A 288358-nucleotide genomic window follows, 5' to 3' on the forward strand; every position below is an offset into this window, starting at 1 on the left:
CCATGACTTCACGTGGAAGCAAGGGACCACACCCAGCCCCAGAGAAAGCAGAAAGATTTCTTAGCACAGATTATTTAACACGTTTTGGGTTCAGTACTTTTAAATGGCACAGTCGTGAAGGTGCCACAATCAGTAAAATGTTTGCTTTGCAAACAGGAGGACCTGAGTATGATCCCCAAAACCCATGAAAAAAGTAAAATCAAGATGTGGTGGTCTGCACTTAAAATCCTAGCACTGAGTGAGCAAGCTGAGGCAGATCCTGGAGAGTCACTGGCTAGTCAGCCTTCAGGTCTGCACATTAGTGACAGTGCTGGCTAGCCCCAGGAGAACCGAACTGAATTTACTCTTCTAGTTCACTGATTCTCAACCAGTGGGTCACAACCCCATTTGGGGGTTGCATATCAGATGTCCTGCATATTTACAATATGATTATTAACAGTATCAACATTACAATTATGAAGTAGCAATGAAATGATTTTATGGTTGGGCGTCAGCACAATATGAGGAATGGCATTAAAGGGCCCAGCAGTATTAGGCAGGTTAAGAACCACTGCTAACAGCACAGAACACTCAAGCCATCTCTTCCCTTTCTTCCTTACCTGCTGTTTTACATTTAAATCCTCCCTTTTTTTCTTGTAAGTCCTTGAAAATGTACGTTACACATTTATCTTTATATATGACATGCATAGATATCATTTACTCCTTCATGTTTGGTTTTTATTTGTTTATTGTTTTGGTTTGGTTTTTCATGATAGGGTTTCTCTGTGTAGCCCTGGCTGTCCTGGAATTCACTCTGTAGACCAGGCTGGCCTCGAACTTACAGAGATCTGCCTGCCTCTGCCTCCTTAGGGCTGGGATTAAAGATGTGCGCCACCACTGTTTTTTTAGATGTGTATACAGTTTGTCATCTGTCTCAAGTGAGGTTTTTGTTTTACTCAGTCTTATGCTTTGAGTGCTATCAATGGTGCTGTATGTAGCACTAGCTGATTTGTTTTAAGGTTGCATAGTACTCCCACAGTCACACAGGTAGTCCACAGTGCTTTAACTTTGTAGACATTCTTGCTGGTAACATCCTTTCCTGTGTGGGTTTTCCTTTGGGACACACAGGAAGAAGCAGGCCTTGCAGAAAGATTGTAAGCACCAGGTGTGATAGATGACTCCAAGGAAACAGAGTCTTCCAGACACTGAACTGATTTACATATGAACTCACAGACTGACAGCATACCCAAGACCTGCTCAGGTTCAGACCAGACAAACCCCAGCACTGAGAAGAGGAAGCAGACACAAAGTCCCACCTTAACCAGGAAGCTATTGGCAATTGATATCTGCTGGGAAGGGAGGAATCTCTTTTCTGCAATAAAGTGTCACTGGGTATATCAGTCTCACTCCAGGGCAGGCTCCATGACCAGAAATAGTTGGTCAATACAAATGGAGAGTGTGTGTGTGTGTTACTGAATCTATTTTGTATTTTTTTCTTTAGTCTGTTTTGATTTTTGTTTGTTCATTTTTCTTGCAGAGACTGGGGGAAGAAAATGGAAGGGAAGGGGGGAGGTGGGAATGATATAGGAGGAGTTGACATAATATGATGAAATATATATTGTATTAAAAAGTTTGCCATTTGGGGGCTGCAGAGACGACTTCTCGGCAGTTAAGAATTTGTTGTTCTTGTAAAAGATTTTAGTTTGGTTCCCAGCACCCATGTTGAGCAACTCACTAGCTCCATGGGATCCCACACCCTCTTCTGGCTTCCACAGGCACCTGGAGGCAAGAGGTATACATTCATGTAGACACATACACATAAACAAGAATGTAAGAGAGACTGTGATGTTGTTCTGTGGTGGTTTTCCACTTATTCCCACTGATTGTCAGAAGTTCCTCTATCAGTCTCTAGAATGGACCTCCCAAAGCAATAGATATTGCAATACCATTGACCAGCTTGAGCTCAGTCCTGTTTTCATGTGGTCAGATCTATTCACTTCTCACTTTGTGGCTTGTGGCTGTGGAGTCTTAAGAGAGAAGTGATATAATAACCCCTGATTATTTTCTCATTAATCCAACAATAGACCCCGGAGCCCTGATGATGAGAGATCTAAGAGACACCTAAGGCTGGAGATCATGACATGCCAGTGGACCCCCTTTCTTCCTAGTTAGACATGCCCAGAGTCCAAGGCAGGCTGACCTGATGGCAAGACTTCCCTGGTGAAGAATCCAGAGGATAGGTGCCCGGGGTGCTACTGTGACAGACATGGCCCTGGCAAAGATCTATCCTGTAGATTCCAGAAGCTCCAGCTTACTAAGGTAGAAAATGCACAGGTCCCCATGACATGCCTGACCTTCACTCTTCCACCTGGCCATGGGAGTCGGTAGTCCCTCTCCCCATCTCACCAACCAGACTAGTCATCTTTCTTCTACAGGGTGAAGACTAGACAGAGATGCCAGCAGGCTTCTGCAAGTGCTTTCAGCTCCTGTAGAAGATCAGGGTCCAACTGTACTCACATGGGAATATGAGAGTAGGAAAAATGTAATGGTTGTTTCCATTAGCTTACCTAGGTAGCTTCATATCATAATTGATAAGAACAACGTTCAGAGAGTTTGAGATACTTTCCCATGGTCCTGGAGCAAGCAGTTCAACCAAATTTCAAAACTAGCCTCTATAGTTCTGCTTAACACAAGTTCCTTGCTCACAACCCCCACCCCTAAACCCTAAAAACCAACCTCTGCTCTCTCTCCTTCAAGCCAAAGACTCCCAACATGCTGGGTCTTCAGTGGCTACTGTATGCACCCTACTGAGCTAATGGCTGTGGTCCTAGAGACCCAGAGAACAGAGGACTTCGAAGCTGCCAGCAGACAAAAGATGAGGAAATCTGTGATTTCCCAGCATGCCCCAGTTTTCTGCTTCTGGATGGAACACTTTCAGCTCTGAGCTGGTGTTCAGGAGGGCAGAGAGTCCTCCCTAAGGGCTCAAGCCAAAAAAGAGAACACACCACCGCATAAAACCACCAAGTTCAAAGCCGGGGCCCATTCCAGAGCCTTCAGAGTTTCTTCACCTCTTGGGTCTGCTTTGCCTCTGTTGCTGACAGTCTTGTCAACTACCAAGAACTCTGAGCTGGCATCTTGGGGCCATTCACCCTCACGGGAAGATAGGAGAGGTGCCTGGGTTCCGGAAGGAACCTGCTCGTAGTGAGCAGTGATCTCAGCTGGGGTTGCTTGGAATTAGATGCCAGCTACCTGTGGGGATGGAACACTTAACCCTGTGGCTGGGGTGGGGAAACACCACTTTTTCCTGAAAGTGAAACAGAAGTGTGGTCACCAACACAGATGGGAATGATCTGGAAGACAAAGAGCCAAGATGTCTGACACAGCTGACAATGCTGGTGTACCTCCTACCTGCACCTAGGCGAGGTGTTCTGTGTGCATCCTCTTCTTTTACCCCCAAGCCCCTTCTGGGAGTAGGGATTATCACTATTCCCATTTCAATGGTGAGCACATCAAGGCTCAAAAATGTTATTTAACTCAATTATCTATTCAGGCTCATGTAGCTAGTCATGGGCAAACCCCACAATTACACTCAGAAATGTCTCTTATTACTTCACATACTTTTTTGTTTTAGCTTTGGAGTTTTTTGTTTGTTTGTTTGTTTGTTTTTTGAGACAAGGTTTCCCTGTGTAGCTTTGGAGCCCGTCCTGGCACTTGAGCTGTAGACCAGGCTGGCTTCGAACTCACAGAGATCCACCTACCTCTGCCTCCCAAGTGCTAGGATTAAAGGCATGCACCACCACTGCCCAGCATTTCAGATACTTTTAACCACAGCACACTATTACAGATAGGACACTAGTGTAGGACAGGAATTTTATTCCACAGATAGTTCAGTGTGAGTCCCGCTGCCTCTTCTGACATCCCAGGACCAATGTTAATCGTTGCCTCTGGCTTATTCTTGAAACACTTATTTCCACTCTCAGCACTGATGCCCTCTCCCTTGGATGAAGCTGACCACCCACATGGGGAAGTGGCAGACACGATAAAAGGGTATCTATCTGGGGGTGTCCACAGACAAAGATGCATGTTATTTGTTTTTCAGCTGAAGACGGATATTCTCCCCCGAAGCTGCTTGGTTTCAAACTAGCTCCAACCACTTTTGTTCAGACTTTCCAAGCAATTTCATCCCTGGGGTGGAAGCAGAGCATGGAATGATTTGGAGCAAAAGGACAATCTTTGGACAATTATAAGTGAGTGAAAACAGGAGGTTATAATGGAAGTTGTCTCTCAACCCTTAACTTTTAGCATTTTGTAACCAAGAATTCTGTCTCTCAGGTTTTGGTGGTGGGAACACAACGCTAAGCAGCTGTCTGGAACGGCTTCTAGAAATTCAGTAATTAGAAACAGCTACGCTGACTCAGGAGCCCATCAGTTGCATTGTAGAACATTGCTGTACATAAAGGAAAAAGGGAAGAAATGGCTGGAAATGTGCAAAAGTAAAAATCCAACAAAATATGTCAGATAATGTGTCTTTAAAGTGCTATTTCTCTTTCCACAATTGCAGTGTCTAATGTCTAATATTAATAATTCTTGTGTGAGAAAGAGCTGAAAGAAAAGTCAAACTCGTTATGATAACTATGAGCAGGCCTGATCTTTTATTTGGCAGCATGTGGGCAATAGAAGGAGACAGTGTGGTGTGGTTTAGGAGTAAGTCAGGTGACACAACTAGGAACTTAATTTTGTCTGGGGAAAAAAAATGTGTTTTGAAAATTGGTGCAAAAGGAGACTTGTCATATTCCAATTTCCTCAAACAGATTTAAAAGCTGGAAAATACCCAGCTATTGTCCAGGACTGCGACACGGGCTTCCTGGAGACAGATAACAAGCTTTTTGGGTGTCCCTGTCTACTCAGTGGTTTCTCGGGGCTTTTGTCTTTGGTCTTCCAATGGGTGAGATAACATGGAGCACATGGAGAGGCTGTGTTTGCACATATGGAGAGCATGGGATTTTGTAGGCAGAGAGGCTGCAGGTATATGGCAGAAGCAAGAATAGAGGGCAAAGATGGAAATAGTATTTCCCACTGTAACATGATAAATAAAAGACCTAGAGACAGATACGGGGCTTCAAACTTCAAGCTGAAGAACAGAAAAGCAAAGCAGCGGGCCTCTAGCTCTTTCCACTGCCTCAGGCTGAAAGGACCAATCCTGCTGCCTCTCCTCAGCGTGGCTGGAGAATCCTGAGACTTCAGTGTCTTCCTAACCTCAATGTGGCTGGAGAATGAATGCCTGATCCTGACTACTGAAGACCCTGCTCCTGTCTCTTATACCCATCTATGCTGGGATTAAAGGCATGTGATCCCTGGTGCTGAGATCATCTTTGTGTGAGCTGTTTCTCTTTAAGGTCGGATCAATCTTGTGTAGATCTGGGTGGCCTTGGACTCACAGAGATCCATGTACCTCTTAATCCCGAGTCCTAGGATTATAGGTGTGTACCATGACCTCTTAGCTTCTGGCTGGTGGGATTAATGGTGTGTGCCTGGCTTCTATGGCTTGTGGCTGAATTTGCTTTTTGGATCCTCAGGCAAGCTTTAATAAATCATAAATAATATATCCCACAGCATGGAAGGTGGCTGGATTTGGGGAAGAGGAAATGTCTCCACTTATCCAAGTGCATCCACCACAGCAGCCTGCCACCTCTACTCTCGCAGTGTGTCCAGGGCAGGTAAAGCCAGGAGTGGGTGGGAGCCAGACTCCCAGTTTCTACTCCACCCTTGAAAGTAATCTGGTGATGGGCCTGGCTGGGAAATGGCTTTCTGTCTGGCTTGTAATGTTCCTTGAAGGACTAAAACTACCTTTCAGATGAAGGGTAAGGAATGGAGCCTGGGACTGTTTCAGATCTTGAGCTAATCTTGTATATATGCTCTGGGAACTAAGGAGCTTTGTGCTTCTCCAGGAAGAATGGGGTGATAGAATGAAAGAGCTGGGGGTGAAGACTATCACCTATACATTGGACACCTTGGTGCCCTGGGGAAGGCGACACTCACATTGTTGTGAAATATTAATATAAGATGTGTTATATTCATTTATTCTGTGGAGTATTAGTTTAATGATGCAAAGATGTGTTGCATTCTTTTATGTTGCATTTGTTTAACTCTGTGAAGCTGTGTTACTTCGTCTGCCTAAAACACCTGATTGGTCTAATAAAGAGCTGAATGACCAACAAATAGCAAGACAGTAGAGAGAGAGAGAGAGTGGGGCTGGCAGGCAGAGAGAATAAATCAGGAGGAGAAATCTAGGGAAGAGAGCAAGGAGTGAGAAAAGGAGAAGGAGAGAAGGCTGCCAGGGACCAACCACACAGCCAGCCACAGAGTGAGAAAGAAAGAAAGATAGAATAAAGAGCGGCAAAGAGCCCACAGGTGAAACACAGTTAAAGAGAAATGGGATTAAGTTAGAAAAGCTGGCCAGAAACAAACCAAGGCCTTTTTTTTTTAAGGCTGGGCATTCATAAGTAAGAATAAAGCTCCGTGTATTTATTTGGGAGCTGGGTCACAGGCCCCTAAAGAGAAAAAAACAAAAAACAAACAGAGCTAGCAAATGTGGTTTTGTTTTGTTTTTTAAATACCTCTCCTGTGTACCTGAAGTTTATCAAAACACTCCAGCATTAACAGAAGGAGGCAGAGAGCATGGCTGCCCCCATCCTGGGATCAGCATGAGCTGGGTTTTGTGCGAAGCCCAGAAACTCAACAGTTGCCAAATATTTACTGCATATCCAAAACAGATATCTGTAGGGATGTACAGATATCACTCTGAGATTCTATGCTGAGTCACAGGTCAATGAACACATGGATAATGTCTCTGTAAAAAAATCTATAAACACATAGGAAAAATATATGAAGGATAAACATTATTAGTGATGGTTATCTTTGTGAGGACAGTGGAACTCAGCCTGGTGTTTGAGTGTACTTTCACTTATTTATCTGCTTAAAATTTTAAACATGGGTTTTTTTTGTTTGTTTGTTTTACTAATTTTATGTGTATGAGTGTCCTGTCTGCACGTTTGTGCACTATGTGTGTGCCTAGTGTCTTTGGAGGTCAGATGTGAGCATTGGATTCCTTGAAACGGGAGTTAGGAGTGGTCATGAAAAGCCATGTGTGTGCTGGGAACTGAACCCAGGTCCTCTGCAAGAACAGATGTTCTTAACTGATGAACCCATTCTCCAGTCTCCTCTTTTTGTCTTGTTAAAGTGACTCTGGTCCTAATTTGATCTCCGTTGTTGTGATAAAGCACTGATCAGAAGCAATTTGGGGAGAAAAGGGTTTATAGCCTTAACACGTCCCAGGTCATAGCCCACCACTGAGGGAATCCTGGAAAGAACTCAAGCAGAAGCTTGAAGCAGCACCGTGGAGGGCTACGGCTTGCTAGCTCACTCTGGTTCACACACAGACTCATACATGGTTAGCATTCTTATACAGTTCAGGACCACCTGACGAAGGCAAGTGTCATCCATAGAAGAGCCCTGTTACACACACGTCAGTCAAGACAACTTACAGTCATGTAGACAGACTAATACAATAAAGACAATTACTCAAATAAGACTCTTTGCCACCCCCAAGCCGCTTTATGTCAAGTGGACAAAGATCAACAGGACAGTATGTATTCATATATTATTTCTGAAACTCTTAAAACACCTATCACTCCTGATCATCACACACATGCACATACTGAGAAATGCACTCTTGGGCAACTGTGTTGTTCTGCTAAAAGATGTGTGTGTGTGTGTGTGTGTGTGTGTGTGTGTGTGTGTGTGTGTATCAGCTACACAGACCTGGTGGTACAGCCCCCTTCACATACTGACTATATGGTGTGCATCCTATTGCTGTTAGAACCATGGTTTAGCCTACTGCTCCTAGGACTACGATGGAGCAATTTAACAGTAGGTTAAATCAAGCACAAGAGAAAATGATGGCATCTAGACACACTGTAAACACACAACACCCAAGGCTGTCAGTGTAACATGTATACTGCTAGGGAGGAAACTTTTTTTTTTTTTTTTGTGAGTACAAGGAGTTCACTCAAAAGATTAGTAAATAACTGTAGAATTGTGAATACACCAGCAGTGGCATGAGCACGGAGGTGCATAAAACCCGCATGTAGTGGGCTTATTCATACCAGCATCTTCATAAACATGTGAGAAATGCATAGTGCTTCAATATTATCTGGCTATGATGTGGGCAGGGGGAATTTTCTACTCCATTGTGGTCTTATGGGAAACCCCATTGTTGGTCAAAGGGTCCTTTTTATTTCTTGCCCATGAGGATGGGGACTGTTTTGAGATACCTCAGCATTCTCAGGTCATCACCCTTGGTTTACCATTTTATGCTTTGTGTCTGGCACAGAGTAAGTGTCCAATAGACATATGTTGATTACTTGAGAGAATTAGTTCTCAAATAAAAGCTTGAAGAATATATATATATATATACAGTCCAATCTGAGTGCTTGAGTATCTGGAGCTGAGATACATACCTATTGTATGAATGCAATATGTTAAAAAGTAAGGCTTGGGGTGTGATTTTAAGTATGTTAATGAGTAAAGTCTGCCCCAATTTAATCCAAACATTCACATTTTTAAGATATTACAAAACAAACTATGAGAAGACATAAAGAGACATAGTGAAGAGTAAAAGGATGGAGTTCAAGGCTACAGTGCCCATGAGAGATGATTACAGAAGGCTATGTGGATACGGGGCCCGGAAAGACTGAACATCCTTGGTGTCTTAGTTACTTTTCAGTTGCTGTGATAAAATACCTTGATAAAAGCAACTTAAGGGAGGAAGGGATACAGTCCATCAGGACAACAGAGATAGGGTTCACATTGCACCCACACTCAGGAAGCAGAGCGTGAACAGGAAATGGGGCTCAGCAACAACATGCCCATACCTCCACCCCCACCACAAGAGGCTCATTTTCCCCAGGTGCTACCAACTCCTTTAGCCTCTGTGGCCTTCCCAAATGGTACCACCAGCCCCTCATGGGACCAAGGGTTCAAACACTGGAGGCTGGGAAGATTGATCATGCTGTGAGAAGGTGGTGGCAGTTAGAGAATGCACCAAGTAGCCTCAGGCCTTCAAGAGAAAGGTCACCTGCTTACCATGTCCCTGGATGTTTGTGTGTAGCTCAGAATCTTGTGGTAACTAGGTGAGGCTTTTTCATTCCCTGGTCAAGCCACCCAGTACTTATAACAAGGTGGGCTTTCTGATGGCCTTAATTGGGTAGCTAATTTGCTACATGTTTCATTAGACTCCTAGGAACTCAGATGTACACACCAAGTGAAACAGCCACACACCCTGTGTTGTGGAGTCTGGCAGGAGGGCTGGGTAAGGACCCAGCTGCCTGCCCACAGTATACCAGCTGAGAGGCTACCCCGAATTCTGCCAGGAGGCTTCTGGGAAAGATGGAGGTCTTCCTCCTGGTTTCTTGGGGTGGCTACAGTTTCTCTTCTCATCAAGCCTGTGGATAATGCCCTTGATGGGATGGATCCAAAGGACTGGGAGGTTATAGAGTAAAGGTCTACACACACACACACACACACACACACACACACACACACACACACACACACACAAAGAGAGGGGGGGCTGGACAGGTGTGTAAGAGCCAGGAGAATGCTGTCTAGTGTGTATCATGGAGAATAAGAGCAGTGTATGAGGACTCCCTGGTGATGGTGATGAGCACCCCCAGCCTGGAAGTGCCATCTGCCATGATGTCTAGGAAGGCCTTCTGCACCATGGCTGCCCAGTCTCTCCAGCTCCTCACTCTTAGGGAAGGAGATCTGGCTCCCACAGCAGAGATGGAAAGGAGGAAGGAGATGCTCGCCAGAACCTATTGTTTCAATGCCACACAGTACTGGCAGAGGCTTCAGGCACAACTCTCCGGAGGAGCAACCTGGACTCCAGGAAGGATCAGACCACCTGACAGTGTGCACCAAACATGAAAGCAAGAAGGGTATTCTGTGATGTTCTAGCATGTGGCACATGGATCTGCCCCAATCTCAGTTCTTTGCAAAGGCTGAGTGCCTACCCTTGGCTCACTGAATCAGAGCCTCTGGGGCTGGGCAGGTTCTGGTCTCTTTAAAGCTCCCAAGGTGAAGCTAAGGAGAAGGCAGAGTTCTACACCCCAGATGCTGCCTCCATATCCGGGAGGTTAGCCTGCAAAAGTGACTGACTCATCAAGGTTGGTCCAGCCAGACTGAAACCCACATTTTGTAAGGTCCAGCCCAATCTCACATTACCTTGACATCACTAGGCTTGGTAGGGCAAGGCTGTGCTGCCCACCCCAAGCTCCTTAGGCCCTCCTGACCTCTTTGTCATATATGTTCAATTTTCCCAGTTTCACAGCTTTACAGCCGGCTTGTTCTTTAGCCTTTGGAGTTTTTTTTTTTTTTGCATCTTTCATGAAACCATCATGCCTAAGATGCTGTAGACCACACAGATCAAACTCCAAGCCACTGTTTCAGAATGATGGCTGGCTGTGGGCTTTGCAGAGGTAAGAAACAGAGCAGTTGAATTTCTTCCAGAGTGAAAGATAACACAGTGGAGTGGGAAAGAGAATCTGATTTGGAGCCAGCCATGTGAGCTTTGGAATCTGCTTTTGCCTCTGAGCTGTGGATCCAGGCTATGCTCCTTCATCTGTAAGATTAAACTCCCGAGGCCACAGTGGTGATCACAAGAGTGTGTAAATGAGTGGGAAAAGTGCCTGGGTGATACAGTATAGGCTAGGTTTGCTGCTGTGACATACAAGCCCCACAATCTCAGTGCATAATGGAAGCCCACATTCCAACATCAAGAACGGATTAGAAAGGAGGATAGTGGTCTGCTGATAGGACATTCTGAGGCTCAAGCTGCTGTCTCTACTGCCATCTCAATACCAGGCTCCAGGTTTCCAGTGACAGGAGAGAAGAGACAATCACATAGCAGCTCTAAAATGTGCCCCTCACCGAGACACCCATTATCCCATTTCACTAGACAGTAACTCCAAGAGACATATGCTTAGGAGAGGAAATAACAATGTATGTGAAGGCTGATCAAACAAGAGGCAGCAAGGGACATCAGCACAGAAAAATCAGAGGCCAGGTTTCATTTCCCGAGTTACACAACTACCAAGAGACACTTTTCTATTGTATGGGAGTCATTTGTCTAAACAAACACTGAAAAGGGGATGATTTCAATGGGTTAACTGTGTGTGAGCAGACACAGTGAAATTCCATATCAAAGCCCTCTAGTATGAGAACTGCTCCTTGCTCAGGACTCATGACGCCTGTCATATTTCTAAGTGGCTTATGCTTGTCAGCAACAGTACTTCCTCTGTAAACAGTGGAATCTGAGGTATGACTTACAGGAGATATATTGCTCTTCAATACATGCTTGTGACTTGGGAGTGTACGTTTACTTCCCAGGTCTCTGTGGTATCATTGGCAGAGAGTTTTTCTGTCAACCATCCTCCATCAGAAGCATCTTCATTAGTTTCACGGAGGGGAGCCCTGGCTTTTGGGGGTATCCTGACTCTGCAGAAGTAATTAGACAGCAGGTCCATGGAAACTCTAATGCACTATTAAGTCAGAGAGCCCAGTGGGAAGAGAGGAAAGGCTTTGCTGGTGGACCTCCTCAGCTAACACCAAATGCTTTCTTAGGAATCAAAATGCACCCACCCAGGGAGGGGACTCAGCTGGTGAAGGCACTTGCTTCTATAGTGGATGACCTGAGTCAATTCCTGAGGCCCACATGGTAGAAGGAGAGAAGTGAAACCCATGAGCTGCCCCTTGACCTCCATTTGCACTCTGTGGTATACTTGTGTGGGCACACACACACACACACACACACACACACACACACACACACTTTTTTGTGTAATCAGAAGAACATGCCCTGGAGCTCTTCTAGTGACTAATTACACACACATACTGCATTCACCTGCTGTGTCCAGGCTTAGGAATCAGGCAATGGAACCACTCCTGCTTTCATAGACATTCTGGAGAAGGAAGAGAAGAATCAAGGTACTCCATAGAAAACTAATTCTGCTCTAGATAGAGTGAATGGTGAGGAAAATAATGCAAGATGGGAGAAGAGAGGATATGTTGGGCTGTGGGAAGAGTGTGATTTTAGATAGATACTTCTGAAGAGGAGTCCACTAATTAAAGGCATGAATGAAATGAGGCCAGTGGTGTGTGGGCATGTAGGATACAGCAGGGCCATTCACTGTGTGTGCGCACGCACGTGTGTGGCTGTGAAGCATGCCTGCAGGTGGAGCAGGTCATAAACCCACCAGGCCTTCTAAAGGTCCGTTGGTACACATCTGGAGTGCTGAGTCCAGCGAGCCATATAAACAAGGTGACACACTTTATGCTATTTTCAGAAGCTGCCTTCTACTTTGCTTTCCTTGATGAAGCAAAAAGGAGCTAGGCATGTGCAGCAAGGAGCAGGCAAGAGGAATTAGTTCCTGGTGTGAAAGAAGAGGAGAAGGAAGAGACAAGAGCCACGGTAGGACTGACATTCTGATGCAACACATCTTAGCCATTTCATAGCCTACTGCTGTACAAAGGGGCAAGTTGTAAGAGGAGATTCTGGGGATACCTTAGTGCTCACAGGATCTGGAGGATGGGCAGGATGGAGCCTAGTCCCTCTCTGGGGCAAAGAGCATCACTGGCTGGCTGGCATGGAAAGAAGGCAGACCACATGTGCTAACCCCACTCCTCCACCCAATCTTTTAATTGGTTTTGGATTCATTGACTTGGGTAGAGTCCGGTGCTCTCCCTGAACTCTTCTAAAAGCCCGAGGAAAGGATGGCAGGAAAAGATCTCCTGCCTCTTAGGAATGGGTCATGGGACCCTGATTGATTCAGTAAGTGGAAGCACTGAATAACTTCTAGAAGCAGGGCCTGCTGGTCAACTGTGTGGAGGAGCAGGAGTTCAGAAAGCAAACCTCGCACGCCCACATCGGCATCTGCGTACTGCGCTCCATCACCCTGGTTATTGTTTTTCTTGGCATTCTGGGGTAGTAGGTCAGGTTAGATTCTTTTCTTGCAAATATTCTACTGACATCAAAGTGGAAGGGATGGAAGGTAAAGAGAAATAAATCGGGGAGGATCTGCAGGTTTCACAATCGCTTTCATGTCCAGGATGTGGAGGAATGTTGGGGTGGGCACAGACTCCCCCAGCTCACGGAAGTGTTGGGTGGGAGTGTAGGGTCCAAACACAGAAATGATCTGGACTGATAGGAGGGCAGCAGACTGCACAAAAGCAAGAGTCAAGGGCAAGATTTTTCAAGTTGAGATAGTGTGGTGGATAACACAGGGCTTAGATAGGACAATAAAGCATTCAGCTTCGGGGAGGAGACCCGATAAGACAGGAGGTACGAGGAGAGACGGGGTGCAGGAGGGGGAGACGCATGCTTGACGCAGGACCTTCTGGAAGGACAAGCCTTCTGAGGTCTGGATGCTCTTTCTGGTGAGTGGTATCTCTAAGTATACTCAGTGCTGCATTTTTTTTAGATTCCCCTGGATTCTTGAAACTTGATTTAGTCTACTTTCAGCAAATTAAAAGTGAATCAAGGGGAATGAAGGTAGCGGCACAGTGGTAAAGTGTCTGCTGTGTAAGCATGCACACCTGGATCTGGGTCCCCAACACCCGTGTAACTCCAGTGGGCACTTGTCTGTTACTCCATCGCTGGCAGAGGCAGACGGGAGGGCATAGGGGCTGGATGATCAGCTAATCTGTTCAAAGGGGACATCTTCATGTTTCAGTGAGAGACCCTGTCTCAAAAAGTAAGATGGAGAGTAATGTCAGGAATAGCTGACATCCACCCTGTCCTTTGCACATGCACGTGTGGGCGAGTGTACCACATCTAACACACACACACACACACACACACACACACACACACACACACTTCACTTTTGTTACTCAGCCTTAGTCATGGGACTTCAGAGGGGTTGAGTCTGAAAGACAATCTATAGACACCTCAAGTACTCAGAACTTCTTCAAGGAGGGAGGGGTTCCTTGGAGGAGGTGCAGGGCACCCACCTGGGGAGCCTCCACCCAGAAGGAAACTCTTAGGTGGAAAGCCCTGGAGCTGGCAGCAGGCCGTGAAAGAGTAAGTGTGGGAGGGGATGAAGGGATGGGCACCAGAATGAAGCTTGGCCTTTAAGCTTTTGACTTGATGTCTCCCTTTTCAATGGAACATACATTTTTTTTACACATTTCAAAATGGTGAATTTCTTTACCCCAAAGACATGTATACTCAGAAAATAATCAAGGCTAATATTCACTGTAGGTGGAGGACTGTGAACGAGGCATGGCAAAAACAATTTAGGCGGTTTTATTTCATTCTCCTAATAACATATCAGGTTGATATCATTTCCCCCCTGTCCACAAGGCCTAGGAAAATGTAGTGAATTTGCCTGCAGTTGTGTCTAACAAGAGGTCAGTAGAGGCAAAACTTCAAGCCAGGTGATCCCCCAGTCCATTCCTAAGTCTCATAATTGTCTTCCCCTTCAGGGACATGCATGATCTTTTAAACTGGTGATGTTTCATTCCTGTGAAATATCATGAAGGTGTGAAAAATACGTTAAAGGACACATCTGTATCATGGAAAATTGTTCACAATAATCCATAAAAATGTAAAGTGTGTACCAAAATATAGTAGTTGGATGCTAATAAAACAAAATGTTGGCATTGTAATAGAGTATCATAGGGCTTCTAGATATTTTTCTTACTAATGCATTCTGTAGTTTTGTAATTTTCTTAAGAGAAATGACATTGCTTTTTGCTAACCAGTAAAAAAAAATACTGTAAGTATTTGGTTTTTGTCACTAAAATTGATATTTGGTTAGAAATTTTGGTAACTGCTTTATAATAGGAATGAGGTAGTAACCCTGTTTTTATTACCCAGGATAACTGTTCTGGCAACGGCCCGTTCAGTCTTACATTTGAGCTATCCATTCGTTAGTTGATGCTACAAGGGTGTGTTCAGGTTTAAATATGAGCTCTGTTATTTAACTGGCAAATAGGAGCAAGGAAATTCCATTCCTATGTAACTATCTTCCTCACTAGAGCGTGAAGTCAGTGAGGGCATGATGGTTCTGCTTGCGATTGTGTTTGCGGTCCACAGCTCAATGCCTGGCACATTATAGACGCTCAATAAACACTTGTGGAATGACTAAGTGGGTGGGGCCACTGTAAAATTTCACATCACCTCGGCAGATCTTTTGTACTGGAAGAAGACCACGGATCCCACAGGCAAGATGGGGGGCCATGGGAGGAACCTTAATGCTCGTGGTTAGAAATTGAGATTTGACATATGAGGCCACTGGGACTCACTTTGGTCTTCCAAGGGGGGGAGGGTGTTGCATGATCAAAACAGTGGAACGGAAACGTGATTCTGGCAGCTGTGCCGGTAGATGCTTGGGTCAGGGGAGAAGCAGAGGGGAAGATGCTGAAGGCGGGAAGGCAGGGAGACTGCTTTCCTTACCTACAGCCAAAACGCTTTGCAAAAAGTAATCCCTGCCTGGAGAGACCGTGTTTGGCCTGGGTTGAGAATGCGCACATCAGGGAAACAGTACCTCAGCTGGCTGAGTTCTCCTTCTGGGGGACCAGTGCAGCCAAAGGGAGGGAAATCAGAGCCAATGGGGTGGAGACCGGCTGAGAGCCGTGGAAGCGCTGGTGCCAGCAGTCCAGTGTAGCTCAAGTTGAAGCACCCCCCCCCCCCCATCTCTTTTGGCTTCCTGGTTGCCTGGGTGTACGGAGGAACAAATTTGTGGTGTGGATGGATTCCAAGTCAGTCATCCATCATCCACAATGAATCCTCACCAGGCACTCATCACACACTCCGCAGTCTTACCCTTTTCCAAAAGAGAGCATTGGCGGCCGCCCAGGGGTCTGCCAAGGTGACTGGCCAGATTCTCCCCCGTACTTTGCTCTGGTTCCTGCTTTATTCTCTGATTTCTTTGTAATTCAGAAAAAGCAACAATAAACAGTTCTCAGCGCCCTCGGTGCTGGGCCCCTGTCCCTCCCTGTGGTTTGGCACAGAAAGCGCATGGGCAGTCCCGGGAATATTATCGAACGTGCTCGGCTGGGGCTGCAGCGCCAGGAGCGCCTGGGTCCAGGATAGGTCGTCCCAGGGCCCCGGGTGTGGTGGAAGACCTAGGCTCTGCCCCAGAAACTGTGCGGGGCTGAGAGGAGACTCCACCCACCACGCGCGGGTGGGCGGGGCTGGCCTGCCCAAAGACTATGGCCCCCACCTAGCCATGCCTCAGTTTCTTCATGTGTAAAAGGTGACTGATAGACCCCCATCCTACTTATTAGCTAACTGGATGTCAGTCGCCAATGCAGCAGTTACCGCATTTAATATTCATAAACTAAATGCTTGTATGTAATATAAATTATTAGTATCAAGAGTGCTTAAGACTTCAGGACCACTAGACCAGATCCTTGCAGGGCCTCATTCAGTGCTGAGAGGAAGAGGTGAGCTCCCATCATACCTGGCTTTACGGAGCACCTCAGTCACAATGCCCAGAAATCCTAGCTACTGAAGGGTGGAGCTCATCCCAAGCAATTTACATCTCATTAGGCAACACCTTTTAGGACCACAGGCTGTGCTCGGTAGTGATTGAATTACTAAATAGTTGACTTGGCCAGAGTAATGGGGAAGGGTGATATTTAGAGGTAGGTCAACATGGTTTTAGAGGAGTGGGGTAGAAGAATCTAGTACCTCAAGTGAAGTCCCTTCTTCAGTTAAGGGCTACAAAGGTGTGAGAAACTCTTGCTGTGGGTTTTGGGAGTGAGAGGAACTCCTTTTTGGAAGGTGATTAACACTGAGAACTGTGAAGTGTGTTTTCAATTTCACTCCTGTGGGGCTGATGGAAGTCACCCATAAAGGCTCTAAAGGGAGTTTGGGAAATCTATCAGATGATTATAGCCCAAGGGATCAGTCTTAAAGGACAGATCATGAAACTGTCAGTTCTCATAACTGGGAAATCCACTGGGCTTTAACTCCCAGAATCTGGGATTTCACACCTGTGAAACCAGAACTACTGTGTCTGGCCTTTGTGGCCCTCTCAGGGTAAGGGAAGTTGGAATTTATAAAAACAAAACAAAACAAAACTCAAAGGCACTTAGCAAGAACAAGCCAAGTCTGTCTGTGTATTTCCAATCTGCCTTTGACAGCAGACAGCCAGGCAAGAAGGGGAGAGATAGATAGTCTCACACCATGTTCTCTCTGGGAGACGTATCTGAGTACAGACACATAGACAAAGTGGTGCCTGGATGGGAGGTACCACTGCCTAACGTATACATGCTGCAATTTAAACTAGATAAACTTGGAACAAACTATTACAGTATTTAAAAGTTAAAACACATAAGGAATCGGTTCCCTCCAAGCCTGAAACTTATGCATTACTTTTATTAAAGAATTTCTCTCTGACAAGCAAGCCTATGTGAGAAAATGTTGTGTTCATGGAAAAATAAACGGAGGAGAAAAAGAGCTAGGCTCCCTTTGCCACAAGAAGGGACAATGTCATCTTGTTTCTAAAAGGTCATAGACATTTCCCTGGAGGACAGAAAGCTCTGGAAAACAGTATTTCCTGACTTTGGGTATATATGGGAAGCAATTGAGCTCACACATCCATGACTGGATTTAGCTCTACTCTGAACACAGTCTGCATGCCTAGAACTTTGAAGTCCCATGAAAAGTGACTTCCTCTAGCACCCTGTGAAGCAGCCAGGCCTAGATTGGTTCAGACAGGGTCTAAAGATATGCTTTTACTCCAGAAATATGGACTCCACGATAAAATATGCTTTAGGCTGTGTGCACAAGGGGAGGGCAGTGTGTGTGCTCTTGAAGTCCTGCTGAGAGTTGTGGCATGTGTGAGTGACAGGCTTAGCTTATGCGGGTGTTCTGAGGCCATGCTGTCAATTAGAGGAAAAATAGAGACCCGTTTGTGAATGGAAGTAATTATGGAGAGCTGCTTTACAAGGTATCCTATGAAACCTACACGAAAGAAGTCAGTATCAGGCAAGAATGTTCAGCATACCACAGACCAGACCCAAGCATCAGGGCTGAAGGTTTTCTGAGGGGTGGTGTTGTTTAGAACATTTTTCAGCAATTACAGTCTGTTCAAACCTTCCTGTGAATAACTTGGAAGAATCTTGGCAACCTGGAAGGGCTCTCACCTAATCCCAGGCTGAGAGCTGGCGGGTTTTATGGCTGGAAGGAAAGGCCCTTGCATGCCCTAGAATCTCCAGATTGCCAACCTAGACTTGCTCTCATTCTGCCCAGGGATTGGGAGACCCTCATTTGATATATGTTCCACTTTGAAGGACACACACACACACACACACACACACACACACGCGCGCGTGCGCGCTCGTGCACTTCAAGTAGTCTGCATTCAGAAGTAGCAATCAGACAGAAATGTTTCAAAATCCATTTCACAATGAAAACAAAAAAAGGGAGGATGCAGGCAAACAGAGACAACAAAGCTGTGAAAAATTGCTTTAACTACGGAGGGTGACAAACATCCAAGACATTTAAAAGGCATGTGCTGCATAAAATAGATGTGTCAGTGATTACTTGGAAACTTAGAGCAGCTGCTGTAACAACTGAGTTATCTACACATCCAGACCAGAAGTCCTAGGAAGGTGTTATTCTGGATGGCTGGTTAAAGAAAAGTCAAATGGAATACTTAGCTTTGTCAATCAATGCAGGTGTCAATCAATGCAAGTGTCAATGCAGGTTTATGGGGTAGGACTGACTGAGGTGTGCTCCCAGTTCCAGACCATGGCACCATCAGTGCTGCTGAGGGGTCCCTACACTCAGACTTGGCACTGAGTGTCTGTGGCTGACACATCTGCCTTCTCTTTCCTGTTGGCCATTACTATTCTCCATCATTGTTTTCTTTGGCTGACAGCGTATTTCTGCCCAAGTTGTTACTTCTGCTGGTGTGGTCATAGTTCTCTGCCCCAGCTCCTTTATTATTGTGTTCTTGGGGCCTCCATGTCCCGCTACGGGTTGTTGTGCATATGTTATAAGCAATACATAGAAAGGATAAAGGCCGATCTTGTAGTAGGGCTCGATAGGTATTACTTATTGCTGTTATTATTTGTCTGAGATCATTATCTGTGTCCCCCCACCTCCCCCAGCACTGACAGTTAGGAAGGGGAACACAGTGTTTTGTTTAACAAAATAACTAATTTAGGAAAGACCCTGATTGTGGATAATTTTTTGCTCTTTCCATTCATTGTTTTGAGTACTTCTAGGTTGGTGGCTCTTCTTGGCTGTTAAATTAAATTAGACCCAACTGTGATTTTTGAGAGACTTGATGATGAATGCAGAGAATTATCCCTGAGTTTGAAAGTAATAAAAATAAGGCTCTACTAGAATACAGTTTGTTCAAAATTGTTCAAATTGTCATAGTTATCGCCAATGCCTTGTATGCTCATTTTAAGAATCAGAAATGGAGGAATTGTAAATATTACTAAATAAGTACACTATCAGAAGAAAGTAATAGAACTATATCCCATTTAAAAAACTTAAAAGTCTGTGATTTCTAGTTACCCATTTTATCCTTATTTTCAATTAGTCTGAGTTAGTGGCATATCTTAGTTTTTGTTTTCTCATTGCTGTAATAAAAAACAAAACAAGAAATTCTAAGAAAGACAACTTTAACACAAAAGAGTTTATTTCAGTTCACAGCTCAAGGATGTAGTCCATCTTGGGGAGGAGTCATGACAACAGGAGTCTTCAGTCATGACGCAGAAATGAATGCATGCATGCTAGAGCTCAGCTTGCTTTCTCCACTCCTTTGCACCGAAGAATCCTCTGCCTAGGGAGGGGTACCACTCACAGTTGGTGTATTGTTCTACCTCAGTGAATGTTATCAAGAAACGTCCCTTTAGTCATGCTTAGAGGCCCACCTCTGAGGTGTGTCTAGATTCAGTCAAGTTGATGATTAATTCTGTCACAATGAAGGATTGGGTTTTTGCTATGGATGTTGCCCATCTTTGTTTATGCTATGGTGGTGGTTTGATTACGAAGGACTTTCCCCATAGCTCATATATTTAATGCTTAGTCACCAGGGAGTGGCACTATTTGAGAAGGACTGGAGGAAGTGTGTTATCGAGGTTTCAAATGCCCATGCCAAGCACAGTCTCTCTCTCTCTCTCTCTCTCTCTCTCTCTCTCTCTCACTCTGTTCATGCCATGGAGGGCATGGGAGGTCAAATGACAACTTGTGGAAGCAAGTTCTCTCTTTTCACCATGTGGGTCCCAGGGATTGAACTCCCATTACCAAATTTGGCAGCAAGTGCCTTTACCAGATGAGCCAACTTACTGGCCCCAACAAACAAGGAATTTGAATTCTCAAAACTGAATCTGAGTCTTGAGGTATCTGCATACCTCTTCAGAGCTTTGATCCAAAGTGCCCAGAGCCAGGGAGTATGGGCTGAGAGTAGTTGACCAGTTGGCTATTCTGCTGCAGGGATCTCATGGCCTGATGTCGGTTGGCACAGGGGGAGTCTGGGGGCACAGGGGGGTCTGGGGTGATTTGCTCAGTACAGAAGCTTTCTTGCTTTAATGTCTGAGAATTTGGAGAGACTCCTTTGTCCACCTTCCACCCATTAATACTGCCTCTTCCAGGAATTGGCTAGGTCCAGGAATTGGCTGGGTCGGATAGGATAGGTAGTAGTTTTTTTTTTTTTTTTTTTTGCTTTTTTTGCATCCAGTCTCCAGGAACTGAAGTTACCATGTGGGTGCTGGGAATTGAACCCGGGTCCTTTGGAAGAGCAGTCAGTGCTCTTAACCACTGAGCCATCTCTCCAGCCCAGGATAGGTAGTTTTAAAAAAGAGACTGATAGAGATCACAGAGCATGGATCCTTATGCTGGAAAACAAAACAAAAAACAAACAAACAAACAAAAACTCCCCAAAAACCTGGGTAGAAAATTTGGGTAAAGGAGGAAAGAGGAAGAGAAAAACAGAGGGAGAGCAAGAGTAGGAGAGGGAGGAGAAGAAAGAAAGGAGAAAGAGGGAGGAAGGGGAGGAGGTGAGAGCATAATCTGTTTAACCCTACAAGAGTATGGCCAGAAAGCACAAATGCTCTTGTAAAGCAACCTTCAAGTTAAAGCTGGGTGCAAGCAGATGAACGACCGAGGCGGGAGCATTGTCCTCTGCCTTTGCAGCCTTTGCCACCTGGGTGCACGGATTCAGCAATGCCCCACTGTGGAAGGAACCTTGGTCAGTGGAATTCTGGGAGAGGAGGGGCAAGACCTCATCATAAGGAATTCTGGTAAAGTAACTCGGGATTGTGTTGCAGGATGAGACAATGAGGGAGAAGGGTTCAGAGTATGGCCTGCTTGCGTTTGTCATCTCAATGGCTCCTTGAGGGAGGACTTTGAGAGAATGGAGCTGCTGGTTTTAGCGTCGAGCTTGGCCTGAGGCAGCAAGCATGTCCTCCCTCTGAGCCCCTCCGTGGAACTGTCTCTCAGAGCCTACTGTCCCATTCTTCCAGAATCAGAAGCTGCTAGGGGGTTAAGTTCTGTGCCTACGTCTCCTCAGATAGGATGATCTCTTTTTCCACAGTTGTGGTGTTGCCCGGAAAGAGGCAATGTCTAATAGCTAGGGCTGTTTGCCAGATTAGATACAATCTTAAAAGACCTGTGAATCGGACTCCTGCTCAACAGGCCCTTGCAGGGCACGGGTTCCTTTTCAGCCTTTGTTTGTCTAGATGCCGGATTTGGGTGGAAAGAAACAAGAACACGTGTCAAGAACACTGCCAGCTCGCCTGCATTCTCCACTACCCCACGACACTGCCCTGCAGAGAGCTGGGGTCAGATGAGCTGGGAGGTCTTCAGAAATGAGACCTGAGGTACTGGTGGTGCCTGCTTGTCAGCCCAATCCTGGTGTATTTCTACAGTTGAGATTTCTCACGGGTCGCCAGAGGGTCTATGAACTAATAATTCCAATTAACTCTCTCATTCGTTTTAGATGGGAGGAAATTTCTCTGTCAGATTCCATTTAGGAAGCATGCCCCCTCCCCCCCATTAGTCAGACAGGGAGAGTTTAATGTGAGAGTAACTACTTTGATGTAACATGTGCATTGGGGAACATCACCCCCCCCCACCCCACCACCACCCCCTGCGCGCCATAGTTCAGTTGGTAAATGCCTCTTGAAGGTTCTGTGTTAAGAACTGTCCTCTTCCAGACTATCATCTTGCCCATTCCTTATCCCCCCCCCCCCCCCCCCCCCCCGTCTCCCCCATCCTCCTCTGCTTCCCCCACCCCGTGCAACCACATAGATTGATGCTGTGGGGAATGATAGAAACTTTGAGAGGTGCAGCTTGGAGGAAGTCCCCCTAGGTTGCTGGAAGCATGCCCTTGAAAGGGGGACCCTGGATTCCAGATCTTTCGCTCCTGGGAAGGTGAAGGTCTCTGCTCCACAGCGGGTTCTCATCACAGGGTGCCACCATCAACCCTTACCTGGGGCCCAAAGCAAAAAAAGATGAATTGGCCATGGACTAAAATTTTAAAAATTCTAGGCCAAAATAAATCTTTTCTTTCTATGACATAATTTTCTTTCTGTGACATGATTTTCGTCCTGTGAGGTGACTCAGGTATTCGTTACACTCAGGGAAAGCTGACCAATACAACTAGGTAGCAAGGAGAGCAGCCCTAATGCCTGTAGGGACAGAGGCACAGTTGGAATTGTGAGACTAGACTCATGAAGGGGGTGACATGGGACTCACATTCAATTGACACTTATCTGAGCTGGGAATGGAGCTTGCTCTGAAGGTGCAATGATTCAGTGGCAGGCAGGGGAAGGGAATCGTTGAGTCTGAAGAAACATTTCGCTGGGTGGCGTGGGTTTGCTGGATATTGCAGATAGAGAAGTTTTCAAGACACTGCTCAGAGTAATGGCAGAGAGGAGGTCTAAAGTAGCACACTTCTAAGAGGGAAATCACCTTCTCCATCCATGGAGTCACCTGGCAAAGAACAGCTGAGATTCTCAGAATCCCAGGCCCAGCCTCCAAAGCAGGTGATAGAAGGATGATATATTTAGAGCTGAAAGCTTGAAGACGTACAGTATGATTGGATGGACTTGCAGGAGGGGCTTAGGCTTAGGGGTGAGCAAAGAAGTGAGGGGGATTCAACAATATTTGTATGTGTTTAGAAACACACACAGAGTGTGTGTGTGGGGGGGGGGGAGACAGATACTTACATATTTGAGGATAAACCACCACGATGCTAACCTACTGGCTGACTTATGTGGGTTTCTGTAGAGTAAGATGGCCCTGTTCTCCGCCATCTAACTAGACACGCCAGCTTATAGGCTGCACAGCACTTGGTCATGCTGGAAACTCTCCAAAGCAGGGAAGGCCACCAGAAAAGAGAGAGCAGCGCAGCGCTGCCCTCTTGTGGACACCTGTGTTTCTGCAGGAGGGTAGCTTAGTGCTGTGGTCAGGTGAAGTTGCCTTCCCTTCCCATCTTGACTCTGGGAATGACAGAGGAGGAAGGCTAGTGTGAGACTCGGATGGAGGTGAAGGAGATCTCAGCATTGGGTCCATGACCTAGAAAATCTGAGAGAAAGAAAGTTTCTCACCACTGAGACCCTCAGGACAATTGCAGGCACCTGACAACGAAGAGATACACCCATTTCAGCAGTTTGGAACTTTTTCAAAGCAGAGAGTTGTTTGAAGATCAGAGAGTAGGTCTTGTGAGATAGCTCAATGGGTGAAGCATTATTGTGCAAGCATAAAGGCTGCAGTTCAGATCCCTATGTAAAAGCCAGGCATGACAATTTGTGTACGTAATCCAAGCATGAGGGAGTGGAGACAGGGAGATCCCTGGGGGTTACCAGCCAGCCTCATTCTCACTGAGAGCTCCAGATTCAGTGAGAGACTCTGCCTCAAAAAATTCAGTGGAGAGCAATAGAGGGGGACACCTGATGTCAGTCTCTGTCTCCCATATGCACAGAATGTGTGACTGTGTCCACATGCACACACACACACACCCGGCACAAAGAAAAGGCAAAAGGACTAGAGAGTAGATATTTTAGACTAGACAGTAACTAACTAAATGATTATGCTCAGGATCCACTAGAACTCCACGGGGGATGCTGGATTTTAAATGCTAGATAATTTTCACACATTGAGAAATACTATTATCTTCAATTTTACTTTTGAAGGTCATTTTAAAATGTAAACTCCATTCTCAGTTTGGAGGGGATGAAGATAGGCAACAGGCTGGGTCTGAGCCCAGGGCTGCACCCCCTAAGACCTCTGATGAAGGATGGTGCTTTCAGAGGTTGCGCTATGGCAAGCTGCAACCTCAGACCTGTCCTTCCTCACCACATCCCAGGAAGCTGCCTGTGTGTACTAACAGGAACTCCCTCCATGGGTCTCCAAGGTGGGGTTGACTGTTGACTGTTTTCCGCTGGCTGTTTGGGGGTGTCTGTGGGAGGGACTGCTCTGAGGTTTTCCTTGCTCAGTGAACCTTGTTCTCATGTAAACCTATGCTGCTGGGCTCTAAGAGGTAAGAGTTTGTAGCTCCCTGCCTCGTCAGTAACAAGAGACACCAGTCCTGTAATGGTTAAGACACACATCACCCTGTGCATTGCACACAAGATAGGGGTAACAAAAATGTGAGGTTTTACACGATTTACCAAGAACCCAACAGCATAGTCATATCTGTAGTATAATTTCCATTAAGTGCGTGGTTTTATTTGTTCTGTGGACAATTCAACCGACAAGTGGGAGATATAAACACAGAGAGTATGCAGCTATGGAATTTGGAGGGTTTACTGGCCTTTTGTGATGTTTTCTTTTCTAGTGGTTAGGATGCTGTTACCTTTTGGGTGACAGGATAGGAGTGAAGGTTGTAATTGTGTTTTCTTGCATGTACACAGAAACTCTTGAAGGTTTCTTAGGACTTCCAGGAGCTGATGTGCCCGGCACTGGAGAAGGCAACGAGGCAGCTGGCAGGAAGCTGTGTCTGTTCCGTTTTGAACATGACAGCTTTGCCTTTCTTCTCTTCCTCTCCTCTAGGCGGGCTTCAAGGAAACAGATATCACAAGTCACAGATGTGTGTTTTCCAGTGGAAGATGGAAAATCAGTGGGTGATACTGTGACAGAGACTTGCTGAAGAGCCTGAGATGGGGCAGGTGCTGAAGAGCCGTGGTGTGAACAACCCATTTGGGGAGGAAGAGGCAGTTCTTTCTCTAGGCACAGGAAAAAGATGGGCAAAGGTTCCACCTGTACCCTAGCACTGGGTTCTGCTCAGGGAGTGACAGGGGGCCCTAACTGGTGGAGGCTGAACAATGGGTGCCCAGTGTTGAGTGGGACAGAGAAGAAGGGACATGAGGTCAGAGATCTGGGAGTGAAATTTTGGACTTGCCTTGAGATATGTAGTCTCACAGTCCCTACAACAGCTCCACCATCCTGCCCAGAAAATCCATGGAGTTCTTGCTCTGTGAAGAGGAAGGCTGGAGTAGCTGTGTGCTAGGGCCTGTGATTATAGCTTTCTGTTAATGGGATCGAATCCAGGGTAGACTCAGCAAGGCAGGCAGAGAGCATGGTGGTGAAAGGAGGTGAGAAACAGCATCTGCTGGTGGCTCAGGGGAGCAGACTCAGCCTGGTGTGAGGCCAGCGCCTATGCCTGGGAATGAGTCAGTGGGAAGATGAGATGCTAAAGTCCTCTGATGGCCACGGTCCCACCACCCTGCCCAGATGTGGGAGATTCCGGCTCCACTCTGGGCCACACCCATCTCCCATGCTGGCCAGCACAGCAGCCCAAGCATCCTCACAATCCAGCTTTTAGCTGTGTAGAGACCGGGTGGAGTGGCCTGACCTGAGGAGGCCAGGGACTTCCTGCAGCAAACAGCAGGGGGCAAGACAACTGCAGATGGGCCCTGGCTGCCCAGATGATGGCTGGAACTTGGCAGCGATGGACAGGAGCACAGCTTTCTGCTGACGTCCAGGGTGGGTCTCCCTCTGCTCACATGCGAAACCCATGAGATAATAGATGTGCAAACACTTGGGAAAGCCACCAACTCCTTTTCCACACTCCCTCCTGCTGCTCCCATTTCTGCCACTCCCCCTTTTTTTCTCACCTCACAGCTGGACAGAGGCCGAACCTCAAATTGATTTCATTTCTGAGAGCTGCTACATTCAGCTCATTTCAGTGTCAGTTTTTGCTGTCTCTGCTCTGGTCCAGGAGTTGGGTTTCTTATTTATTCTTGTGGAGTAATTTATCTCTTCTAACTCCCATTTTTGTCTGCTTTTGAAGTCAGCCCCACAGACATGAACACGGTAATCGCAGACTCTATTTCCGATTAGGTAAACCTCCCAGGCCACAGCTTCCAAAGGCTTCCTACTGTCTACAGAGAAACAAACTCCAGAGCCCGGCCACCGGGCTCCTTGCATCCCAGTAACCCTATAGCTCTCCTAGGCTCCCTGACCTAGGCATCGTTGCTCAGCCACACTGCGCTCCTGGAATGCCTTCACTTTCACCACCCTCCTGACAGTTTCTTCCCCCTTTGAAATTCAAGGTTCAAAGGTTGTGAATAAATTATTGATGGAATAAAAGAGAAGGAAATGCAATCGTATTTCAGATGCAGCAAGGAATTTTTTTTTTTTTAATTAAAGATAGGGCCCCATGTATTCCAGGTTGGTCTGGAACTTACTGTGTAGCCAAGGATGATCTCAAACTTCTCCTTACCTATGTCCACCTCATGCCTTCTGTGATTATAGGCATGCTTCACCATGTCCGGCTTTATGTGGGGCTGAGGATCAAACGGGGGCCTAGGCAGGCAATCTACTCCCCCAAGCACATCCCCATCAGAATGTTTTTTAATAATGTTATTAATATGTTCATGCATCAGATACTCACATTTTGTACAAGGTCTGCTGGGAACTGGGGTGGAATTTCAATGAGATCCACTTACTACCTTTGGGACCAAAAAAACAAAAAAACAAACAAAAAAACAAAATAAAACCAAAAACATGTAGAGCCATGAATGAAGACAGTGAACACTCTTCCTCTCCTTTCTTCCTCAAGCAAATCCAGTCACGACTTCAATACTGGCATGCATACATCTACGTTTTAGATATTTCCTCTTTTCCCCTAGTTACTAGGAAGTTCAAGGCCAACTCACATCTATGTTGCTAGGAAGTCCAGGGCCAACTCTGAAGCAAAATGAATTAAATAAACCCATAAACAGTTTACTAAAGGCATAGCCAGCTCTCTATCTTAGCTTGACATCCTGGCAGTGTGAGCACATGTGCCAGTCCCCTGCCTTCTGAAATTATCCAGAAGAAGCTTGAGTCCCCTGGGCTGGGAGGGCCTGTCTCCTGCCTCCATGCACAGCTCATTTAGACTGTTGCGTGTTTCCTGGGCATCGCCAGCCTTGGGGTGCCTGTTCATAGCTTCTGGGCCAGCTGCCTTCCCAACATTGCACATCTAGCATAATCGTGTGAAGGAGAGGGCACGTTTGACTCAGTCTTTGGGGTCCTGCTCACGATCAGTCAGTCACCCTGCTGCCCTCAGCCCCCTGAAAGGGCAGCACATTATGGTGGTGGCATGAGCAGAGCAAAACGAAAAATGCCTCATGGCTGAGAAATGAGAGAAAATAAAAGGAAGGGCGGGGAATGGGATGGGTTCTCCTAATGCTTTCCAAGGACTCACCTACCTCCAATAACCTGAAGGCCTCCCACTAAGTGCTGTGTGTGTGTGTGTGTGTGTGTGTGTGTGTATGTGTGTGTGTATGTGTGTTTGCTCATGCACATGAGCTCTGGAACACATGTTTGTATGTATGTGCATGTAAAGGCCAGGGATCAACCTCAGGTGTCATTCCTTAGGTATGACCCATCTTGTTTTTTGAAATAGTATTTCTCATTGGTCTGGCGCTCAGTAGGCTAGGTAACCTGGGATTTGCCTATCTCTGTGTTCTTGGGATTACAAGTGAACAACAAGGTGTTCTGCTTTTATACTGGGTCCTAATGTTGACCCTGCACAGTCACTCTGTGTGCTCTGTGTTCTTCTGGTTATTTCCAAGTCTATGTAATGTGAAATGTCACCACAGTGTCAAATGTAGGATATGCTGGAGCTTGGGAGCGGGGGCCTCATGGGGGAAGCCTGCATTGTACTGACTTGGTACTGCTTATATGAGATTAAGGGAGGAGGTAGTGGATTGCAAATTACCTGGAACAGGAAGCCACAATCCACATGCATCTTAGTGCCAACAGCTGGTGTCACCTCCCTTTTAGGCACACATATGCATGTGCTCAGCATCAGAGTTTCAGAGTTCAACAAAGTAGTCTTTCAAGACAACGACAACAGCAAGTGCACTGTTAGTCCTTTCCAACCTATTATTTCATTGAACACACACACACACACACACACACACACACACACACACACACAAAACCCTCATTTATCCAAGGAGGAAACAAAGGTTCCCTAAAATTAAGGAACTTTCCTCAAGCTATTGTAAATGTCAAAGACCAGCCCCTAGTCATTCCAGCTCCACAGCCTGTCTTCTTCACCATCCTGTCTGGTCCACCCTCCCAGCCACAGAGCATAATCTGATCATGATGCTGAAACGCCTCCATTACATAGTGTGGTGTTTTAAATGAGAAATGGCTCTCATACGCTCGTTTGTCTGTCTTGCTTGGGAAGCTGTGGGATCTTCAGGAGGTAGAGCTTAGCTTTGAGAGCTCACAACTGCCCCACTTCAAATTGCTGTCCCCAATTCCTTTGTGTGACTGACATGTGACCTGCCAGCTTCTCCAACTGCCTTTGTCTCTCACCATTGTGGACTTACCCTCTGAAACCACAAGTCAAGATGAACACCCCCTCCCCCCAATAAGTTGCTCTGGCCACAGAGTTCCATCACAGTACAGAAAAGTAACTAATGCACTCAGTGACAACTGCTGTCCTTAGCCACACACACTCTGAACTCTGGAAGAGTTCCTGCTCCTACGTAAGAGCCAAGATGGTTTTCCTTCAAAAGTTCCACCCCCATGCATCTGGGCAGGCCAGAGGGAGGCACACGGGGTGGGTGTTAAGCATGGAGTTGGCCAGACAGAGGGTTAAGCTATTTCACACTCACCATTCCATAAACTGCACACTGCTCTCAAGTACTGTCTTCTTCCCTTTATAGGGATGCAACCGGAACATGAGGAGGTTAAACAATGTACGATTAAACAGCTCACAATGTCGGGCCTGGTTTAGAACTCAGGCTTCTGTTCCCAAAGCTCACCCATGATCATTCTGGAACATTCCATTGTACCTTAGAAGACCAAAGCTTCAGGGCATTCTCTATGACTGTGACAAATACACAGGTGGCATGCCACAGTCCTTTCAGTGCAAGGTGCACGTGAGCCTCACGGGTGGGTCTGAGCAGGGCAGTCATCAAGAGAGCTCACCGTGCAGTGGGAAGAGGTGCTGGCATGAAGATAACTCTGCCCCCAGTCCGGTGGAGCTTCTCCTCCCTCCCTGGGGGTTGCTCTTGAGAAGGACCTCACTGATGTTCCGGAGCAAGTCACAAAGACATCCCCTGACTTCCCTCCTGTTGCAGAGGCTGGGTTGGAGTGCCTCCTCTTTCTCCAGAAAAAGCTGCTGCACTTGCTTTTCAGCTCAATTAAGAGACTTGGATGTTAGCTCCAAGCAGGGGATTCATGGGGGAGGGGGGTGCAGAGCTTAGGGAGTGTGCTGCCCAAGTGTGACCCTACCTTGCAGTCTCTGGCCACCCTGTCACTGTGCAGCTGTGTCTAGGCAGCAGGGTTTTTGCTTATTTTTACTGTGGTCTGAAATGTATTTTGGCATTCCTTAACAAATAACACAATTTTCCCTTTGTGTTTCTCTTAATAAAACACAGAAAGGAAAGTAAAAAACAAACAATCAAAAATCATGCCACTGCCATCTCCACTCTACCACAAGATGTCCATTCTGCCCTCTCCCTCTCTTTTTCCCTCCCACCAAGCACTGGTCTCTGACTCCTCCCTCCTCCCTCTTCTTTCTTAACGCTTAGCAATGTGTGACTCATGAGTCTGGTGTGTGTGTGTGTGTGTGTGTGTGTGTGTGTGTGTGTTCATAGGCACCTAGGTATCCAGGTCTCTTACTGGCCTGGGGCTCACTCATTAGGTTGGGCTGGCTTGGCATTATGTTCCAGGGATCCTCTCTGCTTCCTGGAGCTAGTATTACAAGTGTGAACATACTGCCTGGCTTTTAAAATGTAGGTTCTTAGAACTGAGCACAGCAAGCCCTTTATCAGCTGAGCTGCCTCGAAGGCTTGATGGAGGCTGATATATATATATGTATGTATGTATGTATGTATGTATGTATGTATATATATCATATCGATCCCAGTTCCCTCTCCCTCCCTCTTTCCCTCTCTCCCACCCTCACATGCACCCTGACCACCCTCCCCTCCCATCCCCCCCTCCACATGTAGGGTGATGCCCTCCAGGAGGGGTCATCTAAATCTGTCAAGTCATTTAGAGTAGGGACTAGGACTTCTCTCCTGTCTCTAGGTTAAGGGAGTACCCCTCCATGGGGGATGTGTCAGCAAGGTCTTTTTGTGCACCAGGAATACATCCTGGTTCCACTGTCTGAGGTCCCTTAGACTGCTCAGTCCTTCTGGCTGAGATCCACGTCCAGGGGGTCTGAATCAGTCCAACACATGGAGGCTGTTACTTTTGCTTCTGTTTTCTGTTGTAGAGGAAGTGACTGACTCCACCATGGGTCTGCAGGCCTCACCTAATCTGCAAACCATTGCTTGAATGAAGATAGATAGTGGGAAAGAACAGAATTGGGGAACTCTTACATGGATTGTGAGGTCCTTGCACAGCCCCATGGACAATCCCATTCGATGGCTTTTGCCTGTCTTCCTCCAATGTGCGTGGCTTCCAGGCTGATGTGGCAAGGGCCTTGTGAATTTTTGGATGTGTGGTAGTCTTCAGAGCAGTGGCTCTGACACTTTCACAGGAATCATATGACCATCGAAAAACACAGATATTTACATTATGGTTCATAACAGTAGCAAAATTACAGTTATGAAGTAGTAATGAAAATAATGTTATGGTTGGGGATCACCACAGCACCAGAATTTAAATGGTCTCACCATTAGGAAGGTTGAGAATCACTGCCTCAGTGGTTCATATGTTGAATGCTTGGTGCCCAAGACAGCAGTGTTTGTAGCTGGGGCCCCTGAGAGGTGATTGGATGATGATGCTTCAAACCACACAATAGATTAACAGTCTATTAAAGCTGCGGATCATAACTCAACTTATCAGAAAAGGAATAGTTAGAGGAAGCAGGTCATGGGGCTATGACTTTGAAGAGTCTATGTCATCTATGGCTTTTCTACTTTCTGCTTCCTGGTCACCATGGATGGACAGTGTTGCTGCTCCCTGTCCTTTAGCCATGATGTACTACCATGTCCAGACACAACAGAGCTGGAGACCACAGGCTGACCTCTGCAACTGAGATGAAGTACTTCCTTACTTAAGCTACTGTTGAAAACTAGATATTTTCTCCTAACAATGAAAACCAACAACTTCCTTCTAAGAGCAGTGTACTATGCTAAGACAGAGATATAGTCCTTCCAGCTCTTGGCATCTGCCTGAAATTGCAGGGTGCTTGATGTTTGAAACACTGCTTGTCTCTTTGCACAGATAACTGCGTATTTCCACACTTCAGTCTGAATACCAACTGTATGGTAACAGCAGCTGTAGCTGATGCCATGGTAGGAACTTGCCATGGACACATGCAGAAAAGGACTAAGGAGAGCTTGTTAATTATGTATACCCTGTCAGTAAAACCTTGACATAAAATTAATCCATGTTGGTGGATGTTTTAATGTCCCTGGAGGGATAGGAGGCCCTGGACATGTTGTTGCCATGTCTGGGTGTCCCAGTTTATGGGAGGCATGGAAAGAAGTGGAACAAATTCAGATGAGAGTGGATAATGGTTGGGATCTTCACTCACCTGAAGATTCTGGAAGTACCCTTTCACTTTCAGAATGGCTAGACCAGATCAATCAATGTCCCAAAAGATGGCATCTCCATTACAAACCAAATGGTTGGACTAGATGAGCTTGAAGATTGCTTTCAACTCAAAAAAAAAAAAAAAAAAAAAAAAAAAAAAAAAGTCACATACTGAAGTTCTATCTGAAGCCTACTTACCTTACTTCCAGAATTTCGCCAAAGAAAGTTTGTTGGAGAATATCTCAAAAGAGTGAGAGCATGGCTCATTCTCTGTGAAGGACTTCTGGGAACTGGCTCCATGGCATCATCTCTCACTTAAAATGCAAAGCAACAGCCTACAGTGCGAACACTGTCCAGGATCCCCAACTCAATGGGACAGGCCAAATGAATCAGAAAAGAGATAACACAAAGCCTCTCTCCCTCTCCCTCTCCTTCTCCTCTCCCTCTCCCTTTCCCCATCTCTCTCTCTGTGTCTCTCTCTCAGATCTTTAGCCCTGGCTGGCATGATACTTGCAAGCTTCCTGCCTCAGCTTCCCAGATGCAGTGAACATAGATAGATATTTTCACGTTTGGATGAGATGTTGTATCTTTATTGATAGACACCTCACTTAGACAAACCAGCTAAGCCTAAACCTCCACAACCACTTCACAGGACACTTTGAGTTCTACTCTACTCCCTGGGCCAAAGACAGTCCAATTTCATAACCCGAGGCTGCTAGGTAACTAATGTCAGTCTCAGTGGCAGGGCTAGGAGTAGAACTGAACCCACACCACCGATTTTCTTGCTCATTGCGATTGTTCCATGAAGTCACTGCCCTCTTAAGTGACTCCCACCCGAGGCCACCCTACCTCCATCAAGTGCTGTGTGCCACAGTTGCTCCATGGAGTTTCTCAGGTTCCTCCTTGAATCCTGTCATGCCCAGCTGCCCCCACCTTGCATGTATCCACTTCACATGATCATAACCCTTTCCTTCTCAACCCCCCCACTCTCACTTCTGTAGTTTGAGTTCACCATTAAGAAAATTGGTTTAGAAGATAGCCCCCCTTTTTTCCCTGTCTCTATGAAACACACCTCACTATCAAAGACAGACACTATCTTAGGGTGAAAGGATGGAGGAAGGTACCCCAAGCAAACACAACTAGGAAACAAGAGAGCAAAGTGATTCCAATATTACACAAAATAGATTTAAAATGAAAGCCAATTAGAAGAGACAAAGAAGATCGATTCTCAAAGGGAACAATCCAAGAAGATAGCACATATGTATCAAACACAGGTACTACTAGATGTCAAGCCACATAGTATCAATAACCCACTGTCTCCAAGAAAGAAGTCATCCAGAAAAAAATGTTAATAGAGAAACACCGAGTTGAGTGTTCAGAGGGACCCAACAGCCAGCCACTTACAGAACATTCCACCCAAACATTAAAGAATTCACATTCTTCTCAGCAGCTCACTAAACTTTCTCCAAAGTAGATCACATATTGGGAAGACACAAAGCAAGCCCCAACAGATACAGGAAATATGAGATAACACCTTATATCCTATCTGACCACAGCATAAAAAAAATCCCAGATATCAACAAGGAAGGTTTATAGTCCCAAATGCTTAAATTAAAAACAAACAAGCAAACAAACTGAGAGTGCAAATAAATATCTTACCTCTAGGCCTTGGAAAAGCAAACCAACAAACAAGTAAGTGAGGGAAAATAATTAAGAATAGGGCAGAAATAAATGAATTGAAACTGAACAAAACAATACAAAGAAACAAGGAAATGAAGAACTGGCTCTTTGAAAAGATAAACAAGATTGACAAGTCTAGGGACTGGAGAGATGATTTAGCAGTTAAGAACACTTGCTGCTCTTTCAGAGAGCCTGGGTTCAATTCCCAGCACCTACATAGTAGCTCACAGTTGTTTAAAACTCCAGGGGACTCTGGCTCCATCCCCTAGTGTCCACATGCACCAGTCATACTCATAGTGCCAAGCATTCACACATACAAAATAAAATTTTATGAAGTTAAAAGAGTGAAAGATTCTTATATAAATTAACTAAAACAAATAGAATATCAAATTAATTAGAGGCAAAAGGGAGACATTATAACAGATGCCAATAAAATCTAGAAAATAATAAGGACATACTTTAAAATCTATGTTCTTGTTTGTTTGAGATAAGGTTTCTCTGTTTAGTTTTGGAGCCTGTCCTGGAACTCACTTTGTAGACCAGGGCGGCCTCGAACTCACAGAGATCCACCTGCCTTTGCCTCCCCAGTGCTGTGATAAATGGCATTTGTAACCACCCTCTGACTAAAATCAATGTTCTTGTAAGTTAGACAATCTAAAAGAAGTGGAGGTTTTCTAGATGCATATGACCTACACAAATTTGAACAAATTAAATAAGTAATTCAAACAAATCTATAACCAGAAACTAGATTGAAACAATAATAAAAAGTTTCCCAACTTAAAAAAAAAAATCCCAAGACAAGATAAGCTCACTACAGAATTCTGCCAGACCTTCAGAGAACTGAAATCAATACTACTCATTTTTTTTTGCATGAAATAGAAAAAAGAATGCTTCAAAACTTTTTGTGACAGAGTTCTTATCCTAGTACCCAAATCAGATTAAGACACAAAAAAACAAAAATAAAACTTCAGCCCTATCTCCCTGATGAACATAGATGCAAAACCCTCAATGAAATACTGATACTGGTAAGACAAATTCAAGATCACATCAGAAAGGCCATTCATCATCACCAAGTTGGCTTCATTCCAGAGATTCAGGGATGGTTCAACATAACATAAATCAATAAATGTAATACATCATATAAATGGACTCAAAGACAGAATATCTCAATAGATGCAGAAAAGGCTTTCAACGAAATTCCACATCCTTTTGTGATTAAAGTCACAGAGAGGTTGGGGGTACAGGGTAATACCTTAAGAAAATAAGAGATATGTATGACAAACCTGTAGCCAACATCATAAGAAACGTAGGAAACCTCAAAGCATTCCTGCTGAGATCAGGAAGAAGGCAGGGATGTCCACTCTCTCCTTCTAGTCAGTAGAATGATTGAAGTCTTAGGCAGAGCAAAGGCAAAAGAATTTAAAATATTCTTATTTGCAGATGACATGATTCTATGCACAAGAGACCTTCAAGCCACCACTTTAAAAACAAAAAACAAAACAAAACAAAAAACTCTTAGAGCTGATAAACACTTTCAAAATTAATACATAAAATTGGTAGCCTTTCTATATATTGGTGACAAACATATTGAAAAGGAAATCAGGAAATCAATCCAATTCATAGTAGTCTCTCTCTCTCTCTCTTTCAAAATATAGGACTGTTGGAGATACTGGGAACTCAACTCAGAACTTCTGGAAGAGCCTCAATTGGTCATAATAACCAAACTGCCTCTCTGGTTTCTGTGATTGCTTTCTTGATTTTTTTTAGTTCTTCGTGTGGTCTAGACACCTATTATATCGTGTTCTTAGGACTACACCTAAGCAAGGATCTGCACAATGAAAACTTTAAGACACTGAGAAAGACACTGCTATCTAAATGTTAAAATCTATACACATAGATCTGTCCTAATAAAAGCAACCTATAGATTTAGTGTACTGCTGATAAAAATCCCAAGGACATTGTTCACAGATATAGAAAAAAACTTAAAATTTATATGCAATCATAATACAAGAAAAACCAAAGCAATCCTGCATAAAAAGATCACTGCAAAATGTATTAGTATATCTGAGTTCAAATTATACTACACAGCCACAGTAATAAAAACAGTGTCGTCCTGGCATAAAACCAGACATATAGTAACAGAATCAGTAGAACAGAGGACCCAGATAAAAGTTCATACAACTACAGCTACTTGATTTTTGACAAAGATACCACAAGTATATATATTGGAGAAAGGACAGCATCTTCACCAAATGGTGCTGAGAAACCTGGATATCAACATGCAGATTCCTATCTCTCTTTTTATTTTTTGATTTTTCCAGACAGGGTTTCTCTGTATCGCTTTGGAGCCTGTCCTGGAACTCACTCTGTAGACCAGGCTGGCCTTGAACTCACAGAGATCTGCCACCCTCTGTCTCCTGAGTGCTGGGATTAAAGAAAGGCATCTCTTACCTTCATATCTCAACTCAGAAAGGATTAAGGGCCTCAGCACAAGACTAGTACTCTGAAACTGCTGGCTGAAGCAGCAGGGAGTCCACTTCAATATAAAACCCTGGGTAGAGACTTTCTAAATGGGACTCCAACCACATAGTAAGTAAACAGAACAGCTGGCATGGTTTCATGAAATTAAAAAGCCTCTTACAGCAAGAGAAACTGTCAGTATAGTGGAAAGGCAATCCACCGGATAGGAGAAAAATCTTTGCTACCTATAAATCAGATAGAGGACTAGTATCTAGAGCATATAAAGAACCCTCCAAAAAAAAAAAAAAAAAAAAAAAAAACAAAGGAAACAATTCAAGTTTTGAAATGTGCTACAGAAACTAGAGAGGCAGCTTGATGGTTAACAACACTTGCTGCTCTTCTAGAAGATCTGAGTTCAGTTCCCAGTGCCCACACAAACACTGTAACCCTAGTACCAAGGGATCTGAATGACCTTTCTTCTGCGCTCCAGGGACCAGATCAAAATGCTTTTAAATAGGTTCCATCTCAGCCTGCTCAGGTGGCTATCATAAAGAACAACAATGACAACAAACACTACTGACATGACATGAGGAGACTGTTTATATATAAAATAATGGTCTGCTATAGTACTGATCTGCCAGGCCAGATGTGCCCACTGCTGCAACATGGGTATTACAGGGTAATCAACCTCTTTCTACTCCACTGGAGGGGATTCATGCTTGACTGTAAACCTTCCTGGTCAAAAGTCCATGACTGTGGATGTCATAGGCTCTTGCAGGAAACTTACTATCACTACTGCTACTGCTACTGTTACTACTACTACTAATAATAATAATAATTTTGCTAAATGTTCATGTTGCCAACCTGCCATCTGAGTGTTTGTGTTCATAGTCATAGGTTTATGCTGCTATCAATCTTGCTTAGAAAAGGTTCACAATGGGCAGCTAGAGACTCATAACTAGTTCAAGTGCTAGGAAGAAGTAATAGCATTGCTGTGTATTGCTTAGCATTGCTTAGCCCTAAATGAGAAATCTATGTCAGGAAATAGGGAGGATCATGGAAGGAGAGGTGGAAAGAATTTAAGAGCTGGCAGGTGTGGAGGCGTACTGTGAAACTCTGTCTTCTGGATATGACTTGGCCATTGCTGTCATGATTGCAGAGCAGCTATGTTACCTGCACAAGACCTACACAAGATCGGCCAGGTCAAAATTCAAGTGTGAGAAGTGATGGCACTTGATGACTACTTGGGAAGGGAGAATTATTTTTCTCTGGGAGTGTGACCACTGGTAGGTTTCCCATGCTCCTGCGGATGGTCCTACACTCATCCTCATATTGACAGTTGTATTAAAAGCTAAAAAAGAAAAGGACACAAGAAGATGTGTTGGGGAGGTCTGGGAGGAGGTGGATGAGGGAAGTGAAGAGAGAGAAGATAAAAATAGATTTTATATGGGTAAAAGAAAGAAACCACTAAGGACTGAGACTTTTTGCTTACTGGCCTTTCCCTGCAGGCTTCAGACTATAGCCAGAGGTCCACCACTCAGGAGAGGTCCACTCATCCCTCAGTCAAGCAAACAGTATTTGTTAATCACATGTGTGCCTGGCTCTGCACTAAGAGGGGTGGAGCTTACATTGGGATTGTGAGACACAGTCCCTAGTGAAGTGCCCAAATCACCAGGGGGGAAAGACATCCATACCCCTAACTTGTGTGCTCTACACTAATCAAGCTTTCTTCCTGATGCCAGAACTACTAGGAAGACTCAGAACAAATGACAATCTATTAATTTCCTGGATATTCACTAAAAAGAACATGCTTGCTCCACCAGTTAAACACAGTTCATAAACTCAAGACTTTTAGTTAAACAAAAACTCAGCTGGGCCCTTAAAGTAATATTTCTTGTGGGTGTGTTTGCTCTATTCTTTTTTTCTTAACAAATTTCTATCTTATAGATTATCCAAGGAATACATGTAATTTACCTCCCCTCCCCCATATCCTGTTCTATCTGGATGATAGACAGGACAAAGGTCAGGAGACATGGCACTAGCCTCCTGGGCAATAGTAGAGAAATCTCCTGGCTGTACTAAGCCCCGAAGATTTGTCTAGAACAATAGATAAAATTTGTTCTGCCTACCTCACAGGTTTGTTGTAGAGATCAAGCAAAAACCATATATATAGAAGTACCCTAAAAAGTTTAAAGCGGCATTCTAATACAATGTATTAAACACTTTGCCCTTTTTCTTTGTTCCTCTGAAGTCATATTATGTGTTTGGCTTGTGCTTGTGGGTTGAAAACATTGAGGATGGTGGTGGTTGTGGTGGTGGTGGTTGTGTGTGTGTGTGTGTGTGTGTGTGTGTGTGTGTGTGTGTGTGCTCCTAAGCACAGCAGAGCTTGTCTGAATTCTTTTCCTTGGAAAAGGTGCTAGAGAATCCTTGCTTACATGGCATGTCCTCTGATTGGGCTGCCCATGCTATAGAGCCAGATAATTCCCTCTCGGTTTCTCTCTCAGTGTAGAGGTGAGGGTGCCCTAGAGAATTCCATAAATTGGAACTTCAACTGTGTTCAGGAGCCCGGGCTGGAATTTCACATGTACAGGTGCCTGTTTCCTTAAGGCATCAGAACATTGAGACCCTAATTGTCTCTACCTTAAATTGTAAAGATTAGATGAGTTGACTATGGAACCAAGATTGTTACATAATTAGTGGTCGATAAATGTTAGCCAAGGCAATGATGTGTTTATTGAATCACTTGGCCCAAGGCTCTTCTTGGAATAGAGGAGCAAGACCCTATTCCTGCCTCTAGAGAGACTGAAGGTCTGTCCCTGCAATCGAATATTATGAATAATAAGGAATTAAAAAATTGCCCCCCAGGAACTTCTTTTCTAGGAAAAGTTCCTTTGGCTGGCTTTGTCTGGTGTCCAGCCTGCCGGATGGGATAGAGGGAGTCTGATTTAAGGTTTGGGCATGGGTCTTACTATTGCATTTCCCAGCGGTGAAGAGATTTCAGCCAGAAATGGTGAATTGAGTTTTAAGCCTAAACAAAGTTGTAACTCGCAGGAGCCAGTGGGAAAATGAAAGTCTGAGGAGTTTGGAGCTTCTGGTATCTGCGCTCACAAAACGGAAAACGGCTCTAGGAGCTTCCCGGGGCCTCCAGGTGAGGGCTGCCGGAGGTTAGTCATCACTTACGGTGCAGATCCGAGAGCAACCGGATCCCCATCCCGCCCGCGCGTAGTCTAGGTGGCACGGATTTCGGCGGAGGCTTGGGCACAGCTTCCCGAGGCAACAGTTCCACGTGGAGAGGAGGAAAAGTTTGGGTGCCCGGGACGTCCGGGCAGCAGACGGGAGCCCTGGGCAGCAGACCCGAGTACCGAGCTGCAGCCTCGCGGTGGGCCGAGCAGCCAAGCCGGGAAAGCGAACACCGCGGGCCCCGCCACGGGACGCGCTCCCAGGCCCCCGCCCTGCGCACCCCACCCCCTTCCCGGGCCGCGCACGCAGCCAGCGGCCGCTGTCAGAAGTCGCTGGAGCCGCCTCGGAGAAGCAGGGCCGACTTTGCACCCAGGACCCAGGGCCTCGGATTTCTCTGGCGGCCTTGTAGCAGCAGTCTGGCCTCCCCTTCCCGGCTGCAGAGCGGCTCGGGCTTGGCGGGACGTCCCGAGAAGACAGGCAGATTGTGGACACGGCCCGGCCCGGCCCGGCTCCGGCGCGCCGAGGAGCAGAACCGGGGGCCGTCGTTCGCTCCCGCTCTGTCCCGGGCGCGCCGGAGTCGGGGCGGCTGCTCTGGCTACAGCCTCGGGGACGCCGCCGCCGTCCTCCGCCCAAGCCGCCCGCTCCTCTCGGTCGCTTCGCGCCGCTCCGGACGCTGGGGGCGAGCTCGGCCATCAGGTAGGGAAGGCTGCGAGGGTTCCTTAGGCTTCGGCTCGGGCGGGCGTGTTGCAGAAAGTTGATTTGAAATGCATCCAAGAGTGAGCCGGGCCAGTCGCGGCTCCTCCCTGAGGCGACTCCTTTGCTCCTGCAGACGTTCCCGGCTCTGGCCGACCGGCGGGAGCACCTCCCCGCGCGCCCCGCACACCCACTCCCAAGCGCCCCCAAGCAGAGCGCAGCGCCAGGAGTACGGAAGCAGGCGGGACGGTCTCCGAGTCCCTTACTCTGTCTCTCTCCGACCCAAGACAGGTGAGGGTCGAAACTGAGTGGCCGGGTCACGGGGTATCGGACCTGGACGGTCCCGCACGCTTGGTCCTGGCTCTGAGACGAGACGCACGCACCCCCACCCCATCACACGCAGTAGCACAGTTCCTGGAGAGGGGTCCCCAGGGGCCACATTAGTATAGCATGGGGCGGAGTCGGTCTTGAAGTGGGAAACCTGGGGACAGGGGTGGGGGTGGGGGGTTAGGAGAACGCAGAAAGGGGGCGGATGCCTAAGTACATAACGCGTAGACTTCAAGTGAAATCAGATCCGTCAGAGCAGTTCAGGGTGGCTCTTCTCTCTCCTCCCACCCCACGTTTCCCTTGGCTGGACTCTGCCCTCCAGGCTCATTCTTGTCGCCCTGGACACCCCTTCTGTCCTTTCCCAGGAGTGTGGCAACTGAGGGAGCGGAGTCCCGGAAGGCACGGAAGCTAGACACATCCCTTTCCCGGCTCTACAGGTCCTCCAGGCTCATCTCGAACATGTTGGACGGCCTGAAGATGGAGGAGAACTTTCAAAGTGCGATTGAGACTTCGGCCTCTTTCTCCTCCTTGCTGGGTAAGTGTTCAACTCCATTCTCCCCCCTGTCGCATCCTCCTGCTGCCAGGCTGGAACTCAGCGCGTCAGCCAGCTCTCTGGTACCGGGTTAGGCGATCAGCCTAGCACCCTCTTCGTGCACGTAGCGGCATCCGCTCTCTGTCTTTCCGTGTCCATCAGTCTTTTTGAGTCGTCCTTACCAAACAACCAGTAAACCTCCTCGGGTCTCATGAGCTCAAAATCGAATTCCCCAAAGCCGTGGGGGGCGGGTGAGCATGTCCACGGGCGTTTGAGTGGCAAGTGATTAATAATACCCAGGGCTGGATTTTTTAATCATGGAGCTGATCGACGGCTCATAAATGCCACCGAATTTTCTGAGGTCTGTGTCTGAGCATGGGCAGCAGAGGTCCGAGTCCCCGGAGCGCCCAAGTTCTTCTCTTCCCCCACCAACTCCAGCCCCAATTTTAGTATTGGGCATGGCCCCGGGGCTTTTCCGGGCTGGTGGGCAGCGCTGCTCTGGGATTAGCTTGCGCGGCGGGGCCCTCGCCTGGTCTTTAATTAACTGAAGCCGGAGCCCAGTTCCGCAAGCCCGGTATCCACTACCCCCAACCCAGCCACAGAGGAGGAGAAGATCAAGGGGTCCAGAAGAGTCTCGCTCTGGGTCTTCCAGAGCTCAGAGCAGTAATTCTTGTTTGGCAGTTTCTCCCCAATTTTGCTTTTTGGGTTTTCAGATTTGGGGGAAAGGTGTTTCTTTCCTTTATCTCGTCCTTCCTTCTTTTCTTTCTTCCCTCCTCTTCTTTTTTCAGAAGAGCTTTTTCTTTTGTCATTTAAGCCCTTGCCTCTTTCCCCTAACTCTAGAACCAATAGAGTGAATTGAAAATTTTCGATTGTAGAAATCCTTTCCAGAGAGAAACCGCCAACACCACCCCAACAATTCAGAGGAAAGGAATTGCGAAGCCTGTGTTCCCTTCCCTCAACAGCCAGAAGACACAGGCCAGAGCGTGTGCGGACTTAAGGTGTATCGGGTTTAGTCCGTTGCTCCTTATGACCCAGGTTCGCTCTAATGCTGGGGCAGTGGCCTGGAATGCTGAGACTAAGAAAACAGAAATTTACAGTTGAGAACGACCGCCCAGCTTTCTCCAGTCCTTCTTGTCATCTTCCCACTCCATAAAATGACCTGTCCGGTTTACAAGCTGGCGGCTGTTCCCCAAAGCAGAAAGTGAGATTCGTGTAGTTGCAGTATGGAGGACCAGTCCTCTGGGACATCATGGACAAGACCGTCTTGTGGCAGCACAGGGTTTCTTTAAACGGTTGTGAAAAGTGTCAACAAAGGCAGCGGAGTGTTCTTCCCTCTGTCCCGTGTGTATGTGGGGAGGTCCTTGCTAGAACAAGATCAGGAGGGAAAAAGTCGAAAAGGTCAAGGGGTAGGGCAGAGTCCCTAACTGGGCTAAGAGATTTGTTGCTCCACGCTGCTCTTCTGAGCAGAGGGCATCTAGTACTCTGACCCGCACCCTTCGCAGTCTGTGCACTCAGCTCTTATTTTCCCCATCTTGACATTTCCTAATTATAAAAAGCCACCCGCGATTTGCACACCAACCAAGTCATAGGAAGGATTCTTTAGTTTGAACAGTACTGAGCTTGCTTGGGGGAGAGAGCATTTTCTTGCACTCACAGATTTTTTTTTTTTTTAAAGAAAACAGAAAATGTTAGTTTTCCTTTTAAAAATAGAACGCACTTGCAAGTAAATTATTGTTGATCATTTAAAGGTAGTCCAAAGACACAAACAGTGACTTAATGGTTGATTAATGACGACTTGAGAGTCCCAGGAGCACAAATTCATTTGTAATCTAATTTTACAGAATGCTCATATGCTCGCAATGATACCTGGGTCTGTCTGATAATTAAGGCCATTTACTGCCTTCAGCCCCCCCCTTCCTCGCTAGAATTTATACATTGCTATTTAGTCTTTGTTTATTAGCAATGTCATTGCCACTTGGTTTGAGGTTTTTTTTTTTTTTTTTTAAATATCTGATCACCGGGGACTTTCCAGGGGGGAATGCATAGCCCAGGGGCATAAATCTGTGAGCCTGATTCGATCGCGAGTGTTTCACGGGGTTGGCTTGCATGTATGGCTCATGGGCGAACGTCTCTTGCTGCTGTAGGCAGGGCGGTGAGTCCCAAGTCTGTCTGCGAAGGCTGTCAGCGAGTCATCTCGGACAGGTTTCTGCTTCGGCTCAACGACAGCTTCTGGCATGAGCAGTGCGTGCAGTGCGCTTCCTGCAAAGAGCCCCTGGAGACCACCTGCTTCTACCGGGACAAGAAGCTTTACTGCAAGTACCATTATGAGAAGTAAGTGCTTGCGTCGCGTCGCCGGAGCGCGGCCGCTGACTCGCGCCTGTTTGCGCTGGGGACTAAGTCCTCCTGCCCCCTTTTCGCCTTTCTGAGAGGTGAAAGAGACACCCAAGGCCAGATCAGTAAATCTCACGCACACCAGCGTTCAGTTTCGGGGATTCCATTTGTGTGGGCAACCTGGGCCGGGGAGAGCCGGACTGCGTGTTTCTTTTTGATCTGTATTTACTTTTTAATTACCACAAGTTTCTAGACCCTGGGCCGGGCCATTCCCAGATATCACTTTCTGTGAGCCTGAGACACCTTAAAGCTTAGTCCTGGACCACCAGTGACCAGCGACATTTTCCATTGCATCTTATTCAAGTGTTGCTCTTGGGTTTGTTCTCGGCCATTAGGCGGTAAGAATCGGACGGTTTCTGTCCCTTGGGCACATTTCTCGCCCTGGTTTGGGCATATCGGGTTTGGAAGTAGCTTTCCTACTTCGCATCGCCCGCCGCTTTGCGCTTCCAGTCATCCACTCCTCAGGGTTTCTACGAAGCTGTCAGGTGTTGTGGGCTCTGGGACTCCGAAGAAGTTGGTAGATCAGAGGGGGCCTAACCTAAAGCGCCCCGCGTTGTCTCCACCCAGTTCTAGACTAAAGAGGTTGTCTGTCAGTTAGCAGGTTCGATTCTCTCTCCATCGGTATGCACAACTGGGAGGCAGGTAATGAAGAGAGTGGCTCACATTCAATCTCAATTTCTGGAATGCCTCAGAGAAAGTGGTGTGGCAGGATGTTCCCAAAGGAAAGGCCAGGAGGAGCCCTGCGTTATAAGGAGAGGAAGCTGCTTTTCCTAGCAAGTTCGGCCCAATTTGTAGGGACTTTGGTCGTGGAGAGCCAGAAAGAAAATAAAACAAAACAAAACGAAACAAACAAACAAAAAACTGGCTTAGTGCTTATGTGTTTTTGTCCACTAGGGCAGGCTTATGTTGACTGTGTGGGCATGCGTGTGTACATGGAAGAAATGCAGCCCTTTTCTCTATCGAGGGAAAAAAGACAACCACTATACTAGAAGAGTCAGGATGGTCGGTGTGTGTGAAACAGGCTATAATTTCACTAAAAGGCACAATGCAAAGGAAGTGTTAGAGAGGGCTTGCTACAACAACAAAAAGCACGGGGGGGGGGGGGAAACAGAGGTTTGTTGCTTTCGTATTATCTGGGCTGTCGGGTTTACTGAAAAAAAAAAAAAATGGAACAACTTAGACCTAGTTAATACCACCACCACCACCATCACTACCACCAGAACACCCCTCTCCAACACTCAGAATACCTGTGCTTTACATAAGTGGTTGACTTTTATCCCCATTCTGAGAGAACACTAGGCCTTTCTCTTGTTCTAGAAGTGCTTTACATTTTCTTTCAGAACTTAAAAAAGAGATACATACTTGAGTTTATGCGATTTGGACAATACAGAAATCTGCAAAGAATCGAAAACTCGCCTTGAGCGTTATGGTAAACAGTTTCGAAGGAAGAAATGGCGAGAGGCCGCTGTCTTTGCAGGCTTGTCTGCTTGTAGCCCCCGAGTCTGAGTAAAAAGTGTGATTTTTAGGTAATTAAGCGGATTTGGTCTATACAACTTCAAGTAGACAAAGGCTGGTGACTGCTCGCCTTTTTCTTTCTTGCTTTTCACGGAAAGGTTTGGTATTGTGTGCGCCCAATCTTTATCTTTCTGCTTATAGACTAGAGAAAGGTCCACATCCTTCAGGCACAACACTAGCAAATTCAAAAGTATTGGAGCTTAGGGGAGGATTTGGGTTGTGATTTTTCTATTCTGTTTGTTAAAAAAGAAAATCATGAATCAAAGACGGCTCAAGGGTCAACACAGCTGTCTGGCCAGTCAAATCTCCTTTAAGGAAGTCAGGCTGTGTCAAGAGGAGAAGAAACAGTTGTTGTAAAGTACTTAGCACAACAATATCCCTTCCATTTCAGCCCTCCAGGTTTGGGGAGGTTTGGGCTTATTAGCTGAGAGGGTCAGAAAATTGCAGGGATCAACTGCAGCTGCTGGCCAGAATCGAGATTTTATAGAGGGTGTGAGCTACATTGTTCAAAGAGGTGTTGGTGTGACAGGGAAGTTTTTTGTTTTTGGCTTTTTTTTAAATTTTAATTTAAAAATATTTACTGACACATGGATATCCAAATGAGTTTGCTGGACAAAGTCTCAGAGCAAGTCTGTCCCGGCCATCAGTGGCTGTTTGAGATTCATTTATTCTTCTCTTAAATTCCTTCTCTCTTCTATTCCCAATCTCAACCCCATTCTACTCCTAACAAATCAGGGTTTTAATGTACTTGATACTCCTAACGGTTTTAGGACAATTTTGCTGTAAGAGAAAGTGGAACAATGATTCCCTCCTCCCCTCCTCACTTCCTCTTTACAATGGGCTCAGGTAAAAAATAAAAAATCCTTTATTCCTCTAGGAGTGTCTGTATGAAAACCCTAGTTGTGAGGAGAAGAGACAATCAGAAAAATCTTGGAGCCTGCCTGCAGGAGGCTTCTAGCCTGGCAGCTGTTTTACTCTGACTGTTGCGGGTTTCCTGAAAGCTTCCTTTACTTCCACAGGACTAGGTGTTAACCAAAAGCTATCTGGATTGGCCACTTTTTTACCCTGGTGGATACAGCTCAATTTTGGAGGGGGTAATAGTCATGCAACTCGCAGAAAGCACTTTCCCTCTCTATTGAAATAGTAAAATAGCTCCCCCTCTCTGTGTATGATTCTTCAATACTTGAGTCCCAGATAAAGCAAGTGGAGAGGGAAAATGAGAAGTGTGTTAGGAGTTAAGACACCAGTGACAGCGAGTTATAGAGCATCTGATAGAAAAGTGAATATTAGGCAGTACTTCAGTCTCCCAAATTTGTAAAGTTCAAGTGCTATTTCCACAAACTGAAAAAAAGAGTATGTTGCTGATGTTCACTTTCTGAAGACTGATCGATCATCATGAGCACAGGTTTAACAGGAGAGGTTATCACATTTATTTCAGCCACTCATATGCATATCTGATGTGGGAAAATTCTGAATTTGCATTAGGATTATTTCTTATGCCTCTCTGGTGTCAGGTCAGGCCTTCACTTAAACAGAAAGGGGCGTGTGTGTGTGTGTGTGTGTGTGTGTGTGTGTGTGTGTGTGTTGGATAATAGGAATAGGAGGGAGGCAGGGGAGGGGGTGAGAGCAACTGGAATCATTTGCTACATGTATGAAATTGTAAAAGAGCCACTTCAACACAAGTTATTTAAAAAGCCAAAATTCCATCCTGTCAACGACTTGTTTTCACTTTCACCATGTGAAACATCAACTTTTTCTCATTAAAGAAACAGATTGATGATGGCATCTTGGACAAGATTGTTCACTTGAAACCTCAGGATGCTTTACTGGGTATTGGCCTCATCTACTATAACACCCTTAGGAGTACTTTACTTTTCACTTATCCAAAACAAATAAGCATTCAAGGCGGGAATGTAGAATGGTGATTTATGAACACCCAGAAATCAAGAGCTGGGGGTCACTTGCTGCCCAGGATGTCATCAAAGAAGACAGCACTGATGAAGCTGTGCTATGAGATACCCCGCTCGAGGAGGTATAGGTGTGGATGTTTCAGGAGTGGATTCAATTTGCTTCAGCATTCCTGAAAGTTAGCAGACAACCAACTATTTCCCAGCCTGGAAGACTTCTATTTATGTAACCATTGTTTCCTATTTAAGTGAACCTTCTGTGTCCTGTTAGTTGAGCGTTTTCCCTGAATCTGTTCCAAACAAGCAATGTAGCCATGCTTCAGGCAGAGACAGAAGAGGCCGTGGGACCACAGAAACGTGGCAGTGTGATAGATAATTGCGCTTTCTGGATGGCGTCCCGCTTTTAAATCAAATTTATATTGCTTCTTTCATGTGCCTGGTGGCTCATGGGTCAGGCAGGGCCCTCTCTCCTCACATATGAAGTTTATCATTGTCACTTGGATTGTTTTGGACATCCTGGGAGCAGTGCTGGGTAGTATTGCTGTCATCAGAGCTGTTCCCACAGTACTGTAACTCCCTACATGTCAGCAGATAGGAAGCTTGGGAAAGCCTTTCCTCTGAGGGCCTACTCATGTTTTCTTCTTGGCCGTTTGGAGTAGACCAGTTGTCTGTCCAGAGAAAGGGACAAACATGGGGGAAAGTAGATGTCACCCCACTTAAAGTATTCCTTGTCTCTTTCGTTTGTCCTGAGGTTTGTCAGCCCCAGCTGAGAAAGACTTAGGCAATGCTATTAGGACTGGTAATGAACCCTTTCTGTGTTCTAGCAAGGTGGTGCAGGAGGAGTTAGCTAGTTTTGTTCTATTATTATTATTATTATTATTATTATTATTATTGCGATAGTACTTAGAGATCAAAATTGGACATACAGTTCTTCACAAAAGAAACTGCAGGTGAAATGGCAGAGGCCATTGATAGAGTGTGCCTGCACTTTACTTTTTATTGGCCTGGCTCCTGGCACAATAACATTTAAGGCATATAAAAACCAAGCCCAGCTATGTAATAAGTTTTGACTGCATTCAATTCTAGGGATTTAGCTCACATAGAGAATAGTCCACAACTGTGGCTGTGTTTATGCAACGGACTCCTTCTCTCCGTTTTAACTTTAGAGGATGCTTGATAATATTCCTTGCTTATAGAGGCGGTTTTACTTTTCATATGTATTGGTCCATGGATAAGACTTGCTTGGAATCTAAGACTTAAAAACAAAAATTGAGTAGTTGTAATGGGCATTGACAGTGTTCTGGGAGTTAGGCCATTAGGGATGAGCATGGCAATGGGGATTTTTTGCTGTGAAAGGTGATTTTTTTCCAGACTGTTTTTACATACTGTAGAGTTCTGAGACCTTTTTTATCCATGTGGCTAGGAAGTATCATTCAGTACTCTGACTTCATTGACAGGGGCTTTCCCCATAGTTAATTATTTCTCTTACGTTTCATTTATAATGTTTGCATCAACCAAGACTTATTTCAAGGAGGGATAGCCATTGTTACTTTTTTAATTTTATAAAGGTTTTTGGACATAATGGTCTGACACTTCCTTTACTAAGAACAGGTCCTTTTATTTAATTGTATCCCCCCCAATAAATTTCTCGAGCTGTATTATTTAAAGGTAAGAAAACCAAGACTTTTAAATAGCCATTGAATAAAACAAAAATCTTAATAACTTCTTAGAGTAAATGTATATTTCAAAATGTGATTATTGAATATTACCAAGGTCGAAAAATCAATATTGAATCATGTGAACTGATTAAGGGCAGTTGTGCAATCATGGAAACTAAATTATGGGAGACATAAAAAACAGTCACTTCTGTCTAGTTTTAAAAGAATTTTGGTAATATTGTTCCAAATGATGAAATTTTACTTTGTTTTACTATTTTTTTTAATTAAAAAGTAAATCTGCTTGAGTCAGTTTTTAAAGCAGGTCTTTCCATCTTCAGTGTGGTTCTTTAATAGGTCACTTCAGGATAAGATAAAGGATGCCTTGGGCCATGTGGGGTGGGGAACCCCAGAGTAGAGGTTTCCCAGTGGGGACTCCTACTCTCTTTCTAGCCTAACAGAATGTTTTTTGGGGAACATACTATATATTTTCCTGAGAGTCCCTTGGGGCCCTTAGGACAGTGTTGTTGCTGGTGGCTTTTCCAGATTCAGTCAGGGGAAGGTGATGATTTTCTGGATATCACAGAGCCACCCCTTTTGCATGGCCCGTTGTCCAGCATAGAGGGAGGGTCTCTTCTGGTGCTCTTGAGGACCCACATTTTCCCCCTTAGTCTTGTAGATGAGTATGACATGGAGCATTTAGTCCACAATTAGAATTAATCATGCTATCCCCAGCTGGTGTTGACTGCAGCTTTGTGTCTCTTTGTTGTACCTTAAGTGAAACCTACTCTGCCATCGTGCAGACACCTTCCAAATGTCAAATTGTTATTTTAGTAAACCACAGTGATCTGCCTCTATATTTTTAACCAAGATGAAATTAATAAAGATTGCTATGGCCCTGGCATTAATTAGTAGGAGGATTAGCGCTGTGTCGGCTAAAATGGAGGCGTAAACACTGTAACCTTGCTACATGTTTGTTTTCACACTACTGAAAATAAATAAAATGAGACTTAGGGTAGGGATTAAGTTTCTCTTGGCTCTAGATAGCAGAAGCAATTGGAATGCAGCAGAAACACTGAAGTATTAGGGGAGATATTATGTAAGGAATAAAACAAAACCCATATCTGTTCCCTACCCCATGGGTATACTTGGTCTTGTCACAGTAGTCCCATCTGTGTAGTCAAAAAGGGATTAAAAAAAAAAAAAAAAAAGAACCCACCTCTGTGCTCTTTTTATCAGTGGTGAACAGGACAATTTAGCCTTCTGCAGAGCCCATCACTTGGCTGCCATGAGCGGATTAGACAGAACTTAATGAAACCTGCAAGGTCTCTATCATTGCACTATAATGATCTAACAACTAAAAATACAAAGTAGACATGCTTCTGAATCCTGTAACTAGTCACATGGAAGAGTTTGGCCTCTTCCAATCTTTCTCTCAGAATTCCAGTTTGCAGACCCTATTTTTGGATAACAGCAACCATATCTGCCTTTTCTGACTCCTTGGGCCTCCAGCATCCTTCCACACTACTGTGGATTGATTGGACTGTGCTTTTTGACTGGTCCAATAAATCCTGTCCATATAAAAAGATTGTAATCTTCTGGTCTTGCTGGGAATGGATCACATGCTGTATCTAGACTCACCTCCCTCATCCCACCCTTTCTTATGCCCCATGGAGCTTTATTAACATAACTCTTGTAAGTTTTAAATATTGCTTAAACCCACCACTAACTGCATTATCCCTCTCACCCTCTGCTATCCCATAGACCCTCTATTTTCTCACTTGAGAGAACCTAGTTAGTCCTTCCTCCCTCCCTCCCTTCCTCCCTTCCTCTTCTCTATTTCTCTCCCTTTCTCCCTTCCTTTCCTTCTCTCTCTGTCCCACTCTGAATCTCTCTATGGGTATGTTACATGCATGCATTTGTGTGTGTGCACATGTCTATGCAGAGGCCAGAGATCAACAAGTGACTTGGCTGCCTTTTGCTTTTCATTTTTGAGACAGGGTCCTCACTGAACTTGGATCTTGCTGATTTGCTAGACTACACAGCTAGTGAGTTCCTTGGATGCTTTCATCTCTTGCTTTCAAACACTGGGGTTACAAATCCATCCAGCTGCCCCTTGGCTTTTTACATTTTTGGGGTTCTGAACTCAGGTCCCTAGGATTACTTGGCAAGTTCTTTACCCACTGAACTATCTCCCCAACCCCCCAATTAGCCTTTTATTATACACAATAGTTCTACCATGTAGCAACCCAGTTATTGAGTGGTAGTCAGTAGCTGGTCAGCGGGCCTTCATCTTAGGCTTACATTGTTCCTTGACCATTACTCTTTGGCTGATCCTTTGGGGAGTGACTCCCCACCCAACCCCACCCCAGTTTTCTGATTATGCTGGCATCTTAGTAGATTTTAGGCTATGTCCTGCAATTTGAGGAGTCAGAGATGTGCCTGGTTCTGTGCTGTGATACCAGTAAGACAGGAGAATTTGGCACTTGCTAGGAAGATTGGCCAGCATTGTGGTAGGACATCAGCACTCATTTCCAAAGCTGTCTGGACTCCTCTCTTCTTGTGGTGCTGGGAACTGAGCCTAGTGCGGTGGGTGCGTGCTAGGCAGGCCCTATCCCATTGGGCTTGAGGGCAGCCTAGCTTCTGCATCTTTCCCTCAAGGAGGGTCCTCTCCAGTAGCTGTTAGCACTGGTTTTGGAGCATCATGAGAAACTCTTTGGAGCAGTAGTTTTCTGCCCTCACTCCTGCCTGCCCTTCCTTTCAGTTAGAGGCAGCCACTCAGGACTCACAACCCTGGCTATCAGGCCTCAGGAGCCTTTAAAAGGATTTTTCAAAACAAAACAAAACAAAACACCCCCTCCTGAAGTCGAGATTAGCCACTTAAGCTCATTAAAGTTCCTTTAAATACTAAAATGTTGGGCTCCTGGGGGCTATCCCCTCAAACCATATTTTCATTCTTAACATTGTTGTCATTCACTGTGCAGCAGATTAAGGCCAGCTCCCCCTGGGCCCAGAAACGTGCCCCCCCACTCTCAGCAGGAGGGTCCCAATATGTCTTTGTTTGAGCACTAGGACAGCCTGAGCCTGAGGGGCCACTGGTGTTAGCATAGCTCAGACTCTCCATCGTTAGGGTAGAGGGGTTTATGTCTTTCCTCAGAGAGGGACCCAGAGAAAGGACTGACTGGTCAGCTAGGAAGACTGGGAAGCTTGTAGCTGTCACCTGGTCCTATACCAGTCACTGGACATAACTAGGAATAGAAACGCGCCCTGGTAGCCTGGAGTGAAGAGCTGTCCTTCTTAGTCCGCAGGATTGTGAAAGGTGTTTTGCCTAGGACCACACAATAGCACTGGAGCTCCAGTGCATATCCCAGGCATTCCCGACTCAGCCTGGGGTGGATGTTTATGGCCCTATTTGCCTTGCCTTCAACCCAGAGCATCCTTTTAGCAGCATCCATCTCCAATAGGTCCTCCCAGGCTTCCTGCCCCCAAGCTGGCTCTGGGGGAGCTAGTTTTCTGGTTGTGACGGTGGAACAAATCCCTTTTAACATAACCATCTAGAGTTTCCCCCCTGCTGCTCTCTGTCACTCTCCTTTCTCCTCTTGCCTGTCTTCACAGTGTGGCTGGGATTCCCTCCTTATTTGTGTTGCCGACAGAGAGAGCAGCTATCTTCACAGGAATATGGACATAGTTGTTAATGCCAGAGGTAGACTCAAAAAACAAAACAAAACAAAAACAAAAAACCCAGAAGGGAACAACACCCCAGGAAAACCTTTCTTGTCTTCTTGGCTTAGGGTTTGCTGGGTTCCTGCTTCTCCCAGGACTCTGCTCACCCTCTGTGCCTGGATTCAACCACAGTATGGTCATTTTAAGCAATATGTTGCTTGCTTTTTGCTCTAAACCCATCTTGAGACTTTCTACATTTCAAATTACCCTGTGTACAAGCTAGAGACTCCCTTACTGTCAAACCGTGAACGGCAGTATGATATCATTCACGATGGGTTGTAACTGGATTATTCTTTTGAAGATACTTTTTATTTGGAATGACCTTGAGACAAATGAGCATCCTGTGCTGGAATTTTAGGCTCTAGGATGGAGCAGTAGCAGGAGATAATTTTGCACAGATTGAACATAGCACTCCACAGGAGGCTTTCCTGCTTGTCTGAGTGCCATGCTGGCTGTGCTTAGTCACACACTCATTTTCTTCTGGGTTTTATTTAATCTGTGCCTAATTATTGGTCAGGCCATTCCATTTCAATAGTTTGGACACTTCAAGATTCCCTCCAGGGCTGGAAAGGTAATTTTAATCATTGTCTTACTGTTAAGAGATGTTCTTGATACGACTGGCTGGCCTGTCTGAAGGCATAAGGTAACAGCAGAGATCATGGAGGAACACTGATTCCTGGCTTGTTCACCTGGCTTGATAACTCTTTCCCTCCGTCTGCCCCTCCCTCCCTCTCTTCTTTTTAAAAAATATTTATTTTTATGTGCTTTGCATGTTATAGCTCTGTACCACTTGCATGTAGTACTCACAGAAGTCAGGAGAGGGCACCAGATCCTCTGGAACTGGAGTTACAGCTGGCCATGTGGGTGCAAGGAATCAAACCCATGTCCTCTAGAAGAACGGTTAGTACGGTTAGCTCTTGAGCTGTATCTCTAGCCCCTCAGCTAGCTTTCTTATACAGCCCAGGTCTACTTGCTTTGGGAAAGCACCATTCATAGTGGGCTGAGCCCTTTCACATTATTTAGCAGTCAAGAAAATGCACCACAAACCTGTCTGATTGATGGAGGCAGTTCTTCAACTGAGATGTCCAGTTCTCAGGCGACTGTAGTTTGTGTTAGATAGCAAAAACTAACCAGCATAGTGTTATTATGAAAACTAAGACATCAATTTAAAAGGCCTTTTGGTAAGCCATAGAATACTGTATAGGATTGTGTTTCATGGTTGCTTGTTTTTGTATGAATAAAAGTCTAAATATCTGGGATCACATCCTTGCTGGGTTGTATATCAGCTGTTTTCTTGGCAGGGGTTCACTTGCTCTGTGCCTATTTCTTCTTCCTAAAATGGGTTGATAACAAACCCCACCTCCTTGGATCTTTTTGGGATAATATTCCTAAAACATGTAGATCAATGCTTGGCTCATAGAAAATGCCACAAATGATTCTATTGGTTAAAAAATTATCTTCTTTCAAATTTCAAAGGACCTTAAAATGGCCAAGGAGGAGATTTTGATTTAGCCTTGAAGAAATCAAGGCTCACAGAATTTGTGCAAGTCATGCTATGGGTAGAGAGAAAAGCTGGGATGCTGTCCCCAGCCGGTGACCCTGGTTTGATGGCCTTTCCACAAAATCACGCCATCTGCTGCTTGGATTCTGGTGTTCACACCCCGGTGAGATCACAATTCTCAGTCTGTCTCTTTGAACAAGCCCTTGGAAAACAAGTCCCCACCTGCTGGATTCTTGTGCTTTCAGGCAGCCTTCCTAAGGCAGCTGTTGCAGCACTCCATGGTTTTCAAAACATTTTTTTTTTTAAAATTTGGCTATTGACTAAATGTTTGTGTGTGTGTGTGTGTGTGTGTGTGTGTGTGTGTGTGTGTGTGAAAGCTTCTGGAATATGTCCATCACTCCTGCTTATCAAACTGTTCCACAAATACAAAATAACCCCAGTCCATCCCTTTCCTGGTTCATGCTGTCTGTATTAATCTCTAATGTCAACTTGCATAGTTGTTTCTTCCCCCGGAAGAAGGAAGAACACAGAAAGTAATCAGCATCCGTCTCCCTTCTCCCCAGTCCTCAGGGTTTGCAATGGTGACTTTTGTTCTGCGAGCTTGTCTGCACATTTGGCAGCAGAACTGTTAAATACCAGGTCCAGAGGCTTCCACAGGGACCAAGCAGCAGCTGTCCATCCATCCCTCAGATAACCCCTTTCCAAGTTTTCTTCTGGATGGTGTTGTATTTCTCAAATAAGTTTCAGCCACAGCTAGAAAAGATCCCATGGTATCCCACTGAGGCAGATTTCTAGAATCAGTGACATCTGTCTTGCTTGGGGGTTGGCTTGGCTGATCTAAATGTTATCACGAAATGCTGGTTGTCTAAGAAACCACATACTCCTGTATAGTGTTATTTTTCTCACCGTGACCAAGGCTTTTGGTTCCCTTAAAAGCAGCTCCAATCAATTTTAGGGAAACTAAGTGTATACATGAATTCAACATTGGCGTCTAATAAAATGAGATTGCAAATGTCACAAGAACAGTTGGAGTGCACTGTATTTGTAGGTAGATTTCTCAAATTTGAGATTAGCTGGACTTAGACTGTTGCTTCACTCGTTTAATCAAACAGGTAGGTATGTAAAAACAAATGAAACAAAACACAGCTGCATTAACACTCTACCATAGACTATTGAGAAATGCAAATTAATGGCATTATGGCCAAAGAACAAGCCCAGTTAATGTAAGTCCCTGTGTTCTGTGTCATAGTGGGGGATTTATAACCTTCAGTTGTGTGGGATATTCACTTTGTCTCCTTCTGTGGCACTGACCACGCCCATTGGGTGGGTGGAGCCAGGGGCGGAAGTGGCCTGTGGAAGAAGGTCTAAGGAGGAGCTGAGGAATGTTCTCTTGCAAGCAACACAGGGACAGGAGGACTTCCGGAGGAATTCTTGGAAGCAGGAACTTGTTGGTGTCCACCTGTCTATATTGTGAGTTATTTTTCCCTGAATAAACATCTATTCAGCCTATTTGTTTATCCTGAGCCTTATTTAACCGCAATATTCAGTGTCTGTCACAATTTTAAATATCTACAAATATCTACATATAGTTTCATAGTCCATGTTACTAGATCTCAAGACCTATGAGGGAAAGGAACTTTGTGTTTTAACCCATTGTCTCTAGCATCTTGTACAATATTAAAGACATGTTGGTCCATTTATCAATAAGTGACTTGCTTAGAGGTGATGACAAGGCTTTATGGAGAGGTGACATCACTTGGTTCTTAGAGGGATGGGGATGTAGTACAGGGGAGGGTATGGAGGTTTCCAGGCAGAAAAAGAAGCATGTACAAGTCTGGAACTCCTGAGAAGGAAGAGTGTCGGCCCCAGTGCTCACCAATCATGGGGACAGTGGAAGTTACACTGTCAAATACAGTGAAGGTCGGGCTGGTTGCATGCTGTAAAAATACTACCAAGCAGTGAGGAGCAAATGTAACATGTGAAGGATTTTCTACTTTGTCCTGTGGTTAGAAAGCAGCCAGCAAGGATTTCTCTCTGCAGTAAAAATATGTAGCCCTCGTTTTCCAGAAAAGTAATTCTGTTGGCAATGAGGGAGGCACCAGTAGGAGCTTTGGGAGGCACTGGTCAGAAGGACAAGTTAGGTAGTTGCTACAAGCTGTGAGAGATGGCAAGGATGAGATCTAAGGAGGAGGCATTGGACATGGAGAACATATACATGACTCAGCATATTCCCGATAAAAGATTAAACTTAATGACTTTGAGAAAAAGGGGTGTCAGCAAAGGACGGTTGTGTGATGATATAGAAGGGTGAGATGATAAATGAGTGAGGAAATGGGCCAGAGTTTGGGGCAAGCAGAGGTGGGAAGGTGAGGCTATGCTGAGCTACTGACAGCTTTCAGCTGGACATGTCCAGAAGGCAGATGTGAAAGGAGTTCTGGAAGGCAGCCCAGGCACAATTCCTTAGGATACAGTATCCTATCCATAGTAAGAGGAGAGGGTTCAGGGGGATGCTGCATAGGCCAAGGAGAGGACCGAAGGTGTACTTAGTGGAACACTTATTCAAAGAGTCGTGATCTGAGAAGTATCTCCAATAGGATGACATTCACAGAAGAGAAGATCAAGGGATCTGGGTTCTACAAGCAGGGCACTTATGGGGAATTGACAGTTAGCCATTTGTAACCTGGCAAAGAATAGTTTTCTCAGAGCATAGTGTGAGGGTGGAGAGGAGGCAGGGCAGCATTTAGGAAGCTTCACAGTAAGAAGCTGAAGGAGCAGGGTAGGAGAATGTGGCCAAGCCTTGAGAAGATGGATGGTGAAAGATGGGAGGGCCTAAAGATAGCATTTGGGGTGAAGAAAAATGGGAGCAAGTTCTTTGCAAGTAGGGCATGTTGAGTCTTCTTGATGGCAAAGGCAATTGTAGCCTGGACAGGGAGAGATCAAAGATCTAAGAGATAGCAGTGCATCCAAATACCTGAAGAAGGGTCATGGACCATCCAAGGTGACCGTCCAGGGTGCAGGCTCTGCCTGCTTTGCTCTTTAGTAACCATTTATCCCTCATTTTCTTTGTTGTATTTCCATTTCAATTAGCTAAACTATTTAGCACTGGACTGAGGTCAGCAGTGTGGATCTGCTGTCCTTCACTTCTCCATGACACTTTCCACAGATCCCTGTGAGTCTCCTGTGTTTCATGGGCCTGTGGATGGCATCAGAGTGAGGATCCAGGTTATTTCTTTCTTCATGTTAAAGAGAAAGGTGGCAGCTTTACCTCAACCTATATAGCACTATTTTATAGTCTTGTCTATTTGCTTGATGTGGTAGCCAGTCTATTGTTGCCATACCCCAACACCCTGAACTAGGAGCTTTATAAAGAAAAGAGGCTTAGCCACTCACAGCTTTGAAGCCGGAAAGTCTAAGATCCAGTGATCTCATTTTTTTGGCCTCATGGTGGATGACAGCAAAATGGCAGAAGTGTGACCTCATGGTGGGTGACATCACAATGGCAGAAGAGTGACATCATGGTAGATGACATCACAATGGTAGAAGTATGACCTCATGATGGACAGCATCACAATGGCAGAAGTGTGACCTCACGGTGGGTGACATCACAATGGCAGAAGTGTGACCTCACAGTGGCAGAAGTGTGACCTCATGGTGGATGATATCACAATGGCAGAAGTACAGAAGAGATCACACAGTGATGCAGGAAGCCAAAGAGAGTCGGGTTGGCCTGTCCCCTTTGTGACAACTTGCTCTCACAAGAATGGACTCTGATCTTTGAGAACCACATTCATTGCATCCTAGGCCATTGCCCAGAAACTTATTCACTTAGAGACTTTAATAGTTCTCACTTCTTAAAGGTTCTGCCACCTCTCAGTATCACCATGTGGAGGATACAGCATCTTGGTTTTAGCTGGGTGACAAGACATTTAAGCCCATTAGGTGATCCCATCACCCATTTATTTTACCCTGAGTTCTCAGAGGTGTGAAGTCCAGTCACAGGGTGTGTGAAATGTGCAGTACTTGATATTCACTGTTTAGACATGGGCGAGGAAAGCTGTGTATAGTTGTTGGGGATACTTACGGTGAAGAGCTTGCCAAGCCTTATGACTCAGTAAAGAAAAATAGAGAAGGACACTAGGGGCCAGACCTCTTAGCTTAGGAGGAAATGGAAGTGAACCTTGTGTAATCAAGGATGCTGAATGATTTCTAGTTGACTCTGCCTCTGTGGCCAGTAAAGTCAGTGGGAGATATACTAGTTACTTGATATCCCAGACATCTAGCTGATTCAGGGAATGAAGTTTTCCTCTTGTCTTCCTGTTTGTTAGGGCTTAGTTTTGACTGAGCTCAAGTGCTAGAAGGGAGATGTGGAGATCTATCTAGAACACAAATTGCAATACTTAATGGTGTATTATTTTTCAATTTCCCTGCTGACAGTTAAAGAGCAAGGGCCAAATGGAATGTACTCTTTTAAATGGCAACATGGACACAGTGGGACTGTTGAAAAGCCATTAGTAGCTAACCCTAGTTAATATCAACTCAGGTAAATGCTGCCCATCACAGGCCCCTTTCCCCCAGCTCAATTATTGAAGGATTAAAGAACTTCCCCAACACACTCCTTTAAAAATTTAATGATATTCGGTATTGCAGAGGTTACGTATTGTACTGTTAAGGTGAAATGATTTCAGTTTCGCCTTGGCACTGCTGCCTAATCAGAAAGGAAGGGTTTTAGAGCTCATGTTACCTGTAATATGGTAAGACTCACCATCCATGAAGTCACATGCTGCAGAATCCAGGGAGCTCATGTTGCTGACTTTGCCAGATTGTGTTAACTTTTGAGAACAATATGTTGGGAGAGTATCTCCAGCAGTTGGCCTTCTAATTGATGAGATATCCACCTCAGTAGTACTGTTCTTCCTAGAGACAAAGCATGGTTTTAGAAGACATTGATGGGAAGTGGCATGTCAAGGCCTTAATTTGAGGTTGCCATTGTAAAAAAAAAAAAAAATCAAGTCACTTGCAGGTACCTGTGGCTCCCTCCAAAGGGAAGCATGAACTCTGAGTTGCCCTTTTAGTGTTTATGCACACACAAACATAGGCACACACCTAGGCACACTTCGTCCTCTTGTACGAACAAGAATTTTCATATATGGGATTGATGAATAGAAAGTTTGAACATGGCTTGTTTCTAGGAAACTGAGTCATTAATTCTTGGGGACCAGGCCATGCCTGTAGATTCACCAGCACCAAGGGATGAGTCAGTCATAGGAAGCTTAAGACTCAAGGACTCTGGAAATCCAGGCCTATACTGGAGTAGCCCGAGGAACATACTGGGGAATGCTGTGACACCTACCTGCAGCTTCCTAGAAAGGTGATGTCTGTCTTTCCAAGTATACATGATGCAAGGTAAGAGGCACTGACAACCTTGTTCAGAATTCTAGTACCTAAGGATCATTTCTAGTTTCAAAACTCAGTTCGCAACAGGATCTACTGTTTGCTTGTTGATTCTTTGTTTGACTATTCTAAGTTGGAGTTCAGGTTCATATATATATATATCTCCCCCTCTAAAATGAAAAACTAGATTCAGTCCTTGTCTTTCTTCTTTGTTCTGAAATTAGTCCTTAATTAACGATACTTTGATATTTAAAGTAAGATTTTGTGGTGTTATATTATTTATGATTTATTAAAGCTTGTCTGTTTAATTTTCATGTTACAAGATTTAGAACTATGGCCTTAACCCTTGGTTTTGACTAGCCTGGAAGATAAACTCATTTATTTTTAATTTAGCTAAAATTCATTGATCATTTGGTATGTGCTAGGCATTGTTATAGATACTTGGACCACAGCAATGAGCAAAGAATCCCCAACCTTGTGGAGTTTATACTTAAGAGGGTAAGAAAGATAATAAATATAGAAAAGGTTTTCCCCAGGCACCTACATGCTGGCCTCCCATTCATATGTTTGCTTGAATCCCGCCTTTCCCTGCCCCCACCTCTGTTTATTATCACCCCTCTTCCCCCATGGCTTCTCTATATTTCCTCTTTCCCCAGACCACCATCTGGCATATGCTGTGCTTACTTCTTTGGTTTGACACTGTACTGTCTGCTCCATAAGCTTGCAAGCTCCGTGAGCACAGGGTCATTGCCTTCTTCTCTGTTGAGATGCCTGGAACATCACAGGCACTCAGTGATTGTTGTGTAAGGGCTGGCATAATTGAGCAAGGGGGAGAATACAAGCGGGGCTGGAAGTATGATTCTAGGATATTGTACATGAGCTGGTGCGTGGCAGTGCCTTGTACTGAGATGGTGAAGGTAATGCAGGAGTGGTGCAGCAAGGGTTTTGTATTTGGGGGGGGGGTGTCATGGAGAAGGTCTGTTCATTAGCTGTTCTTTGTAAAAGGAATAGGGTAAGTGAAAAACCCAGCTGTACTGATATTTGGAAACTCTTTGGAAAGGTTTGAAAACTGAATTTTGCTTTAGGATACCCTATCAAGTACTAGGTACATCCTCCTTGGGTGATTGTAAATTGTATAATAGATGGCCTGAATTTGTATATTGAAAAAATTTCAGAACTCAATTTGGCTGAACTCAGATTTCAAACTATCTCTCTTTGGTGGGCTACAACTGGGATTTCAATTTAGGTTTTTGATTGCTTATTGAGTTGCTTGAAGTCTACCCAGTATGTGTGCAGTTTAACAGTCAGCTGGATAGTTGGATAAAGCTTATACACACAGCTTAGGTTTCCCGTTCTTTGCTTTTAGTCCAGATCACTAATGTTCTAGATGCTGTTTTTTTTTTTTTTTTTGCATCAAATCTGCCCCTGGTTCTTGTAGTCAGTGTGGTGATATTTTACTTGGGCTCTGAAAAATAAAGCTTGCTTGAAGATCAGAGGGTGGAGCTAGCCACTAGTTAACCATAGAGGGAGGCCAGGCTGTGGTGGCTCATACCTTTGCTCCCAGAACTTGGGATCTCCTGCCTTTGATCCCAGTACTTTGGAGGTGGAGTCAGGAAGTGAGCTGACTGGGCAGAGAGGGGAATATAAGGCAGGAGGAGACAGGAGCTCAACCCTTTTCGGTCTGAGGATTTTGTAGAGGAAAGAACTTTAGTGGCTGGCTGCTGCTTTACTTCTCTGGTCTTTTATCTGACTCTGGGTTTTTATTATTAAGACCAATCAGAATTCGAGCAACAAGTAGGTAAGACTGTTTCTTTTTTGTTTGTTTGTTTGGAATCTTAGTTTCTTAGTCACTCTGTGTGACTGAGGTGGAAAAACAGGGATACCACCAAGTTTCAGTCCCGCTTCCATGTGGTAACTGCCCGTCAGTGTCTTCCTTCTCGGTGCCACTGTCCACCATGTTCACACAGGTGTTGTCTGTATTTTGTTCACAGTGTTGGTTGTTCCTCATATGTTCCTAAAAAGGAACCATGCCTCATATTTGCTATAGCAATTTATTGTGTGACTTTGTTACTAACCTTTTATACTTAAATTTATTCATCTGAAAAATTGAAATAATACTCACCTTATGAGATTGCTGGAAAGATGAAATGAGTGTGACTGTACTTGTTTCTGATGTAGAATGACCACTCCATACTAGCTCTCACTGATGTTTATTTTGATTTCAGTCTTCTTATTTGCATATATGGAATTCACTTCCCAGAGGGACCACATAGACAGTCCATAGAAACATACATTGCAGGCTGGGTGGTGGAGCATACACCTTTAACCCCAGCTTTTGGGAGGCAGAAGAAGGCATATCTCTGTGAGTTCCATGCTAGCCTGGTCTATAAGAGCTAGTTCCAGGACAGCTAGGGCTACACGGAGAAATCCTCTCTTGAAACAAACAAACACAACAATGAAGAAGAAAAAAGAAACATTCATTGCCACATTAATAATGTCAAAAACTTAATGTGATATAGTTAAGGTAGTTTGTATTTCCATGATTTTTGATTTTTTGAAAAATAATTGAGAGAGCTGTGTGACAGGTTTCATTAAAACTAGCCATTAATTGTTGCAGTTTGAGACCTTCTTTGCCTTTTATTCTACTTCCTTTTTGTAAGGCTTTTTAAAAACTTTTGAATGCTTGGTGTTTTCTGTATTGTTTTGATTTTGTTTTGCATGGTGCGATAGTACCTCAACCACATTGCTCTGTTTTCTTTTACCCTTGAAGGAGAATGTTCAGTGTCAGTCTTTGACTCTATGCATGAAGTTGTCTTCCCGTGCTGGCACCTTATGGAATCCCCTTTGGGGTTGCTGACATGTTCTGGGTACAGAGGCCCTGTCTTGCTTACAGATGGTAGTATTCCATTTCCTGCTCTTAGGATGAACTTAATAAAGAAGCCGATAGTTCTGCAGGTTCAACATCATGGATGCCATGGATCTGCTTCGCTCTGATGAGTGCCTCATGGTGGATGGTATCATGATGTCAGGAGTGAGTACTGCAGGGAGAGGGGGAGATATCACATATTTGGACAGGAAGCCAGAAGAATTTGGAGTTGGAGGGATTGCCTCTTTTTTTTTTTTTAATAGATCATAATCCACTCTTTTGAGACCTAGCTCAGGTTCTAGGAGAACTACATCTAAGCCATCTGAGAGCATCACTCTGATGCCATAGTTACAGTCCATGAAGCCTCACCTTTAACTTCTATCACATCACCATTTAGTCCCCATCTGGAGAGTTAAGTTTCTTTATACAGGCACTTAGAAAAAGAACACATCCAAACCAACTAGAGGCCAAGTTGAGCACCTGAGCGATTTGCACTGCATCTCTGAGTGGGGACATTTGTAGCTTCTGGTTTGGGGCCCTCTCACCATCAGGTGGGGTGGCCCATGGCACACAATCTTAAGCATCATTTTATATTTGGAGATGCTTACTCCACAGGGATAAATTTCTTCTCCTTTTTCTAGTGGTTGACTTATGAGTACCATTGGCTCTGGAAGCCATATTCTTTTGCATGTAGAAGAAAACCTTGGGATCAGAGACCCAAAACAGTGAAGGAATAGGGCGTGTATCTCCTGTTGCTGTTCAAGAAGAAATCTATGGATGACTGGGAAGTTGACATCTACCTAACATTGTCTCTCTCTATGACTGTTTGAGAGACAGCTTAATCTCTGTCACTGCATTTACCTGAGTATCACTGTATCAAGATTTTTTTTCTTCTCTCTTCTTTCACTCCAGTCCCCTTTCCCTTAGTCTCAGCTCTAGAGGTGGAATAAAAGCATCCAATTTCAGGGTTTCCATGTTTCACTGTCAGGGAGGTGATAGCTATGGCAGTTTTGACCTCTCCTCGCCTCTGATATCTCCCCAGGAAAGCCTCACTGAACCACCATGTTGCATTCACACTTTAAATTACATTTGGCTCCTTGAGCCACCGGAAGACCATAGCTGTCTTGTTGAAGGGCACTTGGTGTCAGCATGTAAGAGTCTCTCTCTTCCCAGCTGTGTGGCACCTGTAGTCCAGCTTTGGGCAGTGTGGAACTGAATCTTGAGCATGGAGCATTCCATGTGGCAGAGTAATGACAGCCTTTGTGCTGGTCTTTCTAAGGTGACTTCTAGATTAGGATGTGAAATGTGGGGCTCAGCTCTAGCCTAGCCCTGGATTCCCGGTGATTCTGCCCATCAAGGGGCTGACATAAAGACACAGTGGTGCTCAATTCTCTCTCTCTCCCCTTCTCCCTTTCTCTCCCTCTTTCCCTCCTTCCCTCCCTCCCTCTTTCCCTTCTCCCTCTATCTTTCAGGATGACCCAGGGCTTAATTTGCCTGCTATATCTACTCTTCAGAACATAGCCTGGGTCCATGGTTGGTCCTGGATTATGTGTGGAACTTCCTTCCCACTGGTTGTTAGACTGGGATTTCCTCTGCTATGAGCGCTTTCTTTCCTTTTGTTCCCTCTGTTGTCCTTTCCTCACAGTTCTTCTAACCATTCATTTCCTTACTTTCTCCCAGCCAAGGAGCTCCTTCATGCCCTGAGTGACATTTTGATGCCAAACGTACTGCCCTAGTCTCTGAACCAAGGTCCTCAGCAGTCTTTTGGGGGAATTTGGTAGCATAGTTGATGAGCCAGTTTGGTATCGTAGAGATCCTCTGTGCCCATGTCATTGCCACACTGGGGTGCATGATGACTCTTGTGTGCTGCTCTAAGTGTTTAGTGTTGAATGTTATCCCTGGCAAGACTGCTTAGCAATCCCTGACACTGCCAGGTCCCCCGCAGTAGGCACCACCTTTTCTATTTCAGAACTGGTAGTAACATTCCCAAGACAGTACATAGCTACATGGGCACTGAGCATGGCTGGGGGAAACAGGTGATTTTGGCCTTACAGGTTTGCAGCCAGAGGTGCTGACTAGATGAGGAGGGCATTGAGAACAACTTGGAAAGAAAAGGATGTGGCCACTGGCAAACTCTGGGTATTATTAAGAGCCAGGGCTCCAATTCAGGGGCTCCTTTGACCTAGCTAGTCCAGTGCCTTCACCTCATTAGTCTTTAGTTTCTCCATGCATAAAGCAAGAATTTGGCCTGAATGAAACATAAAGGCCTGCTACCATTTGATTCTCCCTCCAATATTTCCTAACAATGCCAATTCTAAAATGCGCCCATCTCCAGGGATGAAGTTAGTCCTTCAAAGGGAGAGAAAATGTATGGGAGAGTGGCAAGCTCACCGGGCATCTGGAAATCAGTTATGCTTTTTATTATCCAGATTTGCAGATATCCCAGCTGCCCCTGAGAGAAACACACCTTGCCCAGAGGTGCAGAGAAATACTGAGCCTCAGATGCTATCATATGGAAATCAGACTCTGACAGCTCGGGCATGTCCAAACCCCAAGTATCTTCCCTCCCATCTCATCCACCTGCCCCCCTCCTCCTTCCCCTTGGCTGCTTTAATCATCGTTTCCACCCAGCCTCCTCCAGCCTATCAGAAAGAGCTAGGAGGCCAGTGATGGATTTGACTGAACAGTATGTAATATAAAAGGGCAACGCTGAGCCTGAAGGGACCAGGGGCTGCATGAGCTCCAATATTGCTTCCTACAACAGGGCAGTGCTGGGGAGTCCCTCTGGGATTACTCACATATTATTACTGCCACTGGTAAGGGTGGGAGAGGAGGGGGAGGCAGGCAGCCATGGGGGAGGGTCTTGGGATAGCTGCAGATAAGGTTGCGAGTAACAACAACAATGATAATGGCAACCTTTTAATAATAGTAAAAATAGCAATAATTGTGTTTTCTGGGTTTATTAACTTTGGGAAGTCTGGTTTATTAACTCTCCTGGCTTATTAACTTTGAGAAGTCTTTGCCCATCACAGCAGATGCCTGAGGCTTGCCGATGTGTTTGAGCTCATCAGTCTCAGGCTCTCAGAGAGAAAGAGGGGCACAGGAGAAAGGGGAGGAGGGAGGCGCGGTGATATTTGAAGTAATTAGAGAGACTTTATTGAAATCAAATGCACAGGCAAGAAATGGTAATTAACTGAGAGAAGAGGATGCTCCGTTCTCTCTCATCCAAGGACCACTGGGTTGTCACAGATAATCCTCATCTTGGGGGCACTGGGTAGCTTGTGAACAGGCTGTGTTGGAAGGAATGTACGCACATTCTAAATAGAGATCTAATGTGAATGGTGCAAGGAAGAGAGGCATGCATGCTTACCCACGTCCAGTTATCAATTGCTACAAAATACAAAAAGGGGATGGGTAAGAAAGATAGAACAGCTTTAGTTGCAAAGTTTAGTTCCTTTCCCTAACTATCACAAAATCCAAGATTGGTTAAGGGAAGGAGAATCCCTGATTATATTGATCTGGAGGTCAGATTTTTTTTTTAAATTAAAAAAAATAATTAGAGAATTATGGTCAAGAATAGAACCTTGGAGTAAATACTATTTTTGAAACTGACATTGTATTGGGCTTGAAAACCTATTGAGCTGGGTTTCCTCTGGTTCAGTTTGAGACACCCAGTGGCCTTAGCGGCTTTTAGAGATGATGGTGGGATAATTTCCTGCAACTAGGCAGTGGGTAAGCACTCTTAGGATGACTCTATGATGTCGTGTTTCAGCTTGGGGTGAGTCTTTTGTTGTGACACCGGAACAGAAGGTATCAAACACCACTCTTCTAGTAAATACTTGCTTTCTGTCTGCTATAGTTTAGTACACAAGAAAATGCTGGCACAACTGACTTTGAGACCAGAAGACCTCTGGAGTTGGCACCACAAAAACTAGAGTCAAGACACCCTTTGAAATTCAGTTTCTTTGTGAAAAAGTGGCACATTATGTCTTATAGGTTGGCAAGAGATCGATAAGGAGGAATGCCGCCTGGTTGATTGATGGTTTGTAGACTCTAAAGTGCTATGTATCTTTAGGGCTAAGAGCAATTGTGAGTGTTTTATAGTTATTTTATGATACTGAGGCTCTACTGTTCTGCAGTTACAGTACCCTTCCCCCCTCCCCCACATTTCTGGTGGTTTTGCTCTTCGTCTGCCCTCCTGGAGCTGGACCGTATAGAGCCGCTGTGTCAACATTGACACAAGGATTGCTCCATGTCTGGATGTATTCAATCAGTAATTTCACTTGCAGCGTCTTTTGTCAGTGCTTTGAGACTCATGGCCAAAATGCACTGTGGACTTGCAAAGACTCTCTGGTCTTATAGGGATTTACTTCTAATTAGGAATCAAGTTGAGGGCTGGGCCTCTCCTCAGGGTAGAGGGCTGTTCTTGGGCCTATGGAATGAGGCCTTGGCCAGAGCCTTGGGTTCAGGTGTGTGGTCTAGGCCTTCGTAAAGTTCTCATGTTCAGCCCATGTGGACTAGTCTCTGCTCATCCATTTCTGAAGGCAGTCTATCTAAGCACTCAGGGCCTGCTTAGTAAGCATCCCCCTTATTCAATATCCACTTTGTAAAATCTATAAAGTATATTCAGTGCATCAGCTACTGACTTCATTTTTTTTCTCATGTCATCAGTTATCTTTCCCATTTATTGGTGGTTGTTAAGTTATTGTGGTCATAAAACAATTAGGAAATAATGTGGGTGATGTTTTTCTCCATCATTAGGAGTAAGAAAGAAAAAGGTGGCCATAAACACCTGACAGGCACTTTTCCTGCTTTGACTTTCACCCATTCAGAAAATGTTTTTGCACTGTAGTTGGACCTATGCAGAGAATAATAAAAAAGCAAACAACAACAACAAGAAGACAAGGTATCTGTGCTCTAACACAAGAGCTGGAGCTGCAGATTCAAAAGCATTGAGGATAATGTCACCAACATGAACAGAAGTGACATGGTGGGCATTGAACTTACTGGGACTGATTGCACAGGATACAGAGTCTATAGTGCACTGGGAAGAAGAGTACCGGAGGTTTCCAGAGAAGATGGCTGCAATTTAGGCCACTAGGAGGCAGTGGGCAGAGCCTGCTGTCCCCTGTGTACTTAGTGACAGCACGGAGGTCACTAACAGCATTCAGATGCCCACCTAATATTGTAATTGCACTGCCTTTAATTTTTTTTATCATGTATGAAAAAGTTAGAAGACAAACCAAAGATATCATATTGATTTTTATAGTTTCTCTTTTAAAATAAGTCTGTTTAAGTGAAATAAGAGAGTTGGCAGCAAATAGCAGGTTATATTTACACAAGTAGGAGGCACATGGAACATACTAGTTCTGCTGTGTGAACAATCTGGAAACTTGGGAACACTATGTAGATGATACCATGATTTTATGTAGGTTTGATGCTTTGGGATTGAACCTGGAGTCTCATGCATACTAAGCAAATGCTATACCACTGAGCTACCCCCCCCCCACATTTTATGTTTTATTACTAGAACTACTCTACAATGTAGACTTGTCAGTATTATCACTTTAGCAAAAACTAGAAATTTAATACATACATTTATTAGTTAAATTTGGTTGCTCACTTCAGTTTTGGAGAAGACAAGACAACTAGTCAATGGTGGCCTAGCCTGGCAACAGAACCTAGTCTTATCAGATTCCAATATATGGTAAGATAAAGGAGTAGGAGAGGTGTTCCAGGCGACAAGAAAGGCATTTGGAAGACATGGGTTCACAGATTGAATTTGGACACAGCGGGAAGAATAAGAACACACTGGGTTGGAACATAATAAAAATGAATTGAAACTCAGAGAAGATGAAGTGAGAACAAGTCCATTCAAAGCCTAAATGAAGATTATTGTGGGGTCTTTCTGTTTTGAGTACTGAGGTAAAAAAGCACATGACATGAACCTGGACATGGTGGTGTACACCTGTAATCTTAGTACTCAGGAGGCAGACGTAGGGAGATCATTGCAATGTCAAAGTGAGCCTGGTGTGCATAGTGTTTCACACCAGCCAGGGATACATAGGAAGATCCCATTAAAAAAAACAAAACATTTTTTAGCTATTTTAAAATGTAAAACTCAGTGGTGTTGAATATATCCATAATTTTATATAACTATCACTGTGATCTAGTTCCAATCATTCAATCATCCTTGAAGACAATCTTGTACTCATTAATCAGCCTCTATGATTTCTCCTTTCTCTTTAGCCTCAGGCAAACCCTCTCTGCTTCTTCTTTTTTGCTGATTTGTCTATTCTGTGTGGTTTATGTCAATTGAATCTTACAGCGGTGGTCTTCAAGTGTGGCTTCTTTCACTTGGTATAGTGTCTTGAAAGCCCCTCCATTTTGTAGTGAAAAAGCTATATATATATTTATAATTGAATAATAGCCACTTTTTTCTGTGTAACATTTTATCACCAATTTCTTGATGGACATTTGGATTATTTCCATTGTTTTACTGTTACGTGAAATGCTATGAACTGTTTTGTTTGAACACTTTTTCTTTTCAACTTTGTTGGGTACAATGAGATTGACTTGTGTCCTGTTGAGTAGAGTGGGGCTGTTTGGTGCATTGACAATTCAATGTTTTAGCTTTCTGGGATGGTCATAGTGTTTTCTATAGCATCTGCACTGCTCTTGTGTTTTTTGTTTTTAAACCAACAATGTAGGAGGCTTTCTCATCATCAACACTTTCTCCTTTCTTGGATTATTGCCATACTAGCATGTATGAAGTGGTTCCCTTTGTGGTTTTGATTAGCATCTCTCTAATGACTAATGATGTTGAGCATTCTTTGATATGCTCATTAGCCATTTGCATGTCATCCTCATAGAGATGTCTATTTAATTTCTTTGCTTAACTTTTAGTTGAATAGGGCTTATATTTTGTGATTTTGTGTTTGAATTGCAAGAGTATTTCTATTTCTGGATTCCAGGCCATTATTAGTTCTATGACTTATAAAATTTTTATCTCATCCTGTAGATTAATTTTTATCTTCTTGATTGTATATTTGAGGATGTATCTCTCTTCTTCCTTCTTTCTCTCTTTCTTTTCTCTTTCTCTCTCTTCCTTTCTCCCTGTATCTCTATCTCTTCATTTTCTTTTTCTTTTCCCTCCTTCCTCTATTTCTGTCCATTATGTTATTTTTCTTTAATATCCAATAATTCCATTATCAAAGTCATGAAGACTTCCTCATATTTTCTTGTGAGAATTTCCTTAGTTTCAAGTCTTCATTCATTTGAATCAGTCATGTATGATGGGATCTAAGACACAGTGGGCACTTGATGATTGAACTGATAGCAATATTAGAAAGTTTATTCTGGAAGTTAGCTTTGGCATGAAATAGAAAATCTGGGAGGAAATACATTACTACATAGAGAGAGGAATTGAATCATGGCTTATTTTAAAAAGTTTTATTAAGATATAACTCACATGCCCCAAGAGTCAGTCTTTTATTGAATTGTACAGACAGCTCAGATTTTTAACATATTTGGAGCTATATGACTATCACCTTGATAGTCATTTTAGAATGTGGTTGTCACCACCTGAATGGCATTCCTTACTCATTAGCAGTCTTAAAAGGCTTAATATATATACACACAGTCTGTTCTCATCCTGGATCTTGATTTTCAGAGAAAGTGAATGTATTACACTGCCTATATTGAACATGTACTCAGTGTCTTGGCTAAAAATGACACTAGTCTGTGCTTACTACTTTAGGTATAAAGAAGGTTCATGTGGTTGAATGCTACAATGTTTACTGGGGCAGACTCAGAAGATAATAAAAGTACAAAGAAAATGAATGATGTCATTTCTGACCCTGTCATTCAGATTACCTTCTAGTACCTTAGTGTATTTCTGGTCTTTTTCTCCACTTATTCTTAGGGAGTTTTGCCCTATTTGTTGTTTTGTTTTGGTTTTTTTGAGACAGGGTTTCTCTGTATAGCCCTGGCTGTCCCAGAACTTGCTCTGTAGACCAGGATGGCCTCTTGGAACTGCCTCCCAAGTGCTGGTATTGAAATTGTATACCAACATTTTTACATCTTTTTACTTGTCTTTCTTTTGTGTGTTTGTTCATGTTGCATATACAGTCTCACAAACATCTGTTTTCATTTAACATTAAGTTGTGAGTATGTACCAGATTTTGAATGTTTGACTTGAATGGTTATGAAATTGAGTCATGGAAAAATTTAACCACTTATACTATTAATTAACATTTACGTAGCCAACAAACATCATGCTTTGCATGGACAAGTTTTAAATTCTTTGAATAAATATCAAAAAACATAATTGTTGAATTGTATGAAAATAATGATTAGTTTTATGAGAATCTGCCAAACTCTCTTCTAAGTGGCTGTGTCACTTTTCATGGTTGTGTAATATTTCCTATACTTAAATACTTTGTTATAGTTTGGATTCTATTCATTATTAAAGAGATGCTTATGCCATATATATTCATGTTTTGAGAAGTTCCTTCTATTTGTTTCTAAGTTACTTTTCCAGAAGTTTCTATGAGCTTATACACCCATAAGAAGCGCAAGAAGGCACAAGGTTTTTTCCATCTTTCCTCTGTTAACTATAACTGCTTAGAGCATTTTCAAGCTCACAATCATAGTGAATTGACCTGTGTCTACCAGGCCTCTCCCATAACCACCATTTCCCTCCAGAGTGTCAAACATGTTCTAGTTGATGAGTCTACCTACAGGGTCTGTAGTTTGTACTAAGATTGTTTCTTGGAGTTGGATAGTCTGTGCAGTGGTATGATGACATGTACCCACAGTCATGGCATACCAGGCTGCCTCACTGTCTTAGAGTTCTCTGTATTTTGCCTCTGCATCTCTTCCTCTATTTATCCCCTTGGGAATGAAGAAAACCATTGTGGGGCAGGAGCATGGGGAGGGCCAGAGTGGAAGGAAATCCTTCAACTGTCCCTAAAGATTTACCTTCTCTAGAACTTTAGGCAAGTGGGATCATGGTATATGGCCTCTTCAGACTGACCTCTTGAGCTAGTAATATATGAAGTTTACTCCATGCCTTTCATGGGTTGAAAGCTCACTTGTTTCCATTGCAAAAACAAACAAGCAACCCCCCCAAAAAACCCAAAACCAGCAAATGAACCAAGACCAAAGAATCCTTCCAACTCTATACATTCCAAGAGGACACTTTGGTTGCGTCCAAGTTTTGCCAATTGTGAATAAGTTGCTGTAAACTTATATTTTTTTTGTGTGGATGTGGGTCTTGGATCCTGTGGTGGGTAATAAAGGCCATGACTGCTGGGTCATGTGGAAACACTTGTTTAGTTTTGTAAGAGTCTGTCTTTCTACGAGGAGAGGCTGTGTTGTTTTCCATTCCCGCCAGCAACAACTATCCGAGACAGCAGCTGGCATTGTCATTGCTGCAGACAGTGGCTACTCTAATAGGTATGCGTGATGTTTTCACTTTTTAATCAACCATTTCTTACTTATAAATGCCTGCTGGTTCAGTGGTGTTAAATTATGTTTTTATATTACATATTTTTGAATTTAAATAGGTTATCAAATGCTTGTTGGCAAGGAAGGTATCTGCCTTCTCTTATGAATTATTGTTTATTATCCTCCATTTGTGTATGTGAACAAACCCTTTATTGTATAGACTGGTTGTTTTTAAACAAGTTTCCACAGACTTTGTGATTTTTTTTAATTGTAGGTATACATTTTATTTTATGATTAGATACCCCTTTCTTCCATGAATTATGTGTCAATTTTTAGTAAAGGAACATGTATCGTGTGCATGTATTTATACATGTATGTAGGTCACATGGCAGTCATAAAAGGGATCATAAGAGGGGAGGGAAAGATCTCAGGGGAGGATGGGAAAGACAGGGTGATGGAAGATGTGTGACATGAAAGCTGATATAAGGACTGAGGGAAGAAAGCAACTCAACGAAAGAGGGGTCTAGTGGAGGGCAGTGTAGGAGAGCAGTCACTGAGAACACACTGTCATGGCATGCTCATGTGAAAGCCAATGATGAAATTCTTTACTTTGTATGCTAATCTAAAGCTAATAAAAATCAGAAGCAAATTCTGAATCTCTTGTTGGTTCCAAGCACTGGAGACAAAAGCCAGAGATAAACAGACATGGCAGATATGGTTCCTTATGTGATAGAGCCTTGGCTTCCAGTAGTTGTATGTGTATGCACGTGTGTGTGTGTGTGTGTGTGTGTGTGTGTGTGTGGTGTATGTGAGTGTATGATGATGCCCTCATCTGTGCAGATATGTGTGTTGGCTGGTCAATGAACCCCAATGATCCTCTTGTCTTTGCTCCTCTAATACTGAGGTTACAGGCACATTCCACAGCGCCTGGCCTTTACTGGGAATCCAAACTCAAGTCTTCATGTTTTTGTGGCAAACACTTTACCCACTGGGCCGTCTCCCAAGCCCCTGATCCCCTGTACTTTACTCTTATTTCTGAGACTTTGATTTTTATGTTTAATCGTTCCATATATTTAGAATTATGGCTGTATATATTCAAGTGAGGAAATGACCTTGCTATCCCTCAAAATGTCATTTCTTGACCTCTTTTGTCACTTAACCTATGTCTATTGCTTTTCTTAGCATATGTTGAACTCTCTTATCCTCAGGAGAATTCAGGGCTACTTAACTCATGCCAGTGATGTGTTGTGTTGACAGATCCACACTATGTTAACTTTCGCCTCTTTATAATTTTTATTTTACTACCTGGACAGAGTAAGGATTCATCGACATAGTTTTTTTTTCCTTCTCAATTCATTGTGTTTTTTTTTATTCATTTTGTCAAGTTAGAGAAGTAATATGATTGGAATTTTGACTGGAATTACCTTAAGCTTTGGGAGAGGAACGCCTTAGTAAGCTAATCTCTCCAGGAACATGTTCTCTCCACTTATTTAAATCTGTTTTTATATCTCCTTGTGAGGTTTTCATAATGATGGTCCCACATACAACTTTTGAAAGGGTATCATCACATATTGTTGCCCATATAATCAAAATCCTGTCTTTGTAAGGATAGAATTTATTATTAATTTATATATATTGTCTGTATCACTATACTTTTATGTATCTATTAGTTTTGAAAGCCTTTCATTTTTTCCAGTTTTACTCATTTTCAGATCTTGTGTTTTTATAAATAATGCAAAGATGGGGTTTCTTAAATAGAACTTGGAAACCATTCTAGATTTTTGGGGAAAAATAGATGGCTTTTGAATTTTAAATGCGGTTCAAAGTTGACATTCTTTTCCTTCCTTCCTCCCTCCCTCCTTCCCTCCCTCTCTTCCTTCCTTCTTTCCTTCTTTTCTTCCTTCCTTTCTTCATTTCTTTCTTTTCTGTGTGGTATTTGAATGTATATGTGCATGTAGAAGCCACAGGTCAATGTCTTGCTCTATTATTCTCTCCCTCTCTCTGTCCCTGGTGTCTCAGTGAACTGACTATCTGACTATACTGTTGGGCCCTGGAATCCTCCTATGTTTGCCTTCCCCGACTGACTGCTGTTACAGATTTATAGTATCATACCTCACTTTTATGTGGGTACTAGGGATCTGAGTTGAGTTCCTCATGCTTGCATAGCAAGAACCTTACCTACTGAGCCCTCTCCCCGGCCAAAGCTGAAGATATTTGTTATCATGTTGCATGCCTGTATTTCCTGCTCTGGGTTTAGTGGTTGTTAGGGTTTACACACGCGCGCGTGCGCGCACACACACACACACACACACACAGACAGAGAGAGAGGAAGGGAATGGCAGGAACAATCAAGGAAGAGAAGGAAGGGTGGGTAGTAAGAAGGTAGGGTGCAGAGATAAGAATCTAAGGTGAAATATCAAAATAACAGAAAACCCAGTTTCCACAGGTTTAACCAGAAAGGAGATGTGTTTTCCTATGAAGTCTGGAGACACTCCATATAGAGATGCTCAGGAGGCCCACTGATGCCACCAGCATCCCATCCTTTTTCTGTATTCATTCTTTCCAACCCTGACCCTTAAGCTTTTCTTCCCATGGCTTCATCACCAGTCCAGTCAGGAAAGTGAGTGTAAGGCCAAAAGGTAGAGGGTGAAAGCCTAAGAGACACCATAGCTGGACTTGAATGTCTTAGAAAGCCGGGTGATTTAGGATGGAGCTTTTCTTACCTCCCTCAAACCCAAAGTCAGCTGATGTTTGTATCCTGGCTTCTCTGTGACCTGTGCTAGGACAGACACAGTTGCTTCCTGCCCACAGGTAAAGTCTCTTGCCTATGTGGTGGTGGGCTCATCAATATAAAAACAAAAAAACAAATCATTATCTTATTTTCCTTCAGTTAGGTAATTTGTTTTGGTTAATGATTCAATTGCTCTTTGCTCTTGATTTTTATGATGTTATTAATGATTAAATTATTTTTGCCTGAACAGAGCCCTAGGTGAACAGGTTGTGAAAGGTTATCATGGAAGTTGGGCAGTGGTGGCACAGGCCTTTCATCCTGGTGCTCCGGAGGCAGGCGGATCTCTGAGTTTGAGGCCAGCCTGGTCTGCAGAGTGAGTTCCAGGATAGCCAGGGATACACAGAGAAACTCTGTCTCAAAAAATCAAAAAAGAAAGAAAAATGGGTAGCATAGACCAGTATCAGTAACAAATGTCTCCTTTGAAGAGGAGTTTCCACTATGGTGCTAAGAGAAAAAGGCATAAAGCTATCCTGTTTTTTTTTTTTTTTTTTTTCCTAGCCAGCAGCAGGGAGACAGGGCCTATAAGGGAGTGATTTAGTACTCTCCCAAGCATTTTGCTTCCTTCTCTGCCTTGGGGAAAGAGAAGTGCCTTTCTTCAAAGTTTTATTGAGAAAAACACTCCGAGTCACGTTGCTTTTGTGGCAACTATTAATTGCTTCCTGAATTTACACAGCATAAATAAAATAGGTTGCCAGAGAGTGAATTACCCAGTGGATAAATGGTGGGTCATTAATGTAGCCTTGACCCCAAACCCAGAGGATGACGTGAGATCCGAGAGAGCTCTCAAGAAATTTACCAGAACCCATTTCAGCTGGAGGTGATGTGTTTTAAATCCCCCTGCAGTGCAACGAGAGGAATCAAATTAGATAATAGTTTGCAGAAATCTTCTGGGCCCACAGCTCTACTCAGAAGGATTTCATCCTCTTATATTATCATGCTTCATGTTTTGGGCTGTGTTACAGTGGTACCCAGTGGAACCCAGAGCGGCTTTTAGCTTTTTCTCACAAGGTCAAAGCTCCAGCTCATAGATCCAAAATGCTCTGATGGGCAGATCTGCTCATCATTCTTAGTATTTTGTATTAGTAAGTAGATTCTCATTTCATCTTATTCTGAAGTCGAAGACCCAACTTCTGTAAGGAAGGGCTCATTCAGAATGAAAGCTGTCCACACTGCTGCCTCCTGGGCCTCTTTATCAGCTAAAAATATTCACAGTGTTATTGCCTGCCCTTGGCCACAGTTTAAGTCATGGGAGTATTAATTGTTTTTGTGGATAATTTTATTGCTCTGGAATTATTAAAAAAAAAAAAGGAATTGGGGACTGGGAAATGTCAGTGGTCAAAGTGCCTGCTAATGCAAGGACTGGAGTTCAGGTACTGAGAACCCAAGTAATCCTAGGTGGCAGCCAAGTCTAGTACTTGGAAGGTAGAGACTAGCTGAGTATCCTCAGAGCTAGCTGAGTATCCACTTGGCTGTAGGTTCATTTGAGAGACCCCGCTTTAAAGAATAAGGTGGAGAGCGATGGAAGAATTCTATCAGAATCAACCTCGGGCCTTCATAGTCAGGTTCACTCCTTATACACATGTGCCCCTCCCCACAACATAAACATGCATGCATGGCACACATACTTACAAATGGGAAAACAGCCTCAAATTGGTCCCCGAGGAGGTGGCTGGGTTGATAAAGTACTTGCCTTGCAAATGTAAGTACCTGAGATCAGTTCTCAGAATTCACCTTAAACACACACACACACACACACACACACACACACACACACACACACCACCAACAACAACAAGCAGAAAAAGCAAGAAGCTGAGCATGATATATGCCTGTGATTCAGGTATGTTGGAGGCTGAGGTGGGTGAACCCTTTTTGCTCACTAAGTAGGCTTGCCAACTTGGTGAATGCAGACCATTGAGAGATCCTATCTCAAAAAGCAATGTGGAAGGTTCCTGAGGAACAACACCTGAAGCTGAAGTTGGCGTCTTGCTTCTGTATGGCCGTACACGCTTGTGTGTGCACATCTGTACATATATGTGCCTGCATATATGTGAACCTACATATGCATATATACCCGAAACATAGAATTGGATGTCTTTGAGCTTTCATGTCCCACACTATTACTGTGAGACAGGGTTCCACAAGTTCCGAGCAGCCCTCGGGTGAACAGGACAGCTCACACCATCAAGGGCTCAGCATGTATGATGCATACACTAGGTACTATACTGAGGTCGCATTTACAGACATGAGGACTGTTTACTGTCTTCTTAAGGAATTTATAACCATCAACAATGTCATAAGTAATCTTATTTGGGACATTTGGTCCCATTTTTTCTGCTTTTAGTTTTACGAACTCACCCTCACTCCTCAGCAGTACAGTATACATTCTGGAAGGCAAACCACAGTTCCACGGAGAACAGAGATCTCACCCAGGCAGTGTGCCCACTGGAACCTCAGCTGCTGCTGAGAATGATGAGCTGGGATTCCTTCAGACACCCCATTGCCTGCTTTCCATGTTCTCCTATCCTGTGAAAATGTAGGCACATCTGGCTCCACAGATATTCCCTGTATGTGACACACCACAGGGGTCCAAGTGGCGTGTTCATATATGTAAGTGTAGAGGAACTGTGAAGTTTCCATGTCTGGCTCAGAGTTTTGATATGAACTCAGCCTGAAGCCCCAGTCAGCAAGTGAACTCCCTTGCTTTCTCTCCTGCCTAGCACCTCTCTCCAGTGATCTGTACTAATGAAGCAGCTGGGAGGACCCAAAGGTCCTTCAACCACAGATGCACACTATGAGGCCACTAGCATAGGGACCAAGGGGTCATTTGATGTCAGGATCCCAGGGCTGGACATCTCTAAGGTAGACCATTGATGGCTACTCATGAAGTTGGATTCTGTGCTCTGTCCCCATGCCTTGTGGCAGTAATGCTGGGCTCCCAGCCTCTGTCTCATTCCTTCATCCACTTTCCCATCATCATCAGCTCACAGCATGAGTTCTCAGGCCCGGGAAGGCAACACAGTGGGTAGCCTCTCCATAGCTCAGGGTCCACCTGTCTGTTTCAGTGCTAAGGGCTGTTCAGTCTGTTTGCCTGCACACACACAAAACACCACCACTTAGGCCACCCAGTCTAAGAGGAGAGCCTTCTTCCTGCCAGGAATGGAGTATGTCCTCTACTTCCCACATCACATAGAGTGTGGGCAAGGAGGATGATGTCACCAAGTTCTAACCTTGACCTTTACAAGAGGCCCCCAGGAGCATCACTGTCTCTCTTTTCAGCATCCCGAATCTTAGTCTAGCAGAGTTTAGAACCTTTATTTAAAACCCATGCTTCTGAGAGGGGTGTTCTCTGTCACGCTGGTGAGGGTCAACTCCCAGTTGCTGGCATCAAACTGTTAGAAGAGGGCAGAGATGTTATTGATCGTCAGTGTCAAGAGTAGATAGGCCTCTTCAAACCCTTCTGGTTTCACCAAAATAGTTTTGAGGTGTCTCTTACTGGCTACAGGGGGAAAGTCCTCAAGATTGTGAGATGCAGAATCATGGAACCCTATACTGAGTTGCAGCCCCATGAGGAGTCATGGTGACAAGGATTTACTTTTCAAGTATTGGATTAAGGGCCAAATACAACTCGACTTGCATAATTTTCACATTGTTGGCTCTTTACCTATGAGCAATTTTTTCTAACCTTCCATAATGCCAATTACTGCTGTTAGCATGTACTTCAAAGCCAGTATTCAAAGTACAAAGCTATGCTCAGGATTTCTGAAGTTCCTGTGCTGCTTTCCCCAGGGCTTTCCACCAAGGTTGGAGTGGGTGGAGATGAAAGAAAACACTTGGTCTACAGCACCCTTGGTTATTAGCAGAGATGCTGGGAGAGAGGAATTTGGGGAAGGTAGGTGGGGCCAGCCCAGAGGAGGGTGAGGAGGATTATTGAATGGTCTCACATCCCTAGTTTGGGTCTCACTAGCTAGGGAAAGGTGGAGCTTAAAATAGAAAGGGCAGACAGAAGAAGCAGACCTGTGTAGGGGAAACAGAATTAACTGATGAGACATGTCCATCAGGCCATGACCAAAGAGAAAATTGCATAAATAAGACACGGAGAAAGAGTAGAGACGTGAGGGTACAAAGAGGGAAATAGGGCAGAGGAGGGCAGGGTAGAAGGGCATGCATCTGTTACAGGGCTCTCTGCTATGTTAGGCCTTGAGGAAAGGGTGACTTGTGGAAATGAACTACAGACCTGGAAGTAACCTCCAGTGATGCCAGAAGCACAAAAGTGAGTGGATAGAGTTGTCATAAAGCATGTTGGGGAGTCTGGTTCATAGAAGCAGGTCTCAGGAAAGTTCTCCTGTGTCCACTTTGCAGGGCTCACTGCCTTGCTCTAGAGAAATCTCAGCCATCTCCCCTGTGCTCCCTGCCCCTCTCAGCAAAGGCACCGTTCACTCTTATGGCTAGGACAGAAGTTATTTCTCAAGGAGCTGTCATTTTGTGGAGGTGTTTGCTTGGGAGCTGGCTTGCCATCCTCTTTATGTTTGCTGCTAACATTCCTTTACATTCTCTCCTCCATCCCCTCAGCCGCTCAGCTCAGTCCTGACTTCCGAGGGCAGCGTGGACATGGCAGCCAAAGGTGATGCTATGTGATTAACTTCACAGACTCACGGAAAGACCCTGATTTCAAAGGAGAGAGTTTTCAGCTCCCCTCAGAGAAAGCATGTTTGCCATCTGCTACTAGCTGACAGGCCCTGCCTCAGTGCTCCTCTGTTCTCTGCCTTCACGTCATCAGGGGAGATGAGGGAAAGGAGAATGAGAGTGGAGTGGTTGTTTATTCACATGACCCTCCCTTTTGATTCTGTCTTTGCATAGGCCACAGGAGCCATCTTGTATCTGTATTTATGTTCTACACCCTCTTTGGGTCCCAGTGACCATTGCCTGCCCTTATCTTTCCATGCCCAAGGGTAGCAACAGTTTCCTGAAGTTTTTAGTTCTGTGGTGGAGGCACCCCCCCCCCCGTAACGCTTTTCTTAAACTCTTTGCATACCCTTTCCTGATACTATGCGATAATATGCACAAGAAGAGAAGAACAAGGAAGGAGAGAGTTTGCACATGAGTGTTAACTATGAAGTTGGTTGTTCTCTGCTAAGTGTGGCTTATGAGACTGGTGTCTTCAGACAGGCTAAGTTGAGTTGCACAGGAGACGAGCCCATAGTTGAGGCTACACATTTCAACAGTGTGAATCAGATGTGCCACAAGGTAAAGCTATGTGGCCAGCTTCTTGGTTTTACTTAGCCAGTCCTCTCTTGAAATTCTTACTAATGTTATTTGAATGTAAAAATCTTACTTTTAAGATTTGCTTGATCAGTTGAATGTAAAAATCTTACTTTTAAGATTTGCTTGATCAGTAAGTCTGTATTTTCATGTTGCCAATGGACCCCATACTTGTAATTTTGTGCAGGTTGAACTAGCAGGTGGATTGTATGGGCTGGGCATGACTGGCCTTCTGCCAGTGAATAGTAAGAAGATAGACTAGAATGCTGCTTGTTCTGGTATCCCAATTTCCTGTTCCATCTGTTTGTGTGAACTAGACTTGTGGTTGAAAACGGTAATTTCTGTGTATATAGTCAACTTTCTTCCTACAGCATTACAAATCTCAGTATGAATTCCTGTTAGTTATTGTCACATAGAATAACCAATCCTAGAAATGCAAAACAACCACAGCTATTTATTTTGTTGGTAAAGCTGCAGTTTGGGCAGGGCTCTCAGCAAGGGTGTCTTGTGAATGGCTCCATAGAGAAGGAAGGATCAGTTTCCAAGATGGCACATGCATGTGGTTCCTGGCTTTTTCCTGGGAACGCAGTCAGGGCTGTTGACTTTTGTAGTTGAGGTGAGGACAAGCTTCCTTTCCATGTGTGTTTGGTGTATGAAGGTTTGCTTGACTTCTGGAGTCGACAGGTGGACACGTTTCCTTTCCATGTTTGCCTTTGTGCATGAAGGGTTGACAGGGGATGTCCTACTGTATATATGCTTCTTTTACTGGTTGATGAATAAAATATGGTGTGGCTAGTGGCCAGACAGGATGGAGAGGCAGGGCTACCAGAGGAGGAGAATTCTGGGAAGTATAGGCAGAGAGGAGTCACCATGTAGGACGCCAAAGGAATAACAGGTCTGGACCCTTCTCTGGAAAGATAAAACTATGTGGAAATACTTAGATGAATAGAAATAGGTTAATAATTAAGAGAGAGCTAGCCAATAAGAAGCTAAGCCACCAGCCAACAGTTTCATAATTAATATAATGTCTGTGTGTTCATTTGGAGCAAAGCAGATACAGAACCAGACAGGAACCTCATGCTACAAAGGGTTGCTTGGGTATCCTGTTAATATGGAGGCTAGGTTCCAAACAGGAATGAGCTAAGAGATAGGAGAGATTTCAAACCTGGTGTGGAAACTGTAGAATGTTATTTCCATTGTTACAGAGCCCAGATGTTTAATGAGGGGACATAGTCCTAGCCATTCATTGGAAGACTTGAGTGACTTACAACCAGATGATTTTTTATCTGTTATAGTAAGCATACCTGATTTATATGTGAAAGATAGAGACGACAATGCATTGTAATCTCTCTCTGAGCAATATCAAACATGGGATAGTGATCAGGCTATGTAAGCCAAATAAATCCTTTCCTTCCCAAATTGCTTTTGGTCATGGTGTTTATCCAAACAATAAAAAGCAAGCCAAGTAGGGTTAGGATGAATTTTGGTGGAGTGTCACACATCTTTGACTTCAAGGCTACTGTAGCAAGACAAAAATTCAGGGAACTCAAGAGTCTGAAATGAAGAAGCCAGCACAAGCTTGTAGTCACAAGACTTATATTCAAGTGGTACCTGCTGTTTATTACACCAGAATGCTAGCAATGTGTTGTGCTCAGGAGGTCCTGGGTCATCTGCCAATGGGAAGAATATTTATGCCATGAAATTGTTGAGATCATTTAATGAAGCAGCTTTCAGGAACTGACTGTTTAGGTTGGGTGGACAATTACCCTTCCAATTTCTGGGTTTATTCTTCACAGAGTGTAGTGGGGGCATACCGTATTCCCAGTACTTTACAAAGCAGTGATTTTCTGTTTGGATAGAGGTTGTACTACTGTGATTTGGCTTGTCATGCTGTGCCCACCTAACTCGAGACACAGGAGCTAATGGCTTTCTTGGATTGCTGATCTTCCTTGCTCATCCAGAACTGCAGGGTCCTGGTGGCTTTTGCATTCCTGTTTGTAGAAGCTGTACAAAGCCGTGTGGAGAGTGGAGGTTTCCCTAGGCACCCACAACATAAACACAAATTCAATGTGTAGAAGCGGTTTGGTGGAATGCATGTAGGTGGGGGGTATTTGTAAGGACAAGGGGAAACAGTCACCACACACACACACACACACACACACACACACACACACACACACACACACACGCACACACACACAGTGGCTGCTGTCACTGGACATGAGACAGAAGACCTGGGGAAGGTCACAGGGTACCCTTACATCTTGCATCACCAGTGGGAGGAAACAAAGGAGCTGACAGTCTGCCCTGCAGTCCCCACCCCAGGACTTGCTCATTTTTGCCACAGGGAGTCCTCGCTAGGCAGAGGTGCCTTCCTTGCCAGGTTTTTGTTATTAAAGTTGATCCCATGTATCAGAAAGTGGAAAGCAAGCCTTGGAACTCAGCATCCAAGTGGGATTCCAGGCTAGCTCTATAGCAGTGCGAGCCAAGGGCTGGGGGTGAGGAGATTGCTGTGAGCTCTTCTCTCAGCATTCAGGAGCAAGCCCTCAGCATCACTCACTCTGTCAGGGCATCTCAGTGGTAATCACTTCCAAATGGTGGCGGGTGGGGAGGGGGCGTCCCCTGCAATCACCCAAGGAATGTTGACTCCAGGCAGAAAGGGAGGGTTTCCATAAGCATCTCCCCTTTCTAAGGGGATGGACAATAGAATCTGAGACGTCTCTCGAGCCTCTCTTAGCCACATCTATAATAATATTCATGTCAACAAAATGGAGAGGGAGGGGATAGTGATGCAGAGTGACACTGAGTCTTATCACTGACCCTGGAGGTGCTTTCGGGATTAACTGCTCACCTCTCAAAATGACATGTTCCCTCCCCAGCATCTCCTGCAATGGAAACCATGAGAGTGTTTACCCAGGATCACATTCTGTCTCTAAGTGGAAAGGTTGGCATAGTAAAAAACACCATTTCCAGAGTTGGAGGCCAACCTGGGCTATATCACAAACCCTCTCCACAAAATAAAAATCAAGTAGAAAATTTAACATTTAGACATTGTGCACAGGAATAAAAACCCATGACTGTAACCTCCGATTGCCTCTTACTAGCCATATGATTTCAATTGAGTCACTTAATCTTTCTGAGCCTCAACTACCTTACCTGTGAATATGTATAGATGTCTGTTTTATAGAATAACTATAAGGTCTCGATGATACAACTTTGCCTGAAGCTGAATTGCCATGTAGGTGCTGAATATAATTTTAAAGGCTGTATGAAAAAGGGGTTGTGTCTTTTATTATTTTATCTTAGTGCCCTTGGTTTCTTTGTCTCTTCCTGACGTGTTGCAGAGTCACCCATCAACTCTGGGTTTAAAACTCATGCAGAGCTCTGCTAAATTCACAATGGTTTTGCTTACTTTATGTGGTGACTCTTAGTGCTTCCACTTGTGACTGGCGAACCTGACACAAAAGGCACACTTGGCCATATGACTTCTATGTCGGATGTTCGACTTCTGGCAGGGTATGTCTTGCTTTCTTCCAGCGTCTTGTTTTCCAAGGACTGACTCAGGATCCTTGGAGCCCAGTAGTATTCATATGTGGTCCAAAGATCAGCCTTCCATACTGTATCATGCATATGACAATACATATTTATCAGTATCAGATTTGAACTAATTTCTTACAGAAACTGTCTTCCATGTTATGATTATTTTAGTCTTTCTTTCTTTCTTCCTTTCTTCCTTCCTTCCTTTCTTTCTTTCTTTCTTTGTTGGTTTTTTGAGACAGGATTTCTCTGTATAGTCCTGGCTGTCCTGGAACTAGCTTTGTAGACCAGGCTGACCTGGAATTCACTGAAATCCACCTATTTCTGCCTCCCAAGTGCTGGGATTAAAGGCATGTACCATCACTGTCTAGCTCTTTGGTTTCTTTTTTCTCCTACCTTGATGAGCAAACTATAGAATCTCTTCTTTGGATGTTTGACCTCCCCAAGTGCCTCTGCAGTCCAAGCTTTATGAAAACAAGGAGGAGGGAGAGGGTATCATCTGTTAGCAGGGTCAGTGGTCTTCACAGTTAGAAGTTAACTGTCAAAACATGCTGCTGTTCAGAGACTGCTTTCATTGATACCCAGAATCCAAGTGTTAGTTCAAACACATAGTTTTGAATGTGGCTTGTGCTACTACTCACAGTACTACTGAGTCCTTCTACCTGTGAGCCAGGCTCCTGTGAAAGGGAATTTCCTGGAACTGTGTGTGAAATACCTGGGCCATCTGATTTGGATCAGTGTGATGCTGAGCTGGCCACTCAGATCTGTTACAAGGTCTGAAGGTTATAGGTGAATCGGTTGACATCTCAAGGCTGTGGATGTACAATATGTATGTGAATGCCACCCAGAATTTCTTTTGCATACTCTTGAGGAGTGTGTCCTGATGCCTTTGCTCATTGTTCATGTTGTACAGGCCCATTCAAAGCCTAATAATTCAAGTTCTTCTGTTGCCTTGGGCTTGTTCAAATCAGCCATCCTCTTCCACTTCTCCAATTTGGTACTTTGGCTATTCAGAATTCTTATTGGATGTCATCCGGTACCTCTAGACAACAGATATTTACAAGACTTTTTTTTTTTTTTTTTTTTTTTTTTTTTTTTGACCAGAATTTGGTGATGTTTTGATGGATTGGTATGAAGGCCAATGATGTCACCTAGATTGATTCTTACCTGGAAGCTTGAATTCTGTCTTTACTCTCTTTGCTTTTTCGTTCGTTTTTGTCTTTCTTCTCATTTTCTCTCCACAGCTAGAGTGGTGCCTTGGTAATCTCTCTTGTGCTGGTCAGCAGAAGGACTTTTTTCTTTGCCATTTGTTCCACTCTCAGTGTAGGAAGAGAAGAAGAGTTTGGCCTGTGTTGCTGATGCTGTCTGTTGGCTTGCATGTAGCCACAGAACTCTCTCATTACCACCATCCATATGCGCAGACACAGCATCTGTCTTCTGCCCAAGAGGACATGGGAGGTAGCTGCCAGCAACTCAGGGCTGAGCCTTCTCTCCTGCTGGCAGCCTCATGCTGCATGCTGCTTGGGTACAGAGAGAAGAAGGAAGCTGGTGACTCTTCCAGCTGCTGGGAAGTCAGACAAAGGCAGCCAGATCACTACTGGGCTGTACACCGGATGCATGTTGGTGGGAGAGCCACAGATGGGCCCTTGGGGAGAGTCAGAGACCCAGCTGCACTACTGTGCTTGGGAAGGATGGGTCATTATGTGATACAGATAATGGAAAGCACAAGATGCTGACAACTGGCTCAGCGTTTCACAAGGGTATATTGGTTAGCTTTTGCCAAGAAAAATTAGGGGCTTAGAAAGAACAAGCATTTGTTTTCCCACTCATGGGTTTCTGAGTTGACTGGGGTACCCTGTTTTAGGATCACCTGAACTCAGGGTTGGCTCCAGGTTTTGGGTGTAGATGAGCCCCCTCTTTGACATGTTGGCATGGAAGATGACAGAAACTGAACTACACACTCACACTTACTTCTCTTCAGCTGTATGAACCAGTTGTACAGTGAAGCTCAGTATCAGTGGAGGAGGGATGTCTGTATCAAAAGGACCTGTGGGAGGGGAGTGGACATTTAGAAGATAAAGTACCACATCAAGTTAAATATCTGCAGATTCAACTAACTCCAATCTGAAGATGGAATGAGCTGGTGAAAGGGTGTGAGGGACCGAAGGATGTCTGATGAGTGGATGTGAATTTAGTTGAGTCTAGACTAGTAGGATTTAGGAGCCAGCAAGGGCTAACCAGGAAGAAGATGGACTTTGTCCTTTGTGTACTTCTGGCCTTGTTGGTTTTGATTTCCTTTTGCCATGGCTGTTGGTAGTTATATTGGCCAACTGGTATCCTTTCTGGTTACAGGATCTATATTTGTTATCTTTTAAAAATGTTTGTGTGTGTGTGTGTGTGCATGTTTGTGCGCGCGCGTGCGTGTGTGTGTGTGTGTGTGTGTGTGTGTGTGTGTGTGTGTGTGAGAGAGAGAGAGAGAGAGAGGGAAGCAGAGACAGAGACACACAGAGAGGAATAGAGGAGTGTACTTATGAGATTTGTACACTTGGGTGTGGAGGTCAGAAGGACAACTTTGGATGTTGTCCTCAGGAAAACTATCAGTCTTTGTGACAGGGTCTCTCAGTGGCCTTGGGTTGTGTCAAGTTGCTTTTCCTCTACAGTAGTCCAGACACACTTCTTGTTCTCAGAGTGCCCACACTCTGAAGGTTGCAAGAGATAAGAAATAATGATAAGTATAATGGGAAGTGGCCTGTGTAGTGGTAAAGCAATGTGCAGGTGATGAATGCAACATGAAGTCAATTGTGGCAGGTAAGGTGAAGAGAGCATTGGTGACATCCAGATGATGTAGTGTGACTGCAGAGCTGTCAGTCAGGGAGAGAAGGCCTTCTGGGATTCTAGGACAACACGAGGAAGCTCATCAAGGAGGAAAGGACCAGTTTGGCATTTCTGGATAACAGAGATAGAGACAGGTGATGAGGCACCAAGGTTAGATGTGTCAGGCCATGTGGATTCTTGGGTCTTTTGTAAAGATCATGGATTGGGGAAATTTTGAAAGGTTTAAAACAGGGACACAACATGCTAAGATTTGTACTGTACCTATAAGAGCATGAGCCACATTGAGTTAATTCTTAAAGTCTGGGTTGAAAGTGTTGAAATAAGGCACAGAACCAAGTATAATCTCTAAGCCAATATTGATGATCAAGATTAGAGGTTAAGTGAGATGGTCTCCAAACAGAAGTTGTAGTTTTAAAAACTAAGAGGTGGCTGAACTAATTTTTATGGCTTTTGTATTCTTTCTGAGCTTGGACAATAACCTTGGAGGATAGACATTTTTGGAATAGAATAAGGGTTGTAATACTTGCCCTGAGCCCAACACCTACTAAGAATATCCTGATTGTCTGTACTTCATAGATCAAGACACTGAGACATGAAGGGTTTAAATTAAGAGGTTTTTTTTTTCCAGGGTGGCCCCAAGAACATGGATTCTTCAACTCTATTCCCATTACCCCTAGAACTCAGCATCCAGCTAGTGTGTGAAGTTGTGATGTTTTCCTCCCTTAAGGCCTGGAGTCTGCACTTTGGATGGAGAGTGTGATGTGTTTTACTTTGTGAGAAACTAACCTGCAAGCTGGGATAAGCTTGCACATATATTAGTCGTAACATCCCATGTAGAGGATTATGAAAGTTTTATGCTGTATTGCTACTGCCTTGAAATCCATCCTAGGTCCCACAGCTAGGAGCAAGGTTATTTCAAAAGATAATTCTTTGGTCAGAGAAGGTCTTAAAATCCCACAAAGGACTAAGCGTGTGTGAAGTGGCTTCTTTCTTGTTGCTACTTTGACCCCCTCATGTTTCCCTCTGGTACCCACCCACTTCCCATCATGCTCTACCTCCTGGGGACCCAGAGGGCCCATGGTCTGAGTGAAGAATAACTGCCTACAGGCTCTGGCAATGTCTAGAGGAAGAAGTCATTGGGCTGCCGAAGCCAAGTCCGTGACCAGCATGATCCCAGGAGGGCCAGCAGTTTGTGGTTTCTTGGCCACTCTTCCAGCTGAGGAATGCATTCCCACTTCTCATCCGTCTTACACTTTTGTAAATTTTGACAAGGATCCATGAACAACCCAAAGCACCACAGTGGGTACAAGGTCAGCCAGCCACAGAGCAGTCCCAGCCCCAGCATGTTAGAAATAAGTGGGATGCCACAGTGAGCTATAAAGGGGAGGATCCTGGCCGAGGAAGTGTAGGGGCTGGGAGTCTGTTCCACATTCACCTTCGCACTTGGGAGCATCTTGGGATTCTCTGTTCTGTGTTGTAATTTTGGCTCAAAATGGCTTTTCTCACTAGCTCAGCATTCCTGGTTTGGGATCAAGATTTGCAGAAAGTATGCCTTGTCTTTTTGTTCAAGGCTTGAGAAGTCTTGAGGGGTACATTATGATTATTTATATTGTGGCATTTCAAAGAAGATCAGAGGCTATTTATAAGAACAAAGATACAATAAGATGATAGGAAGAGAGTACAAATCACAACAGCCCAGTGCTGGGGGGGGGGGGCAATGTGGAGCGAGAAGCACACACCTCCTCAAAAGAGGAAAAGATGTGGGCTAACCGGCATCATTTTAGCAGAGCAGGTAAAACCTACTTCAGAGTTACCTAGGAATGAAGGGGAAAGGAAAGCAACCATGAGGATTTATAGGGGGCCTAGTTCCAAACCCTGAGAAAGAGAAACAATCTCCTCTTGTTTCTTATCAGGATGGAGATCGGGTGTGATTCTCCCAGGAACAGTGGGCAACTCAGTATACAGTGACTGCATCAAAATGACTTTGTAACAATTCAGTGATGCCCTCATGTCATCAACAAAGCACAGGTGAGGTGGAAAGTGATTGACTAGGCACAGATGCTTGGGAAGACAGAAAAGGAAACTGAGGACAAGGGCACGGAGCCTCACTGTCAAGGGCAGGCAGGTGTTATAGAGGACAGGGCTGAAGAGCGGTGATGTCAGCATCACCAAGGACACCTCCGAACATCGTATTCTTTCCTAGCACACTGGGAAGGTGAGGAAGAAGCAGGAGACCCCGGTTTGTGTTGTCCATACTGCTCAAGTGTTTGTTTTCATGACCCTAAGTAGGTCACTGAATTGTGCTGGAGCAAAATGTGCAGTTTCCCCCTGTAATGCGTGAGATAGGAGTGGCCTGGAGTATCTTGGTTCTACAGTGGTCTATGAGAGGCAGTTCATCCCGACAAAATCAGCGCTTTCAAGGGGGAGTAACAACTTGGTGGTAGCTGAAAGCAAAGAAAAAACAGCAAGAGCAAAAGTGTTCATTTTCTGGGTGTCCCCTCTGTCTCCACCTCCTATTGCCTCCATGCTGACTTTGTTTTCTTCTTTGAGTTCGTCTTGGAACCTGGCTGTCATTTTTAACACTGCAGGAACATATTTAGCAAGGTGTCCTCACTTTTTCTTTAAAGCTCTTTTCTCTCAGGTTGGAAGCTGCTTATCTGTGTAAACGTGGGGGGGAAAGGGTGGTAACAAAGCAGCATTTTCTTGCCCCTCTTTGTTCTCTGTATGCATGTGTTCCACATAAGCTTTTAGAAGGGTCCAACATGTAGCCCATCGGATGTGCATGGCTCAGTATTGCTATAAATGCAGCCAAGGATAGGGTCACAAACTTACTTAAAACTTTATGAGATTTGCTTTGTAATTAAAAAAAAAAAAACCAAACCTAATTGCATGGTCTTGGGGCATGAACTTTGCAGATGACAATATTGTGCCACACTGTTGTAAGCTAGGGATGCCTGCTATCTTACGATAGGTTTTGGAAAAGTCATTGTGTGCTACAGTATCATGCTGGCAGAAGGACATGTGTGTTGGGGGGGAGGTTGACTTAGACTGGGACTCCATTTGGGATGAACCAAATGCTGTGTGGCGTGAAGAGTTGGGTGCTCAGCCATGCATGTGCCAGGTGGGAGGGCAGGCAGGTGGGAGTGGTGCCCAGTAGAACCAAAGCTGAGAAACTTCATTTCGTAGAGGGAACGGGATATTAAAAGGATGCACCAGGGGTTTCCACAGATGGCACAATGTGTCTGCTCCCGTGGCTTCTCAACAGGTTTGGAATTGTGTTAAGCCAGCCCTGAGAGCTGGTGGTTTTGAGTCAGCACCATGTAAATTTGCACAGTGTGCAGTGAGGAAAATTTTGCCTTGATTGAAAGGAAAGTAAGTATCTGGGTTCAGTTTTGTTAGACAATGAGCACGCTGCTGCATGCAGCTGCCTCTCAGATTCTCTGGTTCTCTAGTTGAGCTTTACTGACTCTCTCTCTCTCTGTAATGTACCTGGGTCCCCAGGCATCCTGGGAATCATAGCTGAAAATAAGCAGGTAGGATGAGGAGGGGGAGGGAGAATTCTGAGCATTTCTACAATATTATATGCAAGTGCTCTGCAAATAAAATGCAAATTAAAACGGAGCACTCCAGCACTGAGTAAAGGTGATGCAAATTTGCTTTTAATTTCTCTTCTGTGCAGTTGCAAGCACCGCCAAGGAATCGGGGGAGCTAACATGGGGGCACAGAAGAGTGAGGAGCCTAAGGGAGAGACTGAGGCTACTTTGTAGTTAGTTATGAACCTGACTCTTGAGCCTTCTTACTTGCTTGACCCTTCAAGTGCTATTCCCCAGGGAGAGCTGGCAAGATCTAGTTTCCCATTGGGGTTTTCTGTGCCCTAGGAGACAAGGATGGCCCTCAAGAAAGGAGATAAGAGAACCTAACCTGGGTCAGCTCATGCTTAGATAGGAGGAAAGGACGAGTTAGAAACAATCTTGTGGGTTGGTTGAGGGTGTCGGTGGAAGCTGTCCAAGGTGAACATTAGTGGTGAGAAAGCCCTTCGCAGAAGAAGGTCAAGGGGAGAATTAAGATGATGGGCCGTATATCAGACTGGAGGTTATAAGAACATTTTAGTTGGTTACAGGATCTAATGGCTCTCAGTTACAAATGATTTGGTGGGAACTCAGAATGTCATCCTGAGGGTTGTATGGATGCCAGGCACTGTATAGTGAGGGGGCTGGCTGGGGATACACTAACATTGCTGTGTGTCTCTTTCCACAGGGTGTGAGGGAGAGGCCTCCTGACCCCATGGCCCTGTACCCACTGAAGAGTCTTCAGTAGGCTGACCTGTGTGTGAGCTGGTGATCTTACAGTAGTGCCGAATCAAAGCTTAGGGTTTTCCTGCCCGGAGAGAGGTCAGGGGGAAGAAGAAGAGATTGGGTAGATGAGTCAGAGGTCAAGAAGGGTCGATTGCCACCTCTTGCACATCACAAGTAGTAGAGTTGATAAAAATAACCCCCCTTTCTGAGTGTTTCTTGGTTGCCATGTCATCAGCTCTATGTGTAAGCTCTCCAGGAAAGAAATATGTTTTACCATCCTGAAACTGAATTATTAAATGGGGATTAACATAGTGTTGACTTTTCTTCATGGCTGGTTTGCAGTATAAACTGGGTTTAAGGCATCTTTTGCTAAACCTTCTGGATTTTAGGAGGCGGCCCTGGATGAGCCATTCATTAAAGATTTCATGCTGATGTTATTTGTTTAGGCTTTGATGCCCTTTTTTCTACTTTCCCTCCCCTTTTATTCAATAATGATATCTTCCAGGCAGAGAGTACCTTCTGACCTGTGGCATTAAGGGCTTTCTGGGATAGAGAGCATGGCCTGGTGTCCAGCTTCTTGGCTGTAAATCAGAAAACCATGTTCCCCTCCCTCCCTAGCCCCAGATCGCTGGGACTGGCAGCTACAGCAGCGTGCAGGGGGGTCTGCACTCTCTGTTTGGTGTGCTTCCTGGAGCTGCTTGCTGAAACCTCAGATCCATTAACCAGTGAATTCTCTGTTTCATTTTGATCTTCCGCACCTAGGGAGAAGCTGTAGCTTAAATTCATTCAGATGTATAAATGTCTATTATCACACTTGCATCAGCAGACAGGTATTAAAGCAAGGGGAGGCATGGGGTGCTTGGGGCTGACATATGCTGGAAGGATGGTGGTTTTGCTTTCATGTATTTGAGCATCCAACTCTTGGACAAGTTATTTCACCTCTTTGAATCTAAGGATTTTTTTTTGGCATACAAAAAAGGAAAAAGTAAACACACACATTGGCATCATTACAGTAATTACTTTCTCAAGGAGCTCAATATCTAGTAGTTGTCCAACATAGTTTCCTTTTTTACATGCAGGCTCAGGTCTTATAGCTGGAATCATAGCATTGGTACCAAGCATTTTAATGCATTGGCCTTCCTCGATTCTGCAGTCTCCTCTTTAATTGTTGTTATTGGCTATCTAATCTTATAACGGTTATTTTGGTTGTTTCCCAAAGCAGCCATTTCTGTGGGCCTGTAGTGTCTGTATTCCAGGGGCATTTAGACCTAGTGTGGATTCATAGCAGAAAGTGATGCTTTGATATTTCCTAGAAGGATCTCAGGTACTGTGGCAGTATTTCTCACGGGCCAGTCACCAAACTCCAAGATGGCTCATACAGTGTTGTTCCCAGTCATTGTGTCGTATGTCAATCATGCATCCATGCACCCCTTCCTCCTGGATGAGTGTCTTGAGTCCAGACCTGTGGATATCTACTCTGTGGACACTCTGCTATCCATGGAGGGTAGTCTAGCTTGCCAAACCCAGCTCCTCTCTTTGATCCCACCGTGGCTGCCTTAGTTTCAGGGTATGACTGGTCCACAAACCTCTCAGCTGAAATTTGCACTTGAGCCCCCTCACAGTTGGTCTAGCCTTCTGGTGACAGAGGTCCCCACTGGTAGAGACTCAGCTCTCATCTTTCCCAAACAATCTTGCTGGAGAAAAGTGCACCTGCCTGGAGGCACAGATGTGTGAGCACAGGTATACCATTCTCAGAAGACAAAGAAGATGCTGGCTTGGGTACCAGCATTCATGGAAACCCTTTTAGGAACATTTCCGGTTCAGCTCTTGTCTGGCACCAAGCCTGCTTCAGGGAGTGCTTCTCATTTGCTCTGTTCCATCTGCATCTTCTTCTCTGGTTTAGGAACCCAGAGCCAGCTTGGAATGAATGGGGCAGATCTAGGGTGTGCATTCTCTTCCTTGATGCAGTGGGCTGGGTTTGGATGTGCTTTTTTATAGACAAGAAAGCCCAATTACCGTCAGCCTTGTGGCTTTTATTCTGATGGCATGGCTTGGAAGTAGCAGACTAGAGTGAGGCTTCCTTATGGCTCCATGGGCTTTTCTGGAGATTGCATGGATGGATCTCAGGAAGGCTTATTTGGGGTATGGAGTTTTTTGGGAACTTTTTTTTTTTTTTTTGGCTTTTGCTGTTGTCCATCCACTGTCTAGCCCTTTCTGGTTGGCACTGTTACCATCGAGAGTGGAATGCCAGTGACCCTGTAATAGCTCTTCTGCCATTTTGCATTGATCATTCAGTATTGTGTTCTGTGAGTGCCAAGTGGGGACATCCAGACATTTTAAGTTCTTCCCATCCCATTGGAAGTCTAGATTTCTAGAGCTGCTTGCAGACTCATGTTTTCCTGATGAGATAAAGGATGCATTTCCTCTTTGGGAAGCTTTATTGATGCCCAGATTCTATATCAGAATCTCTTGGAACTGTGGTCAGTGTATTTAAGTTTTTCAACACTTCCCTAGGAGAGCCTTGAATTTTTATCTTTGAAATGGAGATTACTAGCGCTCCTGGGGAGAGCCAGAGTGAGCAGAGGTGGAAACAGCTTTACACATTCTCTTCCTTGGGACTTAGTATGTTCCAATACTATGCTGGGCTTCTGATGTCTAAGCCACCCTTTCCATCTGATGCAGTGACTGACAGATGAACTGGTTGAGCTCTGACCAGTGTACCTGCCAATGCCTTGTAGGCCTCTGTCCATCTTATTCACTTAGGAGTTTGTTACAGACCTGAACTCTATTCATCATCCTGCTAAATTAAGCAAAGTGAATTCCCACAGTCTTCTTTTAAATCCAAGCAACAATGGGAAGAAAGACATTCTTTCAAACAAAAACAAAGATATGTTCTAAGCAACAATAGCTACTGTAGGAAGCCCTGTTCTTTGAAATATTCATAAATTTTTACATAAATGATTATGTTAGACTCAAGGTTTAGAGAGAGTGTCAGAAGTCCAAGGAAGAAGCAAGAAACAGCAGAGAGCCTAAGGCCTTCTTGCCTCTGGGGTAGTGTTTGGAATTGACTTTTTACTAGGCTTGTTTCCTCTGAGCCACACTCCCCTCTGTGAAACACACTGGAGTCCTTGGCAATACACGTTGGTATTTTGTTGGGATAGCAAACTCATGTATATCCTGAGAGCGACCTCTCAGTCTCCCCTGCTGCCATCTCCATCACATTTTCAGGCCAGTCTTGTGGCTGTGTTCCCCATCTGCTCTTCCTGCATTCGCTCAGTGAATAAACTCGTTTTTCTTTTCCTTGGAAACCCAGACTAGACCTCTTATTTTGCTCTAGTTGAGCCTTTCATGTTGAGAAGCATCTCACGCACATTTCATATTTGCTGTTTCAATTTATCTTTCAAAGAGAACAGTATGTAAGGTAGACATTTGGTACGGGGAGGATGAGGTTGGGGGATTTACCAAAGCTCCATTTATCAATGTCCTGATAAAAGTTGACAGTCTATCAGTTTCCCAGTGTGACAGATGTTCCCACCAACCCTTTTCAGGATGAAGAATTGTTTAGAATAAAGGAAGAATAAACATGCACATCTTCTTCATGTTTAGCATGGTGCCCCAGACCTGTTGCTCAGGTCCCAGACACTCCTCTCCCAATAGTGACATGAATTTTCTGTTGACCCCTGCTCTCCTGGCTGCCTTTGGGGAGATGGTTTTCTCCTGGGTCCTGGCAGAGATCTGACACTTTGGGAAAATACTTAGCAGAAACAACTTTTCCTTTGAGCTCTGGCAAACACTACTTTGCCTTATCTGTTGTTGTGGAAGAGGCTCTACTCTTGCATGTGAGTATGGAGAGTTCCCCAACTTTTTGCTGCATCTTTTTGGTTTGGTGGCTTTGATGCAGATAGCCTTCTCCTTGGGAACTGGGAAGAAAAATGAATGTTAAGCTCAACAAGGCTCTGTAATTAGATTATTTCTCTTAAAAAACACATATTATTATAAAAAGGACTACTCATTTATCATAACAAATTTGCAATATATGAGCAAGACATAAAATAATCATCTACCATCTTCCTATCCATAAATAATTAGTATGATTGTTCTGGTACCTACCCTCTCATGTTTTCTTTCTTTTTTCTTTATGTCCTGGTCATATATTTTTATGGGGGATTGTATTGTGTGCCATATTTTATCATTCTCTTCTGTATTTAATAATCAAGAAAACTTTCCCATGTCACTGAAGGTCCTTTCATGGCTTCCAAAATCAATTTAAATGGCTTCATGATATTAATTTGGATTGATGTATTACTCTGGCTGATGATTGGATAGCAATGTTCTTTCATTCTTTGGGGATTCACAGCTGAAGATCACAGATGAGTTTCTGATCGATGTCCATACATCCTCTCTAATTGCACATAGATGTCCATGTGCCTTAGGCTACTTTCCTTGCTTAGTTTTGCTTCCACTGAAGTCTCTACTTACTGGCTGTATTACTTTCCATAAACAATGTAAACTCTCTGTGCCTCAACTTCTTTATTTACAGAATAGGGTTTTCACAATGATAATGCCCACATGTTCACTGAGAACCAGTGAGAAAAATCCACACTCATCTAGAAGATTGGATGCTATGGATCAAAAGTTAATTGTTGAAATTCTGTGATGGTGTTGGGAGGATGTGAAGTCATGAGGATTCTTTTCTTTGATGAGGAATGGAAGTCTTCTAACAGAGGCCCAAAATCCAGAGGAACTCGCCATTCCTTCTACTCTGGGTAGACACAGGCAGACGGTACTATTCATGCACAAAAAAAAAAAAAAAAAGGGAACTGTTATCAGACTCCACTCTAACCTTCAATATGGATTTTCCAGCCTCCGGAAATGTGAGGGATAAACATCTCTCTGTTATAAGCCATCAGCATTTAGTATTTTATTATAGCAGCTCAAACTGATGAAAACAGGGAACAAACCTGATAACACTGTCAGGTCTTTTCTGTTTCAGCTGTAGGTGTCATTCTGAGAATCATAGCATTTACCACTGTGAAAGGTTTTAAATAACTACTCATCTTGGCTCTCTTACAGGCTCTTCCTACAGGGTTAACAATATTACTCTATTAGAAGGCTATCCTGAGGACCAAATGTTGTATGTAAAAATTCTAATTTGAACTTTAACACATCAATTAAATGTTAATTATTTCTGTATTATCTGTATGGCCCATCAGACAGAAGACAAATGAAAATGGACAAAATCAGAATCCTTAATTCATTGGATACTTTTGTCTTTGTTTCCTTTGAGGTTACCAGATCTGTTATCTTCTATATTATTTTAGCCCAGTAAGGTCTTTTGTTTGTTTGTTTATATTTTGGTGTGTGTGTGTGTGTGTGTGTGTGTGTGTGTGTGTGTGTGTGTGTGATCTGTGTGAGGCTGAGCTGCAGCCTAACTGTACTTGTTGACCAATCAATGCTCTGGGGAGAGGACACTACTGGTAGGCTTAGACCCCAGAACTACCTTCTCTGCCTCTCACCTATTTCCTTTCTTTCTCTGCATGGTTTTATGTAACAATAACTTCTAGTGCCCCATTCACTTTTCAGAGCTTCTCGCTCTTGTTTGTGTGTTTATCAGAACTTTAATAATGAGAATGCCTGTCTCCAAGAGAGGGCAACCAGGAACCCTGAGACCCTGTCGAACAGGTGCTCCCAGTAGCCACTCTTGTTTTGACCCACTTATTATAAAGGAAACGAAACACTTCAGCATCTTGTAGAACAGACACAAGATACGTGATCCCTCTTTTGACAATTGCTTTGGGTTGGCTGTCACTTGAAGCCCAAGCAAAATGTGACGGCATCCCCACCCAGCTTAGACTACAGTTGGTATGAAACTTGGGGTCCAGAGCACAGGTTCAAAGCTTGCTAGCTAGAAGATCATCAGAAGGTTATTCAGAAATTCCTTTTGCCTCAGTTTTTCCTCTGTAAAATGGGAATGAGAACAAAGCTTCATGGGGTGGAAGTGAGGAGTACTCAAATTATGGGTTTTAAAATGTTACTTGCCACAATCATTCAGCCTTAGGCATTACCACTGTCTTGAATTCTGGTGGTACTTCTCAGAGCAGTGGCTTTCAGTGTGGTCCCTGGACCAGCATCACCACCTGGCCCTATGTTAGAAAAATCCATTTGATCATAGGGGATTTTCCAGTTCACATGCCTGATTCTCTCCACGAAGAAACTGAGCTGCAGAGAGGTGAAGGCCTAGTTCAGTGAGCAGATAAGAACCAGGTGGGAAGAAGCAGTTCTGAGCTTTGGATGATGCTCTTTACATCCAAACATATGCTGCTTTTTGAGGCAGTGGTGTTCACAGCATCAGTTAGAATACAAGTGATAAAACAAAGTGGGAAAAACATGCAATGATGCTTCAAAGCTCCAAAGATGCTTCCTGTGTCTCTGATGGCTTCGCCATTCTGACTGCCAAGTTTTTGTGGCAGTGCTTGTGTGCTGTACCTGTTTGCATCCCTTCTAAGGACACCTTACACAGCACAAACCGGAATGAGACCCTTAGTCATTAGCTTCTCAGTCCTTGTGCTCAGCTATCAGATGGGTACCATTGCTGAGGAGGGTGGCTGGTAATGCCCTGCATTTGTAGGATAACTGGTTGCAGCATTTCTTAGGTCTAATGTTGATAGCATTAAGCCTTTGCTTACTGTTTTATGAGTAGGGGGATAGGAGGGTGTATATTGCAGTGGTTTTAAAGCAGAACCTGGACACAGACTTAGTAGAGACATTAGCAGTAGAACACTAGAACAAAGGAACCATGTGGTGCCTAGTTCAATAGTCCTCAAACATTAGCATGAATTAGCATTGTCTGGAAGGCTTGTTAAAACATAGATGGCTGGGGTGTGACATGGGGTTGGCAAGAATGTTCTTACTTGCATGTCTTTAAGCCATGCGAATGGTCCAGGAACCACACTCGATTCTCTAATATATTTCCAAAGCCTGCGAAGCTGTCATTCTTTTTTCCCCTTCTTTTTGGCAAGGTCTTCTTCCTATGTAGCTCAGGCTGACCAGAAACTTGCTACTTATCTCAGGCTGTCCTTGAACTCACCAGGTGTACATTGCCATGTGATCATAGGAATATATTACCACACTTGTATACGATTTCTTCAGGTTCATTAAGAATACAGTAAGATCTTGTTACAGGGTAGTTTTTTAGGGTATGCTCAATGGGAGGCTGAAAATGTCTCATTACCTGTGTTGCTTTAGTTGGGAAAAGTATCTATGCATGTGTGATCTGAGTGATGGGTCTGGACATGAGACATAACATGGGTGGGCCCTAATGTCTTCACAAGTGTCTTTCTAAGAAGAGGGGTATGAAGACAATGTAAAGGCAGAAGCAGAGATTGGAGTGATATGGCCACAAGCCAAAGAATGTTGGCACTGGCAGCTACAGCAGCCTAACCCTGCTGGTTCTTTTCATGTCAGCCTTGGAAAACTGATCTGGCCTCCAGAACACAAGAGCAGATTTCTGTAGTTTTATGCTATGCTCTTCATCAGGGAACACAGAAGCAGGTGCCAGGATGCCCATTCACCTGATGCATAAACAAAGGCTCAGATGCCTGTAGTCCAAGTGTTCCCTGTGAACTCATTGAGAGATGCTCTATCTGTCTCCCCGTCTGGTTTTCTCCCCAATAATCAGTGGCTTTTTAACCCACCAATCAGGATAATGAAACTGGAGTTCCCAATGCTTGCTATATGCTTTGTTGAATTATAGTTAGTCAGGGTGGACCACCTTTGAGAGATGGTAGAAGGTCACAGTAGTCAATGACAGTGTCCTTGTGAAAGGATGCAGCATTTGCCAAGCTTTGCTGGTGACTTTGGCTGTCCTGTGGCCCTTGGAGGTAGGTCAGGGTGAGGGTGGAGAATTCTCTTTTAGACAAGTAGTAAGTCCTGGAAAATGTAGGTGACTGCTGCATCTGAGACTCAGTCCTCTGACTATGTACCCTGGATTTCCCGTGCAACAGGCTCAGTCTCACCATTGTGGCTATGTACTCAGTGGGCGTCATATGGCTTGACTGTTGGTTCTGAGATTTTGGAGTTGGAAACGGGCATTTTAGAAGTCAAATTCCTTAAGAATTCATAGTGGGAGAAGTGGTAGTGAGAATTCAGTCTGAGAGCCCCATCCCCAGGTCTTTAGATCCCATATCCCCCAACTTTGAATCTGCCTTTGGGTTAGGTTTGATTGACAAATGGCCCTAAGCATGTAGGAGCCCTGGTGTCAGTTCCCAAAGGTCCTCCTTAGGAGTGGGCGAACTCAGCAGGGCCACTCAGCCTGTGTAAAGAATAGGACATCTGGGTCTCATGTGCGTGTGCGTGTGTGTGTGTGTGTGTGTGTGTGTGTGTGTGTGTGTGTCTGTCTGTCTGTCTGTCTGACCTGGAACTTGATAGCTGGCTGTTGAGCTACCAAGATCTACCTGTCTAGGTTTTCCCGTTGCTGGGGTTATAATTGTGTCGCCAGGTCTTGACTTTTAAAATGCAGCTTCTGGAAGTTATACTCAGGTCCCAGGGCAAGTGCTTGACAAAATGAGAAAATCCCCTTCCTAACACAGCCCTCATTCCTCACCAGCAGTCAATATAAAGCAGTTAAATACACAGTTGAGTTGTTCAGGTTACTGGTTCCTAAGACCTATCAACTGCACCTCTTCTCTCCCAACTCCGTATGGACACCGAACCATAACTCCATAAATGTGACTACAAAAGATTAGATGAAGCTACAGGGCAAAGAGCCCTGAGTCTCGGCTGTGGGTGTTTTATAAGACACCCTATAACTGCCGCAGGGCTGAGGTCTGTTTGCTCTGTCTGCAGTATGCAGCTGCTAGCCCGGGTGACTCCCTCTGCCAATTGGATATAACCTAGTGATTTTTATGGAGCTGATTGGAAAGGAAATATGAGTAGGAGATCACTTCCTCTGTTTTAATTAGTGTCCTCAACTAACTGTTTGCCTCAAACTCAACTGGGCCCCTGCACACCAACAGCAGGCTGGCCCACCAGAACAGCAATAAAGTGCTGTGAATTTTAAATATCTGGAGAAGGCTTATCGGGGGAGCTGGGTCGGAGGCACTGCTTACCTGAGGATGCACACACCACACACACACACACACACACACACACACACACACACACACACACACACGGTGCACCTCACACAGATGTTTGAACAGTCCCTAGGGAATACACATCTTCTGTTGCAATAAAGGAAAACACAGTCTTCACTTGTAACCTAGGAGACACAGGATCCCAGCAGAATTGGAGACTTTAACCACATCTTGGCTGCTCACGGGATGGACCCAGGAGGGGTTTCCTAGCTCTAGCTTGGAGGCTTCCCGATTGTCTTGTAGTTCCTGGTGGCAGCCTCCTCAGAGGAGACAGCTGCCTGCTGTTAGCTCACACATCAATCCCCGGGGAGAAATAAGAGCTAAGTGGTTGTTACTAAGGGGCGATGGGTTTGACTCCCACAGCCAGTCACAGCAGCATGTCTGGCTCACAGACTATACTTTCTCAACCTCAGATGCCTTTCTGCTGCCAGTCTCTATAGGTTTTGGAATTGCAGGGCTGTAGGTAGACTCAGAAAGCTACCTACCCATGTCCCCTACCATGTGTCAATTTTTCATGCTCATGACTCCCCGGGGTGGACATAAATACTGTTATCTCCATTTAATAAGGTGGTACTATAGCAAGAGAGAGCTTGTTTGTTTCAGGGAAATGACAACGGTTTTAAGTCTGGTGACTCGGAGGTGATTTAAACCCCTTCATCTGGATTTGTTTAACACACTTCAGTTTTATTATTCGGTTTTCCTATAGGAAGTTAATGAATAACTCAACCTGGCTTTGCAGCTCTCCAACTGAACGAGGGACCCTGGCTGGAAGGCGCAGCCTCTGGATAAGAGTACCCCACTTGCACAATAGTGACATTCCTGGGAAATTGCCTATAAATCAGGTTTTGAAAATAAAAGTCTTTAGCGATATATATAGTCTTTAGTGATAAATAAATAAATATATATCAATATATATACATACATATATATATATATACATACATATATATATCACAGTTGGTTTTTGTTGTTGTTGCTAGTTTCTTTTAAATGAAGCCAAGCTGCTCTTGGAATATGGGTGATTTCCCCCTAAATGATTATTTAGAGATTGTTGAGTATTTCTCATGAGGTGATTGTTTTAAACCTAGAAATGGATCTGGTAGTCTGTTCTTGCAGGAAGTGCTGCTGGGAGTGGACTGGAGAAATAAGCTAGATCCAGGAATGGCTAGGACGGAAGTTGTGATTCATCTTGGGGGCACAGTTTCAACCAAATCTTGTGACTACCTTCTTTTTTTGGCAAATTGCTTCCTGAATCTGAGCCTCTCTCAGGACTTTGAGCAGAGGTGCATCTCAAATCTCCCCCACAGAGTGGTCGAGTTGGGTTTCTTGAAGAAAATAATCATGTATCGGTCATAAAGAAGATCTCTCTAGTCACTGGCAATATTCTGTCCCTAAAAGCACCTTTAGGGTTTGAAGAATGGAAGGAAGCTCACCCTGCTAGAGACGGCTTGGCTGGTGAGCTGGGGGAAGGGGTTTAGAGAAGTGGTGTTTCAGGGATCCTGGGCTTCCTATTATCAAGACAAATGTGTAGGGATTGCCTTGAGCATTCTTTCTCAACATATTTTAGTATTACTTTCCATTGCACTTACCCTCTGGATTTGAATTTAGTTGAGTGATGGGAGAGAACAAAGGGATTTAAATCAGGCTCACCTTGAACCCCATGGTACTTAAGATTCTTTGACTCTTCTAGCATCAAGCATCCTTGACAGTGTGATACTCTCATTCACTTTTCCCTAATTATTTCCAGGCAAAATCCTGCCCAGGATACCTCGGTGAGGTGTTTAAGGATTAAAAAGGGTCTTCGAAGATGAACAGTCTTGATTTGGAACTGGGTGCTCAGGTAATTTGTTCTAACGAACCCCAGTTTCCTCTTTCTTGACTAATTCAGTAGTAATCACCCCAAATGACACACAATAAACACCATGCTTAGGGTGTGGCGGTGACACGGATACCCCCTTCTGTGTTGGGTATCTTGCCCCATTTTGATGGGATCAAGGGAGATGGAGGTACAGAGACCTGAAGTTACTTGCCATGAGGTCCTCTGTGAAATCTCCTTCCTTCACTGGCCAGACATGCAGAGTTGGGGCATCTTACATCACTGTAGGCACCATATGAAGCCGTATAAAGGAACTGGCATGCCTAACCTGTCCTGGCTTATCCCTGGCTCTTGTCTGCAGTCTATTAAGCATATCCTATACAGACCCAGGGATAGTAGGAACATAAGGAAACTGACTTTTGTCATCATCCACACAACAAGTGCTTTTAATGTACATGAACTCATCTGATATGAGACACTTCCAAAGTTGGTGTTCTTGAGTCAATTTTAGGATAAGGTTCAGGGGCTCAACTACTTTGTCTACACGGAGACTGTGAAGGGGTAGATGTAGAAGACAGCCAATTTCCCGGGCTCTAGGCACAGGTTTTGTGCCCCTTTGCCTTCTGCCTGCATAGTGACTACTGAGCAGTCTTGCTCTCCCTTGGATCTCAGCATCTGAGATTGGGTATCTTGGTGCTTCATTTCTTTTGTTCAGGAAATGGGATGTAGGCTTTCTCATAAGCTGTCAGTACTCTGTACTCTGATAAAGTCAATGGAACATATCATGTGGTTAGCAACAATGGTGTATTTGCAGCCTCTGATCTTCCTCTCTATTTTTATGTCCAACAACCAGAGCTACCTCAAATAGGCAAGTATCCATCAGACAGATAAAGGAATTTGGGAAAGCAGTTTGTGTACTTCTCTTAGTAAACTCTTGCTGTGTATAAGCACCAGTCTTGGCTGGGAATGATTCCCTGTTTTTCTACCTTAAACCCCAGTGTATCAGCCAAATCCATTCTTTCCTTTGATCCTAGTAGAGAAGGTACATAGCTGGTCCTCTGGGCTCTATAATAATTCTTGTCGAGGAAGCCATATGTGTGGGTTAACCTTGGAGATGGAAGTCTTTCTCTTGGGATCTGCCTGAGGCTACCCTGAGTCACAGATAAGGCTGGCAGCATCTCTGAGCTGCCGTGGTTTCCTTTGTAGAATGGTCCCTGATTTTGTGGATGTCATTGGCCAGGGCAGGAAGGATGATGGAATCATAATGTTTAAAACTGAAAGAGTTGTGGCCCACAGTGTGATCAAAGGCCAAACTTGCCCTGCACACCTGAGTAGCAATTCAGCTCTAGACTTCTCAGAGATTTCCTTTTAGGTATATGATAGGCTGTAACTGAATCAATGGTGAGAGTTTCATTTTCCTTTTCTTCTCATCCAGGTTGTGAGTTTCTTATTAATGTTATGTATTAATATTTAAATCATGTTTAAATATCCAGTCTCTTCTTAAGAACAGCATGGTGGATGTATGTCTGAGCTACAAAAGGATACTCGTTCGAACTCTGCTGCCAGACCCTGATGAGGTTTCAGGTGCAGAGACGGAGGCTTTTCTAAAAGCAATAGTCATGCCCTTTCCCACTGGCTGTGGCTCTTGGCTCTGGTCCTTTTACACACTGGACAGAGATCTGAAAGCCTCCTGCCATCTCTCCACAGGGGAAGAACACCCATATGGAGGCTGTCTTTCTTCCTAGAGGGAGCTCAGGGGGTGCTAGGTAGCTAAGGTTAGCAAAGGGAAGGACTTCCACATAGCAAACTCTGCTTGAATGTAGTAGACATGCCCATAAATCTTGCTGAAAACAAATGCTTTAACAAGAGGAGGACAGTTTAAAAGGCCCTATGGGCATATTCTAATCACTCCTCACTAATATCAACCAGCTTGGAGTTAGAATGTGGCTGTTCCCAGTGGAGCAGGTCTGGGTAGGCACTATGTAAATGGCTGCCGGCTGTAATTAACTCTGACCTCTGTAGCCTGTCTGCTCACTTGCTCTTAATATTAGCTTTGACTCCCCAAATGAGCCTTTCCTATGTTTTGTTAGAATGCATTCTTCAAAATTCATCTTGAGCAGCCATCTTCATCTCTTAGTCCCAACACACACACACACACACACACACACAGAGAGAGAGAGAGAGAGAGAGAGAGAGAGAGAGAGAGAGAGAGAGGCACACACACACAAAGCCAAGGTAATCAAATGCTGTCAAATGAAGTGAACAGTCAGGTGGGTATTTTGCAGTCACTGAAAAGGTGCAGTTATTTTAATAATGAAATAGCTAGACTCATAGCTGACTCCTTACTGTGCAAAATGCAAGTGTGCAAAGTGTTTTGCACTTGTTTGTTCCTCCTTCCAACCCTGTTCCCTGGGCAGGGTTGGTACTCTCTCCATGTAACAGATGAGAATAAGAACAAAGCTCAGACACCTGTTTGGCCTCTTGTGATGTTATCTGGCTGAACCCCAAGTTGTCTGATTGGCCCATCCAGCATGATTGTGATTGTGATGGTTGAGGTGAGGTGTGATTTGTATATTTTCTTCTTGCAAATTTTAAAGCAATAATTATTCAGCTTCTTCTCCTCCTCCTTCTCTCTTTTTTTTTCTGCCTCCTGGCAACAAAGATGAATTAGATATAAAAGTGACTGTTAACTTGTGGTACACAATGTATTGCAGACACCGGAGGATGCTGAGGCTAATCCCACCAGCGTGTTAAAAACATTCTATCTGTGACTATTAGCATCTGTACTTCATTGATTAGATGAATCTCACATTTGAAAAGCATTTTGCAAGTCTGTCAGGTGGCAGCTCTGTTCCTATTGCTTTGTTCTGTGTTTATGGAAACAACCCTGGGACAAACAAGCAAATAGGTTCAACAGTGCTGGCCTGGGTGTGAGTGAGGACAGGGGGTTGGATTGCTGCTTTAGGTTGAGGAACCAGAGGTACCTATGTGAGCTAAGTACCAGAGGTCTTCCAGGGGAAGGGGAAAGAGAAGTGGTGGTGTGGGAGCCAAAAGGAAAAAGGATGCTTGAGGCTGGACAGAAAAAGCTCTGTGTTGGGAATAAGCTTGCCATAGTTGAAGCACTTAAGTAAATCCATGTGTAGGAGTTGCAGGTGGAGAGAGGCACATGACTCCGAGTTGGAGGTGAAAACGAACAATTAAGTTGACTTTTTTTGTTTGTTTTTTGTTTTGTTTTCTTGTTTTGTAAATCGGAGCAGTGGATAGGGGTTTGACTTTTCATTTCTTTCTCCCCCTCCTCCCCTCCCACTCCCCTCAAGGCTCTCAATATACCCACAGGCTGGCCTGGAACTCATAATCCTCTTGCCTTAGCCACCAAGGGATCAAATGACAGGCCCGAGTTGCTGTGACTAGAAAATCCTGGCTTTTATTTTAAAGCCATCGAGAAACCACCAGAAGGATTTTCTCTGGAGAGAGATCCATGATTTGTCTTTAAGAAAAAAAATCATTGTGGGGTTGGGGGGGAAGCAGTGAGCAGGCTGACAATTGTGAGGACCTGAGTTTGATTCCCAGAATGGAAGGAGAACTGACTCTGACTCCTGTGAGTGTTCTCTCTCTCTCTCTTTCTCTCTGTCTGTCTCTCTCTGTCTCTCTCTCTCTCTCTCTCTCTCTCTCTCTCTCTCTCTCACACACACACACACACACACACACACACACACACACACGTGTGAAAAAGATCGCTGAGACTTGGGAAGTTGGCTTAGTGAGTAAAGTACTTGCTGCTCAGGGCACAGCTGGGATCCCAGCACTGAGGGTGGGGTAACAGGAGACAGGTGGATTCCTACAGCTCAGTGCCAGTCAGTCTAGCCAAATGGTGAGCTCCAACATCACTGGGAAACGCCATCTCAGAAAAATAAGATGGTGAGTGAAATAGCAGGACACTTGTCCTTGACTTCTGCTTGGCCATCAGAGATGCATGCTCCCAAAGACACAAGTGCACACACACTTGCATACACTTGTGCACATGCAGGTCTAGTCCACACCTCCATCCACACATGTACATGTGACTGAGTGGGGTGTACTTTGCAAATAGTGTCTACCCACAGATAATCACATTGATTTCCCACATACAGTTGCAGCCATCACGTCTGCAGCCCACACTCTTGTCGAAGCCCGTGGTCAGCCTGAAATCCTTTCTCTAATGCCAGGCCCCTCATTTTCACCTCTGTCTCCTGGGGACAGAACTGGAAAGTATGGATGGTCAAGCTGAATTTGACATGTTTCCTAGTCTCTGTGTTTGCAACAGCCACCACTTAAATCTTCCAGCCTTGAGTTGAGGAACATTTAGGTCAGAAGTCCAGGCAGGTTTCCGCTGCTGACCTTACTGGCAGCCCTGGGCTGTGCTTTGCAGTTGGCTGTGCCTTTTCAGTTGATATTTTCAGTATAAAGGATGATCCAGCATGGGTCTTCAAGATTTTTCAGTAGCCTTGCTTATTAGGATGCGTTTCCGTGTATTTCTTCTCAGAGGCACTAGTGGTACTTCCTGTTCCTGTTCCTGAATGGGAGTTCAGTCAGGGGTAGGAGTTGTTTCGTGTTTGTGTTTTGTTTTATGAGTGAGATGGCTCCTAGTGAAGATTCTCCTTGAGGTTTCAGAGTTAGCAAAGAGGGGATGTTAGCTCCCTGAGTCAGCCAGTGTTCCTGTTTTGCTATCAGGTGATGCCTCCTTCTGAGGGAGCAGTGAGCATCTCGAAGGTAACATTAAGCCCCTGCTCCATAATTGATACAGAGATTCTCTGCCGTGCACAGACACTGCAGATTTGGGGCAAGAGATCAGCTGTGCGGAGTGAAGAAAGGGCAGGAAGGTGGATGCATCTAGTAATAATAACATTCAGCCATGTTTGTGCTGGCTCCAGATGTGTAAGACCGGTCACATTCCTTCTGTCACCTCTACCTAGTCCTAAAAATTCTGCAATAGAAAATCAGACTGAGCTACAGAAACATGCTTCCACATGTTATGGAGCTGGTACACGAATATTAATTATGCTGGTGATAGGCACAGCTTTAAAAATGGCAGAGGCAGCAATAAAGCCTGATAGACAGCAAGAAGTTGAACTTTCAGAATCATGTTACTAAATGGTTCAATACAGCAACCCCTAAATACAAGACACAGAGGTGAGTCCCTAAACTACATGCCCTCCATCTCCCAGAAGTCAGCCATCAACCCACTGGAAAGGGCAGGCTTCAGAGCCTGGCTCTCAGGGTGAGTGATATGGACTGGGGGGCAGTTGTTTTTAAGGGTAAGGATCAAATTTAAAAGCACCACCATTTACCTTGGTTGCTAAGCCTCCCTGAGCCTGAGGTGAGGAATTCTGATTGGCAGAATCTGTAGGAATTCAGACAAGGGGAGCAGCCTGGAAAAACGGGAAGCTTAGACTGGGGACCCTGGCTGCAGAGCAAACGGCACTTCAATACGCTCGAATCTGCTGAGAGTACATTTTACGAACATGCAGCTAAGTTGGCCGCCTTTGTTCAGGGGTTTGTTCAGCATTATCTAAAGAATGCCATGGTTCAGCCTGCTCGGTGTGAAGCCTAATTCCTCCCCTTTCTGGAGCCACAGCCTGGTGTGTTCAATTTTTCTCTCTCTGTAGGGCTGCAGGCTCTCTGGTACTCCAGCCAAAAAAACACTCATATTTTAGCAAGCTTAGTCCCAGTCTGGTTGCCAGGCAGTAAAACGAGCATTGCCTGCCCCAGGGAGAGGGGGACCGATAGATGGAAAGGGTCATGTAAATGACTTACTTGAGCCCTCCCTTCAAATCCCCACTTAGGGACTTTGGGGCAGTTGATAAGTTTATTGATGTGGGGAGACACTGCCGCTATGGACCAAACTCTGGGCCTGGGTCAGAACGAATAATGGACATTACCTTTATTCTTATAGGGATTTTATAGTGGGCTAAGCTTACCCCAGCTATTCCATACCTACTTGAACATTATTGTTCTGTGCAGGAAGCACCAAGCGTTTTAACTGAAGGGGAAACTGAGGCACAATTGGTTCTTGTAGATGAGCCAAGCAGAAGTACTGATTTCACTCTCAAGGGGAGCCATGGTATTGGTGCAGTTACCACCAGGTTTTGGCTCTGTGTTTTGCTCACTTGATGAGTCCCCTCACTGTAGGGAATAGTCTGTAGGAGAACAAATGCACAGATCTGCTCTGGAAATGGTTAACCGTGACTGTTATTATGAACTGAACTGGGCACTGGGGGCTTCCTCTAAGGTGCAGCTGGAGCAGGAAGCTGGCTGAGGCTGGCTGGCAGTGGTTTCAGGGGGCTCGGCCTCTTCTGGCTGGCTGGCCTCTCCACCCACTTACTGCTCACAAACCGCAGAGTCCCTGTCAGAGGATAACGGATTTCAGCCTTTACCCATCGGACAGAACCGGGGAGCTTGTAACCCAAAGCTGAGAGATTCCTCGTTCTGTTCTGGAACTCGTTGACAAATGAAAACATACTAAATGCCCACAGGATGTACAGCTGGGGGTAGACATTTAGCCAAAATTCCAGAAAAGATCTGTACAGAGAGGAGCTTGTGCTCTTTGAGGCCGAGTGGTTCTTACCTGAAGTCCCTTGTCTGTCTGAGTGTTCCTCGGGGGAGTGAGGAATAGTGAAATGCTCACCCCTCCCCATCCTTCAGAGAAGAGACCTCTGGGTCCAGGGTGAACACTTTCATGCCCTGCTCATGACTCTGAGCAGCTGCCTCACAGGTAAATCTGTCTACATGAGAACTTTTGTCACGTCATGCTGTGTTCCATTACTGCCCTCAGTCTGGGTGGAGGAGGCAATGAGATTTTGTTCATGCCACTGCCTCTCAGAGAGGCCATTCCAACACAGGAGACGTGCCCTGCCTCTTGGCTTATGGAACAACTGTGACTTGAGGCTGCAAGTGAAGATGGGATAATAGGGAAGCATACATAACACAGAAAGGAGAGGGCACAGCAATCAGGAAGAAGAGCCACCTGGGACAGCAAAAGCTCACTGTCTGATGGAAACACTGGTATCACACAGCTGCCAAGAACTGGGAAAATGTAGGAACTATCCAAGGACAGGACACACACACACACACACACACACTGGATTGCCTTAATGATACATTCTTGGGTACAGCGGCTACTGAAATGGGTTCACCTGGTTGAAGCATGTCCTGTTTGCCGGGCTCTTCTAGCTCTCACTGTATATGGTGCACAAGGCAGAACCATGTTCAGTGTTAATAGCAAGATTAAGGCAGTTTAAGCCAATAAGGTTGAGGACCTCTCTGAGAACACAAGATGAATTATGACACTAATTTGGAGCAGGGACTCTGCAGTCCAATGGCCTGGGATGAATCCTGATTCCTCTACTTGCTAGTTCTGTGGCCTGGGGCAAGTTCTTTAAACTGTGCATGTCCATGTCCTTATATTTATGTGGAGCTTAAAAACAGTTTCTATCTCTTCGGTAAATATTAAATTAGCCGATAGTTATTAAGCTCATAGGACAGTGGCAGTCACATGGAACTAGACATTATTGCCCGTTTTGGTTATTCCCACACTCTTTCTCTGCTGTTCTGGTAGGAAGCATCATAGGTGTACGGTGTGTGTTCAGGTTTGGGTGTGGTACACACAACAGAAGTATGGGATACAGGTAGATACAGGTGTATCCAGTCTGTGGTCCAAGTGCCCCAGGAGAGCCAAAGATACCATCCAACTCAAAATTGTAAGTTTACTTAAAATAATGATATTATTTGTGTATAATTCCTTTTTCTATGACTCTTTTGTATGGTTCTCCAATGTGAACTTTGTAGGTGATAATATCATGTCACAATGTCAGAAGGTTGTATAGGCCTGGTGAATTCCAGGAGCCTGGAGCATGGAAAAAGCTGTGTAGGAAGACCTGGGTTTTTGTTTGTTTGTTTGTTTGGTTGGTTGTTTTTCTTTTTTTTTTGGCAGCCAGGTGTTTTGTGGTTGTCAAATAGAGCTGTGGCAACCTGGATAAATCTGTCAGAGAGTAACCTGCATTTGCCCAGATGTGTGGGAAGTGGGAAAGACCCAAACTCTGACACTGTCACAGTTCATGACCTGTAAAAGTCTTCCAGATGCTGGTCCAGCCTTGGAATGTCCCTTCTTTCAGGAGGACTTGTCATAGTTGCTGTCTCAAAGCTGGCATTCCTCATAATGAGAACTGGTGGATGGGGGTGGTAGACAGATGCCAGGATAACTTCTTTGAGTAGACATGCCACCCACAGAGCCTTTTGACTCACAACTCCTGTCACCATTTTCCTATTTTGATTTGTCCTGCATTCTCAATTCCTCCAACCCGGCAACCTTGCCATACCCTTACACCATTCAACCTACATGAACCTCTCCTCTGACCCACACTGCACTACATCAAATAGTCCGGTATAAGTCTTCAGAGATATTTCCCTGCTGTACCTAGACACTTGCAGGGCTCATTTGCTAATCACCAGGCACAGCGGTGGTATGTCTTCTGCCTGGCAGATTGCAAATCTTAAATCCCAAGTCTTAGGCTCAGTTGAGTCTCTCCTTTTGCCTCCCTTTCTTTCATTTCTTCAAATTGGAGTTTTAAATTTTTATTGTAAACATAATTCTTTGTTGATTCTTTGGAAATTTCACATCATGCACCCCAATCCCGCTCACCTGCCAGACCCTCCATATCTGCCCTGCACCCCTGCAGTGTGCCCCCAATTAATTCAAAACAAAACTCCCACCTTGTTCCTCCATCTTTCCAACACCTCTTCATTCATTGGGAGCTGTGGTGTGTCATGCAGTTTACCGCTTTTGTCTAATCATCCCCACCCACAAAATATTCATTGCAATGAGTCATTGATCTAGTTCAAGGCATCTGGTTTCTGGTGCATCATCGTCACTGGACCCTCATCAAAATTCCTCTTGGATATCCTGTTGTTGTCCCAAGTCATGGCGGTGCTGCAGTTATTGTTCCAGAGGACCAGTACCTTCTCACACTCCAGAAGGTCATAGATGGGGTAGCTGTTAGCGTGTTCCAACCCAAGGCCCAGGATGTGGTCTGGGTGGTTGTAGCTGAGCTGGTATTTTATTACATCTGGGCTATTGGCATAATCTGGAGTTTTTAATAATCTCAATAACTATATCAGATGGCACTGACAGTTCCGGTGCACTTTATAAAGCATGTTCATGGTCATTCTCCTTCTCCAGAAGAATGCAAGAAGCTGGATCCTACACCATCTTCACCTTCTCTTCTCTGCCAGTCTAGCCAGAGGCATCTTAGGTGTGTGGGGGTGTCCCTTCTGCTTACCTATTTGAGACAGGGACCCATGATGTAAATAAGCCTTCAATTTACAATTCTCAGCCTCCTGGATGCTGAGACTACAAGTGTGTGCCATCTCACCTGACTTCATTCTCTATAATGTCATGGATGCTCACCATTTTACCACCATTTCTTTAAGAGCTGAGACATTTATTTGAACCCAAGAACATTCCCATCAGTCATCAGTTAGGACATCAGAGTTAGTGGTTAATCCTCATTACTGAGAAAAGGGGATGGCTATCAACTGTGAGGTTACATAGGCTAATCCTTCCTAAGACCATGGTTGCACACTTGTTGGGGGGCTTTGCCCAGGACAGAAAGGTCAAGGGTGGAAGGGTGGCCATCTCTTGGGCATGGCCATCTGGCTGTAATGTTTTTGTGTTTAAGAGTCACTTTAAGAGTCAGTTTTAAAAGTCCAAACAAACTGTTGGCTTCAGAAGATGAGGAGTTTCTCACAGCATTTCAGGCTTGTGTGTTACCTGATAGATCCAGGTGCAGTCAGCAGGAAAAGGCAGTCTTTCCCAGAGATGCTGTGAGCCAAGCCGTTAAGTTAGCCAGGAGAATTGGGAGGCATGTTGTCAGTGATACCTACTCTGTGAAGGTGAGATCTTTTGATTTGGTCTCTGTTTGGCATGGAGTCTCTCAAGCCCCTTCCATCTTCCTTCCTTTTTATTCTAGCGCCAGTGTTGTATGCCATCACTCAAGCTCTGACTTTTCCTTTGTGAAAAGTCAGCAGTGGTCTTCAAATCACTATCTGCTCCTATTCTGAGGCCTGTCTGGACTCCAGACCCCCACTTCTCAGGGTCATGACAACAGTGATGCTGTTCCCAGATCCTGTACTTTTCATACTTGTACGTTCCTCTCCCTTCCCACTTTTTATCATCTCTACACTGCCCTCCTAGCCCAGCAACATTCCTTTCATTGCCTGAGTAGTTGCCTGTCTGCACCTGAAGGATGACTTGATGCTTGATATTTAGATTTGTTACATCAAGGAGAAAAAGATTTACTGAAGAGCAGGGCATGATGGAGTTGAAGGTGCCACAGAGTGGTGTGGTGGACTCCGTGGGGCATTGTTGGAGGAAGGTCTTGGGAGGCAAGTAGAAGTTACCTGGATGTGACTAAATTTGTCACTCTGCAGTCAGATTTAGGGTAACATACTTTGGCATTTTTATTGGGGTGCTTCTCACACATACCAGCAAGCTTTGGGCTGTGTTGCAAAGCCCAGACAGAGGGCTGCTTACTGGGGTGTTATTCACACTTGCTAATAAGTAACTACAACCAAGTCAAATCAGTGCACAGAGGGACCCAGAAGCAAATTCTTTGCCTGGAAGAGGCTTTAGTCACTGGGAAACTGGGGAAAGTTGAGTTCTGTGGCTCTTTAATAGCAATTTCAGATAGGAATCTAATCATGTTTGATCAGTGTGAAACCTTGTATTTTAGAGACATGGGTCTCCTTCCATTGCCACAGAGTGCCTACTAATCCAATATTTGTGTTAAAGACTAAAAGAAGACTCCCAAAGTCCTCAATCTGGAAAAAATACAATCATGCTAGAGCCTGTATTTTCCCCACACAGGTAAGAAAATAGGAATATTTTTTGGATTATTAAACACCTACGGTGTTAGCCACTGTGCTCAATTTGTCTCTTTCTATCTGTCTGTCTGTCTGTCTATCTATCTATCTGTCCACCTATCATCTGTCCATCTATATTTATATTTTGATTCTTCCAACTGCTATTTAATGGGTATCATTATCTCCATTTTGCAGAAGGCAGAAGGGGAAACTGAGGCTCAGAGAGGTCAAGTAACCCATTGTTGCTTGTGAATGGGGTCCTGTCAGTGTCTCACCTCAGGGGAATTTCATTTTTTTGCCTCCACGGTGCATTACATCCGTGACCACCATGGTAACGATGCCATAAAGTTCCAAGGGACCAGCAGCCCTGAGGCTGTGGTTGGAGACACATCCCACAGCTCTTTATGAGGGTGGTGGCCATCCATCAGTCCCACTGCCACTTCTGGTTTCTGTAGTAAATGCTCGCTGCTGGAGGTCAGCGTGGAGAAGGTGGGTTAGCTAAGGGCAGTTTGGTCATTCCTCAGTTCCTAGAGAATCTGCAAGAAGCTGACTCTTCTGCTCACAGTCCTTAATCTGTTTGGCCGCTGGTGATTGAGTACCTGCTTACACTAGGTACTGTGCTGTGCTCTAAGGATACCAAATTGGTGGTTGTTCGTTTAGAACAACCTCACCTTGTGAGGGTGATAAATACAAACTAGGACTTGTAAATCTGTGGCACAAACCAGTATAGATACAGAAAATTACCCTAAAACACGAAGATGAAAGTGTGACAGTATGTCTGTGGAGTGGTGCTGCTGAGGGTAGGAATGGAGACAAACCCAATGGAGGACAAAATTAGACCCAAAAGACAGAGAGAGAAAAAGTCATTCCAGGACCCCAGGCAGAAATGCACTGCCTACAGCCTAGGGCAGATGTTTTCTCTAGACTATGATGCAATTTTATGGTCACTTTCCTTTGTGTACCCAACTTTCCTGTCTGTAACATGGGGATAATTACGTCTGACTCACAGGGTGGTTATGAGGGGTGCATGCTTCAGTTTAGTGCCTAAAGAAGTATCTTGGGTTCAAAATGGACAAGCAAGCATTAACAATGGTAATGGGTATTCTCTGTCTTCCACGCTTCTTTTTTTCAAATGCTTTCCTACTGACCCCCAGTTTGTGGTTGACATTCCACTGAGTGTCCTCTTGTATCCCCAACTTGAGCTCCTATTTATTCCTTCTTTTTTATGTGAATGTGTGGGTGTGGTGTGCATCCATGTGTATACATGTGCTCATATAACTGTGGTGGCTTCTGAACTCCTGTCTTCCTTCTGACTCTACAAGATCTTCAAACACTGAGCCATCTCCATGGCCCCTTTTATTAACTTTCATATGATCACTTAGGTCTTTTCATCTGTATGCTCTGAGTTTCTAGGTAAAAGTTAGATTTCTCTTTGTTGGGGACAGTATGTGTTTTATAACACTGGTAGAATGAGGTGACAATGCAATGAATGCTTCATCAGTAATTGCTTATTATAAGTAATGTAGGTGCTGGAATGTGTGATGAGTAACAATACGCATAGCAAAAGAGACAAATCGAGAGCTCTTATGAGGGTCAGAATTGAAAGTACAGCAGATAAAAAAGAAGGTGAGATCAGATTCATTGGACAGGCAACAATCCCAGACTGTTGATTTGACTTTATTGACAGATATTTTTCCCTATTTGAGTTGGCTGCATATTCTTAAATAACTGGATCAATGGGCCAATATTTAAGACTGAATGTCACTGGGCCTGCTGTTTAGAGGGGTCCTTTGGGTGGGGTTAGGTTTCTGATGCTGGCCAAGAAAGCTCCCCCCTAAAGACTTCACGTGTGTGTTGGACATAGTACATCAACCAGCTACCACACTGGCTTCACACGCCCTTTTCTCAAGATCCTGCCTTACTCAGAGAGTCCTGTCAGCCACATACACAACACATATTTGAACTCAGCTAAATAATCAATACAAATTATCTGGACATAACCTTAGTGTTCAGCTTCTTTCTGAACCAGGCCCTTTAGTTCCGAAGCTCCTCCCAGTTCATGTTTCCAGCCGGCTGGTACAAAATCAGACATCACAATACTAACCCTGGACCGGTGGGCATGTGGGTGCTGGGACAGACATTTCCTTCATGCTGCCTGTTGTTGACCCACAAAGGGTCACAGGAGAGCTAAGTGTAACCTTCCTCCCAGATGGCCGCACTCTTTGGAGACTTTCCCCAGCTGTGTTCTTAGCTAAGGGCCTGACAGCTCCAGGTTTACCCTCTCTGCCTCTCCCTAAACCACAGCATCAATAATGTGGCTGTAGACCCAGGGCAGATGGCCTGCAAAACAGCCTGTCTTCTCTCAGTGCCCCTGGCTGTTACTCTTCTCTGGACCTTCACTGGACAATGGAAACCAGCCAGATGACTCCTGTGGGTGTGTGCTTGTTTGCACCCAATAGGAGTAGAGACAGACAGGAATAGAGGGGAGCAGAAGGAGCAACCAGTGGGGGTCCCTTCCACAACTCGGTTGTACCCTTGCAGTGGCCCTGCTCCTTTGAATGAGTGAATGGGGGTGGTTGATGCTTCAGCCTCTGGTGTAACTAGATCTCTGTGGCTCTTGAAAAATGGAGCTCTCTTCAGCAACAACTGTTTGCAATTAACGTTAACATATGGTGGACTTTGTTTTGGGGTCTATAAAGCATGATAGGCAGTCCGGATCTGGCAAGGAATGCACCCTGCCTGTCAGGGCCCAGACCTATCTGGTGGGAGGAATCTTTCCATTCATTCAGGAGCATGAAGACTCTTGGTGAGCTGAATAGTCACAGATGACTCAGCCAGCCCAGAGGGCTCCCTTTTGGGTGGCCATATAGTTTTACCTGATCAGTAGCATGAATAAAGCATTGCTGGCTGCTTTTTTAAATGGAAGCCAGTGGCCTGTGGCCTTAGAGACTCTTGCTTCTAATTCTTGATTGCTGCCTGGATCCTAGCTCTTTAAGACACTGTGATTTTGCTTGAGGACTGCCCTGCAGGACTCACTCACATGTTTTGATAGACCAGAGTACCAGGAGTCACAATGCTGTGACTAAGACTCAGGTGAATGGGATGAGCTAGGGTTTACTGAATGGAAAGCAACAGAATAGATGAGTTGGGGCTTAAAAATATAGAATTATTCTTACTAAGCCTGAAATCTGGCAGTTCACATTAACATGTTGTCTTGGCAGCTTTACATCATGAGGCATGGAGACCCCTCCATCCCCTTCCAGTTTGTACCGTCTATCCTTGGGGTGTTGGCTTTTGTCTCTAGTGACTCCAGGATGGCTCCTTATCCTTGTATGACAGGGCAAGGCTGGGGTCTGTCTCTTACTCACAGAAGGTACTCTATCTCAATACTCCCAACAGACTTTCCCTTGTAGATCTCTGGCCTTCATAAGGTCATGTGGCCATGGTCCTAGTCCAGAGCTAGACACAGATGAAACAGAAAGAGAGAGGTCCTCTTGTTGCAGAGGAATCATGATTCATCCCTGGGAGGGAGAACAGAGTTCACCTGGAAGAGGACCATAGACAAAGCCCCGAGGGAGGGGTGGGAAGAGGACATTGAGAACCCTGCTTATTGTTGCAATTATACTGTCCATCAGGGAGGCAGGATGAAGCTGCAGGGAGAAGAGAGATCACACCTGGGAAGCATGGAGGGTGGGCATGGGGCTACAGTGGCCCATACTTCTTGGAGCAATTCTAAGCACCCCTTCCAAGAATATTATTTTTTTCCGTTTTATCCCTTTGCTGGAAAATGTGTCACGACTCTTGAGTTTCCTATGAAATAGGAGTTGGAGACAGCTTAGTAATTCAAGGCCTCCCTCCATCTTACTCAGCACAGCCTCACATCTGGCAGGGAACACAGATTTCCTGTTTTATCTCCTGGTGCTCCCCTGGATGGAATGGGTGTCAGTGAAGCTGCTTTGTTTCCCCCCTGCTTAAAACTCCTTGGAGGGTTGAACCTCAACCATTGCTCACCCAGGAGCCTCCATTTGGCATGTCCAACTGTTTCTCAGCCTTGTCAGTCAGGCACATGTATTTTTAAGGTGTCATCCTTTCCCTGGAGAACACTCACTTTGTGGGAAAGCCTCCACTGGCTGTGCATTTCAAAAGCTCTGGTTATTAGCATATGCGTGACTTTTCTTGTCACTGTGACCAAATACCTGACAAGAAACAGCTTCAGGGAGGAAGGGCTTATTTGGACTTATAGATCAAGGGGACATAGTCCATTTTTGCAGAGAATGACAGCAGAAGTAGGAGGGGGCAGTTGGTCACATTGCACCAAAGAAGCTCGGCACAGTCAAAATGATGTGTGATTATATTTAAAATTTATCCACAACAGGTATGCAATAGAGGTGGAATCTAGTGGTGGATAATATGTTAGGAAAAGAGAAGGGGGCAAAGTGCTTAAGGACAATGGGTTTTCTTCGGAATGATGAAAATGCTTTGGAGTTAGATACAGATGTTGCTATTGGTAAGACTTACTCCTTGCTAGTCCCTCCATATCTTTGCTCAGATATCAGCTCTTTATGAATATTTGGAGTTCTCATCCTGCATTCCCTGTTTCCTTTACATGCCCATTTCATGCACATGACATTTTTGTTGCTACCTGTTTATTTTTAATCAAATATAAACTCAAAGAGCAGGATGTTTTTTAAAATTGGTTTGTTCACTTATATTCTATGACACTAAACAGTGTCTCAATATGACCAACCAGAACAGTGAGTGTTCAGTAAACAATTGTTATTACTAGGAATGGCACCCTTTCCTCAAATGGTCTCTATTTTAGATTACCAACTTCTTGATTTTCACTCTGCTGGGGATTGAGCTCACAGTATTGCATACTCCAGGCAAGCATTGTAGCAACTTTCTTTTCAGTATTTAGTGGTTATAAGGATCCCATGGCTCTGTGTGGAGGCTGCCACAAATTCATAGTTTCCTCTGTGTCCATTACCAGTTGACTGTAATGTGAAAGTTCTCTGGGTGGTACAGGTGTGTGGTTTCTGTTGTTCCTTTCCTCTCCGTCAGTCTCATGGCTGCAGTTTGTGGAAGGAAGATTTTTTTTCCCTTAGGGTGAAAAGGAACAGGCCCATTAGAGGGCTTCAGGGGGTGACTAAAGTTTACAGGGAAGATATTTCTGTCACAATGATAGTGACTGAAGTTCCCAGCATGACTGTTATAAAGAGACTTGAGGTGGAGGTCACTGCAGTAGATTTACCTTCTTCACAGAGGAGAGGAGAGGCCTTTGTGTTGGGTGTGAGAGAAAGCCTTCTTCCTGGCCCATAGGGACAATGTCTACAGGCTTTCTGGAGGTGGCACTGAGATAGTTCCTTGGCCTCTGCTTTGCCTGGAGGGGACCAGCCCCTGCCATTGTTCCTGGATGCAGATGATCTGCCAGACACCAAACAATTGTAGTAGCCAGCAGTTCTCCTAGAACCAGTCAAGAAGCCTGTGGCCTTTGTTTTGATTTGGAAGAACAGGCCTCTAACTTCGTAGTTGTTGTATAACTCTAACTCAGAACCCAAAGAGTTTAAAAAAATAAATAAAAGGGAACAGAGGCATCTGTGGACTTGCTGTACTTGGTGTCCTTTATTGTTCTGTCTAGGGGGAGCTCGGATGATGGTAGTTACATAGCACTTTCAGTTTACAAAATATCATCCCACCATTCGACTATCTCAATTTTCAGAGCCACACTGGACAGTGATATGATGATAGACTTCATTCAAGTCTTGGCACTTTCATAGGTCTATGTCCTCATGTGTAAAATGAGAGTGAGATCCAAGTAGATGAGTGACATGATCAGATTTAGTTCTTAGTAGGATCATCTGGGTTAGTGGATTAAAAAATCAACTTGGCAGGTGGCAAGAGGAAGCAGGTGGCACATTGGGGAGGCTGTTGGGGTCACCCCATGAAGATGTGGTGGCAGCCTTGCCTACGGTGGCAGTAGTGACATGAGGGGAAGGGGCAGATTATAGCCCACTCTGAAAGTGGGGCAGACATAGCACATTGTCTCACTGGATGTGAGTGTGTAGGTGAGAAGAGTTAGGAATAGTTCTGAGATGTTGGTACTAATAAAATAACACACAGTACCTTATTACACATGTTTAATATTATTATGTGTATTTTTAAGTGTTTAAGGAGATGGAAACACTGACTGCCAAGATTAGTTAATTTCCCATTACATATCAAATTATCATACTGCACTCTATTAATAACTATAATTAGAATAGAAAAAATTAAACAAGAGGAACTGAGTAAAGGTGTGTAGTAGATAGTTGGGTATACAAGTTAGTCTTAGGAGAATGAGCTAGGATAACGTCATAAATGTTGGTGTCCTTCAATATGTACCTGTTATTTATAGTACTATCCCTGGATAAGATTACTAAGGGAGTGAATGTAGACTGTAAATGAGGCTAAATGTTTCATGGTTGGGGATATGTGGGGGAATTCTCAGAAGAGACCAAGCATGATTGTCTACCAAGGCAGGGTAGAAAGAGAGAGACAGGGATCCTGAAAGCTTGGTAATGGTTGAAGTTAGGTTCTGCTCTTGAGTGCAGTATGAAGGGGACTGAGCAATATGTTGGTCATTTATGACCTTTTCAAAGCAATTTTGTTAGAAGGATTGGACAAGTGTCTAATGGATGAGTCTTAGAGGAGATGAATAGCAAATGGCAAACAAAATTCATTTCTAACTTTTAATTTTGGATAAATTCCATCAAGTAAATGAGGCACTGGGTGTTGGAAGACACAGATCAAAGCAAGCATATTTTGTCCACAGTAGGGGAAATAGTGGAACAGTATACATAAAACATTTTCAGAAATAGGGAGGCTATATGATATATTCGAGTAAGTTTGATTTTGTAAAATCTATTGCCAAAGCAGAAGAGTTGGGACTGAAGAGGAGTGCTGGATGTACCAGACAACAACCAGAAAGGAAAGTCCCCATAGCGCACAGCATCTAAGAGCTTGGAGCAGGACTCATATGGCTTCCTCTAATGTATCTATCCTTTCTACTCCAGGCTGGTCAAAGGGAACTGCTGTTTTTCCTTACAAAAAGGAAACCACGAGGCAGGAGGTTCTTGCTCGAAAACATGTCCTCATTTCTTCCTCTAGAATCTAGAGTCTAGATCGTCAATAGGTAGTATTTGTTCTTGGTGCCAAGATTGCTGCGCCATCTCTAAGCATTGCATTTTAATTCCTGGCAGGAGAAAGAGAAACAGCGAAGTGTGAAATGTGTGTGCCAACCGAGTCTGTCTCATAAAATAACAGCTTTTCCAGAGAATTCTCCTGCCTCAGCTCCACCCAGTAAACTCCATGTACTCCCTTACACAGACACTCTTAAGTTACAAAAGAGGCTGGGCACTGAGTCTTTCAACTGGTGTACACAGCCTAGATTTTGGTACAATGAGTAGACTATGAATAGACAGTATATATTTTAGTATATATATATATATATATATATATATATATATATATATATATATAATCAATATCACGATTCTAATAAAATTTAGAAATTTGCCATTTTAAAAATGATTTTAAATTATTATTATTTTACATCCCAACTGCAGTTTCCCCTCCATCCTCTCCTCTCAGCCCCCCAACTCCCCCTGGACCCTCTATTTCTATTCAGAAAAGGGCAGGCCTCCCATGAATATCACCCAAACTAAGCACCTCTTCTCATATTAAGGCTGGACAAGGTGACTCAGTATGATGAGTGGGGTCCCAAAAGCCAACAAAAGAGTCAGAGACAGCCCCTGCTCCCATTTGTTAGGAGTCCCACAAGAAGACCAAGTTACACAACTGTATCATGTGCAGAGGGCCAAGGTGGTCAATCCCATGCAGGCTCCCTGGTTGCTTGTTTGCTCTCTGTGAGTCACTATGGCAAATTTAGCATCTCTGTCTGAGTATGTACATTTTAGTGCCATTAAGTTAATTCACATTGTCATACTATCACTATCTGACTTACTTAATTAGCACAAAATCCTCATCAAATTATAGTATGTGTCAAAATTCTCTTCCCTTTTTAAGGCTGGACAACATTCCGTTGTATATTTATCTATTCACCTGCTGATAGACCCTTGATTTGCTTTCACAGGTTGTTGTTATTAACAACCCTGATGTTAATGTGAGCATGCAAATATCTCTTCTGCATTTTTTTTCAGTTCTTCTGGGTGTTATGTCCAAAAAGAGACTTTTGAATCATGCCGTACTTCTAGAATTTTCCCCCAGGAATTTCCAGAATTCATCTGGCAGTGGCTATATACCACTCCACATACCTGCCATACAGGTTCCAATGTCCTCTTTGTGAACATTTGTCTTTTCTGTCTTTTTGTTGGTAGCTGCCTTAATGGGCATGGCATCTTTTAGTTTTGAAGGAAGGGGGAGAGTTGAATGAACAGGTGCAAGCTAATTAAGGACTAAGAAGGTTTAAAAATAGAACAGGGAAGATAAGAAAACATCAAGAAACAAAGACTGTGCCATATGTACTGGGTCAGATTTATCCTTCAAGGCACCTCAAGTGTCCCTGGAAAGGACTGCTTTCCAGAAGGCAGGCCAGAAGAATGGGCCCCTCTGTCCATCACCCTCTATGTTGAGAACAGCAGAATTAGTTATCCAAATTGAATTTCTTTCCCATCCTCTCCAGCTCAGACAGTTTTGTTTCATTTCATTTCTGAGGTGCTGAACACATGCTACACAGTCATTCTACCTAAGCTACATCCTCATTTGTACATAGAGCTGGGATGTTATAGAAGGTTACACCTACTTTGAGGTCTATGAGCTAAAGGCTTTCTGGAAACTTAAAGAACTCAGAGCTGTTTTTTCTTTCTACATGGAAAAGATAAGACCCTCAGCAACAGCCTGTGGGTTTTGTGCATTGGTGGGGATTTTCACTCAGACTGTCAGTGGGTCTTTTCTCAGTTTTTGTTTCTTCTAGAAATCTGGGTTGATACTTTGGGATAGACACAAGTGGGTTAGGATCGTATTTGTTTGTCTTCAGCATATATCTAGGTCCTTTTATGGTACTGTTGATATCAGCTTATTCTTTGAGGAACCCTTGAGTTGCAACAATATTATTTTATTCTTTATTCTTTATGATGTACAGCACAATAGAAATCACTAATGGAAAGTGATGATGGCCAAAGCAAACAGGTCTTGTGAAATGCTCAGTGTTGCCCCCTGCTGGGATCCCAGAGTCTTTCCCATCAAAGCATCATTAATAATACCACCCTGTCCTTCTTAACACACGTGTGCATGCGCGCACACACACACACACACACACACACACACACACTTGGGGAGAAAGGAGAGAGAGAGAGAGCTAGCTCCCAGAAAACATATATTCTTTGTAAGAATATATATTTCACTGGCCTCATGCCACGTTGCTAAGCCAGAATTTGTGGAAGAATGGGAATCTATGCCCAGAATATCTGCTAAAAATACCTCTTCCTCCACCCTCTGTTGTTTGGTGGGTGGGCTTAAGAGCATCCCAAGAGGCTAATGAGGCTAAAGAGAAAGGAAAACTGGCATTTTCAAAGGAAACCAAACCTTCATTCCCTAAAAAGAAAACATACTTTCCGTATGTCTGTTGTATGTTTCTTGCTGTTTTTGTATGCCTGTGTGACACTATGGAAAGTCTATAACCTAAGTGCTGCCACCTTGGCTTGGGTTATTGGAGCCCACACTTTCACCAGTCTTTTGCTCTCAAGCCCGGTTCATAGACAACTTTGGCAAGGAAGAAAAGAGGGAGGGAAAGAAAGAGAGGTCCACTATCCTACCTTCTGTCTGCTCATCTAGCTTCCCAGACACAATCCATTTGTTTTAGGAGCCCAAAGGAAACATTTCTACCCTAGCCAGTCTACGCTGTAGCAGCTTTCATTCCTGACTGCTGAGCCACAAGCTCTGGTTGGTCCCTTCGATAATTTTAGCTTTCCTTGTGGTCAAGTGCCCTGTTCCTTCTGGGTCTCAGATTCTTTCCCTTCACGGGAAAAGAGGATGAGTGATCTCTCGGGAGATCATGCTGGGGGCACTGGGTGTCTTGATGCAGGTCCAAACAAAGGCCAATTGTCTCAAAAAGAAGTCAACTGAGAACTGAAGTGACATGGAGCAAAGGTCTGTTCCAAATGTTTGCTAGATAATCTCAGTATTAACCAAATAGCAACCGTTGGCTCTGGTGGGCTAGCCATGAACATGATGACTTCCTGAACATATGCTATCTGGGTCTTAGGCAATGAATGTGGGTGCTACTCAACAATGCCTGGCTACTATCAATATTTGCTGTGGGCTATCATAGCCATAGTAGCCTGAATGAATTTCACCCCCTGTTTCCTCTCAAGGTCTGGGCTTTTAATGTTTGTTTGTTGGTCTCTTCTCCAATAACACGAAAGTCTTATTGAAGTTTAATTTAATTTGTTACAATAATGACCAACAGAGTCTTGAGATGACATATGAGGCTCTGTTTCTGGCTCAATGACCTCCTTGAAATATATTATTTAGACAAATATTTACATGGGTAGATATGTTAAATTGATTTCAATAAAGGAAGCTAATAGCTACTGCTTATGGAGAGCAGCTAATATGTGTCAGTTCCTTCGGATGAATTATCTCATTAAATCTCAAAAAAAAAAAAAATCTCGTACGACATAACATTCTGATTTTTTTTTTTAAAATGGAAACAGGATATCCAAGAGAGTAGTAAACCTACCCCTATTTGTAGAAACATACATGTTTTGCATACATGTTTATTAATCTTCCAGCTCTAGTGTCCTCACCCCCACTCTTCCCCATTATGTTTGGCTGACTGAAACACATTCTTTGCAAGATTAAGGAAGACATAGATGGTCTACACTTTCAAGGTAAATCCACCCATTGTCAACAGCCTTTTGAGAGCAAAGAGCCACACTCCTATTTCTTAGTAAGGCCAGCCTCCTGAAGCTTCTGGGTTGCAGACATCACCACCAACAGTCCTTCCTCCCATTCACTCGTCCCATTGTATGGTTCCCCCAGGAGCCACCAGGCGACAGAAACTCTGATTGGCTCTGCCAGCCACTTATTGTTTTCCATGTTTTCACCACTGCAGAGTCTTAAGACTGTCTCCTGTAGATGATCTCGCCACTCCCATTGTCTCTGCAGACTTTCCCACCGCCTCAGAACCACGTGCTCAGTTGCTTATTGTGATGTTGTTGGCTCAGCCTCAAGGACAGGGACCTTGAGCCAGCTGACAAGCTTGCTTGTGTCACTCCTTCTAAGGCCACAAGCCATGCTTTTGGTTCCCAATACGTTTGAATACTCCTCTTTCACCATCTCTCCTTCAGTTTAGCCACATGGTCTCCCAGGCTCCCAGCAGCAGATTTTCCAGCAGACAGTTTTGGCTTATGGCCAATCCCTGTCTCTGCCTGGATGACCTCAGTTACCAAGTCAACATGGTACTTAATGAATGTTGCTATGCTGCCCCCTGGTGGAGAGGGTGGAAACAGAGCTGATTCCTGCCTTAATAAAGAACTGCCCTAGACCCTCTCTCCTATTCTGAGCTGTCTTCTTCTTCAACCGAAGGATTCATATACTGGGATCAACTCAGTTCTCATAGCACTATGGAAAGGCCGTGTCATAGTCTAGCTTCCAAGACCAAAGTTGGTTTGTTGTTTGTTCACCATAGGAAGCTCAACTAGTGTTAATATCTTTTGTATTTATCTGGTCCTCTATCCTTCTGTTTGTCTTTGGTCCAGAAGCGTTGTGACCCTCTTTAAGGCCTTCAGGACCCTAGATCAAGGTTAGTGAAGATCTTGTTTCCAGACATACTTCAGGTCAGCGGTTGTCTGGAATGCTGTCATGAGAGCTCTTCTCAGCTACCACAGGTCTGGGGTAGCGTGTGGGTTTGCACAAGGTTGCTATACTCTTATTATTCCTGTACATGAGAAGCTGTGCCATCAGCATGGAGAGTGAAGATGGGGTGTGAGATGTCTAATATAGCTAGTGTAGGCTAGGGCAGGGATGGAGGGGGGCATTGGAGGATGTCATAAGAACTCATGGATGAAAGTGCCTGATGTACTAATACTAGGAAACAAAGCCAACTGGTCTCGCTTTAATATGTACAACAAGAAGGCTGTTAGTCAGCTGTGCTGGAACTGTGCTACTCAAGCACTTCCAGGGGGAAAAGAACAGACAACATAGATATAGATAGAGAGATTTATTAGACTTGGATAATGTGATTATAGAGTCCAAGTGGCCACCCTGCTATGCCATCTAAAGCTAGAAAACCAGAGAAACTACATGCTGTTTAACAGTCTAAGCTGAGGTTCTGAGAACTGGGTGCAGTAGGGGTTATGCAAGTCCCCACATCTGAAATCTGAGGAGCATAGGCCATACCTTGGCTCTGAGATGATTGTCATTGCTTAAATTCCACTCTCTCCAGCTCCTTCTCCACAGAGACACCCAGAAGTAATGTTTCACCAGCTATTTGCACATCCCTTAACCAAGTCAGGTTCACATCTCAAATGAACCATCTCAGGTGAATCCCGGTGAATCCTGGGTGACTGGCTGCATGAACACTCTCCTTGAGCCTGTCATAGCAGGCAAGATCTCAGACTTACCAGGTTTTCTTTACTCTCTCAGACCGCCATGCCTGGTGTGAAAGCCCACAGTCATCCTCACGTCCCAACACACACAAAAGCAGGTTTTTAAAAAGTTGTTCAAATGTCAGCCCTGAACTCCTTGCTCCAACAATTCCCTCCCCTGGCTGTTCTCTTCTCGTTCTCCAAGCCTTTGTCATCATGATTTGTCTTTTTTAAAAAAAATAATTCTTGTTTCATATTGAATTTTCAGCCTCTTTATCCATCATGACCATTATTATCACCATTGTAATATCATCTTATTGAGTTGAGTTATCATATGTTAAGAACTGTGCTAAGTGGTTTTGATTTCATTATTTTTATTCACACAGACTCTGTGAAGTGTGTTTGTGTGTGTGGGTCCTTCTATCATTCCCATTTTGTAGATAAGTAAAGCAAGGCTCCTGTATTTTGATCAAGGTCATGGAGCTAGTAATGGGTTTAACAGGGACTTAGTCTTTGGGTTTGTCTGATAATTCCTGTTACCTCTTTGAAAGCATGTGGACTGTAAGTGGAGAGCACTGTTTATTGTATATTCCCAAGACTCTCTCTTGTGGAGCCAAGACAGCATGGATCATGTCTGGCTGAAGTATGAGGCACTCTATGAATTCATAAATTACTTCATACTTATACCAAATACAATGAAATAACAAACCAAACAAGCATCACAGTCCCTGTCACTTGCTGGGTCGCTGGTAGAGATTCATCCCTCTGTCCTCCATAAGCTCCTGTTGTTTTTAATCATACCATTTTGGAGGACTGATGAGGGTTCTAACCATGAAACATCTTATTTAGGGTGTGAAGTGATTTTCCCTAAGACCACACAGCAGGCACTTGTATCCAAGTGTCACCTAGTGTCTTGTCAGGACACCATCTTGCCACTGTGATTCTTGCAATGCTCGGGTACACTTCTGAATTCCTCTGATTCTTTGTGGGTTGCCTGTGACTTGTTTCTTAGTGGTGTGTCGGTGTCAAGTCTTTATAGCTGTGTTTGAGATGCTCCTGTCTCCATAGTTACAAGACCTCCCAGAAAAAGACAGAAGTGGGGATGAACTAAGAGACTATGTAGCTTAGTGGACTTTAAACATGGCTCAGGAGTAAAATATTATCTTCCTGAAGACATTTTTTCTAGGATATATAATACACACAGTCTTAGTATTTTTAAACAAATAGTCTAGAATATACTTATGTTTTTGCTTTAACAGCTGTGTGTGTGTGTGCGCGCTCACACATATGTGATGAAAGTAAATGATACAGTCTAAAGAGATATTTTTGAAGGATTACCATGGGCAAGCAGTACCCTATTGAAACACTGTCTGGAGATTACGATTTAGATACAGGCTTCTTTGGCTGAGAACTATACAATGAGAAGATATGAGGAATAGAGACCTCCTCTCGTATTCCTTCCCCACCTCTAAGTTTTGGGCATTATGTGTGTTTAGGGCAAAACTTACCATTAAGAAATGAAAGACAGCAGGGCATTGGTGGTGCAAACCTTTAATCCCAGCACTCGGGAGGCAGAGGTAGGTGAATCTCCGTGAGTTTGAGGCCAGCCTGGTGTTCTACAGAGCTAGTTCCAGGACAGACTCCAAAGCAATACAGAGAAACCCTGACTCAAACACACACACACACACACACACACACACACACACACACACACAAAAAAAAAAAAAAAAGAAAAATAAAAAAAAGAAAGAAAGAAAGAAAAAAAAAAAAAAACCAAGAAACTCAAGGAAACTCAAGAAACTCAAGGCTTGGGGACCGGTGTGGCGTCTTTGAACCCATTGGTAAAGGGAAGACCCTCGGCTCAGGTCTACTTGGCTCTTGCCCTGGGTTAATATGCCCCCCCCCCCCCACGCCCTGCTTTCTGCTGTGGCTCCAAGCACAGGATACAGAGATGAAGTCAGCAACAAGAAATGAAGATCAGTGTGGATGAACTTGGCCAATGATAGAGCTATAGTTGGCCCAAGGAACATGCTCTACCTGGCACACCATGGACAGAGATGAAGTCAAAGCTAGGAGTCAGTAGAAGAGCTCACAGTGGAAGAAGGGACCCTGGAAGCTTTGAAACATGAAAACTCACCTGTGGGTCAAGAAGTAAATATCTACACGTATAAAAGGCAGATGCATGGCTGATAAAAATGGCTAAGAATTCCCAGTGCATTAAAGGCGACAAAGCACCCCATGCATGAATTATTATGTAATTCTTCCTTGCTGAGGGATATAGCATCATCTTTTCTCTTTTCCTCTGTGCAAACTGAGGCTGCAAGAGTCAATGAGAAGTAACTTGTATCATTGGGAAGTGGAGCACAATTTCAGCAAGACTCAGGGTTGTGCCTCTTGTAGCTTTTAGCTGTACAAGAAGATGTAAGCAGTGCATGGAAGGAAGTTACAGCCAGTCTGTACTTCCCTGCCTGGAAAAGCATGGGGGGGAAGACAGCAAGAGGTAGAATGAGGAAGGAAAAAGATAAAAGATTCAGTGACTAGTATCCTCAGTCAATTGTCTGTGCCCTTCTCTGTTATTTCTCTCTACATGTCCCAACCACATTCAATTGTAGCCATTCATAGAGAGCAGTGGTTCTCAACTTCTGGATCATGGCCCCTTTGGAGGTAGAATGACTTTCATGGAGGCAGCACATTGGATATCCTGCATATCAGATATTTACATTATGATCGTAACAGTGGCAAAATTACAGTTGTGAAGTAACAATGAAGATGATTTTATGGTTGGGGGTTGCCATAACATGGAAGTATTAAAGTGCTTCAGCATTAGGAAGGTTGAGAAACCTTCCTAAACCTAAATGCTTTAGATCTTTGACTTAGTTAGGGTTTCTATTGCTGTGATGAAACACCATGACCAAAAACAAACAAACAACAACAACAAAGAGTTGGAAAGGGTTTGTTTGGCTTACATTTCCATATTGTTCTTTATCACTGAAGTTAGGACAGGAACTCAAACAGGACAGGAACCTGGAGGCAGGAGCTGATGCAGAGGCCATAGAGGGATGCTGCTTACTGACTTGCTCCCCAGGGATTGCTCAGCCAGATTTTTTATAGAACCCAGGACCACCAGCCTAGGAATGGCACCACCCACAGTGAACCGGGCCCTCCCTCATCAGTTACTAATCAGGAAAATGCTCTGTAGGTTGGCCCACAACTCAATCTTATGGAGGCATTTTCTCAATCGAGGTTTCCCTTCTCTCAGATAATTTGTGTCACATTGACACAAATGTAGTCAGCACTGGCCTCCTGCCCACTGTAGCTTCCTAAGGACAAAGGTAGATTCATTTGTTATGGCATCCCTTCTCACTCTCCTCACAGAGGGTCATTTGTAGGGGAGGGGAACACTAGGGCTTATACCTGGAACCATATCGCACAGGACGTTTTTTTTTTTTTTTTTTTTTTTTTTTACAAGGAAGATGCTCCATTTCCATTTTTACAAGTATGAGAGAGATACAAGGAAGAGATAAAGAATGAGCCCCAAGGCATCAGAGAGAGGGGTGGGGTGGTAACTTAGGATGGTGAGAAAGGCTGGGTGTTGTCATGTCTACATAGGTGAGCTGACAGTTCTGGAAACATTGCCCAGCTTTTCCAGGTACAGCAGCCTGGCAGACTCTGAACTCAGAGTGCTGTCTCATTAGCATTCAAAGGGTAAGTAACCATGGGGAACACATCTCAAGCACTGGGAAGAGACAGGCTGTGTTTTAATTATGACCTGGACTTTTGAACAAATCCTTTTCTCTGCTTCTCTGAGCCTTAGAGAAAACAACTTATGGGAGGCTGTGCAGCCAGCAGCTGGGTCCACAGTGGGACCCGCACAGCTGTGTACACATCTGGCACCCAGGTGGTAGATGGCACACTCCTCTTCTTGAATTGCTCTTGAAGCTTACAAGAGATGAGGGTGTAAGGTACAGTTGACCTGGTTTGGATCCAGCGAGGGAGAATGGAAGGTATCAAGCCTGCCTCTTCTGGCCTGCAATCCTTCCCTGGAGGGATTGAGGTGGGGTGGGGTGAGTGGGGGAGGGGACTTGACCACTTCAGGATTTGAGCTATACAACTGCTGACACTTCTACCAATGGTCCTGAGTCAACATGGCGGGCTGTCTGGGTTGAGTTCACTCTGGCCCTCCCTTCTCTAACATGTGAGGAAATTTATGAAGTGGGAGAAAATTTTTTAAGGGGAAAGAAAAAGAAGAGATTAACAGGTTAGAAGGGAGACAAGAGCAGAGGCTACCACCCGCTGCTGTACTCCCTGCTGTACTCCATGAGTGTTTGTTGACTCCCTGGGAACGTTTACCTTGAATCTGCTTAACAGTCCATTTCAGGGAATGGGGAACAGAAGTAAGGTTTTGGGACAAAAGGCCTTTGACGGGCTCTGGAAAATCATTGATTAGTTTGCTCAGGTTTGCAAATAAGAGAACAGGGTCTTGGAAGGCTGAGGGATGAACTAGGTAGATTTCTGCACTTGTGACATTTAGAAAGGGGAGAGGGTGTGAAAGAAAATATTGGAGGGACTCCAGCAATAGTCAGGAAAACCGCAGTGAGCAGCTGGGGGAAGGGAGGGGGAGAAAAAGAGCTTCTGGTTCTTGGAGTTCTGGTTGGAGGTAATTAGTGGTGAAAGGGCATCAGCAGCCATTTGGGTGGGTCCTCATCTTTACTTCGGTGCTGAGGTTGCAGGGTTTCCTGATGACTGAGGGATGGACACGGCATGTGTTACAGGCCATATAGCACAGTCCTTCTTGTCCTGCAGATTGGATCCCATCCTAAGACTGTGGGTGGTTCTGGGATTCATGGCAGGTGACCTCATTCTCTTTTTCAAGCATTGGCTTCCTCCCCTCAAAGCTTAAATGTCTTTCCTCTCTCCCATGCCAATCTGTGTGCCATACCTCATTGGGGACTCTTCCCAAACTTCCTCTTTCCTCTGCTTCTAATCCTTCCCTTCCAAGATAAACACACTATGTGAGGGGATTGCCTTATAACCTAATGAGTACAACTTTATGGTTGGGAAGTGATTGAATATTATAATTCCTGATATATCCTATAACTTTGTGTTGGAATATTTTGTAGTCATAGGGCACCTCTGCGTTGTTCTTTTTTAAAATTTTAGTGCCAATGTGGCATACATGCAGATGTTAGAGATCAACTTATGAAGTCCATTTTCTCCCTACATCTTTTAAGTGGGTTTTGGGGTTTGAATTGAGGTTGTCAGATTTGCATGACAAGGACCTTTATCCACTGAATTATCTTCTTAGTCTTATCTTCTTCACAGCATATGAGCTCTATACAATGAAGGATTTGCCTTGTATACTGTTGTGTCTGCACCAATGCCCCTTACACTCATACACACACTCTCACACACACACTCACACATACACACACACACATTCTCTCTCTCTCTCTCTCACACACACACACTGTACACTTGACTCCATATGTGGATACAGTTGGGATGTGGTTTCTTTTTCTCTGCTCTCTGTTGAGACACAGAGTGGACAGTGTATCACAGGGCATGCAGTAGATGCTTCTGAGTTAATGAAATTAAATGAATGAAAAGAAGAATTAGTGATTGACACATGAACAGGCAAAGAGATAGGACTAGCACATTTAGGCCAATGTGGCAGTTGGCTCGTCTATAGGAAAACACTCTTCAGTTGTTTATGTTTCCGTCATTCCTGACAAAGTGGGACTTATTAGCACAACAAATTGGCTTCAGCTCCCTAAATATACTTTGTGTAAGCTCCTGTCTGTCTTTGTGGAGAGAGGATCAGGTCTTCCCCCCTCCCTTGTGTCATTTGACCTTTCTGTATCTGTCAGATCCTCTGGAATTCAGGGACAAACAGAGTGTTTTGGAAAGATTCCTACTGCCCCTGAAATTGTGCTACTATTAAAAAACAAAACAAAACAAAACAAAAACCCCAGCTCTTTCCTTTGAAATTAGTAACTGAATGCTATAATGAATGAATCCCAGAGTTATCATTAGATGGAGGAGAAACGTAGGTCCAGACCCAACCATGTGTATGCTCATTGCTTTTCCTTCTTTCCCACTTGTAGGCTGTTTGCTGTCAAATGTGGGGGCTGCTTTGAAGCCATTGCACCCAATGAGTTTGTCATGCGTGCCCAGAAGAGCGTGTACCACCTGAGCTGCTTCTGCTGTTGTGTTTGTGAGCGACAGCTGCAGAAGGGTGATGAGTTTGTCCTGAAGGAAGGCCAGCTGCTCTGCAAAGGGGACTATGAGAAGGAGCGGGAGCTGCTGAGCCTGGTGAGCCCAGCAGCCTCAGACTCAGGTGAGTGCTGCGTGGTGGGCATGGGCTGCATGGGATGCAGCCTAGCTCCTTGGCAAGGCAGTCCTGTACATCTCAACAGCTTTCTTTTTAAGCTCTTATTAGTGAGCTGTTGTCATGATAATGGTACATAGCAAATCATACCTGACTTCCATGGCATACAACTGAAAACACACGCTCTGTGCACTTAGAAGTATGTGGGTTAACAGGAGGGATTTCCTTCGGCTGGAGTTGACACCCATTGGGTTAAGCTCCAGGCATAGACAAGGTTCAGGTCTTCTGTGATTTACTCTGGTGTTCAGGTTAGAGGAGCAGTGGCTGAAAGGCATGATCTCCAGCCAATCACAGAGGCACAAGGAAGCATGTCCTACTGCAGAAACACACTCGCAGCCTCTACTGGCCCATGTCTGATGATATCCCATTGGCTGTGGCAATTTATAAGTTCAAACCCATGGAGCGGGGAATTGCACTTCATGTAGCTTGAATGCCTGCTAACTAGGCTTCCATAATATGTAGAAATACAGTATTAACTATGGGGATGGCAGATTGAACCAGCCATTCAGGCTGTTCCAATCACTGGATTTCTCCAAACATTATTTCCTCATCTTCCAGACAGGTGCTGGGATCTGCCTGAGGCTCAGAGACTTATGTTATAAAGGAACTAGAACATTTTTGTTGTTTTTCTTTCTCATCTGCCAGCATTAACCCCATTGTGGCTTCAGGGGAAATAAAAGGTAGGAGATGCAGAAAGGGTGCAAAGATTTTACAGAGTACATTTCAGTGAGTCAACTTTCCAGGGTGATAGCTCCACAGGGCAGAGTTTGTCTTCTCCCAAGAGTCTGTGAGAAGCTGTGGATGGTGTCCATGTGACTTGGCTCATTTTTGTTTTTACCATGTTTGCATTTTATTGCCAGCAGGTAATATACTTACCAGATGGCTCATGAGGTAAAGTGTTTGCCACACAAGAGTAAGGGATTTGGTTTGTAGTCCCAGCACCTATGTAAGTGCTGGGTGGGTGCAGTGGTCCACCTGTAATTATAGCCCCAGAAGATGGATACAGGGTCTCCAGAGGGAGCAGGCTAGCATTACAAACCATATTGTGAGCTCTGGGTTTGATTAAATACCCTGTTCAGTGCATAAGATAGAGGAATGAAAAAGGATCGTTCTTAGAATTAACCTTGGGCATGCACATGCACTCAGGCCCCATGGGCACACTTATCTATACACTCTCAAATATTACAGGCTGGGAATAAAAATGAAACCGGGGTGCAAATGAGCAAAGTCACTTGGATACCACCCATGCGTGCGTGCATGAGCACACACACACACACACACACACACACACACACACACACACACACACACTCCAAAAATTAAATGTTAAATGTTAAGCCCTGTCATTTCACCCTCAACACTAAATCTACAACCTTGATATGACTCTCATATTTTCCTTAGTCTTAATTTCTCAGTGTGATGTTTCCTTGGCTGTCATTTTAAAGTTAATTATTCCCCTTAGTGAGTGTGCTTGCTGTTTTCTCATTCTCTCTCTCTCTCTTTCTCTCTCTCTCTCTCTCTCTCTGGCCAGGGATCTCCTAAAGTGTACCATTTAAAATTAGCCTGAAAACTCTGTCCTCTGATGAATGGGAAAGGCTCATAACTGCATGTGAAAACCTTACCTTCTTTGTCTTCTTTGGACTCTACTGACTCTATCATCACCTTATAACCTTACATGTAATCCCATCAAAACGGTCCCATTTCATACAACCACAATCAAATTTGGAGCTTAGATTTTTCTGTCAGTATTGTAATGCCCAAACTTTGCCCACCACAGAGGATTCTAGCTACCACATGGGCATGTCCTTCCTGATTTGTGCTACTTACCTTTTGTGTCTCCATCAAGGTCATTGACAAAACATTAAAGTGACCTATAGGGACCACTCAATCAGTAAACCACTTGTGCAAGCCCGAGGACCTGAGATTGATTCCCAAACTCATGCAAAAAAGCTGACTCTGTTGGCCCAAGTTTGTAGTCACAACCCTGGGGAGACAAAGATAGGTGGATCCCTGGGGCTGGATGGCAAATCAGTGTAGTCACACAAGTGAGCTCCAGGCCATTGAGAGGCCATGCTTCAGATCAAGATGAGTGGCTCTTGAGGAATGACACTGGAGACTGATCTCTCACCTTTACATGTACACACACACACACACACACACACACACACACACACACCTAAAAATATTAAGATGATAGGATGGAGGATCACCCACTCAAGTCCTTAAGAATCAGATCTGCTTAGTGTTGCCAGTGTTGGACAAGGAGGAGGTCCAGGGAGACTCCTGCTGTCCCTTTTAGCACTAAGAATCTATGATGATTTTTACAGTGTTTTTGGTGTGTGTGTGTGTGTGTGTGTGTGTGTGTGTGTGTGTGTGTGTGTGTATGTGTGTGTGATTAGAGCCCAGATGTTGGTTGATTGTTGGGCATCTTTCATAATTTCTCTCTGCCTTATTTTTTGAGACAGCACTTCTTGTTGAACCCGGAGCTTGCCAATTCTGCCAGACTGGTTTGCTAGCAAGCCACTTACCTTAGCACTGGGATTACAGTTGTTCAATGTCACTCCTGGCCTTTACATGGGTTCTGGGGATTGAACTCTGGTCCTCATGCTTCCATGATGATGACTTTATTGACTGAGCCTTCTCCCATGACTTTCTGATCTTTTGTGACAGGGTTTCACCATGTAGCTCAGGCTAACTTGGTGCTACTAATCTTTCTTCCTCAGCTTCTCAAGTGCTGGGATTACTGGTGTGACCCACCATACACAGCTGGATGCTCTTTTCTAATGTGGCTCAATCATATTTGTTCTGGTCCCTGCTTTGCCAATAGCCCTTAAGCAACCTATCTAGCAGGTAGATGCAATTTCAAAGCCAGAGGCAGACTATTTTCTTTGGCCTTACTGGGTGGTGTTGAGGCTCTAGTTTCTTCCTAGTGTTTCTAGGGAAGGGATCCTTTGAGGTCTTCAGGTCTGAGATCCTTTCCTTCAATAGAAACAAGAAGATCTTGCCATCAGTAAGCATCTTGGAGGTTATGTGGCTCTCATCCCCACATTTCTCAAGCTTCTGTTTAAGCATCTGGACCACAGGGAGCTGGAGATGCAAGGAAACACACTGATGTGTATTTCTTGCTTACTCCTCTTTAAATACGACACTGACTCCAGATGTGTGGGAGCTTTTCTCCCAGCTCTCACTCAATTCAATCCTGACACTGTCTGCCTGGAGGTAATATTGTATTTCCCAGATTGAAGGCTAGGTCTCATATGGCTGCCTCCCACTTTAGATACCAGTCACAAGCTGTAGATTGTCATCTGCATGCTTCTAACTGACTATAAATTGGAGTTCCCAGGACAGCCTCCTGCAGCTCAATTAATTTGTTAAAGTGCATGATAGAATTCAGGCAAACATTTCATTTATGAATGGGCGTTTCTTACAAAGGAATCTCAAAGGGTGCCAATGGCAGATAGAGAGATATGCAGGGAAAGGTGTATGCAAAGGGGCTCAGAGCTCCTATAATCCCCTTAAATGCACTGGCTTCCATAAACCTCCACACATTCCACTCTCAGAAAGTTACCTTGACCCTGTCCTTTGGGTCTTTAATACAGCTCTATTTCACAGACACAGTTTTTAACATTAGACATTCGTGATCAATTCAACCTTCAGCTCCTCTGCCCTGCTTGAGGATGGAGGTCTGATTGAATGGACCACCCATCTAATCTTGTGTTGTTATCTCCAGCGATCAGACACAGTCCTACAGCTAAGCAGAGTCCCCCAGCTACCAGTTATCTCATTAGCATGCCAATGCTATCCTTACCACTGGCACCAAAGGGAGCTGTCTGCTGGGAAACTAGACTTAGAGAATTAGTGATGTAACTCACAATGTTACCAGGATTCTTGACCTTACCTTCAACATAGATCGTCAGATTGTTCATGTTGAGCCCGAACATCTGTCTCAGTCCATGTAGAACCTCAAACTTTGGTACTGGATTTACTTTTAGTAATCACACCATGTGAGACCATTCTCCTACATTCAATAACCTTTTAAGTTGATAGAAACCCCCTTGCAGGTCTAGGAAACACTGAAACCTTTCTTAATTTCTCCCCAATCTTTCTAATAGTTCATAGAAAAGATGTTTTGATCTATCTGTGAAAATACTAAGCTGTCTTTAAAAGGCACCATGAAGGAGGTGTGATTTTCCACACGTGGTATGCATAGAACATTGTTATTGTTACTGCTTGACTGGGGTATCATATTCTATTTGCATACTCACAATTTTATTAGTTGTTTGACCTGGAAATGGCAGCAGGGGTTCCTGGCTCCTGGTTCCTGACACCTGACTGTGGACAACTGTGGGCCACTAACTGGTCCAGGTTGCATTTCTCAATTTTCTCTTTTAGTCTCCTGTTTTCTTTTCAGATGAATGATTACTCAAATATCTTGTGCAGCAATTTAAACAGCTTAAGTTTGAATTAAAAATTTCAATTTACAGTGTAGTTGAAAGTGAGACAGACATTCCTGTACATTTCCAGATTCCTTGTATGCCAACATTTTATAACTGCATAAAATGAAGATGGTAACTCTGCTAGGACACTGCCAACTATAGGCTTTATGTGATTTCATGGGACTTTCTCTAATGTCTTTATTTATTCAAGAATCCAGTGTAGGGTACCGTGCTGCATTGCACTTAGTTATAGATTGTTCTAAAGCAAAACAGCTTTCTTTTTCCATTTCTTGATTACTGAAGAATGTCTAGTTTGAATTGGATGCAAATTTTGTTCCTTTCAACAGTGTTTTCTTTCTGCATTTAATTTCTTTTTGTGTTTCTTGGCATGAAATCTAATTATACTTTTTGCTTTTCTTATTTTGTAGTTCATCTGTGTTTGTGAAGGCAGGAAAACTATTTAGATTATGACTGGGATCCACCTGTTGGCTATGGTGGGGCTCTTTCAACTGATCTTCTAGTATAGAGGGTGTTCCCCAGAGGAGGCCTGGGCCACAAGGCCTCTCCCAGAACCCCTTTCTTTGAGGACACTTTGTGTTTTATGGGATGGTGTAGCAGCTTCCCAGCCTACATGGAGGTGCCTGTTCTATACTTTTTATCCACCTGCACAGTACAGCCTAGTATGCCACAGACACATGATGATGTGTGCTTCTTGTTTGGACACATTACCTTTTCTTGTTCATATTAATCTCCCAGGCCAAGAACTACACATCATTGGAGTTGTAAGGGTAGTTTCCTCACACCTAGTGCAGGTTATTCCTTTTTCTTCTTGATTTTTCTTAGCACGTGGAATGCTGCTGTGTCTAAGGTTCCAGATATCCACTCACAGCTTTCCTTGTCTAAAACCTGCTCTCGACTTTTCTCAGGCATATTTCTCAACTCTGGTAGTTAGGCTCCATTTTATTGTTTGTTTAATTAAATTTTACTTATTTGTGTGTGTGTGTGTGTGTGTGTGTGTGTGTGTGTGTGTGTGTATGCTACAGCACACATGTAAAGATCAAAGTACAATCTGATAGAGTCCATTCTTTCCTATCTTTATGTGGGTCCTGGGACCAAAGTCAGAAACCCCAGGCTTGCACAACAACTCTCTTTACCTATGGAGCCACAGCTCAGACCCACAGACTCTATCTTAATTTTTATCTACAACACCAGGGATGCTATTATTGTTCTACAGTACAGCAACACTTCTTTCAACCCATGTTGGACTAATCTTGTTCTCTGATGACAAAGACTTATGAGCAGTAGTTAGCTCACAAGTTCTGGAAAATATCAGAATGAGCCTTAGAATTGGTCCTGTCAGTTCATTTTTACAATGTAAGATATGAAAGAATAGCAGGAGTAGGAAGAAGTCTTGTCTGGGTTGGGATCTACAATGAGACAGTTTCAGGAGTGAAGCTAGTCCTACACTCAAAAAGCAAAAAGCAGTGGAATCTTGGTCCAGTCATCCACGCCTGTCAAGATTCTATTTCCTAATCTGTCAAAAGTGGGTTACCATACCTCCTGTGGAGGCTGCTTCAAGGCATAGAACTTGGTTGGTGTCTATACAATGGCAATTTTAATTGTTATCTCTTGGAGAGGTGCTCGTGGACTTCTGGGTATCTTATGGCATCTGGACTCATTTTGCAAAAGATCCATCCTTTCACAAGTATCTTCTTACTTCTCTTTGCCCTTGTATTTCAGATGCCTCTGGAGAGATGGCAAAAGATATCTCAGGGCGGTATTGGAGGGGATTTGTCATTTGGGCTGGCTCAGGTGCATGATTGGAGATGGGTGGTTTTCTACTACAGACAAGTATACATCAGAGGCAGTCTTTAGTTTTAGTACATTCTGATTAGTGTCACATCCTTGGTAGTAAATAAAAGAAAAGTCAAGTGGAAGTAGTCTTTCAGTGACCTCTGGGGATAATTAAAAACAAAACAATAATGGGAGACATTTACCAATTTTAGTTCTTTTTCTATAATAGGCTAAGGAACTGAGATTCAGAGTCATTATGATTTGAGCTCCTTTGCATGCTCAAATGTTACCTTATTACTAAGCACCACCTTCCCTGGATAAAGCTGTCCTCGGGTGTATCTCTCTGAGCTTCTTGGTCAGATGGAGTGATGCATCTTCACACTTTAGGAGTGAATTAGAATCTGCTGGCGAAGGCCTTGGGACCTGGCAGTTACCTGTTAGTGAATGCTGCTAAGCTGAGGCCCAAGTTGTTTTTTCCATCCCTCAGTAGGCCTATGAGCATTGCTCTTAAAACTGCTGTCTTTTTAGATGTCCTTCCAATTGATACCAATTTTCCCTTCAGCACTAACTTTTTACAGACTTCTATACTGTGTCAGTCTCTAGACTAAATAAATGCTGCTTCTTAGCTGCAGATAAACAAAAGTCAAGGGGATACTGATTTCCAAGCAGTACAGCTGAGGAGACATTTCAAAGTCAGCAGAAGGGTATCAGAGCAGTGGGTACAGTTTGTGATGTAAAGGGGCTGAGAGATGGATATTGCTATGAAGTTAATCTTGTCATTCTTCTCTTTAATAAGCAAAGAGGTTAATTCTAAAAAATAAGCAGTTACTATAAGTAGGTCAATAAACATTATATTGGTGAAAAATATTTAAATCATGTTTTCTATATTCTTTACAGCAGCATATTTAAAAAATTAACTGTACTTCAGTATAGTAACAATTACCTTTTATCAGGAGCACATGCACATATGTGTGTACACATGCATACACACACACACACACACACACACACACACACACACAGACATTCACCTCTCTTCCAACATGTAGACAGACGAGTCGCTGCTTGTCTTACATGTTAGTGTGTTTTAATTCTAATCTTAGTATACATAATGTGTTAATTTCATAAATTTAAGATAGATTATGGCCTGGTGTTTGAGAAATACTTCTTCAAAGTTAAGTTGCCTATAGATCTGTCCCCAGGTTTTGGAATTAATATAAAATTTTGAAATTTCAGGCTAATAAATACAGTCTAAGTCATATGCCATGTGCTAAGAATAGAACAAGAGACATGGTGTCTTGTCTTGAAGATTTCTGCACAGTGGTTATCAGAGAGTTAACATGCAACCTCTTGCATCGTTTTTGTGGATGCTAGTATCAAAGAGGTACAACAAGGTCTTCGCAGAGTCTGCCTAATTTATTAACCTGGCATTTCTAACTGGCAGGCAAGAAGCAGTTATAATTTCTGGGCCCTTTAGATTGTTTTCAAAACCAACAGTTTCTTACTAGAATCAGCCATATAGTTACTAGAAGGATTATTTGTTGTTCTCTATCTAAGCTTCTTTTCTATATGGAATCTTTCTCTTTTAGTCTATTTGTTTTGTCTCCATAACACAGAAGAAGAAATAAAAACACAAGATACTTGAGTCGGGGATAAGCCACAATAAGAACTTAATTCTACCAATTACCAAGTCCGGACATTTGATACTGAAACAGAGGGCTTCAGCCCTCTCTGTAATTAGAAGTTGGGTAGAGTTTATCTTTAGTGCTTAAAAAGTTACAGGCAATGTTCAGATTTTAGACAATGCTTATCTCTTTTCCACTGTCTGAAACTTGGTTTATGGAGATGTTGATTTAAATGAGTAATAAAAAATACAAATTTGTGTAGATGTTTCAGAACCTACATAACCTGTATTACTGTTTATAATTAGTCATTTCCCATGCTCAACCTCTGTAAGTAAAAATGGCCTCATGTAAAACATACTGTGTTTTACATAATGATGATGGATTCAGGGTGTTGATAATTATCACACCTTCTTTCTACAGAAATTAGTAGCGTAAGTACTTCATTGAAATTAAAGAGCCTAGTCTTCCCACAGAGCTGGTGGTTTTGTGATTCTTCCCATTCTTCATTGAGGAGGATGAGCATGGAGGAGTTAATAAAGAGCTGCGGGTTTTGCAGCTCGTCATTTCAAGGGCCACAGTTCAAACTCGGGTGGTCTGGTTACAGCGTCTGCCTTGTTAAGTGAAGTCTGCTGTCTAGTCATCAGAAACATACATGTAGATTAAAGCAACCCCTCACACGGTCTTCTCATGTTTTACCGACAGCTCCCTGGATGGCTGTGGTGGCAATTCAGGATTCACTAAGACTTCCTATCCCAGAGATCCCCGAAAAGCATCTTGCATATGTAATGGAGTTTCTGCCAAGGGAGAAACAAAGACTGAGCTCGCATCTCCTGAGAATGGGAAGACTACAGGTCAGCCTGTGGAAGCCTGTTAGATGTACTGATTTAACCACTGTCAGGCCTGATTCATTTAATGGGGCTGATACCAGTCCCATTCAAAACCAGTCACAGGTTCATGTCCTGCTCTAGCCTAGTTCTTCCTTGGCACTAATCACTATCCTTGTGCATTTTATGGGCATTTCCTAGTGCAGTAGGAACCTAGGAAAGATGCCAGGTCAACATATGTGGAAATGCAGGCAATTAAAAAGTACTTGTGCAGAGCCATTAGTGATTTTTGTTTCATTTTTCTCAGTTATCCACCCTACTTCTGGTTCTATCCTTGGTTTTATTTGATGGCCGCAGGAAAACTTCCCCACCCCACCTTGAGAGCCTTTTGAAGAAGTATTGGCAGTGTAAACCACAGCCCCCATTAAATGAATCAGGCCTGACAGTGGTTAAATCGGTACATCTAATTCCACGGGCTGACCTGTAATAGTCCCACTCTCAGGAGACACAAACTCAGTCTTTGTTTCTCCCTTGGCAGAAACTCTATTGTGCCTTTATCTCTCCACCTCTCTCTTACTTGGGTCCTCACTACAGAACTTTGTAGCATGGCTGGTGAGTTAAAGGTGACAGGCCCTGTACAGGCAGAGCAGATTGTCCCCTGTGTGACATATCCCAGGGGCTCATGTTCTCCCCACTATAGTAAATGAAAGTCATGGGGGAAGTCCAAGAAAGCCCAGCCACACCCACCTACTTTGGAATTGCCAGCCATGGGGTTTGAAGGCAATCTGAAAGTGATTTTGAAACAGACAACTTCACCCACTAGTGCAAGGGTCCTAGCCCAGATCTCCCTGTACCTGTGTGTCTATGGCTAAAGAAAAGCCCCAATGTTATCTAAGGATTGCAGCAAACTAGTTTTTGGCTTCTGAGTACCATGGTGTTTTCTGTGGCAAAAGCAAGTGGAAAAGACAGTAATTTAAGACCTATTTGGATTCTCAGTGGTCCAAACCAAATTTGCTCACTGGAGAGACCAGAGGCATATTTAGATCTTTTGGTGACTAGGGCCAGAAACCTGAATATTTTACCATGTGTGCACTAGGTGGGGACCCGGGTGGTATTCAAGGAAAAATGCACAAGTATTTCTTCTTGGGAACCCATGAGGGCAGAAAAGGTGGCAGGACCAACCCAACATCTAGTTCATCCAGGGTTTACTGGGTATTATGTTGAACAGGGCCTGGGTTTTGTGTATGGAACATATAGAAGCAAACATTTGACTAATGAGCAAATATTTGGGGGCACAGACAATATGACAGCTCTGTTGTGCATGCTGAATTGATAATTCTGCTCCTGGAAGCTTGCATTCTATTGGAGGGAGACCATTAATAACCAAGATACTCAGATTGTATGTAGTTTCTCAAAGTAGTCCCCCTGCTTCTTAAGGCTTCTCATGTATTTTTAAAGGTGTGTGTGTGTGTGTGTGTGTGTGTGTGTGTGTGTGTGTGTGTGTGCTGGCAGAAGCCAGAGGAGTGTCAGCTCCCAGAACTGGAGTTACAGGTGGTTGTGAGCTGCCTTACATGGGTTCTAGGAACCAAACTGTGTGCTCTTAACCACAGAGCTATTCTCCAGCCCCTTCCTATATTTCTTTTCCCCTTGATGTTGGATTTCTGTGGAATGGGCCTTAAGGATTTAATTAGTCTGGCCTGGAACCTGAGCTCTGGGGTTCTGTAATCCCCTGGTGAACTCAATGTTTAGGAAAGGAAGGTTGTGAAGCTCCAGAAGGTGGTGGAGCTGTGGGAGCTGGAGTTGGGGGTACCTCAATTAGCTGTTCTTCCCAGGTGAGGCTTGGTACTATGACAGGGAGAGTCTACAGCTAAGACAGAAGGTAGTGCTATTGCCCCTATAGTGAACAGGTGTAGTCGGGGGTTGTAAGATGAAGCAAACACAATTCTAAGGAGCCAGGTGACATTTGCATTTTGGAAAATGTAACATGTTTTAAAAGCATGTCTGGGGCAAGATCGTATCAAAAATACCCGTTTAACTGTTTCCTGTGCTTTATCTGACAGCTTTGGCTATAGTAAGAATTAACAGAACTGAGGGAGGGGAACCAATAGGGTAGTGATTGATACTACAGCCAGAGACCAACTGGATATTTGATTGATTGGTTGGTTAAGGACAAAGAGAAAGCAATGTAATTCTGTCCTGAGACACGCGTGTTCCTATTTCCCTTGTGTATTCAGATTGGCCCCAACCAAGCACATGGAGGTTCCCCCCTCCTGTGCCTGGAGTGGGAATCTCGTTGCCGTGGCAACTCTCTCCTGCTGTTGCTCAAAACCGTTTGAATTACACCCCTGCCAGGCAGTCACTAGTGGCTTTCTTTTCTTCCCAGCTCATTTTCCCTGGCATAACCCTGGCTGGAGGCGGCGGGCCTAGCCTGGGGAAGCTTCCAGGACTGCAGGCTGCCGGCTACTGCAGCCCTGCGCATGCATTGCATTCTCCTCTTTTCAAAGGCGCTTTAGAAATGGAAGAGGCCAGGCTGCAGAAACACACCCGGACAGCAGTTTTTATGAGAAAATGCAGATAAAGAGCCTGGCGGTAGGGCCATATGTTCCCCATAATCTCCAAAGCCGTCACTTCAATTAGAGCCTCCCTCGAGTTCTAATGCCCGATCCTGAGTAAACAAGCCGCTCTGAAAGAAGAACTCGCTTTCCAATTAAAAGTGTACTAACATTTCTCCCTCCCTTAATTCCCGCCAGCAAAGCCCCGCGCGGGCGGAGGCGCGGGCTGGGTCGCGGTGAGGTCGTCGGGTCCGCGATGCCCCGCGCCGCCGCGCCTTCCCAGGTGACGTCAGGCGGGTCCAGGATTAGGGCGCACCCCGCGCTCCCGCGCCGCGCCGCAGACTTAATTAAAAGTAATGCCACGGTAAATCCGCCGGCTCTGGCTGGCGGGGCCGAGCCTTCAGGCCGGCCTGCAATAGGGGGCTTCGGAAGCAGGTGCTGTGAGTGTGCGTGTGTGTGTGTGTGTGTGTGTGTGTGTGTGTGTGTGTGTGTGTGTGTGTGTCTGTCTGTCTGTCTGTCTGTCTGTCTGTGTGGGTTTGTGTGTATCTGGTGTGTCTGTGTGTCTGTGTCTGTGTGTGAGCGTGCACTTGCGTTGTGTCATTCATTTGGAGAAGGACATGGCAACTACCCACTCTGTTGTCATCTCCATCCCTGCTCTTAAAAATAAAGATGCAGACACTCACAGTGTGAACCCGGATTCCAAACTCTTTTCTCCCAGTCTCCTGTGCCCTGTGCCACAGACACCACTTTACTGTATAGTCTTCCCCTACCCCCATTCCTGTCCTTGTGCCCCAGCCGAGAGAATGCTAAAGGCGCAATAGATGGGGGCCAGGTGTGAGACTATTGAAACTTCAGTCAACTAGTGGCACCCTCCTGGTATTCCTTGAGAGCGCTGAATGTGAACATCGCAGACCCTTCGGCCTCTGCCTCACGACATAGAAACTTGGTTTCTATGGATGTTTTCTGCAGAGCAGGTTGGGAGTTGCTTGGTTTCAGAAGGGAGAGTGATGGCTAGATTAACTTTCTGGCCTACTCTCCACACCAGGAAAGAATCAAAGAATTGAAGCTATTATCTGAAAAATCCCAGAATGATCAGTAAGCAGAAAATCCTCTCCAGATCATTCAAATGCAAATAGCTCTCCCTCTTTCATGAATTATCTACCCAAGTAATTACTTTAGTTTTTAGTTTGGCCTTGGCTGTGGTAAAGACTTCTGAGAATCAGTCTCACTAAGTCCATGACTGTTTATTCCTTACTCTGAGATTGATGCTAACTAAATTAAATTGAGGCCAGTTCAGCAAACATCTCAGGGCCTAGCTTTCTGTTCGATGCTGAGTTAGCTACCAACCCTTATGTGTGGCAGGAAACCACACCCCTGCATACCAGGCACAGGGCTCCTTAGTGGACAAGAAAATAACTACAATAAAAACCCTGTACCACTTACTGTAGAAATGCAATGTGTAATTGAAGATACTGGTGTGAACAGTAATTCCCCTTGGTGAGTTAGTGTGTGTGTGTGTGTGTGTGTGTGTGTGTGTGTGTGTTAGGTGTAAATGACTCCTGGAACTACTCTGGGTATGGTGGCGCACTCCTGTAAGCAAAGCTCTTGGCAGTGGTAGGGTTGAGGTTGGGCGGCTGTTGGAGGCAGGAGAATCAAAATTCAAGGTTATTCTTGACAAGAATATGGCAAGTTCAAGGCCAGAATGGGCTACATGAAACTCTGTCTCAAACAAGCAAGCGCTAACAAAACCAGGGAAGTGTTTGGAAAGTGCTTCACAATGATAAGACATTATGGCTTGGGCTAGACAGAGAGGGCGATTTCCAACTGGTGAAAAGCCAAGTGAGTTTGAGGCTAGAGAGGGGAGTGTTGCCTTGGTTGTTTCTAGCTGTAGAAACTGGGTTGTATCTAGCTGTAGAAACAAAGGCTGGATCGTTGGGTTCCTTTAGGGGACTGAGCTGCTAGAGTTGGTGAGTGGGGACACTGGTAAGTAAGCATGAAGTGTTCATGTATCATATTTGAATATATTCTACATCTGACATTAGTCAAGCAGTGGAGAAGTGATTGCATATTCCCTGATGGAAGTTTGTTCTTTTAAAAGAGAAGCAGGGAGGATAGAATGGGGTGATACTGCAAGCAGGAGAGGAGGAAGTAAGCTACTGAAGTGAGAGGAGAAAATGTGAACCAAACTACAGATTTAAGGTTTCAAATGATTGTTCATTTTTGTGTTTGGTCATTTTCCGTTCCAGTTAACACAGTGGATCCCTGATGTATACTGGGCATCATTCTGAGTGTGGCAGGGTGCAGTGGTGAACAGAACAAGCAGGTCAAACAAGTGCCATCTAGCTTAAGTCTAGAATTTAATTTAGGAATAGATGCTCACATTAAGGATGACACTAAGGTTTCTAAAGTGTGCAGATGTTACAGCAGAGAAAAAATGTCCAGAAAGTAAAGAACCATCTAGGTATTTAGTTCAGGAGGGGCATGTTGAGTGACTTGGTGAAAGGTGGACATCTGGTCTAGTGGGAAGTTGAGCACATGTATCTAGGGACTTAAGTGTGTGTAACACAGACTTAGGAATCATAGAAAAAGCTGAGGTTTTAAGACCAGGTAGGTTTTCTACAAGTTTTTCACTGGCCTTTTGTCTGAGTCTGCAGGGCTGCAAGAAAGATGAAAACACCTGAGTTTGAACACACACACACACACACACACACACACACACACACACACCTGACAATACCAATAAAGCAGTGATTCTTAAAATATATGTTAGGACTAAAAAGTCAGATTCTCCTGGGAGCTTGCTTGATGTCAGACTCACACTACACACATACACACATTACACATACACTACATGCACACAATACTATAGTATACTATATGCACACATATACCACACACACTACATGCACACATACACAAACACACATTACATTCACACATACACTAAACACACCACACACACACTTCACTGTAACACAAATAATAGCAACCCTGAGATAGATAATGGCATTCAAGCTTTACACTGAAGATCAGAGAAGCAAAGCATCCAAGCCAGTAATCTTACCTCTACCTGTCTGACATGGCAGTTCTGTCTCTGTGAATCCTCAGAGGCAAAAGATCCAAGTTCCTGTCTCCTCCTGCCTGATATTCCTTTCTCCACCTAGCCATATCGCTCCTGTCTCCACCTCCCTAGTACTGGGATTAAAGGCTTGTGATCCTAAGTGTTGGGATCAAAGGCATGAGCTCTATTGCTCTTCACTCTTGTGTAGGCCAGGGTGGCTTTGAACTTAGAGAGATCCATCTGCCTGCCTGTCTCTGAGTCCTGGGATTAAAGGTGTGTTTCACCATTGCCTGACCTTTGCCTTCTGTCTAGCTTTGCATTCTGAACCCTCAGACAAGCTTTAATAAATCATAAATAATATATTACCACACTACACACCATACACACATCACACACAAGACAGAAGTCTCTGTATATTGCTGTCACCATCATACCATTCACACAACATTTGAGTCCCTCTTCTATGACCAGCCCCTAAACCATCTAAGAAACATAAAATATGTTTTAAAAAGTTACACTTTTTCCATAGTCCAGATAGACTCCAACACAAATGAGTAAGGATTCATTGTCTGAATACATCAGCAACTATTCAATGTGTAAGTTTTTAAATGACATAGAGAATCTAGGAACTGGTGAGGATAGGAGTATTCAGTGAATCAGTTAACATATTGTTTTAAAATAAAGACGATTGTGGGTATGGGTGCCTTGTTTGTCCCAGTTCTTTCTCCTAATGGCTGGTGAGCTTGAGTAAGCATTTGATTTTTCCCTTCACTACCTATTAAGTGAAATGTTCTGGGGTTTGCATGCAATGGTACATATTGTGGTGCCTGGCACCAAGTAAATGTTCAACTAAAGGGATTCATTATCATACTTATCTATTAGGGAACTTACTCTGGTCCTTAAGTATCCTGACCATGCACTAGGAGAGAGGGGAATGAAACCCAAGAGTGCCAACACTCCAAGGATGTCTTCCTGACTCTTTATGATTGGGAAGCTGCACATTAGATTGTTTGACAAAGACACACCACAGCTGGTGCTGCTGATTTAACAGCCAGGATGTGACTAGGGAGATTTGAGGGCATCTGAAGGAAAGACAGAGGTCACCAGACACACGGTCTCTGCAAAGTGGGACGTGCCAAAGGGAATGTGACATGGTCTGTAGCACTTTCCACAAGGACTGGCTTAGATCTATATGTACAGGACATCAGTTCACTTTGAATTTTGAATTATCTTTATGTTCTTTTTAAACAATCATCGACAACTTGGAGACCCCCTGTTTATGCAGATGTGTGTGCCTCATGAAAGCAGAGCAGGCGGTGATTGCATAAGGCTTCTGTTAGGGAAAGGGCTAGGAAGTATTCACCACCCTCCTGTGCTACAGTCTTGTGGCCCTCCAGGAGTTGGCTTTCCCTGAAGAAGCTGGTTAGAACCATATTCTGGCACTTTCTTCTGGCTTTTATAAGGATGAAAGAAAAAAAAAAAATAGAAAACGACTCTTTCTTTGCTGAGCCCTGGATTTCTGAGCCCAAGTTGAGGAACTTTGAGTGAATTTTGGCAGAACTGCACATCTGCCAAGTGGCAAATTCTCCACAGCCTCACTGGGGCTGCCTGTTGCTCCCGCACAGGGTGCATTTCAGCCTTCCTTTGCAAGGCTCCTTTGGGCTGATTTCACAGAGTCTACTTCCCTACACCCAGGTTGTTTTTCTTGACTCTAGATGTATTCAACTGTGAAATATGAGAAGTTCATGGGAGAATACTTAGACTAAGATTTGAAGAAAGCAAATTGAGGAGTTTGCTGAAACACATAGTCCAAGTGACAACTTCTATAGCTACTCACATTGTGTCATAATGAATTTGAAGGTAAATCATTTTTGGAGGTCGAACACAGGCTTTGTTCACTGTCATAAATACTTTGTAGAAGATTCTCATCTTTAGTCTGCAAAGGCTGCCATAACAAGATATCACAGGCCAGGGCACATGCTTTATAAACAACAGAATTTATGCCTAATAACCATGTCTGCAAGTCCAAAGTTGGGATGCCAGAAAAAGTGAGTTCTGGCCAGAGCCTTTGGGGTTGCAAGTTGTCAACGTCTAATTGTATCCTCATGACCTGGGAAAAGACTGAGTTATTTAGGATCCCTTTTTATAAGGGCACTAATCCTATTTATGAGTTCTTCATTCTCATGACTCTATTACTCTTAAATTGTCCTACCTTCAATACTGTGATGTTTGATTGTGGTTGTCACCTAGACACACTTTGGAAAAGAGAACCTCAACTGAGGAATTGCTCATCCATCATGTTGGCCTATTGGCATGTCTGTGTGGGCATTTTCTTGGTTGTCAACTGATGTAGGAGGATCCAGCTTACTGTGGGCAGTGCTATCCTTGGGCAGACCAGGATAAGAAAGATAGCTGAATTAGAACCTGAGACTGAACCAATGGCAGTATTCCTTCATGATCTCTACTGTAGTTCCTGCCTTTGAGCCCTCTCCTTGGCTTCCCTTCATGATAGACTGTCACTTACAAGATGTAATAGACCTTCCCCACCCCAAGCTGCTTTGGGGAATGGTATTTATCAAGACAACAGAAAGCAAACTTAATACTATCACTTTGGGGCTTAAGATTTTAATGTATGAGTTTTAGGGGGACTCAACATTTGATCCACGATGGTCTCAACTATTTCTCACCAGAAGCACTTTGACGTTTGTAGTGTGACAGCTGCTTTTGTGTGTGTATGTGTTTGTGTGGATGTGGTTACCATTCACTCACAACTAGAGAAAGAGCCCACATAGATTTGATTTGCCACTGTTTGGTGGGACAGAAGATATTCATTGTTGAGAAACCATGGTCAACTTCATGACCATAAACAGCAAATTTGTTAGTATTTCCCACTTTCAATTACAAACATGGAAGTGTGATCACAGAAGGTCAAGCTGAATGAGATCCAAGACAGCATCTGTTTAAGTCTTTCATTTCATAGTTGAGGAAACTGGAGATAAGTTCCTTGCCCAAGAGCACATTGTAGTTACTGGTAATTACATAGGTGATACAAACTTTCTCTAACTCACTTCAGGACTCTGTTCCACCTCCTTTGGTGTCTTACAAATGTGGTTCAAATTGTGTTTGGAATTGGTGAAGGAGTTATGACTACTCATCCCTAATCCTCTAGTTAGTGGGTGTCCCACTAAGATCACGAGCTTTGGGATTTCCTAGAATGCCTAGATAGTTCTTTAAATAAAGTATTTGGTTTGAGAGGACTTGAGTACCTAAACCACCACAGTTCTCTACCTGTGGGTCATGACACCTTTGGGGGCACATGTCAGATATCTTGTAAACAGATATTTACATTATGATTCATAACAGTAGCAAAATTACAGTTATGAAATAGCAACAAGAGAGTTTTGTGGTTGGGGGTCACCACAACATGAGGAACTGTATTAAAGGGTTGCAGCATTAGGAAGGTTAGGAACCATTGGCCTGAACCAAAGTTGATGTCATGCTTCACATTAAAGGTACTAGTTTTTGTTTCCTATATGTGTATGTTTGTGCATTTATGTATCCACATGCACATGTTTGTGCCTATATGTGGGGTCATAGCACTGGGTGTTGTCTTCGGTTTATCTATTTTATTTTTGTTTATTTGTTTGTTTTTACAAACAACAGTGATGTCTATCTATTTCTACTTTATAGTGAGATTCATGGTGTTCCCACCTTAGGCCTCCTTGTTACGTAACTTCTCTAGGTCTGTGGTTATCCTTTACTTTATGGCCACTTATAAGATAGCACATAGAATGTTTGTCTTTCTGGGTCTGGGTAACCTCATTCAGTATGATTTTTTTCTAGTTCCATCTACTTGCCATCAACTTTTTTTTTTTTTTTTGAGACTGGGTCTCTCATTGAACATGGAACCCCATGATTGAGCTAGACTGATTGATCATCAAGCCCAGGTATCCACTTATTTCTTCATTCCCAGAGCTGGATTACAAGCACACACTACAATAACTATCTTTCTTCCATGGGTACTCAGCTCCTCATGTCCCTTTAGCAAGAATTTTATGAAATTAATCACCTTCCCAACCTACTGGTTCCATCTTAAAGTACACAAATTAGAATAGGACACAGTTGATGTGGTCAGAAAATGTTTTACCTTGTATTTAAAAATAAGTTAAAATTATTAGTAGACAACTTCATAGATGTATATAAAGTGTTTTCATCATATTCTTGCTCTGTACCCTTTTCCCTTCACTCCCTCTGTAACCCTTCTCCCTAACAAGTCCCCTCCTACTCAAATGCCTTTAAAAATGACACAGAGTCTAATTAGAATTGTTTCCATGAGCATAGATATGGGGTTATTTACTAGAGCATAGACATTATCAGTGATTACAAGGCTGAAGAAAGGGGACCCCTCCCCTAAGTGCATCGAAGTTTCACTGGCCACATTTTCCCTTCTTGGTGGTCCATAAAATAACAACATATCTTACAACCATACAGTTGATGGAATGTGATAGATACTTTCCAGGACAGATTTCAGAGATTGTATCAATGTTAACTATTCCTAGAGGTGATACATGATGTGACAGAGCTTGTGCTCTTGCCTGCTTGGTCTGTACATTACAGCTCAGTACACAGTGGGCAAATTGAAGAGTGGTTTTTAAAAGCTAAAGTGTTACACGGTCCACTTTCTCTTCCCAGTCTCTGGCGTAAGGTATCTTCTAGATTCATAGGGGCCTCTAGTTTTCTGCCTTGTGCCTCTTGGATCTGGCCATGGTGCTGACTGTAGACTTATAGTACTAATCTTTAATGAATTCTGGATCTAAAGTCTGAGTCTTGGAGCAAATGTCTTTTAACCTCCAGTGCATGCGTGCTCCTCTTGTATAAGCCTTGCAAACAGAGATTCAAGGAAGTTAACACAGGATGATGCCTTGAGCTAATCTGGGTTTGAGGTGTGGCCAGTGAAATAAAGTATCTCTAGATACTTACCAGGCAGATGAGTCAGTCACTCTGTGCTGAAGACCCTCACCACGCTTAAGAACTGAATCAGCCAGGGCTCAGCGTAGAAAGGATACACAGCTGTCCACATTTAAAACACTGAGTTTAATTCAGAGCACCAAAAACACAGCCAGTGAGATGATGGACATGAAAGCAGATCAGGATGGCAGGGCGATCTCCAAATTAGCAACAAAGCATGCCTCTGGGTCCCCTAAATTGACACACTGAGGAGGTGATATAAGTTCCGGGGCATCTGGTGAAAGGAAAAGCTGCCAGGTGTGAGCTGGCACTGTGGGGAAATGCCCACATCTGCCAGAGACATCACCCAAGGAATAGAGAGCACAAGGAAAGACCTTGGTTTCTCCCTGTCTTCTGACTTCCTTGTAAATGTTTCCCATTGACACATGCAAACGTTGTCCTTCAGGTGACAGAGCAAACAGTGGACAAGGAATATGTCCAAGTGACAGAAAGCCTATAAAACAGACAAGGAAGAAATTAGAGGCATCTAGGGTGGTAGAAAGAAAAAAAAATGAGACCAGCATATTAGTTCTATAAAGTTGGAGCCTTCTTTTGCCTTGACTAGAGAGCAGGTTCTGGGTTTCCATGGTGAAGAGAGAGGGCAAAGTAAAGAGTAAAGCTATGAATTTGGGGTGATGAGGAAAAAGTGTTGCCATCTACTTTGTCTCGTCCAGTGTGTATTAGTTGGGATTCTCTTGAGGAACAGGACATACAGAATAAATCTATTTGTCTATATATTTGTATCTACATTTATACATCTATCAATCTGTCTATATCTATCATCTCTCTCTATCCATTTATCAGTCATTTATGTCTACCATCTTTTTACCTATATGTATATGTATATCTGTATCTATATGTCTCTCTATATAAATATATGTCAATATCTATCATCTATATATCTAGTTATGTATACACAAAGAGGATTTATTAGAATTATTTCTAGGCTGTGGTCCAGCCAGTCCAATAATGACTGTATACCAACAGAAGATCCAAGAATATAGTAACTTTTCAGTCCATAAGGCTTGATGTCTCAGCTGGTTTTCAGTATATGTGCCAGAATCACATTCCAGCGAAGGAATGGGTGACAGATGGTGACAGCAAGCAGGCAAAGCCTGAAAGCTTCCTTCTTCCATGTCTTTATCCAGCAGAAGGTGTGGCCCAGATAAAAGGTGGATCTTCCCACCTCAAAAGATCCAGGTTAAAAGGCAGTCTTCCACTTCAAATTACTTTTTTCAAGTATCACAATGTTTATTGATAGATACAAGTATATAAAATCAGGGTATGAACATGACTTGATAAATTAAGTAGACTTAATTTTAATACTATAACAAGAGGGACCAATTCAAATTCTTACCATTTGTTTTAGACCCACAAAAACTACTTCAAGGGTATTAAAGATCTCTCAAAACTGATCAGTTTTGTGCAAATAAACCATGTTTCTTTTAAAAAGACTTGTGCACTTGCCCAAGCTCAAGGAAGTTAAAATACAGGCAATATACTATTACAGCAACAACCATCAATGACAGTTAAGAATTTTTCTGTAACAACCAAATGGATAATCAAATGCTTGAGTAGTTGCAATATTTGGTTATCCACTTCAAATTATTAGTTAAGAGAAAACCCCTCACAAGTGTGCCTAAATGCTTGGGTTTTAGTTCATTCCTGGTGTAGTCAAAGTGACAAGCAGGAATAACCATATAACCATCACATAGTTTCTATATACAGTTTCTTATCCTAATTAGATTCAATCCAAACCTTCTGCCACATCCTGTAGTCAACCCAAATGATCCACTATCTTCTCTCTCTCTCTCTCTCTGTCCCTCCCCCCTCTCTCATTTTTTTTTTTTTTGAGACAGGGCTTCTCTGTGTAGTCCTGGCTGTTCTGGAACTCACTTTGTAGACCATCCTGTTTCCAAACTCACAGAAATCCACCTGCCTCTACCTCCCAAGTGCTGGGAATAAAGGCGGGTGCCACCACACCAGGCTCTCGCTCTTTTTTCCTTTATTCTCTTTTACTCTTGGTGAGGAGAGATTCGGCTATGATAGCTGATCACTTTGAGCCAGCATCATTCTGCCATGAGCTCACTGCTTAGCTTGCTTTCTTTTGTCACCATCAAATGTCATTTTTTTCCTGGAGGGTCTTAACTCCTGAGCATTCTGACCACCCATCACCACTGATATTACAGGTATCCTGGTTTAAGTATCTACTTATTGCTGTTTAAATTTGACATGGATTCTAAAATGATTGAGTTTGTTATTTATTTATTGGTTATGCCTTCCTCGAAGGAGGATAGCTTCTACTTGCATAAGGAGGTCCCTCTATTCTATTCACAACTATACTTCCAGAAGCTGCAGTAGTGGCTGTAACATTAATTTGTGGTCAGTGCTTGGTGTAGGTATGGGCCACAGAATCCCTTCACAGGGCTGATTATTTGCTTGTATGACTGTCTTCCTGCATGTGACTAAAGTGGTTTTCCATTTCTTTCTTCTTTTAAAATCTTTCCTTTTCTCTTATGTACGTGTGTGCACACATTCATTTTTTGAGACAGGGCATTACTTCAGACTGTCCTGAAACTCAGAAGTCCCCTGCTCCAGCCTCCTGAGTGCTGAGACTGCAGAATGCACTACCATGCTTGATATTGTTTAGCTTTTAAAGAAAGATCTCTGTGTAGACAAATATATGAACTGTATCACTTCGTGAATATGCAGTTGTGGTTGAGAATATTATTAATGGTTTGGATTTCTTGGATGTCTACTATGCAAGGAGCTACAATTTGGATAAATTAAATAAGTTATTCCCTGATCCTACCCCCTCAAAACAGCATCATACTCAGTTCTCTGACTCAAAGCCCTTTTTTTTTTTATCTGCTCTTATCAGCTCCTTCTGGTGGCTCTGAATTTTGGAACAGAGAAACACATGGACCTTCCTGACCATCCTTGTTCATCACTCCTGCATTGCCATCACTTGTTTGTGATAACAGAATCTTGCTCTCTTCCCCTTTATTTTGTGTCTACAGACAGTTTTGCAGAATACTGCCCTGATCTCTATGACCTCCAAGGACTGCCCTCGATAGTATCCTCTAGAATCTTACATTTTGTTAAAACTCTGTGTCCAGTTTCAGAAATGCTTACTCTTTCATCTCCTCCACTACCCAGTAAGTCTATGGAGGAAGGGATTCTGTCTTGCTTATAGGTGTATATTAATCACTCTGGAAAAATAGATATTTTAGGGGAATGCATGGATGATGGTTTAATATGAGAAATATCTGAACACTGAAACATATTTATTTATCCATAATAATACTGTTTATATAAAACTAGGAACCCCTTCAGTGGAAAATTAAATTAAACTAGAAAAAAGTGGGGTCGACACACTTCTCAGGTATAAGGCAGAGAATTGATATTAACTTAGACTCCAATAGCACAGCTAGACTGCAGCTGCTTCTACAGTCACAGCTACCTGTGTTTCCCTAAAGTTCAGCTGTACCCACAATGCTAAACCAAGCTATTTCTCATTTGCCAGCTCTCAACATCATCAGAAGAGATAAAACAACTGACCCCAAGGGAAGACTCATTTCAGAATGTGATCTAGGACACATTTGGTGACATCCGTGTATGTGAGAGATGCATACTCTGGAGTCATCTGGGCTCTGCAAACAGAAGGGCTGATCAGCACTTTGCCTCAGTCCTAGAAGAAGGTGATAATGAAGAAAGGTGGGAGAGAGTTGCTGAAGCTTGAGGGTCAAGGAGAGATGACTGTGATGCAGAGGTCTTTGAGACCCTCACTGTCTCTCTTACTAGCTTGGGTACATTTGTGGCTCTGATGTATAGCAGCTACTCCACTGATGAAGAGGAGGGTGATTCACCCTCTGTGTGGTACTGTCATTCAAGGAGATGGATGCCATGACAACCTATTTTACAATCTCATGTTATTCCTGCCCTTCCCCATAGTCCTTATGATTTAAAGCATTGTTCCATTTCCCTCAGTTATCAAACCTGACAAGCATCACTGAAGATTTGGCTGAAACAGTTAAAACTGGACACAGGTCTCAGCTACGTGAGTTTGAGAAGGCTTTATGGTTGCTGGTGCCTCTTCAGAAACCCTAACCAGACCCCTGTGTGCACACAACAGTGCAGCAGGAGAGGGGAATGAGAGAGCATTCTAGATCCAGGCTTCTTAAACTTTTATTTTAAGCAATGTTTAGCATAGATATAACTTTACTGTTTATCAAAGACAGAAGCAATTTTGCATAGCAATGAGATGGATACACTTATTTATATGTACATTAAGAATTAAAGCATGGCTGGGTGTTACATACTTCAGGACATCTGTTCAGCCTCTTCAGTGTTTTTCAGAGTTGGTATATATTTTGTCAATGCAGGGAATACTGTATTGCATAAATACATACTACAAAATATCAGGATGCTTTTTGGGCTATATCAGAAATTGTTAGAAAATTCTGTTCTAACTTCAAGTCAAAATTCAATTAATGATTGTCCTCTTGAAACCCATATCAGCATCCAAGCAGCATTTTAAAAAGCAAACATTCTAAGAATACAATCCAAAGATATCCTAATTTGATTCATGCTGAGAAATGATGGTTGGGGAGTATTACAGGTCCTTGTTTTCCACAATCAAACCATTGCTTTGAAAAGAGCAGGAAATATTTTATATACAGGAAATATGCTTCAGGTCACAGAGTTTTACAGTCTTGTGTCTTGGAGATGTGTTCCAAGTATCATTCATTGGCATGTGCAGTACAAAGTATTCATGTGTGCTCAGAACCAAAGCTGTCATGGGGAAAACATGGGGAATACGGTCAGATATGCCCCTAATTCATTCATTCTGAGATTGATCTTTAGTTAATATTTTGGCTGTTATGCATTCAGAAACCCCTTATTGTTTTAAAGCTTCACATGACCCCTCATTTGTGACCCATAGTTTACAAAGCTGTGCTCTAGGTTAGTGATTCTCCAAGTGTGGTTTTTCTGACCTAGCATGGTGGCACCCCAGTTCAGTTAGAGCTAGAAAGCCACAGGCTGGTCCCAGACCCACTGAATCAAAACCCCAAAGACCAGCCTGGCAGCCTGTTCTGCCCAGCCCTGTAGTTGCTTCTGAAGCATGTTCAACTTTGTTGACACTCTTCTAGGCTTTAGACTTATTGTGGGTGAAGCAGTATGTTTTTCTGTAGCCCAGATAGCAAACTCTGTGCTATATATAATAGTAAGACTGGGAAGAAATGTGTAACAGTAGAAATTCAAGAATAATTAATGACATAGTGTGTTGTGATGGTGATGTTAGCAACAGTTACCCTGAAATCAAGACCATCTTAGTATACCCAATTTTACTCAAGGGTGTAATCATAGATCCTCTCTAGAGGGTGGCAACAGAGTTTGTTGCATAAAATATACTTGATATGTTCTTAATGTATCTTAAAGCTGTCCTACAAAAGATATCTGTGTTACTTTCACCCAATCTTGCCTTTTCACCCATAAATAACATTGTGTGTTAAAAGCCCTCAGTTGATAAGGATAGCCCAGCCAGCTAGGACCAAGGACTCCTCTTCTTCCTGTAAGCTGACCCTGGAGAATGAGATCTATTTCACACCAGCTGGACCAGTAATTGCATCATCACACCTGTTCTCTAGGGTTGCCATCCCTCTCTGTTTATTTCCACTTGCTTTTCTTTGTGTCCTTCCTTCTTCTCTTTATCCCCACTAAAAATTTCTCTACTTTTCCATAACTTTCTTCTATCCTCTTTGTGGGTATTGATGCAATGGTAGAATGTCATTGGCATGAATATCAATGTGAAGGAAAGTTTGAGGTTGAAGGTCATGTGGCATAAGTGTCATCCTTTCTGAGCCTCAGTGAAGGAAGTAGCATTTCTGTCTTCTTTATGTCTAACATGCTTGCCAGTACCCTGGGCCCTAGGATGGCTATGAATGTGGCCCAACACAAAATATGAACCTTACTTTCATTATGAGCATGATGAGATGTGTGTTTGTGTATGTGTGTGAGAGAGAGAGAGATTGAGATTTTCTTTGTAATTTTCTTTTGCAGAGTTATTGAAAATGAACTTCATAGACAAGAATGCAGTATTACTATGTCAAAAGTAGATACTCCTGAGTTTCTAAATTTTAGCCTATTAGCCAACTCCCCTGAACTCCCTCACCACCTCGAATAGTATAGTTCCTTTTTTTTCCCATTTTCTTTCTTTCTTTCTTTCTCTCTCTCTCTCTTTCTTTCTTTCTTGCTTGCTTGCTTGCTTGCTTCCTTCCTTCCTTCCTTCCTTCCTTCCTTCCTTTCTTTCTTTCTTCCTTTCTCTTTCCATGAAGGGATCATTAACCCTTTGTTTTCCAGCCTTGCCTGCAAACAATTTAATTTTACTCAGGCAGCTTATCCTCTTGAAGACTACTAATTAGCACAATGAAATTGGACTGCTCTGAAGAGAGATGATATTCGGTCCACTGGAGTCACTTTCTAAATCAGGGCAAGTGCACTCATCTTATTAATATAAGCTAATAGGATGTCATGCATATCACACCCTGTGCATGGTGACCATTGGGCAGCTGGACTAATGAGCTTTTATCTAGACTGATCCGTGAGCCTCAAACAACTGAATTAACTTGTTATGAGCTTCACAGCCTCCCCCTTGGAGGCTGGCCAGATGAAAACAGAACAAGTTACAGGCTTTGTTTAGTCCATGTATCCCTGTTTGATCTGAGCACTTTGCTGTCGAGGCTCTGGAAACTTCAGACACTGTGTGACACAGGCACTGTTACAATTAGCATTTATACTCCCATTCAGCAGCAGTTCAGATTGCACATATTTCCTGTGACTGAGAGAAAAATTCAGAGAGGGAAAGGTGTGTGTGCGTGTGTGCGTGCATGTGTGCGTGCATGTGTGTAGGAGTGAATCAGGATGGGTGTTAGCCTAACAGCCATTCAAATGTGCAATTCAGTCAGCGGTACTTTCACCATTCAAGGCCAATACCAGCCTGTTTCTCTTTATGCCTCCGAAGCACAAGGTCGCTCTTCATGGGCACCAGTTTTCTGAGGAAGGCAGAGGGGGGCATCCAGCTGTGGCTAGCAGCCAAAACTTAGGAACACAGACACAGCTCCCCTTTGGGGCCCTGCCTGAAGTCTGAGCAGGATGCCCTGGCTCTGACCCTTTTGGCCCCTCCCCTTGGCCTGGCACAGATCCTCCATCTGCAGTGGACATCTCTGAACAAAGGTGTCTTTCTTGGAACACCCTACCTACAGCCTCACTCCAGAGTGTAGCTTGGCTTTTGTCTGCTCTGTTCCTCAGGCTCCTGGAGCTGATTGGAAGGCTTCCTCGGGCTTGGCTGAAAGGTGGTATGGGGAGGAAGGGGAGGATGGGAGTGTGATGGAGATTTAAGTGAGCTCTGTCCTTTTGGGACTAAAAAGAATGGCTTCTAGGAGGAACATGGGTACACATCCACTCTCCAGGGGAAACCTCCCTTTCGGGTCTTTTCTTTTCTCACTCAGTAATAATAGCCACACACAGCCTGCAATGTCCAGTACATGACATGTTGCAAGCAGGAGGCATCCTTGGGTCGCCTGCCATGGAATCTGCCATGGAACCCATGCAAGGTTCCCTTCAAGCTTTATCATAACACTAGGTGCTTTAAAACTACCTTGTAGGTGAAGGAATTGGGTCTCAGGATCAGAGGAGTTTTGCTGGGTAGCAAAAGCAGGAGTGGAACCTCCATCTCCTCTGCACCACTTCTTGCGTGTTTCTGAACTGGAAAACAGAGCTTCAGGTCTGTGGACACAAAGCATTAGACCTTCTGTTGCACTTGGGCCTGAGCATGCATAGGTGCCTGTCATTTCTTGTGGTTGATTTGCAGGTTAGAAACCTCATTTCTTCCCTCATTCCAAGTGGGCATGGGCCTGCCACTGAGGCCCTGTGTATATGGTAGCAGGTTCCTGAACTCTGAGATGGCAGGTTCCTCTCTTCAGCAGTTGGGAAGGGAGTTTCATGTTATTTGAGTGACAGCGATGCATATATTCTGGACAGAAGGCTGGACATGGAACTGGTTCTTGAATGGTGGACATGTTCTTTTCTATTATTTAAATTAGAAACAATATCATTTTATATATTAACCCCAGTTCCCTCTCTCTCCCATTCTCTCATGCCCCCCACAACTCCTGTCCCCCCCTCTTCTGCTCCATAGAAAGGGTGAAGCCTTTTATGGGGATCATCAAAGTCTGTCACATCATTTTGGGGCAGAGCCTAGGCCCTCCCCCATGTGTCTCAGCTGAGAAAGTATCCCTCTATGGGGAGTGGGCTCCAATGTCCATTTGTACACTAGGTATAAATGCTGTTTAATTACCAGAGTCCCCATAGATTGCCCAGGCATCCTAACTGTCACTAACATGTAGGGGGACCTGGTTCTGTCCTATGCTGTTTTTTAAGCTGTCAGTCTGGGGTCCATGAGCTCTCCCTTGTTCAGGTCAACTGTTTCTGTGGGTTTCCCCAGCCTGGTCTTAACCCCTTTGCTCATTACTCCTTCTCTGCAACTGGATTTCAGGAGTTCGGCTCAGTGTTTAGTTGTGGGTGTCTGCATCTGTTTCCATTAGCTATTGGATGAAGGTTCTATGATGGCATATAAGGTAGCCATCAATCTCATTATCAGGAAGGGCATTTAAGGTAGCCTCTCCACTATTGTTTAGATTGTTAGTTGGGATCATCCTTGTAGATCTCTGGACATTTCCCTAGTGCCAGATTTCTCTTTAAACCTATGATGGCTCCCTCTATTATGGTATCTCTTTTCTTGCTCTCCTCTATTCTTCCCCCAACTCAATCTTCCTGGTCCCTCATGTCTTCCTCCTCCTCTCCCCCTTTCTTTCTCCTAACTCCTTCTCCCCTACCCCGATGTCCCCAGTTTGCTCAAGAGATCTTGTCCCTTTCCCCTTCTCCAAGGGACCATGCATGGCTCTCTAAGGTGGATCTGTTCTTATTACAAAACAAATGTGTGGCTTGAAGCTGCCATTCACACATGCGCACAGCAATGGTCCATAGTAACCTGACTTTTCCCCCACTTGCGGTGGCCGTGGAACCCCCACCTGTAACACTTATTCCTCATCAATGCTGATCACATCATCTCTCTGCCAGTAAAGCCCAGACAACCTCTCCACTCTCCATCCCCCTTCCTGGGATGAGATGTGCAGCCTCTGTCTGAAGCTGTGAGGCCTGCTACACTTTTCTGCTCTAGTTCCCCAATCTTCCCCACTAGTTCTGAGCATATTTGGGAACACCTGCTTCCTCTCTTCTGCATTCCAAACCCTCCCCCTCCTTTCCTGCAGAGTTTCTTCATCCATTCACTTCTTTTTCCTAAATGCTTCCCCCCCCCCCCCAGTGTTGGCCAACGATGAGGACCTCAGCCACTCACTCTCCTATGTTCTTGTCCTTCCTGTTTGTTAACTCTCATAACTCATTGTCCCATTCCTTAAGATCAGGGGGCCATTCTGGCTCTCTTTGTGTGCCCTGCTAGTGTACTTGATGGCACTAGCTTATGTGAGGAGCTACTCTTCCTGATGAATGTCTGGCTTCCCGACTACCAATGTATTTGTTCCCTCGACTTCCTTTCTCCTCTCCCACCTGGAGACCTCTGCTGACCTTTTGCCCCTTTCATTCTCTGCACCCAGGCAGCCTTTCAGAGACCCTTTTCTCCCTGAGCCTCTCTGGATGCTGAGTCTTTCTTGCCGCTGAGTACAAGCTGGATCCTCTTCACCTCCTCCCTCTGTCTTAGTCTGACCTTGTGTCACACACAGGGCTGATTAACTAACTTGAGAATATCATTTGATGAATAAGTTCTTTGTCAAGTAGTATCTCTGTCTCTTCTTTCCCCATCGTGTGTGTGTGTGTGTGTGTGTGTGTGTGTGTGTGTGTGCCTGCTGGCACACATGCGCATACATGTGGAGGATAGAGAACAACTTTGAATATGTTTCTCGCCTGCCACCCATGTTGTTATCAGGTCAGGTTCTCTCACTGGCCTTGAGCTTACCAAGAAGGGTAGACTGGCTGGCCACTGGGCCTGAGGAGTCCACCTGTCTCTGCCTCCTCAGCACTGGGATTACTAGTATGAGTCACAATCCCTTAAACATAGGTTCTGAGGGCTTGACTTCAAGTCCTAATACTTACAAGATGAACAATTTACCAGCAACAAGCCATCACCACAGTTTCCAGTCAGATCTTTCCTTAGACCTTTGCTCCTGGTGTGAGTAGTTGAGTCTCCTCCAAGAACTGTACATCAGGCAATTCTAGAACAGTAATGGCATGGACACTCTGTCTGAAGACCTGCAGCTCTTGCCTCTTGGACTTTACACGCTGTTCTGAGCTCATTATATCTCGAGACGACCACTGCTGTTCTCAGGAAGGGATGAAATTCCAATCCCATACAGTGCAAGGCAGTGGCTGAAACAGCTCCCTATATATCCCGTCATCATAAATCCCTCCTTGATGACTTCCCCTGCTCCCTCTACCTACAACAAATCCCAGAGCCTTCCTGTACTCCCCCAGCCTGGGAGACAGTTATGAGGCTCATCACTGGGGAAGCACGGGGGCCTTTGCTTGTCTCCCCTTCTTCTAGCACGAAGATCTTTTGTCCCCCTCCCTCCCTCTCACCTCCTGGACCAAGGTCAGTTATCTTATACCCTGTTTACGGGCTGTTGGGAGTTTTCCAACAACCTGAAATGAATCTGCAGGGCCCCACAGGTAGTGGTGCTTGGTCTCCTGGCCATAAAGCATGGCTGGCTCTTTCATCTGCGACTGCTTATGTCATAAATGAGTGGGCTGAAAAATGATGGGGAAACAACCCTCCTAAACCAGTCCAGACTTTAAGAAAAAGGTGGGGGGGCATGGGGAGAGAAAGGCCCTGAGAAACATGTTCAAGCTTTGTGCCAAGCCAATTCATTTTTCTCTGGTAGGCTGTACAGAGACTTAATCTCTGGGCTTCCCCCACCAAGAGTCAGATTTATGTGGTGCTTGTGTCTAAATGGCCTCCAGGGATGCTGACATTTGTTGTTGGAGAGCTGAGAGTGCTGTTCCTTTCATCTCTGCTGAGGGATGTCACCTTAAATTATGAGGGATAGCTCCAGCCTACATGGGGGTGTGGGAGGCTCTGGCAGTGGAAGATGCCTGCTTTGCCGTTTGAAGGTTTTCTACCATTTTCTGCTTCCCGGTACTCCATCTGGCTCTGGGAGACATATTCCACACTGCATATTCTCATGGAGAAGGCTGTGGGGTCTGGCAAGACTGCTCTGCAGAAAGAGAGGAGGGAGGAGCCTCCTCGAATGTCCTGGAGTGGTTCAGAGCATCTCCAAGAAAGCCTCAAAATAACTTGGGCTCCTAGGATTCACACACTCTAGCAGAAAGTGGTTGAAGGACAGGGATGGGCAGCTCCTGGGACTCCAAATTACCTGCCACTTTCCCTCTTCAACATCTTACTCATTTAGACCCACCAGCACAACTGAAAGTCCACAATGGGGACTGTTCAGGTAGCAACATCCCATTTAAAAAGTATGCATATTAGAGATCCACAGCCAAGCTCTGGGCCAAGCTCCTGGAGTCCATTTGTAGGGAGGGAGGAGGGATTATATGAGCAAAGGGGGTTAATGTCATGATGGAGAAATCCACAGACAGCTGACCAAGGGTTGTGAGAGTTCATGGACTCTGGACCAACAGTTAGGGAGTCAGCATGTATCCAATCTAGGCCCTGGGTGGTAATTGTATAGCTTGGTCTTTTGTGGGGCCCCTAGCAGTGGGACCAGGACCTGTCCTAGATGCACAAACTTGCTCTTTGGAACTTATTCCCTTTGGTGGGTTGCCTTGCCCAGTCTTGATACAAGGGGGAGGAGCTTGGCCCTGCCTCAACTTGATATGCCATTCTTTGTTAACTCCCACAGGAGGCCTTCCTTATGCCTTCTGAATGGAGACAGAGGAGGAGTGGATGTGGATTGGGGGGAGAGGACGGGAGCAGAGGAGGGAGGGAAAACTGTGGTTGGTATATAAAAGAAATAAAGTTTTTAAAAGTATGTATATTATTGACCACAGCATAGAGTATATTAGATCTTGCTAGCTATCCATTTTTGGTGTACCAGATAAACAGTTCTTCTTGCTCCAGAGTCAGGACCCAGAAGAATGGGGCACACACACCAGAAGCATATGCTCAAATGGAGAGGTGGGAGATTGGGTGAGATCTAGAGCAAAGGTCAGTAAACCGAACCACACAGACTATATTTGGCCTGGTGTCTGTTGTGGAAATATAGGTCTATTGGACGCAGCTATGCCCATCCTGTGGCCTATGACTGTCCTTGAGCTGTGATGTGGGTCTGGATGTCTGGAGGTAGAAAGTGGAGTGTGAACCAAGACCAGAGAGCTGGCAAAGACTAAAGTTTGGAGACTGCTGTGGATGGAGAATGGGTCCATGTAGACAACATGCCACACTGCTTTCCTGGAGAGGTCTGGGCATATATGAGCCATTATTATCTTAGATTTTATATTTTCATTAGCTATATGATCCAAAGTTCCAACATCCATTTGCATTAAACTCTGTGAGAAATGTATAAAAGAATCAGACTGACTTCTGCAAGACAATTGCAAATGCCATTTTATTGACACCACTGACAGAAGATAGGCTTCTGAAGGCCATCTGATTTCATCTTAGAGCATACTCTACCCTGAGGCTGCCTTGGTTCGCATTTGTGGTGCCAGCCTACAGACTGGTTCCTAGCTGCCTGCCTTCTGGAGCAACTGCATGTCACTTGCCCTGGGATGCCAGTCATTCCCATTTCCTTAAAAGTGTCACTGAAAGATCAGTTATACCAGCAAGTCCCCTCTACCCTCATCAGGGGTTGAGGGAGTCTCTGACCTGCATTAAGGCCTTTCCAGGGTGAATCTATATGAGTATGACTTTTCTTTTTCTACCTTTAGCCTCTTGGGGGATCATCTTATTTTACTGAGGCATTTGCTTTCAATGTTTATTTTTTTTCTTGCTATTCTGCAAACCTCCTAGGATCTCCTTGGAAACCCTTTGCACAGCTATGACTAAGATCAAGTGCGACATCACTCCTGGGAAAGAGCAGCTTCACAGCTGAAGGAGAGACAGGGGCATCCTTCTCCTCATGAGGACTCTGGTGCTAATGCTCCTTAATCTCCCAGGGTCTTTTATTTGTATGTTTGGTAGGGAGTGAGGCATAAAGAGAATATAACCTTTCTACAGCATATGCTAAGCATCACCTGTGTGCTGAGGTCATGTGAGCTTTTTTGTACATAGCATCAGTGCTTCTGGGACACCCACAAGGTGGATGTTACTGTCATCAGCATGTAGTAGAGGAAGCCAACTGGGGGACTAGGGACATGCTATGACTAGCAAAGGGCTAATAAGGGGCAGAAGTGCTTGCCTACCTCAGCCTCCTTTCAGTTCAGGAGATCCCCAACTGGCTGCCCCTCCACATTCAAGTAACATGTTTTCAATGTCCATAGAAAGAGAGAAACATTACTCTTTCATATAAAAGAAATAGTCTTTGGCTCTGGTAGAATCCCAGTTTATAACTCAGCTCATATTTTAAACTAAACAATCATGTGCAAATGTGCATCCTTTATAGAAGATGTTGAAATAAAGAACCCCCCCCTCTGTGTGTGTGTGTGTGTGTGTGTGTGTGTGTGTGATGCAACTGCTGGGTCTGTTTTGTGGGCTTTAAAAAAGTAGCCAGAGGGACTGCAGCAGGGCAAGGCCATGAGGTAGGGTTTCATTGCAAGGAGGGTGGGAAGCTTCTGAAGACCCAGAGATAGTGGGGGTTCTCCTTAGCTTGGATCTATAATTCCCAGTGTCTCCTAATGCACAAACTGTAAAGAAGTAACTCACCCTGGCATTTCCTAGACCCAAGAAACACCTTCTGTACCTCTGAGAGATGCCAGGATGAGAGACTTCTTTCTACTTTTGGCATTATGAGTCACTGTCAATAATGTATTCTGTGAGCACTAAGTTCTAAGCAGGTCATCTTAATTAACTACCCTCCTACTGGCCAGCCAAGGCTCAGGAAACACATGGAGGAGGAGGCAGAAAGAGTATAAGAGATAAAGGATAGGAAAAGCCCTCTGAAATGTTTTCTTCTGGACTTGACATGACATAGCTATTGCACTCATGAATCCATAGCACCTGAACAGAATACACATAAGCTCAAGCCAGCTGAGATTCTAGCTAATATGGGGAGGGGACTTACAAGGCTCCACTCCTAATTGAGGACCTATTGGTAGTTGTTGGCTATTGGGGAGGGAGCATCCTTCTTTGGAGGTGTGGCCACTGATAGGTTGCCCATGCTCCAGTAGATGACCCCACATCTATGCACACATGGAAAGCACTAAATGGACTTAGTGAGTTAAAATATATGAAAGCATGAAGTTGAGAGGTAGGCATGTGCGAGAATATCTGGGGGGCAGTTGTGGGGGAATGGAAGTGGATATGACTACATTTCATTGTATATATGTGTGAATTCTCAAAGAATAAAATTAATGAGAAAATACTTACCCTTGTATTTCTCACTCTGCTAATTGAGTTGAAGTAATTCGCATACCTTCCTTAGGGTGCTGCTTGTTTTATAGACCAGAGGTTTGGGTGAATTCTTAGTGTTACCTGGTCATTTCCAGCCATCTAATGTTGGTTTTTGATGTTCCTTTAAACTTTTAATAGTTTTTACCTCCTGGCAGTAGCTAAAATATTTGACAGTTCTGGGAAATTTTGCCTGACTCCTGCAGGTGTAGTTTTGAAAACTGACATCAAGGAAATCACAGTAGTAAACAACCATTACTGGGTATTGGTTACATTCTGAACAACATTCTGAAAGCCTTACTAATACAAGCCCATTTCATCTCCACATCAGTTCCATGGAAGCAGGATCTCTTGTGTCATGTTTCTTCACATGAAAAAGTGGACTCAGAGTTGTTTAGCTCACTTCATGCCACACATCTGATGAATGTATGGCCAGGACGTCATACTATGATAAAGCTTGGTGACTATGGACTTTCTGCTCTGGCCCTGAGCTTTAGAAGTATTTTCTTCTAAAGGGTTATTGCACTCATCCCTAAAGCCATCTTGGGCTCTTGGCATCCCAGAACTTATTATTGAGCAATGTACAACTCCTTGAGGTACCTCTGGGGACTGGGAATACTGTTCTCTGCTTCTTTTTAGGCAAAAGTGATGATGAAGAGAGTCTTTGTAAGTCAGCCCATGGGGCAGGAAAAGGAGCGTCAGAGGATGGCAAGGACCACAAGCGACCCAAACGTCCCAGAACCATCTTGACAACCCAGCAGAGGAGAGCATTCAAGGCTTCATTTGAAGTATCCTCCAAGCCCTGCAGAAAGGTATAAGAGGGGGAGAAAGAAGCAAGGCCCCTTCATCTGTGTGCAGCTGGACTCTCCTGTGGTATTAGAGGGTAGTGGGGAGTCTGAGTGGCGGGAAATGTGGCTCAGAGTCTGTGATGGTGATCATGATCCCTACAGGAGGCTCCAAGGATAGTTAAATTATAGCCTGGGAAGTACTAGAATTTCTCCCGACTTCCTGTGTGCATACCAACTCCCTAGGACACTATCACCTCTTATTTCATGAAGAGCCACAAGGAACAATAAAGAACAGTTAAATTATTGTGATAAGTACTAGTTGTGATATAAACAAGATGCCTTAACAAAAAATATACAAATACAGTGTCTTGCAAGATTCGCTTATGGGTGGGTCTTGACTTAGTCTCCTTGGGGTCATGACTTGGGGATTCCTTCCAATGATATCTTCAACTGAATCGATGTGCTCTGGCTTTTTACTCACCACCAATTGATGAAGATCTGGGTTGTATCTTGTCTGGGGCTGTTACAAATAGGATTCCTGTGAACATTTGTGTAAAATCGCACATTGATTTAATGAAATCATATTTTCCTTTTATGTCATATTCAGAGGAGAGCAAGATAAGACTGGGAGGGCAATTCTGGTATCCATCACTTGAGACCCAACAGTTGCTCCAGCTGTCTGCATTTTCCCAGCCACCATGGTGCAGACAGTCAGAAGTAGAGGGCAAGCGCCTGCTATTTTGAGGACATATTCAGGGTTTGTGCCCACTAGTTATATGTGCTGGTCAGAATTTAGTCTTGTAAAATGACCCATGCCTTGCTAACATTTGACCCAACTGTATATGGGAGAGAGGGAAATGTGGATATTGTGGCCAAAATATCTATGTCCATTTATTAAGCTCTCACTACTTATTAACTATGGCCATATACTATACTAGGTACTATATTTTCACATAATAAAAAGAAAACATTTTTAAGTACTGTGGCGAATACTATTTAGCATTATTGTTTTAGGCACAGCTCTCTGTATTAGTGAGCCTTTACTGTGAAGAAACAAGGCAAAGGCTTAGTGACCCCATCACTAACATTCATTTCCCACTCCTGAGCTGGGCATTGGCTGGACTGGGGGTGAGGCCTGCTCTGCCTGCCTGCCATTTGTGGGTCCATCCTGAAGGAGCAATGCTCTTGGACCTGCTGTTCTGGTGAAGATGGAAGTGAATAAAGGGCTATAAAGGAACGGGATGTTATGGAAGCCTTCTGTCCAGATCATTGTGTTATGTCCACCTGGATTCCTTAGACTCAAGCAAGTCAGGGGCTCAGCTCAGCATGGGAGCAGAGGCGAGGCCCGCCTAGTCTCTCCACAAAGGAGAATTCAGTATTTGCTGAGCAGTAGTGTACTCTGTCACAACTTTGAATTTGGAAAAAATTTACCCATAGACTTTTTCCTTTCCATCTTTGCAACTCCTTACACTTTGAGGGAGGTGCATGTAGGAAGTGAAGTAACCCCAAACAGGCTTACCCAGGAACCATTACAATGAAGGGGACATGAGCACACACAAGTGTCACACTAAGGACAAAGCTGCAGTAACAAGACAGAGAGGCTGCCAGGAGTAACGGGAAAGGAAAAATCCATTTGCATCTGGGCATCTACCAGATTTCATGGATCAAGTAGCTTCTGATCTGGGCCTCTGAGGCATGGCTAGGGTTTCAGGATGTGCAATGACCTCTGTGTCCACTCCTTATGGCGACTTAGTAGGTGCACATACCTCAGCAACTGCCCTCCTCACCTTATTTCCAAACTTCAGCCCTTTGTTTTACTCATACACCTATTCACTCTCTTTTAGCCCATCTTCTCTGAACTATGTTAAGAAGGGGCAGTGTCTCTGGGTCCCTCTCCCCATCACACCAGCCCCCCACCATGTGCCTGGATGGCCTAGATAATCAAACACATCTCTGTTTTCTGGATCCCAACTGTCCTTATCTCGAACATGACCCTAGTGTGTTTACTAGCATCAGAGTTGTCTGCCTGGCTCTGCTAGACTCTCGATGGCCCTCTCGCGTTTTATATTCCCTCTGGGAAAGGCTCACTAAAGAAAATAGTGAACATGAATATCCACACGACTCACAAAGTTACTTGGAATTGAAAGACAAAGTAAAAAGTGTAAGTCAATGACAAGAGGACAAGAAAGAACCATTTACTTCTGCAAAGAGATTTTCACTTTAGTTCTTGAGTAGTTTAAAGCATACAAAGACCTACAGCTAAAGAGCAGTCAACTCCAATAGACCACATAAAGCCCTAACTTCAGAAGACGGGAATCCCAAAGTGCCTCCTGGGAATGTGCATCTAAGTACATGAGCATTTCTTCCTTTCTTTACCTTGTGCATGAAGTCCTCCTCTACCAGAAAGGAAGCATAGCTTGTGTTTGGGTGCATTTGAACATTAATCATGAACTGGTCTCTTATTTGAGAATGGACCTATGCCTCACCCTTCACCACCCAGGAAATGTTCTGCCTCCTACTCTGGGAGGTCCATTTATACTCATGTTTTATACCCGTGTGTTCAATTTCCTTCAGGTAAGGGAGACTCTGGCTGCAGAGACAGGGCTGAGCGTCCGTGTGGTTCAGGTGTGGTTCCAGAACCAGAGAGCCAAGGTAATCTGCTTCCCATCTTCACCTGTGTTTGTCTTGCTGGTTTCTTCCAAAAGCAGGTGGACCCTGGTCCAGCTGTCAGCCTTTCTAAGCTGACTTACTTGGCAGAGTAGTTCTCTGGACTAAAATCTCCTGCTGCCTTCAATTATTTCAGCCATAGCAGCCCAGCAGAAGGGAGAAAGGAAGCATTTGTATTAGTGAAATGGCTTTTGTCATGGCAGGTGGAATGAATGTTTTCACTCTCAACTTGCTAACTCCAGCCAAACCACCTTACTGTCCTAGGTAATGATCAAGACCTGGATTACTTATTTTCTTCCTGGCTCTAGCAATACATGTGTCCTGGTCTGGTTCTAAAAATCTTGTATTTTTTTCTTCCTCCCTCCCTCTCTCCCTTCTTCTCTCCCTTCCTGTCTTTTTCCCTCCCTCCTTCTTCTCTTCCTCCCTCCCTTCCTCCATCCTCCCAACCTTCCTCCCTTCCTCCCCCTCTCCTCCCCTCCCTCCTTCCTTCCTCTCTTCCTTCCTCTCTTTCTTCCTTCCTTCCTTCCTTCCTGTCTTTCTTTCCCTCTCTCTTGCGTGCACGTGTGTGTGTGTGTGTGTGTGTGTGTGTGTGTGTGTGCATGTATATACACCTATGTGGGTGTGTATGTATGCACAGAGGGCAAAGGTTCTCAGGACAGTAGTTCACCTTCATTTGTTCTTTTGAACAGAGTCTCTCACTGGTACCGGGAGTTGCTCAATTAGTCTAATCTTGGGGCCAGATACCCAAGGCACTCTCTTTGTCTTATTCCTCAGCACTGGGGTTATAAAGTGCACACACCAATACACCTGCCTTTCTGCTCAAGGTCTTGAAAATTGAACCCAGGTCCTTGTGCTTGCACAGAAGCACTTTGCACACTGAGCTATCTTCCCAGTCTTTAGAAGGAGAGCAATCACTCTCCTTATTTAGTCACAGGGCTATTGCTGTTGTGATTCCATCAATAGAAGACTTGGTGCAGTGATTGTGTGATAGCTGATGGGCTGTGGATTCGCAAAGCAGAAACATACTAAATGCTCTGGAGAATTTTATGGCAAAGGAATTCATTTTATAATCTAGCATCTCTCTCCTCTCTCTCTTTCTCTCTCTCTCTCTCTCTCTCTCTCACACACACACACACACACATTCACGTACACACACACTCCTCACATTGCAAATATTAAGATCTCACCAAATGATAATTTTTGCATGGGACTCTAGATTCATTAGACCCAGTACAGGTTAAGTGAACTTTATTTGGGGAGAAGTCACTCACACAAGAAGTAGGTGACCACCACACGTTCCCTCTCCAAGGTGCTGGAATAGTAGATATCTCACTACAGCTAATGGTTCCCAGAGCACAAGTTGAGAAACACTGGGTGAAAACAATTGGTGGAACTGTGGCTTTGGTGGACAAGCTTCTGCCCTAGAGTACAGATCTCCCATAGTTCCTCACACACAGCGCCAGTGGATGGGAAGGAGGCAAATGAGTGTCTGGGTTCATCCCAAGTCCCACCCCTCTGGCAGTCCGTGCTCTAACAAGGGTTTGAGACTGTGAAACACATATCCACATATGTACTACCTCACATGTGGTCCTTCCTGGGAAGAAGCAGCATGTGGTCCTTCTTGGGAAGAAGTCCTTGGTTCTGAGGCCAGTTGCACTTGGCCTCTCTGCCAGCAGTATTCCTGCTGCTGCAAAGTAGGAGAGCCCTTGACACTATGCATCTGAGTCAGGGTGCTGTGCCTGATGGATGTCTGCTTCCTGGGCAGGTGGGGGGGGGTTCCTCCTTCTACTTTAGGAACATTCCTCCCACCAAAGGGTAAAGTTCACACCCTTCTATTCTCCCTTGCTATGTGGACCCACCCCAGGCCTCTGACTTCTAATCCTGTGTTTCTCTCCTCATCAGATGAAGAAGCTGGCCCGGCGGCAGCAGCAACAGCAGCAGGATCAGCAGAACACCCAGAGGCTGAGTTCTGGTAAGCTGTGGCTCTTCCCTGCCACTCCTCATTGTAGTCCAGGTCTCTCCTATCTGAGGCCTTCAACTGAAGCTCTTTGAGTGACAGACATACCACCAGTCAGTGACATGCCTCTACACTTCTGTGAGAGAGAATGGATTGTAGGTGACTTGTAAGAGTGTTGAGGGCACTTGAGCTGCTCTTCCAGAGCAGTTGATTGACAGTGGCAAAGCCCCCTTATCTGGACCATGTGCAAAGTCAAAAGCATGTCCAATTTCTCTTTTCTCCCAGCCTTCTTCATTCGAAGCAAACCCATTACTAAGAGATACTGCCAACTGAGCTTTCCATCATTGTGATAAATTTCTTGAGATGATCCACATAAAGGGAATAAATGTTTATTTGGGCTCATGATTCCCAAGGGTCTCAGTGGTGGTATACATATTCTTTTTAAGGTGCATCACTAAAACTATCACTTATTCTCAGTATCTGGGGCAGCCATGATCTCTTTCATTCACTGCCACTGAGAAAAAGTTCTCTGATTATGGCTGAGGGTATCATTTGCCTATGAATATAAATACTTAGCATGCAGTTTGCTGTCCTATGAATTTAGCTAAAGAGCAGTAGTAAGAGTCCAAGTAGGGCCTATGACCTCCTCAGCTTGTTTGTTTTTTAACAGGCTCATAGTATAATGTACACATTTCCTCCAGTGGCGTGAGCCTCCAACCATGTCTGAGAGCAGTTGGTTACCCCATAATAGCCATGCCATTGTTGCACTAGTGGGCACATCTTGCTTGACAGGCTGGCATCATAGTCTGTAGGATTTACAATTGGGTAAGACCAGCGATGAATTTTCCTCCCCAGCAAATTGCACAGCACCTCCCGGACCTATAAAAGCCACACAGCAGGCAGGGAGGAAGCTTCCAGTTTATTTCTAGCTTGACTTCTTTATAATGTGGGTATATGATGTCTTCTGCAGTAGGATCCTATCATTTGCTCCTGAGGACAAACAAAAGGAATAGCAAGAGCCTATACTGTTTGGGGAGCTTCTGGGAACCCCCTGACCCACAGCTCCTTACTGTTCCCTACACCTGGCAGTGTGATTCTTGTTTGCTAAACGATGTCTTCTAGGAGCAACAAGTCCATAGTGTGCAGGATATCTCAGTAGGCGTCTACATAGTTTTCTCACAAATACTTCATTTTGATTAACCCTTTGTGCCCTTCCATCTTCCCTATCCCTGATCCCTATCCCCACTTAAACATTTCTATCCCAGTGTACACTCTACCTACTTTCCTGTCACCTGTCTGCTAGTCGGTCCTCCTCCCTTAAGTATGCCTTCCCCCTCCCCAATCAGTACCATTCTAGTTTCTTGAACAAGTTAAGCACACAGATCTAAATGTTCAAAGTTTGCATCACATATGAGATAGAATATGTGCTATTTGTCTTTCTGGGCCTAGGTTACCTCAATCAGCATAGTATTTCCTGTTTCCATCCATTTACCTGCAGATTTCATCATTCCTTTTAGTAATATTTATACAAGATAAGTAGTACTACACAGAAAAGCTGATCCAACAGTTTCTGGGGATGAGCGAGCATCAAGTTGAGTAAACGTCTTGAATTCTATTCTCAGCTCTAACCCACTACAAAGTAATTTGATCTGGGACCAAGTCATTTTCCATGGAATTGTGCTTTAGGATGTACACATCTACATAGAAAAGTCATCATGCCTACTATCATTGTTGCAAAGGGTCCCTGAAATGTTCAAAGAAGGTAACAGATACAAAGGTGGCTTGGCAAGAGGCATGCCAATCCATTTAAACCAACAAACTTGGGAGAACACTGTACCAATGCATCGTGCAAACACACAGACAGCACTTAGGCCTCTGCTGAAAGACTTCCCAGGGCAGCTGCTAGGGTAGATTTAAGGAAAGCAGGAATTGGAGGGAAATGCCTTGGGAGTTCCTAGAGCCATGTTCATGCTGAGGATGAGGAGGCAGGAAGGATTTTCTTTTTTCATAAACATCTGTACACAAGTGTAGCAGGCTGCAATTGCAGAGCATGCCTGCTTCTCTGTGATTTTTGCATCAACTGTGAAGTCAAATGGTTTAGCATCATGAGTCCCACCTGTCTGAGGAGCTTGTAATGGGTTATATCAGAGAAGATGTTTGACCCATTCCCTCAAGTGGCTGCCAAACCTATACAGTGTCCTAAAGTTCAGCTTCCTAGCCCCATTTCTGTCCTCCCCTGTCATGGCCTCTGCTAAGCACAGGATGAGAGACACTGATGGCACCTCATCCCTTTCTAGGTAATGAAACCAGGACCAAGGAAAGGAAAATTATATAGCCACAGTCACACAGTGTGCTTAGTCACAAGCCTCTAAGCTGGTCTTCCACAATTCTTACAATCTGCTATCTCTGCCCTTTGGTTGTCACCTCCAGCACAGAATAGGAGTAAGTGACTTCCAAAAGTGGGTCCTAAACAATACAGTAGGTCCTCTCAGACCCACCCTCTCAGAATAGATCATATACATGAATGAAATTGTCAAAGAATAAATAAACAAATAAAAATAAGAAAGGTTCTTCTCAGCCCTCCCCCAACCCCAGAACACATTGTGCACATGAATAAAATTGTCAAACAACAGATTAAATAAATAGAATAACAATAACATGTTGTTTTCTGACTTGGATGTTCTTGGGTCACTTACTCTGGGAGCAACAGGCTACCATGCCGTGAGAACCATAAACACTGAACATCTGGTAGTGTGATCTTTCATGGGGTGCTGGGATGCAAGTTGAAAACACTCTGTCTTCTTTTTTTTTTGTCCCACAGCTCAGACAAATGGTGGTGGGAGTGCTGGAATGGAAGGGATCATGAACCCCTACACAGCTATGCCCACACCACAGCAGCTGCTGGCCATCGAACAGAGTGTCTATAATGCTGATCCCTTCCGACAGGGTCTCACTCCACCCCAGATGCCTGGAGATCACATGCACCCATACGGTAAGAAGAACTCAGTCCCCTTAGGTCCTTTCTGGTCCTTTCTCAGTTCCTCAGTTGACTTGTGTGGGTGTCTCTCAGTTTATTTGTACGAGCTTCTCGTTTTCCTTAAACACATCTGCACAGTTCCCAGATACTTGCTGAATCACCAAATAAGGATAAGTGTCCAACAAAATATTGTTGGCACCATCTGATGGGTACAGAAGATTCCCATGCATGTTCTTTGGTGCTATTTCCATATGCCATCATTTTTGAGGCAACTTGTTAAGGCTTTCCTTGTCCATCTTGCCAATTAAGCCAGTGCTCAAGGGATATGGGCTGGGGACTCTAGAAGGGTGGAGGGAATGAGTGGAGGACTCCAAGACTGTTGCATCTTTACATTAAGAAAGACAGTGGATGGCTCAGTAGTTAAGAGCACTGGGTGTTCTTCCAAAGGACCTGGATTCAGTTCCCAGCACCCACATGGCTGCTTACAGTTCCTGGGGACTGGCATCCTCATGCAGACAGACATGCAGGAAAAACCACAATGTGCATGCATAAAAATAAACAAATCTTTTTTTAAAAAAAAGTTAGTGTTATATACAATATGTGATTTAATATATGATGCAGTATACCATAAGTTTCTCTGATGAATACACAATAAAGTTTGGTTCAGCAATCCCTTAAAACTTGGTATCAGAGACATAAGATCCACACCATTTGCCAACTTCTTTTCTTTGATATTTTTTTTGTTGATATGGTCAGGAATGTGACTCAGTAAGTAAAATGATTCCTGCACATATGTGAGGATATGAGCTCAGCTCCCCAGCATCTATGTTAAAATCACACATGGCTACATCTATCTGTAGCCCCCAGTGTTTGAGGGGCAGAGGCAGGTAGATACCTGGAGCTTGCTGACCTACCTGTCTCACCAAATTTGTGACCTTAATGAATAAGATATAAAGCTAGAGAGGAATATACCTGACATTAGCTTCTGGCCTCTACATGAGCGTACACACACATATACACTCAACATACATTGCCATATACAAGCATATGTGTCACATACATACACACACAACACAAATTTGCTGTTAAACTCCCCTTGACAGAGATTAAGCAAGCACTCACTGAAGTGTGGCCCTTGAAGACCCTCATGATCAACCTCAGGAACATGAATATTCTAGGTCTGCATGCGTGTATCCCAGTGGTGTCCATCTTTCTTTCCTCTCTAGAAGACATATATTGCATCTGAATTATTTTCACTCTATCACACAGGAGAGCAGGGCAGATGGGGTTTTGTTCATTTGTTCCTTTTAAAAACCCTTATGTCTTATAACTTTTAGCAAAATAAACAATTAAAGGTCAATGGTAAAGTTTAGGTGCTTGTTTCTGCTTCTCCCATTGACTGGAAGTGTAGGTGCGCCCTGCCAGGCCTCCCAGCTTGCAGATTTCAGATGACAGTGTTGCCTCAGCTGTGACACAGTATGACATCCTGCCCGCTCTACCCAGGGTACAAATCAGTTGAGACCAGGAGCCTAATCTTCCTTTGCTGTGAGACAGGGACCTGGGGAGACAGTGGGGCCTTGGTACACTCCTGATACTTGAAAGGTGCTATGTTAACAGCAAGATCAAAACTTCACTTGAAGAATACATATTTGTTTCTTACTCTCTATCTTTGAAGAGCTCTTTGTGAGGCCAAGGCCCTGCAATGTCCCTGTCAGTGACCCCCAGCCTTTGGTGATATGTCCTGTGTACCCCACGTTCACTGTGTACACACCACCACTGTGCATCGCTTACCTCGTGGCTTTCTTTCTACATATCCAACTTCGGACATGAGCTCTCTATGAGACTCCAGACCCTAGCATTATGCCCCTAATACTGTTGTGTGTAGCTGTCCCCACCCCCATACCTCAACACTTAGTAAGTTCCCACTTGTTGAGCTCAGCTGAATTTCCTGACATGTAAGGGTGTTATGTTACTTCTTCCAGACTCTCATGCCCTTGTTCCATCTTCATTTCAGGTGCTGAACCTCTTTTCCATGACCTGGATAGTGATGACACTTCTCTCAGTAACCTGGGTGACTGCTTCCTAGCAACATCAGAAGCAGGGCCCCTGCAGTCCAGAGTGGGAAACCCCATTGACCATCTGTACTCCATGCAGAATTCCTATTTCACCTCTTGAGTCTTCTAGAATTTTGTGGGCTCCCATATGGAATAACCATACTGTGTGAGGGGTTGCTGACTTTAGGTTGGGGAGGCCAGAGAAGAGGTGGGCTGGGGAGGGGTATTTGTTGGGGATGCTGTTGTATAATGATATGGTGTAGCTCAGCATTTCCAAAGACTGGATACATTATGGATCACATAGTTTAATGTTTCTAAGAATCTTAGTGTTAGATATGAAGATGTGTTTATCATTAAGGACAGGGACTTTTAATATAGATATTCTCAAGCAAACTAGATACCTAGGGACTCCTAACAGCTTCCCACCATTGTGGAGAAGTGCTTGTCAAGAGGTGCCGTATGTCTATTCATCTATACACCAATAGACAGACAGATAGGTGTGTGTGTGTGTGTGTGTGTGTGTGTGTGTGTGTGTGTGTGTGAGTGAGTGTATGTAACCTCTCATACTTTATCATCAAAGTTTATCCCTAATTATAACAGACACCAACTGTACAGCAAAAGTAACTTTATTTTCAGTGTGAACTGTATTTAAGGAAAATGCTTGATGCACTTAAGTTATAAAATGAGATAATTTACTTTTATAAACTTTATTTTTAGTTTGGAGAGACTCATCGGCAAGGTAGAGAGGGCTGCTCCACCTGGCCCCACAGCTTTGAGAGCTTGAGTTCGCTCTGTCTTCAGGGCACCATTGAGGTCTAGAAAACAACTCCACATGGCTGGGAGCATTCTATAGTGAACTCTTGCTCATTCTGGTGTTGAGTCACCGGGCCTAGGTGGAACAGAGCAATCCCTGACCATGATTTTAGGCTTGTTGGCATGTGGTTTTTGGGCAGCATCAACAAGTTTGTTTCTACCCCAGACTCTGCCTCAATGAGTGTAGATGAAGTTGATAGCCACACCTACCTCCCTCTATATGAGTGTGGATGAGGTTGATGCCATACCTACCTCCCTGGGAACACTGAGGCTCCACCCAGGACATGATCAGAGTTGAGACTAAAATCTGATATGGCTTTAAATGTAGCCAGACCATGTGCCTGATGAGAGAGGACACCTGGGACCACAGAGCAGGAAGCCCCTGTACCCCAAGTCCTATCCCTCTGCATAGCTCACATGGCAGAAACACAGCTCCAACAGGTGGAGACAGAGCTCCATCTGAGAAGGTGGGAGAGGTATAGTAGATGGAATTCTAGAGCAAGTGTTGACTTGCACATCTGCTCTTTTTGTTTTTGTTTTTGTTTGTTTTTACTTTGTAAAGGGTCATTTAAAAATGACTGTATGCATCCAGAAAGCCTGAATTCCTTGTGATCTCTGTCTCTTTCTTGAGGGCTCATAGTCTGGAGCCTGTTTATGAACAGAAGCTCACAGAAGCAGAGAGGACCAGGGAGCCCAGGTACCCAGGGCTCTTCCTTTCAACTCACTTTGCTGACCTTGAGCACAGGAAGACCCAGCAGCCATTGTACACAGGGACAGTTCCATACCCTGATCTCCAGTTATGGTGCTAGGATGGGATCTTCTGTGTTAGGATCCTCCTGGGGAAACAGAGTGAGTCATGGGGAAGACAGAAGAACTCCACTGAGAGGGGCTGTGACAGGCTTGACCTCATGCCTGGGGTGTCATCAGAGCCTTGAACACACCCACATATCCACTTCACTCTCTGCGAGGCCAGAGGAAGCATGTCCCTTAGTGGTAGAGTCTGTGTTGTGTGCTTTTTTTGGTATGTGTGTGTGTGCTCTTCTTTATAATTTATACAAACCATCAGGAACCCCAAACCAGTCTGTTGAGTGAGAATGAGGCAGGTGCAGGTGGCACCGATGGTGTCTGTATTGCTGATTGGTTGGAGAATGTAGCAGATATTATGTGAATGAAAACCAACAGAGATCCTTAATTCTACTCATTAATGACATACTGAGATGAAATTAAAAACCTCTTACAAATGGACTGTTGTTTATTCTGGGGAGAAGGGTGGGCAGGGAACCAGGGAGACATGGGAGTTCCTTCCACAAAGCCATGGGGATGTGCTGCGGTGAGACTTCGAGTGAATGAGAAGCGTGACTTCAGTCAAGCGTCAAGAGAAGGGTTCTTCCGCCTCTTGTTAAGATGGACAAGGTCCTTAAGTTTTACCAACCTCCTCCCCCCACAGAAGAAAGTTCTAGAAACATCATCACCCTACAGTTCCACTGTGTTAGAGATTGCAGCAAGTGCTGTATGACATGAGTTTGGGATTAGTATAGAGGCGTGCTGAGGAAGCAGCATTTCTCACGCAGGGCTGTATGTAGGCAGACTTTCCTGACCCACCAGCCATTCCCCAAATAACCACAGAGATTTACTATTAATTATAAATGCTCAGCCAATAGCTTAGACTTGTTTTTAACTAGCTCTTATAACTTAACCCATTTCTATTCATCCATGGACTGCCCCAAGGCTTCTTTACCTCTTCTATGTACTTCCAATCCTGCTTGCTTTGCATCTCATGGTGTCTCCTTGAACACCTCAGGCTGTGCCTTTCTTCTTCCCAGCATCCTCTCTGCCCCGGAAATCCTGCCTAACCATCAGCCAATCAGCTCTTTATTAACCAATGAGAATAATACATATTCTGTGTAGTAGCATTATGATATCACAATGGTTCATTGTGGTGTTTTAATAAAATATTGTGATATCAAAATGCAACATTGTGATATCTCTATGTATAATTTTCAAGGCAAAATGGAGCAATGTGATCTCACAATTAACCACTGTGATGGCATAGAGCATTTTGATGGATCTGTACACTGTTGTATTGTCACAGTGTTGCATTGTTTTGACACAATGATGATGTCATAATTTAGCACTGTGATATTATGATTCACATTGTATGTCATAGTTCAGCATTGTGATGGCACAGTGTGAAATTTGTGATGTCATAGCAGAGCATTGTGCTATCCCCGTGCAGCATAAATTTCATTAAATGACATTGCGATATCACAATACAGCATTGTTGTGGCACAATTGAACACCATAATGTAACAATACAACCTTGTGATGGAACAATGGGTCATTGGAATGGCACAAATGAGTAATGTGATGACACAAGTCAGTATTACATTGAAACAATGGAATATTGGGATGTCACAATTAACTGTTTTGATGTCATATTGTAGCATTGTGATGGAAAAAAAATGAAGTTTTATGACCTCAAAGTGAAGCTCTGTGATATTAAGGTTCATCATTGTGTGGGCACAGTACAGCATTGTGAGGTCAGAATGCTGAATGGATATTACAAAAACGGTGCAATGTCCCACCACAGTGCTTCATTGTGCTATTAGAACCCTGAATAGTGACATCGCGATGATGCAACATGCCATCACATTGTCCCATTTTACCTTGTTTAGTGTCTTTGCCATCACAGTATTCATTTCATCATGATATGTATACCCATTATGATATCACTGTGTTGCTTTGTGAACTCACAATGCTGCTGTGTCCTTGCAATATTAAATTATGACATCCATTGCTCAATTATACCACCACAATGCTACATTTATGTTATCAAAATACTATACTGGGGCCTGAGAGATGATTTAGCCAGTAAAGGCCTATGCATCCAAGTTTAGCCACCTGAGTTTGATTCCTGAGACTCACATGATGGAAGAAAGAGAAAAACAGCTCCTGGAATTAGTCCTCTCACCTTCACATGTACTACACACAATAAATAAATAAACATAGTGTAATTCTTTAATGTCAAAAAATCAAAACTGAGAGAGAGAGAGAGAGAGAGAGAGAGAGAGAGAGAGAGAGAGAGAGAGAGTAATACGTATTCACAGTGTACAGAAGGATTATTCCACAGCAGCTGGAGACAAATGCCTACCCGCATGGGAGAACAGAGCAATAGCCAGTGTAGTTCCCTGACAGGTTCTCCGAGAGTACTTAGCATTTTTACATTTAAGTTTTCACTAATGTGGAAGAGAGTTTGGGTTGAAAGAGACCTTTCTCTTGTGTGCTGAGAAGACATTGCTCATGGCTCCAAAGCTTTCCCTGGGGACTCAGCTATCTCTAACTTTTGTTCTTCTCCCCTTCCAACTCAGCCAGCCTATTCAGATCTAAATTCCAACTCATTAGATACTGTGTGGCCCTTGAACAAGGTACTTCACCCTGCTAAGCTGATAGATTGACAGAGATGATACTTGCCACTATCCTCAGAATTTAAAGGGTGCAGAGTATGGCATATAGAGCCCCTTGCCTGACAAGGGAACACGGTAAGGAGTAGGTTGACTGGTCTCAGGACTTGATCAATGTTGAATGGCTTATGGGAACCTCTAGGCATATTTGAAGAAAATGGAAAAATCACTGACTCACCTGAGCTGAAGAGGAACTTCTTTGTCTCTCCCCATGTGCTTCTTTGCTAAACCTCAGTGGAGTTATCACTTAATCCAAGGTAGCCATGTAGGGAGTGGTTTGTGTGTGTAAGGCATGTAGAAAAAATTCTAATGTTGAAAACATGCTAATAACACCCCCCTACAAAGACAACATAGGAGTTATGAGAGCTTAGGAGATTTCTCCTGCCACCTCCAGCGACCTCCATGAAGGTGGGGTTGGGACAAGTGAGGCTGGGGTCAGAGTGGAGAACCAACAGTCTGCCCAGAAGAAATGAGTTGACTTGGTGCCGATCACAATGGAAGGAAGTAGAATTAGCCTGTCAGCTCCAAACTCAAAGACAAAATGAAGCCCAACTGAACTCTCTCTCTCTCTCTCTCTCTCTCTCTCTCTCTCTCTCTCTCTCTCTCTCTCTCTCTCTCTCACACACACACACACACACACACACACACACACACACACAATACAAAGTAAGATGAAAAGCTAATATGGTTTATTTTCAATAAAAAGTCCTACAAAGAGTCCAAATAGAATCAAAACCAAAAGAATGTGTTTTTTCCCTGATTCTTGTTTACAATAGTTACAATAGTACAACCTTGTTCCAATGACAGGAAGGGGAGAATCATCATTACAGTTCAAGATAAGGCCTTGAGGTTTTTATGCTTAAAAATTGTAGTCTTTCTGAACACATAGAGAAATTTGTGTTGCATGGGATACACCCTGAACCTGGCTCCAAGCTCTCAACCTTCTGTTCATCAGTAAAACATGACACTCGTCTGTTTGGGAAAAACAAAAGCAACAAATAAATATGAGGTCTGTAGACTCTGTCATGCTGTACACATTGGAAAGCTCCAGTATTTGGTCTCATGGGGCACATGTGAGTCAATCACTTTGGAAGCCTCCTAGCTTCGTGAACAGTATTTTACTCCTGTGTTCTGTGTAAGGATTTGCTTTCAGCTCTCCATTTTTCACTAAGGAGTGGCTGTCCCAGACGTACTAAGTCAGGGTGGAAATGACCTCTGTCCCTGCTAGCAGCTGCAGTCACTAAAGCCACTGCTTGATGGGCCTCCCTTTTGTCCCTCCAGGGCAGGATCTTGAAAGATTGTGGGGGTGATGCAGCCCTAGTGGGAGATGCATTAACTGGTCTCTAGGTGCCACTCAAGTGCTTAGGAAAGGAAGGGAGGCTTCTGCCTGCCCCTCATTTATGGTGGGAAGGACCTCTCTAGATAATTATATAGATTACCACTTTATCTAAACCCTTTAATGCCTTTTCCTAACACACTCATTTATTCATTCCTTTCATTCAATCAATAAGTAAGGAGAGGGAATGTGCTGTGCTCTGGGATGGGTTAAAAACAAACAAACAAAGCAAAGCAAAGCAAAGAAGTGAGCAGAGAAAGGAAAGTTCCTGGCTGATTAGAAATGGCAACTTATGCAGGAAATAGTTGTTGGTTAATGCCTAATCATTGGCATTGAGTTTGCACAGTATGAAGAGAGCAAAAAGATTTGTCTCCTGCCTGGTTAACTGCTGGAAGTAGAAAGAATCCCAGAGGCTCTCTGGTCAGGTCCAAGAAAGTAGCTTGTAATATGTGTAAAATGTCCTTGGAACAAAGGGAAAGGTGCCACTGTCAATCAACACATATTTATTAAGTCTGGACGTGGACATTTGTTGCATTCATCCTGTGTAGCTCACTTCTGATAACATCACTCTGATACCCTTTGGGGACTTGACCTTCAGTTGTATTTAGTCTTGGAGGATTGCAAGTCAAGGTGACCTGGTGTGCAGTCATCAAGGGGCAGGTGTCACATAACCAGTGCTCAGCCCAGCACCTTCTCCAAATCCCTGTGGATCAGTGCTAAGTTGGGCACCCAGTGGAAGCTTTGCTCTCAGTGCAGGATGGTCAGACACCTGAAGCTACCCTGCTTGCACCTGCTTTTAAGACTGGGCAGCAGACACAGACTCAGGGAGAAATCTGCCAGCTATCCCCCTTTTCTTGCTCAGGTTAACTACAGCTGTTCATTCATTTTACTTCTGCTTAAAAATCCCTGACACAAGCCACACACCTACATTGTGTGTGCTTGTGTGTGTATGTGTGTGTGTGTGTGTGTGTGTGTGTGTGTGTGTGTGTGTGTGTGTGTTATAGCTCTGGACTAGGTTAGGCAGACATTCCTTCCTTTTATAGATAAGAAACTCAAGGCTCTGAAGTTAGTTGCCTTGACCAAGGTTACAAAGCTAACTGTGGTCAGAACTGAGTTCCTGATTTGTTTCTTCTGACTTTGGGTAGTATATTTATGCCCCCAACCCTGACAACCAATGGGCAAACAGAGTTCTTAGGACCACAGGTGGGCCTACATACAAAGTCAAGATACCTTTCCTACATACAGGGTGTTTACATTCTACTTGAAAACACATCTATGTTCAGTTAATTTGCAATGTGGGAGTTTAGGAAAGGAGGGAGGGAAAGAAGGAGAGAGAGACAGGAAATTTAGAGAGAATAAAAGTATCTCATTTGTTCCAGTCACCTTAGACAAGCTTTAGCTTATCTAAAAAACACTCCAAGGCTAGGGAGGCCTGTTGCTAAATATTCATGAAGCCAAATATATAAGATTATCTATCTGGAGAAGCCTAATAAATATAAAACAATCTAAAGCCCCAAGTTGAACAGAGACCCAGTGAAAACAAACCTGATGGATCATTACTCTCACCCATCAGCCAACTGTCAGATAAGAAAAAAGTATTATGGACCAAAATTTTTATATTTTATTCATGCAGTGACCAATGGGTAAACTGACAAAGGCAGAGATGGCTCTAGGTCTTTTATCTCTTATTTCGCCAAGCTAGAAAAACCAAGAAGCAGGAACACAAGCTTTGAATTGGAACATCCTGGAAGAGGAATATTGCTACTTAACCACACTACCCTACCCTGACCCTCTCTGCTTCCTTATCCACCCAGGGCCAAAAGGATGCTTCTTGCCATGGTGGTCTAAGAAAGAGAAGCACAAAATGGGAGCTTTCTGGAATGTGGTAATGATGCTCACATTCGTGCAAGGCAACACCTGGTATAGGGCAATGGGGGTGAGGAGAAGAGTTCTATGTTCAGGAGTAATCTGGTGGTTAGTGGTAGCAAGGGGAAGAGATGGATGGTTAAAGGCATTTGAAATGGGAAACCGTAGTACCTTAGGAACCACTAAGCACCTCTTGGTATTTCCTGTTCTTTTCTTGACTGGGAATATCACTTGTGAAAAGTACAAACTTTTGTGGGGTATTTGTACCAGTCACGTGGAATGTCAGTCTGCTGATGAGATCTTCTCTGGAAGCTGGTGGTCTCTGAGAAAAGGGCTTTGCAGGGAGAATGGAGGTTTGCTCTGTTCAGATGGGTAAGGAGGGGAGAGGGAAGGGGTGGGCCAATATTGACCTTCCTGTAACTATGGAAATATTTCATCAGCAACCTCCTTTTGTCCTCATCTCTTGCCAGATGGCCAGCTTGAGATTTGCTGGCACCTGCTTCCAGGCGGGATGTTCCATGAGATCTTATCAGAAGAGGGAAAATGTTGAGTTGGGGTGACCTTATTTCAATACCACACTTTGCATCTGTGGATGGTTTTTAGCTAAATGAACAGACAGAATATGGTAGTGTAATGACTTGAAACAGGCCCTCTACTAACCAAATAGTTACATGGTAAACTACTAGGTTATGGTCATTTATAATATTCCAGTAATCATGTATCATTTATGATTTTCCAGGAACAATGTCTTTAAAGGGTTGAATGCAATTGTTATAATTTTAATAATATATTTTACTAAACCCTACGTATCCCAACATTATTTCTCAACATTTCATTAGACACATTTGAAGTCCTCAATAGCCCCATGAGTGCTGTGGGCTTGCATGATGGATTGCACACATTTAGATAACCTGGTACAAAACATTTTTTTTCTAACACTAGACCAATAGCAAAAAGGAAGCTTTAGCTTTGGTTTGAAAAGTGTGATCAGGATGCTCAGATGTAGCTTGGATACACTAGCATTTACATACCTGTGCCGACTAAACAAGCTAGAAATAGAATTCCGGAACTTTGCTTGCATCCTATCTCTCTGTCCTGTCTTGTTCTGTACCAATGCCTGCCAACAAGGGAGTGCTGAGGGAATGAGAAAGCAGCAATTTGGCCAAATGGCTGCATCATTTTTCAAGATGGATACAAATAGTAGTTGAATCTGAGTGCATCTGACTGTCAGCCCTTGTTAAATATTTTTTATATTTTGTTACCAAAGGTGGCTTCCCATAGTTTCATACTCACCCGTTAGTTGCTTGCTTTGGAGATTGTTTATGTCCCAGGATGAGAGCTAGATTTGGAGTGAACTGACTTTCCTGTGTCCACTAATCTGGGTGCCTTTGAGCATGAGTGGAAGCCAGACTGGGAGTAACTGCAAAGGTGACTAGCTACCTTCTACCGAATCCCACTCTCCATATGTCCACCTCTCCCTCACTCTGCATGACCTAGCTTAGTACTAGGCATAAAATAGATGCCTGAAAAGCAATTTTCCTGAGGTAAACTAGGTATCTAAAAGAACACATAAAAAAATTCCACAGGTGACAGATCAGCATCTGTAGTCATAGATGAGGACATTCAGCAAGATTTGGTGAATATGGCATTTTTATCTTTGTGGTCTTGATCCCCCAAAGCAACTTGAGTTTCATCTGGAGAAAAACATTAGAAAATTTCCATCCAAGGAACATCCTTCACAATACCTGACCTGACCAGCACGGGAAGAGTGCTTGTCTAGCATACATGAAGCCCTGGATTCAGCTCCAAGCACTACATAAGCCAGGAGAGCTTGTATATGCCTGTAACCCCTGGACCTGAGAGATGAAGGCAGGAGAATCAGGCATTCAGGTTAATCCTTGGCTACACAGCAAGTCTGAGGCCAGCCTGGGTTACATGAGACACGGTCTTAAAAAAACAAAACAGGACAACTCCCACCTGACTAGTATTCCTCAAAACTGAAAATATTGTCAGGATCAGAAAATCATTAAAGTCTGAGAAATTGTCAGACTGAGAGGAGCCTTAGTCTGAGGAAATGTGATAGCTTCATGTGGAGCAGCTTTCTAGTAAATCCTCCTAAAAGGGAAATGAGGTGAAAGCCATGTAACACTGAGTAAGCCGTGACATTCTTTTTAGGAAATGGAGCATTTGCTCTAACAAATGCTCCATATTAATATGTCATTTATGTGGGGAAATAAGGTGCAGGTTACATGGGATTCCCTTCCTTATCTCTTGGCTTACTCTAAATCTAAAACTGTTGAGACAAGAGGACCACATAGAGCATCATCCTGCGGAATGGTTTGTCCCTCCTTTGAATCAGGGCCTCTCATTGGACTGGAGCTCACCACTCAGGTAACAGCAAATGGTTCATAAATCCCCAGGGGTCTTGCTATTCTCACCTCACTAGGCCTGGGAAGCCACAACATACTGCCTGTGGGGGTGGGGAAGGGTTGTATAGTCTCTGGAGGTTGAACTCAGGTTCTGATGCCTACAAAGCAAACATTTTATCAACTGAGCTATTTCTCCAGGCCCTGTGTTTGATTTGGTAACATCACTCATTGGTCTTTTGAAAAATCTTGTCCTTGAGTTGGGCAGATCATACCAAAATTGCCATGTCTCATTACACTTTATTTTAATCACATTTGTTAGTATTACTGCCCAGAAAAGTCTAAGTAGAAGAAAATTGTCAAGTCCACAAGTGAATGCATAATTTTAAGTTTTCCAAAACTATTCCTTTCTCTTGAACACCCTAATGTTATTGCTGGTAACAAAAAGTGACCCCCGCCCTGGCCGCCAAGAATCAGATTCATTTTACCCATGCTTGAGAAAATGTTTATCAGCTATGTAAGTCTTATGACCACATCTGCATCAAGGTCTTTTCCATCAAGGTGTTCCCAGCAGTAATGAATTGTATCCTTCCTTAAACTGTGAGATGAAATTATACTCTTCTTCCCTTGAGTTGAGAAAAGTGACCAGTATAGATGGTGTGCTGCTTCTAGGCACTGGTGAGGTCATGTTACTGTAGCAGGAGACTCTGCCGTCCTTCAGGATGCTTCCTTCTCTGAAGCTCTACCTTGCATCCATAATAACAGTGTGGTTTCTCCCACTGTGCCCCTCAAGGCTGGTTTGAATGAGAATGGCTCCTATGTTTGAATACTTTGTCCTCATCAGTAGAACAATTTGGGAAGGATTAGAAAGTGTATTCTTATTGGAGGAGATATGTCACAGGGATAGATTTTGTGGCACCAAAGCCTTCCACCATTCCTAGTGCTCTGTCTATCTGTCCCCTATTTGCAGATGAGTTGTCAGGCATTCCTTTCTCCAAGATTTTGCTCCACCATTATGGATTCTGACCCTCTGAAAGCTTAATTCAATGCTTTTTTATGTCATATTTTATTTTTTATTCATTATTTGTTTTACATAACCAACCACAGTTCCTCCTCACTCCTCTCCTTCCCCCCACCTCCCATTAACCCAATCCCTGCATCATTCCTCAGAAAGGGTAAGGCCTCCCATGGGGAGTCAACAAAGCCTGACACATTCAGTTGAGGCATCCAGTCGATGAGACAGGAGGGATTATATGAGCAAGGGAGTTCAAGATCATGACAAAGAAACCTACAAAGACAGTTGATGTGAACTTACAGGAGCTCATGGCCTCTGGACTGATAGTTGGGGAGCTTGCATGGGACCAAAACAGGCCCTATGCATGTGGGTGACAGTTTTGTAGCCTGGTCTGCTTGTGGGACCTTTCCTATTGGAACCAGGATCCCTAGTGCATGAACTAGGATTTTGAACCCCATTTCATATGGTGGGATGCCTTGCTCATGGTGGGGGAGCATGGTCATGTTTCAACTAAATGATTTCTTATAAGTTGCATTGGTCATGATGTTTTGTCACAGCAATGGAAATGTAACTAAAACCTTTTGTGAGGAAATCTTACTACCAGCTTTATATTGGCTGGTGAGATGGCTCAGCAGGTATAAACTCTTGACACACAAGACTGGCAACCCAAGTTTTGCGAGGGAGAAAACTGACTCCCTAAAAATTGTCCTCTGACTTCCTTGATGAGGGATGTCCTTCTGTATATATGTTTCTCTTATTGGTTGAGTAATAAAATACTGATTGGCCGCTAGTCAGGCAGGAAGTACAAGTGAAGCTATTAGACAAGGAAAACTCTGGAGGAGACAGGCTGCCAGGGAGAGATGCCATATAAAGACTGGGAAAAAGGGATGTGTCAGGCATTCTCTGGTAAGATAAGGCCATGTAGAAATACATAGATTAGTAGTTATGGGTTAATAGTTGAGAGAGAGATAGCCAGTAAGAAGCCCTAGCCATTAGCCAACAGTGTATAAATTAATATAGCTCTCTGTGTGCTTATTTGGGGCTGAAGGGTCATGGGACCTGGCAGAACAGAAACTTTCATCAACACTTGCTCATATGCACCCACTATGGCTATTTCTCTCTATCTATCCCTCTCTCTCATAATTAAATCAAATACAATTTTTCCGTTTTCCATACAGTTCCCTGTTTCCCCACTTCTCTTTGCAATATGAGTGAGTTACAGAACCAGGCTTCTATGTCTGAAGCCTGTTTGCCATTCTCCCTCCCACACCTGACCTGTGCATACCTTGATTCACGCTCCCGTTCTTCTGTCCCTGCACAGCGAACAGGTTCTTCTGGCCTTAGAATAGGTCCTTCTCTTGCAAGTGTCCCGACCTTCCCTGTGTCCAAGCTTTTGTCCTTCTGGGAGCTCCTCTGGAGTACATCATAGGCTACAGGAGGGTGGAGTTGCATCTTTCCTGCTCATCTTCACATACCCGACTCCCACCTAGTCCTGAGTACTTTCAGTATCTGTCAGTATTAGATTCTGGCTCTGCTTAAGAGTTTGAAGGACTGGCATTCTGAGGTCCCAAGTAAGTAAGGCAGCCTTAACTGGAGTCAAATGTTTTCAGTAGGCTTGGGAGACACCTTGCCTGTGTGATCCTGTTAACTTCTGGAGTCCCAGCAAATGGAGACAGCACGGGCACCTACACCTAGGTCATAAGAGTGGAAGGACAGCATCTCAGAAAGCACCACACAGGGCATCTACCCAAGAAAATACAGTGTTTCCTGGGAAGTGCTGCCACTACGGTTATTCTCCATCTCTACCTCTCTTTGTCCTTTCACTGTGGTCAGTGTTGACTCTGTCCTTCCAGTGTCCCCACTTCCTGTGTTCCTGGAGATATTTGCTACAACTGTCATCAGTGTTGTGACCCTGAGTCCTGGCCACACTAGGAGATTCTTAGCAGTGTCCAAATCCTCACCCTTTTAGTAGAAGCTGATGAGGAGGTGGTAACAGTGGACAGATGGGACAGAGCTGCAGCAGTAGTTGCTTCTTCCCAGGAGCTGGTGTTAGGCAGATCTCTTGGACACATATGAGCGTCTCCTGTGTGACTCGTCTCCTGTGTGACTGCCACAGGGAAAGCTGCCCTGGCTCTCCTGGATGATGGATGGAAACATTTGAATTATGAACTGGTTCTTCTCTCTCTGCATCCTAAAACGCACTTGCCTGGGAGTGCAGCTGGGCTCCAGATACATGCCATTCCTAAACTGGCAGCCATTTAGACTGAGGATTGTGATGACAGTGTGTGTGTGTGTGTGTGTGTGTGTGTGTGTGTGTGTGTGTGTCACAGGTGAGGCCTTTCTCCAGAGGTGAAGAATGAGTTTGAATTCCAGGTGACCCCTTAACCCCCAGAGCCCTCTCAATTTCTTGACCCTAGCTTGTCCTGACCTGGCTGTGCCCCCAGAGGGGAGCAGGTAATCTTCACCCCTTCATAGTCTTCATTCACACTCTTTCAGCAGCTCAGGACCTAAGCTGATCTCATAAGGCAGGTGAAGCTTATTGTCAACACTCTTTCTGTATCCTTATCTCTGAATGCAGAAGAAAGACTTTGCCATTCAAGGGAGTTTGGGCTGTGGCTGCTGAAGGAGGGAGTTACAGACCCAGGGCCCTTTACAGACCAGCGATTCTGAAACTTGTTTACAGGGAGGTCTCAGACCTCAGGTTCCAACATTAGAGCAACAATAGGCATTTACATAAAGCCATAGAGGTACCCAGCCCCAGCACGTCTGTACTTGATCTCCATCATGACATCACAGGGTCTACTTACTGTTTAAAACAGAAGAAAGATTCTCTGCACAGTTACTTCCTAGAAGTTTTAAAGCTCCAAGTCTTGATGCAGTATTAGAGCTACTTGCCCCATTATAGAGTGGGGTTGGAAGGGCTCCAAACATACAAAGCCTGACCCTTGTATTTGTATTCTTTCCCATTCCCTTTTCTAATTTAGTCCTTACATTCTTTTCCCTTCCTCCATTCCTTTAGTCTTCCCTGTCTTTGTTTAAATAAAAAGACCCCAACTTTAAATTGTTAGATTTGTTTATTTTATTTTCAGTGATACAAAAAAAAAAAAAAAAAAAAAAAAAAACTTTTCACATCTAAGAGACACCCTACATTAAGTCTTGAGCTTTCCTCTGGTGATGCTTTCATCTGTGTTATGCTGCAGAGGGTGGTGATGCATCTCCCACTTAACTGCAAGATCAAAACAGCCCACCCTACAGTACACTCTGTTGCTGAGCTATGAGATTCAGTGGTTAGGTAGAGTCAACAAGTTTCCCCGATAGGATGGATTTCTCAGTGTATTCTAAAGTTAAGATCATCTGTATGTACCAAGAGCCAGGACTGTGGATGTTGTGGACATAAGGGAGGAAAAGAGATTTCTTCTCATGGAGTTTGTCACATAGAAGCCTCCAGTGGTGGAGAACACTATTAGAGAATTTCTTTGGGGGAAATTTTAATGTCTTAGGAAATTGCAAATGGGCTCACAAGATTTTACTCATTTTTGCACCACCTGTAATCCAAATTAGTCAAAGCCAACAGGCAACAATTAAACAGGACTGTGTTATAACATTTGCAATTCTGCATAGACAGTGTGGTGCTATGACTGCAAGTTTGCACCTGTGTTTTCTCCTAAGGCTTTCCATGAATGCATGTTCCATAAACTCATTCCCAGCCAGCTATAGCTGTACCTTATTCATTTCTGTGGTTGAAAAACATTGCACTGTGAAATTTGTGCATGATATCTTTGTCTATCCCACTGATGGACATTTGATTTCTTTCTAATGTGGAACTATTTAGAAATAATACTGCCATAAATAGCCATATCTGCTTCCTTGTGCACGTGTGCCATAATGATTTGAAAATTGCACCTGGGGGCTCATTTCCTGATGGACATCTTGAAATGATCATTATGAATTTTTTTCATACACACTGGAATCTTTAACTCACATGAGGATTGTTTGCACTGCTTCTTAGTTTGCTTTTTGATCTAGTCTTTCCCTTTCAAGAGCTGAAGCCCTCATGTTTCTGTGTTGTTGTGGTAACTAAGCATGCGCAGTGTTCTCTATGTCCCAGCCCTTCTTGCTGGCTCATACTGCAGGGCATTGCTATGGCAGATGTTTCTGTCAGTGTAATAATTTCAAGCTGAAAGTCCTTTCTGTTCCATCCTTGAACACTAGGGGCCTGAGACAGAGGGTTTCTTTGGTGTGGCTTTGCCTTTGCTTCTGGCAGTCACTGACAGTCTTGAGTTGTGGGATTGAAGATGTGAAGCTTCCTGGTGGTAGGAGAATCTGCTAAGTTTTGGTGCTTCATGGAGATAATTTTCAGCACCCCCCTTCAAATCTAGGGTTTGATGAGAGTAATTTTATTTTGTGCTGACCCTGTGTTGATCTGAGTCTTGACTCTGTGCACAGGTCCTCTACTGAGTACCAAACCTTCAACTGCTTTGTCAGTTATAAAACATGCTGAGCTAACCAATGATGGAGTTTGAAAATTTGGCTTGATTTCCCCTTAGATATTAACACAAGTGACTATTCTTTACATTTTTATCAGCTTGTGGTTGTAAATTAAGAGATTAAATTTTATCTAGCAACTTTATTAAGGGGAAAAGTTCAAGTGTGTCACCTACCATGTTTCTGGTAGTGAGAGTAGTTTTTAAAATGTCAATTATTTGATAAGTATGTGACAAACATCTGTAGTGACAGCACTTGGAAAGCTGAGACAAGAATATCCCAAATTCAAGGAGAAACTGAGATTGGAGTTGTGCTTCTGTATTTATCTTATTGGTTGGTGAATACAACATTGATTGGCCAGGCAGGAAGATAGGCAGGGCTAGGAAAGAGGAGGATTCTGGAAAAGTTAGGCAGATTGAGAATCTGGACAGAGTTCGATCGATGCTGCCAAAGTAGTAACACCATGCCAGGCATTACCGGGTAAGCCACAGCCCCATGGCAATACATAGATTGATACAAATAGGTTAATAATTAAGACAGAGCTATCCAATAAGAAGGCCTAGTCATCAGCCAACAGATTTATAATTAATACAGCATCTATGTGTTCATTTGGGACTGAAGCGACTGTGGGACCAGTCTGGTGGGAAGAACCATCTGTAACAAAATGGCGCCCAACATGAGGCATGAACCCATGGCCCTGAGATTAAGAGTCTCATGCCAAGTTCAAGGAGAAACTGGGCTATAGTAGACCTTGTCTAAATCATTCACAATGATTCCCAATATCTCAAACAATCCCCTTTCAAATTAAATCTTTAGGTCTTAGGTGGCTAATGTAGAGTTGAAGAATGTGTAGAGCAATAACTTTTTTTTTACTTTATTATTTTTTTTATTTTACATGTAAATTCCAGTTTCCTCTCCCTCCCTTCATTCCTCCCTCTCTCCCTCCCATTCTCCCTCCCTCCCTCTTGCCCTCTCTCCCCCCTCATATGCACCCTGACCACCCTCCTCTCCCATCCCCCCACCCCCAATTCCACATGTAGGGCTATGCGATCCAGGTGGGTTCATGTAAATCTGTCAAGTCACTTGAAGTAGGGACTAGGACTTCTCTCCTGTCTCTAGGTTAAGGGAGTGTCCCTCCATGGGGATGTGTTTGCAAGGCCCTTTTGTGAACCAGGAATATATCCTGGTTCCACTGTCTGAGGTCCCTTAGACTGCTCAGACTTTCTAGCTGAGACCCATATTCAGGAGGTCTGAGTCAGTCCCATGCTGGATTCCCAGCTATCAGTCCAGGGGGCCCATTAGCTCTTCCTTGTTCAGGTCAGCTGTCTCTATGTGTTTCTGCAATCTGGTCTTGTCCTCTCTCTCTGCATCTGGATTCTAGTTCTATTCAGTGTTTAGTTATGGGTGTTTGCTTCTGTTCCCAACAGGTACTAGATGAGGGCTCCATGATGGTGGATAAATTAGTTGTTGTAGAGCAATAACTTTTAAAGGGTTGTTGTTTCCCAAAAAAGAAAATACTATTTTCTCAAAGTAAGTTGGTTGGAAGTAATGTTACTTAGACATAAGATAATGAATGTTGAATCTTTTCCCTCAGTTCCATGTGACATGTGTCATTAAGTAATCACATTAAAGTGGTTCAGGCAGGAAAGTGAGATAAAGTGAACATAGCAATCAATTCATATCTGCATTCCATCCAAGACAAGGAGTTATTTAAAATATATATATATATATATAATAAAAATGATGATTAAGAACATTAGTTAGTGAATTTACCAGCCAGTACTTTTTTGACAAAATTTACCAGTATTAACACAATCTTGACAATTCCATCACTAGCAAACAAATCTAGATCAAAGTTATTTATAATTATATGAGCTTGGCAGAGGAAAAACTGTATTATATGTATGCAGCAAGAACACTAAGAATGATGTGGATTTTCTTTATCAATTTTAGTTATTTATTAGGTGTCAATGCCAAGCTATTTCTGCTTATTGTTGCTTTACCACACTCCAAGCTCAGCCTTTTGCTTTTCTACCTGAACATATCAGGACATCCGTGAGGTTATGTGTGTGCAGGTTACACATGAAAGCTTTTAAGTCACCCCACCTGGATCTAAATCTTAACTCTCTAAAATGTCACTGGGCCATACAGCTTTCAGGAAGTTTGCTTTATGCCTTGGATTTTTAAAAAACATATGTGAAGTAGGTAAAAACAATAGAGCTGGATTCTTCTCAGCATTGTAAATATCAAAATCAATAGTGCAAATAACATGTCAGAATATGAAAGTAGGGAATATGAAAGCATACTTCAAGGAAATTAGATATTAAGGGTTTTTAAATCAATTTTTCATTTCTTGAATTAAAATATGATTACAACATTCCTCTTCCTCTTTCCTCTCTTCAGTACCTCCTATGTACTACTCTACCCCCCTTCCCTCTCAAAATCACAATCTCATTTTCTTTCCTTGCTATTGTTACATATTTATATAAATGTCAAAATATATAAATACAACCTGCTCATTATGCACTATGTCTAGCATTGCTTGTACATATACAATTGCATGGCATTGGTGCCTCAGCTTTATGCACATAATTTTCTATATACCCAAACAAATTTCTGAATCCTTTGAAATATCAGGTAAATCCAGACTAATCTAATGCATAAAGCTTTGAAAGTTGACTTCTGCAAGTGATGGTGAAGTGTGTCCTCTGTTACCCAACATCATCCACCATGTCTGGGCTGGGGGAATGGAAACTCAGAGGCTCAGGAGCCTAGGGCTGGCTCTGGGAAAGGAAATGCTGGTAGTATTTTTTTTTTCACTAATGGCTATAGAACTGATGCTAAATCAAACTCCTTAAGACAGCTCTTGCCTCAATTGTCCAGTTCACGCATCTGCTTTGTGAAGAAGCTGCATCATTCCTGTACCAGCTTGGTTTCCAGCTGAGCTCGTATTAGCATTCTGCTCTTTTGATGGAACCCCAGTCCCCACATCCCCATTCCAGTATACTGTGCTCTGGGCCTCTGGGTCTCACTTGATGGACAGTTGTGAGCGCCCCAGCCTCCTACCCCATCTGGCATGTTGCTGGGATCTATTCAAACCCCTCCCACACAGAGCACACTCTGCTCTCCTGCCACAGTGCGGTGCCAGTATCTCCTGATGAAGAATGATGATCCCAGCATGACCCACTTGCTCAGGTGCTCACATGTGTGACATTCCTCCCCAGCTATGGGCTACTACACAAACAGGCTGACCCCATTTGAAATTCCCTTCCATGTGTGCTCTTGTGTCTCATGAATCAGCTGCAGGCTTTTAGTTTCGGGATTCTGTTCTACACTAGCCCATCACACAACCATTCTTCCTTTGCTCAGATTTCTAGAAACACTTATTCTCTACTGTCTCTGCTTATTCTGTATCTATGGTATGTGTGTGTGTGTGGGGGGGGGAGACATTCATTTTTGTGTGTGAGACAGTGTGCACATGAGTATGCCAGAGTTTAATATTGTATGACTTCCTCTACTTCTCTCTGCTTAGTTCTCTCTCTCTCTCTCTCTCTCTCTCTCTCTCTCTCTCTCTCTCTCTCTCTCTCCCTCTGAAAGTGAGTTATTCACTGAAAGTTGAGCTCACCAAGTGGCTAGGGATGTTGGCCTGTGAGCTGGTCTATTTCTGTTCTTTTCTGCCCTAGGGTTAGAGATAGGTACCACCATGCCTGGCTTTTATGAGTGCTGGGAATCTAAACTCAGTTCTTCATACTTCATGCAGGCACAGTACCCTCCAAATTTTCTTCCTAGTTCCTATCTGAAGAATCCTTAATCCCAATGATTTGTTGACCAACTTGCTTCCCAGTCTAAAACACAAAAGCCTGATCTCTATTGGACATCTGCTCATTCCCAAGAGATAATTGTTCCCACTATGGCAAATTCAAGCTGCCAGCCAGACTTCAAAATTTCTGGATGTTTAACAGCAGACTCTCCGTCAAGGACACCACTGATTTCTGCCTTTACATGATCATTTTCAATTTCATTTTAACTATAGTGTCTAGTTCTTTACTCAACAAACTCTACTGTGGCTGTTTGGTTACTGGCCAACTTCCTCTCTGTAGGCAAGGGCATGATGTGAGAAGCCAGCTTCAGGAATAGGATACCACAGGTCCTAGCCCTGGATGCCTAGCAAGGCTCATCACTCACATGCTTGTGTTTCTGTTTCTGTTTTTTATTTTTACTGTGTTTATTAGTTTTCAGTTGCCATTTGCTTGGTTAAAGTGTGTCTCACCTCCTAGAAACTCCATGTTGAAATCAGAGGGTCACTGTAGCAGTGGTGTGATATGAAGCCTTTAAGAAATTATTAGACTCTCAAGAGGGATTGTTTTTCCCAGGAGACTGTATTACCTAGACCATCTTGAAACTAAGTTAGTCAAGGGCAAGGCCACTTTGGTTTTTTGTTTGTTTGCTTTGTTTTCTGCATTCCCACACCTCTCCCTCCACGATCCCTCATGCTATAATATGACTACCCATCTTAGGACTTTCAGACTGTAGAACCAGGAGCTAAATACATTTATTTCCTTTACAGATTTCTCAACCTTGGGTATTCTGTTATAGCCACAGGCAACAGACTAAGACACAATGTAGCGATCACCCCAAACTCAGATGCTTGCAGCACCCATTTACTGATTCACAGTATGAATAGATTCTCTTCTCAGGTCTCATGAGACCAAAATGTGTGTTTCAGCCTGCCTGTATGCCCTTCAGGAGGCTTAACTGAGGAAGGCTCCACTCCCAGCCTCATGCATAGTGGTGGCAGAGTCCAGCTCCTTGAGTCTGTAGAGCTAGTCTGTGCCTTCTTGCTGGCTGCTCAAGAGTTGCTCTCAGGTCCTAGATGCTGCTTGACATCCCTTACTGTGTGGACCCCTGCTGTTGTCTAAGTCAGCGCGGTGCAAATCTCCTTTCCAGGAAGAGCCCAAACCCTGCAAGGTGTCCAGGACACCTTTGTCCAGGACAAATTTCCCCTTCTGTGTGTGTCGGTGGGGGGAGGGAGGATTCAATGAATGTATGTTTGTACACATGTTTTATATGAATGTGTGTGTATTGTATGAATGTGTATGTGCATGCATTGTATGATGCATGTGCATTGTATGGATGTGCATGTTGTATGTGTGTGTGTGTTTCATATATGCTCACTTGTATTTGTGTATGAAGCAGCCTGTTGTCAGCCTTGGGTGTATTCCTCTATTGCTCTCCATTGCTCTTATTTTTTGAAACAAGGACTCTCACTTATTTTTTGAAACAAACCTAGAGCTTCACCTTTTAGCTAAACTGGCTGAGCAGTAGAAGTATGGTGTCTGTGTCTACTGTATTGCTCATGTGTGTGCAGGTGCAGAGAGAGGAGAATACCAGATATCCTGCGCTCTTCCTGGCTGGCTGGCCAGCAAGCCTTAGTAGCCCTCCTGTCCATGACTACCCCACACTACTATAGTTCCAGACAGATGTGTCGCCATACCTACCTTCTTATGTGAGTGCTGTTGTTTCAAATGCAGGTCTTTGTGCTTGTACAGTTAGCACTTTTACCCACTGAGACATTTCTGGAGCCCTCCTTGTTTTCTTAAGGTCAACTATTTAGGAACCTTGATTACATCTGTAAAATTGCCTTTGTCATATGACAGGACATAATCACAGAAGTGACAATTTTCCAAATTCAAAGGTTCCACTAGCTTCCTGCAAAAGGGAATTGATGTGCAGGTGAGAGTAATGTGTTTAGCTTAGAATTTTGCCTCCAACAATATGGCTAATAATAGCATCTCTCTCCAAGGGCTGTGTAACATATATGAAATGCATTCACTATTGCTTTTGGTGCATAATAAATGCTCAGTAAATGTTAGCCCAAGCATTGCAGGGAAGGGTTCTTGGATTATTTATCTTAGCTCCAGAACCAGGTACCACTGGGAACTTGAGATATTTGTTAGATGAATGAATAAATCTCTCATACAATTTATAACACATCTCTCAAATAGAATCAACTGTGGATGGTTTTCTAGTCCAATGTCTGCATTTTAAGTGTAATAAAGTCAGGGTCCAGTTAGGGAAAAGCAGTGCAAGGTCATCAGCTAAAGGTGGTACAGGAGCCAAGTGAGAGGCCCCACCCACCCACAGAGCTGTCTCTCCTGCATTCACTGCATTGCACTCACTGACTGCAATTATTTTCTTGGTCAGGTTATTGTTCAAAACTCTTAGTTGCTCAGCAAAGAGGGTGGTTTCTACTTTATTGCACCTTGTATAAAACTGGGAAACAAAGGATGGGCATACTACATTATGCTAGATTCTAATAGTGCAGGCATAATCTGACTATATAACATCTAGAATACCAAAGACAAATTCTACTTCCCTCCATTACCAGAAAGTTGTCTGGTACTGATCATTCATAGGGAATCAAGTGATTTCAGGGACAGAACAGCCTTTGGGCACACTTTAGTGTTTTGAAATCAGATCCAAAGATAGTCCCAGAGTACTGGTAGTGAGTGGCTCTCATGGGACCCAATACTCTTCCACGATTTTTCATGCAGTGACTGCCATATGTATTCTTCCCTGTTTCAGAAACAGTGAATCCATGGTTTCTGAAATGTTGCCTGGTATAATGAAGGTTCTCAAGTAGCACTTTTGCAAAGGAAAAAAAAATGAACTGGACTTGGCAGATACTGTTGAGAGACGTTAGATTGCATTTTCTTCTCCAGAACTTTCCTGAGCCTTTGAGAAATGATGATGTATAAGGATACTCCATGGAGCCATGGGGTTCCTCAGCTTCCTCCAAGAGTGAGAAATACATACCTCAAGGTCCCGCTTGACATTCTAAAGATGTCTTTCTCCAACAGGGAGATGGAGGCCCATGGAAGATAAGCAGCCTACCTAGGCTTCAGGGCTCCTTGTTTGGGCTGGAACCTCAAATCTGTTGACATTCAGACCACTGCTCTTTCAACTATTCTCTTCTTGAGGCATTATTAATTTCATTTCTGTCGGATAATGGCTAATGTTTTAAATGATTGCCTCGGTCCAAGAATCTTTTATCAGGTGGAAACATGAAACTCAGCAGAGCAGCTCCCAACTGTGAGGAGGTACGCAAGATACCTCGGAGAACGTATAGATCAAATCTCAGCATTAACAAAATAATGCTATTAGCCATCCACATTCCGTCCCTGTAATGGATTTTAATTATGATTACACTCATCCAAAGTTGCATATTCAGGAATTTAAAGAGAACATATCGGGCATCTGGCCTCAAGGATGGATTTGAAAATAAGAGAGTGCAATGAGTCCAGGAAGGCAGGAAGGAAGCATGTGTCTGCTTCACTCCTCCCCCTTCTCTCATACACACTTTATCTTGCTTATGGATCATTTGTCAGGTGGAGAGAATTTTTGGAGGGGAGGGTGGAAGGCATCTAGAGAGGGAGTTAGAGCTGGAAGCATTTGTGTCAGGTTTCTCTTTGTCTCTACCATTGGCTTCTTAGGGGTTTTAGGCAAGTCATTGTGTCTTAATGGCTGATGGGAAAAGGCTATCTTCCTGTCATTGATGGTCAGTGGAGCAGATACCTGGGTTTTGTTTGCTTGTTTGTTTTTAACCCTGGATTGCAATAGTAAGGTTAGGTCTCGTTAGATACCCACGACAACATAACTCAGGCTGCAGAGCACAACAGAATAAGCCAGAAAGTTCCAAGAGACCCCAACTCAGGATCCTGGGGCAAGGCCTAGAGCCTTCACTTCTGTATAAAACTGGAGACGCTGGTGGATCTGAACAAACACCTTGTCCTGATCTAAAGCCGCAGATTTCCATTTAACATTGGTAGTGGTTCAAGAGATATGTCTTTGTTTTAATATCAGGCCAAGTTGTAGACATATTGCAACTTCCCTGAAAACACCATTGTTGTTATCAGATTAAAACCAGGGAAATGAGGAAAGACTGGCCCCAGAGAAAAAGGTATACTCTGTAGTCTGCAGAGCCAAGCAGAGTCATAACTCTCACTGGGTATTCTTGTCACACAAACTTCTGGAGGGAGATCTGGGGACAAGAGAAAAAAGAAAGGTTTGGTGAGCCCCAAGCACATAAGTAGAACAATGTTTATTTTCACAGCTCCCTGCTGGTTTGGTATGACTTCTTTCCCATTTCCCACAGGATTAGAACAAGAGCAGAGACTCATTGGAGCTCACATAGCTACTCAACAACAAGAAAGAGATTTGAAGGCAGGGTTCAAAGTCTTAGACTCATTTGCCATATATCAAAATGGCTTTATAGCAAACAATGCCATAAGCCTATATATGAACACTCCAGCTCTGCTGGGGTTGATAGAATAGAGAGAGAAGCAGGAGAAATCAAATAAAGAGAGTGAGAGAGAGAGAAACAATCAAGATCCAAGTAGGAAAGACAGAGAAGGGGGGGATAAAGAAGTGTTCACCTAGGGCTGGAGAGAGCTGAGTTAAGAGCACTTGCTGCTCTTCCAGAGGACCCTAATTCCATTCTCAGCACCTATATTGGGTGGCTCACAACTGCCCATAACACTAGCTCCAAGGGATCCTATACTCTCTCCTGGCTTCCACAGGCATCTACACACTTGGCACACATACAGACATGGGCAAACATATGCACAAATAAAAAAATAAAAATAAAACTTTGAAAAGAGATTAGCAGGGCTGCTAACATTTACCATCCACACATACCAACACACCCTACGAGAGGTGGTGACACTTAGCAAGATTGAGAAGGTGGGGACATTGCTTTGGGAACCTGAAACCATCTACAGGGTTGTCCCACTGCTCCAATTCGGGTACAAATCCTGAAGTTAGCTAACCACCTCATGAACTGGTAGAAGGTGAATGACCTCAGAACTGAGGCTGTTGGAATGAATGTTCTTATTCTCAAAGGGACAAGTATGCCAACCAAAAGATGCATGTGCAGTTGAGGAGCTTTCAACCACAATGACCAATTAGGAATGGGTAAAGTGACTTCCCCCATGGGAAGAATGCAATGCTGAGATGTAAGAGGAGTCCTGCTCTGCAGAGCCTGGTGGGACATGACACAACAGGTAGACACTTTCAAGGGCCAGGCTGATCCACTGGCTACATCCTGTACTTTAGAGACATTATTGTGAGGTTAAAGCAGGCTGACCTCAGGCCATTGTCTTTTGACTAATGACCCGTTTCTTCCCCCAACTCCTATTCCTGTGCTCGCACACTGGACACAACTCTTCCTGTTCAGAGTAGCCGCAGGGCTGGCTACAGAGTGAACAGTACACCTCTTACAGACACCTGCAGATTTTTGTATGACCTGTCACCCAGCAAGAAGAAGACCTGTGTTATCAGGGAAGCACGCTGACCTGCACAAGTTTCATTCACTCAGTGCTACAACCTTTGCAAGCCCTTTGAGGTCTGGGGTCAATGCCCTCAACAAATGGTGTCCATGTTCTTTGAAGAATGCCCTCAGGCAGTAAGCAGTTCACCCTATCTCATCAGATAGGAGAAAGTGCACCTTGCTCTTGATCCAGACCACAGCCCAGAGACCAGTCCCAGGGGATTTGAGAGTTTCGGCAACCTCTTCATGCATTCTGCAAGGGATGGGAGTGTTGGTGCTTTCTCCCAATTTCATGCATGCACTCTTTGACAGATAGTTACCGAACTCTGGTGTTTGCAGGTCACTATGCTCGGAGCTGTGGCTTTCAAAAGTGCACAGGGCCTGGGGAAGACAGACAACTGAGAAGGCAGTTATAACCCTGAGGGTGAGGTGCAGAGGAAGGGCATGGTCCTGTGGAGATACCTGATTGTGTTCTAAGCCCATACATAGATGGTGGTGTGAGAGGCAGCCTTGCAGAGGAAGTGCCAGGTGAGCTGTGTCCCACAGAAGGTAGTGAAGCAAGACAAGGAGTGTGGGATTCAAACCTTCTAGCCAGAAGCCAGAACGTAAAATGATTTGGGAATATATGAAGCCAAGATTTCCTTTGGAGAGTGTCATGAATATCAAACTGTAAGTGGAAGAAGACCTGACTCTTGTCTGTGACTAATCAAAGTACAGCTTTTTTTTATTTATTAGAAACATATTTAATAAGGGAATTGTGACTAGATACCCACTGAAGATGTGGAGTGGAGTGGGATCCTGGGTGGAGTAGGATCTACATGAGAGAGAATTTATCAGTTTCTGATTCCTGTGGTTTCAGGTACAAAACTGTATTGACAGTTTGAGACGGAAGCAAATCTGTGTTTTCCTGTTTGTGCTTCTTTATTATCAAGAGTAGCAAACAAATTTAAAGCGACTCAGCTACAGGAAAGCTCAAGATATCTTTCTGTCCTATTCTCTTAGAAAATGTTGCTTTAGTAATTGCGTATGTAAAACAGTACATAGCTAAATATCTAGGAAAACTATATGAGCCCATTAGCTCTCAATTCATGAAAATACTGTTCTGGATTTTGTGCTTTTCATCATAGTAGCAATATTTTTATATTTTTACTCTAAATAATTTCTAATTTATTAATAACTATATCTATGTATCTATATCTCTATATAGAACATAACAATTATTAAAGAAGAGGTTATGAAGGAGGAGTGAAATGAGAGGAGTTGCAGTGGGCAGAGCGGGGAGAGGAAGTGATATAGTATCCATGAATGATATTTTCAAACATTTTAAACTAACAATCATAATTTTTTCCTTTTAGCTCTTCACCTTTCCTAAATTTGATTAGATGACCTCAGACTGCCCTATCCAGGAGTACTATGCCAGACCAGGGTTGCACTGTTACACTCGTGTCTTAGTCAGTATTCTAGTGCTGTGAAGAGACACTATGACTGTGGCAACTCTTAAAAGAAAGCATTTCCGCTGGGGCTGGCTTACAGTTTCAGAGGGTTAGTCCACTTTCATCATGGTGGGGGACATGATGGCATGGAAGCAGTCATGGTGCTGGAGAAGTAGCTGAGAGTTCTCCCCCACTTTTTTTTAAATTTAAATTTGAAACAAGGTTCAAGAGTGTTTTACCTGTCAATCTCAGTTCCCTCCCCCTCCCACCCTCCCCTATCACCCCCCACCAAACCCCAACCCATCCCCTTTCTGCTCCCCAGGGAGGGTGAGGCCTTCCATGGGAGGGAGATCTTCAAAGTCTGTCATATCATTTGGAGCATGTGTCTAGGCTGAGAGACTATCCCTCTATGTGGGATGGGCTCCCAAAGTCCATTTGTGTACTAGGAATAAATACTGATCCATTACTAGAGACCCCATAGACTGCCCAGTCCTCCCAACTAACACCGCATTCAGGGGGTCTGGGTCTGTCCTATGCTGCTTTCCCAGCTATCAGACTGGGTGCATGAGCTCCCCCTTGTTCAGGTCAGCTGATTCTGAGGGTTACTCCAGCCTGGTCTTGACCCCTTTGCTCATCACTCTTCCCACTCTGTAACTGGATTCCAGGAGTTCAGCAAGGGTTTAGCTGTCTGTTACATCTGCATTCATGCTAACACACAAGTCTGGTGCACACCAGATACTGAGAATGCATGTGTTAGTGAGTGCCATAGTGTGAGATGGGAGGCAGATCATGAAATGTAGGAACCTAGGAGTCTGGCTTTCAGTCTTGGTCTTTTCTATCAGCAGGGAAAACCATCTATCTATCACCTTACACTCTGTTTCTAAAATGGGGTAGGGGGGGGGTCAAACATAAACAGTTTGTTAGGCTGCTGGGTGCTTTAGAGGGATGCAGGCCTTTGAGCAGTGTGTGTGTGTGTGTGTGTGTGTGTGTGTGTGTGTGTGTGTGTGTATGTGTGTGTGTGTGTGTGTGTGTGTGTGTGTGTGTGTGTGTGTGTGTTGACCCCTAAGTTAGGACCTCTGCAGCTCAGTGTTCCTGTCTCCAATGGAAATTCCAGAGCTGAAAGGGCCATGGTGAGAATTAAATGGCATGGCCCGGGGAAGCCTCTCACACTGACCTGAATTCAGCAGCCTGATGCTAATGCTTCCTCCCAGCCAGAATAGTGACACCTTTCCTACTCATTTGAGCTGTAAACAGCCAAATGCACTGGAATTTGGTTAGTGAGAACACATCTTCTGCCTGCTCAACATGATCAGATGTCACAAAATGTCCCTTGCACTCAATTATCTCCTTATTGTTGACCTAGAAGTTATTAACCAGTGTTTACTGAATCTATGGACTGAGTCCTTCACCTACTCAACTAATCATGAGATAGGTATTTTTGCCATCCGTATTTTACAGGTTTAATATTTATTATTTTACTCAGAGGTTTATAAAGGTGATGTGACACACACAAATTACAGCTGGTAAGAATGATACAGGGCTGCCTCTGTGTCTAATTTAGCTCTGAATTGCCTGTCTTGCCCAAGCAAAGTAGTCCCTCTCATGGCTGCTTCTTCAGGAGGAGTCCAATATGTTTTGCCCAAGATCTGTGTAGCCAAGGGAGGCTGCCAATAGGAGACTGGAAACCACACAGACCCAATCCTTGCATACAGGTATTGCTTCTGAGCTCCAAGTTTGAAGTCAGCCTGGGCTACATGAGACTTTGTCCCCAACACACACACACACACACACACACACACACACACACACACACACACACACAAACACACAGAGAGAGAGAGAGAAAGAGAGAAAGAGAGAGAGATAGATTTTATACTATTGCTGCTTAATTTGCTTATTTTTCTTGACTTGTGCTATGGTCAACAAACTATATTGTGAAAACATTAAAGATGTCTTCTTCCGTGTGTTAGGGCTAATGAGACCTCTTTGAATGTTTTGAGGATTAATGGAATCTGCTTTAACACAAAAGCATATTTAAGAAATATGTGTATGGGTGTTTTCCCTGCATAGGGCAGAAAATGGTGTCAGATCCTCCAGAATTGAAATTATGAATTTCAATGTGTGGTGTGAGCCACTGTGTGGATACTAGGGATCAAACCTGGGTTCTCTGGATATCAGGTTGTTTTTAGCTGCTCAGCCATTTCTCCAGCCCCAAGCTGCTGCAGTTGAGCATCTATCATTTGTATTTATCATCCATAACCGCCACAGAAACTCTCCCAGGTAGGTTCTGTCATCTGTACAGTTGTGGGCCCTGAGCCTCAGGAAGGCCAAGAGACTTGCCCCAAACACACAACTGGTTTGTGGTAGAATTCAAACAAATATTTAATGTTGTATGTTTACAAAATTTGCAGTGTCTCCTGTAAAAAGGCACAAATAGTCCCCTTTAGGACACAGAAAACAATCTTCCAATCAAGTTTTGTGGTTTGGCCATGATGTTTGCTGCTCCTCATGGATCATAGCCCAGCCAATGCTCTGATGGGCCCCTAAGACTGAAGCTTGGATGGACCGCATCATCCTCTGCATCCAATGTCAACTCTAGTCCCAAGTCACATCCTACAGAAGCCTGCACAGGGCTTTGGAGCTGGAAGTTAGGAAAGCAAATGCTCTGATGACTGCAATGTTAATGAGGAGCTAGCCTAAATATGATGTGTCCCTCACAAAGGCCACTCTGTCCCCAGTCAGCAGCCGGGGGTCCTGTTTCAGTGCTGGGTCTGGCCACCCTGGCTCAGCCGCTGTCTTACCTTGTGGAGCAGGCCAGGCTGCCTGATAATATCACTGAGGCATAGTGGGGCTTTGTGTACATTCAGGGTTCCAGTTACCTGGGGCAGGCAGGACTTGGGCTTCTGTGCCTGAGGCCAGGAGGGAGGCAGTGACTAAGTCAAAACAAGCATGAAAGGGGAGTGTTTTGGAAACCCCAAAGGAAGCTTTTTTCCTTCACTGTATCCTCAAGGTGCTTCCCAAAGAGGCTGCTTGATCGCTTGTTCCCATTGGGCAAAGAAAGGGGATCCAGGCAGGACTTTTCAATTGCTTAGATTGTGTGTGTTCCTGCTCCTTAGCTGGATGTGTGCCAGCCTGCCAGTTCAGACACTCCTTTCTTGTCCTTGGGGCTTTCTCTGTGTGACAAATCACAGGCCAACCTTCTTCCAAACCAGGGTTGGGTTGCTGGTGACTTCTTTATCTGCAGCCAACAGCTGTGAACACGCCTCAGAGCACAGCCACACAGGTCTTCAAGCTTGCACTTCAGAGAAATTCAGCCGGTGAGAGCAGCTAATCAATCTTTCTGCTTAGCCCAGAGATGATCCTAGAGACTTAGCCAGATCTGAGTCCTTTGGACAAAGCTTGAGTTCTTTCTAAGGGCTCTGTTCTTGGAGCCTTGAGTTGGCAGCAGCAGTGGTATGAAACTGTTAAAACAGAGGGTCAGGCCACTGGGGCTGGAGAGATGGCTCAGCAGTAAAGGACACTCATTACCCTTCCAGAGGAACCAGGTTCAGTCTCTAGCACCCAAAATGGCAGTTTCTAATCACCTTTAACTTCAGCATCAGCACATCAAATCTGATGCCCTCTTCTGGCCACTGTGGGCACCAGGCACACACATAGTGTGCGCGCGCACACACACACACACACACACACACACACACACACACAGGCAAAATACTCGTAAATAAAAAATAAGCAAGTCTTTAAAAAATCTTAAAGAAGAAGAGGAGGAGGCTAGGGTGTGGACTGTAGAACCGGCTGTCACTGTCTTCCACACACACTGATGTGGAAATGCCTGTCCCTCCCAACTGCACTCCTGTTGTACATGATGTTCTAGTGTGGCCTATAGGGTCCTCCCCCCCCCACTTCCTTTCCCCAGCATTCCTTGCTACATCTTCCTATTCTCTATAAAGCATGCAAGTGCTCAGGCTCAGAGCTGTGAGGATCAGGAAAGCAGCAACAACCTCTGCTTCCTTCTGTAAACATCTCTCTCTCTGAGGGATGCTTTCTAAACTGCTTTAGAAGAAGTGCTATTATCCTCGATGGAGTCAAAAAGGACCAATGGCACAGCTGCTTATGGGGTTCTCTGTACAAGAAAAATCACATGAACACAGGCTCATCAGAAGATGGGATCTGGGAAAACACCTGTCCAGTGACAGGTAGCTGCATTGAAGCTAGTCCTCGAAGGGGAGAGAAAGGAGACATTCTCCCTCTAGTTGTCAATGCTTTGTTATTTCATGGTAGAGCTCTCAGACCTTCCCACTTCCAGGACTACACAGGAAGACAGGAACAGACTTTGGGGACACTCCGTGGCTAGAAATGAATGCTATCAGCTCAGGGAATGGACTGGTCTCATTCCTTGCTTCTCCTCCAAGCTCCCACAAGGCTCAGCCTCAAGAGCGACCTTGCTGAAGAGTGGCCTTCTCTGACCACCTGTTGACTATGACATCCTCTTTTATTCTTCCTGCCCTTCCTAGACTCAGGATTTCCTTCTTGCACTCCCTGTGTGCCTCTAAGAAAGGCTTTGCATACATTGCTCACAAACACTTTCCTACATCCCTGACACCCAGAGGAGCTTGGAAAATGTTTTTATCTAAATAAATGAGTCATGGGTGGCAGCCCATTAAGCGTGAATGAGAATCAGAGAAAACACTGGAGGTTTCTCATTTTCAGCATTCAATAGACTTGTGTTCACAGGTGTTCCCACTCTGCCAGTGCCTTGATTTAGCAGCGTTCCCTCCCTCCTCTGAGTATTCACTCCTAATCTTTAGGAACACAACACATCCTAGAATTCTTTCCATCCCATTATTTCATTCTCTTAGTAATCAGTACTGTTTCTTCTTCCTTTCTTTACACTCATCATTGGAGCCCAGGACTCATTATGTACTCCTTAGTCCTCTTTTCTCCCCACATACTTTTCTTGGTTGAACTTATGTGGATTCACAGACTTAAATAAATTGATATGATGCTAAACCTTAAATTTATGACAACCACCCAAGGCTTTTACCTGTTCTGCATATTCATCAAAAGATAGTAGAAGGGCAAAGGTGGTAATCCAGTAGGGAAAGACAGCTGTGCAATCATGAGGACAAGGGTTCAAATCTCCAGAACTCACTTAAAAGCCAGACATGTCATCCATAACCCAAGCTGGGGGTGATGTGCAGAGACAGATGGTCTCTGAAGCTCACTGGTCAACTAGTCTAGCCACAACAAGCTCTACATTTAGTGAGAAATATAAAAAGTAAAATAAAGATAAAATGGGGATAGAAGATATTTTCAACTGACCTCAACACATGAGAGTAGTTCATACATACATGCACATACACTCACATGTCACTGTTTCCTTGCCACACACTAAGAAAAGAGCAGGCTAAGGATCAGATCTCAGGCAGTCCTTATGCAGTAGATGGGTTTTGAGAAAGGAGTTGGAGGCAATGGAGTGACTTGAAGGAGGCCACTTGGAGGAGATTGCTATTTAACATCTCCAATTGGCCATGCTGTATAATCTCCTAGTCAACTTGTCTGGAACTTACCATTCAGTGTTTCTAGAGTCCTACTATATCCTTTCTCATGTCACATGATGCCTTTCCTCATCTTCCCAGGCAATACTGTAGCCTTCCACGACTTCTTTTTCTCTCACAACTCTCCATCCAATTTGCCAGAAGACAATCAACCATTGACCTTGACCGTTCTCCCTCAGACTCTACCTACTGTTTCCCGGAACACTTGGATGGCAGCAGGTCTGTATCCCTCACCTCCATAGGGACACTTGGATGCTACCTTGTTGAGAAGATGCAGGTGGAGCACATTAGTAAGATGAAACCTACTACTCATCTTGTTCTATTCTTTGTGGATGACACATGTCTCCTTCTTACAGGCCATACCAATTCCTTATCTTTCATTGTCTAGCACAGCAGTATGGGCGCTAAAGAGAGTAATAATCTCAGTCCCATCATGTATTGCAAATGATACTTAATAAACATCCAATAAAATTGGTATAACAAAAACTTATCCATGATCTAGTACCTTATCAGTTTGGGCTCTTTCGAGAAGCAGAGCCCATGGTATATGTTTATGAATGTATCCCTGTGAATATGCATGTAGCTATGGTCTTGGAAACTGGCTCATAGACTACAGAGGCCAAGAGTTAGGACCAGGAAAGCTAGTGATGCATCCCCAGAGGGCATTTGTGTAAGTTGAAGGATCCAAAAGTCTGATGTCTAAAGCAGCAAAGGAAAAACATTCACTGTGGAAGGGAAACCCTGAGAGGTAGCTTCCTCCTTCTGCTATCCTGATCCTTCTGAGTCACTGGTAGACTAGATGGTACTGCCCCCCATTGAGATCAGCCTTTTTCATTAATTTGCTGAGCAGTGTGTCATTCTTTTCCAGAAACATCTTCAAGACATTCTTCAGGAATGTTCTGTATTTGTTGGCATCTCTTAATCATGTGAAGTCAATATCCAGAACTATCTATATTCTTATGGGGAGAAATCCACAAAAACAAACTGTGGATTTAGAATGATCATATTTTTATATAACAGCACATATGGAGTATTATAGAACATATAGTGAAATGTTTGAGTGGATCCCTCTGGGTCACAGGCTCCTAGGTGATTCCTGCTTTCATCTTTGCACCTTTTAGGATTTTTGAAGGCCAATATTGTGCATATAGTATTTTTTTAGTCAGAAAAGGAATGACTTTCCTATTTCTTTTATAGAACAATTATGAAATAGAATGTTATCCAGGAGACCACAATGGTTAACAAAGAAATCTTATGCCTACTTACAACAAATTCCTACGGAAAGAGGTTAGTGGGACATTAAAATATTGTGATTCTGAATTGAAGGGCTGGGTATAAAGCTTGCGTTCTACCCAGTTATTCTGACCATATGCTGTTCCCTCACCTACAAACTCTGTAATTCTCAAGCTTAAAGGAGAGGCTCACATAAAACATTCTTCCTGGTACTAGAACCAGTCCAGGGAATACATTCATTACTACCTTACTTTATCTTCCCAAGGGACTTACTAGGAAGACAACGTTGTACTCATTTTTCAGATGAGAAAGCAAAGGCATGGGGTGCTGTTTCTTCCCTGATCATGGGTAACTGCAACACTGTCCTGAGCACCTGGTTTGAGAGCCAGTGGTTTAGCTCACTTCTGCCCACTTCTACATGAACACTGAGTATGTTGTGTCAGTGTACACTGGTGACTGGAAAAAGTTAGAACATTTATTTCCTGCTTTCATTTTTGAAAAGAAATCAAGGTGACTAAAATTACAGTGAGACAAAACAGTGGCTGTTTAATGACCTCAATAAAGGAAGGAAGGGAGGGAGGGAAGAAGGAAGGAAGAAAGGAGGGAGGGAGGAAGGGAAGAAGGAAGAAAGGAGGAAGGGAGGAAGGAGGGAGGGAAGAAAGAAGGAAGGAGGAAGGGAGGGAAGGAGGGAGGGAGGGAGAAAAGGAGGGAGGGAGTGAAGTGTGTGCCTTGGAGTTTGCAGAGTTTTCTACTACTGCATGTCTGGAACTAGACTTGATAGCCATCATAATTTCTCCATCACTGCACCCAGGCCCAGCCTCTTCATTCACATGCCTGTGTGCTAGGTAGGCTTGTAGAATACTTCCTCACAGCTTCCATGCCCTGGAACAGGAAACCCCATCTTTCCAACCTTTCAGGTTTCTTGTAAAGTTGGGCACTTGTCCAAGCCTTTAATCATTCCCACAGCTCTGCCTTGATCACAAGTCCGACTAAGTGGTTTCCTATGAAGAATAATTCTTAAATTAGGAAAGAAAACACATCTGTTCATGGGCGGCCAAGATGAGGTAAGAAGGGCAAGCATGATAGGTGGATCATCTTACCTGGTTGGGACTAAATAATGAAATCCTAATTCTAAAAAGCTCTCAGAATAAAGTTACTGGGGTGAGGTGGCCTTGTGGACAAAGAGGTCATTAGGACGTCTAGCTTACTATGAAAACATTTGACCACTCTTTTCAGTGCTCTCTCTCTCTCTCTCTCTCTCTCTCTCTCTCTCTCTCTCCTTTCACATGTCTTTTCTGTCCTCATGAATATGCCCAACCCTCTGTTGCTATCATCATTTCAACAAACTCTTGTTCAAGATATTTGCCAGGGTTAGCTGGCATAAGTCAGTCAATTCTTGCCTTGAAGTGTGAGAACCTGAGCCAATCCTCAGAACCCTTGGGGGAAAGATAAGTATGGTAGAATGTGCTCATAGTTCTAGTCCTAGGGATGCATCCTTGGGGCTAAGGTTGTCTAAGGTTGTCCAGCCTAGCATAATCTGTGAATTCCAGGCCAGTGAGAGACCGTATTTAAAAAACAGATAACAAAACAAAAACAAGTGATCAGCAACTGAGTAACAACACCTAAGGTTGACTTCTGGCACACACATATACTAGTGAGAAGGAGAGGAAGAGGAAGGGGGAGGGAGAGGGAGAGAGGGAGGGTGATATTTGAATATTGCTGTCAGTACTGAGTTTACGTGGACCACTATTCAGTCTGAAGAACACCTCCAAACCAATTTCCCACCACCCCTCCAACTTTTTCAATTGGACACACAATTGAAAAGAAATTAATGGCACCATTTAATGGCTAGAAGTAGGGCTCTGAACTGAAAAATCACCAGACTCAAGCTTTCTTTCTTCACCTGCTAAAACTTTATGATTCCAAGCCACCACTTCCCTTTCTTCCAGTCAGTTCTCATCGGCATCTGTAAAGTAAGGATCACAATAAATCTGTGCCTACCTGAAGGAAGGTAGTTAGTCCTTCTTGTGTTGGAGCATTCATTTGTGTTCTAATATACATTTCAAGCTATCCATGCAAGTGTTTCTTTGAGAAGACAGCTTTGGATATTATGTCCCTTTTGTAAACTTGTTTATATCACAATATGCATCATTTTCTTTTGCACTTTTGTGTATATACATTCACATATGTGTGCCCACGTGTGTGGGTATATGTAGAGGGCAAAAGTTGTTGTGTGTCTTACTTATTATTATATACAACTTACTATTACATACAAAGTCTCTCGTTGAACCTGGTGCTCACCAATTTGGCTAGACTGGCTGGCCAATGAGCCACAGGCATCCTCCTGTCTTTCTCTTCAACACTGGGACTGTAGACTTGCACTATTGGGCCTGACTTTTTCATGGGTGCTGGAGACCAAAACCAGCTCCTTCTGCTTACACAGTAGGCACTTCATCACTAAGCCTTTTCCTCAGTGTCCCTCACCACACAGGCTTTCATTATCATCTCTACCTTATTATTTTAGAAGGAGAACCTCTATTTTTCCCTTAAAACCAGAGTTGGCTTTTCTATTTGTTTTTATTATTGTACTCATGGAAAATGTATCAAACAATATGGAAAAACACAACTGGAAAATTTGCTAAAGTTCACCAATTACTTTTGATGGAATACTCTTCTAGATGCTGAATAATTATCGTGTGTGTTTATGTGTACATCCATAATTTTGCCTAAATGAGATCATAACCATACCAAACAGATGGTCTATAATCTATTTCTCCTACACAACAGCACACATTCTGCACATTTAAACAGAATATTGACAACCTTGCTGGCAAAATTACAATGATAGTTGGTTCCCAGCATATCTGGCATGCTGCTCTTTATTCATCCAGTACCTGTTTGTTGAGATCCCTCTTTGTGTTGACTTCTATGCTGCCTCTCTCAGATTTTACATTGGGTGTGTTTGGGTCCTGGCATTTTTATTTATAATCTCTCATTCATGCTAATATGAAACTATCAGCTTGGCCTCTCAGGTGACTACACAGGAACTGACATCTCTACCTAGAAGTACTCAAAACTACCAGGATGTTGTACTTGGATGTTACAGCACATTCTCTTACTATAATCAACAGTGTTTAAGTGTTTATTTATCAGTGCAATTTTTCTTTTTCTTCCATTTTAAAACTTTCATTGCTATTTTGAAACTGAGTCTTACTTTGTAGCTCTGGGTTGCCTGGAACTCATTATGTATGCTGGGCTTGCCCCTAACTTGCAGTAATCTTCATGCCTCAGACATTAAGTGCTAAAATTATAGACATGAACAACCATGTCCTGCTATTAATTGTGTCTTCCTCATAAAGAGACTTTTATATTTGCCATATTCTCTCTACTCATGATTTGTTATTACAATCCAAAATACAGATTTATGTATGTGCAGAGCATGGTGGGGAAAAAAGCCTATAGCTTTGTCACCACTTGACAATGTGTGACATGAAGACATGGATATATTCATATACTGATTGCATTTTACACATTGATTTTCTCCTTAAAACAGTGTAGTATTCCCTTGTTTGTACACAGATTCAAACAAGAGTAGAAAAAATATTGTTGACTGACCCATAAATAAGGACCTGAACCTAATAATTCATCACTATTGTTAACAGGCTTCTGAGGGCAAGTCTATGGCTTTGGCTCTCTGGTTTCATGTTTCCTCATCTGGGATGATGGGATTGCTAACATTGTCAACTTGATTATGTCTTGAGTCAACAAAACCCCAACCTGATGGACACTCCTATGAGGGATTTTTCAATCAGATTCTTTGAAGGAGGAAGACTCATTCTTAATTTGGACTACACCTTCCCACATTAAAAAAAAAAAGCCATGGAAGAAAACATTTTTGGCCTCAAAAATAGCATCTGTCCTGTTGCTGTGACTTTTTTTTCTCTGACTTTCGAATCAAATTCTTTGGTCTTCCAATGTAAAGTGAAGATTAACAGCTTTTTAGGAATCCTTTAAGATTCCAGTATGAGATTGGAACTTCTGAGACACCCAAGCTTGTGGACTGAACAACCATTGTATTTGCGGTCTTTCTATCATGAGATAGTCATTGCTGAGATACTTGAACTAACCTTGCAGTCCTGTATAATAAACCCCACATACACTCATCCTACCTATTTTGTTCCTTTAGAGAACACTGACTAATACAGACTCTGAGGATACTGTTCCTTGAAGTTGATCCACTGAAGTTCTATGACTGGTCCCGAGGGAAAGTGTCCACATTTTCTGTGTGTTTGCCTGTCTAAGACTGAGCAGATGCCAAGGCAAAGGGTGGAACTGAACATGGGGGCAGGGATTCCTTTGTTCTTTCATGACTGCTGGAAGACCAGTTAATGAGACAGTAAGTGGACTCGACATAAAATGGCTAAACAGGCAGTGTACTGAATTCTGGAAATTTTGTAAATCCCAGTATCTTTTGCTCCTTTTCTTGAGAACAGAATAAGGACCAGTGTGTGGAAATTAAAGGAAAGAAGACAGGCTCAAGGATGGGTTTTCAGAGTGTATTTATTTAAAAACTGGATGATCTGGCTTTGGAGCACATACTTGTGCACATCAGCAATCAGTACGGGAACATCTAGGTGCCAGATGTTGTACTAGGAGTCGTGGATGCAAAAATGAATAACACACAGCTCTCTTCTTTGAAATGTTCTGGGGCCAGTAGGAGAGACAAATATGGATGTAGAAAGACAGATCCCAGGGCATCATGCTATGATGGGGTGAGAGCAAAGTGCTGAGTGATTGCAAAGCATGTAGTAACTGATCTGCCTAGGTGAATTGGGAGAAGCTTTCCAGGGCAGATGACATCTGATCATGGTCTTGAAGGATGAGTTGGAGTCTGCCATTTAGCAGCACGGAGCTCCTTATCACTGGAAGTGTTCAGACAGAAACTGAATGGTCACCTGTCAAAGATGTTGCAGAGGGACTGCTGGGGTTGTGGAGGACTGGCCACTCTGGTGACCTCTACAACCCTTCCAAACCTAAGATTTTCTAACAGAGCCACACCAATGGGATACTGTTGTATTCACATATATGTTACCATCCATCAACATCTCTTTCCCCCAGCTCTTCACCTCATGAGGTGAATGGGACACCTGTCAACCCAAAGAGTTCCAACTGGGATAGAGGAGCTGGATAATTTATCACTTCTTTGCCTAAGGGTGGGTATCTCTTTACGCTTCTCAACTGGGTGTAGTAAAGGGGGAAGGGGAGACTTCAGGGGAAAACACTGAGTGTTGGAGATGGAGAGAAGGCTTTTCTCTCCTGTGCATCTGGGACAGCTGTGGGGAGGGCTTCTTTGTGTCAATGTGAGCTTAGACTATTCCTGGCTGCACGGGCCAACTGAAGCCATCTCCTTTGCTGGGGTCCTGCTCACCTGGGCCATGGCAGCCATCTGAGACTCTATCTACCATCCAGTGCTGACTGTGCCCTTCTGCCAAGAAAGCAATGGAGGACAATGGAGAAATACCTTAGAGGAAAGAGCACCCAGCTTCTTTAGGCTGTGGCACCTGAGCTTCTCAGCAGACTGAGGCTGCTTGAATTGCTCACATTCTTGACTCTGTACAGGTGAGTGCAGGTGTGCTCAGGTGGAGCCTCCATTCTTTTTCTTCACCTGTGGGGACGTGAAAGGCCCCAGTGACAGGTGGGCAGACAGACCTGCTATTGTCATCCTCCATGAGGTGCCATATCAAATGCTTCTTAAGAAGGGCTCAGGGCTTGAGGCTTTGGGTTCCCTTAAGTGCAGACTTATGGGGGAAGGAACCAATCATTGAAGAGAGCAGCGGCAGCAGCAACAAATGTAAGCATTTCCTACAGTTGGATGGGGCAAGGGAGGCTAGCCATTCTCTCGGTGACTTCTCACAAGCAGTGAGAGGTAGAAATAGATCACTTTCTTTCCAACCTCCCAAGTGCAAACCTTGGCTTTTGCACCCGTTAAACTCTGGAACTAGTTAACACATCAGGTTTCTTCTGGGATGTCTGTCAAGAAGGATTAGCAGCCAGTTGATGGATGTGGGTTCAGGCTGCAGTGAACTTGTAATATCCTCTCTGCTCAAGAGAGCTGGCCCAGCATCCCCTGCTGACCCCTACAGGCTCCTTGGAGTCAGTGGGAAAGGGAATCTGAGCCCATTGACTGTGTGGTGTGAGCCTTCTCTGTGAGCTAGTCAAAAGCCCAATATTAACTACTCTGAAAAAAAATCGATGAAGCTGCTTACTCTTATCAAAGAAAACAGGAAAAATAAACCCTCAAACTGCATCTGATTATTATAAGGTGCGTTGGAGATGGAGTACAAGGGGTGGGGAGAGAGATAAGGCTTCAAATACAATTTTGGGTACAATCTTAACTTTTTGAATCTTGTTAATACTTTACAATTCAAAAAATGTCTAATCAGTACAACTGGGGGGAAACAGGAAATGAAATGCAAACAGAAACAATGATAAGGTCTATTTTTATTTCATATGAAAAATACAATAACACTGAAGGAGGGAGTGAAATTAGTCCAAGAAATTTTGGAGCACAATGTTTTCTTTATATAGTTTCAGTTCAAAAAGAGCATAAACAAATATTAAATTCATTAGGTCATTTGTTTTTCATTCTGGCATGGCGAACAATTTAGAAAGTACTGTGTGAGTGTTCTGGGATTGGGAAAATTAGGCGGTGCATTAAGGGGTGGGGGCATAGCAGGTGTCTCCTTACTGGAGAAGGGACCACAGAAATGGAAAATGGAAGGGCCAGAATAAACTGGTGGTGTTAGCTTAAATATAGTTGCTACTTTAAAACATATATCACTTAACATACATATCACATGTATTTTGCGTGTAAATATATATGAATTTTCACAGGGCAATGAGCTCACCTAGGACATTATTGGGAAGTTTACTAAAAAGATTTTTGTTTTTTTTTTCAAGACAGGGTTTCCCTGTGTAACAGTCCTGACTGTACTTGAGCTCACTCTGTAGACCAGGCTGGCCTGGAACTCACAACAGAGATCTGCCTGCCTCTGCCTCCTGAATTATGGGATTAAAGGCATGCACCGCCATAGCCTGGTTAAATACTTATTTTTAATTTTTGAAATTAAGATATAATTTTATCATTTTACCCCTTCCCTTTCTTTCCTCTAACCCTTCCCATGTACTTCTCTCAAATTCATGGTATATATATTCTTAACTAAATATAAATACAACCTGTTCAGTTGGTATAATGTTACTTGGATGTATGTTTTCATGGCTGGTCATGTGGGATTGGATAACCAATAGGGAAGGGGCTCTTCCTTGGAGAAGACTAACTATCCTTCCCACTCTCAGTACTCCTTAATCCCCTGTAGAGTGTTGTCTGGGATTGAGGTCCCCTGAGACTTCCCTCTTCCATGTCAGCATGCCTATTGGTGTCATCCACGTTTTAGTCTTTTTTAGGGAAAGTTCTTAAAGGTGAAGCCAGTTCACTGAGAAAACCCTGCAGTAGTGACACCCAGCATCAGTGGGGTAGGACTGGAGCCCAAATCTTGACCTCCATATTCTGTACTCAAAGGTCTGACTAAGAGATTTAAAGAAATGGAGATTCAAGGGGCAGAAAAGGTACATTCTCAACCTGGACTGACACATTCTGCCAGAAAGGAAGGAAGCGCTAAAAACAGAAACTCCAAACACAGGTGACGGACAGCATGCCTGAAAGAGGAGCATCAGAAGTGATACCCAGGTCAACTGGGATGTCTGGGATCAAAGTAAGCAGCATGAGTCATAGGTTGTTAAATATGAGCCCCAAAATAGGAGAGATGGATGGGTGTTAGACAGATATATGGTGTGGTTTGAAAGAAAATGGCCACCAATGGCAGTACATTATCAGGAGGTATGGCCTTGTTGGAGTGGGTGTTGTCTTGATGGAGGAAGTGATTCACTGTAGAGGTGGGTTTTGAGGTCCCATGTATGCTCAAGCCACACCCAGAGAGAGAGAGTTCACTTCCTGTTGCCTGCTAATCAAGATGTAGGACTCTCAGCTTCAGCACCCTGTTGCCTACACACCACCATGCCCCACCATGATGATAATGGACTGAATCTCTGAAACTAAACCACCCAGGAAATGTTTTCCTTTATAAGAGTTGCCGTGGTCATGGTGTCTTTTCATAGCAATAGAAACCCTAAGACAGAAATGGAACAAGAAACTGTACTATGTAGATGAGGAGCCCAACTAAAAACAATGGAAGATTGAATTAATTATCCTAAGTAATCATTGGAACCATAATTTATTCAGTCAAGAATTACCAATCCATATGAAAGTTGGTGGTTTTATGAGAAACTAGATATTTATATAATATTGAAACATGCCCCTTCAAATATTTTGTGAATTACAAAAGATGAAAATGCAAACTTCAATCTTCTTTGGTAAAATCAGAGAGGGTTTTATTTTATGCAAGCAATCAGAGTGTAGAACACAGCACTTCTGAAATATTTTCTTCAAGGTTTCACAAATGCAATCTAATTATGAAAGTGCATCAAACGCCAAAACATGCTCCAGAACAACTGGCCGGAATGCCTCAGAAATGCCAAAGTCATGACTAGAAAGGAAGACTGAATGCCTGTTTCAGACTCAAGGACACAAAATGTCACAATAATAAATTCAATTAGGCATCCTGGATTATATCCTAGAATGGGAAAAATAGCTCTAAAGGACACTATGAAACAACTGATAAAGTCTGCATTTTGATTGTGGGTTATGTTATTATAAATTCTATAATTAAATGCAATATTAAGTTTACTGGTTTTGATCAAAGTTCTGGTGATGTCATGGATTATTTTTGAGAAATTTATATTATAGTGCTTAGGGATTAAAGAACATGAGGGAAAGGAGAAAAAGAGAGTGAGAGAGACAGAGACATACACACATACAGAGAGAGAGAGAGACAGAGAGAGAGAGAGAGAGAGAGAGAGAGAGAGAGAGAGAGAGAGAGAATGAGTGAGCAGAAGCATATTGTTAGCAATTGGTGTATGTGAGTGAAGGACCTCTGGGCTTTCCCTGTACTTTCTTACAACTCTTCTTTCAAATTAATTTTAACTTTAAAAATTACACAGTAACAGAGAAGAAAATTGAATTATTATGATGACGGTGATTCTTGCCTCACCTTGTGACATGAGTTTTGGTGAGAATAACCTATCAACATTAGAACTTCCATTTATTATTTTAGAATGTGTAACATGTTTGAGCACTCTTATAAGATGTCACAATTGTCTTTTGAAGAGAGAAGGAAAGGTATTTCATTGATCTAATTTTGTAGAAAGCCTAAGATTAGATTCTCAAAGTACTTTTCTCAAAGCCACAGAACTCAACCATGGCAAGGTCAGGACTTGGACCCAGACTACCCACAGTGACACTCAGGTCATGTCCTTGACTCTTGTAGCTTGTGCTGTTTCTCTGAAGGTGTTGAGGATATCCTGTGATTAACCCCTGGATAGTGATGATGCTGTGTCTATCTTGTGATTATCCCCCAGTCCCCGAGACTATCTTAAGGTATTCATATTCCCTCCTGCAGCCTACTCCTCTAGAGAAATTTTGCCATTTTGCTGTTTAATGACTGTCTTGTGGAAGGTAATCACACCAGTGTCCAAGCCCAGGCATTAGTATGCACACAGATTTGGATCCTTGCGCGGATCCAAGTTTTACTTCCATTCCTATCTTGAAATTGTAATCTCAAATTGACAACATTAGGAGGCAGAGTCTTGGGGTGGAGGGTGACTAGTTAATGAAAACTCTGCTGTCATAAATGGAATTAGTATTATTTAAAAAGAAGTCCCAGAGAGAGCAGCCTTGCACATTTCCACCTCATGAGGACATAGTGAGAAAGAGGCACTCAAGATGTCAGGAATGAGACTTCAAAAGGCATCTCATCCATCCATAGACACCTAGACCTTGAACTTTACATCTTCCAGACAATGAGAAATAAATTTCTGTGGCACTTTAACACAACAGCCTGGCTAAACCAATGGTGAAGGGACCATCAAGGAAGGTTTTATGGGATAGACAGTCACTGAGGTAGAGGGTCAGGTAATGAGGAGGTTAACAACACCCCATGGAGGCTGTCCTGAGATGCAGATGCTGGGGGCATGCACACAGCTGTTCAGGCCTCTTAACTCTAACAAGCCAGGACTAGCCCTTCAGAGGCCTCCTCTGGGGAGAAAACAGGCTGTGAACTCCCTGGGCTGAATCCAGAGCTCTTAGGTCTCCCTCCAGGCATTGCAAGCCTTGATTTTTCTTCAGAGACTTTGATGGCCTTACCCTTTGTACAGTGTTTTTCTTGTTTTGAATCTTTGCCAACCCTCTGGCTATTTGCTGTTGTTTGATTAGCATCACATTTGGCACTAGCTGTAGTTGTTCAGGGTTTACACACCCCTACCACACACCTTTACCTGGGAATAAGGCTTCTGCCTCACTGAATCTACTTTCCATTGGCCACCAGTGCCAGATAGTTGCCCTTGAATAAACTTCAGACTCTCAGCAGGCCTTCCTATCCTTCAGGGATATGACCAGAATGCAAACATGCTTGTACATTCCAAGGCATCTAAAATTTTGGTCACTCCTTGTTCTTTATCCTTTCTATTGGGACTTGTAGGAATAAAGTTTTTTTGTTTGTTTGTTTTTGTTTTTGTTTTTTGTTTAATCATCTGACTTGATGAAGTGGAATTTCAAATGCTTGGCTTTCAGCAAGAGCAAGCAGCACTGTGTGGACTTTGTCCATCTGAGTAGTAACCATCAGGCCCTCTGCCTCTTTTGACTAACCTGGCTCAGCTGTAATCCCATCACATTAGACTTCTCAGAACGATGATGCTCTATTAAGCATGTTCATCTGAATAAGGTAGGCAGACAGAGGCAGTCTGAAGGCATATCTCCTGTCTCAACTTCTAATATGAGATGTCCTTCTGTATGCTGTAAATATGTGTTGCTTTTATTAGTTGATGAATTAAGCCGTTTTGACCTATGACAGGACAGAATATAGGTAGGTGGGAAATCCAAACAGAGTTACAGAGAGAAAGAAGAAGGCAGAGTCAGCGAGATCCCATGTAGTTGCTGAAGGAGTGACATGCTGGAGCATTACCAGTAAGCCATAGCCTTATGGCAATACACATATAAATAGAAATGGGTTAATTTATAAGAGAGAGCTAGCCAGTAATATGTCTGAGCCATTGGTGGGGGCTCAGCAGGTGGGAGAGAAAACTGGTCCAGTGGGACTGGGCCAGACAGAGAAAAACATTCAGTTATTAACTTCCATTTCCAGATTTTTTTTTTTTTTTTTTGTCACCAGTCAGTGCAGCCTCAAAATCCCTGGATCATTGTCCTCTGATGAAAAACACCAGAAATGACTGATTAATTACAGAAACTGATTAAAATATTTTGATATTGGGCAGACATACCTTTTAAAAGCACATAGTGAACTTCCAAAATGCTCTCTGCTTTATAGGGATGTTTGGAGATGAATTGTGCATGTCTGGGAAAGAACTTCGAGCTAGTTGGAGAAACTATTTCCCAATCCTGTTCTGCAAACCTTCCTCACAATTGCCAGGTGGCCAACCTTGTATTTGCTCCATCAAACTGACTTTAGCTTTAACTGTGTTTACCAAGAATATAATCATTAGGTGTCCCCTCCAATTTCTCCTCACTTTATGGGAACCAAGAACAACCGAGACCCAGAGAGATCCCCTATCCTACATCCAGGGCATGTTCTATTACAACTCCTTGAGTTGTTACTCAGGATGAAATGCAACGTTCAGCAGTAATAGGACTAGTTCAAAGAGATGTACCTAAGCGCTCTACCTTGAGGAGTGTATGCAGACTTGAGAGTGAGGCTACATGTGCTGAATCTAATTCTACATGCGGAAAAACCTACTCCTTCCAACATTCCCCAAAGGCAGTAACTTGTGTTCAGTCTCCCAGAAAAATGACTGGAGGTATGTGGGAAAGATAGCATCTATTACTTTTGATTGGGCAAACACCAGCCACCCCGATGTCAAATGGTTTTAGGATGTACAGAGACACCCAGTACAAATCTGTGGAGTAGATAAATGAATAAAATTGAGTATACAGATGAATGGATCCTCGAGTTACAAAAAGCAAACTGGGGTTCTTTGTACTGGGTTCACCAGAAACAGATTCTTGGTGAAGACTTTGTAAATTTATGAAAGAAAATCTCCCCACAGAAGCCAGAAGGGAAGAACAAGGATTGGGAAGGGAGAAACCCAAGACAGGGCAGTTTCGGTGAAGACAGTGCCTACTCATGGCAGGGAACTCGTGGCTGTAGCACTTCACACACTCTGTCCCACCTCAAAGCAAGGGTCTCCTGGTTTACAAACTCCAGCCATTCCAGGAGATGTGAGCTCTTAAGTCTCTTGGGCTTTCTGATCACTTGGCAGTTCTATAAGGAAAGTTGTGAGGGGCTTGGAGGCTTGAAGCAGGTAGGAGGAACTGTGGGGTCTCCAGGAACCTGGTACTCACCAGCAACTCCCATTCCTCCAAGTATTTACTATGTATACCTGTAGTGGGCCCCGAGTCAAATGATCAGTGTTTATAAAGCTATTAGGCTGCTTTACACATTTGTTTTTCCTTCATGGTTTTCCAAACTGGGGTGTATGTGTGGGTGTGTTTTGTGTGTGTGTGTGTGTGTGTGTGTGTGTGTGATGGGTTTGGAACCCGGCTTCTTACACATGCTAGACAAAAGCTCTACCAAACAGCCATGGACCCAGCCACATGTGTTTCTGGGGAAGGGAAGCTTTACATGTTATTTGGGTCAAATGAGAGGGCCTCATCCTTTGAGAATTTAGTACCCTTTTGGTCTTGTATTTCAGGGATCTAAAACATATACCAGATGAACAAGGAATGTACATGTCTACAATGACTGTAAAAATTATAAGGAAGCAAAAGAATCAGTCTTAAAACGCCTGCTTCCAAAATTCAGCTGAATAAATACCCCCACTCTCATTGTTAGCAGCTATTAACCTAAGGCCAGGACTGTGTTTTGTCTGATTTTTCCAAAGAGTTGAAAATTGGGTAAGAATGCTCTAATTCTCAGGGCTGGGAATGAGAGTAAGAAGGGAGAGGTTGAAAAGGAAGTAGGGGACCTATTATTCATGTCCCTGGGACCAGCTGATTACTCCTGAGGGAGGACCTGCAGAAACAGTTCTTTAAGAGATAAGACAATTGATTTACTAATTACATCTACTTTTAGGCCTTAGTCCTCTTTTGTGTTATTTATTTCTTTATCTGTAGGGTCTCATTAAATTGCCCAGGCTAACCTGGAACTTACCCTGTAGCCCAGGCAGGCCTTGAACTTGTAATCCTCCTATTGTTTCATCTCCTGAGTAGCTCAGATTATTTGGTTTATATTTTAAGCCACAATATTTTCCAAATACAGAAGAAAAGGAAATGCATCTTAGTCCCCCAAATACCAAATGGAAGAGGCAGCCACTGAGTCCTGTAGGATAGGATTCTGCAGATGCAAAACTTGCAGACTGGGATTTCTCATTTGCATTAGCAGAAACAACAACAAACTCAGAGCCAGGCTGCATCCCTGCTCATCTATCTGGTTGAAATAACCTTTAAAGTGATTCTGAAAATTCCAGCGGTGTTCACGCTTATGCTGGCCAAAGTCCCAGAAAAGATGATGGTTTTCTAATGTTTTTATTGTGTTTTGGAATTAGGTCCTGTCCCATAGGCAGTTTGCTTGGTGAGCTGCTCTGCTTTTCTTAGAGGGCAACCTCTTGGAAGTGCAGTTTGAATTTACCCTGACTATTTAGTGGTGACACAGGACATCAACTATGAAGCCATCAGCAACAGCTTTGAGGAAAAGGTGCCAAAAAAGCTGGAGGGCAGAGATAGGAATCCCTAGGCCACAGCACTTTGACTTTCACTTGGTTCATTTCCATGTATCTGTCCACATGGACACTACCCGTGTGTGTGTGTGTGTGTGTGTGTGTGTGTGTGTGCGCGCACACACACACACACACACACACACACACACACACACATTGCTCACATTCTTTTCTCTGTGAAAGCAGCTAGTGTCTCTCTTTCTCAGTGTCCTAGAACTGACTGAGCTACTTCAGTTTAAATTTTCTACATACTCAACAATTTATATTGGGTTAGGAACCTACATAGCCAAGAAAGACATTCTCTCCAGACTAGAAGCGATCCCATGATGAGAGGGTTAGATTCACATTGAGTCTGTCCTATCAGTGTCACTTTCTACACACTGCTTTTGGCACTAACTCAGTTCTGGATGCTAAAAATAATCTTGGAAGCTCTTAGCCTCTCGCTGGGGCCAGTTTTCCGTATTCAGGTGTGTAGATTGCCCTCTGGTGGGCATCTATTGCAAATGTAGAGCCAAGTATGCTCTCTCCCTAAGGAAAATCAGGATTCACCAACTTGAACATAGGGCCTTTGTGAAGCACCAGGCCTATGTGGACCACAATCCATCTCTTGCCATTTGCCCCCCATTCTGGTAAATGGTGCTCTCCAGCACACTTCATACAATGATGCAAACGCTCAGGTTCTGTGTCGTCCAATATGGTGGTCATTGGGTACTGGGCCCTCAGTGTGGCTAGTGAGAGTTTCTGGGAAGAGGCATGCACATTAGAGGGAAGTCAGCATTTGAGGTCATACAGGGTATGGGGTTCAGCGGTGGGTCTTTCCCCACTACTATGTACTGGTATCCTGCTCAAGCTCCAAAATGTTTTAATCACTTCCAAAGGAAACCCTATGCCTCTTAAGCTGTCATGCCTCATGTTCCCCCTCGTGTCAGTTCCTGGAAACCACCAATCTGTATCTGGTTTCTCTGAAATATCTGTTCAGGAAAATCTGTATAAATGGAATCATCTGTGACGTGACCTTATACATCTGGTTCATTTAGCATCATTTTTCAAGTTTCCCCTCACCCTGTAGCTCATATCAACACCCTTCCTTTTTATGACTGTTCATGGGTGTAGTACATTTTGTCAGTTCATTCATTTGTTGATGAACACTTGAGTCATTCCAGCTTTTGGCTGCTGTGACAAGTGTATCATGTCATTCATGAATGGGGTACTGTTCCGGCACCTGTTGTTTGTGTTTTTAAATATATACAATTGACTGGGCTTGCTGGTTATATGTCAATGGGTTTCACTTTAGGAGGAACCACCAAGCTTTTTTCTAAGAAACTCATTTTTTTTTGTTTTCTACCATTTTAAACTCTTTCAAAAATGTGTATATGTATGGGGGGCATTATATGTACCATGTGTGCAGAAGCCAGCAGAGGCAAGAAGAGGGAGCCAGATTCTCTAGAGGTAGAGTTACAGGTGGTTGTGAGCCACGATGTGGGTGCTGGGAACAGAATCCATGTCCTCTGCAAGAGTATTAAATGCTTAATCACAGAACCATCTTTTTAGCCCCCTTCTAATAATTTTTAACTAGTATCAGTGCTGCTACCAGACCTAATGCTTCAAAAGTATCCTCTTCTCCTGAGCACTAGTTCAGGAGAAACTCCAAGGTTTTTGTTTTGTTTTTTATTTTTTAGAGAGCCCCTGAGAGGGCATTGTATGAAATAGTGAGTGTGGAGTTTAAGTTGTAGTAGAGACCTTGGAATGTTAGAGATGCTGAAATGGGGGAATAATTTCTGAAGAAAATTGCAAGCACTGAGTGTAATCTGCCTGAGAGAAAGACCCTGTGTGCTGCAGGAAGCAAGGCATTAACAAGTTCAATGACGCTCCTGGGATAAAGCCCACATTGGCCCAGCACAAGCTCAGGATGCTAAGAGCCTGAGGTTTCCCCTACTAGATTGTCCTGCTCTTGCTCTGGTCTACTCTTGCCTTACTGTACCCTCATTGTTCCCTTGAGGGACAGGAATGTCTATTCTGTGCCGTCATGGTTAGAAGCATGTAATGTAAAAGAAACGACAGGACCCCACAGCTAAGAGACATTGGGCATTTGAAGTGGAGCCTTGATACGATATATATGAACTGTGTTGTGATCACAAATACTGAAAAATACAACATTAATTTCCAAGGTGACATCTTGTTCATGGAGGGTTCATTTACTCTTCTCCCCAGGCCTCTTACATTCTTCTACTCCCCTAAACCAACACATGCACACTCTTTCTGTTCTTTGAATTCTTTCTTTACATTTTAATTTATTCACGTGTGTGTGTGTGTGTGTGTGTGCGCGCGCGCGCGCGCGCGCACCTTGGCCCATATGTGTAGGTCAGAGGACAATTTGGGGAGTATGTATCTGTATCCTAGGGAATCAAACTCAGGTTGTCAGGTTGGATGGTGAGTGTTTTAATCTGCTGAGCCATCTCGCTGGCCCTCTTTGAACAGCTTGAGGGAGCAATCTGTGGGGCATTGCTTAGACACTATTTAATGGCATAGAAATTTACGTGTTTTTCACTATTAGATGGTATCAGCCAGTTGCCAGAGTTTATCTGATGTTGCACAATCTGGCTCATAGAGAATAGGGACGACTTTTTTCTGAAATCCATACTCGTTCTCACACTTCCATCAAGTCAATCATGCTGAAGCTGATGTGGTCCTTACAGGAGGCAGAAATTTTAAATATTTCCCCACAGTCAATGCTCAGAAAAAGACAAAGCTACAACAAACACATCTTCATTTGTTTTAAAGGTTCTCATGATGGCAGACTTGCACTCTTCAGGATCCATTATGTTTTGTCATTTAGACCCACCTCGATACAATGATTATCCTAGGATTTGTAACCTTTCAATTGACAAGATGGTCCTGTGTGGAAAATTGCCACTTTACTTGTTGTTACCTACAGTAGCAGGCTCAGGACCTCTAAGGGCCTTATAGCCTGTGGCTGAGGATGATAATTATGTTTAATAATAAGGTTGGTTTGGGGATTGTATAGCCAAATATGCAGTCTGGAGAGTTCAAAAATTCATCTTGTGGCTGCCTCTCTGTTCTTCATTCCTAGACCAGCTTTCTCGGGTTACTCTCCTTTTGACCAAATAAAGTCATAATCACAGGGAAAGGACTTCAACCATCAGCTGGAGAACAAGTAAGGCTATTCTATTCACCTGTATAATCAAAGAGGTTCCTAAATTACACAGGGCACCTTGATGACCTGGAATCCAAGCACAGGAACAGTCGTACTGAAGGTCCATAACTCTTGGGATTAAAAAAAAAAAAAAAAAGATTGACAGGAAAGATGCTCTGGGTGTGTAAGGGGGTGTGGGGCACTTACTCCTCATCACCAAGTCACTTTAGTTCAGAGACCCAGGTCAGAGCAGGCTCAGGTGGCCACACATGCACCCAAGGCAGAAGAAGGGAATGCTAAGAAAAGGGAAGGCAGTGCTTGGTGGAGCACACCGTAGATTCATTTTACAGCTACTTCTCAACTGGAACTCCTTGGTGAAATTGATTGGATGATGATTGATACATTTCCTCTCACAGATAGATTGTTTACTGGGAGTTGAGACCTTAGCTGCTTCCTTCCCCAGCTTATGGAGCAGCCAGGGTTGGATTTAATGCAGGATGTGTTTTCCAAGGGAACTCACTTTTATGGCTCTTCCCCTTTCACCTTGTAGAACCTGACTCATATATTCTGGAAGAAGGGTAATTGACAGCTTTTGAGTTGATGTATACACCTCTCCCCTTGGCACTCTGATCTATGAGCCCTGCTTATGCCTCTATTCATGAGTGATGCTGGATATGAGACTGAGGGGACATGCTTCAGGGAAGCATTCCAACACTGGGGGACATTTGTCTCTGAATACATGAACAGTAGGAGCCAGGCAGATGTTATAGCTGGACAGTTTAAAGAATGAAGTGGAGATGACACAAAACTGGCCTCTTCTTCCTCTCTTCTTGCTGGGATACCTGATAGCTGTAGTGTGGGAGTGGCACACATGGGCTCATGCCAACCTTGGACCAGTTCTTTGTCATCTCCTCTAAGTGTCCTTCCTCCTCCCGGCTCTCTGCCTTCCTTTTCTTCCTCTGAACTGATTTCTCTCTGTGCCTATGCCCCCCTCTCTCTCTGCTTACTTTATATTTTCTTTTCTTCTTTGTTTCTTCCTTCCCTTACTAGTCTTGTATCCAGTTTTGATGCATGATTCATGGAAGAGAAGAGGAGGAGTTGGACGCAGTTGTGCATAGCCATAGAGAACAGTGTCAAGCCTTCTGTCAAGCTGTCTACCCATTTCCTTTCTCCTCCCTTCCTTTTACTTTCCTTCCCTTTTTCATTTACATTGGTGGTACTAGAGATTGAAGCTAAGGCCACGGGGATGCTAAATAAGTATCCCCGAATGACAGCCTTTTTCTCTTTGAGATGGAGTGTAGGTATATAGTTCAGACTTTCTTGAAGTTCAGGAAAGCTCTGAACTCTCAGTCCCCCTCCCTCAAATTCCTGAGTGCTGAGATAACAGGTGTGCACGACCAAGCCCAGATCTCTACCTGTTTCTTTTTCTTTGTGTGTGTGTGTGTGTGTGTGTGTGTGTGTGTGATGTGCAAGTGCTAACCCGTGTGTGTGTGTGTGTGTGTGTGTGTGTGTGTGTGTGTGTGTGTGTGTAGGCCAGAGGTTGATAATAGTGTTTTCCTCTATTGCTCTTTGTCTAGAATTTTATGTGGATGCTGGAATTCTGAACTCAGGCCCTTGTGCATAGCAAGCACTTTACCCACTGAAGGATCATCTCAGCTTCTGGCATTTCTAAGTCTCAGCTTAAGCAGTGCAGCCCCACTAATCCTTTTTCCAAAGAAGTATGTCCAAGGGGATCCAACTGCAACTTTATCTGGTCTGCACTTTTCTTATTCATAATTCTATTGCAACATTTTCTGCATGTGTGCTATTACCTAGTGTCATGGGGTCTTTCTGTGGACAATGGAAGTCTGATGAACAATTACTGACCCTCTGACTTTTGAGACTTCCAGCCTCAAAAGTCAGATTGTGTGGATTGCACAAATGAACGGGTATGGCACAAAGTCAGTTTCTGGTCATCTGAAGGATAATACCAAAACTCCCTAGGATAGCCTTCAGCACCTGCTCAAAGTGGATCAAACTGTCATCTGGTATAACAAAACCACACATCGCTCCTTTGATATGCCATGTCCCTTCCAAATCCCTATCTCTTGTCTTTCTTCTTCCTTTATTTTACAATGGTTTCCCATTCCAGTAATAGAGTAATGACTCATTTTCCACTGCATTCCATTTCCCTCCTCTGTCCCATTCCCTAAAATCTTTGTTTCCTGCTCTGATGTAAAGGGATGACAATCATTTGTATTTTGTTTTTAAAATGGTAGTCAGTGATAAATAACTTCTTAAGAATGCCTGAGATGAAAGATAGATAGATAGATAGATAGATAGATAGATAGATAGATAGATGATAGAAAGCATAAAGTTGGCTGGGTATGAAGTGGGGAGGATCTGGAAGGAGTTGGTGGAGAGTAAACATGATCAAAATATATTGTATTAAAAGTATTTTAAACAAAAAAGAAATAGAGAAAAGAGAGAGCTTCTGGGCTAGAGAGATGGCTCAGAGGCTAAGACTGCTGGCTGCTGCTCTTCCAGAGGTTTCGAGTTCAATTCCCAACCACATGGTTGCTCACAACCATCTGGAATAACATCTGCTGCCCTCTTCTGGTGCATAAGCATACATGCAGTCATAACACTGCATAATAAATAAAATTTTTAAAACACACACAGAGACAGAGACAGAGAGAACTTCCTGTGAGTGCAGAGGACTGGGTTCAATCCTCAGCACCTACATGGTAATTCATTTCTAGATGATTCAATGACCTCTCTGACACCCCCAAACCTCCTTCATATAAATGGCTCACATATATGAAGATTCACACATGCATACATATAAAATAATATATAAAATCTGTGATAAGATATGTGAAGATACAGAATGGGAGGGAGGGATTCTCTCCCCAAGACAGTCCACCTACACACCTCTGACTTCAGCTGGCTTCCTGGGCAACTCCAGTCCTGAGTGTTCAGCAACAGTCTTCCTTGGCTCTTGAGGACTGCTCAGAAATATCGTTCAACCTTTCTCTCCAGAAAAGAGACATTCCTAATGAAACTCTTGCTAGCTATATATGGCTTTTCTATTTTGAGTGTTATCATGGTAATTGTGGTATTTTTCAGTCAGTGTATGCTTGTTTGTTTCTTGAGATGGTTTCTCTGTTATAGCCTTGGCTGTCTTGGAACTCACTCTATAAACCATTGTTAATACAAAGAAATTTCAGATTATAGGAACTCAAAGAGAGAAATATTGTAAACATTGTTGTGTTTGTTGTATAGAAAGACAAATCTTGACATACTTTTCAGACGTTTGTCTAAAAGAACCTGAGGTCACTGGAGATAAAGTTAAATCTGTCTTTTATTTTCCCACCCTACTCCCCTGCATCAACACCCAGAACAAGCCACTATTATGAGTTTGATATGTTTTCTCTGCTTACAAAATATGGCTTAAAATTTATACAAGGGCTACTTAAATCAAAAGTTAACATTGAAATCTAAAAATGAAGCATTTCTTTCTTGTCTTTTGTAAGGAAGGTGTAGCATCACAAGTTAACCCCTTAGAAGATGCTGTCACAGGCTACCCCTTTTGAAGTTGGTATCAGGCTTTGTAGATGATGTCATATTATACCCCTTTAATAAGTTGTATCACAAGCTAGCCCCTTCAAGTTGTTATCACAGACTGTCCCCTTTATAGATGGTACCACAAGCAACCCACTTTGAAGATGGTGTCACATTATCCCCTTTGTAGATGGTGTTAGAAGCTACCCCCTTTGTAGATGGGATCATAAGCTTCCCTCTTTGTAGACCAACATCTTCCTGGGAACATAGGACATGCTCAATGATATTTAATGGATGGATAGATAGATGGATGGAGGCAAACTCATAAAAGGAAGACATGAGCAACCAAGTCATGAGTAGATTTTTCTTCTTCTATTCAACTGACTGTAATCTGAGAGAAGCCCTAGGAATGCACAGATTACTCAAGGCAAAGTGGGGGATATGAAGTAGTGACACAGAGGAAGACTCAAGGATCCCAAGACACTCACTTGCCCCAGGTATCTCAGTCAGACTCTAGAAGAAAGCAGGGTCAGGGTTACTTTGTCTCCCTCACCCAATTACACAGAAGCTGTCTCTGCCTTTCCTTTGCACGTTTGCCTCTTCTCATGTTTTCTCACCATCCGACTTATGGATTCCCATGCAGTACTTTTTCTGGGAGTGCAAAGTGGCTGCGCCTCTGTCCTAAAAGCACTTTCTGAACAGCGGGAATCCTTTCTCTGCCAAGTTCCTTTCTGAATTGCTCCTCATCTTGCCAGTTCTTGATGGTTGCCTCTTTTTGCTAAAATGGCAAATGCACTCTGCTCCTTTTCCAAATGTTCTGTAGGGTTTGTTTGACAGCAGCGAATTTTACCTGGACTCTTTTCATCCTGGGTAAAGCTGCAATCACTTCCTCATCTATAAACCTCTAGCTCTGACTCCCATAGATCTCCAGTGTGTCTCACTTACTATAGTGGGACTTGGTAGAACACTGATCTAGAGAGTACCTCCAGAGGGCGGGCCCTGAACCAGGAGCAGCAACAGCAATTGAGAGATAGCTAGATCAAACATTCGGAGTGGGACAAAGAAGGTTTTAACAAGGGCCCCAGGTGTCTGTGGTGCCTGTTTGGGGCTGAGGACTGCTGATGGGCATCCTTAGCAGATGAACTCTTTGAACAACCAGTGCTTAAACACTCAAGGATGCAAGAACTAAAACCAGGCTTGTCCAAGTCTTCCCTGCTTTGACAGGGCAATCATACATTGTGTGTAAATACTCAGGGGCAAGGTGGCAGCTGGAGCTTGCTTTCAGTCTCTGATGTTCTTTCAACAGAAGAGAGAGAGAGAGAGAGAGAGAGAGAGAGAGAGAGAGAGAGAGAGAGAGAGAGGCTGCCTGTCTGTCAATACGCACACCCCACTCTCCTTCGTTGCCCTCGGTTTGCACTTAGCTGCTCTGTCCCCAGCATCCAAGGGATAAGAGGAATAATAAAGACAGCACTTCATGCAAGCCAGCCTTCCTCTGGCCCCCTGTGCTATGCATGGCATTCACATAACCTGGCCAAGCCACCCAAGCCCCTGTTCTGGTAAGATTCACCTGCGCCAGGCAGACAGTGGGGGATTGTTCAGAGCAAAACACTGTGCAATCAGTTGGAGATAACAGAGGCACAGAGGTCAGGCAGGCTGCCCGGAGCATCTTTCATCTTTGACTTATATTGGTAGGTCCTAAAGTGTGGCATCAGCCTGGCCTGCCTGGCAGTCAATGGCTGCCTTGTTCTGTCCCCCCATTTATCTGCCATCTCTCTGATGTCACAGGTTTCATCTGGATAGCTAACTTCAAAGGTGCTTTTCAAATTTTTTTAATTTTTCTATTTCAAGGATAATAGCCCCGCTTTTCAAAAGCATTTTGCTCTGCAATCAAATAAAATATTTTTAAATGGACTGGGCCAAGTTAGCCCAGCTCAGGCACAGAGGTTCCCAAAGGGTGGTCAAACCTTGGTGCCAGGTCCGACAAGTGGACAAAGGGAAGCTGTGTTTTCTGTCCACTCATTTGTGTTCTTTTCTCAAACCCACCCTTGTGCTGAGATTTACAAAACAAAAAGTGTTTCTTACTATTGTCTGTCCTCCAAGCACAATGACTCAACTGAAGACTATTCCCCCAGAATATCCACAGCGTTCTTCTGGGGAATATTTGGGTAATGGAGTTAAACAATTTGGCTCACTGTGCTTTTCTGATGGGTTAACTTTGTGCCCATGGGAAAAACTCTGGCATTCACACTGTATGGACTTTGGTTTTATTAATCTTATACCTGTATGAAGGGGATAGAATCTATTGCTTTGTGGTCTGGTGTGTGTGTGTGTGTGTGTGTGTGTGCGCGCGCGCGCGCGCGTGCGCGTGTGTGTTTCAAATTCTGTTATTATCTCAGTGGCTTGATGCTTCATTGTGGGTTGCTGGATCATCCTATGGTGGATGATGTGATCAGTCTTTTAGGCAAGCTGAATCTCTGGGTACGGTCTGGGTCTTTTCACTAGAGGAACATATTTCCAATGAATAATAATGGCCAATCTCAATTGGAATGTGCTAATTTCTATACACCAAACTAAGCAGTTTATGTGCATTTTCTTACTGAATTATCATTAAATTCCCATAATATTATACCAGATTTTATAGTTAATGTGTGTGTGCTTGTGTACATATATATGGAGGCCAGAGGTAAATCCCTTTTCCCTTGGTAATTTAGTCCAGGAGTCATATATATCACCATCATCATCATCATTCACATCATCTGCATCATCATCATCCACATCATCATCACCATCATTACCATTATCACCATCATTATTTTGAGACAGAAACTGGAACTCTTCAATTTAGCCAAATTTGCTGGACCATAAACTCCAGGGGTTCTCTTTTATGTGCTTCCCCAGTGCTAGGATTGCAAGTGTATGCCACCATACCCAGCTTTTAAATGTGGGTTCTAGGGATTGAATACATGTCCTCACATTTGTACAGCAAGCACTGTGCAGACTGAGCTATCATTCCAAACTCTCATTATTGCATTTTATAGATAAGAAAATTAAAGCTCAAAGAGAGATCCCAGCTCATCTCTCTCAGTCTCCAGAGCCAAGACTCTGAGTGTATTTCTATGGTCAGGTTATGGCCAAGTGGAATTATGGAGGAGAGAAAAAGAGGTAACCTTGATTTCTGATTGGGGAATGTTTTTCTCAACGCCTCAGTAAATACAGTTCTTCAATTACTTTACCCCTCCCCTCTACCCCAAGGTCTGTTTCTTCTTTGAGACTAAGAGGAATTCTGCATCTTCCCTATGTGAAGAAAGGAGATTCCATTGCTGCTTTAGGAGATGAGGAGTTGGGGTGATGGGCAAAGGTCATGTGTGAAGAGCTGGAAAGAAGCTCAGCTGTACACACTCTGTCCTTCAGCATTTTGATTTTGTGGCACCCAAGAGCATTGTGTAAGCTTGGATATATAGAGTAGGCTTTAGGAATATAATTTCAAAATTAGGGGGACCAGAGTTGGTAAGTTCAATTTCTGGGACCCATATGATGGAATTAGAAAGATATCCTCTGACCTCATGACCATGTAGGCATGCCGCCATGCATGATACATGAGCATGCATGCATACATGCGCACACACATGCACGCGCGCGCACGCACACACACACACACACACACACACACACACACACAGTACTTTCAAATTTGGAATAAAGTTCAGAGACAAGATGAAAAAAAATCACACATCAAGATCAAGGGAAGGATGTTCATGTATATAGAAACTCTTTTAAAAATCCTAGTATAGAAGAAAAATGGAAAGTAATGGACAAAAACATGGCAGGAAGGAAGTTGTTCCACAGAGAAGTCCACAGTTCAGTCATAAAACACAGAGAATGGTGTGGGTACAAACAATGATGAACAGCCCCCATGGGATCAAGGTTTCAAGGGCAACTTGAAATGGAGAAATGGAGGTTTTGAACAAGGACATAACCACAGCTGCTAAGTCTCCTGTTTGTGCTCAGTATTGACACAGTAGTAGAACACAGACACTCCCCAGTACATACTTCACACCTGTAATTTGTGTGTATGATGTGTGAATGTCCATATATACATATGTTTCTGTGTATGTGCGTAAAACTGTTGTGCCACAGTTCAGGATTATCCAGATCAGGGAACAACTTTTGGGTATTGGTCCTCGTCTTTCCACATATTTGAGACAGGGTCTCTGCTAAGTTTTTTTTTTTAAAGTTCTCTTATCTCTGCCTCCATTTCCCAAAGGTTAGGTAGCATTGCATAAGCTTATACTATTGTATCCAGCTTTTTAACATGGGTTCTGGGGATCTGAGTGCAGATTATCTAGCTCATTCAGCAGGCACCTTTATCCACTCCATCATCCCATCCATCTAGCATCTATAGTTTTTGAAGGCGTACTACACCAGAAAGTAATGTAAACCTGGAGAGGGCATGAGGAGTGAAGGATAGCTGTGGTCTTCTGTACTCCTGAAACTCTCTCAAGGGGCACATTCTGCTTCTAGAGCAGGAGAGAGCCAATTTATGAACTGACCAGAAAAGCTCTCAGTAGCTTCTGGAGACTCCTGGAGTTAGTGGTCATTGGAAAGATGTTTTGTGAGCTCTGGGTTATAGAAGCGATGAGCTCAGGATTACATCATGACTATGATATAAGAAGTCTGGCCTTGTCAATATTTAATGAAATATTCAACAGTCACAAGTGGCTTGAAGTTAGGTGGACTAACTAAGATGCTGAATGAGAGGATCAGAATCCCAAAGGTACTAGAAGATCAAATCAGCATAAAATCAACAACTGTCCCAGTACAGACTAGAGGGGAGGTAGCTTAACAAACATAGTGGTAAAAGACCCTAAGGCTTTTAGGTAAACTTTAATGAAAGCCTGGGATATAACATCATTGCCCAAAGAGTTAGCTCAAATTCTGCCTGCATAAATGGAAATACAAAGTTAAGAATTAGGAAAAGGAGGAAACCAACAAATTCTAATGCCTTGTGCTTTCAAAGATATTATCTTGTTTCCTTATAATTTATAAACTTCATTCTTGTTTTTGCAGATGAGTTGGGTGTTCGAGATACAGAATGCTAATTAATTTCCTCAAGATCATGTAGCCAGGAAATGGAAATGTCAGAGTTCATACTCAGGCCATTTCGCTTGCAAAGTTCAGATATTGCCAGTGCCTGACAATGAGGCTTCTAGAAAATGCGCAGGGTTCAGTTTACACAGGGTCAGGGTGGGAGGTAAGAGCCACTCTCTAGGAGGCTGTGGTAACCTGGGGTATTTCCTGAAGCAAATTCCCTGTATTCCTCTCTGCAGTTGGTTCAGGGCATCGAGTTTTCTGGGTCAAGATGAGGACCAAAATACAGTGACTTACAGTCAGTAGAGACCTGGGAACTGACCTGTGAAAAATGGTGACAATACTTAGGAATAAGTAGCAACCAAGGATTTAGGAAGCTTGAGATGCATGCCCTGCAGCTCAGAGTTTGTGTGTGTGTGTGGGGGGGGGGCAAGGAAGCAGAGGTAGCTCATTTACTCCAAGAACAGACCTGGTGCACTGGGGAAAGTTACTTGGACACTATGTATTAAATCTCATATTGCTGCTTTCAACAAATTGTTCCAATTTTAATTGTTGAAATAGCACCTTATTTATCTTTCAGATCTATAGATCAGAAGCTTGACATGGATCTCACTGGACCGGAGTTGGGATGTGCTCATGGCTCTCGTAAGCCTTTTCTCTTATTTTTCTAGCATCTAGAAATGACTTATTTTGAGTTGTTGCTTCCTCTGTGTTGCTTCCTCTGTCCATAGCAGTAACACTGCATCTCTCTACATGGTCACAGCTTTCTTGTACACAAAGACTATCTTAGCTTTTAAGGATACAAAAGATTTGATTGGGTCCACACAAATAACCAAGTATGGTCTTCTTACATCAAGGTTCATAAGCTTTTCTTCACATCTGCAAACTCTCTTTGCCATGCAAAGTAACACATTCAAGGCATCACTAAAAGGCTGCTCTTCTGCCCAACATACATTTATCATAAAAGTGAACCAATTGTACAGCTGTACAGCAAAGGTGTGGGTTTCATTGACATCAAGATCTTGAAAATAATACAACAGGAAATGGACCAATTTCTGATGCTGATGCTGATGCTGATGCTGTAGACCGGATTCCAATACCATGTGGGAAGTTGACCAGATGACTTTACAAGACTGCTTCAACCCTAGTATAAGGACTCTGTCCAGGTAGATGGCATAGTATGTTGAATAATATCCCTGCAAAACAGTGACTGACTTATAGACTCAGGATGTGACCTTATTTGAAAGTAGGATCTTTGCAGATGCAGTTAATCAAATGAAGTCAGTGTGGATCAGGGTATGCCCTAAGGATAGTGACAAGTGTCCTTATGATAAGAAGCAAGGCCTTGATGACAGGGTGAAGAAGTTTATTTGAGGATGCAGCAGCATTTGGAGTGATAAACCACAAAGCAATGGATTTTTTTTTTTTAATCTTTACTCTTTGAGGGCCTGTCACACAGTTCCCAAATAAATACATAGAGATTTGTTCTTACTTATAAATGCCCGGCCTTAGCTTGGCTTATTTCTAGACAGCTTTTCTTAACTTAAATTATCACATCTACCTTTTGCCTCTGGGCTTTTACCTTTCTCTCTTCTATATACCTTTCTTTCTTACTTACTCCCTGGCTGGTTATGTGGCTGAGTAGCTAGTCCCTGGCATCCTCCTCTCCTCCTTTTCTTAATCCTTCCACTCTTCTCTCTTCCATTTATTCTCTTCCTAGAAGCCCCACCTATCCCTGTCCTGCGTAGCTATTGATTGGCTCTTCAGCTCTTCATTAGACTAATCAGATGTTTTAGGCAGACAAAGTAAGACAGCTTCACAGAGTTAAACAAATACAACATAAAATAATTCATCACAACTCTGCAACATTAAATATTTTACAACATAAATGAATATGATGCATCTTCAACTAATATTTCACAACACCACCAAACACCATTGGAAGCTACCAGAAATGAGAAAGAAGTTGGGAGGCTTTGATTTTAAAACTGAAAGGAAGATTCTGATGCTTTGATTTCATACTTCAGAGCTCCAGGCCTCTTGATGAATGCCTTTTTGTTTTAAACAACCAAATTTTGTGGTCATTTGATGTTGTAGCAGTCCTAGGAACTGATGAACTAATGCAGGGGAAGACTTACTTTGTCACACATAAGCCAGTTGTCTTAGCTTTGTCTTCCATGTGTCTCCTCCCTCATGCCTGTTTATCTTGGTGGTGAAGGAACAGGTCTGCATATTTAGTAGCACAGAGCTGGGATCCAATGTCTCTACAACTTAGTTCTCTTATTTGTAAATCAGTGATCATAACCTTGTCTTCCCTGAAGAACTGTGGTGAGATTTAAATAAACTGTTGTTGGTAAAGGAAGCTCTCAAATAAGTCCATTCACTCTGAGTTTGTTTACGGGTCCTGTATTATGTTCTGGTACTGTCTTAAGTTCCCAAGGAATCTCAATAAACAACACTGTTGTTATTTGTTTGTATACCATCAGAAGTGGAAAATAATGAACAGCAAACATAATTAAGTGTGTAAATTACATGATAGTCTGGAACATAAGAGCTATAGAAAACCTAAAGAATAAAATGAGGTATGAGGAATATTTCTGAGGATTTCAGATTGAAGTATGTGTGTATGTGTGTGCGTGCGCACATGACACACACACACAGAGAAAGAGAGAGAGCGAGAGAGAGCGAGAAAGAAGTTGTGCATGTGTGTAGTCAACATCAGCAATTGCTTTTGAGAAATGTCCATCATATGATATGAGGCACAGTCTCTCACTATGATTTAAGGCTGGCCAATTAGGCTAGGCTGGCTGGTCAGAAAATCCCCAGGACCCTCTTGTCTCTACCTACCCAGCACTGGAATTGCAAGTGCCCACTACCATGCACAGCTTTTATTCTTGAGGTCAAGTTCCCAGACTTGATCAGAAGGCATGCTACTAACTGAGGTATCTCTGCTTTGGGTTACAAAAAAATAGAGAAATGAGGATAGACCTTGGGACAATAACATATGGAAAGGAAGAAGTTACTTCACACAGACATCAGCCAAAGATCAAGTAGGCACAGAGAACAGGCATTGTGGAGGTTCTGAGGCAGGAAAAGTATTAATATGTTTAGAGAAAGATGAGACTGTATAGCTGGAACTGGGCTGTGGCCAGGGAGATGGAGGGAGAACACAAGGGAGTGTACAAATAAGGAACATGGACACAATGAAAGGAATTTGTAGTGTCTAAAGAATTTGTGTTATTGATACCATGGAGTATAAATCATTAAGGTTGAGGGTTGTAAGAAGTACGGTTTTTCTGCCCGCCGCCTGGGTCTTGTCCCGCCGCCGCGCCAGACCTAAATAACACCCTGAGACTCTGTATTTGATACAATGCTGTTGGCCCGGTTACTTGTTTCTTATCCGCTAGCTCTGTCTTAATTATTAGCCCATTTCTATATATTTCCACATGGTCTTACCAGGGAGAGGCGGCTGGCAGTTCTACCTTCTCCAGACTCTCCATCTTGACTCCTCCTTTCTACTTCCTCTTTCCTCCTTGTCTCCTAGTCCCGCCTATCTAGCTTTCCTATTGGCCAACAGTGCTTTATTCATTAACCAGTATGAGAGACATATACAGAATGACATCTCCCATCATCTCCTCTTTTCTGTCTAAAATAAAAAGAAGGGTTTTAACCTTAACATAGCAAAATATATCACATAACAGTTATCAAGTAAAAATCACAGTTAACAATATTTAGTCCATTAACATTTAGCAAGATTTAAGAAACTATTCTATCATCTATCCTATATTTGTGAGTCCCTATATGTAACTTATCTTTAATCCTAACTAATAAAAACTATAACCATAACTATCTGTCTTCAACTCCATCAAAGACCACAGAAGGATAATATATAAACTCTAGAAATGACAGAGACAACTCACTGCCTGGTCACCCGAAGTTCTTTTGTAATCTTCCATCTTCAGCCCATAGGCCATAGTGTGTCTGGCAGACTCTTCAGCAAAGCAGGAAATGTTAAACTGTCTTTTTGTATTGGCAATTTGTCAGTCACTTTTCTCTGTGTCCTGCAGACTGTCTGGCAGACTCTTCCATGAAGCAGGAACCCTGTAGCAGTGTCCATCTTGAATCAGCAGTCACTTTTCTGTGGGTCCTGCATGTCCAGTTTATACAGCATAAAGTCAAACAGTCCAGACAAGAGCAGTATCTTGTCTAAATGGCTAGTCTTGCCATTTTTGAAAGCAAACTCCATAACGCGTTTCTTCAAGGTCCATCTTCCTTTCTGACACAGGTGGTGTTGCCAGAAGCATTTATGTCTCACTGTCAATAAAAACCCTAAACCATTTTAAATGCAATATTCTGTAGGTCTTTGAAAGGTTTGAAGAATACCTATCTATCTCAAATACTAATAAATCTTGGCCTCGAAGATGGCCCCTGCATGAGGTAAATGTTCAATTCTTAGGGATTGGAACCCTGTCTCAGGTAAAACAAAGCACGAGATGGATTGAATGTATAGGACCAGAAGGACAGAGAGGAAGGCTGAGACCATATGTGGCTGATGTAGTGATAAATTTATGGGGTCGTGATCTATTACAGCAATGGGATACACAGATTAACATTCCTCCAGTATTAGATAGGAACCATAAACGACCTCATGATTGTGGAAAAAATATTATAAAGTACTATACAAGACAGACACCAAATATCCAGGCTGTACAAAAACAGAATACAAGTGCTGAACAAACAGAGGAACCAAAAGCCCTACCTTTAAAATGGCTAACAGAGGAGAAAAACTATGGATACCATCTAAGTTAATCAAGATCCAAGTTGAACAAGAGAAACATCTTAATGAAGAGAAATGACAAGTCATCCAACAAATTAGGTCCCATGAGGTGTGCGGAGGCCTCTCAAAGGTAGGGGAAGTGTTCTGTTCTTGTTCTTACAGGAAAACAGAGAAAACCTATCATCAAACAGCCAAAAGACACTGAACATCTAGGTACCTACAGAAGAGAAGACAGCTCTTCAGAAACAATCACTTAATGAAGCAGAATCTGATATATGGTTAAAAAAATATTTAATTGTAGTAAACTATTTCTATACAGAAATCTATTTCTCTCTACTAGCTAGTATTCCTGAAGTCCCAATTTATGTAAACCAATGCTGGCTTTGGAGTTGGATTTGGCTTTCCTTCTCTAAATTCAAGCATGTTGTTAAGATTAAATTCATGGTTTCTGCCTTAAATCAAGAATCCAATTGGTGTAAGGCAGAAGAAAACAAAATCTGGGGACTCATTTCTTATACGCAATTTTCTCTCTGAAATCCTAATTTTTCTCACATACTTTTTAATGCTTATTGTTGTCTTTCCCTAATGCATACCTTAAAACTTGAAAAATTTACTTTAATATTGATGTGTAATTTTTCCACAAGGAATAATAACGATTCCTAACAGCAGTCTTTGAACTCTCCAGAAAGAAGATGGGGCCCCACATCATCGTTTCCACTTGACTCAACCTGATGCATCTGAACTACAAATATCACCCTAAAACCGGTTTGAGACTGTTTTGCTCGAGACAACTCATGACTAGCTATAATGGTGCACCTTTTTATTACACCCTGGCCAGAGTTTCAAATAGAACTACAGTCAAGAATTTTCTGCCACACAGTGACTAGCTACATATGTCACAGCCAGTTCTGTTGAGAAATTTTGTTGCTAAAAAGTTTCTTCCTACAGGATCCATTGGAGCAATCATTGTCCCATTTCAGCAGGAAGTAACCTTAAGATAACGACGCCCCCTTTCCCTACCTGTGGAATTTTGGGATAATAGTCATCGTATTTGGGTTAGTTTTAGTTATTTAGGGTTGGGTATGGAAGGTGATACTTACACTCGGGTTTATCTTTTAGACAGTAATAGGGAATGGTTGGGAAAGGTATGGTTTAGATGGGATATAGGTAGATTAGCCTATTTTCTTGTGAATTTGAGTAAGAATGAGATAGTATTTTACAGCTTACATTGTTATGTATTCTTATATGTGGTAAGCTATGTAAAATTAAGTTTATATTTTGTTATATTGTGTGAAATCTTTCCACTTACGATGTTTTATGCACATTATTTTTTTTACCATATTCTATGTATGTATACTTTTCTTGTATTCAAGACATTTTGTATATTGATACAATTTGGGATATTTATCATGCTGCCCTTTATAGTTCTACCTCTTGTCTTGACATTTCTACTCTACCTCTATTTTAGGGATTTATATGTATGTAAATGTATATAGCTATATTATTTCAGTATTTGTTCCTGCGTTATTCAGGGAAGTTTTAATCAGTTTTTTTAGCTAAGTTCCTGAGTATTACAGATTATCTTCACTCATGTTTCCTGTACCTATGAGATTAGTCAGATATAGATGCTTAATCTTCAATCACTTCATAGACATGCAGAACATGGCATTTAAATGTTTTAATATTAGTACTCCATTGACATAAGGCACTGTTGCTCCTGACAGCACCGTGCACTTTCCAGAAAATATGTTGGACACTGTTGTTGCTCCTGCTGGAGTTCATTCTCGCCTCAGCTATTGGCCTGTTGGGCAAAGAATTGCCCCCACCTTGACCACTGATTTGGACATGCAGTCCTATGTGCATGCAGGAGACAAATATAGAAGACTGCTGGACCTTGAGCCATTCTACCTCCCTGCTGTTGTTGTGGTCTGTCAAGTTCTCTTGGCCTAAGCCAAATCTGGGTGTACCAACGTTGCTGTGAGACCTAGGGTGACTGTCCAGGTGGCTTGCTGTTTCTGTCCTTGCTGCACCTTTTGGAAGTTGTCCATCCACACTTCCTGTCTACTCTAGTATTGTTATTTTCCTTCTCAGGTCTTGATGAGGTTGAAGATTAAACTATCACAACTATTATTCTCTCTTCCTAGCTAGATATATTAGGTACTAGACTTATGTTTTTCAGCTTAGGACAACTCTATTGTAAACTCTGTTATGCCTTCACCCTAGGACTAGATATGTAGGTCATTTTGTTCTCAATTTTCCCTTTCTTAGAGCACACTTGTTATTCACTGTTTTGTATATAGTTTTGTATTAAGCCTAAATCTTTTCTTTAGACTAAAAGGGGAATTGTAGTGAGATAGTCCTTCTGTGGCACTTACCACGCCCATTGTGGGGGTGGAGCCATGGGCGGAATGACCTGTGGAAGGAGGTCAGAGAAAGAGCCGGGAAAAGCTCTCTTGCTGGCGGGACTTGAACAGGAGAGCATCGGGTAGAATTTCTTGGTGTTCATCTGTCTAGGTTGTAAGTTATTTTCCCCTGAATAAACATCTATTTGGCCTATTGTTTATCCTGATCCTTATTTAACCGCGATAAAGGGTCATGTTAATTCCCATGTGAATTTAGTTTACATAACAGAGAGATTTGAAAAGTCTTTGTCTGATAAACATTGATGGAATAGTTCAATACTTGTGTTCCATGAATCTATACCAAAAATATGGGTGTGATATACCTAAGACTTGTCCAATGTCTCGCTGCTAATTGGTACTTGCTGGCAATGAAGGAGGGAAGACTGTTTTATTTACAGGACTCACTTGTCATCAGTCCTGAGCATCATCTTGGGCAACATTTGAATAATAGCATTCTTTCCATGCATACAATGGGGTGATCCTAGACTGTACAGTATTTAAATGCTGGGTAAATCTAAGGGTTCCCTAGAATTAATTATAAGAAAATTCTGCGTCTTGCTGTTCTGAAAGTGCCTGGAGCCTTTTATTTTCCATTATTATTTTACCTTAAATTCTAATCCCAACCTCTTTTCTTCTATTCCAACACTTGCTCTGGGCCTTACAGAGGGCTTTTTCATCTAAGAGCCTCAAAGAGAGAATAAACTCATGATCTCTTTAGAGGCTTAAACCCACTTTATAATCTCAAGTATTTAAAACCGGAGGAATCAAGCCAAGTGCTCAGTATCTCATCCATCTTAAGCTTAGACAAGCAGGATTTTTGACCTGAATCCAGGCAGAGAAGGGCTTATTTACAAATCAGACCCACCTGACAATGCCTAAGATCCCTTTATCTTCTAGTTTCTATACCTAGAGATACAACAGTCACCTATGGTATGTTTCATGACTACAAACCCAGGACCACACCCTAAATCTGTTAAGACATGTTAAGACTTCTAGGCATGGGGATGAGGAAGCTGTATTTTAAGTCTCTTCCTTGATTCTGACACAGATGTTCCATGGACTTTGTTCACAAGACTTTCCTAACAAGACTGAGCATGTGTCTTCAGTATTCTTCCTGCTTTATTACATTTTGGGTGTGTATGTGGGGGAGTGTACATTTATGTGTGTGTATGGACAGGTCAGAGGCCGTGGATGTCAGACGTGTGCCTCAGTTCTTCTCTGCCTTTTGTTGTTTTAAGGCAAAGTCTCATGTTGAACACGGAACTCACCATTTTGGCTAGAATAACTGGCCACTGAGCTCTGGGGCTTCTCCTGCCTCTGTCTCTCCAGAGGTGGACTCTGCCACCCCTGGATGTTTATATGGATGTTGGGGATTGGACACATGTCCTCACACCTGTGTGGTAAGCACTTCACCAAATGAGTTAATCCCAAACCCCCTCTTCCCAGTTTTTAAAGGCACTTCTAAGAGACATTGTTCCAACCCCACAATTTACTCAGGTTTCTTACAAAAAACAAACAGCTGAGTTCTCAATGATTCAGCAAGTTCTGTTTTAGTAGAGAAGAGGCTATCTGGGGCCATTATTATTCATTAATCTGAGCAGTTGGCTAGCCCTTAGGAATATGTAGATAAGGAAGACATTGTCCTGACTTCCAGGTCTTTGCCTGTAGTAAGAAAGACAGTAGGCAATTCACGTGAAGATGCTGTGAGAGTAGATACTTTTTTGATTCCCAGACAGGTGCATGCTATGTAGCGGCTTCCTCACAACTGGAACATTCTGTCCCAGAGAGAGGGAGGAGGCTCAAAAGACTCAGAAGCCTTAGGAAATGTCAAAGACTCAGGGTTAGCAGTTTCTCCAAGCTTGAGTGCTCTGCTGGGGAGGGAGGCTCCTTTACTCTCAGGCAGTAAACAGTAAACTTCCTGAGTCTAGCGTAGTTCCTCAAACTTACAAGGTTTATGTGGCTCTGGCTCTAGGAATCTGCTAATGAGCAACAACTGCAAAGAAGTGGAGATTCCCTCACCTGTGGGCTGTTGTCAGGGAGTCCCTGGGAACTCCTGGGAAGGACTCCTTAAGGGCTGGTATTTGAAGTGATACAGCTGTATTTCACTAGCCTGTGCTGTAAGTATCATTCATAGTCTTCTAAGTGAACCTAATGGACGCATTGGTTCACTGTGTTAGTTGTTGGTGCCCTATCTGGGGTGAACAGACATTTGTTCACATCTTTTCAGGGAAAGCCTGGGGACACTCAAGAAACTCAGAAATTTACAAGATTCACAAGGCCTGTCTCCAAGGTTACCAATGGAGTAAACAGTTGCTGGGATAAAAAGGCTCTTTGTGGAGCTACTCACATGGTGTGCAGGGAGGTCCAGAGGTGCAGCTTTTCTAATTTGTCTTTTGTGCTAGGTTGGGATTTTTGGTGTCACAGCTGCCCTTGTGCACCCATGTCCCTGGAACTCCATTGCTTGGCCAACCTACATTTTTATAGAACTGTTTCATTGGTCTGCTGTCAGCACCTTATTTGGGGTGAGCAGACATTTGTTCACACTTCCCAGGAAAAGTCGCAAAACGATGTGCATCCTAGGAGACAGGTGCATTTCTGCTTCATACATATTTGGGCAGGCATGTGCACAGACCCATGCCATTTGCTCACACAGTGTCTGACTTATATCATCTTCAATATTATGGTTGTAATGAGTGATCACATTTGACTTATTATATTTAAAAAGTATTCCTGCAATACCTGTCATGCCCCTCCCCTATGTAAGCACTATAGCTGCCAGGAAGCTCCCTGCATGAGCAGATGCTGAGGTTTACATGCCCAGAGACCTACAAGGATGAACCCAACTAATAATCTAAGCAATAGTGGAGAGGGTACCTTTAATGCCCTTCCATGATAATGAGATTCATGACTACCTTATATGCCATCCTAGAGCTTTCATCCAGTAGCTGATGGAAGCAGAAACAGACACTCATAGCTAAACACTAGCTGAACTCCTGGAATCCAGTTACAGAGAGGGAGGAGTGATGAGCAAAGAGGTCAAGACCAGGCTTAAGAAACCCATAGAATCAGCTGACCTGAACAAGGGGCAGCTCATGGACCCAGTCTGATAGCTGGGAAACCAGCATAGGACTGACCCAGACCCCCTGAATGTGGGTGTTAGTTTGGAGGACTGGGCAGTCTATGGGGCCTCTGGTAATAGATCAGTATTCATCCCTAGTATACGAAAGGACTTTGGGAGCCCATTCTACATAGAAGGATACTTTCTCAGCCTAGACACATGGGGGAAGGCCTAGGCCCTGTCCCATATGATATGGCAGACTTGGAAGACTCCCCATGGAAGGCCTCACCCTCCCTGGGGAGCAGAAAGGGGATGAGGGGATAGGCTGGGGTTTGGTGGGGGTAATAGAGGAGGATGGGTGAGGGAACTGGGATTGACATGTAAAACAAGCTTCTTTCAAATTTAAATATAAAAAAGGAGGAGGAGGAGGAGGAGGAGAAAAAGACAGCAGGCTCCATAGCCTCTGGCACTGAGGTTAGCCAAACTGGTACCATGAGCAAGGACAGCATATTTCTCACTGGTGTTTGTTTTATGGGAAGCCAGGTCTCGGCTGCTCTTTGGGAATACACAGCCCTCATTCCTTGTGTCATGGAAAACCTTCAGTGTAATTTTTTTTTCAGCAAATGTGCCCTCAATCTACCGACCCACCTCACACGGAACAAACCTATTACCTGAATGTCCTTTGTTTCAGATGTTGAGTGGCTGCAAGGGGGCTTTGTATTTTCTTTAAGTTGTTCTTCTTTCATAGAATTGTGGCAAATATTCCTAAGGCAGGTGGGCAAAGATTCCCTAAGCACTGCTGAGAATTCTTAATGATGATATTATTAATGATGCGTTCCTCTCTCTCGCTCTCTGTGTGTGTGTGTGTGTGGTGAGAGAGAGAGAGAGAGAGAGAGAGAGAGAGAGAGAGAGAGAGAGAGATATTTTTACACATGCACAAACACATGGGCCAGTATCTGTATATGCTGCAATCTTATTATACTTCAGATGTTTTGTTTTGCTTCACCTTGCAATCATAAAAGGGGAGGATCAGAGGCAGGTAATATATCATTCTCTCAGTTTGTGTCCTAATTAAATGTCACAGCTAGGGAGAAGAGGACTGAATTTGATCCAGTTTCCAGCTTCAAATAGAAGTCTCTCTCCTGTGTATTATTGATGTTGTCTTTACATTCTTTGACCATTCACGCTTGCACAAGCACTCACCAAGGGAAGACAGTCACGTGCATGAACTTGCCCCCTTCCAGTAAGGAGCAAAGCTGAGGATAGCCCTGATATTTTCTGCTTGAATATTTGATATGATTTTCTGCAGATGGGCGCCTGGATTTGCAAGTGTATTTTAGTATCTTTCTACAGATGTCACTAAGGATGCTGTTTGTCTGTGACCATTATTGCAATCTACCATTCTGTGCTCATTAGTGGTCATGGCAACTTGTGGCTGATACAATTTTTCGTTTTTTGCCTATACAAAATGAGTCTATCATTAACTAACAGGAATTGTGATATACTTAGGATAAACCAAAAGGCAATGAGAATGCCTTGCAGTCCCCCTAAAACACATGCCCATGACATGGTGTCATTTATAGTAATGATTTACATGGATTAAGCCTGATAGCTTCAAAGGTACTGGTTGGGATAATTTTGCCTTTATGAGATGTCACCCTGAGGTCAGGAAATAAATGTCACGGGCACCTAGAAAAGCAAGTTGAAAAGGTGAGGGGCATGAAGTCATGCCTCTAGGGTGACTGAGGGTGTTCCCAGAACACTCTAACATCAGCCTGCCCCTTTTGTCTTCATTTGAGGCTGTGTTGTATGTGTGTGGGGGGGGGGATGTAAATCCCCTGCAGCCTGTGGTTATTAATGGGGCACCAGCTGCTCTGTTTTTATTGCTGTCAGTCACAGTGCCTGCCTCTGCCAGTCTGCAGAGATGCAACCTTAGTGATCAGAGTGCAGGGTTGCTGGTCAGTGTTTGCTTTCGACTGTCGTTTCTCACCTTTCAACCACAGCTAAGACCAAGGCCAGTTCATCGGATTCCACTGGTTGTTTCTGAAACAACAGACGTCAGACAGCGCCACCTGCTGACTTAAGGAGGGATATTTGCCATCACAAAGATGTGAGCATCTAACCCTAATTACTCATTATTCCTGCCTGTTCCATGTCAGCCTGCTGGGTGGCCCATGTGTAAAGACATATCTCAGGAAGAAACTCGACTTGAGGTGGAGACAACAGAATGGTGGCTCCCAGACAGGGGGAGCTGGGAACACTCAGTAATCACTGTTTAGCAATAGAGTTTCAGTTTTACAAAATAAAGGATTTGCAGCCCAGGAGACAGATCTATTGTAAAGATGCTTAACACAAATTCTGGTGACATGAATCCCATCCCTGGAACCCACCTAGTAGGAAGAGAGAAGTGACTCCTGGGAGTTGTCCTTTAGCTTCCACATACAGGCCCCGGGCACACATGTTTACACACACACACACACACACACACACACACACACACACACACTGTTTTTCTAAGATTAAAGGGTTCTGGGACTAGCTGTTGGTAATGGCTACACAATGCAAAGTATTTAGTATGATGAACTGTATACTGATGGTAAATTTTATGTGTTATCATAAAAAACTCGTACACAGGAATAAATGAAGTGTTTCATTCCATCACTAAAAATAAATGGATAAGCGAGTAAATGAACAAATCAACACAATTTGAGGACCTTCCAGGCAAGCAAAATTCTTCATCTATAAATATCTTTCACCATATCTCATTAACCTTGACATTATGAAAGGACACAGCCTACTCACTTAGGGGAACCACAAAATGATAATAAGAAATGACCCCATGTGACAAGAGCTGAGTTTGCGTCCCTAACTCTCCAACCAACAACTTAAATTTTTTCTGAGCTGACTTATTCACTAATCTATTAAAAACAGAGAGATCTGATTTGTTTTAGCTTTAAGAATAAAAATTCAAATATTCCCTTTGAAGAAAACGATTTGACTCTTTTACTTGTTTTGTGTGTGTGAGTGTGTGTGTGTGTGAGCGCATGCGCATGTGTGTGCATGTGTGCTTGCACCACGTGTTTGCAGAAGCCCTCAAAGGTCAGAAGAGTTCGTCAGATCCCCTGGAATGGGAGTTACAGGCAGTTGTGAACCACCATATTGGTCCTGGGAACTGAACCTGGATCCTCCTCCAGAGCAACAAGCACTCTTGTTGTGACTGCTCAACCCAGTTGTAGAATATTCGATGAACATGTGTTGCATTCATTTATGTTGTGGAAAGTTTGTTTAATGATGCAAAGATGTGTTGCATTCTTTTATGTTGCATGTGCTTAAACCTGTGAAGCTGTGTTACTTTGCCTAAAATACCTGATTGGTTTAATAAAGAGCTGAACAGCTAATAAGCCAATAGCTAGTCAGGAGAAAGGATAGGTGGGGCTGACAGGCAGAGAGAACAAATAGGAGAAACCTGGGAACAAGAGATGGAGGAACCAAAAAAGGAGGACAGAGGACTCCAGGGACCAGCCACACAGCTACACAGCTAGCCATGGGGTAAGAAGTAATGAAAGGTCTATAGAATAGAAAAAAATAAAGGTCTGGAGGCAAAAGGTAGATGGGATAATTTAAGTTAAGAAAAGCTAGTCAGGTGGTGGTGGTGCATACCTTTAATCCCAGCATCTGGGAGGCAGAGACAGGTGGGTCTCTGTGAGTTTGAGGCCAGCCTGACCTACAAACTGAGTTCCAGGTCAGCCAGAACTGCTACACAGGAAAAACCCTGTTTTTTTTTTTTTTTTAAAGGAAAAGCTGTCTAAAAACAAGCCAAGCTAAGGCTGGGTACTTATAGGTAAGAATAAGTCTCTGTGTATTTATTTGGGAGCTGGGTGGCAGGCCCCCAAAAAGTAAAGGGTTAAAAAATACTACAGAAATAAGGAAAGAAAGAATATTCCTACCAAACATTTCCATCCAGCCTAGGGTTTCCTTTGCTTTCTATCCCAACATTCAGCCTGTGAGCTGTTCAGATGACTAAGGGGCACTTGAACTCAAGAGTGTATGTCTGCAGGACTCTCCACAATGCAATGGACTCAGACTGTGTTCCCACCCTTTCATGAGAGCTTGCTTCATGGAGGATCTTAGGATCCAAAGAGGGCTTTACAAACTCCAAGTATTTCCTAACAGAGGTACATAACAATGGCCTAAGGCCATAATAATAATAGTAATAATAATGATGATGATGATGATGTGGCCCTTTGCCCCAGTTAGTGAGAAATTCAGAATTCCCAAGACTTTTGACATTAGTATTAGCCCAGACAGGTTAAATGAAAGCAACTCCAATACTCAAACATAGCAAAATAATTTTTTTCTTGTTCTTTTTTTTTCATCTTCTCTGGAAGTTTTATCAAAATAACTTCTATACCATGTCTCAGGTGAGCTGAAGTGGAGTTTTCCTCAGGAGGGCATTTAGCAAATTTTGGATTCCTTCAGACTTGGACCTTGGTAACTATACATCTTCATATTGGCTTCTACAGCTGCAACCAGTTGTCAACAAGATGAAGCTCACTGCTTTCCTTTAAAGAGCTCTGGCATGCTTGTGTGTGTGAAATGTTTAATGGAGGCTTGCATCATTGTGAGTGATCCTCTAGCCAACTCTTCCAGGATAGGATTCAACTACCTATAAGATCAGGCCAAAGAATTCCAACCCGTCCCCATAGCTCTGGGTGCAGGGCAGGAATAGAATGCTGTATAGTTTCCTGGGGGGAAGTGCAGACTGTGGAGATATCAGACTATTGTGTAGTTTATTCCTTAGCCTGGTGTACATGTCTGTCTAACTGTATGAGTTGCTCTAAGAAAGACATCTCAGGATGCACTGGCTTGAATGGAAGAATATCTTTCCCATGTGATAATGCAATGGTATTTGTGTATGGCACCACCTGGGTGAGTACTACTCAAGCTGAAGTTACTATGGTATGCCCACTCCCCCATTCCATATTGGCCTTATAAGTGGGGACTTTGGCGTCCTGTGGCCTACTGTTTGTCTTTCTCTAGCTGTGCAGTTATATAGAAATGCTTGTTGAGAGAAAGGTTTCCATTTCAAGGAGGAAAATCCTTCATTGTGGTCATCATCATCTCCAACTCAGTTTGTATCAATGAATGTTTTGTGGAGAATAATGAATTAGTACTGTCCTGAGAAACAAGCAGAAGTTCCCTCCTTTTCCATCTTCCTGCCTTCTCTTCTTTTTCTTTTTAACAACAGCTTTATTGAGGTATGTTTAATGTCTTTAAGTTCTTGACTGTTAAAGTTTTAATATATTCACAGTTGTGTAATCGTCTTTATGATCAGTTTTAGAATATTTTAATAACCATTCCTTAAAACTCATCTCATTAAAAATTAACCCCACTTTCCCCTCCTTTTGTCTTTGGAAAATACTGCTTGCTGTCTCCATAGCTTTGCTGTTCTGAATATCCCATGACCTAGAATCATTCAATATATGAATTTTGGGAATGATTTCTTTCACTTAGCCTATTTTTTCAAGTCTCAGCCATGTTTTACCATGTATTAGTCTGTTGTTCCTTCTTACAGCTAAATAATATGTATCCTGTAGCTACTGCATACTTATCAATATGTGGAGTGGTGGGCATTTGAGATGAGTCTGTGAATGGTGCTGCTATGAACATTTATGTGTTAAGTTTTTTTTTTGTGTGTGTGTGTGTGAATGAGTTTCACTTCTCTTGAACACACACACACATCTAGGAGTGGAATTGCTGGCTCATACTGCTACTTTCAACCTTGTGAAGATCTGTTAGGTTGTTAATCAAAGGGGCCATACCATGCATAATCCCACTAGTCATGTATGAGGCTTCTAATTTTGCCACAAGCTGGTGGGCATTTATTATCCTTGCTCTTTATTCCAGCCATTCTGACAGATGTGAGGCAGTGTTTAATAGGCTTTGATTTACATTTTCCTGATGGCTAATGATGGAGACCATCTTTTAGGGTTTCTGTTACAAACCTTCTTTTAATGAAAGCTTATTTAGGTTGTTTTATCATTTTAAAATTGTATTGTCTTTTTAAAAATTCTCTTTTGGGCATTCTTCACATATTCTAGATACACATATATCCTTCAGCTTTATGACTTAAAATATTTTGCCTTGGATCCCCAAAGTACTTCAACTCTACTCTTCATTCTGGGACTTATTATCAACATTATCAAAGACAAATGGATTTCAGGCAAAGGAAGTGCATAAATACAGTACTAGGATGGAATTTGATTTGAATGAACAATGCAAATCAGCCCAGACAAAGGACAGGTGTCCATAATGTCTCAGGTAGTTCCTGTGAGTAGAAACAAGAGTTGAGCTCATTAAATCAATCAAATTAGCAGTCAGTTCAGTCAAATCTAAAAAAGCTTGTTTGCTGGATTTTCTTAAGTGTGTTAATAAAATGATTCAGTCAAAAGGGTGTGTAAAGACAAAAACAAAAACACCTGCCATTTCAGTTTACTGATCACGCCACTTATTCTACTTGGTTAGACCAGATGAGGAAGTCAAGGATATGTATGCCATTCTCTCATGCTTGGTGTTACTGGGGACCAGAAGCACCATCACCCTAATTCCTGGCCATATTTCTGTCTTTACTTTGCTCTGTAACTGCCCCATGGCCTTCCTGGCTGTTCATTAGGGTCTCCATCTTGTCTTTCTGAAAAATGAGTTGGACGGGTGAGAGTTCCTAAGCAGAATTTAGAGTCTTAGCTGAAACAAGTGGTGGGTCGTTGTTAGTGCCCAGGGTGGGAGTAGCTGGGCACACGGCTGTGGTATGTTTTCCCTCTTATTCTGTGGGCACACCCTCCCCAGTTTCAAAGGGCTTCAGTGTGCAGGGTCTGTCAGTGGGGCATTCTGGCGAAGGGTTGCTATAGCACAGGAGCAGATGACAGGACCACAGGCAGTCTGTCCCCTTCTAGGGAATAAGGCACGGATTCCTTTAACACAATGTGACAACTAATCTCTCTATAGCCTCTGACTGAGAGGTTTTAATTACTACTGTGAGGTACGCACCTGATTTCTTCATACACACAAACAGCCGGGGCCTTCAGCACTACAGAGCATCAGTAAGGGCCAAGCAAGATGATCCAGGCTTCTTCTGTTCCCATCTGACTTTGCTTCTCTCTCTCTCTCTCTCTCTCTCTCTCTCTCTCTCTCTCTCTCTCTCTCTCTCTCTCTCTCTCCTTTCATTGCCTTTGATTCCACGAGTAAAAGTTTACTGATGTTATTCTTTGAACATAAGGCTGAGTCCTTCAGCTCTCCTTCCCCTCTCAGCTGCCGCAGTGAACCTGGTGGTCACAGGGAAGGAGGTGTTGTCACAGCTTTGCTGGCGTTTGGATGAAGACGCCTTTGGGAGAGAGGGCGTTTGCTTCCACGGAATGGCATTGTGCAGGAATGGCAGGAGTCACAACCCAGGCGTGAAGGGGGGGGAGCACACAAGTCACAGTGGCCAGTTTTGAGCCCTCACCACAGCAAAGCCATCTGTGCCATTCATCAAGTGTAACTTTATCAACATCATGGCACAAATGAATGAATATTTAGAAGCATCGGGATATTTGATTGAGGTAATAGTGCAGTGTGCAAGTGTGTGTCAATATTTTGTGTGTGCATGGCTGCACATGGAAGTCAGATGTCAGCCTTAGGTGTCTTTCTCAGGTACTAACCACCTTGACATTTTTTTATTTGAGTTTGCTTTGTGTTGGTTTGGGTCTTTAGTTTTTGAAACAGAATCACCTGCTGGGACTCAAGGATCACAGAGGAAGCTAGACCAGACCGATTATTTCCCAGAATCCTCCACCTCCTTCTCTATCTTCCTAGCATAGGGATAATGCCCCTTTTTCTTTCTCTTCTTTTTTTTTTCTCCCTATAAACAAACTCAGTCAATCTCAAGTCTTCCTGGTTGCGTGATAAGCACTCATTAACTGCACTATCTCTGCAGATCCCTAAAATATTTATTTATATTTAAATATGGGATTGTGGCTAAGATCACCATTTATAAATACTACTGCCTCTGGGTAATACAGTGTTGCAAATGCTGCCTAGAAGATATAAAAGTCAACCATACATAGCTTGATCATCCATAGCAAAGCTGAGATCTTCCATTATGAATTCATTACCCAGTAGTCTAAGAATAGACAGGACACCTGTTGATGTAGAGAGAAGAGGTGTAAATGAAAGAGAAGGCATATGAAATAATTATGCTGATGCAGCCACATCCAGAGAAAGGTCAACACAGGTTGTACCTTTGTATACTGTGGTAAATCCTCTTTGGCGGGATGATTTCTGCCCATAGTTCCCATCATCACATGGACTAGGAGAGTCCTGGAAATTGATGACTCTTCCCTTTCAGGAATGCCTCGAAGCAGCCACACACCACAGTCGCTTCACAGAGCACAACTGACAAGGGACACTTAAGCTGCTACTAACAGTTATGACCCAAGGGAGACTTGCTCACTCTCAATGCTCTAGAAATGCTTGCGCTGGGTCTAGGCAGCCTTTCTTTTGAGCACTTTACAGGATTTCCTCTGTAAAATCTCCTCAATTCTTCGTGCTTCCCCCCAATGGGCCACTGTCTTCCTTCTCCTGTATGTCCAGCTCCCACCAAGTTCAGTGGCCTCTGTAGCTGTTGCACTTGGCTCGGACCACATTGTCCTAACCTGGTTTAGTCCTCAGTGACTCTGAGCTGTCCAGTGTCTTGCCTCTACCTTTCCATTTTGTTTTCCTTTACTCCAAACCCATCCTGTACTTTTTCATTTGAAAATCTTTGTGTTCTACACCACTTGTCTCGAATGTTCCATCCTCAGAGTCCGCTCAGTCCAACAAACCCTGCCCATTTTTAATGATGCAGTCAGGTTGCCTCATTTTTCAGGGCCTTCTCTTTTAAGCTTTCACACCCCTTCCCTGCCTGTTCCCAGGGTACAGAGGGGGAGACTTGCTGAACAGCAGGAGGAAAAGGCCTTAGCTTCTCTGTTACCAACAAATGTGTGGCTTTAACCTTGCCCTAGTCTCCCCAAGCCTCAGTTCCTTTGTGTACCAATGGGATGACTGTGTATTACATGACTTTAAAGAGTCCTTCCCTTGGTTTTAGCCTCCTATGGACTTCTAATTCATTTATGGTAAGACTAATAAAGCCACCTTAACCTAATGTTTCTTGCTTCTTTGTACACAGGTATGTTACACACAGCAGGCATCAACTACTCATTGAATGAAGTCACACGTCTTGCAATGGTTTGATCTTTCATACATTTGTTTTCAGATGCCACATGAAAGAGACATGCTATGTGGAATGTGTTTGGTTACTGTTTACAACTTCTTTGCGTTCATCCAAGGTGCTTGCTTTGCCAAATTTACATTTTAAAAGACCGTTTTCTCATCCTTTTTTCCTTTTCATAAATAAACCGGGGTTTGTTAGTGGATATGCAATGGTTTGTTAGTCGATATGTTCCAACTTTCCACCACAAAGAAGCATATTTTGGGTGTTTATGGGAGCTTAGTCCATCTCCTGAGCACATAGCCACCCAAGCTTGGGACCAGTCTGCTGCGTGAGGTAGGTGATCATCCATGGGTTGTGATTTCCCAAGCGTTGATGAGGCTGCCGTCTGCCTACTACTTGTTTGTGGTTTGTGATAAAATAATTATTCTTTTGGTTTCAGACATATATCTCTCTCAAGGGAACCCTGGTAAAGTGCTTTGTCTCGGATTGTCTTTGAGAGTTCACTGGCCAGCAACAGTTGCTTCATATGCATTGTGCAGAGCCCACATTCTCTGAGACCCTGATGGGCAACTCATAAAAAAAGGACTTTGGTGCTGAGAGGTTTGGAAGAGAGACAAGATAAAGCTGAACATTTTTCTAGGTGTGGGACATCTTGGAACCTGGAGATGGCTAACTTGCACAACAAAACCACAGAGTCACACTTCCAAAACTTCCATGGCTTCAGAACTAGAACTTTCCTGAGTGTGTGTGTGTGTGTGTGTGTGTGTGGGAGGGCTTGTATACGTGTGCTCATGATTGTACATGAATGTCTGTGGAGTCAAGAGGTCAATGTTGAGTGTCATTATTATCATACTACTCCCTCCCCTTTTTGAGTAGTGTCTGTGATTGAACCTGAGTTCATTGATTTGGCAAGACTAGTTGGTCAAAGGTTACCTCCTGCATCTGTCCCTCTGCATCATTGGAGTTTCAGATATGCTACCATGCCTGGCTTCTTATGTGGCCACTTGGAGTCCAAACTCAGGTACTCAAGCACAGCAAGCATTAAAAAACAAACAAAACATCAACTCATCAATGGAGCTATCTATCTCCTTAGCAGGAATCCTTTCAATCTTTGTGATTTATTATTGAATCAAGTGCCCCAAGAGTCTAGATGGTCACAAATGTGTTTTAGGAAAAAATGTCATAGTAAAAGGCATTCTGAGAGAGGCAGGCCATCATGATGGACCCCAGTGAAGGAAAAAGCTGTACTTAACACAGATTTGCTGCAGCCAGCAGCCCAGCAGAGCTCTGATTGGCTGGTGGAAGCACCCAGCAGGTGTGGGAGGTCCCATTCTGCCCAAGCATCAGTCATCATCTACTCTCTCACAAAGTTGCACATCACTCACCTTCACTTGTCTGTCCTCACACTTCCCCTGGGGGGCCTTGAGAGGTTCAACAAAGCAGATGTCATTTTAGCAGCACAGTTATTGAATGCTACACTGCCCTGGGAGGATTCTAACCCAAGGACATAAGAAAGCCATGCCCATCAGCCACCCAGACTATTGCTTAGCTTATTTAAAATATATATTCCAGGAGATGGTGTCAGTGGCAGGGATGGGTTAGAAATCAGTACTTGTTTCCTATTAACAGAGAGTTAAAAAGAGATAATTGGTTGTCCCCCACCCCCATGGCTTTCTAAAATTCTCTGTGGCTCTTTCTTTACATAAGGTCCTTTAGTAGAATGGGTGAACCCCAACTTTAAAAGAAAGAGTGCCCTTTATACAGCTAACTGAAGTGTCCTCATGTGGTTGGCTGGACTGTCGAGTAGAAAATGAAAAGATGGGAGCAGGTGGAGGAGCCAGAGAGTTGCAGAGAGGTTGCTGGAGCTCTCCAAAGCCCCAGGGCAAACCCTCTTGCTCACAGTAGTTGGAGAACTAGGACTAGAAGGAAGGTCTGCCAGATCAAGCAGACACGGTGAACAGCCCACTCAAACTGCTTGGACAGGCCAGGGTATGCTCCCCGCACAGTCCTGTCTACCCTGCCCTCCTCACATTTGCTGCTGCTGCTCTTCCAGCACTGCTCAGCCTGCCTCTTGCCTCTCAGTGCGCCTGGAATGGCTCAATCATTACCTCATGATGGCTCACCATCTTCCTGAGGTCAGAGGAGTCATAACACCAGATGCTGGGTGTTTGGCACTCACTGGATCCCTGCTTCCTCTGGATTCCTCCCATTGGTCCCATGAGGTCCCATGAGCTACTCAGTCAGCATCAGGATGCCTCTCATATTGTTGTGCTGACACTTCCTTTTGTACATTAGGGTACCACTCCTGTGCACCCAGCACTATCCAAACATGCTAATTGAATCATATGACCGGTGTACACTTAACCAAGAAGAATGATACATCTGCTAATTTAATGGACATCAACACAATGTGGATGTCAGAATGTCTGAACCCCAGAGAGCTATGGAAGCGACAGGGTCTTCCTTTCCCCACCTTCAGTCCCCTGGTTCAAGGACTGGAGAACTGAGGACTGTCTTAGCCATTCTGGGAAGCACCAGCACCACCTGCTGGTGGAATCGTGTTGAGCCCCCTGCAGTACATCCTCATCTGCTAGGGTGGCAGCCCTGCAGGGGGCTAATGAGAAGGGAAGTATAAGGCAGGAGCTCCCACTGTACAAGCAATTACAGCCAGTCAAGCTGCTGACAGGGCAGTCAGCTGTAGGGCTGCTGGCAATGGTGACTGCTGTTACCTGTGCCACCAAGTGTCTCCCTCCTAATGAGGTTATTACTAACCTTCTGGCTGATGAGACCCTCAGGCCTCTCCTCTCTCTGCCTTCCAGCTTGTAGGTCAAGGCTAGCCTTCAAGGCAGTCTTCAGGTCTAGCCCATATTAAAAGGGAACAATTACACATGTCACTCAGCTGATGCTCCTGTGCTTGGCCTCTGACTGGGTTCTGAACTGAGAATGGGTTGGAGATGCCTGATGTTTTCTGGAACCCGAGTGATCTGTGCTGCCCCTTGCTGGTGTTCTGCTAGTGACTCATGACTGACATCCTTGATTCGATTGCTGTCTCTACCCATGACTTCATCCCTGGGTCACAATGTTCCCTACAAGTTTTCAGCTTCCGTCTCCCGTGTGAATTCCCCTACCTGTTGTCTGATACTCAGCCTTCAATGGTGGGGTTTTCAACCTGATCCTATGAAAGTTGCTGAGGGAGGGAGCTGAGGAGATACTCCAGTCACTAAAGCACTTGCTGTGCAAGTATGCAGACCTGAGTTCAATGCCTAGCGTCCAAGCAGAAGAACTGCCTGGCCAGCTCAGTATCATAAATGTAAACCCCAAGTCCCAGTGAGTGACCCTGTCTCAAAAAGCAAGGGGGAATAACAGCTGCAGTTGGCTTGTAGGGAACATTGCACACCTGCAGGCATTTAGACAAGCTGGGTGAATGAAGCCAAAGAGTTAGCTACCTAGTTAAGAGTGGGAAGTCTCCCAGAGTAACCTCACAGGACAGCACAACAGAAGCCATGTTCGGAATTACACACACCTACACACACTGTTCTTATATTTTACCAACACTCAATCTCTCTGCTAGGATTTCTAACTCTTGCTCAGTCAAGTCCACTCCAGTGCCAGCAAATCACTCCTTCTGCCTCTCCTTCCCAGCTGCTACCTTCAGCCTACATCTTCCAGAGCTAGAATGAACCAGGTAGCTGTTATTCCAAACAGTGTTGGCACTATGACCTCAGTGGATGCCCCAGAGAGGGTTTCCGGTTGTCTGACAAGGACAGTGCTTCCTTATGCCCTTTGCAGACTCCAGAACTCCCTCACAGTAATCTCCTGGCCCTGTCTCGATAACAATGGGATGAACAAACAGGATGCCAATGGCCAAAACCTTGGAACAAAGGCGTGGACTTGGGCAGACTCAACCTGCGGCTGCCTGGGTCCCATGAAACGTCCTATAGCGCTTCACCTCTCACAACAGCTGGCCCTCGTGTCACAGCCAATTAGGCTTTGGAGGGAATGAGAGAGAAAGGAGTGACACTGTATATTGACCCCTGCTGTCACCGGGCAGATGTGGAGGCCAGCACGCGGCCCCGCACGGCCCTGGCGCTAATTAATCACCTTGGCCACCGAGTCGTGACAGCGCTTTGCTTTGCGCGATGCCAGGAGCCTGGCACCTGCGGAGAGACGCGCCCACAGGCGGGGAGCTCTCTGCCACCAGCCATCCCCTTCCTCAGCTGTCCCGCCAAGCCAGTTTCTGGCAAGTTCTCATCCCAACTGTGCTGTTAAAAGGCAAGGCAGAACAAACTTTTCAAAGTCAGTGGTAATTACACAAAGCGCAGGCCGAGGGAGCTCGTGAGCAGCCAGTCACCTAGTAAGGGACTAGGGGGACCTAACCAGAGAATGCTCTATCTATGCAAGCCTATGCAAACAGGCAATGGAATTGTGCACCCTATGATCACAGCTCCCAAGACACAGAACTGGGATTGTGTGAGTACAAGGACCTTTTCAGATCTTCTTATCCTTGTCACCCCAGCTCCCAGCACAGCACCACAGTACCGTGTGCTTAAACGTGCACTTAGGAATATTCAAAGACAGTATAAGTTGCAGCTGGCTGTTACCATTAAGGAGCTCCTTCTGGCCCAGCTGGGGACAAAAGACATATCAGGTGGTTCATTGCAGTGCAGCCTGCCAGTGTCTGGTGTATTGTAGGGCAGGTCGTGGGTGTAGAATAAGGGCAGAGAAGAGTGACCAGAGCCTTTGTTTCAAACACAGAGCACTCAGGCGATGATCCTGTTCGGTGGGCAACTGCCTGGGGGGAAGTCTTGGGTGACTCATACCTCGTTTCTATTAAGTCTCAAAATAATAGCTTTTCTTCTCCTCGTAAAGTCTGCCCCTAGTCACTCTCAAACTAAATGCAGACAAGGCTGCCTCCTGGGGCAATGGGAAGTAAGGTATCGGAGTAGACTATGTGCCTGTATGTGAGTGTGTATTGTTAAAGCTTTATTATAACGTCGAGACTTATTACACACTTAGGTCTACTGGATGGAGCCTAAATTCAGAGAAGGAGAATCAGGTGTACTGGTCAACATGCAAAGAACAAGAGACTGTGGGGTGTTCAGCCCTAAATGGGCCACCTGTATTGCATCTTCTTTTCCCCCCAAGGCTTAGGAAACTTATTGGGAAAGGTGGCAAAAATTTAAAAGCCATAGGCCTTGGAAGGTTGTTGCAAAATCATGTCTTTTGGAAGTGCCAAGGCCTTCACACTCATGAAGTCACAGCAGCTGTGGTTTGTGGCACAAATCCTGTGTGAGATCAAGTCAGTCACCACCCTAGCATGAAGAGGGAAGGACTCATGAGGCCCTATCCCTAGCTAAGGAGATCCTGGAAGCTGGTGAGTGTTAGTGGAAGGAGAGTCAGTTTTCTTCAGTAGTGTGGCCTGTGGTAGATTGTGGGTTGTTCACGTTCCAATAGATTGTGCACTGTACCCATGCACATGCAGGCAGCACTAGCTGGGCTCAGTGAGTGGAGAGAGATAGAGACAGAGACACAGGTAGAGGGATAGATACATGAAGAGAGAGAGAGAGGGTGGGAGGGAGAGAGAGATGGAGAGGGGATGTAAGTTAGGAGGGGAATATGGGGAACCTGGGAGAAGCTGGAAGGTGAGTGAGTGCAGGCATGCCCTATGTGGTATATGGCATTTCAGCTGTGTAGCATTTGTGTATTGCAAGAGAATGACTACTTTCTAAAAGTCAAAAGTGGACCTAGTCTATTTGTTCATCAATATATCTGCAGATGCCCTTTTTATTTTAGTAATTAACCTTTCAATGCAGAATCAAATTAAACATTTAAAAACAGAGCATGAGGATTTGATCTAAAAATAGTGAAGGGGACAGAATTGGAAATAGGAAAAATGATCCCGCAAAACAGAACACAGCAGATATTAAAAAAAAAAAAAGAAGAAGAAGAAGAAGTGTGCAGAGTAAACCTTAGTAAATGATGCTGCAACCGGGTTAAGATCAACAGTTGCTTCTGCTTAGAGGAGACAGCCCTTCAGCTGTGCTCAATGGTCTGCATCTCCTACAGAACTTTCAAGGTGTCTTTCTCTCCGCCTGTGATGTCTCCCAGACCTGTGGGAAATGGTTTCTTGTTTAAAAGACAAAGACTCCATCTTGTGGTTAAATGAAAAATCGCAGCTCCTCTGGTACAATTTCAAATGAAAATTGACAGGCAGCTCAAGAGTGCCAGATCCTCTGTGCAAATCTTTGATTCCAGGCAAGGTGTCTGCATCAGTCAGGCCTCCTTCCCTGCTGTCTATACCTTCCTCCTTATAAACAGCTTGTACCTTCTGTGAAGGCTTTCTCAACTTGTGGGTTGCAACCCCTTTGTGTGTGTCTGGGGGGGTGTCGAATGACCCTTTCACAGGGGTTGTATATCATATTTCATGCATATCAGATATTTATATTATGATTCATATCAGTACAAAATGACAGTTATGAAGCAGCAGTGAAAATAATTTTGTGGTGGTGGTGGGAATCACTACAACATGAGGAACTGTATTAAAGTGCCACAGCATTAGGAAGGTGTGAACTACTGCTGTAAACTGAATCTGATCACTAATTCACCCACACACACCACACGCCCCCATAGTCTGCCCCTGCCTTTATTTTAGGCTACAGTGCTATTTCAGAGAGGAGAAAAGGAAGTCATGATTGTATGCTGTCACACATTTGATTTTGGCATTGTCATTTCCAAATGAAGATTTGAACTTTTCCTAAGGGCATGGCAGAAAGTACAAGAATTCAGTCCTAGGCTCACAATTCACAATAGTAGCCATGGCTACAATTGCAGATTTGATTGTGGACTGGAGTTGAGGACAAGCTAGTCCTTCAAGCTCCATAAGGAAATGTGATCGGAAGCCTTTTGAGCAGCCCGAAGGACCAAGGAGTTGGTAATCCCAACCATACACTACAAACATTACATTTACCAGAGACTAAAGTTGTGGGGGGTACCAACTGACTACAGGGTATTCTCCAAACCCTGAATAATGTCACCATTTAAAATGACTTGACAGCTACTTCATAATATTAGTCACTATGATTAGTCAGGAGATAATTTTAATGCCTAAACAATCTGCCTAACAACTCTAGGATGAGAAGTACTGTTGTTCTAAATAAGGCTTCAAAGGGTATCAAGGAAGAACTTTGGCTAAGTACCTTGAGAAGTCTGTGATTCAACTGTTAAAGCTGTTTCTTACACTAGAAGGGAATTAGCTGTCCACAGAGAAATCTCTCCATACTCTATCCCCAGTACACCTGCTAGTGTGTTTGTGAGGCCAGGATACTCACTTGGACACTGGGTGTCTCAGCTTGTCTGACTTATTCCAATAAACCTGTACCCCTGTCTGGAGGCAGCATGGGAAGTTGCATTAGGCTGGTTGCAAGTAGCAGTCAGTAAACCCTCATAGACACAGGCAGCTTGTGCCCGGCTCACAAACTGGGTTAGAAGGTTGGAACACTGTGACCTGAGGCTAGTCACCATTTACCCTTTGATGGACATGGTAGATCCTGAGGTTGAGGGCTTCCTGGGCAACATGCGTCTGAAATCTTACGAGTCTTGGGGTGGTCTGTGAAATCTTATTGTAGGTTCTTGTGATCCAAGAGGTAAAACCAGATAAAGTCTTTGGAGTGTGGAGATGCCGGTGACTGGATAGTAAAAGAAGCTAAAGATCATTGATAATAACAGAAGAAAGGGGGATTTAGAAGCAGTTGCTATGGCAATTCAAACTGACTATTTTAATATGGGCCTTTGGGGACAACAAGAATATTTCATAAGAATAATATGTAAAAGTAAATGACTAGTATTATAAGCCCCATGTGGCCTTCATTTATAGCTAATCTTATTTCATCTTGTACCTGAATTGCTTATTTGACTGTCCTTGAAACTAACTATAATACCATCATCACACCAAAAAATTAGCAAGAATTGTCTAATACCATCAAATATTTAGCATTCTTATTTATCTTGCTGCATAAAACGATCATTTTTTGGTTTTGAATCAGATCACAAATAAAGCTTGTGCCTTGTGTGTTGGTCAGTTCTTTTGTCGGCTTGACCCAAGCTAGGGTCATTTGGGAAGAGGATTGGCTCTATCAGATTGTCTGTAGGCAAATCTATGAGACATCTTCTTGATTAATGATTGACATGGGAATCCCAGACAACTGTGGGATCTGAATGGTATAAGAAAGTAGACTGAGCAATCCATGAACAGCAAGCAGTTCTCCTCTATGGCCTCTGCTTCGGTTCCTGCCTCCAGGTTCCTGTTTCAGTCCCTGTCCTGACTTGCCTCAATAATGGATTGTGGTGTGTAAATGTAAACCAATAAACACTTCCTCCTCAAATTGCTTTGGGTCATGGTATGGTACTCATCATAGCAATGGAAACAAAATATCTTTCAAAGCAGTTGAACACCATAGGTAAGGCCAGGTGTATATCAACTGGCATCCTGGTGCAAGAACTGAGCTACTTACCACATGGCTTGGCTTGAAGATCCTTGAAATGTCTGTGCTTTAACTCCTTATGGTATGAAATGAAAATCAGAGGAGACTGTAGAAATGTGAGAATTGGGGAGAATAGTTATGAAACTCTCAGTATATAAGTATTTCTTCTTGCTTCTTGCAGCCTTCTTTCTCTTTGTTTCCAAGTTGTCTCTTTGAGATGAACTCTGCTGTTTGCCTTCCAAGCAGCCATTTTCTTCTGATTTTTTTTTATTAATAGAACCCTACCTTGGTTCTGGTGCAGTCTGGAGTACCCGTAGACATGGCGTTGGGCTCTTCTCCTGCAGCCCCATAGGAAAAACCATTTTCTGAGCTGTCCACAGTAATCCCATGCTCCTTTGCAAATATTTTATCAAGGGCTATGTAGATAGCCTAATTGTGGCTAGTGAGCATTGTAAGGAGGTCTGCTGGAAATTTCTAGAATGCCTAATTGTGGCTAATGAGCATTGTAAGGAGGTCTGCTGGAAATTTCTAGAAACAATCTTCAACCTGATGGAGAGCTGTTCCCCATTCTTCTCAGAACTGGGAACCATTTGTGTGAGGATGTGTATTGCATGGCACTTCAGCAACCTCTTGTGCTATGAGAGCAGATATTCTTGACAACATATCATGACAATGTAGAACGACAAGGACTTGACTCCTTTAGAGACAGAAATAACCACTGTGAGTGGACACAGACAGCTTTTCAACTGGCTGGTGACTCAGAACTCAGCACTCAAAATGGTATCTTATTGTATTGTGACATTGATCTGTGAGTTTGGGGACACTGTTCAGGTGAGGTGCACACAAAGAAATCTCATTTCTGTGGCTTAATCATATTTATGCTTTAGTCCCCCCTCAACATGGATTCCTGGGGTGGGGGCTCATGGCTTAAGCCTGTCCCAGATTCCTTCAGTCTTGACACCCTCAGCCTGTGTTTTCCTCTGATTGGGACTTCAAGCTTGTTCACTCTTAGCCTTATATCTACATCCTAGGAGTGCAAAGGAAGAAAAGAGAAGCCAAGGAACCACGCAAGCCTGAGGTTCCCCACAGATTTCTTCTAGGGAAGACTGAAGAACTGTTCTGGAGGTCCATCTCGACACACTCTATAGAATAAGGAATCACCAAGAAAGGGAGAGGAGAGGGGATGGGCAGACAGAAACACCATCCCAAGCATCCTGTTGAAATGGATGTCTTTGGTGCTCTAGGTGAGTGGAAGGAACTACATGTACACATCAAATGACACCAACCCATCTTTAGCTGGACTTAAAATGGCATATCACATTTCTAGCTTCCCACATCGTGAAGCAGATCAGACCTGTTCTGTGTAACTGTTCTGCAGCCCCCTCTGCACGTGAATTTCATTAGATGCTTTGCTTCCTTGGCTCTTTTTGGCCTCCTAGGAGACCCAGTGGTCTCAGTCTTGGTTGAGTGCTATCATTTCCTCAATAGCTTTAAACATCTTTAACCTGGAGATCACCGAAAGACCCACTAAATCAGTATCTTCAGAGACAGGTCTTGGGGCTCTGTAATTAACTCTATCAGGCAACTCCCCTGTGCAGCCCAGGCTGTGAACCTGTGCACTAGAACCATGATTTCATGTCTTTGGTCACACTTCAGAATCATCTGGAGACTTTTTGGAAAAGTCTGAAATTAAGTTCCTTTTCTAGAGAGTCTGGCTTAGTTGTGGTGGGAAGGTCTGGGCAGGGATAGGTCGTCAGGCTTGTCAGAATTTTTCTAATATGCAATGAGACTGAGATGTCTTGTGTGGGGACTGTAGGCCTTGACAGGAATGGAGGAAGACTTCTCCCCTGCTCCCTATTTCCCTGCACAATAAAATTCCTGGAGTACTGTCAGCCAGCATATCCAAAAGCACAACTAGAAAGTTGGGTCTTCAGCTACATGGCTCTTCAGGATCTTCATAAAGAGTTTTGAAGCTTTCCACTTGCTGAGCCAAGCTCCTGAGATTGGGTTGCCATTGTTCAAGCCTGGCATTACTGCATTTGCTCTGTAAGCAACTCCAGGGTTCTGACACAGTCAAAGCAAGGGCCACCACACAAAGCAAGGATGATCACAATGGTGACAATGATCCACAGAAGTCATACCTGTTCTACTTGTAGACCATGTCCCTTGCAAGGAGGAGGGTTCCAGGGAGGAGGGGAAGGGCTGTTTATTCAGCATTTGAAGTCAGGTTTTTGAAAGACTCCATTGTAATTGTTAGCCTTGGCATCTTCTGCATTCATAGAGGACAATCTCTTTAAAGAAGTGGGCCTGCCCCTCCCTCCACCACTTTTCACTGTCACCAGGCATGACAGGAAGTCCGTGGAAGTTTTATATATCAGCAGCTGAGGTCACCTGCTTCAGGGTGTGTTCAGTGCTCTATTTAAATGAAGTCCTCCGCCTGTCCTGCTCTGCCTGTGTATTTGTGCATATTTTCACCAAAATACTTGCTTGGGTGGTGTAAAGAAAACATCAGTCCCAAATGTGTTATGGTAGTGACAGACATTCCTGGAGCTGTAGGTGTGTTCTGTACCTCAGGCCCCAGGGAGGTCATTCGGCTTGGTTCTCCTCACCTCCTCCAAGGCATCGGGTGTCTCTCTCTTCCATTGCACCAGTGCGGGAGGTTCCCAGTGACAGGCAAAATGGAAACTTCACCCTGTTTGATTCTGACCCAGGCTGCACAGACTTGAACAGTATAGAAGCTGCCTCTTTGGTGCCCTAGGCCCAAACCAGCTTAGTCTTAGGATTTTCATCACATTCAGGCACTCCGGAGCAATGCAGAGCTGCCCCTAAGTGACTGTGAGGAGAATGACACCCACTCCACCTACTCTGTGCTGGGTGACTATGGAGGAGTATCGTGGGTGCTCAACTCTGTGGCCCTTTCAGACAACAAGCTCACAGCCACCCCCATCAGGTGTCTGCCTTCCGTCTTCCCTTGTAATTTCAGAAGTATTTCTTTTTTAAACTTGTGTGTGTGTGTGTGTGTGTGTGTGTGTGTGTGTGTGTGTGTGTGTGTGTGTGTGTTTGGGAGTATGCATGCCATGTTATATTGCATGTGTGGAACTTGCAGGAGTCAGTTTTCTCCTCTCATCAGGTGAGATGGGGGATTGAACTCAGATTGTCTGACTTGGTGGCAAGGACTTTCCTAGCTGAGACATTTCAGAGTTTTTCCACAGATGTTCAGGGCAGACACATGTTTTCTGGACAATTCCTTTGTCCTGAGGAGTGTCTAGTTAGAGTCTCAGCTGCTACTCATTCAATAGTATTGGTACCCTCTACAAGTTCTGGACTATAAAAAAATGTGATGAACTCTGTCCTTGGTTCCCTGGGAAGCAAAGACACTGGAACCATTGCTGTCATTTTCTGGCTTAGAACTGTCTGCCAGGCCACACACTGAGGAAATTACAAAACAAAAACCCAAATATTCCGGGACTAGAAGAGAGTGATGTTTCTTGCAGTCTGGGAGAGAAAATAGGTCTTCTAAGGGGCCCTTCTCCCCATCTTCCCTTGAAGCTGGGACCCTTGGCAAGAAATGTCCTGGAGGAGGAGCTAATATAATACCATGTTTGTTCATTTCAGGGACTCTAAGAGATCTTGCTCTTTTGGCATAGTATGGCATGGTCAGCAGCCTAGACGATCCTGGATGTTCTCATCTTCCTCATGGTGTAGGAAGTGTGGTTGGAGGTGTCTGCTTTGGAGAAGGCCATGGATAAGTGGCAGAGAAAGTGCTGGGGAACCCAGAGGGCAGGAGATGGGCAAGACAAGAGCCGGTGGCTTGATGGCAGAAGGATGAACCTAAAGAACAGAAAATGCACACTCCAGCAGCAGTGAATACCACCCCAGGCAGAACCTGAAGGCCCATGAGCCCACCAGAGCCTGAGGACAAAGTCATCATAGCCAGAGAGGCAGGGTGGAGGGGAACCATGAGTGGGTGCTGACTGGCAGCTAGAAGAGGCAGCGTGGGGGGATCACGGGTGGGTGTGCGCTGGTCAGAGTCTCCCCATCACTCATATTTGTATTTTCCCAGGGCACCAAGTAGGATGAGGCAGGCATGCCAAGATTTAGTTTGGGAAAACAATTAACATTTGTGACACTTGTATGGCTGCTGCTCATTGTTCAGCTCAGCATTTCTGACTTTGTTTAACAGAAAATACTCTTTTCATGGGTGACTATAGTTAACCAGTCAAAAGAGCACTCTCATGAAACAATGTTCAGAAAGTTGACTTACAGTGTGGGAGCTGTCTGTAGAACCATGCACACAGCACCAGCAAATAGCTGCTCTCCAGGCACTGTGCTTATTTTCATCTCTCAGCTGAGTGTGGTTTTGTTTTTATTAGACACAGTGTTCAGAACTAAGAATCGGAGAGTGAGCCTCAAAGGCTTACGGGAAAGATCTCTAATACGTCTCGCTGCTTTCGTTTCCCCAAACGCCTCTTGCAAATGAAGTTAATGCAGCCTGGAGAACCTATAGTGTGGAAATAACCCCTGTGGCCATCAGGCCTGGATTCAAGGCATATCACTTCCCCTGTTGTGCTGGTCTCCAGAGCCTCATCTGGCACCTCATCTACCCTGTCATTCTCCAGCTCTGAACACCCCTTCTTGTCACCCTTATGTTCTCTGAAATGCCCTGCCCATCCATCATCTCCAGATGGATCACTGATGTGGGATGTCGTTTTGTATGCTTGTTTACTGAGAATGTGTTGATGAACAAAGCTGTTTTATTTTTGGCAGGATAGAGTATAACTAGGCAGGAAATCCAAACAGAGATAGGGAGGTAAAGGAGACAGAGTCAGGGAGATGCCATGTAGTCAACAAAGGGGTAAGATGCTAGAACATTACTGATAAGCCACGGCCATGTGGTGATACACAGATTAGTAAAAATGGGTTAATTTAATTGTGGGAGCTAGTCAGTATTATACCTGAGCCATTGGCCAAGCAATTACAATTAATACTAAGCCTCTGAGTGTTTATTTGGAAACTGGTGGGTGGGAGCAAAACATCCATTTACAAACCACTGTCCTTTGGAAATGGCACAACCATTACTGTCTGGAAACCAAAGCAGCTTCGATGACCCACATCACACTTCACATTGGGCCCTCTAGCATCACACTATGAAGGGATGAAGGGATGGAGGGCCCCACGAGCCTCATGAGGTGTTCAGTAGAGTGTATGAGATTTATGGATCCTCTCTCAGCCTGAAATACATAAGTGGTTACCAGTGTGGACCTTCCTTGGTAGAGTAACTGTCCATAGGTTTCCCATGCTCCTGTAGGTAACTCTAATAAACTTAATTATCAGCAGATAGAGTTTGGATGAAATAATTTATGGTCTGGCACTGGTGTCCTATGCAAAGTGACACAATGTCCAGCCAGGAGGACACAAAGACAGCACAGATCCAAGTCTCAAAGATCACTTGGCTAGGGGACTCTTCTGTGTTCCTTGGGGGGTCTAGGGCACTGGGCTCCACAGCCAGGTTCTGTTCCCTGAACTTTTCAGGATTTTGTTCCTGTCAGCTTCTGTGGGTGGGCAGACATCCTAAGATGCAGTAGATGGTGTGGTGGTGGCTACTGCAGCATCCCTGCAGGAGAGCCCATTCTGCTAGCCTGTCATTAGGAATATGCCCTAACTTTGCTAGCGTGGCTTCACAAATGGCTTGTTGTGGAACTTTGGTGTTCAAGGAACCTGTCCTTTGTTTTAGTGCATAATTTTTACTTGTTTTATTTTTTTAAACATCATTTTTGTCATTATCACTATTATTGGGTGTGTTGCACATGTGGAGGGCAGAAGAGTATTTTGTGGGGTCATTTTAGTTCTTTCCTTCCATCTTTATTTACATGGATTCCAGGACACAAATTCAGGTTGATAAGCCTATGCAGCAAGCACCTTTACCCACTGAGCAGCCTTGTAAATGTTTGCTTATAAATATAACAACAACAGAAATGCCTGACAGCGGAGCAGCTAACGGCCCTTGAGATGCCAGTGTGGACGGTCTTTGACTTACAATATCTCAGTGTGTGAGTACTGGACTTTGCAACATGGTGAAAGTGATATGCATTCAGTGGAAAACATGCTTCACATTTAGAATATTTTAAAAATCATTTCCTGGGCTAGTGGCAGGCATCGTGACCCTGTCTCCAGGTTGGACAGTGGCTGCCAGCCACAGCTCCCAGTCAGCCACAACATCAGGAGGAGAGACAACTGACAGTGCACAGGCGGTTGCTAAGCTGTGACATTTGGCAGTTAGGATTAAATGCACTTTGACTTCCGGCATTTGCATCATGATGAATCTGTCGGCATGGACCCCATCATCAGTCAGTATCTCTGAATGGCACCATTCTACCAAGTGCATCAATGGTTGCCGCCTTTCTAGTGTATCTGTGCCTGGAGTCAAGGAATGGTATCTTCTGGAATAGTTATACACTTAAATACAGACCGCTTGGCTTAATTAATGCGTTTTCTTTTAAAATGAATTTATTTGCATTTTGTTGTAATAAATGTTTTCATTGCTTATTTCAAAAATTACAAGGATAGATACAATGTGTTTGAAACAAATAGTAAAAAGAGTAGAATGTAAATGTTTTTTAAAAGACATTTATAGCCCAAACAATTGATGCAATTCCACAAGAAATCCACTGGATGGCACAAGAACCTCATTCAAATATGTCAGGAATGGCTGCCCGAGAATTCAGTCTCCCACATTAAATCAAAAGTGATGCAAATTGCTGTAAAAGGTGTGTACCTCCCCTCCTTCCCCACAAGGGATTATGTTTTTTCCTCCTCTTTCAGCCATGTGCTGATACAGCGCTGATGTATCTCACGCTCAGGGCTGGGCCTCTGTGTCTGTCCTCCCTGAGATTAAATTTCAACCATGCAGGGGCAAAATGACTGCTTTAGCCTTGCTAAGAGTCTGAGAAACAGCATTCTGAAAACTCAGAATTAGATCATGGGTTCCACACTGTGTTGAAGTTTCCCAGACCAGTGTTGCCACCACTGGGACAAACAATGTTGTCTCCCATTGAGGACAAATAGTAGCACTAATAAAAACACGGAGAAAGACCGAGCAAAACAAACTGCTTCACTACTTTCAGAAAATTCATTTATCTATCAGGGAAAACCGTGTGTGTGTGTGTGTGTGTGTGTGTGTGTGTGTGTGTGTATGGTCATGTGCATATGTGTTCCTATGTGTACGTTTATGTGTGTGTACATGCACACATGAACATCCATGTGGAGGCCAGAGGTTAATGTCCAGAATCTTCCTTATTCATTACTTGCCTAACCTTTCTTTTTTCTAATGGTGAAATATGTGTACTTAGAATTCACAGCTGTTTGGAGTGTAGCTCCGTGCACGAGGCCAGGGGTTCAATTCCCAGCTCCTCTAATTAGAAGTCTCTATGTGGTGCTGGAAAGATAGCTCGGTTGTTAAGATTGTACACTGCTCTTTCAGAGGACCCAAATTCAGTTCCCAGCACCCCATTCAGTAGCTAACAACCCCCTGTGACTCCAACATCAAGGAATCCAGTAGTGCTCTCTTCTGGCCTCTGTGGTTACCTTTGCTTACATGTACACAAATACATACTTAAAATGAGCTGTTAAAAAAAGAATTATCTGCTAGATTTAATTTAAATGGGACCAACTTTGTTGGCAATAACCAAGGGATCTCAACAAGGAACAGATGAACATGTGCCCTCTCTCTATCAGCCTGCTTGACTGTGGCCACAACAACATGGAGTTTCCTCCCAGCCCTGTTTGCCCTGGGGCTTATTGGCCTTAACATCCACAAGGAACACAAGTTGTCTTTTGTCTTCTTCATGGCTGACTTGTTAGTCTCTTGATAATGGCATAGTGGACAGACTTGCTTTTCTTAGACTATCTCATCCAAACTGACAGTGCCTTGGGATGCCTGAAAATAGGTGACATAGAACTTGTCTCTCTCTCTCTCTCTCTCTCTCTCTCTCTCTCTCTTTCTGTTTGTCTTTCTTTCCTCCCTTCTCTTTTCTTTCTTATTCTCTCCTAACCCCCCTCCCCCGACTCTGTCATCTTTCTGCACCACCTTCTTGACCATCAAGGGCTTTGGGTTTAGAAAAGCAGATTCTGTCTTCAAGTTCATTGTTATATTAATCTTCACTTCATTGTTTGAGGCAGGGTCTCCCACTGAGCTTGCCCATTCACCAGCACTGGTGAACTAGTGAACTAGCAAACCCCAGGGTTCTGCGGATAACATGCAAATCTTTGCTATTTCATAACAAGCAACTTAGCAACTGAGCTGCCTCCCAGCCTGGAAATGTTATTTTTGCTTTTTGCTTTGTTTTTATTGAGGACATCTTCCAGACCTAGGTATGTTGTAAAGGCCCCAGTCTCCAGATTCCTTGCAAGGAACTCTCTTAACAGCAATTGAAACCTGACCTGTTTTCTTTGTGTCTCACACAGCTAACTTGCCTAGGTTTCTACCCACAGCTACAGATATGAAATGAATGCACAGGACAGTTTCTGAGATTTGTTGGAAGAAATGAAGGCAAAGCACAGAATCAGAGCATAATGCAAAGTGAGAAGATGAAGCTATGGTTCAAGGCCCTGGATTCCTCAGGGCAAGGGAGGCAGAGAGGCACAGGGCAAGGCCAAACCACCTGTGAGCTTTCCAGTTGTGTTCATGACTATATGGACCACTCATTCTGGTGGTGGCTGAAAGGTTTACAATAAAAACAAATTCCAAAATTTGCTTTTATTTTGTGTAAAATTTTGTTCTTTGAATTGCTTCATAATGCACATTTTGCTTAAAGCTAGAGCCATGTGTTATGCATGGTTCCCTCCTCCTTTGCACAAGCAAGTTAATTTCACAGTCTAAAACCAGTAGACCCTGCTGTTCCCCCAGGAACTGTACCAGTTACATTCCAAAAGTTTACCTGCTTTGGAGAAAGAGTCAAAGAACCTTCACCCATGGAGGCTGGAGACCAGAGGGCATCAGCAGCGTACACAGACATAGAACACCACCAAGAATCTTCCTTAGCTTTTCCTTTCTACCAGACTGTGATCTACCCAGCTAGCCCATGGCTGAAGACAGCTCAAAATTGGCTGGCTTTCGTAAAGTTTTTGCATTGGTTGTAGCTGCAATGGTTTTATCTCTAATGAGCATTTGGCAATGTCTGGAGACACTCTGACACACATTTGTCAATACTGGCATGGGTGGGACAGTATTGGCAAGGAGTGGATCAAGTCCAAGGGTACTGCTTCAGAAGCCATATGCAAAACATCCCTGAACCAAGAAACTATTACATCCAAATGTCAACAGCGAGAAAGGTTAGAAGCCCTGGTTTGACTGGAACATGGCCATGTTTGTTTCTGTACTGTCTCTGGCTTCTATAATATGTGATGACAAAACCAAACTCAAATACTTTGGTCTTAAAATATTTTCTGCCTGCCCCTATCTGACTGAAGTGTTATGGTCCCTGAGTCCTAAAGCATTTCTATCTGTCCCAGGAAAACGTTTCAGACCCGAATCTAAAGCTTCATTTAAGAAGTGCCCATGAACAAAGAAGTTGGATCATTCTGAAAATCAGTTTATTTCCACTATTTCTGGTGATACTTTAATTCTGAGTCTTTCTCATTACCCACCCATCATATCTTTTTTATTATAAATCCTCTTCTAGGCCGAGCTAAGTCTGTTGCCATTAAAAGGCTGTGTGCTTCCTGCTCCTTGGGGGGCCTGGAGCCCAGAGGGGGAGGTGGATATTAATTAAACCATCACCCTAATGAATGTATGATGACAAACTGTGATCAGAGCTCAGAGGCGGGAGACGGCTCTGATGACAGTTGACTGGGGCTCGGGGCATATGGAAGTTAACTAGACTAAGACCGTGTGAATGTGTGTGTGTGTGTGGGGTGAGCTTAGGGAAGGTGGCACTGTAAGTCCAACAACCTGAAGGAGACAGTAGAAGAATGGTGGGAATGGAGAAACCAAGAATGTGCGAGTGGGAAGTTGGTGAGGACTCAACAAAACCATGTCAGCCTGATGGTGTGCCCAATCTTATCTGAGAACGTCATAGCCAAGGGAAGCCACCAAAGGGTCTGGGAGGAGACTTGATCAGATTTGCTATGAGGAGGGTGAAAAGTTGAGCTCATTAAAAATATAAACAAACAAACAAACAGCTATTTTGAAAGCAACTAGCTGATTGATGAACTTTTAAAAACCCAATTAAGCCTCTGTGTTCTCCGCCCCCCCCATACCTGGCAGTCAGTAAAGGAGCTGCATTCTAAAGTGATCGTCTTCCCGTTCATAACACAGGTTTCTGGGTGTAGAGGCAGCTGGAATTTACCCTGCTGTGATTCCTAAGGTTATACTTTTTTGAAGATCAGTTGAATATTTATGTGTGTGAGAGAGAGAGTGTGTGTAGGGGGGTGGTTTTTGATGTTGGTAGCATTTCCAATTCTCATGGCAAGTTCAAACTTCTCTAGGACTTCTAAAATATACTCACCAGAGAGCCAGTGGAATCAATAGCTCACCAAATAAATTCTCTCTGACGTTGACCATTTTTTTTTCCTGTGCAAATTGTGGGTTTTAACCCAATTTTAATTTTCCTCTTTCCTCCTCCACATGGCTGATCATACCTATTGCATTATGTTTTATTATGGTCTAGAACTTGTGCATTATTTATCAATAAGATGTCTGGAGATTGAAGTCCCAAACCGTCTTTGTGAATAAGCTTAACCAAGTACTCCACTGTGTGGGTTGTTGGGTGGACTGTTGAGTTGAATTTGTGACCTTTCTTCCTCAAACGAAGTATTTGTACCCCAAATCAGGTGTTGTCAAAGCACAGTGCAACTGGAATCTAGGTTGTACATAGTGTTGCAGTGGTTCTCAACTTTCCTAATGCTGTGACCCTTTAATACAGTTCCTCATGTTGCAGGTGGTCCCCATACACCACCACAAAACTATTTTCATGATACTTTATAACTGTCAATTTGCTACGCTTGTGCATCTCAATATCTGATATACAGATGGTGTCAGGTGACCCTAGTGAAAGGGTTGTTCGATCTCCAGTGGGGTTATAACCCACAGGTTGGGAACTACTGTTTTAAGGGAATATAGGTATACTCACTTGTGTATATATAGTGTCTGTGTTTGTGTCCATACTACACTGAGAAAAGTGTCTAGTTGCCACAATGATCAGATAGACACAAGCCTAAAATATTTACCACATAGCATTTTTATTCGGAAACCCTGTTAGTCCTGCTCTAAAGAAAGTTTGTGAAGTTACTTGCATATTCATTTTATGTGAGAGTATTTAGTAGTAGATTTAGTGGCAGCTATGCGCAGAGTGTGGGCTCTTGTCTTGCTCCTGAAGACTGCATTTCCTGCAGGTTAGATGAGACGGTGGGGGACCAGCCTACTTCTCTGCAACACCTCACTAAGCATTTCATCTGCATTAGCTCACATAATCCTTATCACAGCCCTGTAAATTAGATATTATTATCCTCATTTTGCAAATGAATACATTTAGATTAGAGAAGTTAAATAACTCATAGAACTTGTAGGCAGCAGAAACGGGAACTTAGTCCAGTTTCTGTCTTTGTTCCTGGGCTATGAGTGACACAATTGCAGTGAGTTGGTTAACAAAGGAAAGCAGGAAGGAGGACTCAGAAGAAGGACTTTGTTTCCTGTAGTGGCTGTGTAGACAGAGGTATGAAGTGGCTGCTGAGGCTGCCCAGATGCCACTGATGGCTTTCATGTTAACACATGTCCATCCTCGGATTCTTTTCCATAGAAATTTTAATTGCATTGTGAAGGACACATGAGAAAGAACTGTGTCTAGAAAAATCTTTTGACTTCCATGAAGTACCAACGAATGCTATATTCACCCCCCCCTTTTACCAGCTGCCAGAACATTCCATGGGAATGCAGAATTATTAAAGAATCACTCCTTTCCAGCCCCATCTGTCATCAGTGGAATATTTGCACTTCACAAGCAGCCTGTGCTGCCCATGAGGACACTGCTGCTGATATCACAGGGCTGCCAGCACAACCTCCCAGCCCTGAGATGCTGGGGACTTCTTCTCTGACATTTTATGGCATTGCCTGCAGCAAAGCTAAAAACCCTTGATCAGCCAGTCAAGCTGCCTTGACTGTTATAGAACTCATTGGATGGACCCTTCCGAACCCAAGTCCACTTGTTCCCAGGTGCACAAACTGATGTGTGCAAATTCATGTCAACTCTAGGCTGCCCGACTCTAACAGGTTCTTTTCAAAAGAATCTGGTGTTTGATGTAATTCAAACTCCTTCTTTTCCCTTGAAGCAATTTGTTTGAAAAAAAAAAAGATATATATTTTTAAGGCTCCTCAAAAATAGAATAAAAATTATGCTTTACTCTGGGGTTTTCTCTACTCTGTGATAAATGAAGTGTTAATACTGACAGCTATTAATGTTCCTGGTCTACTGACAGGTCACTACAGTTGGCTAAGTTAAAACATAGGACATTGAAAGTCCCCAACTATAAAATGAATTGCCCAACAGATGCAGCAGGCTCCGAAGGAGTCATCCAGAGCTATTTAGTCTAAATAATATCCATGCTAACAAGTCCCACAAAACAGATTTCTGTGACAGTGTTCATTCTACAATGGCCCTAACCACACATCACACCATAAGGATTCTATCAGCTAATTAATACAGGGTGAGAGCTTCAAACAGAGAAATTAACTCAACAGGAACCTCATAACTGATAGCACAAACAGAGAAGCATCAGGTCTCCAGTTGACTTCCTTTGGCCTCTGAGGACAGGAACGATCCCATTTCTGTTTCTCTCTGGTCTTTTCAGCTGCAAATATGCTTAGAAAGGTGTTCTTTGATGCTCATGCCTCAGCACAAGTGATGAGGACTCCTGACTTCTCAGTTAGTCCTGGTCTCCTGGGTAATGTGCATTTTTACAACATTTTTTGAATTTCCATTGTGTCCCAGACACAATGCTACTTGTAGCGTTTGTTGCTACTTTCACTTTTTCGTAGTGTTGTTCTTAGACATGGTAGCCAGCACTTGTTGGTTGGTGTAGATCTTTGACTTAGTTGTCCATCAACAGATGGATGGATACTGAAAAACTGCCTTGGAAAACTTTGGGAGTTCAAGAAAATGAGCCTCAGGGGCTTATTAACTGTCAACTGCCATCCCATGGTCTGTGAATTCCAAGCCCATAGTGGCCTTTTGCAGCTAAAGGTAAGCAATGCCAAACTTCTTAGCTCCCAGAAATCCTAATCAGATTAGAGCTCATGAATGTTGATATGGACAAGTCCCAACCCATTCTTGTGAACCAGGGCTGGCCTGATTATAAAAATATTGCCAGTAAAACAATTTTCTCCATTTCAGTCTTGGAGATAGCTAAGTCTGTAAGGTGCTTGTAACTATGAGAGGCTGCCTTCATTTCCCAGAAGCCCTAGCACCCACATAAAAACACTGATACAAACTTTCAGTACCAACATTGGGAATGGATCTCTGGAGCTTAGCCTAATTGGGAAGTTTCATGCCACTCAAAAGATTCTGTCTCTACAAATAAGATGAACAGTTAGTACCAAAGAAATGACACTTGAGGTTAATCTCTGCTCTCTACATGTGTGTGTATACATCTGCAAGCACACATATGTGAAAATGTACCCACAGGTATACACATATAAATACATGCACACACAAAATCTTTCCCTTTCATTTTTTTAAAAATCAGTTTTGCACACTCGTTCCACCATGCAAAAAGTAAGTTATTCCTCTGTCTTGATAGCTGAAGAGTGGATGGTGTATGATGGTTGGGAGTTTGGTCTCTATGTATAAATTCAGCATCTAACTGTTTCAGATATACATATGATCCTTATATTTGTTCACAATTTACTGGCTCAAATTGCCAGAAAGTAACTGCAATTTAGTCTTGATAGAACTAAGTATAAGTCAACCATTTACATGAAAAATGGACTGACCATTCCTATGCTAGCTAGAAGATGGCATATCATATTCCAGGGAATGAAATGGAATATTGCTCCTTGAAAAACATGTTCAACCTGGAGATCAGGATGAAGAAGGAGCAAAAATGAATATTTCAGACAGAGGAACTAACATGGGAAAGGTTCCAATGAAACAAGATGGTAAAATCAGATTGTCTTGACTGTTCATATTACTGGGGCATCTAATAGAAGACTGAGAGATCCCAGAAGTTAGGTCCAATCAACATGCAGGAACTGTGTAGCTAAGAGGAAACCCAGTGTTATCATTTAAATACACTAGTCTTTAAAAGACACTTTTTGGTCATCACTCTACTACCCATGGCACCAAAGACATACTTGTTCTTATTGGATAGACATTGTTTACCCATATATCTGTGGAGTACTGAAAAAGCATTTTTCAACCATTTATTGATCTGCCTCTTCTGTACAATTAGCTGGCTCATCCAAATGGCAAATGGAATTTGAACATGTATTGTTCCTAATGCATGGCAGCAAGATGTCTTTGAGCAAGATAAGGCTTGACGTGAGCCACCAATCATTAACAGAAGGATAACAGATAGAAAAGAATGGAATCAAGATGCCAACAAGAGAACTGCTTACTGGGTATTTTAATGCCATTGCTTTCTATGAAGCAGAAGAGTAAAATGTGAGGGGCAACAGTATGTACCCAACTCGTATCATTCCTGTCCAATGGAAATATGATGCCTACAATATATGTGATGTCATAAGTAGCTACACTAGAAGTTAAAGTAATGGGGTTAATTATACCAACATTTCATTTAGCCTTTTATAGGAGTGTGTTTTGTTTTGTTTGTTTTTGAGACAGAGTTTCTCTGTGTAGTCCTGGCTGTCCTGGAACTCACTCTGTACACCAGGCTGGCCCCAAACGCAGAGATCTGCCTGCCTCTGCATCCTGAGTGCTTGGGATTAAAGGCACAGCTATAAGTGTTTTTAAAATCTAATGATTTTTTGGCTCATGATGGATTCATGACCAGATAATTCCATTTAAGTTAAAAATGCATTAATTATTATCTGTGCTGGACACCATAGCTCATCAATGCAGCACATAATAGAATATCAGTGCTTTTCTTTTATAATCACTTGGCTGAATGTAAAGAGCCAGTCTCTTCCAGTGCTTACTGCTGGGAGAGGGTGTGGCCTATTACTAGCTTGGGAAAAGTCAAAGTTAAAAATTAAAATTATGGTCTCTGTTGGAGAATTACTCAATTTCTTGTGCATTTACCATATGTTAGACACTTATGGTAGGTTATTGCATTTAATTCTCATAATATCCCTATGTCATAAATGATCTTAGTGCCATTTTCTTCTCTTCCTCCTCCTTTATCTTTTTTTTCCTTTTTCTATTCCTCCTCCTCCTTTTTCTCCTCCTCTTATCCTTTTCCTCCTCCCTCTCCCCATCAAGGTAGCCACATTTTCAAAGGTTAAATTATTGGCCCAAGTTATATGACTGAGAGTGGAAGCAAGGACAAGATTTGAGCTCAGCCTACTACAGTTTTGCAGCCTACAAACACAACTGACCACATCATTGTTCTGTTTGTTCAAGTTCAGTCCAGAAGACCTCCCACAAGTAAAACATAAGGACTCAAATGACAAATATTAAGTGTTCTAGTGTCTTATAATATAGTGACAGCAACAGACGTGAAGAATTGAAAATTACTCAATACATTCACAAAGAGTAGAGCTGAAGGTCCATAGGAAAGACAATGAACTGTTAGTTCAATGGAAAGAGACTGGGGAAGACTTAGTTATTAAGGTAAAAGGAGTTGCATCCAGAAGATGCCCCCATGAGATGTCAATGGGTTTCATTATTCAAATAAATTAACCTACCTAGAAGGCATACAAGAAGAAAAGGAACCTATGAGGTCATCTTTCTTCCTCTAAGTTTCTTCTTACTCTGGCACAGTATTTTGTTTATGTACAGAAAATTCACTAGATGAATCAAAGCAGTGTTTTCATTATTTTTTCAACTTTCTGATAAAATATCCCAACAAAAGCATCTTAAGGAAGAAGGGGTTTACTTTGGCTCAGTTTGAGGCTATAGTCCATTAGGATGGTGAAGTCATCGCAGCAGCAGATTGAGGCAACTGGTCAATTTATATCCACAATAAGAAGCATAGTGCAATTAATTATTGTGATTGTCTTGCTTTATGTTTTTTTTACACAGTTCATAATTTCAGCCCAGGAAATGGTGCCACCCACGAGTAGGTCTACTCAACATAATTAACCTAATCAAAATAACATCTGAATCTCATAGGCATTCTCCAAAGACCCATTTCCTAGGTGATTCTAGATCCCATCAAGGTGGTCATTAAAATTAACTGACATATTCAGCATTTCCTATAATAAAATAAATGGAAGCAGTAGGGGACTGACCATAGGTATCAGGGTCATATGTTGTCTAGAGGTATCTATATTCCTGGTTGCCAGATGTTTTAATGCTATTATTACTACTACTACTAATTATTACTATTTTATAAACCCAATATTGATTTTGTCTATTTTTAATCTAATAAAAATAATTGCTATTTCACAAGAATTTTACTTTAATGTACGTGCATACATGTGTGTGTGTTATAAAATGTGTTGGAATCTGCAGATCTGGTCTTGAAAGTTTGAATACTTCCTTCATTCCTGTGAATATGTGAGAGCTGGGGGAGAGGTCTCTGCATCCTACCTGACACTGGCTGGTCATGTCTCTTCCCATTTCTTAGAAATATATCTTAGTTTTTTTCCTATGGCTGTGATTAAAAGTAATGGAGAAAAGATTTGGCTCACAACTCAACAGTCTATTATAGTGGGGAGGTCAAGATGGCAGGGACTGGTAAGAACTTGATCACATCACAGTCACAGACATGAGCAGAGAGCAGTGACTTCATGTGTGTATACCAATGCACAGATTCATTTCTCCTTATCATTCAGGCCAAGGTCTAACTCACTCAGTGGTGTGACCTACATTCAGGGTGGGTCTTCCCACTCCATTTAAGCCAATTAAGAATATTTCTTACAGACATGCCCACAGATCAACTTAATTTAGACAACTACTCATTGAGGCTTCCTTCCTAGGTCAAGTGGACAATAAAAATTAGTCATCACATTCTGCTATTGGTTGCTTTTCATGTTGGTACTGTTTGCCATAAAACAAACAAAAACTCGTTGGTATCCCTTGGGAGTGACATGGCTTGAATCCTAGCACTTGGCAGGCAGATCTCTGAGTTCAGGGCCAGCCTGATTTATGGAGTGAGTTCCAGGGCAGTCAGAACTACATGGAGAGATTATATCTCAAAGCCAGACCAAACCAAACCAAAACTTTCAGGGCATCATCTTATCAATACAAAACACGTGAAGCTCTTTGTTAGGAGCCTGGGAGTGGCAGGTGGGTGGGTGTGGGGTAGCCATGCTTCCTTTACTGCCTCATTCATTCCCCTCAGCTTTCTCTGTTAAGATTAGTAAATTCCTTCTGTTGTTTTACTTTCTTCATTACTAAGATTTGATTTCTTGCATGCTAGGCTCTACCACCTCGTATATCCCTAGTGCTCTTTATTTTTGAGATAGGGTTTCACTAATTTTCTCAGACTGGATTTAACTCAAGCCTTGAACTCGCCATTCTCCTGATTCATCCTCCCAGGTAGCTAGGATTACAACCATGTCTCACAAGGCCCACCTATATTTACCATTCTTGACTGAAGAATTGAGTATCTTAACTTAAAGTACAAAACCTCCTAGTACGTGAGAAAAGTAGCCCAGGTATTTAAACTTTCATCTTAGTCTCATTCACTAATCATTGAATTTCTTAGTCTTACTCTTATTTTCCCCTTCGGTCAGTTTTACTCCTGTCTTCACAGGCACCTCATTCTCTCCATGTCATCCTGCAGGGGCCTTGTGGGAAAATGTCTTGTCTGGAATTCATAGCCTTTTGACAGCTGGACCTATTTTGCAAGCCCAAATATCCATCATGGAATTATGCCCAAGACATTAGGCAAGGTAGGCCACCCACACACCACACACTGTGTGTGTGTGTGTGTGTGTGTGTGTGTGTGTGTGTTCTCATATACATTAGCTTCTGATTTTGGCATTCTACACCATGTGGAAAAACTTGACAAGGATATGCAGGATAACTCTTTTCCATTTTGAGTTGTGAGTCACCAATCTGCCTCTGCACTCTTTCAATGAAAAAAGTTCCTATTGGATCAGACAGTGTTATACACACAATGCAGAAACACACACACACACACACACACACACACACACACACACACACTCCCCAAAGACCAACATTAACCACCTGCATATTATTTCTACTAATGTTTCTCAAATGATACATGTATTAGAAACATTTCTGCAGCTTGGTAAAATTTAAATTCTTGGGCCTTGATCCAAGGAATTTTGTTCTGGAAGCCTGTGCATAGCCTAGAAATATGCAATAAACATTTAATCAATCTCAGAATCCTGATGCAATCTTAGGGTTATCCATTGAAAAACATTGCTGTATTTACTTGAGGTATTTAACAATGCCTACCATGACACCTGCAAGGCCACCTCTCCAGGGTGGAGCTAGAACTTTGTATTTTTATGTAGTATCATCTGCACTCTCTCCCTCTCTTTCTCTCCCTCTGCCTCTCCCCTCTGTAGCTCATAGTCCTCCCATCACCACAAAGCTCATCTAAAAGAATCAAATGGACCCTTTGAGGAGCTGTTGCTGAGGAAATTGCTGTCCAGAATATATACTCCATTGTGGTCTTGAAGTTGCCACCCCTCTGCCTGGGGATGGCAGTAAGATGTGTGGGGGGAGGGTATCTCATCTCTCAACTATTGTTGTATGTTTTCTTTAACTTACTGGAGCATTTTATTTTTGCAGAGAGACTTCCATCATATGAAGGCTCCCAGGATGAGGGTTGTGACCAGCATGAGGTCTTGGGTGGTTTGTGTCCAGAGAGGGGTGTGGATAATAGTTCCCTAACATTAGTGAGGGATAGGCAAATGCTGGTCTGAAGGGAGATACTATACCATGGCTCTTCACCTGCCAGTCTTCTATTCTTTGGAGGACTGTTAGCAGCTAATCAGTTTGGGGTAAATTACACCTGAAGATAAAACTTTAGCATCTTCTGTAGGGCTGGGTTTACAGATAGATTTCTGTAGATTTGATTATATCATAGAATATCATATTATCTCCATTTATGGTGATTGAGAGGTTTGCTGGATACAGTAATCTGGGCTGGCATCTGTGATCTCTTAGAGTCTACAACCCATATTCCCAAGCACTTCTGACTTCTAGAGTCTCCATTGAGAAGTCAGGTGTATTTGTAATAGGTCTACCTTTATACACTACTTGGTCTTTTTCCTTGTGGATTTTGATAGTCTGTATGTTTAGTGTTTTGATTATTATGTGGCAAGGGACCTTTCTTTTCTAATTTAATCTATTTGGTGTTCTGCTCGCTTCTTGTACACTTATAAGCATGTCTTCTTTAGGTTAGTAAATGTTTCTATGATTTTTGTTGAATATGTTTTCGGAGCCTTTGAACTGTGATTCTTCTCCTTCCTCTATTCTTATTATTTATAGGTTTGATCTGTTCACAATGTCCCAGATTTCCTGGCGATTTCATGTTAGGGATTTTTTACATTTAACATTTTCTTTTAGTGTTATCTTTAGCACCTGATATTCTCTCTTCCATCTCTTGTAGTCTGTTGGTGAAGCTTATCACTGTAGTTTCTGTTCAAATTCCTAAACTTCATTTCCATTTTCTATCAGTTTGTGTTTTCATTATTGCTTCTATTTCCATCTTCGGGTCTTGAACTGTTTTATTAATTTCCTTCAACTGTTTGTTTTTCTTTTCCTGGGCTTTCTTTAAGGGATTTACTGATTTCCTTCAGTTGTTTGTGTTTTCTGAATTTATTTAAGGATTTATTAATTTCCTCTTTAAGGACCTCATTATCTTCATATAGTTGGTTTTAAGATCTTTTTCTTGTGCTTTAGTTAAGTTGGAACATTTAGGGTCTGCTGTGGTAGGATAACTGGACTCTTTTGGAGATACTTCTCTGGATGTTTTGATTATGTTTTTATGCTGGCATCTAGGCATCTGTGTTTGGTGTGATTATAGGTCTAGGTGCCAATTTCTGGGATGTCAGAAGGAGATGGTCTGTGGGATCTACAGAATTCATGGGCAGGGAGATGAGATGAGAGGCTGCCAGCTGAGATAAGCCTGAGGGATTGAGTATTCTGGGAGAATAGAGAGCAGAGAAGGTAGGCAGTCAGGCTACCTGGTCTTCTGGCAGGTATGATTAAGTGGATTAGGGTGTGAGGGCAGATTAGGAGAGTATGAACATCCAAATAAAAGAATAACAAATATCTGGGGGACACTCACACAATGAAGGTGAAGAGCTGCCTAGCTCTTCTTCTTCTGGAGGTGCAGGATGCTGTGATGTAGGTCTCAGACCACCATCCAAGGGAGAGTGAGAGAGCCCTCCTCTTCCTTATAAGGGGTCAAGTCCGAACACCAAAGCTACTCCCTAAGGCAGATCCCTCAAAACTATTGGCAGGATGAATTCCCACTACAGGGGTGTCTGCTTAAGTTCTGGGCTGGGAACAAAGCAGCAACTGTGGGGAGAGGTCAGAAGGGGATGGTCTGTGGGATCCACAGGAGACATAGAAAGAGAGGAGGGGAGACTACAGGGCAAGGAATAATCCTGAGAGATTGGGTTTGCTGGGGGAACAGAGAGAACAGAGATTCTTTACAGATCTTGAAAGGACAAATATCAACTTCATATGCAACAACAAAAAAACCCAGTATAGCTGAAACAATCCAGAACAATAAAAGGACTGCTGGAGGTATTATCATCCCTGACTTCAAGTTCAACTACAGAATGATAGTAATAAATCCCATGACACTGGCAAAAAAAAAAAAAAAAAAAAAAAAAAAAAAAAAAAAACAAAAAACAAATGAAACAGTGGAATCAACTGAAGACCCAGATGTATGCCCACACACTTAGGTACCACTGATTTATTTTTATTTATTTATTTATTTATTTGGTTTTTTGAGACAGGGTTTCTCTGTATGGCTTTGGAGCCTGTCCTGGAACTTGCTCTGTAGTCCAGGCTGGCCTCGAACTCACAGATATCTTCCTGCCTCTGCCTTCCAAGTGCTGGGATTAAAGGCATGTGCCACCAATGCCTGGCACCCATGACTTTTTTTTTAAATAAAGAAACTAGAAATATATACTGGAAAAAAGATAGCATCTTCAACAAATGGTGTTAGTCAAACTGGGTATCTCCATGTAGAAAAATGAAATAGATCCATACTTATCACCCTGCACAAAACTCAAATCCAAGTGGATCATAGATCTCAACATAAAACCAGATACACTTAACCTGCAGAAGGGAAAAATGGGGAATAACCTTGAACACATTGGCATAAGAAATGACTTTCTGAATGGAACAACATTTTAATAGTACATTCCAGCTTTTAGAGTTGCAGGCTGCTCTTTTTTTTTTTTGAGGTTGAGCCTAATTCTAGAGTGGATTATGTAAAAATCATTTTTTTTATATAATTGCTAACAGGAACTAGACCAGTCACCATACTTCTAACATGGAGTTCCCTCTTGTTCCTTGAACATCCTCTGGGTACTCTTTCTTCAGGACTTTTGTGTGGGGTGAACCTGAGTGATGCCCTTTCCCTGACAGGTAACTCACCCCACCTCTCTTAGGATACTCATCTCCTCCCCCCCCCAATGCTTCCTTTTAGTACATTTGAAAGCACCAGTCCCAACCACACATCCTTCTTAGCTGCTCACTCAGTTATTATACTCGTTGCTTTTAGAGATTCTGTTTATTGGTCTCCTCCTAGGATAGCATGTAAGTTTTGGAGGACATGGAGTTTGTTCTGCCTTGAACACTGAAGTGTTTCTGGTGAACACATCCTGGTACTTAAAAATAGTTTGTGAATTAATAAAAATGTCCTTGAGGATAAAAGTCTCTGTTTACCCCATCTCTGTATCTTCTCTAGCACTTAAAAGAACACACACGAGGACTTAATAAATTTTCATTAAGCTCTAATTGTATTTTATTACTAGTTTCATAATGACCTACGGTTGTGAAGCATTATAAATTCATGTTAGTTTTCACACCAAGAGACAGCATTGCAGGAGGCAGCACCATAAACCCATGCACACATGCCGACCGTGGTGTGTCCTCTTCTCCTGTTCTGTCTGTGTCATCTGCCAGCCTTTGCATCTTATCATGTGTCCACACACTAGCTCCTAGACAGACGCCTCACTGTTGTGTTAATGGAGGAAGCTGGTAACATTTCTCTCCTCACTCTCGAAGCTGAAAGGTTATGCTGTTGCTGTACTTTGTAAGAGCTTCTGCGATTGACTTGATCTGTCAATGATCCATATGGTTCCAGCCTAAGACCTGGCTAGTCTGACACAGTTGTTGAGTAGAAGACAAATGTGCAGTATCAGTGTGTTAATCTTGCTTGCTTGCTTTTCTTTCTTTCTTTTTTGTTTTGTCTTGTCTTGTTTTTCAAGACAGGGTTTCTCTGCGTAGCTTTGGAGTCTATCCTGGCCTGGAACTCATAGAGATCCGCCCGTCTCTGCCTCCTGAGTGTGGGATTAAAGGCGTGTGCCACAACTGCCCAGCGTATCTTGCTTTCTTTCCACTTGAGCCAGAGCTTAGTCAGAGCACATGATACTAGGCTTGGCAACACACAGAGTCAGTTAGACCTTGTCTCCCAGGGTCAGAAAACACTCTTCATTCAGCTGCTGGAGGTTGGATCTTCCTGTAGGACAGGGTGTGTATCTCAGCTTCCCTTTCTCTCAAGACTTCTACTGACACTGATCTTATGACCTGTCCTAATACTCATGTATTATAACTTACATCAAAAGCCTCTAAGATTTAGGGAATGGATACTTTTAGCAGTGCCCAAAACCCATGGAAACTGATGAATTCTCCCCACCTCGATCCCACACATCAATGCAAGAACATAATCCAGACAGTGTAGAGTGAAAAATACACAAGGAGGTGCCCCCACTAAAAGACACTAAAAGACAATGCCTGGGATTTTTAACTATTAACACGAGGCAGAGCACAGATGCTATGTCTTTGTCACAAACACAACGCTTCTGGAGCTTCATGAGTAGCACATGGCTTAAAGAGTATTGGAAGGCAATCAATCAGTGGTCAATGTCCCATTAGGAGACCATGTCTGATCCAGTCATATCCATTCATTCAAAAAAGATTTGATGGGCATAGAGGGAGAAGAGAGTTGTGATTTAGGATAAATGTTCTCAAACCAGGCTGGATAAATCCTATCTCTGCTGTTTTGTTGGCTGAAGTATGTCAGGGAAGAGACTGAATCCTTCTGTGCCTCAGTTTCCTTCTTTGTCAGCTGGATACATGTGCCCACCTCGTGTGATATGAGGACTCACTAGATGGGCACCAATATTTCTGAAGTGATTCACACAGAGTTTTACAGATGTAAGCACTCCACATGTGAAGTGCGGGCTGAAAGGCTGGCTGTAATGGCTGCAATATGTCTGCATCTGCAGATCACTCCAAGTGCCTGGAACAACGCTATCTAGGGGAATGGCAGGGACTCCCTGAGTGACATTCTGAATGAGAAAATGATGTGGCTGCATCATCATAATTGCACTGAGAGACAGAACTTACCTGTGTCTGTCTACAGTTGTCCATGAAAAAAGATCATGCAATAGGGGAAACATTGCACTGCATGTTGGATGCTGTGTAGCTATGTCCCCCAAAGTGTTCCTTAGGCTTAATAGTGAACATGGTTTAATTAATTGTGACAGCAGGGATATATTCCAAGTCACCCTAATGCAAACAATTACAATAGTTAATTCTCAGCTCTTTAGAAAGAAGGAAGAATTCCTAGCAGAGTAAGTAGTCTGCTTCAAAATATACTCCTATCTGTATACCTGTTACCCAAATATGCCCCATGCCACAGAGCAGTGGGGAATGTTCTCAAATTAATGTTGCCCTTGGGAATAGACATTCAGTGGTTTTGCACAGAGAGTTTCTTCTGTTATTATTTAAGCATCAGTTGGGAAATAGCATCTTGATCTGTGCATGCTTTGATGATGTAGGAATTTACAGCTATGAGCAGAAAAGGATCCATTTTCTTCCACAAATTTGGTGGAGGCAGAAAAACACGCAGTAAATTAAACCTGATTTGCATGACATTGTGAACGCATGCAGTCCTTCCTGTGAGGCAGGGAATGTTCTTTGATTGAGTTTTTCTATTTCTCTATGCTTGTATGGTATTCTGGGAACAATTGAGGAGTCCTCTGTTGGCTAATTAACACCTGTAAATTCACATTGCCTGGTGTCTTCCTTATATTGCAGAGGCAATGAGTCCAAGTCCTAGTAGGGTTGTATTTTTATTAAAATTTCTTAGCATCTTTTTCTTTCTGTGTCAAACAGATTGCTACATATTTAACCCTTTTGTGCTTTTTTGTGTTCTGTCTTTATCCTGGGAAATAAAGCAGAAGCAAGAGAACTATTATTGGGCTGCCAAAAGGAAGAAATCACTTATCCAGGAAGGAGGTGGATGGTGAAATATGGTTTCTAACTATATACATGGTGACATACTAATTGGGGATTGAAATTCCAACTTACTTGTCTGTTGTTCAGTCTATATGATATAAATGATGGTGTATGATGATTAATTAATTAGCCCATATTTCTTTCTTGACACATAATGATGAAGGCAAAGTGGTTTGCAAGAGAAAGGACACAGCCACCATCCTCTAAGCATGGCTTGGTGACAGAGGTAACAGAAAGTAAAGGCAAAAGAGACTAATACATGGAAATATGGTCATGGAAATATGGGAAAAAAAGAGAAGCTAACCCATTGTGAAGGATCAGTGTTCTGAGGAGGGGTATTAGTATGCACAAGTGCCCTGTTAGTGGATGATGCAGGCGCTCATTTGTGCACAGGTCTAGGGTGAGTTTTAAATCCCTGCATGGACCAACCAGTTAGCTGGGTTAATGGCGCTAAAAGTTCCCACCAACTTAGTCACCCCTACTCCACAGTAGAGTGGGTTCAATACATGATGACTTATTAAATGTTGTGCCATCAGGGTGGGTGACCAATGTTGTGTATCATCATCCTGCCTCCAAAACCCTGGGATCAGCCTTATTATCAGAATAAGCCTCAGCTCAAGAGTCACAGAGAAATTGCATCACTCCCCTCAGACGGCATTTGCCTGGGGCATTTTGGGATGAAGGTAGAAGGCACTTTTTGTTGGCCAGTTTCAAAGTTACATCCTTCTGAGTTGATGTGATCAATGGGCACCTCCTGCCTGGGGAATAAACAGTGACTAAGACCCTGTTTAAAAAAATGGTCAAGTAAGTAGTCATAGGGTGAGGCGTATCTCATTGATTGCTGTATTCCTTATGGTGACACATTATAACGAACAAGTTCCCCCAAATGTATAAAATTCTTTGTGTGCAGCAGCTGTGCTACATAGGACAGCAGATTACTGGTGTGGTCTTCATTCATTGAATCACTTAAAGGCCCATGTTTATAAAACATGCACTATTTTCAAATTGTGGTTATCAAAATAACACGGAGGATGTCTGTGCACATCATCAATAGTGGAAATGGCATGGCTGGCAAGATAAGGAAAAAAATCATACAGGAAGTGAACACATGAACTCTATCCACATTCCTTCAGCTAGAACCTATCATGTGGTGATATCTGACTGCAAGAGTACTATTAATCCAGGAAGAAGAGGAAAAAATGTGGGCAGTCTTCACAATCCCTTCAGACCATGCCACCTCCTACCAGTACATTGAACTTGAATAATTTTTTTTTTTTACATCCTGAATGTTGGAACTTTAGTTTATCACTACGGTTGCATGCAAGCCATAGGGCCCCGTGGTCCACACTCGGGGAGAAGTGTTGACTTGTGGATGAAGGCCAAGGCCATAAAAGTAGGAGTTGGAGAAACTTTTCCTGTGATCTCTTGCCTGGAGGTCCACATTGTCTTGAGACGATAGAATCTGAAGTTCTTGTCTGTTTTGTTTGTTCATAGTTCTGAGGAACAGTATCAAACAGAGAGTTCTGAATAAACACCCAGCTTTGAAAACAACTGAGCTAGATTTCCAAATTCATGACCTTAAAAGTTATTAGGAATTATTAGTGAGTCATGAAAGATATTTGAAATTCCACCTCAAAGGCTAAGAAGTAGATGAATAGAAGACTTGAAAGTCTTCAGACTTACCGGAGATTTTATTCTTTTATTTTTATTTATTTATTTATTTGTTTATTTTAGAAATTTTATACAGAGTGTATAGGTTAGCTTTATGTCAGGTTGACACAGGTTTCATGGAGTCATTTCTCAACTGAGAAAACATACCCACTGGATTAGCCTGTCCATAAACCTGTGGTGCATTTTCTTCATTGATTTGGTGTAGGAGGATCTGTTCACTGTGGGGTGCCACCCATCCATAGGTGATCTTGTTTGCTATAAGAAAGCAGGCTGAACAAGTCATGAGGAGAAGTTCAGTAAGCTGCCCTTCCCCATGGCTTCTGTCCCAGTTCCCACCTGCAGATTCCTGCCCCAACTTTCTAGAAGAAAAAATCATGTAAGCTATAAGGTGAAGCAAGCTGTTTTCCTCCCTAAGTTGCTTCTG

General features: G+C 43.5%; 1 protein-coding gene across 1 annotated transcript; it reads left to right on the plus strand.

The window, feature by feature from the left end:
- Positions 1–40731: 40731 nt before the first annotated feature.
- On the plus strand, positions 40732–175905 carry Lmx1a (LIM homeobox transcription factor 1 alpha). Its single transcript, XM_051186199.1, has 8 exons — positions 40732–40877; positions 43019–43205; positions 130531–130763; positions 165331–165503; positions 168054–168131; positions 170049–170118; positions 172925–173095; positions 175095–175905. The coding sequence occupies exons 1-8, from the start codon at positions 40802–40804 to the stop codon at positions 175253–175255; spliced, it is 1149 nt and encodes a 382-aa protein (XP_051042156.1). The 5' UTR covers positions 40732–40801; the 3' UTR covers positions 175256–175905.
- Positions 175906–288358: the final 112453 nt, after the last annotated feature.

The sequence above is a fragment of the Phodopus roborovskii genome, unplaced genomic scaffold, assembly GCF_943737965.1.
Source record: "Phodopus roborovskii unplaced genomic scaffold, PHOROB, whole genome shotgun sequence".
Lineage (NCBI taxonomy): Eukaryota > Metazoa > Chordata > Mammalia > Rodentia > Cricetidae > Phodopus > Phodopus roborovskii.

Coding starts and splice junctions, on each gene's coding strand:
- Lmx1a (XM_051186199.1), top strand. CDS start 40,802: ATGTTGGACGGCCTGAAGATGGAGGAGAACTTTCAAAGTGCGATTGAG. Junction 43,206..130,530: donor TGCAAGTACCATTATGAGAA/GTAAGTGCTTGC, acceptor TCCCACTTGTAG/GCTGTTTGCTGTCAAATGTG. Junction 130,764..165,330: donor CCCAGCAGCCTCAGACTCAG/GTGAGTGCTGCG, acceptor GCTTCTTTTTAG/GCAAAAGTGATGATGAAGAG.